The sequence below is a fragment of the Asterias amurensis genome, chromosome 13 (genome assembly GCF_032118995.1).
Source record: "Asterias amurensis chromosome 13, ASM3211899v1".
NCBI classification, from domain to species: Eukaryota; Metazoa; Echinodermata; class Asteroidea; order Forcipulatida; family Asteriidae; genus Asterias; species Asterias amurensis.
In genome coordinates, this window is record NC_092660.1 from 9,589,255 (window position 1) to 9,848,976 (window position 259,722).

General features: G+C 38.6%; 4 protein-coding genes and 2 pseudogenes across 17 annotated transcripts; 4 read left to right on the forward strand and 2 right to left on the reverse strand.

Moving 5' to 3' along the window:
* Positions 1-6,919: 6,919 nt before the first annotated feature.
* On the forward strand, positions 6,920-50,452 carry LOC139946610 (sodium- and chloride-dependent glycine transporter 1-like). 3 transcript variants are annotated; one of them, XR_011787278.1, is made up of 15 exons: positions 6,920-7,052; positions 21,801-21,875; positions 23,149-23,335; positions 34,343-34,474; positions 34,788-35,124; positions 35,667-35,799; positions 36,295-36,429; positions 37,203-37,306; positions 37,775-37,899; positions 38,045-38,157; positions 39,294-39,425; positions 40,359-40,574; positions 41,258-41,428; positions 42,136-43,528; positions 43,564-50,452. XR_011787278.1 is itself a non-coding variant. In XM_071944324.1 (14 exons), exons 1-14 carry the CDS (start codon positions 7,017-7,019, stop codon positions 42,322-42,324), a joined length of 2,085 nt encoding a protein of 694 aa, XP_071800425.1. In that variant the 5' UTR covers positions 6,920-7,016; the 3' UTR covers positions 42,325-50,452. The 3 variants fall into 3 exon arrangements, 2 of the variants coding, with proteins under 2 accessions (XP_071800425.1, XP_071800426.1); XM_071944324.1 differs by having other exon boundaries at positions 42,136-50,452; XM_071944325.1 differs by lacking the exon at positions 21,801-21,875 and having other exon boundaries at positions 42,136-50,452.
* Positions 50,453-50,849: 397 nt separating this feature from the next.
* On the forward strand, positions 50,850-57,699 carry LOC139945910 (uncharacterized; annotated as a pseudogene).
* Positions 57,700-63,235: 5,536 nt separating this feature from the next.
* On the forward strand, positions 63,236-70,385 carry LOC139945909 (uncharacterized). Of its 2 annotated transcripts, XM_071943424.1 has the most exons (4): positions 63,236-63,366; positions 64,253-64,513; positions 66,500-68,061; positions 68,642-70,385. In XM_071943424.1, exon 3 carries the CDS (start codon positions 66,597-66,599, stop codon positions 68,037-68,039), a length of 1,443 nt encoding a protein of 480 aa, XP_071799525.1. In that variant the 5' UTR covers positions 63,236-63,366; positions 64,253-64,513; positions 66,500-66,596; the 3' UTR covers positions 68,040-68,061; positions 68,642-70,385. The 2 variants fall into 2 exon arrangements, with proteins under 2 accessions (XP_071799525.1, XP_071799526.1); XM_071943425.1 differs by lacking the exon at positions 64,253-64,513 and having other exon boundaries at positions 63,257-63,366.
* Positions 70,386-71,761: 1,376 nt separating this feature from the next.
* On the forward strand, positions 71,762-84,832 carry LOC139945908 (uncharacterized; annotated as a pseudogene).
* A 135-nt stretch (positions 84,833-84,967) lies between these two features.
* On the reverse strand, positions 84,968-192,222 carry LOC139945907 (microtubule-associated serine/threonine-protein kinase 3-like). 10 transcript variants are annotated; one of them, XM_071943415.1, is made up of 23 exons: positions 192,111-192,222; positions 190,043-190,465; positions 131,769-132,074; positions 119,494-119,522; positions 117,293-117,366; positions 115,945-116,093; positions 114,887-115,056; positions 112,552-112,605; positions 106,363-106,474; positions 105,562-105,738; positions 103,834-103,932; positions 102,554-102,781; positions 101,968-102,053; positions 99,916-100,090; positions 98,823-98,914; positions 97,907-97,987; positions 97,092-97,162; positions 95,657-95,884; positions 94,537-94,761; positions 93,631-93,919; positions 92,859-93,214; positions 91,884-92,107; positions 84,968-91,266 (listed from the first exon to the last, which is right to left on the reverse strand). In XM_071943415.1, exons 2-23 carry the CDS (start codon positions 190,412-190,414, stop codon positions 89,935-89,937), a joined length of 4,929 nt encoding a protein of 1,642 aa, XP_071799516.1. In that variant the 5' UTR covers positions 190,415-190,465; positions 192,111-192,222; the 3' UTR covers positions 84,968-89,934. The 10 variants fall into 10 exon arrangements, with proteins under 10 accessions (XP_071799516.1, XP_071799514.1, XP_071799515.1 ...); XM_071943413.1 differs by having other exon boundaries at positions 92,853-93,214; XM_071943414.1 differs by lacking the exon at positions 192,111-192,222 and adding an exon at positions 190,833-191,002 and having other exon boundaries at positions 92,853-93,214.
* Positions 192,223-200,455: 8,233 nt separating this feature from the next.
* Positions 200,456-220,347, reverse strand: LOC139945755 (low-density lipoprotein receptor-related protein 8-like). Of its 2 annotated transcripts, none has more exons than XM_071943150.1 (13): positions 220,151-220,347; positions 219,519-219,629; positions 213,451-213,573; positions 210,231-210,350; positions 209,744-210,109; positions 209,502-209,627; positions 209,037-209,168; positions 208,467-208,881; positions 208,120-208,341; positions 207,515-207,915; positions 206,904-207,327; positions 206,607-206,733; positions 200,456-206,153 (listed from the first exon to the last, which is right to left on the reverse strand). In XM_071943150.1, exons 1-13 carry the CDS (start codon positions 220,221-220,223, stop codon positions 206,127-206,129), a joined length of 2,667 nt encoding a protein of 888 aa, XP_071799251.1. In that variant the 5' UTR covers positions 220,224-220,347; the 3' UTR covers positions 200,456-206,126. The 2 variants fall into 2 exon arrangements, with proteins under 2 accessions (XP_071799251.1, XP_071799252.1); XM_071943151.1 differs by having other exon boundaries at positions 209,502-209,621; positions 220,151-220,346.
* Positions 220,348-259,722: the final 39,375 nt, after the last annotated feature.

The following is a 259,722-nucleotide window of genomic DNA, read 5'->3' on the forward strand; positions in this document are numbered from 1 at the left end:
GTCCAAAAGTTGATGTCTTCATGCATTAATTGAGAAACTGTGTGAATTGTGAATCAATTAATCCCAACCTTGACCGGCCACCGGGTCGCTAACTAGCCCGAAGGTTCATAATAATGCCGGGTGACAAAAACGGTTCCAGACCCTCTTTTTACCGGACAACGGTCCACTGAACTCGGAAATTAAATAAGCCGTTTCAAAAAAAACAAAGCAAGTGGTATATACAGGGATATTAGGGTCAACTCCGCTAAACTGCTATTGATTATGGGAACATTGTACTTACTGTTTCCGCTCAGTACCACAACAATAATTGATTTAAATAATAGAGTTTGTATGCACCCCACCCCCACCCCTTGACCCTCAAACGACCATTGAACTTTACGAAACAAGTCACTTCTCATTGTTATGGTTTTGATTACTTCGTGGCTAGAATTAAACCCGGATACTTCCTTCAGTTAATATGAATTAATAAATTAATCGTTCACTGATTAAACCCAGTATCCTCACTTAGTTTAGGTCTACCCCCCCCCCCCCAAAAAAAAAAAAAAAAAATCACTTTAGGCTCAGGGTAGGCCTAATCGACTCGTTGCAAGAAAATAATAAAGGGAAAACCCATTTTTGTTGCCTGTGTTTTCAGATCCCTTGAAAGGCTGGTAAACCTGAAGCCAATATCGACATCTTTCTTTTAAAACTTTAGATGTGGCATAAATACTTCAAAGGGTGTCGTTATTCTGGCAATGTTTTTTTTTTATCAACAGCTCTCCGTTGTTCAACGAGTATGTTCGTTAATTTTTGAGTATGCCCCTATGGGATGTATTTCAAAGTATGTAAATATAGGGACAAATCCATTTTGAGTTTTTAAAAATATATCCTAAGAATAAAATTCAAATCTAAAAGATTTAATTTTAAATAAAAAAAATGGATTGGTCCCTTTAATTAAAATACTTTGGATTAACTTTAAATCCCGTCCATATACGTGTACACCTTTAACGACTGTTTGCACTGTATCACTATATAAGCCGCTAGCTATAATGGTCAAAAAAAGAAGGAAACAAGCTATATTTATTAAATTGATTTTTGAGTGGGCAACATTTTTAAATAATAACCTACGTCATTTTGATAAATATATTAAATTTAGACGTGTTCGGAATAACGCGTCAGGTGCCAGCAAATTGCCATCTGTCGATTTTGCATCAATAATTATCAACAGAAAATCCCGATTACTGATAAATAATTCAAACAACCTTTCATATTTTTGTTTTTGGAATTTAAATTATGAGAAGCTTACTCATTGAGTTATTAATCGATGGTTTCTTAAAAAATTAAGTGCTAGACACCAGAGGGATTTGGTTTCTCCTAAAATGTAATCAACCATTTATTTAAAATCTTTTTTACTCAGCGTTCATGTCCAGATCAAGCATTGAAAGAAGGCATAATGATGAAAGAAGTGGGGGTTGTGGCAAAACAAAACTTTTCGAAACGAATTTCGACTAGACTTCCTGTTTTTCACCCACTTGGTGGTTTTCCAGTTTAATTTACTGTATAACCACCATATGTTCTTAACTGTAGGGCAGTGAAGGACACCATTGGTAATTACTCAAAGTGATTATTTGCAAAAGAACCTACTTGGCAACGAGCAATGAAAAGCTGTTGGTATAAAAGAAACGGCTCTCGCTTAAATAATGTCTCACTCAAAATATTAAATAAAAAACTTTAGGCCTGCCTTTCATAACAGGCGTCTGAAGGCACACACACCGTAATTTGTTTTTGTGATTCAATGTTTTGTTTCTTCGAGTCATTGTTATCTTGTGACTTCGATGACCAATTGAGCCAAAAGTGTCACAGATTTTTTGATTTTATGCATGTGTTTTTATTACATGCTGGGATACACCAAGTGAGAATGACTGGTCTTTGACGAAATTACCAAAGGTGTCCAGTGCCTTTTAGCCAATAATTAAATTATAGTCATAACCCCACCTAGTTTTAGAATGACCCTTTAATAGCCGCTACACCCAACTCCGCCCAATCTGTCCTCTAACCCCCCCCCCCCCTCCCGCACACCATCCTGTGCATGAAACTGGAACGCAGAATGGAAAGTTCAAGGTTTTAAAATGTTATTGCAATCCATAAGCCCAACGGTGTGTGTGTAAAGATAGACTCGCCTAAAATTGAACATGACACAGAAATCTTCCGAGATCACCATAATTTTTTTTGATACTGGAAATTAAATTACCTCGTCGTACCCGAGAACTGGTTTAACAGGTGTTGTTAGTGAGTTTCGGATAGATAGACCTATACAGACAGCAAAAAATAAGCAAGCACTACAGTCTTGTTTTTGCGAAATTATTATGCCTTTTTTGTCTATAAGTATAAAGGCGTGAAGATTCAATAGATAATATCCTGAAATTGCTCTTTGATCGCAAGACAATGTTTACATAAGCGTTCTCCAAAATAAAACTCTGTGGCAAATCACGATAATTTGAATATTAAACAATGACAAACAAATCAAAGTGGACGCGCGACGAGGAGCCTCCAAATTATACTTTTGCAGCATCTGACATCGCTTACATTATTTTTCATAGCTGAAAGTCAATGTTTGTTCGTTTATCATTATAATCATCTTTAAAATAATGATTTAAACCAAATCCCATTATTTGCCCTTAGTGTAAACTCAGCCCCCCCCCCCAAAAAAAAAAAAAAAAAAAAAAAAATTCAAGTACATCGAATCCAATTAGGAGTTATGCAGTATCACTCACAGAAAGTGATGCCCCGCCGTCAACGTCATCATATAAGTGGCCTGATTTAAAGTTTGATTTTTTTAAATATTTTTTTGTTACGAACTGGTATATTTTATATTATTGTTTGTCTTATAAAAGTAGATTTTTGGGTACAGTGAACTACGGTTGAACGTGCATTGCCCAAGGTCGCCGGCAGGGTGCTTTAATATAAGGATCTCGGCCTTGTGAGCAAATTCTACGGGCCCGGTCGCACCCCGGTCCCCCACTCCAGGGTTCCCACAAGGACGTCCACTAAACACAATGAATTAGTTTCGATTCACGAACTCACCTCACGAATTCACTCAACAATTTCTACTCACAGCTTGATAAAAATTAGGCATTGTAAAAAATTAGGCTTATGTCTGGCAGAAATTGCCGCTATGGTTGTTTCTGCGGATACCTGTTTGGGGGACGACCCTCCCTCACCCTCTTAAAAATTTCAGGAATAGCCGCATCGGTGAAAACTTCTGTTTGTTTTCTTCGCAGCCAAAATCGTTTTCTGGTTTAGAAAAACCAGCATTATTGTAACATTTTGAAATTAAACTGTTTGCTATTTTGGCTGATTTTACTCCACCGTTTTTATGAACCCACATTCAGTGGTCACAATGTTTGGGTTTACTTGGTTAATGTTTACATGGTTTTGTATTCAATTGCTCATGTTGTTTGACCTCACATACCAGACTGTCACTGGTATTATCCTCTTGTTATGCGATTAATAATTTAACTGATACACAGAGAGAAAATTACATGCCTTATAGCTATACCAACATTTTGATTAACCCTTAAAAATAACCACATGTGCGGGGATTATTTAAGATGCTGGTCAGACAACAAGCGCAAGTTGTCTTTGATTATCATGTTTGCGACCCTCAAGTTCTCGGCCAATAAACTTTTACAACGGATGTCCGGAAGTGCCAAACTTACCAACAGCATTCAGCTTTGAATAAAGACTACGAGCACATTGGCGGGAAATAAAGTGATTCATTGGGCCCGTCTGTTGTCATGGGAGCGAGGACAAAAGTCTTGGGGGTGTGTCGGAGGTATGGTTGTCTGCTCGCTCTTGTATGGGTGCGATTATTGTGCAGCCGTATTCTTATTCAAATTAGTGTAGTCAAACCGAGGTGGCTGGTGGGAAATACAGTCTGGTTCTTTTTTAATTACAATAAACTGTTTCGAAAACTTTAGGGTGTTTTTGTTACACATTTGGGGCAGGAAAAACTTTTAACAGGCTGTTTTTACCAGAGTGGAAGTTAAAGTGTCAGACCTCGAGGACTTGCAATTTGTATAACTGTAACACTTTTCACTATATATATATATATATATATATACCGGGGTGGATTTCACAAAGGTAGTCCTAACTTGTGGATTTCACAAAGGTAGTCCTAACTTAGGACTTGTCCTAGGCAAGGCTAAGAGATAGGACCAGTCCTAATATAGGATGAGTAACTGGTCCTAACTTAGGACCAGTCCTATCTCTTATTATTGCCTAGGACTAGTCCTGAGTTAGGACTACCTTTGTGAAATATGCCTATTTGTGATTTGTAAAGGCCTGAGGCACTGAAGAGCAATCCTATATTAATTTAGGGCAATCATAATTGTTTTCGAGCGAGTATATATTGTGAGCTCAAACAATTTTGTTTTTAATTAACTCACGGGATGTAGTGGGAAGGATTTCACAAGGAAGTAGGGACCAGTCAATGTTCAGATTTATAATTAAATCTTTTAGCACTGGATTTATTCTAAATAATTACAATCTTTTTGATGAATTTTAAAATCCCTTCCACTTTAAAGCCATTATACACTTTCGGTAAACAGTATTGTCCAAGTCCCACACTTCGTGTATCACAACTTATATATAAAATAACAATCCTGTGGAAATTTAGGCTCAATCGGACATCGGAGTCGGGAGAAAATAACGGGAAAACCCACTCCTGTTTTCGCGCGTTTCGCCGTGTCATGACATGTGTTTATAACAAATCCGTAATTCTCGTTAACGAGAATTTATATTGTTTTACCGTTTTCTCAAAAAGTAAAGCATTTCATGGACTAATATTTCAAGAGAAGTCTTTCACCATTACCTTCTGTAAACCCTGTAAATTATTTGTAAATCTGTGAACTTTATTTTTTTTCTGTACCGAAAGGGTCCAATGGCTTTAAGTATATAGTTAAATTCTAAAGCAACCTTTTCCCAATTGACTTTTTCATGATTTCCTTCACGTGATTAGTGCACTAAACTAGGGTTTTCTTTTAGTAAGCAACCATTTGCATTAAATTAAAGAAAAAGCATCCGAAGTTTGTTTCCTTCATCATTGGGTGGTGGAAAAAGGGGGGGGGGGGGGTTGCTATTTGCACTGGCTGACATCGTGTGCACACGTGACTCAACAACAGTTGTTAATTTCGTGTGTACAGTTGAATAACCACTTGAACATATATTATTAGTTTTAAAACAATGTTTTCTGCAAATAAAACGTGGTGATGGGGGTAGGTTGTGGAGCCGCGTGTGCCCGTGTGGGGTGGTGGGGTGGGGGTGGGGGGGTCGGGTGTCTGTATCTATCTGTATCTATCTGTGTGGCGGATGCACTTTTTATAGCTCTTTCTAGGTCTGTACCACCTGAGTTCCATTATTGTTGGAAGACACCGGTGTGTTGACCAATGTGATAACTAATTATTAGGAAGTGGTTGGGAGATAAAATTGTCTGGGCTATGTTTATTTTCTATGATGTTTATCTGAAAATACAATTAAATTAAGCCCTTAGGCCTTTATACACAACTTGAGTAAACATTTACCAGATAACAAACGGTAGCAAGCCCCAATGGGCTTACTGATGTCAAACAAAACATGGCCCATCCAGTGCCTTGATATAAAAATGATGTGGAGTGAAAATGGGTTAACTTGTATGTCTCAAAAGTTATTTGATGAATATCGTTCGAGTCTGAAATCAAAGATGGCTGCCAAGCAAAGGCCCTGATGAGACATTAAGTTTTGAAACCAAATTCCGTTTATAACTTGACCAGGTTTACAACAAAGCAAGTTGAGGATAAAAAAAGAAGGTATAATTGGGGCAGCGTGGAAACCATCCAACCGGTTGCATGGCACATTCGTCGTCCATTCTCAACCAAACAAGTCACTTGCTAAAGGTATTTTTGGGGTATCCCCATATTTTTGGTTGTTTTCCTCAACCAAAATCCGGCCTGTTAAATGTTATGTACTTCAGATTGAACTTGTTAGTATTTGTCTAAGTAAAAAGTTGGCCTCATTTACATTGCTTGAGGGTCTATTTGTAAAAGAAGTTATAAGCTCGTGACTTTGAAAAGTTACTTAGTATTCGAAAACAAAATGCTGCTGACGGAGTCTTTTAATGATTTGTGGACGGTAGGCCCTTGTGGTTGGAGATGAAGAGGCACAATTTTCAAAGTTTGACTGCCCCACTAATGTTGACATTGCCGATGGGGGCGCTGTCGATGTAAACAAAGTGACGTCACAAATCCATAAGCACCACAACCTCGGTGTAGCACGCAAACCTCGAGACTGGCTTCCCTGTGGTGCATGCTAACGAGATAACTGTCCCTCAATGTATTAAATTTAAATTTAAAACAGTAATAATAACGACCATTAATAAAGTAAAAATCAAAAATTATAATTCTAAATGCTTTGTCATTGACATAAATTAAAAGGTGAACAGAGTAATTTTCGAGAACGCTATGCATGCAGCGAAGCCCGCGTACACATGCGCGCTGTGTAAGCTGGCAGCTGCCGAACGCGCACGCGCAAGTTAATGTGCCAGTTATTTTCCATCATGTGAAGGTGGGCGCATCGATACTAGTTTAGGTAATTTGGTAAAACAAAACTTACTTTTTATTACCTTTTTTAACAATGATACATTATTTCTTAGCTTTAAAATGATTTCCCAATACTACAAATACATTGTCTAGTAAAATTTGTAACAATGACGGCTATACAAATACATATTTGAAACGTCTAATGGATTATGAGTACCCACTGTACAATGGTATCGTCCACAATTTTGTTGGAAAGAGGCCAACAAATTTTCGCCGGGTCATACGTCACCGGTTTTGCTCATGAATATGCAATCGTTGTATACAACTCACGGCTCGGCCGCATGGTTTGTGTGGATATCGGATAACACAGGCAAACCATAAATTTTGATCGACCACACACAAAATCTAAACCAAGGCACATTCACAGAATTCCTTGATAACGGAGCAGGTTTTTAACTCAAAATGTCGCCATCAGAAAAAGAGAAGTCGCTGCAGACTGTAAGTATCAAATCCACTATTTTCCAGTGAAAAATCAAGACTAGATTTTGTCTGTTTATTTGACGATCGTTTTCATCAATGAGCCTTGGCTACAACTCGCGCCATTTATTTCGCGCGGGTAGTATCATCAGCAACTTAACAAATTCATGAATGAATTTTAGGGTGTGTGAAGTATGGATGTTGATTGCACTGCAGGAAAAACGATGGGGGAGGCTTGGTTTAAGGCCGAATAAAAACCCTTTAAAATCGTATATTGTGAACAATGAAATGTTTTTATCATCCTTCAAGTCATGCAAGTTGTTAATTGTGTTGTTAAGTAACCAAAATTAGATGCAAAAGATCTGTAATCTGAACAAAAAACACAGATGCTACGCACACAACGTGCATTCTTTTGTGCTTCGCCACGTGGCAACTGAAATTCTCTCACTATTTTGACCAACCATGATTTTGCAGAAACTGTTAAACCTCATTACGTCTGCTTGTATCTATTGTGGATAAGTTGTTCTTTGTTCATCAATCAATCTGGTCATTGTAGTGTCTTTTAAACCTTCCTTGGTTTTAGAAAAGAATAAAAGATGTCGCCATTTTCCAGCTGGATAGTTTAGGTTGGGCACGCCCGGCATCTTTAACGCTCAGCTACGGTCGGTTTCCGGCCACAGTTTGCTGTGAACCCTGGGCAGTCTGGCACTAAGAAACCCAAATAATTATTTTTTAAGCTACATGGTTAATAATGGAAAGATCGATTGTTTATCATGTTTATTATTATATTGGAAACAAGTAGAGAAATTTCAAGTAGGCCCTACATAAACTTTAAAGGCAGTCTAATAAATTGTTGATGGATAAGTACAGAGTCTGGCAAGAATTCTTAAACCAGTTTTGTTGTGAAAAGCGAACGTTATCCGTAAAGCCTTAACTTTGATTTGTAATAATAATCTTTTTGTGTATATAAAAACATTGCTGAGTCTGACAGTGACAGCTGGCATTCATGCTGGTGAAATTTATTATCAAAGTTTATTAAAGATGATGTTACCATTGTTTCAATTTTTATTATAAGATTAAGAATTAGATTCTAATTCCTTGGTTTAAAGGCAGTGGACACTATTAGTGTTTACTCAAAATATGTATTAGCATAAAACCTTTCTTGGTGACGAGTAATGGGGAGAGGTTGATGGTATAAAACATTGTGAGAAACGGCTCCCTCTGAAGTGCCATAGTTTTCGAGAAAGAAGTAATTTTCCACGAATTTGATTTCAAGACCTCAGATTTAGAACTTGAGGTCTCGAAATCAACCATCTAAATGCACGCAACTTCGTGTGACACAGGTTATTTTTCTTTCATTATTATCTCGGAACTTCGATGACCGATTGAGCTCAAAATTTTCACAGGTTTGTTAATTTATGCATATGTTGAGATACACCAACTGTGAAGGCTCTTTCAAAAGAAAACAATGATGTACTTTTGATTTTTCCCTTCAACGTTTGTGATGATATGGAACTAGCAAAAAACATCCATTTCCTTGTTGATACTGAGAAAAAGAAACGCTAAACAAGTCAAATATAATTGATAATCCAATGAGCAAGGAATGAATGGCAGGGTTGAAGTATGCTTAACCATAGAGGAACTTTGTGAATGGGAATGAATGAGCATAAAATATGTGCTATAGAAATCTCTCTAGTGTTCAAAAAGCATTTAGAAGGTAATGGCCCGTTGGAGGTCAACTTGTACTGCAAAAGCGATGCACTGGCCAAAAAGAGAAGGCGTTATTTTATAGGCCTATGCCAAACCTTGAGGCTTGAAGCATGGTCTACCATTGGTGGTCAACTCGGTTCAAGGCCATTTTCCATGCCAAACCTCCCCAACTCCAATTTGAGTGAAAAGACATCTGTTGGAAACGTGATTTGTTTTAAATTATTTTAAACACCAGAAATTCTTAACTAAGACCATAGAGTAAGACTAAGAGCAGGCATTTGTTTACAAGTGTCACCATTGCTTTAAAAAAACACCATCAAAGTCTGTTTTTCATGACTGGTGTGTACTGGGTTTGGAGATCCAGCTCTGCAAAACACAAGCAATCATGATTTGACTTGACCAAGGAAGAAATTGGTTTAACTACTTGGTGATAGAAATTGGGCTTTAAACTGCTACATGTATAACTATAAGAAAATTAAAAAACTAAAAGCAACAGAGACACAAAGACTTTCTGTCGATCATAGTTATGAAACTGAGTAGAAAGACAAACATTGAAGACAGTTGGAATGGAACATGACATACATAATTTCTTTTTCAAAAAAAAAAGAATGTCATTTTATTCGTTGGGATGGAAATGGAACTTCTTCAAGGCTGTTGTGTTCTTTGTGCTGAGAGTCAAAGGCACTTGTTCAAACACATCAAGTACAATAGATTAACTGTTTGCTTTTGGGTGGTGGCACTTTTACTGAAAGATGATGTACACAGCCTCAAGTCAATGCATGGAGTACAGTAACATTAACCAAACAACCAGTGAAAACTTTTTTCTCTACTTGTACTTAATTTAATTCTAATTTCATCCTATAAAATGGTCACATTTTGAATGTAGCTTTTTATAATCAGTACTCCTTTCTTCTCAGTGGTATGCCATCATTGAGGTTGAACGTACAGACTTTTTACATGGTAAAGGTTAATTTAATTTTGTTTCCCCATGTGTGACGAACTTATACAACAAAAGCATCAAAGCAGTTAGTTCTTTTCATAGTCGAGCATGACTGATTATTTTGAGAAATTTGGAAAAAAGCGTTTGCGGTTTGAAACTTTGAAAAGGAAAGATTTTAATGGTGAACTTGATTCGCATCACAAAATATGAAATGATCCATATTTTAGTTGAAATCCTGATGACCTATTTATTCATACACTTATCCTCCCCCACTTCTTTTTGTTGTAAATTTTTCTCGCTTTAACAAGATGAACAAATCTTTTCAACTGTCCCCAGGTTTTGCCAAAAGGTGCTGCAGAGCCAAGCCAAAACATACAGCGCTTAAATTTCAAAAAGGTTTCCGCTTAACTGCGTCTTGTAACAAAATAGACTTCCACTAGACCAAAACTTTTTTCCCCCATCATAAAAAAAGTGCATGTTTGCTAAATCGTCAAAGCCCAACAAAAACAAGCACGTCATATACGAAACACGTCATGTTTTGTTTTCTATTTAACCAGTCTAGTTTTGTTCCTCCCCATGCGTAAAGGGTGGCACTCTAACACCATTTGAGATGACATTTTGTCGACTTGCCACAAAATATGATCTGATCCCCTACCAAGCAACCAGCATCACAAAGACATGATTGCAGGTTTGTTTGTAGGTTACATACCTAACATGCCTTCCCGGCCTACATTAAAGTTGATCAGTCATGGTCGCACATGTAACCACATTCACTCTGCCCATCAAGAAGGTTTTTTATTTATGAGTATTCCGATTTTCCAAGTGATCAAATCGCAGGGGGTTAACCAGTGCACTAGTGACTCTACCCACTAAATCAAGATGTTGTCAGCTTGCTGTTGAAATTATTTGCCCCCCCCCCCCCCCCTGCCAAGAGGCTTATACTGTATTTTCATACAAAGACGTTTTGTCACCACAGGTGTTCAAATCAAAGCATTATAATTCCCTGTTCAAACTATTTGTTTGGATCGGATCCAACTAAAATCCTAAAGTGTGACGTCACTGAAAGTGTTTGAAATTAAAACTTACCTTCATAGGTTGATAGAGGTTCACATGATGCATGACTAAATGGTTCACACGGAAACACATTTTGGTGTTAATTTATGGAGAATAAAAGTGTAGGGTGAACATTGAAATGTGTAAATGCAAGTGGACGACATTTAAAAGAGTTCGGGTGTCACAAAAAAACATCTTCAGATTGGCTCAACCCCCATTCAGTATTTTGCTTCTTTCATTGAGGGTAATAAGGAGAAGACAAACAATTGACAAATTTGGTTGCGTTGGAATGTGGCTTGTAAGTTAACACAAGTAAAATTGATCCTGGCGCAGACAGCTGTAAGGTTTGGGCACTGAAATGCGTGCCGCCTGGCTGTGATTTTCCATGAACAGTTTCCAAGGATAAGTGAACCCAGATCAAATCTCTGAAACCATTCTTGAAATCCATGGCCAAATAGAAAGGACACAATGTTTCTTGTACCTGTTCCAATAAAGTTTAGGAATTGAGAGGATGTGACTTAAGTATGTTGGATTTAATCGCAAACATGTGTCGTTGTTGGAAATACAAACATAAGGTTACCAACCCTCACATACGAGCATCGTAAATAGTGACACACCTTCTTTTTTAAGCCAATCAGAACATCGCATCGTACTGAGTAATCAAAACTGTAATGTACACTGCACAGTCTGAGGATGTGCTGGTATGATTGTATGCAGGTATTGAACTTAGGCATGTCTGCTAGACAGTTAGTTGATAAAATACAGCAAATTAAATCAAGGGCTTGAATGATGGGGGAAGGGGCAGGGGGATTGCAAAGTTGAAATGATCCAAGTGTCATTACTTAATGTATTGTTTTGTGTATGTCAATAACAGTACAGTGATCATATTTTGGTTAAGTTTCACGATTGTTCAGGCATGATGTTCTAATTGTTATCCTACTTAAGCTTCAAGGGCGATATCAATTTATTTTATTCACGATATATCGCCCACAATATATCGCGTTATTCGATATAATCGCGATTAATGAAATTTTACATCATCAGTCTTAAAAATCCAAGTGAAAGTTGTAGAAGAGACAGTTGTAGCATAAGAGAGGTGTTCTTATGACCTTTTCTTCTTGTTTTACACCAAACCTATGCGGTGCAAGATGTCTCAGCTAGCAAATACATTGCGATATATCAATATAACGCGATTATCGCGATATATCTCGATATTTTGATTAAAACCAAATCCATCCGATATCGAAATCGTGTCCAAATTAGTATCGCTATATTCGATAATACCGTGAAATCGCCCAAGCTTAATCCTACTCTAGGTGTCCGATTTCTTTGCCCTTGGAACAGTTGTGATTATATCCTAACAGTGTAATTGAAAGCTTGCACCATGTGTACGTGCGGCCCTTCATGTTTGTCAGCCATGAAACTCCATAAAATATTCCCTTTTTATTTTTCAAGGACCAAATATCATGCCTGCTTTTAGCTGTGCTTGTTTTGTCTGAGTAAAGAGGGATTTCTGAGGTTGTTGTCCTCCATGGGACTGACTCCCTTTTCTTCTAAAAATTGAATACCTTGTCATTACTGTACTTGTGGACAAGGAATACAATCAAAATGACAGCTGCACAGAATACTTCTACCAGGACTAGCAAACTCACATTTAATCACCCATTAAAAAAGCTTTCCGGTTCTGTGTTTGGGCTGTCGGATTGTCAGCAAGTTAAAATACAATGGTATGTTTATTGTGGATGAAAAAACAACAGTCGAGAAGTAGTTGTGTTTTCTTCAAGATACAAACTATCACTTTAGAGTGAAGTTATTCAGTTCAGTTCCTAGTAGTAGTAGACGAGAAGAGATGAATAAAAAGGTCGATAGCGAATCTCAAAGGTTGAGCTGTGAAAAAAAAAAGAGTCAAGAAGTAGTTATGTTTTCTTCAAGGTAGAAAATGGACACTTTAAAGTGAAGATGAAAGTTATTCAGTTGAGTTACTAGACAAGAAGAGATGAATGATTGAATTGACCTGTTCCAGGGCTGAAGGTAACGCCACACATCCTGCCAATATCCCATGCAAAAGATAGTTTCCCGTTCTGCTACAGGTACACATTAAATCAACCTTGTTTGATGTAATTTGAGACATAACATCCTGTTTGTAAAGGCTATGGAAATTCGGCCAATAGAAGAAAAAAAACTTCTCTGTGGTTGGAGCGCTTAAATACATGCAGGCGTTTGATTTTGATTATTAAGCGGGTTCTAGGCCCTAGCGGGTTCATAAACTTTTGAATTTCTGACTGGAATTGAAGACTAGTGTTACTGGTACCATGTTATTATTTAAGCATCAGTATTTTTAAAGATTCTTTTTCGCTAAAAAGTCTTGCAAAAAGGGTGGTCTCGACTTATCTAGGGACTTCAAAAACAATTTGTCAGATGTCTCAAAAATTGCAAGTTGACAGGCAGGTCACAAATCTGAGAGAGTAGACAGTTAACTGCAAGTGTACCTGTGGGAAAAACATTCGGCAATTGAAACAAAAATTGAGTCACCATGACTAAGCCCCCAGGACTAGTTATACTAGTAATAGTAAATGTCTTATGCGGTCAATGCCAAAAGGAAAACTGTCAGTTAATCAAAAAACTAAATTCATAACAATTATTTGGTTTCATTGTTTACACTTTTGCTTTTTTATTTTAAACCTAAAAAGGAAGTTGCTTGCACTGCTGTCTCATAAGCTAATTTAATCCTGAGTCCAACGTCCTACGTGCGAGGCTAACTGTATAGAAAGAAAGAAAAAACCTGCTGGGCCGTGGCCAGGCAGGGTTTTGCATACACAGACAACAGAGGTCAGTACACCAGACTGTAACCTGCATTATATACATAACCTTTTGTGTATGTATGCCAGTGCGTGTATGCTGCGCAATGGAAAATTCCACTCCATATTGTGCATGAGCTTAGGTTCACACGCACAGCAGGTTTCCCTCTGCTCTGCCAGAAGCTATGTTAATTTTATCACAACCAGAACGTGCCAATATTTTACTCTAATTGCCATGGCCAAAAAAGGGAAGTTGTGTTTTGTCTCTGCACTTTTCTTGCTCCAGTCCTAGATATTTCTAATTGTCTCTGAGGTGTAAATTGGGTTTGTAGTTTACAGCCCTGATACTTCGGCTTTTAAGGGGCACGGCAGTTTTGCCTTGACTTTTTGTAAAAATTTAGGGCACCAAGGCAATTTTCAAAAATTTGGAAGGGCATCACGGCAATCGTAAAAAGTTGCGAAGGGCACGACGGCAGTTTGAAAAAAAAAAAACTCTGAGTTGCCTGTAAAAAATAGTTCTTCAAATTTTTCCATTTTCTAACTGTTACCCAATGAAAAAAGAAAGCATTCATCTAACTCAACAAAATAAAGAACAACTACTTACAATACACAATAAATAATTTTTGTTCATACGTAATCCTACTATTGGTCATGCACGTTGTGTAGTTTTTCGTAGAGACGCTAAAATTCCCACGTAACTGCTCCATTTTGACACGATGTTGACAGAATAAATGCATGCGGTGCGCGACGACTATGCTGTACATGATGGTTCATCACATGTACCAAGCATGGGGAAAACCACTATCCCAGCATGCACAGCACGTCGAGTCTTTGTCTCAAGGCGTTTAACGTTGGTTCGCGTAATTTTACCACTAGAGGGCGTTTAATCTCATGCTATCGTGTTCAGAAACGCCCTCTAGCGTTCGATGTTTCGAGTATTTTTTTGTCGCACGCAAAGAACAAAGACTAACGGGCCTCAAATCTGCTGTTGTGCCTTACGTGCGTGAAATTGGGGTCTATTTCGCTGCGTGAAATTTACACAGACATCGGGACTTTTTGGCTTATTTTCGAACTTTGACAACGTTGAATATAATTTTTTTTCGGGAGGAAGGGCACGGCGGCAATGATAAGAAAAGGGCACGGCAATCATTGCCTTGAAAAATTGGGTTTTTTTTTTTGAAGGGCATTGCGGCAAACGGTAGGGGCAACGACGGCAATTGCCGTCGTTGCCGTCGTGAAGTATCAGGGCTGAGTTTACTCTGTCCTCAAATTGACCCCCACTATGTAGACAGGGTGTGTTTAGGGTATCTGTAGGTGGGATGGGGTGGTGGAGAGGTCATGCTAATGAGTAAATTGGGTGGAAAAGGAATTTACAACATCTTTGGTTTTATTAAATCGAACACTCTGGTTTCGGAACCTGATGACAGATTAGGATGTGCTGATTTATTTTTCCCTTTCAACGAGCAATTCAAGGTGTCGGTATTGCTTTTTATTCTTCGTATCTTATACATATAAATAAATTATCAATATCGCCTTGGTTACGGTCAAAATCCTCTGCTTTAACCCCAGCAGATGTTCATTAAAATACAGTTTTGAGAAAAAATATTGTGGTTGATAATATTTTTATGGAACAGATGCTGTTTGTTATTTTCTAAAGAGACAAAAAATAAAGATATCATTGTTTTATTTGTTGTAATCAGCTCCAGATAAAATCTCATTTATTTCCTAACTCCCAGTGGAGGGAAAACACCTACACTATACCCAGCCACCAATAACAAATATGCTCTATGCATTTCATGAATAAATGGGGGTGAATTTGTGATTTTATTTTTCGATCAAAGGAAAGAATTTGTCCGCAAACAATTCTGTTGACACAATTGCACTGGGTTTTCTTTACTCGCCGGGTCAGCAGTGTTGGTTTTTCGTCAAGTCATTTTTATTTAGTTAGTTACTTTACATAAAAGGGTATCCAGGGTGTATTGACTTCTGAGAAACTATTTTATAAAGCGGATAGGCTCTTGTAGTCAAATGTTTGCTTCAAGTAAAACTTAATTTGCATTTTTCCTTCTCCTGGTCATAAATTTATGTACATTTTGTGTTTAGGAGAATTAGCTGAAGGATCTATGGTAGAAATCAAATAAAGTAGTTAACTGACCTGATGTTTCAACCCTAGCAGATTCTTCCTTGAAACCTTCGAGAAACACTTTGCTTGGGTTGGTGAAGAATAGAAATGATTAGAAGCAATTTTGTTTTATGGATTGATTTTTTTCTGATTACATACTGCTTTTTGGTAGAGTCAACTCAAAAACAGGAAGGTATGCAAATTGGTTGTCAATCTTAAAATTAATGGCAACAAAAACCGTTGGTAAGAAGTCTGCAGCAGCTTTGGACAGTATACAACATTTTGAGAAATATTTCACTTCACAGAGTAAAGGGGTTTAGGTAAAAGATGTAAGTTTTTATGCCCCAAAATTTGATCGAAGCGTTATTGCAGTAGGAAAGATTTAAAAACCCAAAAGGCATACTTAGCTTTTAAAACCCACAATCTGTGTTATCATGTAACCCAATTTGCACAAGTCATTAATGCTGATAACATTATTGATTGCAAATGATTTACACAAGTTCTTTCCCAGATGACGGATTTAACCACGTTTTAAAAATCCATAAAGGCTACAGATGGTTCTATGCAAAAGCAATCACGCGCTTCCTTATGAATGCACCTCATTTACAGACCATGAGTATTTTATAGTAAGAAATGACGAACCATGCAGTTCAGACCCCAATTAAACATTTTAATCATGGGGATCTAAATGTTTCTGACATGCTGTCCCTTTCAGTTACAGATTATTTTTGGTGCAAAGTTTTCTGAAAAAGTGGTGACATAAATTTCCGTATTATTTTGATTTGTATAAAGTACAGTTAGACACTAGTTCCACTTCAGTAAAAGAAACTACTTCTCCACTCAACCAAAAAGGTTTGAAGTCTTATACAAAACCTAACAGAGCTCCTTGGTGGGCCTATACTGCTGGACTCTGGACAGCTGTCCAGTGAATATTTCGGTCAGTGGAGAAACCTTCCAAGATGGCTTTCAAGTGTTTAGTAGTTGGGGAGCCACAGGTGAGATTGCCAATCACAATCTCTTTTATTATGTTGAGCAGAAGTTACTTCTCTGCCAAACAATGGATGGAATTCCAGCTATGCCATACGCATGCTTTGCTTTCATTCTTTCATTCTCATTTGGAATTCTTGCAAGGGCGTTGATGTTAATATACTTTTTTTCTCCGAGTTTTTTTTTTTTTTTGTGCTTGGTAGTGTGCCAAAAATAATCTGGATTGCTTCCTACTCTGTGACAGGGAAATCCTATCCTGGTATTTGAAGTACTCTAAACATTGTACCAAATGTTTTGTTTTAAAGGCGTACAGTTTGGGAAGTTCAGAGAAATATTCTATCCTGGTATTTGAAGTACTCTAAAACATTGTACTAAATGTTTTGTTTTAAAGGCGTACAGTTTGGGAAGTTCAGAGAAATATAGGATCAAAGATTTGTTAAATGAAATGATTTAGGCCTTGGTGCCCCTTCAAAATGTTCCCATAATTGTTGAGGTTTTCCGATAGCTTTGCCCTCTCAAAGATGATATACAAGGCCTGATGACTTGTATGGATCATTACTTTGTTTTTGCCTGAATTCCTGTAATTTTGAGGCAAATTTTGGGGTCTGGATCCCTCTTTGCTCGCTTACTCGTTTTATAAAGCCCAAAGGATGTTTCCAAGGAGTGAAATGAATATACAGTAGTACTCCAGAAATAAATCTTGAGCTGTTCTTTAAAGGCATAGACCATGCCTTCATTATGCTGATCTACAGACTTTATGCTAACAGACCTCGTGATCAATGGTCTACATGGATGTCTATTTCTACTGACCTCCTTCTTACCTCTTGATGCTGATGGAATGAAAAACATTCAACAATATTTCCTCGTTGCGTATTCCACTGACAATAAGATTGGCACAAATGTGGTGGGCTAGAGTGTGACCAGGCTGAGTCGTGCTTTTTTAGTATTTCCTCAAACAAATGTAAAAAATTAGAAGAGTTACAAAGCCAAGGACTAAGAAAACAAATGGACTGTGAAATGATTGTTGACATCGTTTGAAAAAGTAAACATGCAAAAAAAAAGTAATTACTATAAAATAAGGGAATGAGAAATTTCAAACTTCATCTGAATTCAGACTGTTTTTCGTTGTTGTATGGCTGGCTAAAAACAGATCTAGTTCTTTCTAGTGGTGAGGATACTGTTCCTGAACGTTCCTTGAATTCTGTAGCTCCCGGGTCACCGAAAGGTGAAAATACCTCTAGATCCAAGTTTCAGATCTTTGTGTAACCTGTGACGCTCATCCTTTGTAAATCATTAAGGTGACCATACAGTTCAAACAAAACTAACCCATTTTGATTATTTCTCCTGGAAAAATACCGGCCTAAAAAAACATATTTACATAAGAATTGACGCTGGGATTTTTGTTCGTATGGGTCGATGTCTATATTTGGTATTTGAGAAAATATTTAATGGAAGTTGGCTGTGATCACTAGAAGTGTCGTCTGACTGACTTGTTAATATTAACCTTTAGGAGGATGTGCATTTATCAGTCATTCTTATTGTGTTGGGGGTTTTGTACACTTGCGTCACTGAGTTTGAACTCTGCTTGACTGGTACCACTTTGTTTATTCTTTGTAAGTGTAGACGCACCAACTATTTACGTAGAACGACCAGCAGATGTCTGTGTTCGACCGTCATATGCTTAGTTATTGATTGACCAATCGCGTCAAGGATTGGACTTCGACCTCATTTGCATGTGAAAAGGGCAACCTTTTGATTGGTTCTGGTTCCCTTTCATTGATCGGGCTTATTTGCATGTGTTTGTAAATACAGCATGTTGGGTCTCGTGCTTTTTAGTATACTTAAGTTCAGTGTGGTTATAGTACGGATATTTTTGATCAATCTTCCAACACATCATCACCTAGAATTAATTTCCAGTTACTTGTGGAATATTCTCTGAAAATCGAACAGTGAGTATAACATTATTAAAACAGATCGTTGTAAGATGCACTCCATTGTTGTTACTGTTTTGGTTGATAACTGGCCAATGACCGAATGTGGTTTTGATGGCAAAAACGCACTCCCGGTCAAGGTGGGCCTTCATTACTTATCCAAATGCATTTATCCAGTTTTGATATATTTTGAAACGCTTAAAAGTACAGTGAGTAATTTACAAGCCATTTTTTCCACCATATTTTTAATATCCTACAAAAGGCATAATTGATCGTTTAGTTTGATTATGTTTTCTTTTCTGCTTTATGTCCATCTGAACTCTTCCAAGTGAAACAAAATGACCGTTTTCTAAACCAGTACGATGTTTTGGTTAAAAGTACTGTAAGTGAGTAATTTAAAAGCCATTTTTCACCATATTTTTAATATCCTACAAAAGGCATAATTGATCATGTAGTTTGATTCTGTTTTCTTTTCTGCTTAATGTCCATCTGAACTCTTCCAAGTGAAACAAAATGACCGTTTTCTAAACCAGTACGATGTTTTGGTTATGACTGAGGGATACTGAAGAATGACTCATTGAGAGATTCATCTATGCCCATATAAGGCAAACTCAGAATCAACCAATGGCTTGGATGATTTTTGCAAGCTGGTGCGATGATTGGTTGATGCTGTTGAACACCTGATGTTGACAAGGGACAGGAAAAGTTGTGATTCAATCTAGGTCACAGGCAACATTTTACGAATACTAATTCCAGATGGTTCGTCCACATCTGCGCTCGCATGCCCGCAAACCAAACCCATGGCAAAATGACTGGAAATGGTACAGAGTGATCCCGATCTTGTAAGAAAATAATTATGCAAGACATGTGTTGGTAACAGCTACTAACTCTCCATGATTCTGCAGATAGTGAATTTCCCTGAAAACAACCAATCTTTCTATTTTCTAAACAAACATATTTCCCTGATTGTGGAAACTTTTTCATATCATGCTGAATGTAATTCTAAGTTACTCCCTGACTGTTGTACACAGCCTTTCTGAATGCAAGATTCAAATTTTGGCAGCTCTGAATTCATTGAACCACACATAGTAATCACACTCCTGAGTTCCTGAGTTTGAAAAACAAACTGAGGTACAACTATTTCAATGCACAAATCAGCCATCCAAGTTGTTTTTATCACAAAGAGAAACATGCATTGTGCTCACTTTCCTGCCCGATACAATTATTCTCTGAAACGAAAGGAGAAAGCAACCCCTGTCCTTTCTTAGCCAAGTGTAAGAAATGCTTCACAACCAAATTTGTTGTGAGTGTAAGATCTTTTTAGGGTACTCATCGATGCGTTGTTGGAAACTACGGGGAGTATCTCATTGGTTGTGATTTTGGATGTTTGTGGACATAACCCTTTCCACAAATAGTATGTCTTTTGTTCCTCCTTAATCACCCAAGATCAAAGACTGAGGAACAAACATACTGTTTTCATTCATGGACGGTGCAGATCGCAGGTGCCTTGAATTTTCTGTGTAGGTTCAGGGGGTCTGGATGTTATAGTCCTGTTGGTGATTCAGTGAATTCCCAGAGCAGCGTTCGTCTTAATAGCCAGGAAGTTTGCCGTGGGTTCGCTGAATGGCTGGTCCTCACTTTGACCGATCCTTGCCCTTGACACTGTCAGACACTTTTTGATACATCCCTTTGTTTCTAGCTTAAGGTGACAGTGGTGTTCATCTGGCTTAATTTGTAACAAAACCAAGATGTCGCTGATCTGTAATTAACTTAAAATGCGGTTGCCCACTTGGGAAATGCGGTTGGGGGTTGGTTGTGGGATTAGTCTCCAGGTGAGATTCGGCTCATTTAGGGAAGCGGATGACCAGTAAGTGGGGATTATTATTTGTTTCCCCATGAGATCCTGTAGGAAATGGCTTGATCATAAGCTGTCAGGGTTATTCAGGGGACGTTGAAAACTGGTAACACAAGCTTGAAAGGGGGGGGGGGTGAGCAGAGTGGTCATCTTCTAGAAAATTATTTTAAATTGTGTGACATTTTTTGAGTATTTGAATTGATAATTGACCTCTGAAATTGAGCAAATGGAGGATTATATATTTTTTTGTTGGTTTAGCTGGCTTCCATAGTCCAACAGACCTTTCTGATCAAAATCTTTAAAAACTTCCTTGGTTTAAAAATAAACAAACTAAAAAGACCTGAAAAAAATCCTGTAAACTTGCATCTTCAAACTCTACTTACTAACTGTTTGTTTTGAAATGTTATCAAACGCCTTTGTTCATTTAGCAAATTACCAACAAAACCTCCATATGGCAGAAATGAAAGCTGAAATATTTCACCTGTTTCCAAATGGAATGATCCCGTGTAGGTCACACTGTATTGGATAGAACCTAAATATGCAAAGTCAGCAGGCGTCCACCAGTAAAACTAATCTATTTGCCAGAATTGTTGATAGTCCCACAATAATATGACAACCAATTTTAGACAACCAGTTTTTGAAAAAAGTGTATAGGATTATGAAAAATTTGAACTAAATTGGGAGAATGAAATTCTGATTTTGCATTATGAGCAAGTAGAAATAATGCATGTGATCAACTTAAAATGGAAAATTCCAATGTAATTAATTAATCTATTTGCAGTATTTTTAAAATAATTTATTCTGAAACTTTGAACGTTGGACTTCAGGAATTGAGTTCCTGAAACAAAGAACAGATTGACAAAATATATCTAGGACAGGTCACAGTCAAAAGTTTGTCTGGATGATACCACCAGGAATCTTTCTTAGTCACTTTGGGTGCCTTGCTCAATGAACTTCAGTGTGCGAGAAAGGTTATGTATGGTCCTTAGGGATGCTAGAGTTCACGACCCAGGCTGATCCATCGAGTGCTTACAGAAGCATTATAAAGTTTTTAACTCTGAAAACGAAGAAATATAGCCTGGTTTATGAAAGCAAATGTTTCTCTGCTTGAGTTAGGCTAAGAGGAAGTGAGGTAATGGTAAAAAGGCTACAAAAGTCAGTCCAAATCCCAAGGTGGACTGGCTGGATGGTGACCGGAGTTTTACCTGTGCTAGCTGCCGGACCATATGGGACACACTGGGTCTTGTCTGCTTTTTAGAAAGAGGCGAAAACCAAATCAACCCACTTCCGTAACTTTCTTTCTTCCTGTTGTTAGTGCCTGTGTGTGCGTATACTTCACCCTGTTTCGCTTGAACACTTTTTATTTCCACTAGGAAAGCAACGATATGGACAACCGTTTTGTCGACGACGGGACGACCAACAACGGCACGACCAAAGCTGCACTGGCGGTAAAGGCACCCGCATGAAATCTTGCCCGTTTATTTTGCCGGTTTACTTTGCCCTTTCTCTTTTCCCGTTTTAATTGAGGGTTCTGACTGATTGTGATCAAACTATCTGTGTTCGATTGTCAAGCTACAACAACAAGCCATCCCCTCAATTTTTCGTTGTTTTATTTTGTGGTTTATGTTCTTTTCTTTTAAAAAACGCTGCATGAAATATGTGTTGGTAGTTTATTGTTTTACTGCGTAGCCAGATGTAGCGGACGTACATGTACCAGGCGAAGCCAACCATGTTTGTCTAGTCTAGATTTGTGCATAAAATTATTTTTGGTAGTTTTAATTACCTGTGATGCATGCTGTACAGTTTTCCTCCAAAGTAGAAATGTATTATGTCTGTAGGTTAATACAAAGTTTTTGTTTGTACACAGACTGTGTAAATATATGTTCAACTTTTGCATGAATTGTGAGCTGCAGGTGTTGGGTTGTTGCTGTATTTGTAAACCCCTTCATTTGTTCACTTTTTCTCCCCGAAAAAAAAAAAAGAGCAGCATTTAAACAATTTTAATATTTTTGTTTCCTTAGTCTTCTTTGTTTGTAGTACAAATCATATTGGATTGCATGCACGCTGCAGCCAATATCTCTTATTTAAAATGAGTTGAGAGGTTTACTATCTCTCTTGCCCTTATACCAGTCCCTAAATACTGTTTGAAAGCTTAGTGTCAAAACTTGTCTTGTCCCCCTGTGCTCTCTTTCTGACCCCTCCCTAAAACCCATGTGTGGGCAGCATTCGTATCACTTGTTGCAACTGGCGCTTTGTAGAACTTGCTGTGGAAGCATGTTGGGGCGGGGGTCTGAAGGGATTGGTGAGATCCTTAAAATGCTATCAGACAGTTTTTGTTTGATTATAAATTTTTTAAATTTTTTTTTTAAAGAAGGCTGCATTTACAAAATTTTGCATCTGTTATGTACTTTGCATAATTTTGTTGTGCTGTGCAACTCATCAATGAAATTGGGTCCCAATGTACTATATGTAGGTTGCATTGCTAAGCAATGGGAGATTTTTGGACGTTCCTTTTGACTGTTCTTGTTAGTAGTGTGCGTGCTTAGACCTTTGCGCACAATATAGAGAGTGCAGGAACGCTCAGACCCACAAAAAAAGAACCATTATGTCTGCTGCTGCCAGCGTCTCAAAAATCTCATATGCAAAAATGTGTCTTCCCATTTCTTGTTTTTCTTCCGCACCTGAAGTTGACCCTTTCCCCCTCCCGATTTGCCTTCATAGAACCACGTTGCATTAGTCAACGATGACAGCCCACACAAGACTAAGGTGGATTCTTCCAACACGGACGAGAACCAGGAACGTGGCAACTGGTCCAACCATCTTGACTTCATGCTCTCCTGCGTTAGCTATGCGGTTGGTCTCGGCAACGTCTGGAGATTTCCGTACCTTTGCTTTAGCAATGGAGGAGGTGAGTCGAAAAAATTTTGTTTTTTTGTTTCCCTGTATGTTTTTGTTGTCTCAGAATTTTTTTCAATGCCCCAAATTTGCGCTTTCCCTTCAGCTGCCTGGGCTCAATTTTCATAAAGCCTGTAATCACAAAAACTTGCTACGTACAGAAAGGTAAATTGCTTAAAGGAACACGTTGCCTTGGATCGGACGAGTTGGTCAAAACAAAAGCGTTTGTAACCGTTTTTTATAAAATGCATATGGTTGGAAAGATGTTTTAAAAGTAGAATACAATGATCCACACAAGTTTGCCTCGAAATTGCGTGGTTTTCCTTCTACTGTGCGAACTAACATGGTCGGCCATTTATGGGAGTCAAAATTTTGACCCCCATAAATGGCTGACGTGTTAGTCGACGAGGTAAAAGGAAAGTCGCGCAATTTCGAGGCATGTTTGTGTGGATCATTGTATTCTACTTTAACAACATCTTTCTACCCATATGCATTTTATAAAAAACGGTTACAAACGCTTTTCAAAGACCAACTCGACCGATCCAAGGCAACGTGTTTCTTTAACAGAAGCAGGTAACCAGACAAAGTTTCACTAAGTTCACATTATTGTGACTGGTGCCCCACTCAGTTTTGCTTAGCTAAGAAAATTGCTGAGCAGTCATTTCTGCTTAAAACAGCTTTATGAAATTGAACCCAGTGGTATTTTGGCTCAGAACAAGAGCTGTCCATATCCAGTAGAAATCTTCAGCATTGCAGGTTACCAGCCTAACTGTTAAATCATCTACATGTATTGTTGTTAGTGAAAGGTTCCTGCACTCCTCAGTAAGGGGGTAAATTAAAAATCTTTTCTGTTTATGTACCTACTTCATAAAATAGATCACTTGTAAGAAAGTACAAATAAAATAGCTCCTTGTTTATTTGTGATAAACCCAAGCCTTGATCCACTTAAGTTTGTTTGGAGTCAGGATCAAGGGTTACAATTTTCTCCACTAATTTGATTAGACATCGAGTTATGCAGACTTCCTTGAAGTTAAAAGAAAAATAGCAAGCAAAGTAAATATCAAGTGGTTTCCATAGCCTTAAAATCAGGGTGAAATAATTAACAAATTAACATTTTACTTGAACTTGAAATTCAAGTTTGTAGACCAAGGTTTTCAATTTTACTTTAACTATATCTGGTTTTAGACCAAGGTTTTCTAAATATTAGAAGGGTTTTTAACCATCCACTTTAGGGTTAAAAACAGCATGCATTCTGTCCACATACACATACGATAGTTTCCTCCATTAATAATGTTTTCATAAAGTTCACCGAAACAACCTTGATTTACAAAAAAAAAAAAACACACAAGTTTCCTTTGGCTAGTGCGACCTTTACGTAGGGGTCACGGACATTCATTTAGAAAACCAGCTGTTGGTCTCCAGTCCCATGTCCTTACTGGTTGCATACGGGCGCCAGGTTGGCTACTTTACCCTCTGTAGATGTTCATGGTGGTCAACTTTGAAGGCAGCTTTCTGCCAATTTGTATCAACTGTAATTTTAAGAAAAACACAGAAATATCAGAAATATTAAAATGAATAATAAATAAGGCATTTTTGTCAGCATGCAGCCTAAATCCTCGCATCATCTTCTCCTGTGTCACTCCTTATAAAAAAAATTCAGACTCTACCAGTGGAAAGCACGACACTGTTATCTATAAGCAATTGTTATCTCGGCCTGCCTGCCCAAGCCTTTCTGAATCATTCATTTTTGGCAATTGGATATAGAAAGATTTGGGACCAGTACAAGTTTTGTGTGGAAATAATAAAATTTGAAGGGAGCTCTATGAAGTAAATTTAGTTTGGTTGGAAAAAACATAAAAAACATTGAGAGAATAAAGAGAGAAACAGATGAAAGTTGCTTAACCAAACCAAAGTTCATTTGCCTCGCTGAAGGACAAAGTAACCCTTAACACCATTTTATGTAAATTTGTTTGTTTTTATTTTTTTATTCAGTGCTCAAAACACTTTTGAAACATCATGGTCATTGTCCATCTGTCAGCGCAATGTTTTGCCATGATAGTTTGTATTGATATTTTAGGTACATCCATGAAAAAAGGGTCTTTCAACTTAATTTTCTTATCCCAAGAAATCAGGCTTCCTGAGTCTTTCATCCAGAACGGAAACCATTATCTGTATTTCCCGCTATCTGGATCTCCCATGTCTGCATTCATAAGGCGCTTCTTGTAAAGGTTAGGATTCTGGAGCTGCCTCTGCATCTTTTTCCCAGATTAGGGTTAATCTAGCGGACTGGAATTTGAGATCCCTATTATACAAGTTGAGTGATCCCTGCCATCGGGGAACCAAAAACTGCAACTGAAATGCCGACTGACTGAAACATCAGTTTGTCAATCTGTGGCCTAATTTGTTAATCATCAGGGATTCAGACAGACTCTTGACAAATGGTGTCAAAATTTGCTGTTAATTGATACTTGGCATTGGTGTATGGATGCAATGAGATATTAACATTGCGTTCAGTTTCAACATACTGCTGGAAAGACACCCAGATATGGTTGCTGATTGTTAAATGAGCCTTTGTGTAGTAACAGCTTTGCGGCTGCTTAGTTGCTCTGTCATTATTTTAACGCACACTTTCGCATGACGTTTAAAACAGCCGGATAGAACTTTGATGGTTTTGAAAAGGAGCTACAAGTAGGTCAAATTTTTGCACTGGCTTTGAATTTCGGTGTGGAAGAGGCACGGCTATTTTCCTCACAGGGGCACTTCTATGAGGAAATTGTAAATTTGTATTAGAACTTTGCAAGGGCACCTCAGCAAAAGCATCCGGGTTAATTTTCAAGGCCAAAATTCATTTCTCAGTCTTTGAGAAATATTTGAGAAAAAGTTTCAAGTCTCTCTTATGAGTACAGTTTTTGTCCAGCAATGATCTAAAGTGCAATGTTTTTTTGAAGAGAGAGAGAGAAATTTACATTGTTTCGACAACTTATTCTTAGCAAACAGTTGAAATTATTCCTTCTGGTAACCTTAGCCACTATGTGGGACAAGCACTGTCATCAATACTGGGGGCCAGTATCGAATGTTGATTTTCTGTCTCTATTCTTCAGAGAGTATCAAGCCTTGGTTTATTATGATCAACCCCTTTGATGAGGTTGTCTCAGACAGACAGACAGACAGACACAAAAAAAGAGAGTAATATTCCTAAGGAATAGAGTTGTCTTTGGAGACCCCTGGAGCAATGTGTGTCCTTTTGACCTCTTCATTGCACCTGTGCGGAAGGTCCCGATGAAATGATTGAACCGACATCCTGTCAAGTTGGTATCCAGAGGGTTCTGTATCCGAGCTACAGATTCCCTCCCCATCAAAGAGAAATATATCCTGAAACAAAAAACTCTCTGGCCTTCTTGTATTTTCAGAGATGGTTTTCGTCCAGCAATTTTGCATGATAGCAATTTTTTTAAGACGTCTTATTTTGTGCATGCTGATTCTACTGAGTATCAACTACTGACTTTTGAGTAGCAACCAGTGCATTTCCCAAGGCATTTTGCATTTTGCTTGTATACAATTGCCTTGTGTATGTGGATTTCTTTTAGGCAGTAGTTTGGGTTAGAAACAAACATAGTACAAATTCCCAAATCTCTCAGAAGTTACTAAAAAGATGTTCAGCACCCACATCTGTAGGGAATCGCCAATTGGGCACATACTGTGGGCACATACTTTGGGCAATTGGCGATTCCCTACAGATGTGGGTGCTGAACATCTTTTTAGTAACTTCTGAGAGATTTGGGAATTTGGGTTAATAAGAAAACCATAACAAACCAGCAACTTCCGATCAGAAGAAAACGTCATTACAAAACTTCTGTGGAGTGGTGTTTTCAGAAGGTAATGTGTGCTTTGGGAAAAGGTCTCTTGAACCTCAGAGGGCGAGCAAATTTTAATTGACTCGGAGACAAATATCCTGGAAAACTTTCTGGAATTCATTTCTGTTCAATGTCGGATATTGTGTGAGTTTCCTTGGCAAAACATTTGCAGGCAATTCTGAGGAACATTAAATTATTCACCTGAAGTTTTTTATTTTTGGACACGCATTGTTAATGTTGGCTAACTGATGATTGGATAATTGTTCATTCAAAACATTAATTAGTTTTAGGATAATTTGTCCGTAATTGATTTTGAGCATCTTCATTATGTGTGCACCAACAGGGTATCATTTTTTTATTAATTCAAGAACTCCAGAATGGTAGAAAAATATGCAGAATAAATGTAATATCGCGCTTGTTTTGTATTATCAGAATGTTGATATAATTGGAGCTGATGTTTCAATTTACTTTGAGTAAAAGTTGGCACCTCAATGGGCCCCTAAATGATTGCTCACTATGTCAGCCAAGTAGACGGCAAGCAAATTAAACACAAGCTACTGTCCACTCTGCACGCAGGCCGAGGCGTGTTGGATTTCATCTCTCCCCCCCCCCCCATCCCCAACTGGCACGTGGTCTTACTTTAGGGCCAGGGATACTCTTACAATGTAAGACAAGCCAGTAGTTTGTTTTGTATTTTTCTATGCCGTGGCTTCAGAGACGTAGGCGATTTGGTATTAGGTATGGTAATGTGGCAGAGTTCACTTGTCGGTGAGGCCTGATGTTTGCATCCATGTAAGGATGAACTCACCTTTATACTCGTTGCATATTTTTCTGCCGCGGTGGTATGCAAGCCACAAGACGTCTCAAGTCTCGAAACCTACTCTTCACACACAATGTGTGCCAGTTAATAGGTCATGAGTAACTATTTGAAATTCCTCAACACCGTTGAAATGTTCTGGATGTGTACAGAGAAAAAAAATCTGCTTCATGTAAAAAAGATTCTCAAAGCTTGATTGTCAAAACTCAACAAAAGATATTATCGGAAAAAAATCTTTTTAAAAAGAAATGAAGGGGGGGGGGAAATAAATAAAAGAAATGCAAACATTAAGTATTTTGTAATTTTTCATTTATGAAAAAAAAAAAAAAAAAAAAACCTTTACACGAGATGGAAATATTCCTGCATATTATGTGAGACTTTTTAATAAGATGATGGATTTTGTTGATAATCATTGTGGGAGTGAATGAAACTGTTGCCGGAAGTCACAAGTATGCAACGTGTCTCGTCAGGGAAATGTGTCATGAAATTTCTTTAAGATTTGACGAGGTCCGGCAGGGAGATTCACGTAAGGGGTTCGTAGCCTGCGGAGGTTCTTCCCAGTCTTAGCAATTTGCTGAATAACCAATCTCCACCTACGGCGATCAGGGAATTCTTGTTTGACAGAACAGGAGAATAATTTTTGTTAGCTCTGCTATTCAGAACCGGGGGAAAAAAGATGAAGGGGAAAATTCCACATTGTCCAAAGATGATTATTGGATGATGACATTGTTACACTTTAAGGTAGGGTCGTAGATTGGTTTTTGTCAACACAATACTGTTTTTTTGGCAAACCTATAAAGAAAAATACAATAAAAAGTCACCAATGTGAAAGTTTCAACTTAATACATTGTACTTGCTGAAGAAAAAAACCCTGTCCCAATTTCTTTTGCAAGCTCGTCAAATCCATCCATATTTAGCATGGTGACAGCGGGTACCGACCACATCTCTGACCGACTCGTACGCGGACGGATACCAGCCCCCAGAAATCTGAGAAATTATTCTTAAATGAATCATTTTTTTCAGATTCACACGTTTTGGGGGTGAACAATTGTTCAAACCATATTGATTACTTCCAAGGGAATCCTTTTACAAAATAGTTTATAAATACTATCAACAGCTGCAGTGCTTCTCACCATGTAAGTTTTAATGGTGATTAATTTTTGTGGAATTTAGCAATCTATAACCCTGAATTTTTGACGCATATTTTTTGATATCTTGGGTTACGATTTCTATTTTTTTTCCTATTTTTTTCTATTGCCACTTGAATGTTTTTTTAAAAAATATGTCATTCATGTGTTTTGCTCATGCAGCCATATTTCACAGTTTCAGATCGATTCAAAATCTTACTCACCCCATGACACATCATGGCAGATGATTCATGTCAAATTACGACAACTTGTAAAATTTTTGAAAATAATTGAAAATCTGGAATGAATTAAGTTACAACAGGCACAGGATGGTTCCAGAGTTTTTTTCCTAAGTCCTAAGGAAGTATTTGGCTAGGATTTGTGCCGTAGGATGTACACCATGGTACACACAGTCATTTACAGGGATATCTTTCGCCCAGAATGTTGCTAAAAAAGGAATTATTTTATGATTCCCAAAACTGCAGTCAACTTCAGTGATACGTTTGACCCCGAATGTTGCCAAAAATGGATTTGTTTTATGATTCCCCAAACTGCCAATACATAAAACATCATTACTCGTGATCGTCTCGTGACATAGCAAAATGTTCTCTGTCAATGGAGGATTCACTGGGGAGTCGCTGAAGAGCAAACATGAAGACAGACTAAATCTCTTAAGCGTCCGGCCACACAGACAAATAACTCACTCTGGGATTTGACCTGTCTGTCGCATTCTTCACAAGAATTTTGTGTGGGTGTACAATAAGAAAAGGGCTTATTGACAATAAGCGGGGCATTAGTACATGTTGCCTCCCTGGTTTTTCTAAGAACATCCTGATTTCAGGGTTCTCTACCTAGATTGAAAGGGGGAGGCAGGGAGGATTGAGGGGGCCAAAGGCTTGAGGGGGCAGGTACATTGAAGGTGACTCTGGTGTTATGAAGTTACTTTCCTTGTCTTGCCTTGATGAATCTAATGGGCAATATTGATGCAAATAACAAAAGGCAGCAGGAAATTTTGATGATAAGGTATTTTTGGTCAAGTCAATTCGTGTTCAAATTTTGTGGTTCAAGAATTTAACCTTTTTTTTTTTTAGTCCCATAATTTTTCTGTTAGTGTAAAATTTTACATGAATGAAGCAATCCTTGAGAATTTATTATTTTTATGATCTACTTTCATTTTCCATGGTCAGGAATGTGAACCTGCTCTGTGTATGGGGGAAAACAAGAACCAAATAAATAAATAAACATTGATGCTCAAGGTTTTGGCGAGAGGCCAAGCATTAAGGGTGATTATTGATTGATTGAAAAGATACATTGTGAACTGACAAAAGGAACAAAGGACATTGCATCCAGCCTCTCACAGCATGCTAAAAGACAGTATGGGTTACATTAAAGGAACACATTGCCTTGGATCGGACGAGTTGGTCTATGAAAAGCGTTTGAAACCGTTTGTTATGAAATGCATATGGTTAGAAAGATGTTTTAAAAAGTAGAATATAATGATCCACACAAGTATCACTCAAAGTTGTACGGTTTTCATTTTACGTCGCGAACTAACACGGTCAGCCATTTATTTTGACTCCCATAAATGGCCGACCGGGTTTGTCGACGAGGTAAAACGAAAACCACGCAATTTCAAGGCATATTTGTGTAGATCATTGTATTCTACTTTTGCAACATCTTTCTAACCACATCGATTTTATAACAAACGGTTACAGGACGCTTTTCAAAGACTTACTCGACCGATCCACGGCAACGTGTTCCTTTAACGGTCTGTAAAAAATACCACAGACCTTGTTACAATTTCATAGAAGCTTTGCTGAGCATAAACATCTTGCCAATAATTTGTTCAAGTTCAATAATTTTCCGCAGAACCTGAGTTTAATCCCTAAAGAAAATCCATCGTTTTGGAAGAGTGCATTTTAGATGTTTGGTGCCTCCTTCATATTATTTGTCTCCCATCAATCACACAGTTTCAGTAAACACAAATTCATCAACAGTTGAAACCGTGGAGTGAGCATTTCTGTTTGGTTCCTATTTTCCTAATTGTATCATCACCATTGTAAACCTCTGTTGTGGTTACATCGCTTCGTTTGGTACACCCGCTTGAAAGTTTGCCAACGTTGTTGCTTGTTTGGACATTGTTGCTTAAAAAAATATAAAGTTACGGCAGCAAGGTTTGGCAGTGTTATCCCTAAATTCCAGTTGGGACAGTCAAAATGCTCTCTGAGTGGTTCTGGACGGCTAGTGAAGTGTAAAGAAGCATACCTAATTCATTGAAGTATGGACAAATGAAAAGCTGGTTGTACCTCTAAAATGACAAGTTGGTAGGTTTTTGTTTTGATTAAAGACACATAGAATTCAGAAAAAGAACCAGTAAAGCCTACTTTAAACATGTGATACTTATTATGTACGTTTTTTACAATAATAATATTTAGTATTATTTGATATTTTTTGTACTGCACAAGCATCCAAAATTTCGGATTGTATGCTTTAGGCCTATAGCTCTAAGCATGGAGGTTGGATTGCTCTTAAGTTTGTGCTTAACCAGCAGAATTGACATTAGTATTTAACCTGTGATGTAATATGTTTACAAAGAACCCCCAAGCTTCGACTTCCTGCTGGCAGGATTTGTACACTTGTAGTTTTCTTCCATGCAGGAATGTCAACACCATACATTTTGTATAGCATTTCATTGTGAAGAAACTCCGCCCTCAAAACTTCTTCATTTTAAATTATTACCATTCATGATTTTATGGTAATGAGGATTCAAACAGCGCAACATTTCTCTCTGGGCCCAAATTTTAGAAAATTCTGCTTAGCAAATTCCTTTGCTGAGCAAGAAATTAAGAAATATATTATTGTGGCTGGGTGGTAGCTATTATTGCTAAGCAAGAGTTTTCAGTACTTTTCTTTCGGCTGACATTCTTTGTTAAATTGGGCCTAGTGTAGTATCTTGCCTGCCAGAAAAAGGCTATGAAAAACTCTTCTTCAGTCCTTATGCAAAGAATTAAGGATCGGGTGGCCACCCAGTACATTGGCTTCTGAGTTATTAAAGAAGCTCAATGTCCCTTTCCCAGTAGGTAGAAGTTAAGCATCCATTATGTAAAGGAGTGAATAACTGTCCCTAATGATGCCTGTTGTGAAGTATTGATTTGTACGCAGAATGAAAGGCTTTTTACTAGGAGAGCTTGTATAGAAAAGACATGGGGATGCTGCATCTAGCTGCATCTACTTTCACTCTGAACCTTTTCCACATTCTATGAATCCCTATCTAAAGTGCCTTTAGCAGTACAAGAAGGGCCCATTGGTAGGTCAGTCAATAGGATTAACTAAAGACATGGCCAGGGCTGATAAGAAGGGGAAGTGTTTGGTAACAAAAGCAGACCCCTAATGCTGTTGCCATCTGGTTGCATAACCTCTCTGGCCAGTGACCCACCAAAGCATGTAAAGAGACCAACCAAAAGATGGAATGCGCTGTTGTCAGGAGGCCTTTTTGGCAAGAGGCCCAGGTTTTTCTATCTGGTGGGTTTTGGCGGGAGTGGGTGGCCTCTGGATTAGTTCAGCATCAGTAACCCTGATCCTTCTGTTGTGTGTTTTCCTGGTTTTTTTTAATCATACAGTTATTTTGTGCTTTCACCTGTTCAAATCTGTCTGACCTTTCTACATCGTCCATTATAAAATGACTCTATTCGAGCGTGATACAATACATACACAAATTGTTGTGATTGCGATAGGCAAATTTGCGTTGGCAACTCTGCAATTTCTAGGGGCACCAAGGCATTGACTTTGGCATGGGAGCAATTACCCAGGCTACCAAGTGATGTATTGACTCTGTTTGGTGGATCTATCTCTACTTGTACAGTAATACATTACTGCATGTTAAGCCTATAACTTTGGGCAACATGGAGGGCTCTGGGTTTGCCATTATGGAAGAAAAGACATCGGAGAGACTTATTGAGAGTGTCTTATTCTTGACAATCCCTACACAATAGATCAGTCCTCCCGATGTGTGAGTGCTGGATCACTCTCCTTTGATTGGCCGGTTGTTCCAGATACTAATGAGACTGCAAATCTCCTCTTTTGTCCGCGGAGACAGGCTTAGAACCAAGTTGGCAACTTCTTTTGTCTCTATTTGTCAAGGATCGGAATCTCTGAGTACACAATACCAAAGCCATCTCAATGGAATGCATGCCAAAGTGTTTAGAAACATTTTGTCAAGAAAAGAAAGACTCATATGGGAAATATTTCCAGTAAAACAAGTGTGTGAAGCATTCTCTTCATTTGTTTTCTTTCGTAAAATGATCTGAACGCCTAAAGGGATGGGAGACAGCAGACCTTTTTCGGTGTCTGCCTGGTGAAAAAGCTGTTGTTGTCTTCAGAATTTAAAAAGAAACTGTTCTCCTTGATCCGCTGCGCTGGTGTTTCTGCTACCAATACTAGTAGCGCCTTGAAAATGTTATGTTGTTCGACCCCAAATCATCCTTTTGTACAAATACTTCCCTAAAACAATTTATATCATAGTTTCAGACCTTTCTTTTTGCAGTAAGGAATCTAACTTATGAACCCCCCCCCCCCCCCCCAATCTTAGTGATCCTTAGAATGGCAACTCTCATGAAAATCAGGCCAGCTTAGAAACCTCTGCGTTATTATGGAAACATTTCCAGACACGTGTCCAAATTGCAAATTAAGTCTTGAGTTGAGGGGGATCGTGAGCTGCCTGTACAAATATCAAAACCTGATTGTAGATGCATGGGTTGTGAACATGTAAACAAAAATATATATACAGTTGTTTTGTACAGGGGCCCATTGGCACACACAAATTGCTAGGGAAAGGTTTTGGGGTTAGGTTGGGTGGGGGATGACCCTCGCTCCCCACCCTTCCTACTTTGAAACAAAATGTGCAACGATTCATTACGATTTGATAAATTGTACCATTACTTGTACGTGAGTGCTGCAAAGTTATAAATTCAATAGGCAAGAAAGGAGCTTGGGAAAGATTTTGTTTCAAAGAAGAAGGGAGATTAAAAGATTGACTGCTCCTTTTAGTTTTCAGTTTCTCAAGAAGACCTACATGTTTTTGTTTATGTGACAAAGGACAGTTACTGCTACTACTACTTAAAGCCAGCCTCTAAAGACATGTCATGGAGATGGCTTGGACAGTTGAAGCACCCTTACAAAAGTCTTTATCTAAACTTTTCTATTTTTTTTTCTCCTCTTTTCAGGAGCGTTTCTCATTCCCTACATCATCATGCTGGTGTTCGCCGGTATGCCGCTGTTTTTCCTGGAGTTGAGTTTTGGGCAGTATGGCAGCAGTGGACCTATCAGCTGCTGGCGTTCGGTGCCGCTCTTCCGAGGTAAGTAATTTAATTGTAAATTCCCTACGTTCTTGACTCGGCCCATGTGTGGTCGTAGTTCAGTCAACTGCTGTTACCATAAAAATGTTGTTATTAATTTACATGTGGAAATGTATTGCAAGCTTAAATTAAATGGATTAGCAGGACAGTTGTTTTCACAACTAATAAGTAGTCTCCCGAATTCCGAAATATACTCGGCTACAGTAGAATAAATGGCAAGAAAAACAGTTTAACCAACAAATCTACATATCTAAAGTAGACATTTGAACATGTGTTACCCCAAACTCATTGTCAGTTTGAATTCTCCCTGAAGGTGTCGGCTACGGTATGGTCATCGTATCCGCTCTGGTGGCAGTCTACTACAACGTCATCATCTGCTACACCATCTTCTACATCATTAAGTCCATGACGACGGGACTGCTCCCGTGGGTCGGCTGTAACCACGACTGGAACTCCCCGTTCTGCAGCACGTTGGTCCAGGACTGTCTGGACAGCGACGGCATCGTGACCCAGGAAAACGAGTGCATCCCAATCGTCAACATGACCAGCGCCGAGATGATGCAGTACAACATCACGGCCGACGGCAATATTACAAACTACAAGGACCCTCTGATGCATCTTAGAGTCAGACCCAGCGAGGAATACTACAGGTAAACGGATGTGATCACTTCCTCCATTTTAAACCTTTCTGGAGTTGAAGTTTCATTGGAATGGATCAACCTTAATTGTCTTTTTGGGCAACTTCGACAACAAAGAGTCGAGGGTTGAGCCAGGATTTTATAAAAGGGTGTCAAAATTTGCTTGAAATTGCTTGATCAATTTTATTAAAAAGCAGCATGGTGTCCAAAATACACTCAGACACCCCTCTGGATGGCAAAAGTTACTTTTTCCTTGTGCAAACATAGTCAGTTTAAGTACATGTTCCCAGTAAGTTACAAGTGACAATTATTACAGTTATTTATATAAATAACAAGAATTATTACTTCAGTTATAACGTCAGATGAAATGATATATCAAATAGTTCGTATAAGTTTTGATATGTGGGAACTGATTCATTTTAGTGCAACAGACTGCAGTTCTCTCATGTAATCATACACTGGGATCTATAAATCTTGTGATTTTGTTCCCGTTTCAGAATTTGTCTAGACCCCCTAAAGTTACTAATTTTTACGCTTCCATCTTTTTTGTCCAGGCAAGGGGTCTTGCACGACTCTGGAGACATCTTCAGCTCTGGATACGTGATCTGGCAGTTGGCTCTTTGTCTTCTCCTGGCCTGGTTCCTGGTGTTCATCTGCTTGGCAAAGGGTGTCAAGTCATCTGGCAAGGTGGGTACCAGACCAGATGCAAATAAAAAAGTATCTGCGCTCTTATTTCACTCGTGCCAAAAAGAAAATATTGGCAAGTTCCTTGCATAGGCAAACTGCCAAATAGGCCTACTGCCAATTCTCTGCAAAAAGCTTCGTTCAAAATAAACCTATCGTTCCATGTTCCAGTGATAAAATTGGAAAAGTTCCCTGATTTTTGAATTTGCTTTCAGATTTTGTTGAATTAAGTTCTAAATATGAGGATAAAATATCTGAATGCAAGGTGCAAATGTTGGCAGCTATGCATAGGTATTGTGTTCAATGATTATTTTACAAAGCCGTCTTCAATAAATATCTGAATTTTTTGTACAAGCTGTTTCTGCATTGATGACACTATTGAGGAGAGCCCATGCTAACAGTGGTGTTAAGAGAACAGTAAAATAATATGTTTTTTGTTGTCTGAAGAAACAGTCTAAATATTGAATTTACTATACAATGTTTTTTCTGTGTCTATAGGTTGTATATTTTACGGCCATTTTCCCATACGTCGTCCTCTTCATTCTGTTGATTCGTGGCGTTACTCTAGACGGTTACATGGATGGTGTCGAATTCTTTATCACTCCAAAATGGGAACTACTCAAACACCCCAAGGTATGCTGTAAAAATCCACTTCCAATCCACGTTTAAAGGAACACGTTGCCTTGGATCGGTAGAGTTGGTCTTTGAAAAGCATTTGTAACCGGTTTTTTTTATAAAATGAAAGAAAGATGTTGTAAAAGTTGCCCGGTTTTCCTTTTACCTCGTCGACTAACGCAGTCGGCCATTTATGGGAGTCAAATTTTTGACTCCCATAAATGGCCGATCGTGTTAGTTCGCACAGTAAAAGGAAAACCACGCAATTTCGAGATTGTGTTCTACTTTTAAAACATCTTTCTAACCATATATGCATTTTTTTTTAAATGGTTTCAAACGCTTTTTATACTGCCAACTCGTCCGATCCAAGGCAACGTGTTCCTTTAAGGATTTTTTGTTATCACTTTGGTTGATTTTCTCCCTGTTCTCTGCCGATGAACGGGTAAGGACAATTTGGTATAAAGCGGAAGTATAACTAAGGCCTTTGATTGATCAGGAAGCTTTTTCCATGCAGCTTTCACAGTTTATTGAAAGACTCAAAATGGGCATCAACAGAAGACGGAAACGTACATCTCCTATCCTAGTTTCCAAATCTCTAATGTATATTTGTATTGAGAGACCAAATAAAAAAAAATGTCATTTTCATCTTTATAGTTTTTAAAGTACATTTCTGTTGGGAGACCATTTTTCGTTCTCATTTTTCCACTAACCTTCAATTTGTAAATTTTTATGCCGTTTCTGTTGTTGCTCCACCCTAATGGAACTGTTCAACCAAATTGTTGTTTCTTCAGGTATGGAAAGACGCAGCAGTCCAGATTTTCTACTCACTTAGTGCATCTTGGGGAGGTCTCATCACTTTATCATCTTACAACAAATTCCACAACAACTGCTTCAGGTGAGCGAGCACGTCAAACTTTTAAGCCTTGTGAGCCCTATTCAGTCTGTAGTCCATCACTACATTGTGTTTCCGTCTTTGATTTCAGTCATTGGTGGAAAATGCTTCACTCGCGAATGAGATGACAAAATGTCAGAATTTATTCGAACTTCCCCTTCCATCCTCTCCAAAAGCAAAGAAGGAGAAACTGTGAACAGGTCCACCTGGTCATCTTTAATTAATATAATTGTCGCGTCAGTGCAGAAACATCGCATCACGATTTTGCAACATGAACATGGTCTGCGCAAAAATTTATTCTGGTTTGGGTGTCGTACATCAATGGGAAATAACGTTTTGTCAGTATTGAAACATCTTGCGAAACTTAAGTGCTATTTTAGCACCAACACACTGTAATCTTACTTATCTTCTTAGTAAGAATTATCATTTATATTTTTTAAAATATCAAAACTTTGTTCATGTTATTTGCAGGGATGCAATGATTGTTCCCGTCATCAACTGCGCAACGAGTATCTTCGCCGGCTTTGTCATCTTTTCAATCATGGGCAACATGGCCTACGAGCTCAAAGTTCCCGTTAGCGAAGTCGTCGACGAAGGTACGTTAATGAACCGCCCTCCTTGGTTCCCTTCTCTCTCACTAACAGTAAACAAACCAGCGCACAGTGTGTTAAGATTAATCCGTAGACCTCATGAATCGGAGATATTAATCCACTGTCGCCCATTTCATTTTACATTTTACAGAATTCGGCCTGGCCTTCATCGCATACCCAGAGGCTGTTGCACGCCTACCAATTTCCCCGCTCTGGTCCTTGTTGTTCTTTTTTATGCTCCTCACTCTGGGGCTTGGAAGTCAGGTAAATGAACGGAGAGAAAGAGAGGTGGTCCGATCCTTTTTCCTCCCCTCGGGCCATTTGCTAACCCGGTTCTACAGTCAGGGGACCAAACTGTTCATGGCATAATCCCCAAAAAAGTCACGAAAATACACAAATTGTGAATTTTTTTTAAAGAATCTGCTCAGAACTTTTCCAAAACTTGCAACGGAAATTGTAAGTCTGACAGATAAGTGTCAGAGTGGAAAAATCCATGAACAGTTTTATCCCGAGATTGTAGACTGTTCCCCCCCAAGCAGGATGGCAGGGACATGATGAGGAGACTGTTGGACATTGGACTCGAGACAGAGCTGCAGTTTAGGGTAGGGTTGTTCCGTAAGTATACCCAGAAATAAGTTTTCTGGAGGGTAAGATCATTTAAATGTTTGCGTGCACTTCTTTTAATAACAACACTTGATGATTTTTCCTGCTTGGTTCTTCATAATTGACAGCCAAGGCTTTTGTAAACTTAAATGTGACTGTCAAGGTATTGATGTTTACTGAGCAAGATTTCAAACTTCTGTAAAGTCTGGTTCATACTTCCTGCGAATGCAAATGCGATCTGAATAATATTGCTGCGATCTGCGAATATCGCTGCGAAAGGAGGGTTGTGATGCCACATTCACGTCAAATTCGCTTCGCATTCGCAGGAAGTATGAACCGGGCTTAAGTGTTTGATAATAAGCATTGTGACTGTTCTTTTTAGAACTGAGTAGTCTCCTGTATTCCAAAATCTACTCTGTGGCAGTAGACTTAATATCAAGACAAGTTCTCAAAGAACAAATCTATACAGCAAAGTAGATAAACACATGGTGTTACAACAAAATGATTATACATTGATACCTCACAATGCAATCCCTCAAATCCCATGAATCAAATGATATTTTCACTGTTGAAAGAATTGCTTGATGACAAAGTGCATTAAATTGTGTTCAAAGACAAATCAAGATAATGTTATATTCCTTCATTTTTACAAGTTGAAACTTTCGAAGATGTATAAAACACTCCCTGCGTTTGAATCACAAGTTTGATGACAAATTTTTGCTCTTCATTTTCCCGAAGAGGTAACCATTGCCAGTTGACGATTGACTAATGCCTTATTTTCATTTTCTTATACCCAGTTGTGCATCGTTGAGACAGTCGTTACATCAATCGTCGATGAGTTCCCCCGATATTTAAGATCAAGAAAAGTTTGGGTTCTAGCAGTGTACGCAACATTGGGTTTCTTGCTAGGGTTGAACTGTGTAACACAAGTAAGTTGAACTTAATAACTTGATCCTGTCATAACTACATCAAAGTGGACTGTGAAGGGAGGTAACCCTGTTTCAGCCCCTGGAAAATAGTTGAATTGTAGCCCACACCTTGAAGTGGCCTTCAGGCCATGTGTGTTTGGTCAGTTGTGTACAAAAACAAAATTCAGTTCATAATTTTGCCTTAAAGTTCAGAACTCTTTTCTCTCCATGCCCCCCTTTTTTCATTGTAATTGATACTAGGATACAAATAACCTGTCCAGCCGTCGATTTCACCAAACTCTTCCTAACTTAGGATTAATCTTAGGACTTAGGACAGGTACATTTCCGTAACCAAATACGTTGGACGCATTGAACCCATCGAAGTTTGGACGGGTTACTTGTCCTAACTCGAGATAGGATTAATCCTAACGTTTAGTGAAATCGGCCGCTCGAGCTTGCAGGAATAACTACAAGCGTGTTTGAGTTTGCTGTGGCAACAGTGTTATAGGGAACAGTGCCATTCTAAACACACTTCCCAAACGACGTACAGCTTTTTATGTTAGTGCTTTTTTGTTTCGGTTTGTTACTGATGTTCAAATAATTTCTATTAAGTTCATTTGAAAGATATTTTTTTTTTTTTTGCGTCTTGTGAACTGTAACTGGTTTGTTTTAAGTAATTTCAAATTTGTTTCCTCTTCATTTATCTCTTGTGCACATTTACTGCTTGTTAAGTTTTAGTCCATTTTTATGACTACTGCTGATTTGCTGCTTTTTCAATTTGTCTATTTTTATGATTAGCTTTCCTTTTATTGTAATGACTTGATGCCCCTGGCTGCCGTGTATTATTTGTAACAATTAAATCAACAGTGAATGAATGAATCAAGTACAATGCAGACTTTTCCCCACTTTCTTCTCTATTAATCTTTGGATCTATTTTGTCTCCTCAAACCCTAGGCTGGTAATTATTGGGTTATCTTAATGGACAAGTATGCTGCTGACTTTGCTTTGTTGATCTTCGGTCTGTGTGAGTGCATCGGAATGGGCTGGTTTTACGGAGTCAGGAGATTCTTCAATGACATCCGCACCATGATCTCGGACAGACTCGTAGACAACGTTTTCTTCAAGTGGTGGGGGGTTCTGTGGTGTGCTCTCACCCCTGCCATCCTATCGGTAAGTGTTCAATCGTTAACTTTTATCAGGGATGTTATTTCTAAGTTTTTAACTGGAAAGCTGTTCTTTGTCCCATTTTTTTTTCAATTTTATTTATTATATTTAATATAATAACCCCGTTTTTTTCCCCCAAAAAAAGAAGAAGAAAGAAAAACAAGTTTTTGGTTTTGTTTGGGTGATATTTTATAACTTAGATCAATTCATTAGAAAATGAAGATAAAACCATATTGAACCCTCATGAGATTGCTGAGTAGGATTGTCAAAACCAAAGGTAAAGCTTTCACTCTTAGGTTTTTTTCAACAGCCTATCACTCTCCTGCTGTATAGAGAACATGGTCCAATTTCGTATTGCCGATAAGCAGAAATACTGTTTAGCAAATGTTTATGCTAAGCAAAAATGTATTTTGGCTGGAAACCAGTTTCTTCAAAGCATTATTTGTCTAGGTGCTTCTTCGAAATAAGTATCATTGTTTTTCGAAAGATGAAACTAATACATTCATGTGTCCTCGTGTCTGTTTTTCAATAATATTCATTAGATAATATACCATGTAATATTTCAGATTGAGATTCGTTGATTTAGTTTCCTTCTGGAAGTAAGATTTTCAGGGTGGGGATCGAGGACAAACCTCTACCACAATTTTGTATCTTATTTATTTGTTTATTCTTTTTGTTTTGGTCAACAGTTTGTATTGCTTTTCAACTGGATTGACTGGGAGGTGCCAATGGCCGGTGAAAATAAACCATTCCCCCCTGGTGCTCACGTCATTGGCTGGATCATGATCATGTCGAGTATATCCGCCATCCCAGCCTGTATGATCTATGAGCTTATCAAAGCAGATGGAAGCCTAAGAGATGTAAGTATTTCCAACCTTTCTTTCAGGGTTCTGAGCAGGAATTTGTTTTTTTCCCTTCCGCAGATGTCCCCCTGTCTTCAGACACTCATGAATAACCATTAAGGGATGACAGACATTGACTTTTTGAAGCATCTTCCGTTAACAGTAGTCCGCCGGCCAATGGCCACTTAGGGAGTGCTCATCGTTGGCGCATAAGAATGTTCCTGCGGGCACACTCCCTCAATCCATTTTGCTGAAGTACAGGGCCCATATTCATAAGGGCTGCTAAGCACAAAAATGTGCTAAGCATGAAATGTTTGCCTTGATAAAAACAGAATTACCAACCAATTTCCTCGTGATTTTCAGGATAAGCAAATAACAGCTGAGTACTAGTAACAAGCAATATGAAACAAATTTCATGCTACGCAAGTTTTTGTGCTTAGCAGCTCTGTGAAATTGGGGCCCAGGACAAATCCTTCTGGACCCAATATGCCCGCTAGTAGTTGAACATTCAAATGGAACAATTTGGTGTTCTAACGGCACGGTCCTTGAATACTTAATTATCCGATTCAATCAGATGGTTCCAACTTTTGGAAATGTGTCTCACAGGTTGAGTCAAAGTCCGACTAAATGTACTCTCGAATAAGTGTCCCAAGAAGTCTTTCTAGTAAGCTGATCGAGGTAATTTCAAACTAATGAAAAGAGGCTTTTCTGTTTGTTATCCACAGCGCTTCAGGCAAGCCACCACATCACATCCCTCATGGGGTCCCGCGTTGAAAAGCCACCGCCTGGAGGCGATGAACGTGCATAAATCACATGGAACGGAAATGGGTGGAGTCTTGGAACCAGACTCGGATAAATACGCTGATAACGACGTGAAATACTCCCCTGCTAATGCTGACGAGTCTATGGTCTAACCGCTTTACACAATTTTAAAAAGCTATTGTGGAGGACCTTCTCGGAGAAAACAAATATGAAGGAGTCTCCGTCGAGAACAATGGCGTCCTTGATTTCTGACTGAGAAATATGAGTGAGTCAGGGTCAGGAGCCAGAAACAAATTGAACAACCCCTGAACAATACTGCCATTTTTTGTCAAGGATACTTTTGTGGCACCATTCTGAGCGATTGTTCACTAGAGAACTCACCTCCATTTGAGTAGGCGTACGCTGGTGTCTCCTGTATTAGATCTGATGCTGAAGATTTACCTCTGGGAAGGTGCCTGAGGAATTCGGCGTTTTGAAACTACACTTTGCTGCTCAGAGAAAAACTTGGGAATAAGATCAGTTCTGCCCAATCACAGTAGTTACAGTTTGATCCGGTTTCAACAGGATTAGCTCAATGGTAACCAAAACCTAGTATATCTTCCAAAACAGGTTAACGCAATTTTTTTTTTTTTTAAAGAGATTTATCTTTGGAATACTGTTATTAAATTTGTGTGTGTTGCTGTTAAAGGCATTGTTGGGGATTATTAAAAGCAAAATATTTATGTGATGGTTGAGGATGAAGGATGTGCACACCATTGGTTTGATAAGGAGCTATCACCCAATAACGGACGTACTCTGATGTTTTAAAACTTTGGGTTTTTAGAAAATGTATATTAGTAAGCATACGTCAACTTACGTCACTACGCTTCAAACAATATACCCTGCCTGAGAGAGCTTAGGGTTTTAGTCCTGCTGCAAGTAAGATTGTTATTATCAGTTGGGTTTTTTTGTTGAAAAAAAAAAAATGAATCTGGTACTTGATTTCAACCAGAAAAACAATCGCCCCTAAATGTTTGGAGATTGCTAGGCAAGTAAAAAAGAAGAAGCTTAATTTCAATGTATTTTACAGGCAAGCAAGGTTCCTACATACCTCACAATACTATATAGCTTGCTGGAAGTTGAGACTGTTAGCACAGAGTCCTGTGGTAAGCAGAGACAGTATATTGACCCCTGGTCTGTGCGCCTGAAAATTGAAGTAAATCCATTACATAAGAATAGGTCTGGGTGTGTGTCTCCTTCATGAACTTCGCAACAATGTCTTTAACTGCAGTTACAGGCCCTTTTCGAAACCACGGCTTTGACTTTGGATTTAGCTCAGGCTAGCTTGGCCCCGCGGTTGTTTTGACAATTCACGCGGTGATTTCGTACCCGCTTAGGGCTTCAGACGAGAGGACAGAGCCTGAAGCCGAATCCAAAGACGGAGCCATTATTTTGAAAAGAGCCATAACACACAGTGTAGTTTTGTTATGATTGTTTTCCTCTTGGATTATGTGCTGAACCAACCAACTGGAAATGATCATTGAGCCAGTTAAATTAGAAAACGGGTAGAAGTTAGGACAGAGCTTCTAAAAACCAATGTGGTATATACGAAATATGTTAATATTTTTGTGCGTAGTCGAATACGATACTCATGTAAATTTTATTTTAGCTTTTAGTTTTTTTGTTTGTTTTATTTTGCTTTTATGATTTACTTTGAAGAACACTTCTTGAATCTGGATTTTTTTTGGGGGGGGGGGGGCAAGGTGAGCCCTATGAAATATTAATATCTTATGTAAATAGACGTCGGGGTTATGTTATGGTATAAATTTATCTTAAACATTTCCCTTTAAAGCTGGTGGCATTACTGTAAAATACAAAATACCTCACCTTTTTGGGAATGCCCAAAAAAATGAATAAAACAATGTTGGTCATTTTGGCCTAAACATTCAGTAAAAAAATTTAAAACCAAAATAAAAAATTTAAAAAAGATTTTTACATTCTACTCTAAACTCTCCTCGCAGTTTTGAAATAATTACTTTTGTTTCCCCAGCTCATTAAAGCCACTGGACACTATTGGTAATTGTCAAAGACCAGTCTTCTCACTTGCTGTATCTCAACATGTACGTAAAACACCTGTCAAAATTTGAGCTTGATCGGTCCTCGGAGTTGTGAGATAACTATGTAAGCAAAAAACACTCTTGTAACACGAAGTTGTGTACTTTCAAATGCTTGATTTCGAGACCTCAAGTTCTAAACTTGAGGTCTCGAAATCAAGTTTGTTGAAAATAACTTCTTTCCTCGAAAACTACTCCACTTCAGAGGGAGCCGTTTCTCAGAAGGTTTTGTACTACCAAGTAAGGTTTTATGCTAATAATTCATTTGAGTAATTACCAATAGTGTCCACTGCCTTTAACTGATGGTAAATATAAAAATAATTATATCTGGAGAAATATCAATGTTAGTGTGTTTGCCTCTATAGACATTTCATACATGTTTTAAAAAACTTCTTAAAGGCATAAAGCTAAGTTGAAAATCAATGCAACATAACTTGCTTCTTAAGTTTAAAGGTTGTATTCTACAAATAGTTGTATTCTACAAACCTGTAAAATAAACTTAGCAAGTGTAAAGGAGAAACAGGGTAATAAATTGTGTTCAAGTCTTACTGAGTTTCCTTTTCTGTAGTTCTCACGGTCTAATTATTTATCGAAAGTTTATTTTCTTAGACGGAAGTACATGTACGTAATAGTGTGTATTGGCCTAATTCTCCCGATGTCGTCAAAATTATCTCAGTTGTGCTATTTTGGGAGACAGTGTCCCTGTGCGACTATAGTGTTGTGCGTATTTAAGGTGATCGAAACGTTTAAAATTATGGGCAATAGCATCAGAAGTGTCTTTTTATTTTAGGGAAAAGGGAGTCGTATAAAGAACAAAACTTATCTGCAGAAGATAATTTTGTAAGTTAGATTTGACTGAATTTGAATGGTTAGCTGTTCTTGAACATAAATAAAACAACACCTGAGTGAGCACTGTAAAGACATCCAACTTAAAGCCATTGGACACTTTCGGTAAACAGTGTTGTCCAAGGCCCACACTTTGTGTATCACAACTTCTATATCAAATAACAAACCTGTGAAAATTTAGGCTCAATCGGTCATCGGAGTCGGGAGAAAACAACGGGAAAACCCACCCTTGTTTCGCCGTGTCATGACATGTGTTTAAAATAAATCCGTAATTCTCGTTAACGAGAAATTATATTGTTTTGCTGTTTTCTCAAAAAGTAAAGCATTTCATGGAAAAATATTTCAAGAGAAGTCTTTCACCATTGCCTTCTGTAAACCCTGTAAGTTATTTGTAAATCTGTGAACTTTTATTTTTTTTTCTGAACTGAAGGGGTCTAATGGCCACACTGGCTATTTTCATCTTTACTGTCAATGGAAAATTGCTCAAAGTAATGCAAAAAGAATGAAGGGCACCAGTCTATTCAGTACAAATGCTTCATGGAAAAAGTAGGGTTTATTCACAGAGTTATATATAAGAACTAGAGGGCGCACGAGTGATGCTTCGTGCACAAACGCCACGGGACGGCAAGATGACAAGCGCGTCACTCTGCACGCGCGTTGAATATGAAATACACGTTTGAGGGTTTTTTTTATTGAACGCTCACGCGATGCTGTTTGTTCAACTTACAAAATGGCCGCACAAACACACGCTTTGAGATGTCAGTTTTGTCAACTTAGAAAATGGCCGCCTGCGCGCATGCCGGGGCGCGTATATAGGCAAGTGCGCTCTCTAGTTCTTATATATAACTCTATGGGTTTATTGGATTTTGAGATTATTCTTGGTCTTTTAATCCATTGTCTAGGTTTGAAGCTGTGTTATCCATACTTGTTAGACTATTTTTTTTTAAAAGGTGTTATAAAGAAAGATCCCTGGTTGTGTACAGTTCATAGACATTTGTACAGGTTATGGTGATAATATTTGATGCATGCTGACGACATTACTTAATCAAGTGATTTTATTGAAATGTTCATATTGTATGATTTTTCTTTTTGGGTTAAATCCTGTGTATTCCGTTTTGGGTTCCCACTAAAAAACTTCTGGTTTAGAAAAACATCTTCTGCTTTGGAAAGCTCTAAGATGTCCCCAAAAACTACTCTGTGTTAAATAGTTGTTTTTAAGTTGCTGCCCCGCCCTTCGATATCGTGCCTTAAAAAAGCATAAGGCTTACCGCAATTTTGTTTGTAGGATTAATTTTCATTCTATAATTTGTTGTTTTCTTATTCTTTGTAGGGTTTAGAGAATACTTTTTTTCTTTTCAAGTTTGTATAAAAAGGCAATGCAAGTCACTGCTGAAATTGGACAATGCAAAATAATGAACGAGAACTTATAAATACTTGTATATATAATATGAGAAGTGTTTAGTGGTCATTTTTGTGTTTTCACTTTCAACAATTGCGTATAGGTGAATATGCAAGATGTTCCTTCATGTAGGGTCTATACTTTTGTAAATATTATAAAGAGACAAAGAAATTAACCACTCTCCTTTGGTCTTAAAGACAAAATGTTGTGTTTCCAAACTGACCCAAAAAGCTGTCAAAAATCAGAGCCTGGATTTGTATGTTTTTTCTTCAGAATTCCAAAAGGAATAAGTTGAACACAAAATCAAGTTCGCTTCATATTTTAAAATATTGCATGTGCACATGTTCTGCATGCATGCATCAAACTAATTTTATAATATTAGCCAGAGGAAAATGTAAACCTTCTCACTGGAAACACAACGTTTACTTTACTTGGACTTGGGGCTGTGTGAGAAAACACATGTTACTTTTATATAAAATCTTCGACAATCCCTTCCACTGACAAGACTACTTCACCTTTTTCTACCAAGTATATGTATGGTCCCGTGTTAATATGAAACTTAAATAGAAAAGACGAACAAATTCTAACCATAATCAGCTGAGCTATTGAATCTCTTTCAGACAGTCTATTTTAAAAAGAAAAACTACACATTTTTACAACTGCTAAAAAAGGATTGAGGCATCTACTTGCCAAAATTTACTGTCAATCAGTTTTTGAAATCAATGGTTCAACTAAATCCCCCAAAATAGCCATCATTATATAGATTTTGATTGGTCAATGTGATGTGACGAACAGAAGGACATACCATTGATTGGTCAAAAGACTGTTTACGTTGGTTTTCAAACTTTTTATTGATCTGCCATTTTATATTGATGCTATGAGATCTTTCACCTGATTGGTCAATCTGTTACTATAAGTTTTCTACTTTGATAAACTAACAGTCACAATAACTTTGATCAATTCAAACCATACCATTGTTTTTGTGCTTGAGATGCACATGCATTTTGCATTTAAAGACACTGGACACAAGACCAGTCTTCTCACTTGGTGTATCTCAACATATGCATAAAATAACAAACCTGTGGAAATTTGAGCTCGATTAATCCCCGGAGTTGCGAGATAACTATGAAAGAAAAAAACAAACACCATTACACACGAAGTTGTGTGCTTTCAGATGCTTGATTTTGAGGCCTCAAGTTCTAAATCTGAGGTCTCAAAATCAAATTCGTGGAAAATTACTTCTTTCACAAAAGCTTTGTCACTTCAGAGGGAGATGTTTCTCGCAATGTTTTATACTATCAACCTCTCCCCATTACTGGTTACTGGGTAAGGTTTTATGCTGATAATTATTTTGAGTAATTACCACGTGTCCACTGCCTTTAATAAGTACAGAAATGAGTGTACTCATCGAATCGTTCAAAAAATTCTCACCATTACTAAATGCAAAGCTCTTAAGTCAAATCTTGATTAACCTGCTGATTTATAAATGTCCGTAATACATGTATGTCTGCTTTCATTGGTGCTGCAGTGGTTATAAGAATTGTAATGTTTTGGAGGCCTAACTTTCAAGGTGTTTGGTTATAAATAGTTAGCTATAAGTTTGTCGTTTTTTTTTTTTTTTTTTTAATAACTTATTAGAATGCCTTTTCATAAATATATGGTTGTACAGTAATGCATATTATTACATTATCAATGTGGAATATACTATTACGCTGAAATGCCCTTACCATAAAAAAAACTTGAACTGGAAACACTAAACAAATTTGGACAAAATAAAGTGTTGCTTTGAGAACACTGAAAGCGTAGCGTTTTGTTAGGAAAACTGGAAGTGTTCCATACTTTGGGAACACTTTAAGGGTTTCTTAAGTGTTCCTTAAGTCACATTTGAACACTCCCCTTTGATGAACGAGACAGCATTCACTGAGATGAATGTCTTTGTTTCTCTAACAGAGAGTTGGTGCTCCTAGTTGTAAAGATGTTCCCTTTTGTTGCGGCATTTTGCGTCATTAACACCATGTAAACTGGTATTCATTCAGAACTTTAATTTATTCCCTTGGTTGAGAGTTTCTGTAAATGAGTAGGTTTGTTTATTCTCAAACCATTCATCTTTAACAAGTATGTTTTGTTTTAAACTCTTTATCTCCCCCCCCCCCCGAAATCTTGAGGCACATCCTCATTGCTCAGTTGTGCCTTTTTTGTTTTTAAAATCATTTTATTATTTTGATTTGAACTCGCATTTTCTTTGCATAAAGATACCTTGAATTTGGTTGTGAATAGTGTGAATTCTTAGTGTGAATTCCTGCGCTGATTTGGTTAACAGTGTGTTGGGTTTGTTTGTTTTTTCATGTAGCTTTAAAGAATACAAATAATAACTATTTATTTGTTAATAACCAGACGTTGGTTAAAGGAGCTCGCCTTTTGCAAAACTCTTTTAAGTTTCTAAATCAGAGACCTTCTTTGTCTTCTGAATAATAGGCAGTCATTGTACATACATATATAATAAACTTATTAGTTAATGGCAATATTTTTCAACATTGTTTTCTTTTTTTCCTTGTTTTTTTGTGTTAAAAGTGGAAAAGAAATCAGGTTATTGTAGAGTCATGTTGATACTTAAGATTTCTAAACAAAGTCTATGTTTCTATATGCTTAATTGTGACCTCAATTGTGACCTCAAGGTCATTATAATCTCATGGGGTCATCACCATGACCTCAGTTGCCAACATGACCTCATTATAGCATTAGGTTTACATGAGAGCATCTTCATGGTTAATTCTTTCTATAGAAATTGTTCACATGATCTCAAGATTCATCAATATTCAAATTTATTCGCGACTTCTTTCTGTCGAGAAGGTGCATCACTCAAAACTGAAATTTATAAATAACCAAGCTATCATTTAGCTATCAAGAATACAGAAATAGCATGATTATTTCTAGCTGACAACTTTTGCAGTCAGACATTTTGTCGATTGGTTGGGACAGTGTGTAAAAAGAAAAAGGCATCTGCTGTAAAAAATTACTTGATAATTTGTTCAAGAGCTTTTAGGCCCCTGCATAAATGCCCTATTTCATTTGCTGTTTGTTGTGGTCGTAAAATGAGAACATCTTTGAAGAAAATACACCCCAAAATTCTGCTCTCTTGTAAATATGCTTATAATTATAGGCCCTTTTCGAAACCACGGCTTCGACTCTAGATTCAACTCAGGCTAGATTGTCGTGACTGTTTGGACATTTTGAGCATGCTTTGCACAAACGTGCTCAGGGCTTCAGACGGCCTGAAGCTGAATCCAAAGCTGTGGTTTAGACTCTATCAAACTGGCGCCATCTTGGATCAGGTCCTTGTGCACCATAGCAGTCATAGGTACTGTTTCTATGCACAAAACAGGGGCCAGACCGTATAAAAGTTTCCCAAAGAGTCGACTAAGATTTTCCAGAAGTGGCCTGTGCAAAATGAAAATGTCCTGTTTCCTCCCCTCTTTTGAGCCCCAGTTTTGTCATTGATCGTAACTAAGATGGTTTTACATTGATTTATGTCTGTTAAAAATAATTTTGTTGGGGGGTGGGGGTTACTCTTATCCAGGCCTATTTTGTAAATAATAAAACATTGAATCATATCATTTAAAATATTTGGAAATGGCTTGGATTGCACTTTGTTTGTCCTTATTGTCTGATGATACAGATTGTGATGTCTTTAAACAGTGTATTTTTCTTTCAGCAATTTTCTAAAATAAAATCGTAGCGAGAATTGTTTATCGAATATAAATACTTGTTAACCGTAATGGTGGCATTTTTAAAATCTGTTTTGTTTGCTTTCTTTTTTAAAGATCGATTGTAGACAATTGGAAAGAACTTTGTAAACAAGTTATTCTTAGCCAATTAAACGGATTGATACTAGTATTCTGGACATTTTAATGAAGAATAAAAGTGTTGCCGTTGATAACAAAATTGTGTGCGTGTTAATAATTTAGTAACAGTTGTCATGTGTATAATTGTTGCTCACAGTCATTTGATGTCATAACAAATATTTAGACGTTTTTGATAGACTATAATAATATGACAGAAAAGTCAATGTTAAAGAACTTGGATTTTGTTTTGAAATTGTTGCTTTAAAGGTCCTGTACAAAAGTTTCCCAAAGAGTCGACTAAGATTTTCCAGAAGTGGCCTGTGCAAAATGAAAATGTCCTGTTTCCTCCCCCCCCCCCCCCCCCCCCCACACCCACCCAGCTATTGCCTGGCCCCCAATCCAAAAGAAGTGCAAGTTGCCCCCACCAAAAAGGGCAGTAGTAACCCCACCCATCCCCGACTTACTAAACCTAAACAACAGAGGGGCGGAGGTGGGGGTTCAGAAGGAGTTTGTATTCGATGATTCTTCACATGCTGCATGCCGCTGCACGACGACTCGGCGGTTCAAAAGCAGTCTCCTATCAAATTTACATCTACCTAGAAATAGAATTGTACTGTAGGAAAGGTATGTTGTTGTTTTGCTTTTTTTGGTGGACAAATGGACAAAATTAAGTGTGCATTTTGTCACAGTAGTCGGTTGTAGGCAAGATTTGTCAATGGCATTTCGTCTTGTAGTTGTAAGTCAAAACAAGAATGATCCTATCCTGATTCCTGGTGTCATGTGTTTTCAGGGTTACTACACACCTAGACCCAGTAACTGGGGCGCTGTACTCCTTTTCAACAATTTTTGACTTTATCTGTCGTACTAGCTAGTACGACAGATAAAGTCAAAAATTGTACTCCTTTTCAACAATTTTTGACTTTATCTGTCGTACTAGCTAGTACGACAGATAAAGTCAAAAATTGTTGAAAAGGAGTACAGCGCCCCAGTTACTGGGTCTACTACACACCTACTTACTTATCCTTATTTGGTTTCTATCCAAATTTTTAACAATTAAACTCTTTCACTTCATGGTGTGTTGAAATTTTTTAAGTTTTGGTTTTACGTTGCGAGAGACAGTCCGCCATTATCAACAGTGCTTATGCATGCACGACATTGGTTGGAGCAACGTCATATGTTTTCACACCTTTCATTGGTTGGTTATTTAATTTATTGAATATTCCAAAGCTAGTATGGCGTGCAAAATAAACCAAAAATATTATTCTTAACAAATTTAACTACTATATTAGAATCCAGAGATATCATAATCATAATTGGCATGAAAGTAAAACACCCCACCCCTTGTTTTTTTTTTTGAAGCACACACACTTCATACCAATCCGTTTTCCTCCATTTCAGACCAGTAATGTTTGGTTTCAGGAGATAAGAAACCAATCTATGATATTTTCTCTTTAATGTAGACTTAATTATACGCTTATCAGAATTAATTACAGTATGCAGTTACAATTTTTTGTTGTTGTCATTTTCACTTAAAATATTTTAATTTTTTGCCCATATTGGCACAAATCCAAAATAGAAACCACCTCATGTGATCCATCTAGTGACTAAAGCAGAATGAAACTCAATCTAACAGATAATAACTTTGTTTTTAACTTAATAGGTTGGATGATGTTTCTTTGACTCATTTGAATGTTTGCATAATAATGCACTAGTGATTTGTACCAAAAATCAATCATTTTATAAATGTTTGAGCATAACCAACGACAGGAAACTTTATTCTCAGCATGATTAAGCCTGAGTAAACTGCATAGCTTCTGTCACCGGTGCAGCTTGCACAATATCGCGGTAAACAGGAATCAAAGTTGGGGTTCGAAAACATATGAGGGTCGATAATGTATGACGCTACAATATCATGGATGGAGTACCTCCATGGATGCTTTACGCTTTTAAGTTATATTACTTACTTGTCTTACGATTGATATGAGAAATTGTTTAGGCTTATGCCTTTGTGATCCTATTATTGATTCCTTCCAATATGCATCAAGCTCTTTCTTGAATGTTGACACTGTTTTGGCATTTACTACTTTGTCTTGTGTGGGAGACTTTTCCAAAAGAAGTTCCTTCTTGCTGACCCAATGTTTTTGTTGAGAGTCGGCTTGTATCCTCCTCTTACCAGTTTTCACGGTATTATTCCTTTTTCTTTGAATTTGGAAAAAAAATAATGATGCGATATCATAGAGCTATATTGACTAGAGCGCTAACTTGCTCTGCGTTTTGAAGCCACCCTGGGCGCAGACATGTTTGATGTTTTGCGTGATTACAGAACGATCTTAATTTTAGGAGAACACACATTGTCGCGATTTTTTTTTACATTCGGCGTGGGCGCTTACATACGCGACATCCATTTGCGTACTTCCGCGCTATGAAAACTGTAAGTTCGCCTTGATTGACGTACTAAAAAAAGTATACGCGCCTTTTAAACATGACGCACATGACGCTCGCAGTTTGTACGCTCATCAACTCGGATTGTGCGTTTACATTTGCTGCATTTTTTGTTCGATGACACAAATAAAAGAACAAACGCACTGTACTATCATGCAAATAGCCGTACAATTGCCGTACAAAATTACAAGCTTTGTATTGGTTTGTACATAAACATGGATATGCCCACACGGCTTCAAAACCTTAGTGCGTGTATAACGGGGTGTTAGCGCAGTAGCGCTCTAGTCAATATTATAGCTCTATGTGCGATATATATCAATCGATGCACTAATAATTATCTTCATTTGTTTATATTAAGTATGCAGACATAAACTAAAACTTTATGGTTGAAAATTTCACACCACACACTGATAATTTTTTTAAACGATTTATAATATGTAAAAAAAAAATGTGTGGGGGTGACTCCGCCTACCCCTTTTGTGACGTCAATCGAGGCAGACTTTGCCTCGATCGAACATCAAACACACTACTGTAACATTGAACACACGTACTGCAAGTACATTCAAGTCCTAGTCGTGAGTTTGTACGTTTCGAAAAAGGTTTTTCTTGCATTTTTCTGGCAAGGTCGGCCAGGTGTATTACTGCTGGATGCAGCAAAACAACTGAAGATAGGCTCAGTTTACTAGTCTTTTCCAGCGCTGTGCAGCAAACACTTTAAGCCGTCTTACTTCTAGAATCCGGAATACACTACACATTTTGACACGATAAGAAAAGTTCTTTTCTAAAAGATGACGCCATCCCGACAATTTTTCAGGCTAGTGGGGAAGTCGAAGAAGGTACCTGAAAGACGTAACGAACCTAAAGGAGCGTTTACCTAACATGAAAAGAATCAGGTGTTGTTTCAACTTTGAGGGCATGTTTTTAGCTTGTGCCAATGTCACTATGTTGTGTTGGCATTGCATGCAATTCATTTTCTCGATTGACATCACGAACAGCGCCCTCTCTGGTCGGGCTTATTTTCAAATTTGTAAATAACATGGAAACTAATTTTTTAAAATCTTAGTTAATTGTTTATCGGACTGTTTACATTGCGCACAGAGAGGTAAAAGATTTGCCACGATTTTAGGGACACCTTGAAAACAGGACCTTCTCTGATACAATGAGAGTGCAGGCCCCTTGTGCTGGTGTTTCTAGCTGTACTAAAGAATTTCTTGCTGTCGACTTTCTCCAATCCCTTGCGCAGTTTAAAGGAGATTCTTTTTTTCTCGAAATTTTGACATTATCGGTCAGACCGCTAAATGTCAAAACTTCAAAAAGGAATCTAGCGCCCCAGTCACTGAGTCTATTATGGAGGTAGAAATTAGTATACTACAATAGGGGTACCGGTCACTTCGGCACCTTGCAAACTCGGCACCTTGCAAACTCGGCACCTTTCAACCTCGGCACCTTGCAAACTTGGCACATGTGCAAATACAAACTAGGCACCCAGTTAAAAAAGTTAGATTTTCACACTGCGTGGTGCCTCATTTTTATGTTAAATTTATTTAAGACCCCAGTCCCATAAAAGGCTTGATCCTGTTATAATAAGTTATTATTAATAATATCATAAATAGCAGGACAGTTCTTTTCAGAACTGAGAAGTCTCCTGAACCCCGTGACATCTGCTCCGCGGTAGTAGAATAAAGCAGACAGTTCTCTAAAGAACAAACTCTACCTGGCAAATAGACACACACATGGTGTTACCGCAAACCAAATATACAATCACAAATATTAGTGCAATATAATTATTAGGCGAAATTTGTCAAAGTGCTTTATTCATCTTTTTCACAGAGATCATTTTCTGAACTACCCAAAAATGTGGAATAAGTTTACTGTACAAATTAGAGAAATGCCAGCTCACTCATTTCATTTTAAAGGCCACCATTTCCAGCAGACTTACTAAACCATTGTCCCTCAGTACCTTACCAGCAAATTTGGGCACTACTATGTATCTAAACGACTTTTGATTGATTGATAGATTTCCAAAGCCTACTATTGTCATAGAAATAATGTTTTTTCATCTTTATCTGCAGATAAGTGATGTAACACTGTGACCTTTGAAGTCGTCAACTACTATTTACTTCAGACACTGATGTAAATTCGATCATTCTCCACTCACACTTTTGAAAATGAATTGCAAGAAGAAGCGATTTGAATTTGTCGGTGACAATTGTAATAAGTCTTTCTCTAATAAAGACAAACTGAGAAGGCATCAAAGAGTTCACACTGGAAAGGGACCATTTGTTTGTGACATTTGTGGGAAAGCATTATCTCAAAAAGGCAATCTAAGTACTTACTCCAGAGGTCACACTGGTAAGAAACCTTTTGTTTGTGACATTTGTAGAGATTTTTTCGGGCAGAAAATTAATTTAACTCAACATAAGCGTGTCAACACTGGAGGGAAACCATTCGTTTGTGACATTTGTGGAAAAGCTTTTGCCCATAGTAAAACGCTATCCAACCATCATAGAATCCACACTGGAGAGAAACCTTTTGTTTGTGACATATGCGGAGATTCTTTCAGACAGCAGACTGCTTTAACTCGACATAACCGTGTCCACACTGGAGAAAAACCATTCGTTTGTGACATTTGTGAAAAAGCTTTTGCCCATAGTAAAGCGCTATCCAACCATCATAGAATCCACACTGGAGAGAAACCTTTCGTTTGTGACATTTGTGGGAAAGCTTTTGCCCATAGAAACACGCTATCCAACCACCATAGAATCCACACTGGAGAGAAACCATTCGTTTGTGACCTTTGTGGAGATTCTTTTAGACAGAAAGCTGCTTTAAATCAACATCATCGTGGCCACACTGGAGAGAAACCATTTGTTTGTGACTATTGTGGAGATTCCTTCAGGGAGAAAAGTGGCTTAACTCAACATCAGCGGGTCCACACTGGAGAGAAACCATTTGTTTGTGACATTTGTGGAAAAGCTTTTGCCCTTAAAAGGACCCTATATGACCATCATAGAATCCACACTGGAGAGAAACCTTTCGTTTGTGACATTTGCGGAGATTCTTTTAGACAGAAAACTGTTTTAACTCAACATAACCGTGTCCACACTGGAGAGAAACCATTTGTTTGTGACATTTGTGGAAAATCTTTTTCTCAAAAAGGAAATCTAAGTAACCACTCGACAGTTCACACTGGAGAGAAACCATTCGTTTGTGACATTTGTGGAAATGCTTTTGCACATAAAACCACCCTATCCAACCACCATAGAATCCACACTGGAGAGAAACCATTTGTTTGTGACCTTTGTGGAAAAGCTTTTGCCACAAAAAGATACCTATCCAGACACCAGAGAATCCACACTGGATAAACAATTTGTTTGTGACTTTGTGGTAAGCATACTTTGTGAAAAAGCATTTCACAAACCATTAACTTAAATGTTAAACATGTCCACTTTTGAGAAAATCCATTAAAGTCGCCTGGAAATAGAATTTTTTTTTTCAAACATTAGAGTATATTCCTGAACAATGAAATTTTTTGAGTAATTGTTTTTAATGATTTATATGTTAAACAAATTAAATAAAGTTGTGTGGGGGTGACTTCGCCTACCCCTATTGTGACGTCAATCGAGGAAGACTTTGCCTCGATCGAACATCGAACACACGTAAGTGCAAGTTATACATTCAAGTCCTAGTCTGAGTTTGTACGTTTTGAAAAAGGTTTTTTCTTGCATTTTTCCGGCAATGTCGACCAGGTGTCAACTAAAGATGGTGTCAGTTTGCAAAGTGGTCCGGTCTGACGTTTTTCCAGCGCTGTGCAGCAAACACTTCGAGCCATCATGCTTCGAGAATCCGGTATACACTACACATTTTGACATATAGAGAAAATTTCTTTTCTAAAACATGATGCCATCCCAATAATTTTTTCCAGCTAGTGGGAAGTCGAAGAAGGTACCTGAAAGACGTAACGAACCTAAAGGAGAATTTGCCTAACGTGAAAAAAATTGGGTATTGTTTCAACTTTGAGGGCATGTTTTTATGTATGTGATTCATCGCGCCTCGATTGACGTCAAAAACAGCGCCCTCTCGGGTCAGGTTTTTTTTCAAATTTGTAAATAACATGGAAACTAATTTTTTTAAACCTTAGTTAATTGTTTATATTCATATTCCACTCATCAAACACATATTATAGTGACAAAAGCTTTATTTTGACAAAATACCACTTCCAGGTGACTTTAATTTGTGACTTTTTCACTTTAAGCCACTTTTGCCAAACACAAGACACCATTTTTTGTTTGTGACATTTCAGGGAAAGCATTCTCATAATAGCATCACCTTGATGTTGGGTTTACATTGGAGAGAAACTTGGTGTATTTAATTACCTGACTTGGGTTTTTCCCTGTTGTACTCAACTACTCATCCAGTCGAACCTCTTACACGAGCTCACCGAACGCCAGCTTCCCCCAGCATTCACACATCAATGCATCTTGGGACACTATAGCTGACTGGAACTACTATACTTTCATTGTGTGCACTACCCACAAAACTTGTCATTTATTCATAAAATGGTCATAAAATAACTATTCTCATCTCAAGACTGACTAAAACCATTCACCTGTCTCAGCATCTTGCCAGCAAACTTTTGACACTTTAGAAATTACCTTTTCAATGAGTTTTGATTTTAAAGCCTACTACATTGTCATATTGTATATTTATTATGTTTTTCTTCATTATCTGCAGCTAAGTGACGTAACACTGTGACCTTTGAAGTCCTCAAGCACTGTGAACTTAACATTTGTGGTAAAAGTCTTTACAAAATCTGTTAGCGCAACTAACCGTCAACGTGCCATACTAGAGAAAAAACAAAACTTGTGTGTGATATCTTTGGAAAAGCATTTTTGCATTAATCGTCATCGACATGCCATCAGCGTGTCCACACTGGAGAGAATTCATTGTTTGTGATTTCTGTGGAAAACCTTTCTTGTTTAACTCGTCACTGACATGCCATAAGTGTGTCCACATTGACAAGAAACCGTCAATTTGTGAAACTCTTGGAAAAGCTTTCAGCCACCAAAGCCAACTGATCCGTCATCTTCCAGCACACTGCAGAAAAAACTTCTGAAAGAAATCTTCCTCTCAACCAAATCTGCTTGTTATTTATTTGAGAGAACTTGGTCCCGTGACATTTGTGGAGCCGCCTTGACTTTGAATTGAAGCAACACTGTGAACTTGTCCACACTGCAGATGAACACACAAAGTTTTTTCACTTGAAGAAGCTCTGTGTTAAATGACCAGAGTTTGTCCACCTTTTAGAACAAAGAATTTACTTAAGTGCACTCTTGTCACTAACAATTGTTAAAAATATTTGTGAAAAGGGCTTTCACAAATAATGCATCACTCCTTGCAAATCATGAGAAAGTCAATGTTGGGAAAGAGGTTGTAATTGTGACATTTGTGGGAAAGCATTTTCTCAAAGGGTAGTCTAAATAAGACACCACCAGAGAGTTTATGAAAAGGGATTTAGACAGCGCCAAACAGTCTCCCACTTTAGGAGAAAACACCTGACTATCCATCGACATGTTCACAGTTAACACTGGACCTGCTGTAGGATTCTAACCAAAAATTAATGTGTATTGCCATTTATTTTAAAAGTGATTACCAATTAATGTTTATCTTCCTATTTTGTTTCTACTTCAGCCTCCTTTTAAAAAAGAAACATGTTTAGCGGTCCCCCCCCCCCCCCACTTCCTGTTTAGAGGTCAACTCCTCCTTTTTTAAATACATTTTAATGATCTCAGAAAAAGAAACAAAATTGAAAAAATGTGACGGCCAGCCATTAAAAAGAGGCTGTCTTCCTTCCATTTTTTGTACTATGTTTGTTTTTCTTCAGTGTCTTATTCGTTATGTATTGTGTGTTTGAACAGTACAAAAAAACAATGGATATTTGAAATTTAAACAAAAATGGCAGCCCTCTTGAAAATAAAAAGCCCATGCCTCGTTTTTGTTTTAAAACCCGGACGCTAAACTGGTTTCTTTTTTTTACTCGGCCTAAGGCTGTGAAGCTTTTATTTCTGAAATAAACCAATCAACAACAATAATGTTTAGAATAGTGTTAGTATTTTTGTGTTAGTGCTTTGTATTGTATTTTCATATTAAGAGGAAGGAAATAGAATTAAAAATGAGCCTCAAGAAAATAGGAATGTTGATTGGATTTTGTTATAAATGTAAAAAGTCTGTTTTCATAATCATCAATACCTGATGCTCTGGAAGTGTGCAATGCCTCAACACTGCAATTTCCAATCCAGCTAAAGAGCAGTTAGGGGCAGAAGAACCTGCCTCCACTGTTTTCATGTCAAGATTTTAGGCAAATGAAAAACATTTTGTTGTTTAGCCTTTTCATCCGGAAGGTGGATACAGGTTTTTCAAATTGGGCAGGTTGGGGGAGGGCAGGGTTACACTTTGCAGTGTAATTACTATTTATCTGGCCATTAATATCTGAGATCGACAAGCAGCTAGTCAATAGAAATGTAAAACGGTATTAAATCTTGATGGGTTTTGTTCGCGATTCCCGCGGTATTCTACTACTACTGTCACGACTACAGTCCAATGGGAGTAGAAGTCGGCAACCATTAGTTTGCGCAAGAGCATTGATCTCACCATAGCACTGCCACAACTGACCATCTCACCGCGTTGGACCATAAAAGATGCTATGTCAGATTTTTGACCGATTTGAGCCAAACATTTTGACTTAAAATTCAATAGGTATTTTGATGGGGGTTGAGAAAGTTACAAGCTTTCATTTGAGCCATTGCTCGAAAAAGTCCACCAATTATTAGTAGCAGTGAAATAACGTGCTCAAAATTAGTCGGGATCCCGCATCCCGACAATATATTACGTGACCAATTCTTATGTGTTTTATTTTATAAGAAACGTTTTAAATTTTTGTCATGGTTCCTGACCATTAAAAGTAAAAGTAAAACTTTTTTCGTTGGAGCGGCCGGGTGATACTCTTTGAAATACAATTCACTCAAAAAATCTATTTTTCAATGTTTGGGGCCAAAAATCTGACTTAGCATCTTTAATGACAGCTAGCCAATGGAAATGTAAAACTGAAATAAAACTTTTATGTAAAAATTACAGTTGAAAGTGCCATTATGCATCTAAAAATAAATGGCTGAAAAGTCCTCTATCAATGTGGTCTTTGCAGCCCACAGCTCTGTAGCCAAAGCCACTTTTAAAATTAGTATACGGTCAAATGTGCACTGAGGCTATTGCTTTTGTTGTGTAGCTAAAGTTTCCATAAAACTAATATTTTTCAGAAGTGCCTTTGGAGAATGTCCTTGCCTCGTAGGCAATTATAGGTCTTGGGTAGACCCAGTAACTGGGGAGCTGTTTACTCCTTTTTCGAAATAATTTGACATTGGCCTACTAGTATGACAGATATGTCAAAATTTCGAAAAAAAGAATACAGCGCCCCAGTTACTGTCTAATTCTACCTCCATGCTGGATCTAGGTCTTGGGTGGGTGTTATCTTTTGAGCCTACCCTCTGGTCCACAAAATAAAGGGGTACTATAATTAACCATGGTGCAATAACCGGACACCCACCCAAAAGGAAGTAGTACCCATCGAAAGATATTAGTAACCCCGCCCATCCCTACTTGCTTAACCTAAACAATAGAGGGGGTTGTTTCAGAAGGAGTTTGTATTCGATGTGATCATTGATCTATACTATTAAAAGCGTAACCTGCGCCATCTTGAATTGAAAATTAGAAGGTCCAGTGGTATGGCATCCTTGTGGAATTCAACACGGTTGTGTGTGTGGAATTCAATACGTTTGTGTGGTTTCAGACGTCGGGTTGCAAGTCTGCAAAACCCGGATCCAAACTCGCACTTACAAGTCATGTGATTGGAGGAAGTTTGGGCGGCGACCGTGCGTCAACCACTGGTCGATGTTGTTACCAGACTTCCTAGAAATCTTTCTGACAGGTAGCCTTGCTCAAGGCAGTCGCATTATTCGCTCCGAAAAGACGCAGCTGTAAACCCACCCGCCGTATACCCTGTGCATGGTGTGTGCGATCACACCGAATGACCAACCCGTATACACACTGTCACATCGCACGAATACTGTTCACACAAGTCATCGCACTCGTACACCACTAACCGCATGCGGAGGCCGTCAGGCCGACAGCCTTGTCGGGTCTGTATCTTCCCGTTTTAATGTGTTGTATTGAAAAAATTCCAATAGTGGACGGAATTGGGGGGGGGGGGGGGCTCGAGGATATGCTAGTATTCAGCTCATGAATATGTATATCGTTCGTCAGACCTATCAGACAACACAGAATGTGAGGCAAATGAATTATTCATTTTGACGTCCAATCACGCACTTCCCTTATCACGACCTTTGGACCCTATCATGCGTCCGTGGTGGTGGTGTGTGAGGTAAACATGTCTCGTCTTTCGCGGGCATTATGGTAATGAGCTGACCGTGGGAACTCTTCGCTTATTATAGTAATGAGGTCAGTGGCTTCAACACAGATCCTACAAGGCTGTCGGCCTAACGGCCTCCGCATGCGGATAGTGTACGGGGGCATCGTGTCGTGCGATGTTACGCACAGTGAATACGGGTGGGTTTTACGCACAGTGAATACGGGTGGGTTTTTATACAGCGGCGGTCTTTTTTCGGAGTGAATAATTCGACTGCCTTGAGCAAGGCTATCTGACAGGCGACTCATTGGACAGTGTTTCGCAGATGGTGCTCCGGATTGGTTCACTCATTGCCCCTCGCCCGCCCACTCGCCATTCGATCCGCCCTTTTTGGTCAGGTTACTTTCGTGTTGTACAAAGCAGGGTTCTCCGGATTGGTTCATTCATTGCCACGCAGGGTCGAAAGGGTCGAAGAGGCTGGGTGCCAGGACAAAATCGAAACCAATCTCACGAATTTGCATTGAATGGGTGAAGTACCGTAGATTGATGTTTCGCAGGCGACCATGTGTCAACCACTGGTCGACGTTGTTATCAGACTTCCTAGAAATCCTTCTGACAGGTGACTCACTTGTTGAAAAGATAAAATGGAGAATATTTATGGAAAAGCATTCACTTCCAAACGGCATGAGAATTATCATGATGGACAAGGATAGGATCAAACGGAAGCTTTATAATTTGGAAACATTGGGTAGGGCCGGCTATAGGTTGGAAGGTGTCTAAGGGAACTTTACAATTAATAACATTTTGGGGTTGGGGGGGGGGGGGGGCCTTACACAAAGAGCCATTCTGGTCAGTGTATTGTGAGTGGTGTGTTGTCTGGTTTGAGACAGGCCACCTGTTGCTTGGTGAAGGAGGTCGCCGTGGGACCACTTTAGGTTGACAGTGGGTGGCGACCTCGGACTTACAAAAATCTCCATACAGAAATTGCACTATTGATGCAAAACGTATCTTGCTATTTTTAAACTATGGACACTATCTTTTGCCAGTAAACTCAAATGAGTACATGAATACCGTTTTAGAATACGGTCTGTTCATAGAGGTATAATGTTGCAGTTTCAGAGTTTCACGGAAGTTTGTGAAACCATTCCTTACTCTATGGTGAAGCTTATACACGTACGTTAAAGGCTGTTTTGAAGCTGTAAAAAAGAACTTTGCTTTGCATTTGGTCAAAGTTGTTAGGCAAAACGACATTAAGTTTCCTTTTGAATAAGTCTGAAACCACACAAACGTATTGAATTCCACACAAACAACCGACAAGTATATGCGAATTATGTACAGACGATACAAGTTCGTTGAAAGGATCAGTCATCTCGGAAATAGCCGACTTCGTTATTTGTGACCAAAATAAAAATATTTATTTCTGGCGGAACAGTAAAACGGTTATGGAAGTTTTGCTGTTGGGATTGTTTTTCAATTAACATGATGAATAGAAGCTTAACAATAAAAAGTTTAAATTTGTTAATGGAGTCAACTCTCACTTATCACATTGTATTTTGTTTTCATCTTTCTTGTTCTTTTCCCTCGATTTTAGCGAGTATGTAGTTCTCACTCGAATTGTTTATTGTAGGAGCGACTCTTGTTTTGTCTTTATATGGTTTATTGCCATTTTCTCAATGAACTGAAAGAATAAAAAAAAACATGTACCTGAATCCCAATACAGTTTCTCGGCCGAGTGTTTGTTTAGAAATTTAAATATCATTATCATAATACTAATAGGGCATTATAGAAACAAATGTAAAGTTAGTTTGCTTTATTGCATTTCACTCAGAAACTTTCTCATACTTCAAACTATCGATCGTCATGTTTTCCCCACATTTCTATTCTCAATTTACAACTTCAACTGACAGACTCAAACCCGACCAAGTGCACATTAATTTACCCGTTTGAAGGAATTGCGCCGCCATTGTTGGGCCGCGTGTTTATGCACACAGCATAGCGCAATGTCCTATCCAGTCAGTATAATGGAGATCAATGGATGTGATGCACACATGTTGCACGCACGGCGGTTCAAAAGCAGAAAGTCTCAGTATCAAATTCACATCTAGAATTGTAGAAAAGTGCGTCGATGTTTTGTTTTTCGGTGGACAAATCAGGTGTGTATTTTTCACAATCCGTTGTCATATGGCATTTTGTGTTGTATGCAAGACGATTTTTATAGGTCTACGCTGTGTATCGGAACAATCCATTTACATGATATTGATGGTTATGGGGAATATGGAGGTAGAAAATTTGTTAAAGGTTAGGTAAATCTAGCCCCATATAAATCGGTCCAATCATGGAGGAATAAATTGGTCCAATCCAGGAAGCAGGAGTGGGATAACTTTCCGTATGGCGCCACCACTTTTTCACTAATTTTTACAAAAAGGGATATGTCAATCAGGTAAATTAGATACTATATTATTTTATTTCGAATGAAAAAGTGGTGGCGCCATACGGAAACTTTTCCGATATCCCTTTTGAGTGAAAAGGTGGTGGCGCCATACGGAAAGTTATCCGACTTTTCCAATCGTTCATGATTCGCTGTTAAAAGAAGTTCCTTCTCACTATGCACTCAATGTTTTTGTTGAGAGTCGGCTGGTACAATTTTTTATCATTTGGTGTATCTCAGCACATGCATAAAATACCAAACCTGTGAAAATTTGATCTCAATCGGTCGTCAAAGTTGCGAGAAAATAATGAAAGTAAAAACACCCTTGAAACATGAAGTTGTGCGCTTTCAGATGCTTGATTTCAAGACCTCAAATTCTAAATCTGAGGTCTTGAAATCAATTCGTGGAAAATTGCTTCTTTTTCGAAAACTACATTACTTCAGAGGGAGCCGTTTCTCACAATGTTTTATACTATCAACCTCTCCCCATTACTCGTTACCACGAAAGGTTTTATGCTAATAATTATTTTGAGTAATTACCAATAGTGTCCACTGCCTTTAAAGTATTTTTTTTCTTTTCCCATTTTGGCATGCCATGAAATCTCAAATAGCAACCACATCATGTGATCTATGTGTGACCAGGCACTTTAAGTGACTGCCCCCTCTTAAGTTAACTAATGGTTGACTTAGCAGCAGCCCACCTGCTGAGGGTCTTATTTCCCAGAGTGTGGTCAGCCCCAGCTCTACCCCAGGTATAGTGTAGCTATTGTGCAACTAAGTCATTCCATTGCAAGTTATCATCGTGTGAACAAGTCATTTTCCAAGAGTCTCAGAGCTATTCCAGTTTTCAGAGTTATTCCCATCCTTGTTATGTAAGTACCAAATCTTTCTTTGTTTCTTATCACTGCTAGACTACAATCCATATTTGTGTTTATAATTATTGCCATTTCTAAGGAGATTCACTGTATTTTAAGTGGTTTGGTTAAGTTTCCTTTGTCTATACAATTGTAGTTCTTTGCATTTGTTGTTACTTTTGTTTTAGTTTGGAAGCACTAATTAAGCCAGTGTTTTGCCCAAACTTGTCTTTTTTTTAATTGTCTTTACTCTGTTTATATTTGAAACAGTTGAGGATAATGTTTCCTTGGATTAATTTACTTTGCTACATGTATATGGAGGAAGGAAAAGAGTTCTTTTACAAGTTTCCTTAAGAAATAGTTTGGTTTATTATAATTAACTTTACATTTCATTGAAGATGGAGTGTAAAGTTATTTGTTGTTTTAGACTCTTCCATGTCCATACTTTTATTGTTCATGTCACAGAGAAGTTTAAACTAGTTGTATGGATTTCATTTCATTATTGGCTTTTCTTGTTATTTGATTTACCTAGTTCATTGCAAAGTTCTTGCTAGGATAACTTTGATTGAGTCACTTTTGATAATTGTTATTATTCCTTATTTTGCTCATTTTGCCATTAAGGTCTTTCAGTTATGATTAAGCTATTGTTTCTTGTGTACATTAGATTTCTGTGTTTCTACTCCATGAAACTTCAGAGATTTACAGTTTCTTGTGTAAGGTTCTAGCATAGACCCCACATGAGATTCCTAGTGCTGTATGCTATGGGTTGTTTATTGCAGAGATGTAGAGATTAAGTAATTGATTACACCAGCTGTGGAATGTCTTAGGAACTTCCAAGGTTCATGGCTGTGTGTTTGGTTTATTGACAAAGGGTATGTTCAGACAGCATACTTAGACCTGAACTGGTCTAACTTTTACGAGCAGCGGGGGGGGGGGGGGGGGGGGGGGGGTCGTAAAAATAAAAACCCATTGCGTTCAGACAGCACAGAGTTAAACCCGATCCGGTTTATTTTCGGTTTTAAGAGGTCAAAGTAGACGCGACCCCGTTGCTCTAACATCCGGTTTTATTCATCAGATTCGCTAGCCAGCATCCAGTCAAAGTTTAAAAATGCGATCTTGATTGTTGAGGGTGACTTTAACCTTGCAGACATTGACTGGACCAATCGATCTGTTAGACCTTATGCTGTGGAGTCGGCAAAATGTTCTCTGTTACTGGATGTATGCAATGATTTTTTCCTGGACCAACTAGTCAAAGAGCCCACAAGGATTTCTGAAGCTGCTCAGAACATTTTGGACCTCGTCCTCTCAACCCACCCTCATTACATTGGAAGTGTGGAAGTGTCTTGGCCGAGCGATTAAGAGCACTGAGTTCAAACTCTGGTGTTTCTGATCAGCAGAGTTTGGGTTTGAATCCCCAGCCGTGACACTGTGTCCTTGAGCAAGACACTTAACCATTGCTTCGTCCTTCGGATGGGACATAAAGCCGTTGGTCCCATGTGTTGTGTAATGCATGTAAAAGAACCCAGTGCACTTCGAAAAGAGAAGGGGTTCGCCCCGGTGTTCCTGGTTGTGGCTGCTTAATGCACCGTAGCACCTTGTAAACCCTTATAAGGTGCTAAATAATTGGGTCTCAGAATTCATCACTGCAATAACCTATCTTTCTGAAAGTTTGTATATACTCAGTGCCTTGAGTACCTTGTTTGGTAGATACGTGCGCTATATAAGACTTTGATATTATTACATTGAAAAATGTAAAGTGGTTCCAGGTATCAGCGATCATGAAGTGGTTCTCTTCACCCTTAATCTTAACCCCAAACTCAACAAAAAAGTTCCAAGAAAGGTTTACTTGTATGGGAAAGCAAACATGGAGAATTTAAGAGCTGACATGACAAACTTCCAGGAAACTTTTGACACTACTATGTATCTAAACGACTTTTGATTGATTGATAGATTTCCAAAGCCTACTATTGTCATAGAAATAATGTTTTTCTTCTTTATCTGCAGATAAGTGATGTAACACTGTGACCTTTGAAGTCGTCAACTACTATGAACTTCAGACACTGATGTAAAGTCGATCATTCTCCACTCACACTTTTTTAAAATGAATTGCAAGAAGAAGCGATTTGAATTTGTCGGTGACAATTGTAATGTGTCTTTCTCTAATAAACACAAACTGAGAAGGCATCAAAGAGTTCACTCTGGAAAGGGACCATTTGTTTGTGACATTTGTGTGAAAGCATTTTCTCAAAAAGGCAATCTAAGTACTTACTCCAGCACTGGTAAGAAACCTTTTGTTTGTGACATTTGTGGAAATTCTTTTGGGCAGAAAAATAATTTAACTCAACATCAGCGTGTCAACACTGGAGGGAAACCATTCGTTGGTGACATTTGTGGAAAAGCTTTTGCCCAAAGTAAAACGCTATCCAACCATCATAGAATCCACACTGGAGAGACACCTTTCGTTTGTGACATTTGTGGAGATTCTTTCAGACAGAAAGCTATTTTAACTCAACATAACCGTGTCCACACTGGAGAGAAACCATTCACTTGTGATGTTTGTGGAAAAGCTTTTGCCCATAATACAACTCTTTCCAACCATCATAGAGTCCACACTGGAGAGAAACCTTTCATATGTGACATTTGTGGAAAAGCTTTTGCCCAAAGTAAAACGCTATCCAACCATCATAGAATCCACACTGAAGAGAAACCTTTCGTTTGTGACATTTGCGGAGATTCTTTCAGACAGAAAGCTAATATAACTCGTCATCAGCGTGTCCACACTGGAGAGAAACCATTCATTTGTGACATTTGTGGAAAAGCTTTTGCCCATAGGAAAACGCTATCCAACCATCATAGAATCCACACTGGAGAGAAACCGTTTGTTTGTGACATTTGTGGAGATTCTTTTAGACAGAAAGCTAATTTAACTCAACATCAGCGTGTCCACACTGGAGAGAAGCCATTCAATTGTGACGTTTGTGGAAAAGCTTTTGCCCAAAGTAAAACGCTATCCAACCATAATATAATCCACACTGGAGAGAAACCATTTGTTTGTGACATTTGTGGACAGGCATTTTCTCGAAAAGAAAATCTAAGTAAACACTCTTCAGTCCACACTGGAGAGAAACCATTTGTTTGTGACATTTGTGGAAAAGCTTTTGGTCATAAAAGGAACCTATCCAACCATCATAGAATCCACACTGGAGAGAAACCATTCGTTTGTGACATTTGTGGACAGGCTTTTGCCACAAAAAAATACCTATCGCGCCACCAGAGAATCCACACTGGAGAGAAACCATTTGTTTGTGACATTTGTGGAAATGCTTTTGCCCATAAAACCACCCTATCCAACCACCATAGAATCCACACTGGAGAGAAGCAATTCTTTTGTGACCTTTGTGGAAAAGCTTTTGCCACAAAAAAATACCTATCGCGCCACCAGAGAATCCACACTGGAGAAAAACCATTTGTTTGTGACATTTGTGGAAAAGCTTTTGCCCATAAAACCACCCTATCCAGCCACCATAGAATCCACACTGGATAAACCATTTATTTGTGACTTTGTGGTAAGTATTCTTTGTGAAAAAAACATTTCACAAACCATTAACTTAAAACATGTCCACTTGTAATGAGAATCTCCATTAATTTGTGACTTTTTCACTTGAAGCCACTCTTAGTGACCTCCAGAAACCATTTGTTTGTGACATTTCAGGGAAAGCTTTCTCATAATAGCATCACCTTGATGTTGGGTTCACATTGGAGAGAAACTTGGTGCATTTAATTACCTGACTTGGGTTTTTCCCTGTTGTACTCAACTACTCATCCAGTCGAACCTCTTACACAAGCTCACCGAACGCCAGCTTCCCCCAGCATTCACATACTGTACCAATGCATCTTTTTCGGACACTATAGCTGACTGGAACTACTATACTTTCATTGTGTGGACTACCCACAAAACTTGTCATTTATTCATAAAATGATCATAACATAAATATTCTCAAGACTGACTAAAACCATGGACCTATCTCAGCATCTTGCCATCAATCTTTTGCACTTTATAAATGACGATTCCAATGAGTTTTGATTTTAAAGCCTACTACATTGTCATTTTAAATATTAATCATGTTTTTTCTTCTTTATCTGCAGCTAAGTAATGTAACACTGTGACCTTTGAAGTCATCAAGCACTGTGAACTTAACATTTGTGGTAAAAGTCTTTTCACAATCTGTTAGCATGACTATTCCGTCAGCTTGCCATACTGGAGAGAAACCAAAATTTGTTTGTAATATCTTTGGAAAAGCATTATTTGCTTAAATCGTCATCAACATGCCATCAGCATGTTCACATTGGAGAGAATTCAGTGTTTGTGATTTCTGTGGAAAAGCTTTCTTGTGTGACTAGTCACTGACACGCCATAAGTGTGTCCACACTGGAGAGATGTCATCGTTTGTGATTTCTGTGGAAAAGTTTTCTTGTGTAACTCGTCACTGACACTCCATAAGTGTGTCCACACTGGAGAGAATTCAATGTTTGTGATCTCTGTAGAAAAGCTTTCTTGTGTAACTCGTCACAGACATGCCTTAAGTCCACATTGACGAGAAACCATCATTTTGTGAAACTCTTGTAAAAGCCTTCAGCCACCAAAGCCAACTGATCCGTCATCATCCAGCACACTGCAGAAAAACATTCTGAAAGAAATCTTCCTCTCAACCAAATCAGCTTGTTTTAATTTTTGAGAAAACTCGTTCCCGTGACATTTGTGGAGCAGCCTTCATTTTGAAGCAACATTATTAACTTGTCCACGATGAACACACCATGTTTGTCACTGGGGGTGTTTTCGGAAAGCAAACTCTGAAAGGAGCTGTTTGTTAAATGACCAGAGTGTTTCCACCTCTAAGAACAAAAAATTTATTTAAAGGAACAGGTTGCCTTGGATCGGTCGAGTTGGTCTTTGAAAAGCGTTTGTAACCGTTTTTTATAAAATGCATATATTATGTTTAGAACGATATTTTAAAAGTAGATCCACACAAAGCTCTCTCAAAATTGCGTCAAATTAAAAGAAAAACATGCAATATCAAGACAAATTTGTGTGGATCATTGTACTCTACTTTTTAACCATCTTTCTAACCATATGTGTTTTATAAAACACGCTTTTCAAAGACCAACTCGACCTATCTAAGGCAACGTGCTCCTTTAAGTGCACTCTAGGCACAAACCTTTTGTGAATTTGTGAAAAGGCCTTTCATATAAATTCATCCTTCCTTGAAAATCATGAGAAAGTCATTGTAGGGAAAGAGCTTGTAATTTTGACATTTGTTGTGAAGCATTTATTTAAAAGGGTATTCTAAATAGACACCACCAGAGAGTCTACGAAAAGAGATTTTGAAAGCTCCAAACAGTCTCCCACTTTAGGAGAAAACACCTGACTATCCATCTGCATGTTCACAGTTAACACTGGACCTGCTGTAGGATTCTAACCAAAAATGTGTATTGCCATTTTAATTTTTAAAGTGATTACCAATTAGGCCTAATGTTTAGCTTCTGTTTTTTCTTCACTTTTACTTCTCAAATAAACCAATCAACAACCTTCATGTTTTGAATAGTGTTAGTATTTTTGTATTAGCGTTTTGTGATGTCTTTTCATAAAGAAGATGGAAATGGAATTAAAAATGAGCCTCAAGAAAAGAAGAATATTGATTGGATTTTGTTACGTAAGGGGTCTGTTTTCATAATCATCAATACCTGATGCTCTGGAGAAGTGTGCAACACCTCAAAGCAATTTCCAATCAAGCTAAGGGCAGTTACGGGCAGAAGAGCTGGCTCCACTGTTTTAATGTCAAGATTTTAGCCAAATGAAAAAGATGTTATTTAGTCCTATTTGTAAGGTGGATACAGGATTTGCAAATGGGGGATTGGGGAGGGGGCAGGGGTAAACAGTTTGCAGGGTAATTACTATTCATCTGGCCATATTGATACCAGCACAACATACAGCTGGTCAAAGTAAGATAAAATTGTTATTGTTGTGCAAGAAATAAACATTTGAAAGCACCTTCATGCATCGAAAAAATAAAGAAATTTGTTCGAGTTATGTTGTGTCTGAGTGGCTATGGCTGAAAAGTCCTCTTTATCAATGTTGTCTTTGCAGCCCATAGCTGGAGCCAAAGCCCTTTAATTTGTATACAGCCTCAGTCAAATGGGCACAAAGTGCTATTGCCAATGTTGCCCTGGACTTGGCTTAGGTGCCCGTTCAAAAGTTCCCATAAACAGAGTTAAATAAGATTTTCTAGACGTACTCTTTGGAGACTGTCCTTGCTGGTGTTCATGCAATTATGTCCTCTATGCAATACTATCTGGAGGACATTATTGCATATGCAATATTTTCCGCCGGACAGTTTCGCATATGCAATTGTGTCCGGCCGGACGCTGCTGCATAATGCAGTTGTGTCCGCCCGGACACATTTGCACATGCAGTTGTGTCCGCCCCCGCGCAAAACCGTCCTTGCAGTAAATTAAATGCCCTTGGTCGACGGAAAACGTTCGCCATTTTTTTTTTACAAGCTAAGTGCATGTCATGAATGACTTGGGAAATGTTTGACCGTTGGGTAATCGCTGCAATCAGAAAATACCGTGAATATTCATGCTGTATAAACGTAGGTTCAGTGTCTGCACGCGCGCATATATTGTACATGTACTGGACATAATTCAGAGATGCCAGGTCCAGAGGCCAGCTATGCGTGAGATTTTTCAAAGCTCAACTTCCCCCCCCCCCCCCCCCCGGATTCCCCCCCCCCCCCCCTCCGATTTGGCAATGCATGTCGTTAATTTTTTTCCCGGTCTGGCCCCAATGCGTGAAAAAATGGTTGCTATATGTGTGTGAGCCTGAGACAGAGCCCAAATGCGCGAGTTTCACGCCTAATGCGTGAGACTTGGTAGGTCTGCATAATTATGCACAGCCCCGGACATGATTGCATATGCAAAACTGTCAGTGACAGTATTGCATGGCGGACACAATTGCATCTGACACCCTCATAGCAATTCCAGGCCTTGGGTGGTGCGATCCTATGAGTCTACCCTCTGGTCCTCCCCCCCCCCAAAAAAAAAGGGTTACTCTGATAAATATTGCACCCAACCCTACCACAGACCCACCCAAAAGGAATTTAAGTAGCCCCATCAAAAGATATTAGTAACCACGCCCATCCCTACTTGCTTAACCTGAACAACAGAGGGGGTTGTTTCAGAAGTGGTTTGTATTCGATGATGCACACATGGCCGGCGGTTCGAAAAGCGGAAAGTCTCCTATCAAATTCACATCTAGAATTGTAGAAAGGTGCGTCGTTGTTTTTGTTTTTCGGTGGAAAAATCAGGTGTGTATTTTTCACAATCCGTTGTCATATGGCATTTTGTGTTGTATGCAAGACAATCATTTTAGAGACGCTCAGAACATTACAATCCATGATTGATACTAGACCACATGACTGAGATTGAGTAGACACACTACTCAGTCACTGGGCTGGGGCGCTTTACTTCCTTACTTTACTCGTCTTACGATTGATATGAGAAATTGTTTAGGGTTATGCATTTGTGACCCCATATCCTATAATTGATTCCTTCCAATCGGCATCGAGCTCTTTCTTGAATGTTGACACTGATTTGGCATTTACTACTTTAACTTTGTCTTGAGTGGGAGACTTTTCCAAAAGAAGTTCCTTCTCGCTGCTAACCTAGTACTTAAGTATAGTTCTAGCCCACCTTGTTGGGCTGTAATGGCTCCGCTTTTAACATCGGTCTCATCACTGTCACCATTACAGCCCACCTTCGATACATGTCTTAAACGCTAAGTTTTCAAAGACGCAAAATGCGAGGTAGTTTGATTGCAAATTTCTCCCATTTGAAAAAGTCCTATACTACGCCAACATACCTCATTTTATTCCTTACATCTTAATTGTAGCCAAATTGCTGTCAACCTGCAATAACCAAACATTAACCCACACAGCAGACCGACGTTGTTATGACGTCATTTTCAGGTCAGACCAAACGTTGGATGGACGTCAATGTTTGAGGTTAAAGTGACGTAATTTTTGCACCCACGCGCGACGTCAAATTGACATAGGTCTTTGGTCAAACCCAACGTCTAACTGACGTTGCATGACTTTGTTTGACGTCATTCCTACACTGATATAATGTTAACTCAACGTCAGTTAGACGTTGGTATTGACCAAAAATCTATGTCAACTTGACGTCGCGCTTTGGTGCAAAAATTACATCACTTTAAAGCCATTGGACCCTTTCGGTAAACAGTGTTTTCCAAGGCCCACACTTTGTGTACCACAACTTCTATATCAAATAACAAACCTGTGAAAATTTAGGCTCAATCGGTCATCGGAGTCGGGAGAAAACAACGGAAAAACCCACCCTTGTTTCCGCGCGTTTCGCCGTGTCATGACATGTGTTTAAAATAAATCCGTAATTCTCGTTAACGAGAATTTATATTGTTTTGCTGTTTTCTCAAAAAGTAAATCATTTCATGGAATAATATTTCAAGAGGAGTCTTTTACCATTGCCTTCTGTAAACCGTGAAAGGGTCCAATGGCTTTAACGGACGTTGATGGCATTCAACACCCAAATAGACACGTCCAATCGACGTCACCAGCAATGTCAAACAATGCAATAATGACATGACTGGACGTCATTCCCGCATTGATGTAACATTGGTTCAACGTTGGCTAGACGTTACCCAGAAAGCATACGGACGTTGTTTCAACGTTAATTTGCTCATTAATAAAAAATGTTAAATTACGTCAGCCATTTAACGTTGAAACAATGTTACTTGGGATGTCTCATTAACTTTTACCTGAGTAATTAGTGCAATTTATGCATTTGTCTTTATTTAAATATTAATACTACACTACTAATACACTACTAATGTTGATACTACACTACTACATGCTATCCCTCATACCTATAGCATACAACACGTTTCATATATAAATAGTCTAGGATACATAGAATCTGCAGCCATGGATTTATTTTATTTAATTGGTTAAATTTTTAACTAATAATTAGCAAATGAAAAGATTGAACGAAGTGTTGAGGCCCAAAACATTTTTTTTCTAAAAGAATTTAGAAAAGAAACTGAACAATAAATCATTTAATTTCCCAATTACACCAAAATTGTTGCATATTAACTTCGAGTTTGGACTGCTATTTGTATCCGGCTATAAATTTTCATATCGAGGTCAACCTATGGCAACGTTGACACCTGACCAAAATATGACGTCTATTAGACGTCATGCTTTGGTAAGAAACTAACTACAATATATCAGCGCCATATTGATATCAAAAGTTGACCTACAAATGACATTTTACTGATGTCAGTAAATTGACGCCAAATTTACATCACGGGATGACCTTATAAAATGGACGTTGTATTAACGACGTACCAGCATTTTACTCTATCTTAACATAACCAAAATATGACGTTTAACTATTTACTTAATTCCGACGCTAATTGGTGTCAAAAGTTGACCATTAAATGATATTTAATTGATATCAATAATTAGACGCCAAATTGACATCACAGCTTGACCAAAAATGATGTTGTATTAATGTCAGCATAATGACTCAAACATTACATCTCAACGTGACCAAAATATTAAGTCAACTGACTATTTAATTCCGACGCCAAAATGACATCGCAGTTGACCTTAATATGACGTTATTTTAATGTCCACGTTTGACTCCAAAATAACATCTAAACATGACCAAAATATGACGTCTAACTAACTACAATATTTCGACGCTAAACTGATGTCAAAAATTGACCATTAAATGACGTTATATTTATGTCAATAATTGGTCGCCAAAATGACATCGCAGGTTAACCATAATATGACGTGCAAAAACGTCAGCATAATGACTTCAAAATGACATCTAAACATGACTTAAATATGACGTCTAACTAACAACAATATTTCGACACTGAACTGATGTCAAAAATTGACCATTAAATGACGTTATATTGATGTCAATAATTGGTCGCCAAAATGACATCGCAGGTTGACCATAATATGACGTTGCAAAAACGTCAGCATTATGACTTCAAAATGACATCTACACATGACCAAATAACGACATCTAAATAACGTCAATAGTTTCACACCTCACTGACGTCTCAATTTGACAACAGTTTGACGTCTTTCTAACGTCAAAATTTAAACACCAACCTGAACGTCATAGGTTGACAAAAATATGACGTCACACAAACGTCAGGCACCGACGGCGACCTTCACCGACCTAAATTGACCCTTTTTAATGTCAGCCCGACGTCGGTATGCTGTGTGGGAACATTAAGCAGATGGATAATTGTCAGCGAGCAATTTACATAAAGCGGAGAACTATGCGATATACCGAGCATTGACGTCTGGGGCCAAGGACAAATGAGGCCACTTTTTACCATAAATGCGCGCATGCTAACCGTCCCAAGAAAAAAAATATATACGCGCACAGGAAAGCGCTCTATGTTGTCCGCACATGTACAAGAAGCACTGTGAAAATGCAAGATGGTGGCAGAGGGCTTTGCTGCACGCTGAAATTTATAAAAATTCTATTTGAGCTGGAATACTTTACAGTTTTTGTGCCTCCTGGATTTTAAAATGTATGCTGGAGGAGTTGGAGGCGAGTTAACGGCACCTTACCTGTTTTGACAGCGTAGGCTATAGCGGCAAGATAATAATAATAATAATAATAATAATAATAATAATAAGACTTGTAGTGCGCACGTATCCACCCTGCTGGGTGTTTAAGGCGCAGTAAAACCAACAAACAAAACAAAAGACGAAGAAAACAGACACAACAAAATTAATCCTTTAAAACCTGTGACATAAGATAAGTTTTGAGAAGAGATTTGAATTTTGTGGTACACAGACAATTGATCTAAGATTTAGTGGTAGAGAGTTCCAGATGCGTGGGGCAGCTGAAGGAAAAGACCTGTCACCCCATGAGTGTCAAGACTTGGGTTCAATGAGGAGAAGCATGGAACTTGATAGAAGATTCCTTGATGGAGTGTAAACTTGAAGCAGTTCAGATATAACGTGGGGAGCCTTGCCATTGAGAGCTTTATGGACAATGAGCATCAGCTTGAAGATGATTCGTTGAGAAATCCGGAGCCAGTGAAGTTGTTTCAGAATGGGGGTGATAGAACAGGATTTTCTAGACAGTGCCACAATGCGGGCAGCAGTATTTTGGAGGCGACGAAGTCGGGAAATCTGGTTGTTAGGAAGACTATAGAGAAGAGCATTGTCGTTGTCAAGACGAGAAGTAACAAATGCATGAACGACCTATTCAGTGGCACTTTTGTCCAAGTACTTGCGAATCTTACCTATATTCCTGATGTGATATGATGACAGACAAACAATGTTGTTGATGTGTGGCTGAAGTGTCATCAATGAAAAAAAAAAAACCTAAGTTCCAAGCTTTCAGCGAGGGAGCTAATCCCATATCCGAGCATCACCGATGGAAATGTATGGCACTGAAACCTTGTTAACTGTTGATGTTACCCAAATAGAAGGAACTCTGTCTTATTATCATTTAACTTCAGGAAGTTTTGTTGTGTCCAGCGACGAATCTCTTGGATGCATTTCTCAAGTCTTGCAATACATGCATTGGCGTTTTCTTGAGAAGATTTAAACGTGATGTATAGCTGAGTGTCGTCTGCATACACATGGTAATTCAAATTAAATTTCAGGATGATGTCACGAATCGGTAAAGTGTACAGTGTAAACCACTGCGGGCCGAGTACAGACCCCTGTGGCACAGAGTAGTTCAAAACAACAGGGTCGGATATTGCAGTGCCAATACAAACATGCCGAGTTCTATTGTGGAGATACGATTTGCACCATGCTAGGGCTGTGTCCTCTATGCCAAGGCGATTCTGGAGCCGAGAGAGAAGGATGTTGTGATCAATAGTGTCAAAAGCAGCATTCAAGTCTAGCAGGACTAGTGCTGTAAGGTTACCATTGTCCGTTGCAGAAAGATCGTTGCTCACACGGACTAGTGCAGGTTCAGTCAAAGTGCTTTATTCATCTTTTTCAGAGAGATCATTTTCTGAACTACCCAAAAATGTGGAATAAGTTAACTGTTCAAATTAGAGAAATGCTAGCTCACTCACTTCATTTAAAGGCCACCATTTCCAGCAGACTTACTAAACCATTGTCCCTCAATACCTTACCAGCAAACTTTTGGCACTACTATACGGGTATCTGAACGACTTTTGATTGATTTATAGAATTTCCAAAGCCTACTATTGTCATAGAAATAATTAATGTTTTTTTCTTCTTTATCTGCAGATACATTTGTAAGTGATGTAACACTGACCTTTGAAGTCATCAACTACTATGAACTTCAGACATTGATGTAAATTTGATCATTCTCCACTCACACTTTTGAAAATGAATTGCAAGAAGAAGCGATTTGAATTTGTCAGTGACAATTGTAATAAGTCTTTCTCTAATAAACACAAACTGAGAAGGCATCAAAGAGTTCACACTGGAAAGGAACCATTTGTTTGTGACATTTGTGGGAAAGCATTTTCTCAAAAAGGCAATCTAAGTACTTACTCCAGAGGTCACACTGGTAAGAAACCTTTTGTTTGTGACATTTGTGAAGATTCTTTCGGGCAGAAAAATAATTTAACTCAACATAAGCGTGTCAACACTGGAGGGAAACCATTCGTTTGTGACGTTTGTGGAAAAGCTTTTGCCCATAGTAAAACGCTATCCAACCATCATAGAATCCACACTGGAGAGAAACCTTTTGTTTGTGACATCTGCGGAGATTCTTTCAGACAGCAGACTGCTTTAACTCGACATATCCTTGTCCACACTGGAGAGAAACCATTCATTTGTGACATTTGTGGAAAAGCTTTTGCCCATAGTAAAACGCTATCCAACCATCATAGAATCCACACTGGAGAGACACCATTTGTTTGTGACATATGTGGACAGGTATTCTCTCGAAAAGGAAATCTAAGTCAACACTCTATAGTTCACACTGGAGAGAAAACACTCATTTGTGACATTTGTGGAAAAGCTTTTGCCCATAGAAAAACGCTATCCAACCATCATAGAATTCACACTGGAGAGAAACCATTTGTTTGTGACATATGTGGACAGGCATTCTCTCGAAAAGGAAATCTAAGTCAACACTCTACAGTTCACACTGGAGAGAAAACATTCATTTGTGACATTTGTGGAAAAGCTTTTGCCCTTAGAAAAACGCTATCCAACCATCATAGAATCCACACTGGAGAGAAACCATTTGTTTGTGACATTTGTGGAGATTTGTTCAGACACAAATCAAGTTTAACTCAACATCAGCGTGTCCACACTGGAGAGAAACCATTTGTTTGTGACATATGTGGACAGGCATTCTCTCGAAAAGGAAATCTAAGTCAACACTCTACAGTTCACACTGGAGAGAAAACATTCATTTGTGACATTTGTGGAAAAGCTTTTGCCCAGAGCCAAACGCTATCCAAGCATCATAGAATCCACACTGGAGAGACACCATTTGTTTGTGACATATGTGGACAGGCATTCTCTCAAAAAGGAAATCTAAGTCAACACTCTACAGTTCACTCTGGAGAGAAACAATTCTTGTGTGACATTTGTGGAAAAGCTTTTGCCCTTAGAAAAACGCTATCCAACCATCATAGAATCCACACTGGAGAGAAACCATTTGTTTGTGACATTTGCGGAGATTCTTTTAGACAGAAAACTGCTTTAACTCAACATCAGCGTGTCCACTCTAGAGAGAAACCGTTTGTTTGTGACATTAGTGGAGATTCTTTTGGGCAGACAAATAATTTAACTCAACATCAGCGTGTCCACACTGGAGAGAAACCATTCATTTGTGACATTTGCGGACAGGCATTTTCTCAAAAAGGATATCTAAGGCAACACTCTACAGTTCACACTGGAAAGAAACCTTTTGTTTGTGACATTTGTGGAAAAGCTTTTGCCCATAAAAGGACCCTATCACTCCACCATAGAATCCACACTGGAGAGAAACCATTCGTTTGTGACATTTGTGGACAGGCTTTTTCTCAAAAAGGAAATCTAAGTAATCACTCGACAGTTCACACTGGAGAGAAACCATTCGTTTGTGACATTTGTGGAAAAGCTTTTGGTACAAAAAAATACCTATCCAGCCACCAGAGAATCCACACTGGAGAGAAACCATTCGTTTGTGACATTTGTGGAAAAGCTTTTGCCCATAAAACCACCCTATCCAACCACCATAGAATCCACACTGGATAAACCATTCGTTTGTGACATTTGTGGAAAAGCTTTTGCCACCAAACAATACCTATCCAGCCACCAGAGAATTCATACTGGAGAGAAACCATGCGTTTGTGACATTTGTGGAAAAGCTTTTGTCACAAAAAATTACCTATCCAGCCACCATAGAATTCACACTGGAGAGAAACCTTGCGTTTGTGACCTTTGTGGAAAAGCTTTTGCCACAAAAAAGTACCTGTCCAGACACCAGAGAATCCACACTGGATAAACCATTTGTTTGTGACTTTGTGGTAAGCATACTTTGTTAAAAAGCATTTCACAACCATTAACTTAAATCTTAAACATACTGTCCACTTTTGAGAAAATCTGTTTATTTGTGCTTTTTCACTTGAAACCACTCTTGCTGACCACTAGAAACCATTTGTTTGTGACATTTCAGGGAAAGCATTCTCATAATAGCACCACCTTGAAGTTGGGTTCACATTGGAGAGAAACTTGATGTATTTAATTACCTTACTTGGGTTTTTCCCTGTTGTACTCAACTCATCCAGTCGAACCTCATGCACGAGCTCACCGAACGCCAGCTTCCCCTAGCATTCACACATCAATGCATCTTGGGACACTTCTAGCTGACTTGGAATTGCTTTCATTTGGTTCACTACCCCCAAAACTGTCCATTGATTCATTGAAAGATCATAAAATAAATATTCTCAAGATGGACTAAAACCATTTAACTGTCTCAGCATCTTGACAGCAAATGTTAAACACTTAAAAGAACACATTGCCTTGGATTGGTCGAGTTGGTCTTTGAAAATCGTTCTGCAACCGTTTTTTGTAAAATGTATATGGTTAGAAAGATATTGTAAAAGTAGAATACAATGATCTACACAAATATGCCTCGAAATTGCGTGGTTTTCTTTTTACCCTGATGACTAACATGGTCGGCCTTTTATGGCAGTCAAAATTTTGACTCCCATAAATGGCCGACTGTGATAGTTTGCATCGTAAAAGGAAAACCGTGCAGTTTCGAGTGATACTTGTGTGGATCAATATATTCTACTTTTAAAATGATCTACACAAATATGCCTCGAAATTGCGTTTTTGTTTTTTACCCTGTCGACTAACACGGTCGGCCATATATAGTAGTCAAAATTTTGACTCCCATAAATGGCCGACCGTGATAGTTCGTGACGTAAAAGGAAAACCGTGCAGTTTCTAGTGATACTTGTGTGGATCATTATATTCTACTTTTAAAACACCTTTCTAACCATCTATGCATTTCATAACAAACGGTTTCAAACGCTTTTAATAGACCAACTTGTCCGATCCAAGGCACTGGTTCCTTTAAATTACCTTTTTTTCAATAAGTTTTGATTTTAAAATCATAATACATGTATTGTCATATTTTATTGATCATGTTTTTTTTTTCTTAATGTGCAGTGACATAAGTGACCTTTGAAGTCATCATTCCTGTGTATTTAACATTTTGTGGTAACCGTCAGCGTGCCATACTGGAGAGAAACCAAAATTTGTTTGTGATAACTTTGGAAAAGCATTTTTGCATAAATCGTCATCGACATGCCATCAGCGTACGTGCATACTGGAGAGAATTCATCGTTTGTGATTTCTGTGGGAAAGCTTTCTTGTTTAACTTGTCACTGAAATGACATGAGGGTGTCCACATTGACAAATCACAAGGGTTTAGACTTGCATCTTTGTTGAAATTAGGCTAAAATCACAAAAAACAAAACAAACATACATGTAGCATTGTGTATAAATTTTTCCCTATAATGTGCACAGACAATGACTTTTCAAATGTTGCCCTTAGATGTGCACAGGCCATGTGTTTCTGACCAAATCTTGCTCTTAAGTGTGCCTGGTGTACTTGCAAAAATGTGTATTTAAGGCTATTTTAGCCTTGTGTACTTGAAAAATGTGTGCAAGTCTGTAGCCCTAGGTACTTGTCACAATTTGTCTGAAAATGTGTATTTATTGGGCAGCCTTGTGTACACATGTACTTCTCAAATTTTGATAATGTGTACATGGCTTTATATATATGCCCTCCTATAGCCTTGTATACAATGTGTACAATAGCCCTGTACAGTTTGCCTGTAACTGTGTACCTGAAAATGTGTGCAAGTCTGTAGCCTTTGTCAAATTTTGCCTGAAAATGTGTATTTAATGCTATAGTAGCCTTGTGTACTTAATGTATTTTGCATGAAAATGTGTAGGCCTACATGAAAACATATGCAAGTCTATAGCTTTGTGTACAAGGCCATGTTCTTGTCAAATTTTGCCTGCAAATGTGTGCAAGCTGATAGCCTTGGGTACTTGTTGAATTTTGGCTGAAAACGAGTCAGGCTAACCGCCTTGTGTCAAATTTTGCTTGAAGTTGTGTATATATATTTCTATAGCCTTAGTGTACTTGACTCATTTTGCTTGAGAATGTGTGCAAGTCTATAAATGTGTACAAGGCTAAATAAATAGCCTTGTGTACTTGTTAAATTTTGCTTGAAATGTGTACAAGTCTCTAGCCTTAGGTAGGTGTTAATTTTTGCCTGAAAATGTGTGTTTAAGAATATAATCCTTGTGTACTTCTTTTTGTCTGAAATGTGTGCAAGTCTATAGCCTTGGGTAAGTGTCAAATTTTGCCTGAAAATGTGGATAAAGCTATATATAGCCTTGTGTACTTTTCTAATTTTGCTTGAAATTGTGTGCAAGTCTATAGCCTTGGGCAAGTGTCAAATTTTGCCTGAAAATATGTGTATAGCTTTGTGTACTTGTAAAAATTTTGATTGAAAATGTGTGCAAGACTATACCCTTAGGAACTTTTCAAATGTTGCCTGCAACTGTGGATAAGGCTATTATATAGACTTGTGTACTTCAAATTTTGATTGAAAATGTGTGCAAGGCTATAACCTTAGGTACTTTTCAAATTTTGCCTGAAAATGTGGATAAGGCTATGTGTGCAAGTATATAGCCTTTGGCCTTGTGTACTTTTTGCATGAAAATCTGTGCAAGTCTATAGCCTTTGATACTTTCAAATTTTGCTTGAAAATTTGTATAAGGCTATATATAGCCTTATACAAATTTTGTGTACTCTACGAATTTTGCTTGAAAATGTGTACCCTGTCTAACGTTAGGTACTTTTCAAATTTTGCCTGAAAATGTGGATAAAGCTATATATAGCCTTGTGTACTTTACACATTTTGCTTGAAAATGTGGATAAGGCTATAGCCTTGTGTGCTTTTCGAAATTTTGCTTGAAAATGTGTGCAAGTCTATAATCTTTGGTACTTGTCAATTTATGAAATTGTGTGCAAGGCGCCTTGAGTACTGTGCAGGTATTAGCCTTGGGTACTTGTCAAATTTTGCTTGAAAATATGTATAAGAGGTAGTGTGTACTTGTTGAATTTAAGTCTGTAGCCTTGAAAATATGGATAAAGCTATATATAGCCTTTGGTACTTTACACATTTTTGCGTGAAAATGTGGATAAGGCTATAGCCTTGTGTGCTTTTCGAAATTTTGCTTAAAAATGTGTGCAAGTCTATAATCTTGGGTACTTGTCAAATTTTGCCTGAAAATTTGTATAGGGCTATAGCCTTGGTTAAGTGTCAAATTTTGCTTGAAAATATGTATAAAAGGTAGTGTGTACTTGTTGAATTTAAGTCTGTAGCCTTGTGTCAAATTTTGCCTGAAAATATGTGCAAGTCTATAGCCTTTGGTACTTGTCAAATTTTGCCTGAAAATCTGATGAGGTTTTAGCCTTGGGTACTTGTTAAATTTTGCCTGAAAATATGTGCAAGTCTATAGCCTTTGGTACTTTACAAATTTTGCGTGAAAATATGGATAAGGCTATAGCCTTGTGTGCTTTTTCGAAATTTTGCTTAAAAATGTGTGCAAGTCTGTAATCTTTGGTACTTGCCAAATTTTTCCTGAAATTTTGCCTGAAAATATGTATATAAGGCCTTGTGTAGTTGTCAAATTTCGCCTGAAATTGTGTTCAAGGCGCCTTGTGTACTGGTCGAATTTTGCTTGAAAATATGTATATAAAGCTATGGGCGAATATGAAATTTTGGTATTCGGTTACCGCTGGCCATTGTTTCAACTCTTTACGGTGGTGAGCATAGTTAAATACTTAATTTAAATTTATGCTGTTTTATGCTGTCTTAAAGGCAGTGGACACTATTGGTAATTGTCATAGACTAGCCTTCACAGTTGGTGTATCTCAAAATATGCATAAAATAACAAACCTGTGAAAATTTGAGCTCAATCGGTCATCGAAGTTGCGAGATAATAATGAAAGAAAAAAACACCCTTGTCACACAAAGTTGTATGCGTTTAGATGGTTGATTTTGAGACGCCGTTTCTCACAATGTTTTATACCATCAACCTCTCCCCATTACTCGACACCAAGAAAGGTTTTATGCTAAAAATAATTTGAGTAATTACCAATAGTGTCAACTGCCTTTAAGGAGTCGGACGCGCGACGTCCGCGGATATTCAGATATTATTTTAAAGAATATCCGGTTACTTGGTTGTAATTACAGGACTATCTGGTTTATAAATAGGTATCCGGTTAAGAAAAGAAGGCATTCACAGTTACGGATAGGAAAACCTATTCACCATTAACCGGATATTCAAATAATTCTCCCAGGCCTAGTCCACTGCTGGTCTCTACTCTTTTCAGCGTGAAACCAGCCAAGGATTGCAATACAGGTTGAATGAGAGTTAGCTGGTCTCTAGTCTTACAGCGGGAAACCAGCCCTAGACTGCAATACATGTTAAATGAGAGTTAGCTGGTCTCTACTCTTACAGCGGGAAACCATCCAAGGATTGCAATTTGAATGAGAATTAGCTGGTCTCTACTCTTACTGCGGGAAACCAGCCAAGGATTGCCATACATATTGAATGAGAGTCAACTGGTCTCTACTCTTACAGCGGGAAACCAGCCAATGATTGCAACACGGGGCGAATGAAAGACTACCAAACAATACTAAACTTCGCCATAATAACAACATATGCTTTTATTATTATTATTTCACAGTTAAGTACAAAATACTTAACCTCCAGATTTGCACGCATCTCTTACTTAGCCCCCCTCCACATTTCTCATTACTCCTTTAGTATTATTTACATTTATTCACTTCATAAAAACCTCATTAGAGTAATTAACCTGCTGCTTAGTGTCCAGTAAACTGCAAGTAAGAATAAACACAAAAGCTGCAATGATTATTATTATTACCAAGTGCACCACTCCTCTATTACTATTGTATGTATCTAACACAGGGGTGAGGGCACCTTGAACCAATGGGGTTGGGGCACCTTCCATAAGGTACCCTCAAACCACAGGGGTTTGGGCACCTTCCACAAAGTACCCTCAAACCACAGGGTTAGGGTACCTTGCAAAAGGTGCCCTTACACCAATGGGGTTGGGGCACCTTCCATAAGGTACCCTCAGACCACAGGGTTGGGGCACCTTGCAAAAGGTGCCACCCAAATCACAGGGCTTGGGACACCTTCCAAAAGGCAATCACTCTACCTGAAATAATTATTGTGCACATCTGATGCTTCCGAAAAACTTCCCAAACCTCATTACAAAATCCAGAATAAAAAAATATAAAATTAACAACTCGCAAACAATCAGAATAGTGCAGGTTATTTTTTCCCCCATTATTTTGTTGTAGGGAAAGCTAACACGCAAAGAAGAAAGACACTCTACATTTGGCATCAAAGAATAATGATATTACTAAGGCCACCATTTTACTTTTAGGGATTGTATACCTTTGGTAATTTGAGCCCACAGTTTCCTTCAATACTACACATGTAGTATATTAAGAATACACTATGTAGTATAAATATACCATAGCTATAAGCTGTAAAAATGTCATTTAAAAGGTTGGTAGTTTTTTTTTTCTTTTCGATATTGGCAAAAACTGGAGTGGTTTAAATGTCCAAGCAAGAAGAAAAACCAGCAGTTGGAATACATAATCTGAGAAACGTTACTGTCGGGACAGCTTCGCAGATTCAAATTTTGGGGGACAAAAAAATGATATCTTTTTCCATAACTGCAGTACTTTAAAGCGAAACGCTTCTAATGCTTTTTTGAAGTTGTGTTCCATCTTATCAAGGAAGTTTTGATTGTCACTGTTTTGTCAGAGTTATACCAGTTGTAAACAGACCCTTAACCAAGTACAGCAACCAGAAGTCCTATGCATTAACAGTGAATGCAGTGCGATAAACCTGGTTCACATACATAAGTACGCTTAGCAGATGTAGGATACCAACCAAAATTGCTATAATTTTAACTGTTCCTATGACTGGTTGTGTGCTTTACATCCTTGCTAAGCGAATAAAACTATAAGAGCACAATTTTCAGGGACTAAATAGGTGTTACCAGGGACCAGTAGTGCTGTGTGCGCCATTAAGTATCATGCAAACATTTTTACAAACTTACTGTTATACATTGGCAGAAGGGCAGTGAATATTATTCATAAATATGCATGTTTTATCAGCTGATTCTTGGCAACCTGTATGGAATTGCATATTCATATATACATAAATAAGATTATGAATATGCAAGTTATCTTCAAATCCTAAATCCGATTGGTTAGAGATTCATTATACAGAATAAAGTAGTTGTACCATAAGGTCTGGCTTATGACCCTGACTGATAACAATATAAATATGTTTGGTTCCATTGGTTCCAAGCAAGGTCAAAAGGTCACAGGGAAAAGTCTTAACCAAACAAACATGTACATAGATGTGTACGAATGGCAGGGCCAGATTAATAAAATGTTTACGCAAAGTTTTGTCACCACCAATAGCATGTACAAATCGCGGACATAATTATAAGACATGCATTACACAGCAGCCATTTTGTCTAGTTCCTAAAAGGCCATGGTAAATACAACTATGATTTGCACCATCACATCATAAGCACCAGCCTTCTTTCAACATAGACTTCAAAAAGGGTCAGCAGAAGTACAAAGTATTATTTCTATTATAAGTAGACACCAATTAATCAAAAATTGTTTGTCCTTTCCTTTTTGCTTAATACCCCATATTTCATATTTTTCGAAAAAAGCACATGTAAATCAAATTAGTACAAGTGACTACAAATTGTACTCTTTCTATTGTTTATACCACATCCACAAAAATTAGCCATTTCAGAAGTCTGAATATTATTTCACTGAATCAAACATCCTCTTTCGATAGGATTAAGATATTTTATTAGGAAATATAACTTTTCTTCCTTTAAATTTTCAAATTATTCCTGTGTGACAAAAAATATTCCATGAAACCCAGGAATTTTCCCTTGAACTGCCTCGTACAACTACCAGGGACCATTGCCATAAAGCCTGTAAGCACAGAAATTTGCTTAGCACAGAAAAGAATTACTTATAACTCTCTGCTTAACAGCTTTCTGAAATTTGGCTCAGACTGTTGTGAAAGAATTTGTACTATAGACTTGCGAGTTGAATCCACAATAAGTCAAAAATGCAAACCAACAGGAACAGGTCGAATGCATAGAAATAGAACATGAAGAATGCTGTGCGTCAAGTTAATGCGTATCTGCTTTGAAGAAAATTCATGCAGCATGCAGCTACATGAGCAAGTTTAAGTGCGTTTCAGGGTTATCGACTGGTGGACTGTTTTACTCAAAACCCAGACTGGTCAACAATTGACCGTAGTGTTTGTATGTAATCATAATATGTCATGTGTGTACACATGAACGGATGCGAGGTCAAAGGTCCATCAGGCAGGATCCTGCCAGGTACTCGAGGCTGGTATCAAGGCTGGTATCTGGCGTTATTCAGAAGCCTGGAAGTGTGAAATCAGAGTGTGAAATCCGCAAGGATAAATACAGGTACCTGCTACCCAGATCAAGTGATTCCATTGGATACAACGATGTCATTGGATAATTGTGCAGTGACATGAGATTTCCATAGATGCCCAAAAAGTACACTCACGTCCGCCATAGAATTCGACGGTGTACGTATTTATAAGTGAAATGAATGTAGGTCAAAGTTGAATATACACGCCGGCTGGACGGCCGATCTCTGGCTTTGGTCGGAAGCCTTGAAGTGTGACGTCAGATGTTCAGACTAATGTTCAGGCTACTTCACAGACTACTGATAGCCGAAATCCAAGGCTAACAATAGAGGGCGCATGCACAAGCAGACGCATATGACAACTAGGCACAGCTTTATCCATGTTCTATTTCCTTACTTAATGAAATTTTCTCCCAACTCAATTAAAATATCACTGCATGAAAACCTCAAACCATTCATACCTTCCAAATAGTACGTAAATATAACCACCTCAATTATTTTAGTTCAATATAAAACTATCACATCTGAATCGTGCTTTCCTCAAACCATTTTAAATAATTAATGAAAATACTTTAAAGTTGTGCTGGTGATTCTTAAACAAAAGACATCTTACTATAGTTAAGTACTTATTAAATATTTGAACTATGTACAATTTGTTTATACACAAACATCTATACCCTGGTAAATTGTCAAAAGTTTTTTTGATGGGCAAACGACCTACATTTAAGTGTCAAAGATTTATGTCCCTTCTGGTTTTTCTCTCCACTTGTTTGGTTCTTATGAATGATCATAATTATCTAGTTTTCCATAGTAGTACAATGACATGAATTTCACAATAATATCCACCAGACCTAAGCACTGTCACTGGACCAGAAATATTTCCAAAGACACGAAGCATTTCTTTCAGTTTTTCTTTTAAATTAATTTGTTCAACTACTAGGAGGAGGTGTGCAAATCAAAATTTGTATTCAGTCATCCAAAGAATGGCTTTTTGCAGATTGGGCCGCATCACCTTTTAAAAACCCTTACAAGGTGATGTTTAAATGGGTCTCATAATTCAAACAAAGCTCTCCATACATGCGATAATAATAAAGTGAGCAATTTGGCACGCTTCTTTGAGGTGAACAAGCGCTGTATTAAGAATCCTATTTACTGTTATTGAGTAATTATTTGGGGGAAAAAACACAACTAAACAGCAGGCACGTTTTTATCTCATATATCATAATTAACCTCACTTATTTTTGACTTCACTGTTTGTAAACTGAATATTTGTTGTCTTTGAACTTGTTGTTTGTATTTTTAATAAAACCAAAATGAAATGAAATGAAATAAAAAAAAAGAGACTTGTGCATTTGTTGGGTTTACAGGTCCAATGTAACAATTACTAGGGTCTGGCTGGTGGCCCAGTGGGTATTTTAAGCTCAAAGTACAAGCTACAGAAAGAGACAAATCTTTCATCTTGGAAACTTACTTTTTAAACCCAACGACGAGAGCAAGAATGGGACTGATAGTAAAACCTCATGAGCACAACGGTGAGGTAGGGCCTGATTGAGCCCAATTTCATACACCTGCTCAGGCAGGAAATATATGTATTGCCTCACGATTAACCGCTTAGCAGAAATGAGCAGTTGTTCACTCACAATGTGACATGGGGTGAATTTCACAAAGAGTTAGGGCTAGTCTTATGACGAGTTACTCATCCTAACTTAAGGCCCGGTCCCACTGCAGCGATAACGAGAACGATAACGATCACGACGCAAAGAGAACGCTTAATATTGGTTAAATTGCTCCGCGCAGAATATGCACACGCTCATTCAACCAATAGAATGCGTTCTCTTGGTGTCGTTATCGTTATCGTTACCGCTGCAGTGGGACCGGGCCTTTAGACTATACATTGTAGCTATGCATTTTTGATATTTCTTAGGACTAGTCCTAATGTTTTTGATATTTCTTAGGACTAGTCCTAAGTTAGTCCACAGTTAGGACTAGTCCTAACTCTTTGTGAAGTCGACCCATAGTATTGTAACTACATGTTTATTTCTTTGACTTTTATTATTTCATTTTGTCATAACTTTTTAATCTTATCTGAGCGGTAAAATTTCATCAACACTAATTCACAAATTCTTTGGGTTTTCCTTAAAACCCAAACTGTCTTTTCAAAAAAAGTTTATCTGAGGTCCATTTTTTGAAGCAATTTTGATTTTTTAGAGGAGAAGCGTTTACTGTTAAAATATTACACCTTGAATCTTATAGCTCCAATAACTCATTTTAAAATTTCCATTTCTGGTTGACACAGTATGTACAGGCAGTGGACATGACGCTATTTACAATAACATTTAACAATAATAATACAGATACATGTAGGAATGTATTAATAGGATTAAATACTCTGAGAATAAATTGCCACTTGGTTTTCATTTCAATAAACTTGCTTAAAAGTTTCCCCCGAAAAAGAAACAGACACACACAAATGGTTTTTGACCCCGTAAATCAAGAACTTCCCTTTGTTCTTTTGACTTCCATTGTTAGGATTCAAAAGTGCAACACGAATGTTCTCGTACTATTAAAACACCAGGGCTTGATTTCACAAAGCAATAAAACCCATCGTTAGACAAATTGTCAGTATCACCATAGTGATTTGTATTGTGACATCACACTAAACTAAGAGCACCTTTGATTGATTTGCAGTTAAGATCAATCTTAGATCGTTGAGAAATCGACCCATAGGGCTTGATTTCACTTCACAAGCACTAAGATTAATCATTAGTTGTCAGTATCGACATAGTGATTTGTATTGACATCACACTAAACTAGAGCAACTTTGATTAATTTGCAGTTTAAGATTAATCTTAGCTCTTTGTGAAATCGTCCTCTGAATCCCTTTGTCAACCCTTAAAAGACCATTCATTTGTGTAGAATCGTCACAAAATTCCCGGACATTGGTAACATTCTTCATTTCTTCAATTCAATTTTGTCAGCTGCTTGTGGCAGCTATGGTCTCCAAAGTATGAAAGTCCACAGTTTCAAACCAAAATTTATATTAGTGTAGTGTAGTGCCGATAACAACAACAGGTTTATTTCATATACACAGGGCTTAAGTCTTTGAGACTAAAAAGAAAAGGAAAGCAATTTCTTGTTAAAACCCTTTTTACAGTTTCTTTGTGATCTCCAAAATGTTGTTTTAAAGGTAAATATATTTACAAAGCAAAAGAATGGTGAAGGCTTCAAGTGAAAGTCACTTTTTAGTGTGCGTAGATTTTCAAATGCGGCTTTTTAATTAATTCATTAGCTTTGAGTAACTTTCTATTTATTTCCCCTTAGAGAATAATTTGATACAATCTTTACCTTTCTTGTCCTGTTTGGATTTTTCCGATTTGCTTTTTTCTGATTTGCTTTTTTCCTGTTTCCCTTTATCTGTCTTGGATCTCTCCCAGCTTCCGTCTTCCGTTTTGCTCCTTTCGGATTTGAACTTCTCTTGCTTTGATTTCGCCCTTTCTGAAGGAGGAACGTCGTCAGATTTAGTTTTCGATCTTTCCAGCTTTGATTTCTCCGTTTTGAATTTTTCAGGTTTTGACGTTTCCACAACTGGTGGCTCAGTGCTCTTGATTTTGTCCTGTTTCACAGTTTCCTCTGACTGGGGTTTATCTTCCACAATGTCTGGGATGGGGACACAGTCTGTTCCAGAGTCTGCTCGAGTACGAGGTTGGACAGCAAAGAAGTCAACAGTTGTTTTCTCATGTTCTGGCGACAGCGCCCGTCGCAGAAGCGGCGAAGGTGGAGTGTCAAGATTCCACGAACGCATGAACTTCTTTGTCTTGACTTTCATCGGAGCTGAGAGAGTTGGGCTGGCGAGCGCATGAGCTTGGTAGGTTTGGGTGGTATTGGAGCTGCCTGGTGAATGTCCCATGTTAGTGACGATGGTAAGAGGACTTGGACTTCGCACCGGAGACGTAGGTATAGGAGAGGAACTTGGGGTTCTTGCGAGAGGGGAAAGCGGTATGTGACCGACAGACTTCCGTCTATGCCCGCTGCTTCGGAAGGCGCGGGGGAGCTTATGAGCTAGACCTGAAAGCGAGCTTGGTCGGGATGAAGAGTATGAGGCAGACATAGAGGCTGGGGAATTGGGACAGCTTGATCCTGAGGAGCTACTCTGAGAAAGAGTTACCGGGGAACTCATCGAAGCCTCAAGGGGTGCATGGAATATAGGTGGAGATCGTGGTGACTTCAATATCGTTGGTGACCTTGGTGATGTCTCCGCAGAAGGGGGTGATCTATATGTCACCAAACTATTGCGGTTTCCTGATGTCACAAGTGGCGACACCTGATCCACAGAATTCCTCTTCAGACTCGGCCGTCGATAAACAGAGCTTCGTCTCTTCTTATCAATCGTGTCCCTTCTCTTTGTTTTCTTTCGCCGTCGGGCCATCTTGCTCGTCGCCAGGTTGTGTCGTCGGCTGCCTGCCTTAATAGTGGTATTCTCCAAGGGCACCACGCGGAGGATAACTTGATTCTCGTCACTCAGCATTAGCTCAATGATGTCACGATGAATCATTCCCTCTACAGGCATATTGTTGATGTGAGTGATAAGATCCATGGGTCTTAGCCCTGCCTCGTACGCCGGACTAAGTTTCTCAACATTCTGTGACAGCGAAAAATGAAAATGAAAATTGGAATGAATACTCTGTGCAGTTGTTTCGTTTTGGATGTCATTGACTTGGTACCTAACTCAGTCTTAGCTTGAGTCAAGACAACTGGGTGTTGACCTAAAATTGAGCATTCTTAACAAATTAGCTGTGTACAAAACAGCGTGATGTTCCCTCATCTGTGTGCAATTTACATATTTCATGGGAAGGGTCCATTTGGCCTAATGAGACTGATTACTGGCCTTTGTGTCATTGTGTGTTGGGAAGAAGGGCGCAAGGCTCTATGCCCTTCTTCCAGGTGCACTAAGTAGCTTTCTCCAGTAACAAAAGACTGTAGCAATAAAATGGGGCAATAATGTAATGACTTTTTTGCCAGAATTACCCTAAAGACAATTGTTTCGATTCCCAAGGAATTTAATCTTCTGACAATGTCTTATGAATGGCAGAAAACTGATCAAACTTTCAGTTGATTTCTTGAAATGCAACTTTGCACATTACTTAATTACTCTTTCACCGGTAACCTTTGTTACGTCCTTCCACAAACACACAGTTTATAAATCAAATTGAAGCATGTTTCAAATTTGACAAATAAAAAGCCTGCCAAATCACTCACCGAGACCAAGTGGTGTATGGTGTACACATTACTCTCTCCAAGATAAACCCTGATCGCTCGCATCTGAAAGCCGTATCTACGGCGTCTTGGGAACTTCTTAATGACGATGGGCGGCTTGAGGGGACCAGTGGCTGGAGAGAAGTCTCTAGAGGGGGAACCATCTCTGGAGCTGGTGCTGGACTCACCCGGGGAGTTGAGAGGGGATGGTACATGGAGCTCATCACCTGGATAGAAGACAAAGATAAATTTTCATAATTTGTTTTTCTTTCTAAAACGCAACTTAAAGCCATTGGACCCTTTTGGTAAACAGTATTGTTCAAGACTCACACTCTGTGTATCACAACTTATATATAAAATACCAAACCTGTGAAAATTTGGGCTCAATCGGTCATCGGAGTCGAGAGAAAATAACAAGAAAACCCACCCTTGTATCCTCGCGTTTCGCCGTGTCATGACATTTATGTTTAAAATAAATCCAAAATTCTCGCTAACGAGAATTGATATTGTTTTACCGTTTTCTCAAAAAGTAAAGCACTTCATGGAACGATATTTCAAGAAAAGTCTTTCACCATTACCTTCTGTGAACCCTGTAAGTTATTGGTAAATCTGTGAACTTTTTTTTTTTCTGAACCGAAAGGGTCCAATGGCTTTAAAGGCACTGAAACAAAATTTTGGGATAAAAACTTACTTGTAAATGAGCAAAGGAGAGCTTTTGGTACTTTTAAACATTGTGAGAAACAGCTCCCTCTGAAGTAACATGGTTTTTGAGAATGAGGTTATTTCTCACTCAAATAATAGAATACCAGTTTATTATACACCTGAAAGCTCACAAACTTGTGCAACAAGGGTTTGTTTTCTTTAAATTCGGAGACCTACTCATTTTACATAGCACCATGTAATGGTTTACAAGGTGCTTTGCAAAGAATCTTTTGAGCATAAGAGCTAAAGGATTAAGAGTGTGACACATACATGTACCTGTAGGGATAATGAGAGACAATGTCCCCGACGATGCAGACTTGATAACTGGTCGAGATTGCGCCTGGTCAACACTCGTCAAACTCCCCTGGCTCCCTGAGCTACTGTTACCATCTTTAGACAAACCCGGCGAGGTCTGCGGATCGCTGGACTGCTGCTCGTTGGAGGACGACACACCAGATGATGGACTGTCCTCTTCTAGCGAGATGGAGAACCGAGGGAGGACGTCCTTCAGGCCTGGTTTACGGGAGAGGCGCCGACGTGTACGAGGGGAGTAGTCTGGTGTCAGCTCGTTAGCTGTGTGTGCGTGTAAGGAGTCCATGATGATCGGGTCACCACACCGATGGCTGTGCCGCCTGTTAGGAAAGCAAGTTACACTCAGAAAATTAAAAATTCATTCTTCTATTGAATGATAATTTAACAATTTATAAAATGATGACTGCATTATAACATAAGGTCAGTGTGCAGCAAAGTATTGGCCAGAGAGGTGTCTGGGTGTCTTTTGGACACCCTGTTTTACTGTAATCATTTACATGTACACGTATTGTAAGTGAACAAACTAAACCCTTTCGCCAAATTTTTGCTAAAACCTCGGCATTTAGTCAGTGCCATTCATTCAACATCCACAAATCATAAAACAGCACTAATAAGTAGTTCTGATATAGCTATTTTCAAATCTCCAAGGGGTCTCAAAGCGCTCATTATTTTTCACTACAGGTACACAGAAAGGAAATGTTTTAGTAAGGTCATCTGAAGTCTTTTTTTGCCTCACCTTACAACAGTTGCATGATCAGAGGATTTCTCACTCTTGCTGCGGATCTTAACCGTTGGCTGCCCGCCGTCTTTATCCTGGAGTTGATTAGGCGTCGCCCCAAAGTTCGGAATGGGCATCGGGGCGCTTAGAGACCTCTCTCTCCGTTCAGAATCATCAGAGGATTGTGAGACGCTGCTGCAGGATCGATTGTAGCGTGGGGAGAAAGTCGTGAAGTTACCAATCTCTAGGATGTCTTCATCGTCGTCATCGTCTGAATCTACCTCGTGGTTGTAGCGATCGGAGCGAGCTGGAGATGAAAATTGGGATGATTAGACTTCATTTCCAGGAGTTATTTGTCTTTTAGATTAAACATGGCTGAATTAATGTTTGGAACCTTGATAAAAAAGACTTGAATCTAATATCAGATTTCAAAAGACACGCAAGCTCTTCAAACTTGACAGTGTGCCAGGCCAATTTCATGCTGTTTACAATAAAGTTTCTTAAGTTGGCTGCTGACTTTGCTAACGTTATTTTCAAAGCTGCTTTGAACTTGTGTATGCCTCGACTGTAGTTATTGTGTATGCCTTAACTGTAGTTATTGTTTCAATAATTTGTTTGACTGCAAGTGTTAAAATCAACCGACAGGTCACACTTTTCTTCATCTGGTGATACATTCTTGTTTGGTTAGAGAGACAAATTTGTTCATTTTTTATACAGAATTTAGAAAAATCTAAAGAGGCTGTTAATTTTGGTTCAAAACGCAAACAAATATTGATCACTGATGAGTGAGTTAATAATCTGATGACTCAGACGTCACAAACATCCAAGTCAGAGCCCCGATGGTCGAGTCATTGACCACTGTCACTCAATCTGAGTTATACAACACTCACTGCCGATAAGAGATGGGATTGATCTACAACTTACTGTCAAAGTAGCTAGTGTCATCCTCCCCATCTAGCTGTGGGATAAACTCCGCCTTCTGTCTTAACATGGAGCCCCAGTCCAAACCAGCAAAGAAGATGTGCTCTTTGACCTCCTGGCTGCCTCCAGTACCAAGGCGGAAGTATGGGTTCTGCTGAAGGAGTCTAATGATTAGGTCTTGGGCGTCGTCTGGGAGGGCATCGTCCCCGTCAGGCCACTCTATGTCAACTGTAGGAGAAAGAGAGATAAAAAAGCAATCAAATTTCAAGACTCTTAAAACATAAGCAAGAAGACTCCACACAGAAAACACTGCTTAAAACAAACTCGGTGGTCTAGTTGGTACGACATCTGCTTTGGAATTGCAAAAGTGGTGGGTTTGAATTCCGCCTGAGTAACATGTCAGTTATTTTTTAATTTTTCTTTCACAGAACACAGGAAAGAGTACTCAGTATACAATGCTCACACACATTGGTGTAAGGGTACAACCAAAAATGTACTTCATCCTCGATGCAAATTTAACATCCATTAAACATATCTCAACTCACCCAAAGTAACAACATAAATAAATAAATATAAGTTGAATTTTACCCTTACACTGATGTGAGTTAAGCACTGTACCGAGTTCTGTGAAAAAATAAAATCTACAGGCAAATTACTCGGGTGCAATTTGAACCCATGACCTTCACACTGCTAGAGCAGATGTCTTACTACCAGACTTAACGACACATTAGTAATTGTCAAAGACCAGTCCTCTCACTTGGTGTATCGCAACATATGCATAAAATATTAAAAATTTGAGCTCAATTGTTCAGTGAAGCTAAGAGATAATATTGAAAGAAAAAACGCCCTTGTCACACAGAGTTATATAATTAAAGGTGCTTGATATCAAGACCCCAAATTCTAATTTTGAGGTCTCAAAATCAAATTCGTGGAAATGTACTTCTTTCTCAAAAACTATGTTACTTCAAAGGGAGCCGTTTCTGAGAAAGTTTTATACTACAAACAGCTCCCCATTACTCGTTATCAAGTAAGATTTTAAGCTAGTAAATATTTATAGTAATTACCAATGGTGTCCGCTGCCGTAAAATAAACCACCTAAAAAAATCTTCTAAGGATGTCTTACCATTAATGGCTTGCGTGAACAACTCTTCAGGCGTGTCTCCCAAGAATGGTGAGCAGCCCACTAAGAACTCGTACAAGACCACACCCATGGACCACCAGTCCACCGGTTTCCCGTAGCCCTGGCGTAGGATGACCTCCGGCGCGATGTACTGCGGGGTACCACACACCTGCTGATCAACGAAGAGTTTGGTGTCGTGATCAACACTGCCCTCGTACAGGTTTGTGGTCACTGAAAAAAAAAAGAGAAAGTGGTAGTTTTTTTTATTAAAATGATGAGCTTGATTCTGAATGAAAGAATGGTGTTGTTCTAAGCTTTACACGTTTCGGAAAATTGCAAAAATTTGAAATAAACAAAACTTTTTCCATCTCAAAAAAAGTCAGATCGAACTACTGACGCACTTATGCAATTATATTGCAGCCTAGTCATCAGACTCACCCTGTATTATGTTCCATTTAATAGATGTAGTAAGGTAACGTACGCAAAACTAACTAAAGGACTGGAGTGCGTGAATAACACGTGCGTTACAGACCGTACCACGAAGAACAAAGACATGCTTCAATGGTTTGGAGAGGTATTTATGTGCTGGGGCATGGGCTCATTTGCATTTTTCTGAATGGAGGAACTTTCCATTTTATTTAAAGGGTGGTTCAGACTGTATTAAATGGAACATAATACAGGGTGAGTCTCTCCCCCTACGGCTTCATATCATTCCAATTATATGTCAGGTAAGTACCTTAACATAATTTGAAACTGTTTTGGTGGTGTGGGGGTTCCTGGACACAGTAAGGCTAGCTCAGAATATCTGCCATGTATCAACGGCAAAGTCTGATACGATAAACTGATGGCCAGAATGGTTTTACGTTATCAGAGGGTTGGATCTGTGTGGGCAATGTGGGTCTGAAAAATATTGTTGTGTTGGGGGGTTTCCCTCCCACATGTAAAACTGATCATATCGTCATCATCTTCTTCATAGGTGTATTCAAATCTATGGGTAACAAATCAAGACCCTTTAGAAGATGTTTTTGTTTCATAACCAGGAAGATATAGGAGTTATAACCAAAAGGGAAGGTTCACATTTGGTAATTACTCAACACAAATATTAACTTAAAAACTGACTTGGTAACGAGCATTGGAGAGATGTCCATAGTATAAAACATTGTAAGAAACGGCTCCCTCTGAAATAGCATAGATTTTGAGAAAGAGGTAATTTCTCACTAAAATAATAATAGATTTCTAGCTAGAAAGCACACAATTTGTCTAACAAGGGTGTTTTTTTCTCATCATTTTCCTCGCATTGTTGATCAATTGAGCTCAAATGTTCACAGCCTTGTCATTTTATGCATGTTGAGATACACCAAGTGAGAACACTGGTCTTTGACAATTACCAATAGTGTACCTTCCCTTAAAAAGCATAAGTTTCTTGGTTCTAACTTACAACTCATGAGTCCAATCTTGGAGAGGCCAAAGTCTGTCAGTTTTATGTGACCAGTTGAGGTGATCAGCAAACTACAAAAACAGGGTGGAAAGAGCAAGTTATAAAAAAAGGCCTTAAAACATTCAAATTGCCAAGAACCAATTGTTGTACTAAACATATGAGATCACGATCGCAGTAGACCTTATGCACACCAATGTATATTAGCACTGTATACTCTGTACTTTCCTGATTACTAGGGTGCACTGCCTAACATTTTCCAGGGAGTGACACAAGAAATATACTCTCAAAATGAGATGTTTTTGTTGTTCCAAGAATACAATCTTTAGTGTGAAGATTAGAATTGTTTATTCAGCCAACGTGCAAAAGTATAACATCGGAAATTGTTGTGTACCTCGAGCTCTCCAGATTAAACAATCACAAAATTACATTAAAAAAAAAATTACAAAGAAAATACAAAAATATTAATCTAGTGGGGTTCGAACCCAGGACCTTTGCAATTCTAGAGCAGTGTAGTACCAACTTAAACACCAAGACTGCCTGGTAGCTAGAGGCAGTTATAATCCTATGATTATAGTCTCACTGATAATAATAATAATAATAATAATAATAATAATAATAATAATAATAATAATAATAATAATAATAATAATAATAATAATAATAATAATAATAATAATAATTATAATAATAATTTATTGAACTTATATTGCACTCTCTCCAGGACCAGCCTGTTGGAGAGCTCATAACAAAAACACAATTCCAGTAAGATAATTTAAATTATGAAAACTACTGATCCATCATTCTTAGTTACTTACTTGTCTGGTTTGATATCTCTATGTACGATGCCGTAACTATGGAGATATTCCACAGCAAGAACAGCCTCACCAAAATATAACCTGATGAATATAATTTATAGAAAATATTCTTCACAAACACTGTCAGAGAGGTGGTGAAAATAATAGAAGTTATAGTTTTGTCAGACATTGGAACAGAGAGAGCATTAGCACCCCAAAGACAGAGCTTTTGAGTTTGGTTTGCCCCACTCATGCACAAATAGCACTCTGAGAATATCTTGAGTAGTTATCTACTTTAAGGTAATTTGTGTGAGCCGCCATTTTAGTTGTGTAGTGAAGTTCAGCTTCCCTAGTGGTTAATCTGCATAACTTTGCCACACAGGCATGTCTTATGGTATTGATACTATATTTCAACGGCTGACGTAGAGGGGGTGCACAACAGACACAGCTGACAAATGAGCTAAAAATGTTGTCTGGGCCGACCACCATTCTCTGCTTACAGAGCAAGCACCAACTGCTAGCTGTGTAAGAGAAGAATGCCTAGTTATGTGGACTGCGCCTGCACACAAGCAGAAATTCCCTGATTACCTGTAAAATTGTAAGCATGGAATTGCCTGCTTCCGTAAGCAATAATTCTTTGCTTATGGTGCAGAGCCATGAAATTGGGACCTGTTTTGAAAGCCATGTATTTTTTTAAGTTGGGTGTGGTTTAGCTTGGGTGGGTCTGCAGCCAGTTGGGTATGATTCAAATTCTCCTGTATGCCAACAATGGCTTCTGGTGTGTGACTGGGTTTGAGTCTACACCTGGGCATGGTCTATAGTTGGGTATGGTTGAACGCTGATGAGATCTAAAGTTAGGTATGGTATGGTATTGCACATAATCTTAAGTTAGACATCATCTTCAATTGGGTGCTGAGTGAAACACTTGTTTTCTTACCTTGCCATCTCATAGGGTAACAGTCCAATGTTTTTTAGCAGTGTGGCAACATCTCCCCCTTCAACGTACTCCATCACCATACAAAGATGTTTCTGCAAAACAAATAATGATTCACTCATTTAGTTCATTATTCACCATTTTGGCATGTTGTGGCAGAGTGGTCTGGCACAGAGCTCAAGATCTGGGTGCAAATTCATCGCACTTTGGGTTACACGTCTCGAGATGGTGGACACAACACTATGACACTATTAGGTTTGGGTAAATGTTGTTGTATAAACCCAAACCAAATGGTGTACTTGAACTTAAGCCTTGAACTTAAGCCTTGAACTTAAGCCTTGAACTTAAGCCTTGAACTTAAGCCTTGAACTTAAGCCTTGAAGGGGAACAGCAATGTCCATTTGTTGTAGGGCACTTCTACGAGAAAAGTGCACATTTATACAGGAACCTTGCAGTGTACCACAGCAAAAGCACAGGGCACCAAGGCAATAGACCCTTCCAATGAAATATGTAAATTGCTCAAAGCGCGTGCGCACTAACGTTTTGGTTGGCAAAATGAGGGAACATCACGCTGTTTTGTATACGGCTAATGGGTGCGTGACGCAGACGCGATTGCGCGTCTGCTTAGTGCACAACTCTATGGCGTTTACCAACCAACAGGGTCTGTACACATGCGTGAATATAATTAGCGTATTTCATGGGAAGGGTCCATTGCAGTGGATATTTCGAGGACTGGTTTACTCCTCAAGTGTCCACCATATCTCAAAAAGGCTAATTGAAGTACCTGAGAAAAGGACCTACATGTATGAGGCTTCCGCAAAAAGTGGAAAATATAATAAAATTAATAATAATATCAAAGTCTTATATAGCGCACGTATCTACAAAACAAGGTACTCTAAACAAGGCATCTACAAAACAAGGCACTGAGTATATACAAACTTTCAGAAAGAGATGCTATTGCAGTGATGAATTCTGAGACCCAATTATTTAGCATCTTCTAAGGGTTTACAAGGTGCTACGGCGCATACATCAGCCACAGCCAGGAACACCGGGGCAAACCCCATCTCTTAAAAGAAATCATGGCTTTGTCACAAACCTTTGTTTCAAAGCTGCAGAACATACTGACGACGAATGGATTCTCAGCAAACGACAGAATATCCCTCTCGGCAAAGACCTGATCCACCTGGTTTCGCAATGCTAGATTATGCTTCCATAGCTTCTTCATTGCAAACCGCTGGCCGTTGTGTTTGTATCTCACCAAGTAGACAGCACTAAGTAAAAAAAAAAAAGATACAAATTCAGTGAAGGTCTGATGCAATGGGACACTTTGGAATGCTAGGGGTAAGTTCAAGCAGCGATCATTTGTCAACCACTAGTCAAAGTTCAATGGTTATACATGCATGCAATACATTCTGGGTACCTAGCAAAATCCCCCAATGGTCGACAACAGTCAATTTCAGTTCCTCACTCAAACTTGCTCTAGGTGGCAGCAGACTTACCAGATAAATGTCTGGCAGTTCTGAGCATGAGCACATTACTGATGACATTGAATTTACCCCGGTGAGTCTGCTGCCACTTAATGTCCCGTAAGTTCCCCATTATGGGTGCATTCGTTTAGCGTCCCTGGGTCGAGCCCGCAGTGCTCACTCGGGTGAGCCCCTAACAAGAGCTAATCGAACGATCACACTCGCCCTCTCGTGGTGACGGCATGCACCTCAGGTCACCCCAAGTGACCCACTCCATCAGCAGGGCACTGGGGGCTAACTCAGGTGAGCCCCGTCAAAGCTATTCGAGGTGTCGACCCAGGGAAGCTAAACGAACGCACCCGTATTCACTGTAAATGTTGCATGGTTGGAGTATAATCAGGTGAGGTTTGCAGTAGCACCATGTGGTAGCACCATGTGGTAGCACCATGTGGTAGCACCGTGTGATAGCACCGTGTGGTAGCACCGTGTGGTAGCACCGTGTGGTAGCACCATGTGGTAGCACCGTGTGATAGCACCGTGTGGTAGCACCGTGTGGTAGCACCGTATCGTAGCACCGTATCGTAGCACCGTGTGGTAGCACCGTGTGGTACATGTAGCACCGTGTGGTAGCACCGTGTGGTAGCACCATGTGGTAGCACCATGTGGTAGCACCATGTGGTAGCACCATGTGAAAGCACCGTGTGGTACAACGTAGCACCGTATGGTAGCACCTTGTGGTAGCACCGTGTGGTAGCACCGTGTGGTAGCACCATGTGGTAGCACCATGTGGTAGCACCATGTGGTAGCACCATGTGAAAGCACCGTGTGGTACAACGTAGCACCGTATGGTAGCACCTTGTGGTAGCACCGTGTGGTAGCACCATGTGGTAGCACCATGTGGTAGCGCCATGTGGTAGCACCATGTGGTAGCACCATGTGGTAGCACCAAGTGGTAGTACCATATGTAAATCTCTTTTGAGTAGCGTTGGTTCTGAAAAGAACCGGTGGTTGACAACTATCCGGTTTTTCTCAGAATCGTGACCGACTTATTGGCTTTGTTTTCATCAAAAAGGTAACTCTGTCGACTTAATTTTGGAAAGATTCTCAGCACCAACACTCCCCTCAATAGAGATTTACACATAATTGTACCTGATTGTACCTGATTGTACCGGATAGTACCGGATTGTACCGGATTGTACCGGATTGTGCCGGATTGTACCGGATTGTACCTGATTGTACCGGATTGTACCGGATTGTACCGGATTGTACCGGATTGTACCTGATTGTACCGGATTGTGCCGGATTGTACCAGGCAACCTCGGTTGTCTAGTTGTTAAGACACTGCTCTAGAATTGCAAGGGTCGTGGGTTCGAAAACTTACCCGAGTAACATGCCTGTGATATTTTTTCACAGGACTCGGGGAAAGTACTGAGTATACAGTGCTAACACACATCGGCGTATGGGTAAAAACCAAAATTAATACTCCTTACTCCCGATGCAAATTTAACATCTCTTATGAGATTGTACCTGTAAGTTTACTAGTAAAAGTCAGCTTTTGTTTTGACCACAAAGGTAACTCTCTAGACTTCAAAGTGGAAAGATTGAGTCACAATAGTTTTGAACAGGTGTCGTTGGGCGATGTGGGTGAGACTGGGATTATTTATGTATTATGAATGGCTTACCCGTAGGCACCGTTGCTGATTATCTTGATATTCTCAAAGTCACTCTCATCGGGGTCCTTAAAGCTACTCCTTCTTTCTCTGTCTCCCTATTGATGTCAAAGTCAGAAATGGTTAAAACTTTTTTCATCTTACACATATTTAAACAACCTTATGATTATGATCAAATTCTGTTTAAAATAAGTTTTAGTTAGTTTTTCTTTATAAACCACAAGGGAAACTGACTGGATAATTTTTTGTAAATGATTTTGGGGTTGAACAAAGAATTGACTAGAGTGGGATTCCAACCAACGACCTCCGGATTAACGTGCTGGCGCTCTACCAACTGAGCTATTTTGTCAATATCTTTGTTAGGTTTTCTTTGTCAACGCCTGAATTATTTTATTTATTAAACTCTTTAACTGAGCAAAAATTTACGACAAAAAAAATCCACATTATTAGCCATGTCTTAGTTAAAGTATCACATTGGTTCCATTCCATCTCGTCAATGTAAGTGAAACACCACTAACCACTGCTAATTCATATTAGTTATCTAACCAGGTTTAAAAGTGAGCAGTTAACCTCTTCAACCCGGTTAAGATCTACTAACCCCTTCATCCGTTTCCGATTCCTCCAATCCCGTTATTGTTGGTTGCTGCTGGTTAGTCTGCTGGTCATCATAAACCCCCATGTCCATGTAGTCAGCCAGGGGATCCCTGGTCAAGCCAAGCTGACCGATGATGTACTTGGGGAGCTCGCTCCTGAGTGACCCACCAATGTTTTTAGCCTCACCCTCAGCCGCCTCCAGAATTTGGTAAAACTCTTCCGGATCAAACTCCTAAAGTCAACGCAGAGTAAAAGTCAAGATTAACATCTCTTACATGTTCACAGCAAGTCAATCTCCTTTTATTTCCATCATGTACAGAAATACCAAGTACTTTTTCGCAGTTTTTGTATACTTGACTAGTTAAGGTACTCATTTTTATTCTTTACTTACAAACAACTTTACTTTTGTTCCCAGATAGATTTGATATAACATGGTTTAAGACCTGTGATTCAACACAGGGAACCATGAACTGTGGCTTTGCACACATGCATTTAACACAGTGCGTGAAAAGTCAGCAGCAATTTTGTTCAGTTTAATGCTTTTTTTTTTCCTTTTCTTTTTCCCCCCCTGTATGCGGAAGGAAGGCTTCTTCACAAATCCTCCCAAAGTTTTGATCCTGTGCCAACTGCTGTCAGTCTTTTGGTCAATGCAGTCTCTCGTTTCATCTTTTTATCAACTCTCTGCATGATTTAAGTCAACCGTCCTTATTTTCTTTTGAATTAGCTTTTTGGACACTGGCCGACAAAACCAGAAGGCTCTTCAAGACCACTCTAATGTGAGGGATTGAAGAGAAGGGCATGGAATGGGAAAACAAGAGATATATAAGACATGCAACATGGGTTTAAGGGCTTGGAGAACTTGGAGGAAACCAACTGCAATGAATGGTACAGGACCACCTTGGTAGCACATAATTAACTTGTCAAACAATGTCTTACGATCCCCAAGAACGATATGTGATTATTCAAATGTGAACAGATTCTCGTCTTAGAGATTGGTTTCCTGTAAATTGCCTTGTGTGAACCTAAAGCCGGCTTCACATTTACAAGTGAATGCGAATGCGATAAGAATTTTGATGTCACAAATTTGCCACAAATAATTCGCAATAGTCGGAACTGTGTTCAACTTCAGCGAAACATTTGCTGTGAAAACAGCCATGTGATGTAAAATTTTGCTTCACATTTGCAGGAAGTTTGAACCAGGCTTTAGACTACATTGAGGAGGAGGGCTAACTACTGCGACATCAATGTTCATTATGGAAGGGATAGGGGAATTTATATATTTACCAAACACTCTAAGAGCCTGCCTGGTCTGGCAATGATCATCAGAAGCTCCCGTTCCACTCTTGCGAAAGCTTGCGCTGAAGCGTCTGATCGTTTCTCAGCCTGGAACACAAAACACAAAAACAAAATTCATTAAAGCAATATCAGAATCAACAGTTTTCTTTTTGTCTGGAGAATTAATGTTTCTTTTTTTTTGACAAAGTGAACACTGCAAGGGTTATAGATGTAACTTAAATAATTTCATCAGACGTTTAGAAAATGTGATATTCAAGTAATTACAAAAAGAAACCAAACAGAAAGACACCGACTCAAAAAGAACATGGCATTCCACGAACATGCGGAGAACAGTTGTTTCTCTTTGACAACCCCAAATAAAAACCCTCCTACACATCAGCTATTTTTTATCAATCGCATAGCAATCCAGCGGAACTTTATTCAGTAAGTTGACCAAGAAAACTGTCGTTTAGTCACTGCTAAGAGTAACAGCTTCAACCACAGGGTCGCCCCAAACACCTCCTCGAGAGAGGGGTAAAATAAGTCTGCGTAATATTTTGTTCTCAAGCAAGACCAAGGTCAGGCTATGCCTCCCCAGGGACTGTAGGACAGCGACTGACATTGGACAGATTCTAAGAACATCAAGGTCTAAAATGATACATAGAAAATATGTCAGAAGCAGGTAGCCATTTTGTCATGACTCTGGACAGCTGGAGTTATAGGGGAGGTGCCATGATTTCAAACGTAATTTCCTCTGCTTAAAGGCAGTGGACACTATTGGTAATTACTCCAAATAATTACCATCATAATACCTTTCTTGATTACGAGTAATGGGGAGAGGTTGATAGTATAAAACATTGTGAGAAATAGCTCCCTCTGAAGTGACATAGTTTTCGAGAAAGAAGTAATTTTCCACGAATTTGATTTTGAGACCTCAAGTTTAGAATTTGAGGTCTCGAAATCACACATCAGAAAGCACATAACTTCGTATGACAAGCGTGTTTTTTCTTTCATTATTATCTCGCAAATTCGACGACCGATTGAGCTAAAATTTCCACAGGTTTGTTGTTTTATGCATATGTTGAGATACACTAACTGTGAAGACTAGTCTTTGACAATTACCAATAGTGCCCTCTGTCTTTAAACCAGGCATGATATTCGGGAAAAAAAAAAAAAAAAAATAGGGACATTTTATTGAACAAATGTACTTTATCTTCATATGCAGTCACATGGTGTAGACTTAAAGACTTTTCAGCCTATTTAATCACAATTTTTCCAAAGGGCAAAACAAAATCCGAAATCTGCCTAAAGTAGGAAGATAAATGTACCTGTTAATCCCACAACACTTAGATAAACAACTGCTCATAAGTAGTACCACGATTTGACACTGCCTTTGGCTACACATGTAAGCATTTTTTCCCCAAGAATCATTGCCCAATTTCATAAATGCATTTAGCAAAAAAAGTGATGCCTAACAGTTCTTTTTCCGCTTAGCACAAACAAGCAGAGAACCGCTCACAAACAGTACATGTTACATAGTATTTTGGCTGGTACATGTAACCCTTTTTTGCTAAGCAAAATTTGTCTGTGTTTAACAGCTTTTTTAGTTGGGGCTGGGGTCCTACATCTGCTCCTTAGGGGGAGTGATTGATTACTCAAGCACAGTCCAAGCACAGACCCGGCAGCTTGTTCCTGATTTTGACTGAGCGGATTTGGAATGATGATAAATCTACTCACATCCTCAGAGAGAACCTTGAGTTTGTTGGCCATATCAGAGAGGTAGATGTGGGAGAGTAGGTCGGCCTGTGACTTCACCAGGCAGTCACGGGCCAGCTCGATGGCGTGATGGATCAGGAACATGTAGATGGCGTCGCTCGCCTCCGCCGAGTCTGAGGAATGCTTGGTGATGAAGTCCTGTGGGTGGAGAGACAAAGCGCATCCTGACATTAACTACGAGTTAACAAAACAAGTTTGTTGCTGATAAATGATACTACAATTTAAGGCATGTTGGATGGGAGAAGGTTTGGAGGGGAAACTAGTTACAACATTGGCCTGACATTAATTCTCCTCTCAGAACCTGAAAGAGTTCTTTTGCGACTTATTATAAAATCAAGATTATAAAGTGCCAAGATTCAAAATTTTGAAAAAATCAAAATGTGATGTTTTTGGCAATATGGAGATCAAATTTTTTTTGCAAAACTGAGATGCAACATTTTTGCAAAATCGACATGCAATGATTTTGCAAAATCAGAATACATTGAAATCAATTAAACATTTTTGCAAACCTCAAGATGCGACATTTTTGCAAAACTGAGATCAATGTTTTTGCAACCCGAGATACGTTCTCGCATAATCAAAATTCAGTGTTTTTGCAAACCGCGATTCAACTTTTTTTGCATAATCAACTAAGATACATTTTTCGCAAACTTGATCAAACACTTATGCGAAATCGAGATCAATGTTTTTTGCAAACCGAAATACAAAGTTTTTCAAACCGAGAAACGATGGTTTTGCAAACTCAAGATGTTTTGTACTCACCTTCAGTTTCTTTTCCATCTGTTCCTTGGCCTTTGGGAAGCGTTCTTTGTACATGCTATTCATCATTAGGAGCTCGCTGTCCGTGTTCCCCATAAGAGGACTGCTCGCTCCGCTGCATACAAACACAAATCAACACACATTAAAGAGAAAGTCCAACTTAATAAAAGAAGGGCAAGGAGAAATCTGCTTATAGACTGTTATAAGTGAATGGCGCATGACTTAAGAATGACTAAAGTGGCGTTCCATGGGCTTATTCACTTAACAGCATGCTTAAAACCAGTGTCTGCATTCTGCATGACCCAGCAAATACATGAAATGACAAACTTGTGAAAGTTTAAGCTAAAGCAGTTATTGGAGTAATGGAAAACCATTGACAAATCCCCTTTACATTATTTCAAACGTCAGGTTTTTGAATCACAACATCAAAACCAACTGCTTTACTCATTCCTCAATCGGAAGTTTTCCCACCGTAACCATCTTGATATCATGAAAGTTATGTGCAAGTTTTTACACACAACCAGCTCCATGACAATGAACTGCATGGTAATGTTAATGCAGCAGCTTAACTATACATAAAAATTGCGATACCCGTTGCTGATTACATGATTTAATCCATGGAGGAACGTCTTTTTCCTCCATGTAATTAACTAAACTCTTGTCGACAGGCACGCTTGGGGATCTACCTGCTGAGACCACTGGCTGATTTCATGCTACTGCTTATCACAGAATGCTGCATTATCCGTACATCAGGGTGCTGCAAGCACAGAGTTTCAGTAAGCAATCGCCATGACATTGTGTTCGCTCTAGAATGCACAGCTAGTGGGGCCGAATCCAACCTGAGTAATAAGGTGGATCAGAGTTCGGCAAGCACAGAGTTCCAAAGTAAGCAACACCATGACAATGGCCTCTGTTTTAGAATGGGCAGCTCATGGGTTCGAATCCCACATGAGTAGTATAGTATGCCTTTAAATACCCCCCTCCCACCACGCAAGATTATTGGTCATGATGTTTCTTATAAAACTTGAACATTACATCAAATGTTTACTTGAAAAAACATACAACTAAAAACCAATGACACCATTTTATGATATAAGATACTTAAATGGACAAATATTACATAAAAACAATAAACATAAATAGATGATATAATAAGGAAACAGTCAGATTTAATCAATGAAAAAAAAAAAAAAAACATGCTCTGGTTGGTACCCTGTACATAAGTTATTCTATCCCACGCCTGCACATCTGCTGTAACCAGCTCACGCTCCAAAGCTGCCGTATGTTCAAGTGAAATTTACCCCCCAAAATCATTCATTTCATCGATCAAAGGCTTTCACTTATGACAGGAGCTGATCATTCTGTCTAGGCCTTAAATCTTGTAAAGCCATTTTGTAAATGAGATTTGAACATTGACTTCTTAAGTCACAAGATACTGCTTAAATTTGAATTTCTCCGACTAAAAAAACAGTTGCTACGTGGTATGACACGGGGCAAAGAAGAAGACAAAATCCACTGAATTTCTTTTAATGAAAATCCTGAGCAACAGTTTCTCCAAAATAAGCTAGCTTGCGCATGGGAATTACCATATCAAGTAATATTTATCTGCAAAAATTCCAGCAAATTTTTCGTTTCAAATTTTTAGTTCAGTGTGTATATATGTAAACCATATCCTGAATAAAAGTGTATTTTCTGCTGTATTCTCACAAGACAGGCTTTGATTTTTTTTAAACATAAAATTTACCCTAACGGACAATCCATGCATAATGTAGAAGCAAAAGAAGAATCTAATAACAGAACCTTGACAAATGTTATTAAAACAGACTCAATCTGTCATCACATGATTTGTAATATCATTAGCTCAAGCAGAACCGCAACTTTAATTTCCTGGATGAATAAATGAAATTACACATCCAGCTTACGGCTAAAAATGAAAATCGAAAAAATTAACTAAGCAGCAGGACAAGAAAGAAGCCTTCATGACAAATTGGGTTTATTGCCTCAGGTTTCAATGTGTGATTTTTGTTATGTTGTTTCTTTCCTTGAAATTCTCTGTGTTATATAAATCAGGCTTGATATTTGGTCCTTGGAAAAAAAGTAGGAACAATATCTCTACATTGTACATGTAGGTCAGCCCTTGTATCTAAGAAAATATTATTTTCTTGAGCACAAGGGCCGCCATACATGTATGTACACATGGTGTAGACTTATAATAGAAATTTCAGGCTATGGTACTTTTTCAAAATGTCCATAGATTTACATTAAACTTACAGGGTTTGAAGATAATGATAGTGCAAAGCTTCCCTTCAAATATTACTTACTGAGGTGCTGTAGTTTTTGAGAAATGAGTAAAACAATGTCATGAAAATACGTTTGTAAATGCTTAAAATAATTTTCGTCTCATGAGACCAAAATTATTTTCATGACATTGTTTTACTCATTACCCCAAAACTACAGCACCTCAGCACGTAATATTTTCAGGGAAGCTTTCTACTATCATTATCTTCAGACTGTGTAAGTTTAGTGTAAATCTGTGGACATTGTGTTTTTTGTTCTACAAAAAGTACATACACCCTTAATCACAAATGTTTCTGATTTTTCAAAGGGGAAAAATTTGGAAATCAGACTTCATATCACGTCTGTAAATTGATTTATTATATTTTTTGCCTGTAACCACTATCTCTAATCACTATGTAATCCTTGGATTGATTTGGCGTTAAAGATACACACATAGTACATAAGAAATTTACTTCCAATATGGTGCAACCATGGAGGAAGAAAACCATGATACAACCATAAAGCAAGCTGTTCCTTGCTCTATGGTACAACCAACATGTCTGACGGTCAAATGAATTGGGTCAACCATAGAGCTACATTGTAGGACCTTGCTCTATGGGTCAACCTTGCATGACATGGCCTCAATTTCATTTCAAGCAGAAAATACTGCTCAGCAAATTTATTTGCTCAGCGAAAAATAAGTGGGGCACCTGTTACGACAATGTCAACTTTATGGAATTTTGGCAGGTAACCAGTTTCTGTTAAGCAAGATTTGTCTAGGCTTAGCAAGTTTTTATGCTTACAGGCTTTATGAAATTAGGCCCAGGTCACTAAATGTAATAACTCCAGACACGTAACAAACAAAGATAAGACACCACTAATCATGCTAAATGTAAGCAACAAATATAATTTATTGTTGTGGAACCCGTTGCTAATTATGGGATTTTACGTATCATTTTGTCAACAGACACGCTCGGTGCTCTATTGGTGAAGATATCTGGCCTATTGGCACTGAGATTGCGGCATTCTGCACATAGTGCACTAAGAATGATGTGTTTTATAGGGCGCTCTGAGCACCGTGCTCTGCGGTAGGCAGCGCCGAGATATTGGTGTCTACTCTAAAGATGCGGAGCCATGGGTTCCAATAGAAAATAATCACTTGGTGAAATCTTGCTTTTCCATTTCACTCGACTTCGCCTCATGAGCACAGAGTTTTGCAGTAGGCAGCGCCGAGATATCCTAGGATGCTGGGGCCATGGGTTGGGAATTCCAACCAAGTAGTAGGACTGTAAATTTTACTAAATAATAGGCCTTTGGATTTTTTTCCCAGCAGGGTTTGGACAAGCACAGAGTATACAGTGCTTGTCACACATCGTTTTAGGGTAAAAAAACAAAACAAAAATAAAATCTAATCGTACTAAAAAATTAAAATCTATGAGAAAGCTGGACGATGAAAAAATAATGAGATTGATAGAGAGCCCTCATGAAAAGAAGGTGTGCATCTTCAGACGGCGAGCATTGAGGCAATTTTCATTTCAATCTCAGAATGACATGTCGGCGCTCATCAAAAGCCGCTGAAATTCATTCTAGGAGACATAGCAACGTCTTCATTTCCTTCTCGGTTCCGGCTTCCTGGGCCCCAATTTCATAGAGCAGACAATTTTACTGAAGAAACTCCAGCTAAGCAGAAATAAGCAGGGCACCAGTCGGAATTGCTACATGTGACATGGTATTTTGGCTGGTAACCTTATAACTCTAATAAGCATGATTTTGTTGTGCTTAGTTTATTTTTGTGCTTGAGTAGCTCTGTAAGCTATTCATACCAATCATTATAGCCATTAGCCTTTTCAGTTTCTCAGTGAAATTACATTATCTGCCTACTATTTTGCAACATAAATAAAAATAAAAAATAAAATAAAAAAACTGACGAGAACCCATGATGATACATGTCAGTGTGTGCGTAAAACCAAATCATACTGATATTTCTTCTTTTAAAAGTTGAATGAAATAGGGACACCGCCAACATAGGGCTAGATAGCTCAGTTGGTAGAGCGCTGGCACGTTAATCCGGAGGTCGTTGGTGAAATCTAGTCAATTCTTTGTTCAACCCCAAAAATCATTTCAAAATTTACCCACTCAGTTTCCCTTGTGGTTTATATTGATAAAAGTTGAATGTCTGAAATATTTATATTCGAGAATGATCAGAGATAAGATGACTAAAGAAATATCTGTTTAGGCTGCACAGTGCTGCTTACTCTTTTAGCCAGATGCGTGATGCTTGGGGTTTTAGTGTTAATAGTTAACATGCAAATTGACATTTTAAACTGTTTCAGCAACTACTGTATTATTTCTAGCACACATCAAACATGCTTAAGCAACTATTCTATTTGTTCAAGCACACATCAAAAAGCAAACACAATGTCAGATGGGGTGTTAAGTTGTGTAAAAAGTGGACAGTAGATTATGTGTGATATTATGTATAATATAACGCACACATTTTTGATGTCTCCTTTCTACATTCTATTCCGGAATGTTAGCAGGAATATTGCAGATTAAAATTTGAGCAATGAAATCAGACGTGAAGGTCAATTGGGACGGGTTAAGTTGGGTTGGAAAGAGTTGGAAAGAGTTGGGATAATCTTGGAGTAAGTTAATAGGGATGGCTTGGAGTTGGTGTTGGGATGGATTGGGGTTGGTGTTGGGGGTAAGGTTGGGTTGAGCTTGGGTAAGTGAGAGGGGCCTGTTGGGTTAGAGTTGGGATGGCTTGGGGTTAGGTTGGATTGAGCTTGGGGTAAATTAGTAGGGATAGCTTTTGGTTGGAGTTAGGACAGCTTTGGGTTAGGTTGGGATGAGGTTGGGGTAAGTTAGTAAGGATGGCCTTGGTTGGAGTTGGGATGGATTGGGGTTTGGTTGGGTTGAGTTGGGTTAAGTTAGTAGGGGTGGCCTGGGTTGGAGTTGGGATGGATTGGGGTCAGGTTGGGTTAAGTTAGTAGGGGTGGCCTTGGTTGGAGTTGGGATGGATTGGGGTTAGGTTGGGTTGAGTTGGGTTAAGTTTGTAAGGATGGCCTGGGTTGGAGTTGGGATGAATTGGCGTCAGGTTGGGATGAGGTTGGATTAAGTTAGTAAGGATGGCCTGGGTTGGAGTTGGGATGGATTGGGGTCAGGTTGGATTAAGTTAGTAAGGATGGCCTGGGTTGGAGTTGGGATGGATTGGGGTCAGGTTGGGTTGAGTTGGGTTAAGTTAGTAAGGATGGCCTTGGTTGGAGTTGGGATGGATTGGGGTTTCGTTGGGTTGAGTTGGGTTAAGTTAGTAGGGGTGGCCTGGGTTGGAGTTGGGATGGATTGGGGTCAGGTTGGATTAAGTTAGTAGGGGTGGCCTGGGTTGGAGTTGGGATGGATTGGGGTCATGTTGGATTAAGTTAGTAGGGGTGGCCTTGGTTGGAGTTGGGATGGATTGGGGTCAGGTTGGATTAAGTTAGTAGGGGTGGCCTGGGTTGGAGTTGGGATGGATTGAGGTCAGGTTGGGTTGAGTTGGGTTAAGTTAGTAGGGGTGGCCTTGATTGGAGTTGGGATGGATTGGGGTCAGGTTGGGCTGAGCTTTGGGGCAAGTTAGTTGGAATGGCTTTGAGTTAGGCTTACTTGGGATTGGGGTGAGGTTGCGTTCGGTTGAACTGGGTTGGGTCAGCATGGGGTAGAGTTTACAGATCTGATTTTTTTGTGAGGTGGAATGTGTTTACTTTGGTCCAATTCAGTTAGCAAGCTTCATGAATAACAACAAATATGACTACAGCGGCACAACTACAAATGACCCAATCGTTACAGTGATTAGATCAAAGCATTCCTTCATTTTACAAAAATACACAAGTTGAAAAAACAAAATGAACAAAACTCAAGATTTTCACAGGGGTAGCTTACTGCATGGTTTTTACTGCCATCTCGCCAATGTTAGGCAGGCACAGCCAGGACAAACTGCTCACGTTTACATGCAAGTTTTAAGGAGGAAAAAAAACACACACTGAAGAAAGCTAAGTGCAAGCTGAACCTACATGTAATTTAGAATTTTTAATTCATTGGTTTTTTTTCCATACATGTTGGGGAAGTTGTTGCTAATTTTCTCTTTAATCATTGCTTTAAAGTCAAAGTATGCCTTTGGTTTTTTTTGAAACGTTTGATTGTTTTAATCCTATATATATAAATGGAGATCTTTATACAGTAAAACTAATTTGTATCGCATAGGTTAAGACAAGAATGTGGTAATGAGACAAATCAGACAGGAAAATAAGAGAGAAATCAAGTGTGGGGAAAAAAGCCCAGCTAGCAAACTTGTCCAAACTTAGTGTACTTAGTACTGAAACCACAGGCTGGATGGGGGCAATTATTTATTGACTGGATTCCCTTCTCGGATTTCAAGTTAATTACCGGTGCTCCATTCTATCGTAGTTTTCTTAACGATTCTTGGGGATGAAAATTGAACCATGATGATTCGGCCTCATGGTGTCACACTCGATTCGGCTCAAGTGAAAGGTTACCAAGGTTTCCTAACTCTCCGACCGTTTGGATCGGTGGATATGAAACATTCTAGCTGTGATCTCTCTCTTTCTCTGGCGTTTTCAGATAAGGGTATATATCCTTAACTCCCAGGAGGTTTAACTTTTGACATTTCCTTTAAAGGTAAGTTTTGAGCATTGGTACATGTATAACTTGACAAGTTTCAGTCGGATGTGCTTCCTATATGCAAAACTCAACACTAGTGGGCAGCAGATAAATTGGGTAAATAATGTGAAAGAAATTCTGAGCGTGCGTACAAAAAGGGTGTGTCCGAAATGATGGCTTCGACATTAGCTATGACCTGAGAGCCCAATTTCATAGAGCTGCTAAAGCATGAAAATGAGCTAAGCACAACTAAATTATGCTTACCAGAAAATAGTTACCAGCTAAAATACAGTTTCATACATGTAGCGTCTGTGACTAGTATCCTGCTTATTGTTGCTGAGCAGAATATTTGTAAGCAGTTTTTATTCTGTCTGAGGCAGCTCTATGAAATTTGGCCATTAGGTTGCTGAAAAGGCCAATTCCCCCAACTTAGCCATTGCAGCAAAAAGCCATTGCCAGAGCAGAAGTCATTTGATTTGGACAGAGGCTAACAACTGCATGCCAGGCACAAAGTATCACCTAGCATCTTAAAGGCAGTGGATCGGACACTATTGGTAATTACTCCAAATAATTATTTGCATAAAACCTGACTTTGCAACAAGTAATAGGGAGAGGTTGATAGTATAAAACATTGTGACAAACGGCTCCCTCTGAAGTGCCATAGTTTTCCAGAAAGAAGTAATTTTGCACAGATTTGATTTCTAGACCTCGGATTTAGAATCTGAGGTCTCGAAATCAACCATCTAAACGCACACAACTTCGTGTAACAAGGGTGTTTTTTCTTTCATTATTTTCTCGCAACTACGACGACCGAATGAGCTCGAATTTTCACAGGTTTGTTATTTGATGTATATGTTGACATACACCAAGTGAGAAGACTGGTCTTTAACAATTACCAAAAGTGTCCAGTGTCTTTAAATAATCCCAACTACTGTAAGCTGGTATTTCATCTCAGGAATCCCAACACCAACCTCCGCATAAATTCCTTCCCTTTAAAATATCCGTCCGCTGGCCCATCGCCAGTTATTAAAACAGCTGCAGACTAGTCACTAAGTACAGTAGTCTGGAAAGCTTGTCAAAATATGCCACAAAAATATCAAAATGAAAGACATCTCTCTAATTGAGCACTCTATGTTCATATGACTAACAAGCCAAGTCACATGAAAATTAGTCACTAGCAAAACATTGAAGTGCAAAATTTGGAAGCGAATTCAACGTTATTAAGTCTCGTTAAGAGGTTTGTGCAGGCCGAGGAGTGCTTGAATTTTTAATAATATGTCAGCATTTGCGTAGATTATGAATCATTCAATACACATATTCAGTTAGAGGATCAAAATATATGTAAAGACAATCAATCATTCATCTACAGAAGAAGAAAAAAGAGTGAAAAAAGTAGGGTTTCTTAATGAGGGAAAAGCAAAAGCTTGTAATTTAACACTTGTACATCAAATCTGATTGATGGGTAATTTCATTTTATTAAGTTGTAAAAGACAACTCCATTCGCGTTTTGATGTTTTGTTTTTTATGGAAGGGCTATCCATAAAACACACAACTTCTTATCAGGATCTTAAAACAGATATTTTAGCAGACATCTTACCTCAAGCTCCGGGAGCGAGGTCTGAAGTTGGGCGACCGTCTCCCGCTTTCTTCCACATCCAGGAGGACGTTTCCCTCACTACCGCTGAGATGTTGCGTGAGGAGATGCAGGTCCTCCACAGTGGGCTGGTAGGGTAACTGATGAAGACGCTCCTGACTGGAGCAAGATGACTGAAATAAAGACAAAAAAATGGTTTTTATTCTAAAGGTTTTTGATTCGAAGTGAACAAGGATTTTGACAAGAACAAAATACTTCCAGGGTAGGATTTGAAACTTTGCATGATTGGAGTATACGTAGGTGAGGTTCGTGAAAGCACCATGAACTGCAAACAACATCTAACAAATACTTGAAGGCGCACAAAGTAATACTGTTCGAAACATTGAGACTACACCGGCTCTTTTCAGAGCCATTACTCCCACAAAAGAAATTTACACATGGTTGTACCCGCAAGTTTTCTACCTAAAAGTAAGTTTACTTTTCTTACACTTCTTATTATTCACACCATGCAAAGATTCAAACATCAATGAACAAATACTTCTTAGGAAAAAGTTATCTTCAGAGCTGAATCTTTCATTCAACAGTTGTAAGGCATACTACATGTATGTCAACATTTTGGAAGTGTGGTGGCTCAGTGTTTCTGATCAGCAGAGTATGGGTTCGAAACCCAAGCCAAGACACTTGTGTCCTTAAGCAAGACACTTAACCATTGCCTGTCATTTGGATGGGACATTAAGCCGTTGTTCTCAAGTGTTGCGAAACGTATGTAACAGAACCCAGTGCACTTATCGTAAAGAAAAGGGGTTCGCCATGGTGTTCCTGGTCCGATTGGCAGAAAATTGTGCCACAGCACCTTGTAAAACATTACATGGTGCTATCAGAATTAGGCCTCATAATTCAAGTAGTCCCAAATCTGGCAGGAAATATTGTATGTTACAGCGCCAGGAGCGTCACTGGGTGACGAACATGTGTGCTATTACACAAGAAGCCACAACTATTATTATTCTTATTGCCAAATTTCAAAAAGGCTGCTTAGCAGAAATAAGTACAGTGTTTCTTACGGAGACATTTGAGCTTGGCGTATTGGTTCCATATCCAGAGGACGGCAGCGAAGCCAGTGACCACCGTCTACCATCAGCTTGTCTCACTGATGCAAAGGGAAAGTGAGCAGCGCCATGAGGAGGTACCCGGGGGCTGTCCAGAGGGCTGACTGTTGGCATGACAATAAAAATGGTGGTTTTTAAATGGTGGCCCTTACATGTAGATTCAAACTTGTTCACCTAGATACAAGCTTTAAAGGAACATGTTGCCTTGGATCGGTCGAGTTGGTCTTTCAAAAGCATTTTGTAACCGTTTGTTATAAAATTGATATGGTTAGAAAGATGTTATAAAAGTAGAATACAATGATCTACACAAGTGTGCCTCGAAATTGCATGGTTTTCGTTTTACCTCGTCGACAAACACGGTCGGCCATTTATGGGAGTAAAAAATTTGACTCCCATAAATGGCCGACCGTGTTAGTTCGCAACGTAAAATCAAAACCGTGAAATTTTGAGTGATACTTGTGTGGATCATTATATTCTACTTTGAAAACATCTTTCTAACCATATGAATTTCATACCAAACGATTTCAATTACTTTTCATAGACCACATCGTCCGATCCAAGGCAACGTGTTCCTTTAAAGACACTGGACACTACAGGTAATTGTCAAAGACCAGTCTTTTCACTTGGTGTATCTCAATATATGCATAAAATAACAAACTAGTGAAAATTTGAGCTCAATTGGTCGTCGAAGTTGCGAGATAATAATGAAAGAAAAAAACACCCATGTCACACGAAGTTGTGTGCTTTCAGATGCTTGATTTTGAGACCTCAAATTCTAAATCTGAGGTCTCGAAATAAAATACTTGAAAAATTATTTCTTTCTCAAAACCTACGTTACTTCAGAGGGAGCCGTTTCTCACAATGTTTTATACTACCAACCTCTCCCCATTACTTGTTACCAAGTAATTTTTTATGCAAAAATTTCTTTTGAGTAATTACCAATAGTGTCCACTCCCTTTAATGAGAGCTTGCAACTCCTGTACAGTGTTTAGTGTGTAGAGTGTTTGCGCTGTGGCACAAACACCTAACAATACTGAAGTTTCTTACCCCTCACGTATACTACAAATTGTTTTGAGATTATGAACACCTGTTCTTTTTAGTTGTAATTCTATAAAAACAAACACAAGAAGAATGGCCAATTTGTACAAGGATTCCTCTGTCCTTCTCAGATGACAAATGACAGTGACAAGAACTTTTGGGGTACCCCAAAAAAGGGAGCAGAAAAAAAGTAAAAGGGCTACAGATTAAAGCAGACAAATATCATGTCTGAAATTCACACCTAAAAACAAGAATCCAAAGTTACCTTGCGAAGCTGGTGAGACGGATCTCTTCTTCTGTGGGGAGCGGTCCTTCCTGCTTCGTGAACGACTGCAGTAACTGTTACAAAGACAAAGTAAATTAAAGCCATGAGCTCTCACAGGACCCGCCAGAAACTCCTGATTAGAATAGGGGCAGATGACGCTTAGCGGTAGGCAGTCAGAGAGTTGAATCGACAACAGTGGTTTCTTCATTATTGTGTTTTGGGATGCTGGTTGCCAATCTGTGGTTACTGACGGGGGAGGGCTATCCAATGGAGCTCGCATACAACCAAACCACCGTGTACATTTTGAGTTTCTGATTTAGAAGCGGTCAGATTTCTTGATTGTTCTTTTTTTACCACCACGCCTTGTACGGGCAGGTGTGGGCAAATCACCAACGTGGCACCGCTCTATTCCCCACTGCCAAGAATTTCCAGCCACAGTTTACCGATAACCAATGGGAGAACAACCCCTTCCGCCTCCGATATCAAACATGTGGGAAGTACTTAGTTCACAAATTCAGGCCCCCACAACTCGACGACCCTCAATATTTGTCCACAGCCGTCAAGATCCGAGTAATCCTAAAGAGTGTGGCCATGACCATCAGGACTTCAGAACTCCCAAGAAATGTCCGATAAACGTAGCCTTGAGAATGATTCTTATACTTTGACGAAAGGATATCTTAGTCATAAACTGTTCATGACACGGAGCGGTAGTGTCGCCTTTCAAGGGACTACCAACTGACCCCCCCCTCCACTCCCCTGAGCTATAACGTCACCTGTTTTATAAATCAATTAGGAGATTAGCTACTAGTTGAAATCCGGAAGATTTTAAATTTCCTGCGGAAATCAAACTAACATCCTAGCATAAATCATCTTTGAGATCTTGAACTGAATTCCCTACCAAGTAGCTGATTGAGGGTATTGATGAGTAATTCAAAATGACTTGCCGTCAATCTACAAAGGAAAAAAACGACCATCTTGTGACTATCATATTCAACTTACACAGTTTCAGTGTTCACTTAATCCCAACAAATCAAACGTAGTTACACCTCTTGTATCATCAGGGATCTAAATCTCTCTCTCTTGAGAAAAGTTCTTTCAAAACCCAAAAAGAAATTCCACTTATATCATTTTCTTTTAAATATTGCACAAGACTAAATAAAGATTCTCCTTAGTCACGGGAAAAAATTTCTGACACGCAAGGCCGATTCAAACAGGAAACCTCATTAAATTTTCATGACAATATTTAGAGAGAAGTGTCAGGGTTTTTCAACAAATGGTGATCTTGAATGGAAAAAGGAAATCCAAGTTTGACACTTTTGTTATTTTATCTGTGTTCTGGGACTTAATGAATTAGTGTTAATTAGGAGGTATTTAGGTGGGTGGCGTTTGTTGCAAAGAACTGCTCAGTGCATAAGGCTACAGATTTATACAAAGGTCATTTTATCTGATACTCCTTTAAAGGCAGTGGACACTATTGGTAATTACTCAAAATAATTATTAGCGTAAAACCTTTCTTGGTGACGAGTAATGGGGAGAGGTTGATGGTATAAAACATTGTGAGAAACGGCTCCCTCTGTAGTGCCATAGTTTTCGAGAAAGAAGTAATTTTCCACAAATTTGATTTCGAGACCTCAAGTTTAGAACTTGAGGTCTCGAAATCAACTATCTAAACGCACACAACTTCGTGTGACAAGGGTATTTTTTCTTTCATTATTATCTCACAAGTTCGATGACCGATTGAGCTCAAATTTTCACAGGTTTGTTATTTTAGGCATACATTGTATGTTGAGATACACCAAGTGTGAAGGCTAGTCTTTGACAATTACCAATAGTGTCCACTGCCTTTAAAGCAAAATTTGAAAAGTGACATCATCCGACATTCAAAATGAATGGGTCTGTACAGTAGGCCTACAAGGAGAAAAAATTTGTTTGTCAAAAGGTCAAAACCAATGCTGGTTTATTTGAACAACATCAACATTCAGGAGTGAATTAAACCCTCTTAAAAAAAACTTTCCAACTTAATTTTTAAAAAAGGAAAATGTCATACACCATTAATATTTTGTTCTATATGAATAACAAAATATGACTAGTCTGAATGTTAAAAATCCATTCAGAAACTTTTTTATTAACAGCCTATTTTTATCTGACATAACCCAACAAATTTTTAAAGATCACATTTATGTTGAAATTGTTTTCCTTACCTTCCCCTTCTTGAGAGACTAAGGTCTTTCTGTAAAATAAAAAGAAAGATGTTTGGTAAGTGTGTGTCAGCTTTAAAGTACATTGTAGATCTAAATAGGCAGTATTCCACAGTTTTACTCATGTTACTTCGACCACAGTAACTTACACTATACTGATCATGAGACAATAGAGATAAACAGAAAGAGCTAATCAGGGCTGGTCAGATAAAAGTGTAAATAAACACGACAAAATGTTACAAAAATAAATCTACATGTACTGTACCAACCCTAATAAATCATGGATAGTTTACAATCAATGAGGTCGTTCAGACACAGTACTAAAGTTGGTTTAACTCATGGTTCAACCTGATCGAGTTCAACTCTGTGTGTCTGAACGGTTTTAAAGTTAGTCCGAATCAAGTTAAACCCACAAAAGATAAACCGTCCAGGGAGGGGGTTTATCTTTAGACCGCTTTGGGTTTATCTTTTAACACTGTGTGTGGACAGAATAAAAAAGACCACATCCGGTTTAACTCACAACAATGAGACAACCCATTGACCCATTAATCATTATGTAAACACATGGTGACCAATGAACAGGTCAATAAACAGGATGTTAGAGTAACGGGGTCGCGTTTGCTTTGACCCTTTAAAACCAAAGATAAACCATATCAGGTTTAACTCAGTGCTGTCTGAACACAAGGGTTTTTTATTTTTACGACCACCCCCTGCTGCTTGTAGAAGTTAAACCGGTTCGGGTCTAACTTAGTACGCTGTCTGAACATACCCAATCACAAAGTATATGATCATGGAGTCACCACATACCAGGGGTCGATTTCACAAAGAGTTAGGACTCGTCTTATCTCGAGTAAAGGCTGAGTACCTTGTCCTAAGTTAGGATTAATCTTAAGGTCTGCATGCTACAGTGCAGGGTTGGGACTCGTCCTAAGTCCTAAGATTAGTCTTAAGTTAGGAATAGTCTTGTGAAATCGACGGCAGGACTTATAATTCCAACCCAACCACTGTGACTTGAAAGCCCATTCACCTAATCTTAAAACTTGGAAAAGAATCCTAAACAAATACAAAATCATTACAACATTTTAGGGGGATGGGGACAGGGGAGGGTATGTTTACTGCCAGGTAGCCCAAATTATTTTCGCTGGGATTGTGGGTTTTTGGAACAATATATGCTGCTGCACATTTGGGAGGAAAAGTGGGCGAATTTAGGGCCATCTTTAAAAGCAGGCAAAAACTAAGTAGTAAAATCACCAAACACCTTTGTGTCATTGAACATACATTGAGGAAACTTCAATGCTCAAGCCACACTGGGCAATTGACAGGCAACTACTTTCTTAATCCTGTTTTAACAACTTAAAAACAGAGGCAAGCAAATATAATTCCTGATCAAAGTGGTGTTAATTTTTTCCTTGGGAAAACCTGACGCTATTTGCACAATCTTGGTCTCCACATAGCACAGAATCAGATTGTGAATATTGGTACAGAGTTGGCAAGATACAACAACAAAGACGGCAAACAGTACAGGACAGTGCACTGTTATCTTAAAAATGACAAACACGTACATGTTGGTGTACCAAGTGATTTGGACTGAAAAGGGCATGGGGGGGGGTGGCATGTGGGAAAGTATTATTGTACGTGTTTCGCAGGTTATTGACCCCCATTACCAAGAAGGCTCAAGCGATCACTGGGTTTCTTATTTTAGCAGGCATTCATTCTGATTTATGAGTACTGTGACATTTTAGATTTCATGAAAACATGTTTGTGGCGTGTTGAGGTCATGCGGTCTAGTTCACAGGATCCAAGATCAGCCGTCGATTTCACAAAACGCTAAAACTAACCTTCCCAGTTAGGACGAGTAACTCATCCAAACTTAGGATTAATCTTAAGGTCTCCATGCTACAGTGCAGGGCTGGGACTCGTCCTACATGTATGTCTTAAGATTAATCCTAAGTTAAGAAGAGTTTTGTGAAATCGACGGCTGGTGTTGTTAGCAGATTGTGGGTTCGAATCCCAGTCATGACACTTAAGCCCTCGAGCAAGGCAGTCAACCATAATTGCTTCATAAAGAGTTGGGAAGGTAGGGCACTCTGCTCTACCAGTCACGCTGATACCCATGCCTATTGTGTAGGGGGTTACCATGTTTCAGCCTCAGGAGTAGGGGCCAACAGGCCCTTGGTAATGGCAGTTGATTTGTCTTGTTCCAAATTCCTCATCAGGGCGTCCTTTACCCAAGAAAAAATGCCTTGGTGCCCTTGCCCTTTCCAAAATGAAGCATACAGGCCTGCAACTCATTTTCCTGCCTGATTTTCAAATCATCTGTAGAAAGGCAATTGACCACAAGAGCATCAAATGTTTCTATCAATTCACGGAAATTCACGGGAGACAGGCTCCGTTTGGAACAGGCTCCCACCATCTGCTGTCCTACACATAGCTCCATCCATACAGGTTTTCAAAACATCAGCCATCCCTGCCATCAGAGCAATGCAGCCTCTGCATGGAAATATTGTCCTTTAGATTCTTTTTCTTTTCTCTTTTCTTGCACCTGTAAAAAGTGCACCTTTAATCTTTTTCTTTTGGCACCTTATCCACCTGGCTGTTGGGGTCTCTTTCCCAGTTTAGCCCAAATGGGGCTGTAAAGGGATTAACTAACCAAGTACCAAGTACCAAGACAGTAGGGAGCACCAAGACTGATTCACAAGCAACATCAACAATGGCCTCCATGCAGCCCTGATACTTCACAGAGGCATCAAAGTTAATTGCTGCCATCCCCCTCGGTCATTGCCTTGGTGCCTTTGAAATGCTCCTTGTAGAAATTTACAACTTTCTCTTGGGAAGCCCTTTACCAAGAAGAAATACCCTCAGTGCCCTTGCCTTTTCAAAAAACAAAGAATACAGGCCTGTCCGTGACATTCCAGGCCTGCTATAACAAACAAAAATCCACTAGATGATTGCAGATGAAGTGTCTCTGTAAATAATCCACCCAAATCCATCCAATCTTGTGGAGATTATTAACTCCAACTGTTTCATTCACAGAAGCTTGAAGCAAAAAAATCCCCGCCCCGATCTCCTTATAAAATCTGATCACAGAGAGTAACTACTGAGGCACGGAGACAGTGAGAGGTAATTTGTTATTTGATCCCATCTAGAAACGTACAAAAGGTTGCCTATCAACAGATCTGGGACTCCTCCAGGTTTTTAATAAACAAGCTTGATCTCATTCCTTTTGACTTTTCCTTTTTCCCCGTTTTTTCCCCCTCCTTTTCCTTTGTGTCTTTCTCTTCTCCCTAGATCTACATGTAGGCCAAGCTTTGACTTGTGAAACAAGATCCCTGTTTTCTGATTCTCCGAGATGTTTTCACCCCTCACACCTTCAGCGAGAAAAGTATCACATTCAGCAAGTTCATCAGCAAGTTCATCAGCACTTTCGTTTTCTCTCCCAAACCCCCCACCTTTTTTTTTTCCTTTGACAGCCTAGCATTCTCTTGTCTGGGAGTTCCAGGGGAGTTTGACGATTCAATTTCAGTAGCGTCCTGGGAGTTTGGAATCCAAGTCTGGGCTAGAGTGAGATTGCATCGGCGCAATTTGCCCAGGCTTTAATGAAAGTTTCCCAGATGAATTAACTTTCATCTTCCCTAAAAGGAACCATCGATCATAACATTTACCGATTAGGCGTCAGGCCGACTAACATGTTGACTCAGTGGTACTACATTACAGGTGCTTTCTAAGTAACTCCTCTTCACTAAAGAAAAAGAAAAAATAGGCAATTCGATGTGGAGTAACAATTTTGGCTTCTTCTGTTAGAAAAGGGTGTTAATATTTTCTCTATTTTTCAATAAAAATTGCCGTGTCAAGTTGCTGTGCCAAAGCTCAAATCAGTTCGAAGAAGAAAGAAATTTGTGCGTGTATGTAAAACAATTTCAAAACTTGCTTCACAAGAGAAGTTTACTTTTCTAATTACTATATATAAGGGTTGAAAATCATCAAAAGGGTTGGATCTGCAACGTTCAAAACACCGACATTGAATGTCAGCTCTATGTTTTGTGTTTGAGCAGCTTTTTGAAAATGAACCCTGGCTCCTTATGGCATCACAAGCTTCAAACAGCGCCCTCCCTGAGGTCAAGGTAAGCTTCAAACAGCGCCCTCCCTGAGGTCAAAGTAAGACCTGCCATTGGCTGAGAACAGAGACTTGTGCGTTTCAAATCCTTAACCTCATCGACGCCAGCAGCAATTTTCGTACCTTTCCCTTCAAAAGATCAGCACTGATCTACAATACCCCCTCACCCCCACCCACCTCTCTTTCCCTCTCTCGTTACAAAACGAAGATAATCAACTGACTTCAGAACGGGCCCATCCTTTAATTTAATTAATTAAGTCACATCACATTTAGATTACGACCAACGGCAAGTTGCAGAGGTCACCTTCTAGGTTCATATTGACTGCATGAGTTTTATTGATTAAACAGCTGCTCGTCACGTCAGGTAATTCCCAACAATTGAAGAGACTGGACGACGCCTTTGGTTTGTCATTATTGTGAAAATAGCTCTCAATTTCTTAAGTAAAACTCTACTGTTGCTCTGTCAAAAAGGTAGACTAGAAAAAAAGAAAAAAAAGTTTTCTTTTTTCTAGACAAAAAAATCTTTTTGGATTTACTAGTATCAAATGGAATAGTTTTTAATTTGTTTTTATATAAATAGCTCCCAATTCCTAAATTAGGACTCTAATAAACCTTTTCTGTCAAAAGACTACAGATAATAGATTTTAAACAAAACCATTACATGCAAACATTCTTTACAAATATAGACATGTAAATAACTTCCTAATAAAAATTATCCCAAGATAATCAACAAGTATTATTGGATCAACAAGTATCAAAATGGAATAGTTTTTAATTGTTTGTGAAAATAGCTCTCAATTCCTAAATTAGGACTCTATAGTCAACCATTTCTCCGTCAAAAGGTCGACTAGAAAATATGAAGAAACAAAATTACATGCATGTATCTATTAACAAGATGGGCATTGCAAATAACCTCAAAATAATCTATTACACCAAATGAAATGGTGCTTAATTTTTTGGAAAATAGCTTGCAATTCTTAAATTAGAACTATAATCTTCTGTTTCTCTGTCAAAAAGGAAGACTATGTATTAAAAATAGAAAACAAATTATTTAAGCAAGAATCTCTTACAAATAAACGTGGACATTGCAAATAACCCCAAAATAATCTGTTTGGATCTACAACTACTAGTATCAAAAGCCATGATTTTTTTTAATTTGTTTTTGTAAAAATAGCTGTCAATTCCTAAACTAAAACTGTTTCTCTGTCAAAAGGTAGACTATAAAACAGAAAACACAGCGTTAAAGACAGTGGACACTATTGGTAATTGTCAACGACCAGTCTTCTCACTTGCTGTATCTCAACATATGCATAAGATATAACAAACCATGTGAAAATTTCAGCTCAATCGGTCATCGAAGTTGCGAGATAATAATGAAAGAAAAAACACCCTTGTCACATGAAGTTATGTGCTTTCAGATGCTTGATTTCGAGACCTCAAGTTCTAAATCTGAGGTCTTGAAATCAAATTCGTGGAAAATTACTTCTTTCTTGAAAACTACATTACTTCAGAGGGAGCTGTTTCTCACAATGTTTTATACTATCAACCTCTCCCCATTACTCGTTACCAAGTAAGTTTTGATGCAAAAAAATATTTTGAGTAATTACCAATAGTCAGTAATTACAAATGCGTGACTGTGTATCATTTACAAACAAAGACATTGCAAATTAAGTTGCAAATAACCTCAAAATAATCTGTTTGGATCCTACAAGTATAAGTATCAAAAGCCATGGTTTGTCATTTATTTTTAAAGCTCTCAGATCCTAAATTAGGACTCCAATCATCTGTTTCTCTTTCAAAAGGTAGACTAAAATAGAAGAACAATTTTGACATGTATATAACATGGGCATTGCAAAAAACCTCAAAATAATCTAGTCGGATCCACAAGTACAAGTATCAAATGCCACATGAATATTCCATACACAAGGTCTTTCCACACCTGCATGACTAGCTCCCGATATAAATGTGGTGTGATTGCCACATGCATCAAACATGCTACAACGAGCACTACACTTTATCAACACGTCTGCTGCACGGTTGGCGCACCTGTATGTAAATTGATATTAAAGTGCAGTTCTATTGTTCTGGGTTTGGAAATGTAACATTCTTTCTTATTTAAATGAAGCAATGGATTTCGGTAAACTTTACAAAAAACAAATTTGAGCAAGAAAAAGCACCCTACACTTCAACATGTCTGCTGCACAGTTTGCACACAAAATTGATATTTAAAAAAAAGTTACACGTTCGGAGTTGTGAATTCTTGCTTATTTAAAGACAGTGGACACTATTGGTAATGGTCAAAGACCAGTCTTCTCACTTGCTGTATCTCATATATGCACAAAATAACAAACCTGTGAAAATTTGAGCTCAATCGGTCATCGAAGTTGCAAGATAATAACAAAAGAAAAAAAAACCTTGTCACACGAAGTTGGGTGCTTTCTGATGCTTGATTTCGAGACCTCAAATTCTAAATCCGAGGTCTCAAAATCAAATTCGAGGAAAATTACTTCTCTTGAGAAAACCAGAGGGAGCCGTTTCTCACAATGTTTTATACCACCAACCTCTCCCCATTACTTGTTACCAAGTAAGGTTTTATGCTAATAATTATTTGAGTAATTACCAATAGTGTCCACTTCCTTTAAATGGAGCACCACAATTTGGTAAACTGTACAAAACTTTTGATTTCATAACACAAAGAAAATATTTTAAGGGTGCTGATTATGTCAAAATGGCCACACAGGAAGCGGGGGATTTAAACAAAATTGATTGGTCGACAGAGACTCTGCTTGACAGGCGTTGATAACGTAGGGGGTTATGTTTGTTTTCTGAAGGAAATGAAATTCAAATAACATTTTCTTTTCTGAGAAAACAAAGAAGATTAATATGTAGATTTTCTTTCACATCATGAGTTAATGTGCATACGTACAAGAGATTGTAACTTTTACTACGGGGGGGGGGGGGGGGGGGGGGGGGAGTACCTCAATGTGGGCTACATCTATAATGTTACACAGTCGCAACACGCCATTTTGTTTTTCCTTTCAGAACCTACATTTGTTAAAGAGCGCATCTCCAGCCTTCGCTTGAAAAAAAGATGGTGGTAAGCGTGTCTGAAATGCCCAGTCAATTACAAATCAGTAAAAAATAGTAAAAAAATACTAAGACAAAACTTGCAAGTTGAGTTCAAGTTGTTATTGTCCTACATAGAACTTTGAAGTACACATGGCCTATAGAGTTATTTTAAGACTATCAATATCAGTATGGGGGAGGGGTGTTGAGTTACTAACCACCGTGTTAAAAATAATTTAAGGAAATTAAGTCGGCATCCTACAGAGAATACTGATTTAAAACTAACTTAGCTAATTTAACAGAATAAACACAAAACATTTCCTGAAAAAGGAAGGCGTGTTAGTTCTTTGATTAAATTATGTCATAATGCATCTGTAGTCTTAGCATAGCAAGAAATGTAACTTGCTCTGAAATATTCTCAAGGTTATGGGAAATCTAATTTTCAGGACGAACTTTCTAGGTGAAGGTCAACAGGGAAAGGGTCCTTACAGATACGCCTCTGACTTGGTTATTCCTAAAATTTAAGTCTTAAAATGTAATTACACTTCACGCACTTTCGGAAGTATTTAGTCAAAGTTGACATTTTGTTAACTGATTGGCACTCTTCCAAATTTGTGTACCCTACTTGTGAGCACATTGGGCAGCTAGCATGGTACTAACCACACACAGATATGTGATAAACACTGTATTGACCCAATTCACCTGACGACATCAACAAAATATCTTGGATGCGCCATACTGGTAGGCAATGTCATTTGTGCATTATTCAGCGTAGTGCAAATTTTAGGTGACGCATGGTTACACATGGTTACACATAAACCTATTGACCACCAAAATGGTGAGTGTGGCAATGTCGCCGCATGTGACACGCGTGCGAGGGGTCAATACTCCATACTTTCCCGTGATTCTATTTTTTCCACAAATAGAAGAATTCCGTTCTCTGAACTTGAATTATATTTAAAGACAGTTTTCATTTGGGAATTGACCCAGCTTAGTACCCCATCCCAGAAGCAAAAATCGAAGAAGGTGTTTTTCAAGAAAAAAAAAAAAAAAAAACAGCCCAAAAAGTATTATGTTGGATCACACTGTCTAATCAAATGAGTAATAGCGGAAAAAATACATCCGATGCCTTAATGGCAGGCGGTTTGCACAAAGCTGAGTGGAAAAGCCGCAGGGTACGACAAAATATCAAGGCTGCTTACAAACAGTACTATATGGACATCCGGAATGTATAATGGGTCCTGGTTTTACCGGCCGAAGACAAATCCTCTTGTCGCTAAGTGTAAGAGAACCGCTCACATAATCAAGCATGATATTTGGTCGTTGGAAACAAGGTAATTCCAACTGAGGGAACATTTTTTTTTCACCTAGTAGGCTGACCTACATGTACATGTACATTGTATGGGTCAGATTAAGAAGACATGGTATTTAACCACAATTTTACTGAATTTTCCCAAGGGCAAACAAAAAGGAATTAAGTAGAAAGAATATCATGATGCACAGTGATGCAGTGTGTGTGTGTAACATCATACCTACACGTGCTACATGTATGGTACAGTCTTTCCCATTGGATGATTTACTGTCCTGTAAAATGGCAACTGGCTACAATTAACCAATCATCATTCTTGTTACACCAAAGGAAAGCTAAAAGCTCGGTGTCACAAATGAAATTCAAACAAACATCCTGATGACTTAAAGCCATTGGACCCTTTCGGTACAGAAAAAAAAGAAAAAGTTCACAGATTTACAAATAATTTACAGGGTTTACAGAAGGTAATGGTGAAAGACTTCTCTTGAAATATGAGTCCATGAAATGCTTTACTTTTTGAGAAAACGGTAAAACAATATAAATTCTCATTAGCGAGAATTACGGATTTGTTATAAACACATGTCATGACACGGCGAAACGCGCGAAAACAGGAGTGGGTTTTCCCGTTATTTTCTCCCGACTCCGATGTCCGATTGAGCCTAAATTTCCACAGGATTGTTATTTTATATGTAAGTTGTGATACACGATGTGTGGGCCTATCTTGGACAATACTGTTTACCAAAAGTGTATAATGGCTTTAAGTCTGGTGCAGTGCACCACTTGGCCATGACACTGGGCTGATTGTCACGCTACCCCTGCCTCGTGACGTAATGGTTGTTTATGATTGTTCGCTATCCATGGTTTGCATGCAGATAAAGCAGTAAGGTTTCTCTGCTGTGTTTTATGGCATAAGAGCTTGTTTTAAAGAGTAAGGCCAATCATTGATTTCACATGTCAGACATGTCAAGGTCCTAAATAGCCTTTGCAGTGCTGGGTTGCGAGTGTGACGTCTTCAGCCCTGGCTTTCACATTGATTAGCGATTAACGAATATTGATATTGACGAGGCACAAAAAAATGTACCATGGTAGCCCTTCAAACAAAAAAGGGGGGGTAATAATAATTACTTTTTTTCTTTTAATTTTTTTTTTTTTGGGGGGGGGGAGGGGAGGGTGTCTTAAACGTAGTACTTCCTTTTCAAGCTCCTAGAATTGATTAGGAAGCCAAAAAGAAACCCTTCAGTCTAAATCGTGGGCGTCTTTAAAAGAATTGCAATCTTAAGTCAGATACGCTTCCGATCGCTATATTAAAACGCCACTCCTGTTCTCACATTGTGGTAATTCTTAATGGCATGTCTTTTTAAAGTGGCCAGCTGGTTTCCTTGTACGTCAATGAAATACATTTACTTGAAGAACACTCCCCCCCATCCTTCGATAGAATGTAATTTAGGTGCCCATCTCAATACTTATTATGTCTCAGTCCTGCGTTAAGTCAATTTTCCCTGTGGTTCGACTTTTCATTTCTCATGATGCTTTGCTTCCACAAATCAAGTTATCCCCCCCCCAAAAAAAAATCGAATTACATGTAAGAATCACTCCCTGCACATGAAATATCACACACTTCTAAGTTTTGAATTTCTCTCTCGTGACAAAAAATTCAAACAGGATTTTGCAGGGAGAATTCTGCAAGATGTGACAGCTTTGTATAAATCAAAGTTGTGATGAAATCAAATTATATTTGTTGAATGTGTGACACATCAGTGGTTGATTCTGTGGTTTTGCACATGTAGTTCGATTTGCTTCTGGCGTGAGGCCAAAGCAGGTTTCATGCATGAAAATGGCGATTTGGGATCGGATGCGTGTGTGTGGTGGGGAAGTTGTATAAAATACAAATGAAATACTAGTAGAAGTTATAGCCATTTGTTTGTTGATTAGTTTAGATGATCTTCCTGCCAAGGAAACTCAGCAAACTCATATAAACAACAAGCTGGTGACAGCCAATCTCTAGAAATACAAACATTGGTTTAAAGCCAGTGGACACTATTGGTAATTGTCAAAGACTAGCCTTCACAGTTGGTGTATCTCAACACGTGCATAAAATAACAAACCTGTGAAAATTTGAGCTCAATCAGTCATCGAACTTGGGAGATATGAATGAAAGAAAAAAACACCCTTGTCACTCGAAGGTGTGTACGTTTAGATGGTTGATTTCGAGACCTCAAGTTCTAAATCTGAGGTCTCGAAATCAAATTCGTGGAAAATTACTTCTTTCTCGAAAACTATGGCACTTCAGAGGGTGCCGTTTCTCACAATGTTTTATACCATCAACCTCTCCCTACTACTCGTCACCAAGAAAGGTTTTATGCTAATAATTATTTTGAGTAATTACCAATAGTGTCCACTGCCTTTAACGTCTATGATAATGAATTGCGTATTAATCAAGAGATTGTGATTCGGGCAACTAGACGACAGTATTTATTCTAGAGTCATTGTTAAATCAGTGGTTAGCTTGGCTTCGAACTCACAACCTCGTGTCCTGCCTCAATTGAAGCAGATATTTTAGACAATGAATTGACAATGGCCTTTCCTTAAGTCCAGAATGCAATTTTTGTAGTTGAAACAGAAGAGGAAATTCATGCCATTTCCCATTCGGATGCGGAGGTCATCAAAACAAAATTGATAGACTCGACAGATGATCTGAAAGAGTGTAAATTTATTATTTTTTTATTTCCTATTGTTTTGAAAGAGTGGCTCAAAGGTCAAATTCAAGTTAGTAATGCTCTCGTTTTCCATATAGGTAGAGTCCTCATGGAAGTTGTGAAAAGATAACAAGTCTTTAAATCTCTGTCAATCAAAAACAAATGGGTCGGAATTTATAGAGTTTTTGAGAAAGAGGTGGTTTCTCTCACTAAAATGTTTAAAGACTTCAGGCCTGAAGCATCTCATCAGGCATCAGAAAGCACACAAATTTGTGCAACAAGGGTGTTTTTTCTTTCATTATTCTCTTGCAACTTACATAGATGATCAAAAGTCAAAATTTTCACAGATTTGCTATTTCATGCATGTTGGGATACACCAACTGAGAATACTGGTCTTTGATAACTACAAAAGGTGTCCAGGGGTCCATTCCACAAAAGAGTTATGAATAGTCTTAGGATATATTAAAAACAATAATGCTAGTCATAAGTTCGGACGAGCAACTAGTCCTAACTCGAGATAAAGACTAGTCTTAACTTTTTGTGACCCAAGGGGTGGATTTCACACAGAGTTAAAGGAACGTTACAGAATTGGTAAGAAACCCAAATCGTGAAGATCACAGATTTACATAAAACTTACACAGTCTAATGATGACGATAAGTGAAAACATCCCTTGAAATTTTTCTGTCTGAAATGTCATTCATGATGCAAAATAAATAATCTAATTTCGCGTTTGGAGTTTATCGCTCAGTGAGCGTTTTATTCATTTTTGTTTTGGCATCGATGCAATGCAAAATTTGTAATCGGTTTTTCATTATTCTCTCGAGACCCAGATGGCTAATTGATCTCAAACCTCCACAGGTTTGTCAGTTTATGTTTATGATGGATAACATAAAGTGCTTACACTGCCAGCAACTGTTTTGTTAGCAAAACCAATTCTGTAATGTTCCTTTAAAACTTAGGACTAGCACAGAAAGTTGTTAATATCTCACAGGACTAATCCTAAGTTTATTTGTGAAATTGACCCCTGTGCCTTAAAGCATCCACCTTGGGTGTATCACCGTTAATCCACCAAAAATTAGTGAAGTTACTTACAAGATTTGCAGAGAGTGATGGGGCAGACTGACCCAGTAAATGTCTGACTCTCTGTAGATTAGATGACTCCCCTAGGGTCAAGGCGTTCGTTGTGCTCGTATGGTAACCAGTATTCCCTGCTCCCGCCGGGAACTGCGCGGTGGTGAGGAGACCCGCGCCAAGGCTTCCTCTCCGTGCGATGCGACTCTCATCTATTGAAAGAGGGCGCCCTAACCGGAAGCCCCGGGGGAAGGAGTTGGCGAATCCGGCACTGGCTGGCTTGGTGCTGCTATACTCTGCTGGACCTCTCTCTTCATCATAGTCAGACTGGAATGAAAAAAATAATCAAAATAAGATTTACAACTCACTGTTTTGCGATAGAGAATAATTTGCTCAACACAAATATCAGGGTGCCAGACTAGTCTGCCTATTGAGTTGTGCTACATTTGGATCGCAAATTACGTCCAGCGACCACGTGACCAAAGAAAACTTGTCCCTCCATGTAGCAATTCTCCCAATACACAGCTATGTAACACCCCTGGGCTCCATTTCGAAAAAGCACTAAGATTCATCTTATAAGACGAGTGTTGTACAATATCACCATGGGGATTTGAGTTGTGACATCACACTTTGCTTAGCAATTAAGATTGATACACCTTTAGATTAATCTTAGCTCTTTGTGAAATCGGCGCCTGTTGACTTGAGCAGGCGGCTCTTAAAGTGTTATTTGTTCATCCTTGACAGTAAATTTAGACATCTCCTCAGAGGATTGGTATTGGTATGAACTTTATAATCAGTGAGCTTTCAGATGAGAACTAATTCTCTGGAGGATTGGTACTGGTATGAACTTTATTTTTTTATCAGGGAGCTTTCAGATAGAGATATTTCTCTGGAGGATTGGCACTGGTATGACCTTTAGACTTTTATAAGCACAGAGCTTCATTGCTTGAAACTTAGGCTGAATCCAAATTTATAGGCGGCTACGACTAGACAGTTACTAAGCATCTCCTATACTTCAACACGTGTTGAACCAGCCATAGCCGTAGCCCCAGTTCAAACTCAGCCAAACCACACAAAATCCTGCACCAATCCTTTAAAGAACAATTTAATTTTGGGAAGAAAATTACATAAACAGTCATCCTGTAGTGTAAATAAAGATTATCAAAAATGATCTCTTGTATAAAACTAAAACAATAATTGAACTCCCCCCACCCCACCTGTCTGCCTCACAGAGCTTCACGAGAAAAACAGCGAGCACCTTCAATTACAAAATCCCATACAAGAGTATCAAAAATCTGTCCGCATCTTAAAATTCATCAACAACTCCTTAAATGTCTCTGAACTCTTTGACAGCGACGAAACCTTATCTTAAGGCAGCGGATGCTCGCTCAAAGGACGACAGACAATGCTCGTGGGAAGCGAACACCGTAGTCCTTACACATACATGAATAAAAATATCTCCATCGACTGCCGATCGCAAAACGGCTACTCTTCTAAGGGCAACCGAATTCACCTTATAAGGTACAAGAAGAGGGAACAATTCACTCGTCATGTTCTTGAAGATAAAGGGGCCTAGACCCTGTTGGTATTGGTTACAGCGAGAGACTTTGGTCTGACGGAAGTCTGCCCACGTTCCCGTTTATTGACGTAAATTGACTTCAAGAAACAGGTTATCTATTAGTTGTTAGTTTAAGGGGAGAATAAAAGATCTGTGCTAGAATGAAAGGCTTCTTTTTTGCCCCTAAGTAAGTGGCTGGACTTTTATGCCTGTGTGGAATCTGAGAAATTTTCTTGAAGCTCAACAATTTGATGACAGGAATTTGGTTATCTGATTTGAGATGAAGGGGATTGCATAAACTGTCTACTTTATGTCCAAATTATCTCTTAATTTAATTACAACCTTAACACAAGGAAATTTAAAACAAATCTGTAATGATTTGTACAAGTCACGCTAGAAATTGTATTAAAAGGTCTTGTGTAAAAACAAAGCCTAAACACGTAAACATCTAGCGCATTATTGCCAAGACACTTGTAAAATACTTGCAGGTGACTCTGATATTATTTACATTAGACTTCTTACAGACTGTATAAGAGAATTACAAACACTTTTTAAAGTTCAGATGTACATGTACGTCACCAAGCATCACCATGTGAATGATTAAACAGCCACAAAAGCGAAAATCTGAAACGATTCCTTAACATGTGCTCTTACACTTGTTTCAACATCAGTCGCCCCTGTCTATCCCCGCGTGCTTGGCATCCAGCCAAGCTTCAAATCCAGTCTTTGCCAGTGCCACTGCTGGAGAGACAAGTCACCGAGAATGTGTAGTCTTTACCACAAGACACTTTGGACCTGTCATTACCAGGCGCTAAAAGGTGACCAAGTCTACATGAAGTTAGTCTTTAACACAAGACGCTTAATCAACCTGTCATTGCTAAATGCTGAAGATTCTTGACTAAGTGTTACAAGATAGCTAGAGGATGCTGTTGAAATTTGATCTAAAAACAAATTCCTTTGGTTAGTGATGCTCATTTGTAATAGTCAAAGCAATTTTGCCAAAGTTTAAAAAAGGCATGGTACAAGTGGAAGTGCACATGCCCGTCTGTTTCCCACCCCACAAAATTACTCATGTAGCATGTAGAAGTGTAACCCAATCCAGCCAAGCTAATGCTTTCAATACATTTTTTTTTGTTAAATGTCATTATTTTGCCGCAGGGCTTCTCCGGATAACAAATATTGGTTGTCATCTCAGGCTTCATATCTTTCACTCAATCAAGCAGACCGAAATTTACCACGGGGCTTTGGTTTCCTCCATCATCATTCTTCAACGACGAAGCTGTGTACAGTATGTGTACGTTGGAAGAGGGGGGGGGGGCTGGCTTTTGTAAGGCTGCAAATGAGCAACTGAAAGTAATTTGAATACGCCACTGCCAGTTTATATTAAGAACAAATCAATGGACAGCAGACGTTTTTTATGTGTCGTCAGACTTCACTGAGTCTGCGTACTTGATGTGTTTTTAAATTATCCGGTCGTAAAATGTACTCTGGGGATTGCCAAAAACAGAGTTCACTATAGTCTGGTATACATGCATACAAGAAACAGATTGCCTTAATGTGCAATAACAAAAGCATAGGACCCACAGGGAGTATGGATTTTGTATGGACAATGTACCGTTCAAGTGGTGAGAAAAAGTCTCTTTACTAGTTAAGTGTACTATACAGGTTAAAAAAATAGTTAATGCTTATGGCATGCATATTTCACGCTACCAAGCATTCTTCATGTATGGCTAGTCCAGAAATTTGGTGCTGACGCTGTAACCGGAAATTGTGACCATAAGCGCGGAATTCCGCAAGAACCAGAGCCATGATATTATGCCCAGATGGTTTCCACTTCAAAGAACCTTGAAAATGTTCATTTAAAGCCATTGGACACTTTCGGTACAGAAAACAAATTAAAAGTTCACAGATTTACAAATAACTTACAGGGTTTACAGAAGGTAATGGTGAAAGACTTCTCTTGAAATATTATTCCATGAAATATTTTAAACACATGTCATGACACGGTGAATCGTGTGGGTGGGTTTTCCCGTTGTTTTCTCCCGACTCCGATGACTGATTGAGCCTAAATTTTCACAGGTTGGTTATTTCATATAGAAGTTGTGATACAAGAAGTGTGGGCCTTGGACATTACTGTTTACCGAAAGTGTCCAATGGCTTTAAAAAGCACAGCTTTTTGCAACTGCAAAAATGCAGCTTTAGTTTAATGACAGAGCTATAAAAAAAGTTGCATGGTTTAATAATGTATTTCAGTCACTTCCTATTGCAGTAGTTGTCTAGTTCAGAGTTTGACCAATTCCCACCTGTACCGATTCCCATTATCAACTGCCTGATTTATCATCACTTCTATTTCCAGACTTTACACTAACTCCATCCACGTGTCTAATAAAGTTCAATTTATAAACGAAGGATTTAGGGGTCGTCAAAAGTTCTTGACATTTTCAAAACACAGGTAGAGTGCATTACCCCTTCCCTTTTCCATGTACATGGGGTATGTACATGTACATGGGTATGTATAAACATCACTGAGACCATCCCCCCTCGCCCCATCACCCACCTTTCCATCTTCAAAATCTTCAAGTATTACAAGAACATTTAACTCCTAAGAAAACAGTATGTGAACTACACATGTTCTGAGTGTAGCATTAGAAATAGTACAGTAGCTTCTTCATCACTCAAATTAATGTAACCATAACGATGCTGGATGGCATTCTGGGAAAGAAATATGGGAAAATGGCACAGCGTGACCGTACACCTGGGAATGAGGTTGATGTGACTGCAACACGTAACAGGGAAAAAAGGACAAACATAATAAAACAGAGGAGTAATGGGAGACCTTTGAGACATTGGTGGCAGCAGACATAGCGGCCCTTTTTTGCAGCTCTGAGCGTGTGCGCACATGCTTAGTATTACGCACGTTGGACATGAGCACGAGGAATACTAGTGAGGACTGTAAAAAAAAGAACCGTCCAAAAGTCTCCCATTGATGAAAAGTTAGTAAGGTGGCACCTGAGAAAACGCAATGGGGGAGGGGGGTGGCGACACTATTCAACGATTTAATGACTGGGGAAAATGTCAATTCAACCTTATTTTGTCTGAGAGTGAGTAATTCAGTAGTAATGGCTCGGCTCACCTGTCAGTGATCCATTTTACTTCCGACAAACATTACACCCATTTCATGAAAATGTCAACATGTCAAGTGGAATAATAGTCTGTGGCTGTTCTACTCTCACCTTATGATCCGCTCAAGCATAAAGCATTCACACATTATAATCTGCAAGTTGGCACGTACCGCAAATAGAAACCGAGTGTGTTATAACAATAATGGGGTTAGATTAGTTCTGTTGGTAGAGCGCTGGCATATTACATGTACTCCAGAGGTCGTTGGTTCGAGTTCAAGAAATTTGTACTATCAAAAAGTAGTAAAACAAAAAATCAACAGTAAGCCTTGGTTCTTGTTATACACGTATGCACATGTATTGGGTTTAGCCATAGGCGATGATTGTAAATAAAACTAAAACTATATACTCTAGTCGTAAGGGGCTAAGCACAAAGTTTGACTAAGAATACAAAAACACTTTAACTCGCAAGAAAAAGGTGACAAATCAAAACACCATTTTCTGTTACCTGTACATGTTCTAACACAAAATCAGATTGGAAAGGTTTTCGGTAACACCATGTAATGACTATCTCTTATGAGTTGGGGTGGTTCTGAAAAAAACCGTTGGTTTCAACTCGACCTTTCGATCAGTGTGCTCTAATCGTCTTCTGGAGTTCCACCATGCAAAGTTTCAAATCCTACACAATCAGTTGTTATGATGAAATACCATTTTAAAATGACACCTAATTTTTTTTTACTAAAAAGAACAAGATTATTTGGATCAGCTTCTCTTACCACTATCTGGATGTGGCACGGTGCCTTTGCATTAGGACGGCGCTGTCCCAACGACTTCATATCGGAAGAAGATGAAAAACAAACGCAAGCGTCTTAAGAATGTCCGTCCCACCTCGGGAATGAAGAAAGGCTCATAAATCCACTCCACAACTCAAGATAGGAAAATATCTCAACCGTCACAGAACTGTTTCAGAAGCCAGAGGAAAATTCTTCATATTGGAAGGTTTGTCGCAAACGACACGACTTGCTGGAGATTTGTAAGTCCACAAGCATGCAGTTTTAACTCCTCCATGACAATGACTATACGCAAGGTGCATCATCATCAGCTTCACATCTCAAGTCTTACACTCCATCCGTGAACACGTTCAGAAAATTTCTTCAGGGGGGTGTAAGAGATCTACATTTGACATATCTCCGAGGCCCACTACACACGCTAGAATCAAGCATGTAAACCGTTTGCATGCTACTGACAGAGTGGAACAGTCCATTCTTGGAGAGAGACAGAAGGATCCTGATACTTGAAATGTCAAAGTCAGTGCCAATCATAATGCAGCTTTGCTCCCCCACATCACTCGTCAAACACCCCCTTTCTTGAAATGGTCGATCCCAATTAAATATATCTGGTATAAAGGCGAAGTTGTTCACAATGTGCATTGCTATCAATTTGATACGAATGCCATTTAGCCTTTGACTTCCATGTAAATCATCTGGGAGTGGATAAGTCGACAAAATGGGAATACAGTTGCACCGTCATGTGTTTCTGGGATTCATTATTAAGGCAATCAAGGTTTGCATAATTCATACAGGAATTCAGTCTAGTAGCTCAGTATACATTGACTTGTTCCATAGCTTGGTCCAACACAAGGACCAAATTTAAAGGGCTGGCTCACAGACATGCTTGGCAGACATTCGGTCAAAACCATATAAAAAAGAAATCCCTAACCATCTACAGCATGAAACCATATAGAAAGGACCAATATTTACAGTATTTGTTATGTTGAATGAAGGCTCTCACAGTTTTTTTTAAAGGGGCACTGTCGTCATGATCATACTCTAATTATGGATACATAAACTCTCACTGAGTCCCTATGCGTGCGCGCAAAATGCCACATCACAACACAGGGTTGAAAGGGCGCCTTCATTATCATCACGCGCGCATGTCCAGTAACTTGGTGACAATTCAGAATTTAAGAAGCAGTGGACACTATTGGTAATTACTCAAAACAATTATTAGCATAAAACCTTACTTCGTAACAAGTAATAGGGAGAGGTTGATAGTAAAAAACATTGTGAGAAACGTCTCCCTCTGAAGCGATGTAGTTTTCGAGAAAGAAGTAATTTTCCACGAATTTGATTTTGAGACCTCAGATTAAGAATTTGAGGTCTCGAAATCAAGCATCTGAAAGCACACAACTTCGTGTGACAAGGGTGTTTTTTCTTCATTTATTATGTCGCAACTTTGACGACCGATTGAGCTCAAATTTTCACAGGCTTGTTATTTCATGCATATGTTGAGATACACCAGGTGAGAAGACTGGTCTTTGACAATTACCAATAGTGTCCACTATCTTTAATGTCTGGCCACAGACTCTCTGTGATCAAGACTGCGACAGTACAGCCCCTTTAAATTCAAAACAATGTGTGATGGCTTCTTGGGTTGTGTTTCTCTGTAGACTGATGTCCGTTATGAATAATGCAAACCTTGATTGGCCGACAATGAATCTTAGAAACACATTTAATTTGATCCTTGCTCTTTGTACAGTAACTGTATGCTCATTTTGCATGTTCAGCTCACAGATGATTTACATGCGAGTCAAAACATGTCTAATGGCAGGGGTTGAAACTACTACAAGCCTGCAGCCTGGGTCCAATTTCATAAAGCTTGTAACCACCAAAAACTAGCTAAGCACATCTTGTTCATCAGTAAAAGTTTACCAGCCAAAATTACAGTAAGTGTGCATTGGGTGACTGATCCCTCACTTACTATTTTGCTTAGCAAAGACATTTTTCAAGCAGTAATTCCTGCTGAACAGCTTTATGAAATTGGAGCCAGGTAAGCAAATTTTTGTGCTAACTATAGCAGAAAATACTGCGGACAAGATAGCAAGGAGGTGAGGCGGGCAGCTTGCAGGTTCACCATGGATTTGCATTGTAACATCATTCCTTTTCATACAGTAAGCAACAAACGGTTAAAACGTGTGTTTTGGGGTGCTACGGTTAACAGCGCTATTAAATAGAAACTCACGTAATGAGCAAAACATCGGCATTTAAGCAGCTCAATGAAATTTGGCCCAGCTGGTTTACATTAAACCTACAAAATTGTACTTATTGAGTCAGGTTTTGTGGGCACAGCACACAGCACTGAATGGTGACAAAATCTTCCGCCAAGCCTCTAGGAATAATTAATTGTCACTCAAAGTCTTGAAGGTCATGGTCTTTAGAGATTGTTGACAATTGGTCCAACAAATGCGTCCCTGGATTGCTAACTTCAAACCTGAGGCATTTTGGGTCTACTAGGCCTCAAAAAAAGATTGTATTTGCTCCCAAGGGTGGGCGCATTTTACCATGTCCTGTCCTGTTCACTCATTCGGTTTTTAAAGTTTGGTTTGCCAGTAGCTCAAAAATCAAAGGAGATGGGGGTTAAATTTCCTCTTTGCCCTTTAAACATCTCTTTGAAATTTTGTTTACTTTTGATACATTCATCACATTCAATATAACAATGAAAAAAGGGGATGATATAAAAATACCACAAATGGCATTGGCATTCAGAATGCCTGCTTACCACCCGACACATAAGAAACAATCAAACACAAAAGCCCTTTGTTCAAAAACAATAGACTTTTAACATTGAATCCGTAAAAAGAAGAGGATTATAAATATCAGGTGTCATGGTGGAGTTCCAAGGCAAATTGCAGACATTTTTGACACATTGCCATCAATGAACAGTTGCTATTAAAGCAAGAGACGCTAAAACAGGGGAGGTTTTGTGTCTAAATTACTCTGTATTTCCTTGCTGGAAACACAGATAGCATAATCAATTGGTGTTAATTAAAACTAATATAATAATTCAGTTGTTATTAGCACTTAACCACCAACTTCTGAGACATTTTCAATCACAGAACTGAAACTTTAATAATCAATTATTAATTTTGGTTTAAAAACATAACTCCAGTGCCAAATTATTATTGTTATCATTATAACAACGTGTTTCAATAAATTGTTGAAAAACACTTTGGGAGTACAATCAAAACCAAAACAGAAACAAGCGATGTTACAAATTAACTTTCAATGGGCCTGTATTATTCCACAATAAAGTTGTTTCAAAAGTGTTAATTTTTCATCGGGATAAAGGATATATTAAGTTTGTTTTTCATCCTCACACTGATGTAGTACAATTTCGACAAAGTGATTAAGTATATATGCAGCAAAAATTGTACAAAAAAAACCACAAAAAAACAAGAAAAGCTGTACTTGAATCTAATCAAGGCATTTTTTTAAATATTAGAGCTCAACAGTTAAGAATGCGTAATACGCACACACTGAATGCTCCTGTGGTTGTCCTTTCCTACAATCTACGTACATGTACGTGCAATCCCACTTGGGAGTTGGTTCCAACTTGGAATCGACAGTTATCATTCATATTTGGACATGTTCCGATTATACCCTGCCGGCTTCTCGCTCCTTCAATCCCCTCGCTGCCCTCTCCAGTGCCCTTCTTAGCGTCATTCCCGTCCTTAACATCACTCCACAGCCTGCCGTCCCCGCATCAGCCTTCCTCCCTGTGTCCTGCATCGTCATTCTCCTGCTGCCTCTCCACATCATTTATCATTTTCCCATCCCTCAAGATCCTCCCACAAGTCCAACTCCCCTTCCCCGGACCTTCTTGCATCACAATCCCAAACCAATCTCTGTACAACCATTCCCCTACCCCCTTAAACATACCTTCAACCCCCCTGCCAACCCTAGCACCTTTAAAAAATAAACTACCCTGAGAACTAGAGCTGCTCAGCAGAGGGTACCCAGCGTGGGTTGATAGTGTAATCCCAAGTTTCCACCAAGTCCTTTCCCCCAAGTCTTCCAGAATAAGATGAACTACATAACAGCCAGGGACGCTATGCAGGAACGACACTTCACAAACACTGTATGTAGAATTTCTACAGCATGTGCATGTCTATCCCCTCACCAGCTGACGCCTCGTTGATTAACTTGCCAAGAACAGGTGATGGGGGGCAAGCAAGATTGCGTTTCTTCAACATGTCTCTTGAATGCTTTTCAAACGGCTGGTTAAAAAAGATGGGTAAAAAAGGAGTTGATCTTTGTGAGCTGGCTGTTTGGGACATCACCAAATAAAAAATCGATAGGTGAAATCAACAAAAAACGAATCTTCCCCCGCAATCCATCACACAGCCCAACAACAGGTTTTCCTTCCATGGATACTCAATGTACATTGCATTGCACAGTCAAATCATTGCTCTACGCAACTCGCATATTTACCAAAGGTCAACAGGACCCAATCCTAGAACTGCTTAAGTAAAAATACCGACTTAACAATTATCTGCTGAGCAAAAATGATCCGAAACCAGTCACAGACATTACACATGGAAAATTATTTTAGCTGCTAAATTTATTCGCTCAAACAAAATTGTTTGTGGTAAAGATACTTTTTGTAATTTGTTTACCTGATAAAAAGACCCTCCCCCTACCCCACCCTGAAATAAACTAAACATAATATCAAAATGACATGACTGTTGCAAACTTTCTCAGGCTCCTAATCCAACTTGAATTTTTGTACACTGGGTCGTAGACCAGAGGCCAGTATTTATTACACCAGTAGTCTTAGTGTTACTAAACTCATGGCCAGACAAGTCCAGTAGTCCTGTGTATTTTTAATTGAATACTAATGAAGAATAATACTGCATTCTGTAATGTCTTAATCATGTTCAAATATTGACTCTGATCTAATGAAATACCATTCAATAATGGTCTTGTAAATTTTCCCTCCAAATTCAAGCTCTTCTAATCAAAGGTTTAGATCAAATGACATTTTCTGGATTGACAGGGATAAATTCATACCCTATTAAAAGCTGAACACAGAGAAATAATCACAGGTTTATTTCTTAATTAACGCCAGGGTGTCGTGTCAGTAGGGAGATGTCACGGACAGGGTACTGCTTTGTACACATGTATGCATCCAGGCAGACGAGGAATTCATTTTTAATATTCCCGATGACGACGTGAGAATTCTATCGATCAATAACATTCACTTAGTTCTGATGAGTCATATGCCAACATTTGGTCGTGTTAAACAAAACAAAGCCTTCGAGGTCTCCGCCTGATAATCAAAAACAGCTAATCTGCATCATAAAAACATTCCAAACGAACAATGAAAAACCTGGAAATCTCCCCTTGAAACTAAATAAACTAGAAATGATGAAAGGAAATCGGTATACAACTAGGTCTGATACTTATTGATGTAAGGGCAAGGCAGGTTTTCCTTATTAAAGGGCACCTTTACGAGGAAAATTCAAATTTCAACTGGAACCTTTCAAGGGACACCAAGGCAAGGGCAAAGGGCCATTGGAAGCAATCCCCTGGTTAGGTTGGCCTGCTAAATTAAGCTCAAAACTCAAATGTCTTGTTTATTCCATGTTTAATTGATAAACAGGCCCGGGCTCAATTTCTCAAAGCCTGTAAGCACAAAAAAATCGCTAAATTCCAAACAAATTTACATTGTTACACTGGTGCTCCACTTATTTTGTTTTGCTAGGCCTATAAAAGGTTGAAATAAAGGTTATAGATGCAAGGACATACTTTATTTATGACAATTATCTTTGTATCTTTCTTCGTATGGGTGGGGAGGGGGAGGACCTCATTAAAGGAACACGTTGCCTTGGATCGGACGAGTTGGTCAAAACAAAAGCGTTTGTAACCGTTTTTTATAAAATGCATATGGTTGGAAAGATGTTTTAAAAGTAGAATACAATGATCCACACAAGTTTGCCTCGAAATTGCGTGGTTTTCCTTCTACTGTGCGAACTAACACGGTCGGCCATTTATGGGAGTAAAAATGTTGACCCCCATAAATGGCCGACGTGTTTGTCGACGAGGTAAAAGGAAAACCACGCAATTTCGAGGCATGTTTGTGTGGATCATTGTATTCTACTTTTACAACATCTTTCTACCCATATGCATTTTATAAAAAACGGTTACAAACGCTTTTCAAAGACCAACTCGTCCGATCCAAGGCAACGTGTTCCTTTAACGCAATCAGTTCAAGAAGAGAACAAGTTCTAGCAATTTTTTGTTATCAATAAGATCAACCTGCGTGTCGTTCAGTAATTGATATTTCCTTGCAAACTGAACTACATGTGTTGGACAGTGTTGATGCTCATTAGCTGCTTCCTGCTTCTCAGCGGTCAGCAGTGCATCAAAATCTTGCTCAGCAGAAACAGGTTACCAGCCAAAATACATTGTAATGCATGTTTGTTTGTGACTGGTTCCCGGCTTGTTTTTGCTTAGAAGAAAAAACTGCTAAGCACCATTTTCAAGCCCGATACAACAGAAGGAAACATGCCTGGATGCCCCTTGAAATGTGCCAGTAGGAAGAATTTTTTATCTTTCTCTTGGACAGGTACCCTTAATAACTGCCCCTTACAAGAATTAAATATCACAACCAAATTTTAAAAGCCTGTAAGCACAAAAGCCTGTAAGCACAAAATCTTGTTTTAAAAGCTTAGACAACTTGACAACTTTCCATGAAGTTTCCATTAGTGAACCTGGGCCCCACTGAACTTTATGCTTATCAAATAAACCTGCTATTTTCTAATATAGGGCTCAGTTTAATGATATTATTGGGTCTTGGCTTGTGCAATATTTGATTAAAGGGTTAAGTTTTCATTATGGATGGATGGACTCGTCAGAAAAATTGGCCCTGTAACCAGTTTCTGTTAAGCAAAATTTAGTTGTGCTTAGCTATTTTTTCGTGCTTATGCAGCTCTATGAAAATGGGCCCAGGCGGCCAGGCCTTCACTGTGCCTTCAGATCATGTACCAATCCACTGAGACGCCATCTTGCATCTAGCATAAAACACACTCTCTTAGTCAGCATTCTATGATAACTCGCAGGTCTACACCCTAACCGCACTGACATCCTATACATTCAGATGTTAATCACTAGAGAGCAATTCTGCATTAATGTAGGCCAGTTCATGCAAATATTGGCTAAACTATTGATCTACAGTGTATGTGTTATGACGGGGGGGGGGGGGGGGGGGGGGGGGGGGCTGGGGCCTACGACAGGTGACGTGTGATGAACTACCCAACCCTATCAAGTTGCTGACGTTAACAACATACTATTTTATTGACTTGGCCCGCTTTGCATGTACTTTGGCTGTAAAAACATGGGGGCGTGGAGGAAGACCCAAACAATGTTCTAGCAAGGGCAAGGCAGTTTTATTCTATAAATTGAAGGGCAGGTCTTGCTGGAAGTGTGAAATTCTAATGGAATCTTTCGGAAGGCTCCACGGCAATGACCCCGGGCACTAGGATGTAACTGCCTCCTGTTGCCTACGTGAAGTAACAGTCCAGATAACTAAACTCAATATGTACTATGGCCTGGGACCAACTTCATAAAGCTGTTTAGCAGAACAAATCTGTATAATAGCTAATTTCTTGGCTGAGTAAGAAATGACCAGTGCCAACATTGCTAACGGTATGGTTTGTTGGCTGGTAACCAATTTTTGATCAGCAAAAGATTTGTGCTTACAGGCTTTATGAAATTTAGCCCTGGTGTTTTCTGACATACTGCTACTGGATGCAGAATGCTTTGCAGCACCCATTCAAGTCGAAAGGTACTTTACAAAATGGGTCTCATACTGTAATTCATATTCATAAGATGAATCCAAAGTGAACTTAATCACTGAAACTGGGAGGCCCGAGGAAACCTGTCAGACAAGGTCCTATGCAATGAGTCGAAACCATGTAAGGAAACGATAATCACGTTGAATTAAAACAAGGTATAGTGAATTGTCTTAAAAGCCTATTGCATGGAAACATTGCTCTTAAGGCAGAGCCCTTGAGGCTCTAGGATCAACTCCTGAATCTCTTGCAGGAAACTATAAAACAAAAATAAGAAAATAAATTGAATCTGAGCATTAATTTTCTAAACATTTATACATGTAGCTACCGGGCAACCTCGGTAGTCTAGTTGGTAAGGCACTGCTCTAGAATTGCAAGGGTCGTGGGTTCGAATCCCACCCGAGTAACATGCCTGTGATATATTTTTTTACAGGATTCGGGGAAGTATACAGTGCTAACACACATCGGTGTCGAGTATGGGTAAAAACCAAAATTAATGTATATCCAACAAGTGGGCAAACCATTGAGGTAGACAAACTAGGGGCCTTTCTCAAACCACGGCTTGGGCTCCGGCTCAGGCTTAGGCTCCGCGTGCTGTGTACGCAGCTTGCACTGTAACCTGCATTATGGAGCAGCGCGTATTGCACGGATATCAGCACGCGGACCCTGAGCCGGAGCCCAAGCCGTGGTTTGAGAAAGGCCCTAGGGCTTCCTGGACTCTAAGATGATGATAATCCTCTTCTTTAAAGGAACATGTTGCCTTGGATCGGACGAGTTGGTCAAAACAAAAGCGTTTGTAACCGTTTTTTATAAAATGCATATGGTTGGAAAGATGTTTTAAAAGTAGAATACAATGATCCACACAAGTTTGCCTTGAAATTGCATGGTTTTCCTGTTACTGTGCGAACTAACATGGTCGGCCATTTATGGGAGTCAAAATTTTGACCCCCATAAATGGCCGACGTGTTAGTCGACGAGGTAAAAGGAAAACCACGCAATTTCGAGGCATGTTTGTGTGGATCATTGTATTCTACTTTTACAACATCTTTCTAACCATATGCATTTTATAAAAAACGGTTACAAACACTTTTCAAAGACCAACTCGACCGATCCAAGGCAACGTGTTCCTTTAACGTGTCATAATTTTACAAAGCTGTAGAGTCATCTACTCGGTTGACAAGATTCGACAAAGTCATGTTGCAAATTGAAGCCGACGCTGGAAACTGTGTGGTTTAATGGTGGCCGTGACCCTCATTGGCACTTGGGTTGCAAGGAATGCTTTCATCCAGTACTTTTGCAGGGCGAAATATTTTGACTGAACAAATTGTGCTAACACTGAATGGTAATATTGAGTAGCAAATGATGACTTTTGAGAAGCAACTGAGATATTTTGCATAGCATTTTGCTCTGCTAATACAATCCTTCACTGGGTTGGGACCAGACTCTTTGCCAAAACGTATTCTGTTCTAAGTGTGTGCCATGCCGAGTCAGGAGAGCAGAGGGGCAAAGAAAATGTGCCTCAGAATTTGGACTAGGACTTTTGAATTATTAATACAACTTTGTATTTCTTTACATTCATAATAATAATTTAAAAAATAAAGACATTTTGTAAAGTGCCTACTTCAAAGTATTGGTACCCCTATTGTGCCTTCATTGTGTGCTTGGAATCAATCTCACTAATTCTATAAACAATTTTAGGTCGGTCAGGGGTACTTCTGTACAAGAGGAAAGAAGTACTCCCGGCCAATTTCCTACGATCCGCCCAGGTAATTGTTAATAAGCTCTTTTCAGAACTAAGCAGTCTCCTGAATTTCAAAATCTACTCGACGGCAGTAGAACAAATAACAAAGCAAGTTTTCAAAGAACAATCTACATAGCAAAGTAGATGTGCTACCGCAAATGGAATGTACAGGACAATAGTAAATATTAATGGGTTCCCAGTATCCTCTGCCCACATAATGGGAATAACATAAGGTACCAGACTACACGTACATACCATAATTTGTACCTTCAGTAGCATGTCTACTTCAATCTGAACATGTTTGACATGTGTTCATGTCGTGCAGTGATGTACTTTAACTGATCTTGTCTCCCATTACGCTTGGCTCACATGCCTGACATTAATGGGAATAACATAAGGTACCAGACTACACGTACATAGCATAATTTGTACTATCAGTAACATGCCTACTTGAATTTGAACATGTTTGACATGATGTGTTTTTATGTCGTGCAGTGTTGTACTTTATATGATCTTGTCTCCCATTACGCTTGGCTCACATGCCTGACATTAATGGGAATAACTTAAGGTACCAGACTACATGTACATATACCGTTATTTGTACCATTATATGTTTGACATGATGTGTGTTTATGCCGTGCAGTGATGTACTTTAACTGATCTTATCTCCCATTACGCTTGGCTCACGTGCATGACATTATCATTGATTAAGTCGCAGTCCAACATGTATACATGTAAGATGTTAACCTACACTCATGTGCTGTCAACTCATGCATGGACTGTCGGCTTCAATTAAGAAACAGGAATAAAACCATATGCCAAACGAGAAAATTATCTACATGCACACAGAGAAAAAATGTCTGGCTCAATTTTAGCGTTGTATATTTTGCAACAGATTTTCAGGAAGCCCAGCGGGGAGAACTTATCAAAAGGTGTGACCTACATTATTAAATGAAGCAACTTTTAGGATATGTCAAAGGAATAATGCAAACTAATCTTCATTCTATTTAGCATATCATGGCTATACTTATTTTCTTTTTACAACAAATAATGGGCGACTTTTGAACGATCCTTTTAAACAGTTTTCGCCAGTAGTGCACGTGGATCGAGGGGAGTATAAAGCTAATAAAGACCTACGCGCCCAAATACTGGGTATGTGTATGCAGGCAGAGCCGCCCCCCCCCACCCCCCGCCCCCCGAAATTGAATATTGTCTGCTGCCACCAGCGTCTCAAAGGTCTCCCATCGTGTTAGCGAAAGAGTCTACTCTTAACAGCTTTATAAAGGACCCAAGCAAAGACAAAGTTTATGCAAAAATAAAACGCTCTGAGATCAAATGACTTTCCTGAGTGAAAGCCCCCCAACACTGATCCACCATGGTACGAAAATATCTTCTGGCATCAAAACTTAATTTGCATGAAAATCCCGGCAACAGAGGGTGAATAACAAAAGTGTTGAGCTAAATAATTTACAAGTAAAATTAGTTTGAAATAATCGTTTTCACAGCCACCTGAGAGGGTTCAGTGACAGCTGCTAGTATTCCAAGGTGAAGGCTTGATTGGCTGATATGAATGCAGCTTGGTAAAGGTTTAGCCAATCAGAGTGAAGTAAATGGACACAGCTGGACCAATCCGATTGAAGTAGATACAAACTTCCCACCAATCAAAATAAGGCATGATATACATGTATATATGCAAAGTTTGAAATAATCAGAACAAGACCAAACAGAATTCAGAAATATAAGTTTTGGCCGATCTAAAAGCAACAATTACCAACTTTGAGCAAACTCTTGATGCCTCTTTTGGGGGCTACCATGCTTGAGGGGTGCGTAGAGTGGATCAGCCAAAGACAAATGTGACAGATGCCAAGAGAAATTTTATATAAATGGTGTCACTGCAAGCCTTGCTAGTTTGCGAAGTAAGGTACCTTGTTACACAATGACAAGTTAATGATAATTCTCCACCCCATCTCCAGGATCACAGTTTGACAAGAAAGAGCACCCCAAAAAATGGGCCAAAAAATAAAAAGCGTACAATTTACAATCCCTTTTAAGAATCCGAATTTCAGAGGCCTTCCTAAACCTGCCACACAAAGAAAGTCAAGAGCTTTTTTTTCTTTTCTGGTTGAACAGCTGGCCCAATCCAGTTACAGGGATGAAAACTGATTGAGTCACAAGGATTTGTGGCCCCCCCCCCCCCCCCTCCTCAAACCAACGGAAGGAAATTGCAGCAGGAAATTGGATAGAAATGCGGCATTTATCCTGTGGGATTTTCACTTCAGGTGACGGCAGGGAAAGAATTAAAGCTTAGCGGGAGCGGGTTGGTTTGTGTTCAAGAAGAAAACATGTTTCTGTTTAGTGCAAGAATTTTTTGTTTTGATGAAAATTTGTTGGAAATTACTTTCTGCAGCAACTTGGAAATTACTTTCTGCAGCGACTTGAAAATTAATGGGTAGAGGGACAAAAGAGGTTTAATATTGCCTCTACATGAAGATTGAATGAAACACTTTTACTTTCGTCTGCAAACAATCACAATAAATGACCTGAATCTTTGATGGGGGTAACTGTTAATATTTCATATCCATTTTTACTTTAATTGGGACAAGATTTGTAACATGTAGTAATGTCAAAACTTGATTCATTAGGCAGCGATCACAACCAGTTTATTGGTTACATTCTCGCGCCCAAAAAAAATATGATAAATTTATCTGCATTATACACATCTTGAATGTGTTTTCTTTCTTTAAATAGATCTATATTGGGTACATTTTTTAGTAGCCCACAGGGCAAGTTGTGAAGGGGTGCTCACTAGTTCACCACTTTTTTTAGGAGACAATGTATGCTGGGGTAGTGGTTGAGGCAAGTCTTGAAACCCACAAACAAACAAACAAACAAACAAACAAACAAACAAACAAACAAACAAACAAACAATGTTCAAATAAGGAAAGGTAGAATAGGGCATGTTCAGACAGCGTACTAAGTTAGACCCTAGCGTAAAAGTTGAACTTTTACTAGCAGCGAGGGGGTGGTCGTTAAAAAAAGTTCCCCTTGCGTTCAGACAGCAATGGTCGACGGTCTAACTTTTGTGGGTTGAACCTGATTCAGTCTAACTTGTGAACCGTTCAGACACACAGAGTTGGGGTTTAAACCATGAGTTAAACCCACTGTGTCGGAACGTCCTCATAGTGTGAAAAGGAAGGGTAAGGGTTCCTTACTCTATTAACTTCAACATGCCAAGATGGCAAAACATTGGGGTGAAACAGAACTTCAGTTTAGTACGGGGAGTGAATTTTGGACTCTGACGGTGTGTCGTAAATTCTGTATTTGTTCCTGTACCTGGAAGTTACTCACTACCTGAGGGAGGGTGGCAGCGAGAGGCGCTCTCATATTTCAAGCAGAGGGGAAGAGGAAAATGGACAACTCGTGGGGGAAGGGGGCACACAAGGGAAAGAAATCACATATTGTGAGGTTGGTGTCTTCAATACGTATGGCCCGTTTTATCCTTGCTGATGGATGCAGGCCTGGAGTTTCACCTTTGAAAGGGCAAGGACATTTTCATTTTGAAAAATTTCTTGACTCTAACGAGCACCAAAATGCAAAGCAAGAAAACCACTTTATACATGTAAAAGATGGCCAGACTGATTGGAATTACAAGGTAGTGATAATAAATCGTATTACTTTTAAATCATCAAGTCAAACATGGACGAAACTCTAATTACAGACTCCAAGCTTAAGTGACAGGCGATACGATCGTGTCACAAGACAGTCACCCATCCCACTCCAGCTCAACATCTTGTTGAAGAAAACTGGCGGGAAATCAATGGGAAAATAATCAAAGAGTGGTCAGGCCTGTATGGAGAAAATTACTAGCCAGCCGGAGACGGCCATCTGCGCACGGGCGCCGAAAAAAAATACTCTCCTCATAAGATGATCAAGATGAGGAAGCTGGCTTGCAATGTAAACGAGTGTGACAGCAGGCTGGTGATTATTGGAATGTTTGAAAACCAAACCAGACAGCTATTTTATTTTACAAGTTCAAGCGACGTAGCTGATGTTCTGACCACGACGTAGCGGGATCCATAAGGTACATCTTGTCACCTTTTTTCGCCATTACCAGTATATGTGTCCGTGAAACTGTTTGCTCTTTGATGGGTAAGTCAAACATATTACATGAAATCAATCAAAGACTATAGCCTTCATGCTGATGTGATACTTTTAACATTTACAATTGTACACTTAAATTGTTAACTTGTGCCAATTTGTTCAGCCACCAGTTGTGTTAATTATCTGACAAATTTGATTGCTACCTTTCAATTTATTTGGAAACAAGTCGGCGCTCTACCAACTGAGCTACATGTATCTAGAAAGCCGCCGTCCCAGGTGATCCCCTGGCTGCCGATTCCCAGGTTGTATCGAAACTTGGGTGTGATCCCTGGCTATGATAGTTAGCGGTTGGCTATGACAGTTAGTTATTATTATATGGCTGCTAACATAGGGCTGGATAGCTCAGTTGGTGGAGCATCGGCAAATTAATCCAGAGGTCGTTGGTTCAAACCCCGCTCCGCTTTAGTAAACTTTTCTTTTTTCAAACCAAAGTCATTTAAAATGTACCCACTCACAAATGTTACACACGCATGGCTACAATCTGCCCATGGACTACCAAGTTGGTCAGCGGTCCAATTACATGATGTCAAGATACAGTGCAGATCAAACTATGTGTGCATCGCCTACCAAAGATTGAAAGTGGTTAATGACATCAGTGAACTAGGTCAAGCGTGTTTTGTAAGTGCAGCGCAATTCCACTGTTAGTCACACACGCTTCACACAAACAGTCTTCAACAATTACGTACCAGAAGCCATAAGTGTCATGGCCAAGTGTTTAGAGTGGAATTCAATTTATGATGGCTGTAGACATGGGGTGTGGGTTCGAATCCTGGTCATGACACTTGTGTCCTTCTTGAGCAAGTTGCTTTACTATAACTGCTTCTCTTCACTCAGTAGGGGTACAAATGGGTGCATGTGAGGGTAGATGTTGATTTTGTTTTTGAAAAAGCCTTTGAAGCACCAAGTCAGCTCAGGAGCTGAGAAAGGTTAAATGACGGTTATTGGCCAACAGGGCACTAATGTAAAATGCATTGATACTTTGTAAAATGCGCTATTATAAGAAGTTCCCAATTATTAAGAGGAATTGCATTGAGCTAGTTTCAGTGTGAAGATTTACGAAAGAAAAGTTTATTTATTTGACCAGGACTCAAACCCACACTCTTGAAACACCAGACCCTGAGTCCAGTAAGCTTCACCACTTGGCCATGACACGCCAAAAATAAAGACTAGTAAATAATCATCAAACATTTTGCTACTCTTTCTGAAGGAAAAATGTTTTTAAAAATTACGAAAAGTTTTGTACGTACACGTTTAAGAATCGTCCATAAATCGATCAGTGCAGGACTGTCATGAAAATACAAAGTCAGACTACATACTGTTGCACTGTCCGTAATCCCTGCAAACATGATGTCCCTTCAAGAAGACACATTCAACCCACTAAACTCAAGAGACCCACCCGCCGCAGGTCAGAAGGTAAAATATTCCACGAATTATACGTCCGTCAAACTTAATAGTAAACTTATGAGAGTCACTGATGACTAACGGAACTTAACTGAAGTTAACTTGAAGTTAAATTTATGACTTGAATCTGACTTACCAGAGATTGGTTTAATAAGCATGCCTTAGGCTTAGTACGCTTGAAGGTATAATTAAGAACAGCAGCTAAATGGGTATAAATGGGTACATGCGAGGGGAGAAGTTCACATTGTGTATGTAAAGCCTTTGGAGCACCATAGCAGCCCGGGGCTGTATACTCCCCAGGGAGCTGAGAAAGATTACAGGAATTTCATTGGCCCAATGACCAGGGAATAATGTAAAACGCATTGAGACGTTACTTTAAAATGGGCCAAGAACTCGTTATTATTCATTTTATTATTAAAGGCAGTGAACACTATTAGTAATTACTCAAAAAAATTATTAGCATAAAACCTTTCTTGGTGATGAGTAATGGGGAGAGGTTGATGGTATAAAACATTGTGAGAAACGGCTCACTCTGAAGTGCCATAGTTTTCGAGAAAGAAGTAATTTTCCACGAATTTGATTTCGAGACCTCAGATTTAGAACTTGAGGTCTCGAAATCAACCATCTAAACGCACACAACTTCGTGTGACAAGGGTGTTTTTTTCTTTCATTATAATCTCGCAACTTTGATGGCCGATTGAGCTCACAAACTGTGAAGGCTAGTCTTTGACAATTACCAATAGTGTCCACTGCCTTTAAATGCTTTACATAAAACTGCCTGCCCCAGAGTTGTTTTTTTTCTAAGCTGGAATACGCTTGGAAAGATTCTCTGTTTACCAGCCAAACTTAAAATATAACAACAGGGTCTTTGCCAGGAGTCTGTAATTTCTCATTTTGTCCTTACCGTATACTTAAGCCATGTCGGATTCAAGCAATTTCCTCTACAGCTACGGATGTTGGTTAAAAGAGATATACATGTAGTACACTGCTGCGTTCTGGCAACACACAGCCACCGCAAACAGTCTGTAACTTTCTTACATCATCCTTACTGATAATAAAAGGTAGGGTCACACATTTGTTTTTCCTCAACGTAATACCGATTGAAAGGCAAAATTATCAAGAAAGATACATAAAAGTTACATGATAAAGTTTTAGCTGAACACGGGTGCCTTCTTGATGAGAAAGCAGTGAAAACTCTTACTGGATTTTCATAAAGAACCTCAACATTTAGCAATGTAACACGGGTACAATGTGACACGGGTACCAACGGCATCTACGGCTGTAGAGTTTACAAATGGACACTATGGATATTTGAATCTTGTTTTGAGGTAAGTTGAGGAGATTCAAATCTAGTTTTACATTTTGTGCACAATGTTTCCAAAACTCTTTCAAAATTACGACCATACTCAGACAAAACATGTTTCCACAGAGCTGTTGAAGACGGAAGTCATATAAATATGTCTTGTGGTTAACACTTTGACCTCTTGGCTCCACAGCCCCCGTGCTTAGAATTAAGATAAATTTATTGCACACCTCCAATTTTGTATTTGTTTGTTAGATCTTTCCCTTCACCTCCCCCCCCCCCCCCCGCCAAAAAAAAAAAATATAAAAAAAAATAAGAAGGCAATATCTGGCATTGTTATTCTTTGTGTGCCCAACAATTTCATATGTTACAGATTTCAGTCTTATACAATTATGATAAAGTGAAGTTGTTATCCCTATTTGTTGAATCAGAACCCCCAGGGAGTACCCGCCAACCATTTATCACAAGTATGTCCCACATGTCAACTTGATCAAGAAAGTATGTGGGGAAGCAAGAAGAAGGGCAACAAAAAAGAGAGGGGGGGGGGGGGGCAGGATATTTTGTCAGGTACGCGTCATATCCTCAGCGCAGACACTAAGAACACTTTATCACTGGGAGTGACCATGATGAGGAACACCTGTGTCACCATTTTGCCAAATTGCCTGCACGCAACCTCTTGTGTCTGTGTGTGGGGGAGGGAGGGGTGTGTGGGGGAGGGAGGGGTGTGTGGGGGAGGGAGGGGTGTGTGGGGGAGGGAGGGGTGTGTGGGGGAGGGAGGGGTGTGTGGGGGAGGGAGGGGTGTGTGGGGGAGGGAGGGGTGTGTGGGGGAGGGAGGGGTGTGTGGGGGAGGGAGGGGTGTGTGGGGGAGGGAGGGGTGTGTGGGGGAGGGAGGGGTGTGTGGGGGAGGGAGGGGTGTGTGGGGGAGGGAGGGGTGTGTGGGGGAGGGAGGGGTGTGTGGGGGAGGGAGGGGTGTGTGGGGGAGGGAGGGGTGTGTGGGGGAGGGAAGGGGTGTGTGGGGGAGGGAAGGGGTGTGTGGGGGAGGGGTGTGTGGGGGAGGGAGGGGTGGGGGGAGGGAGGGGTGGGGGAGGGTGGGTTGGTTGAGAGGGGTACAGTAAGGGGACGCGGGGTGGGTTGAGTAGGGGTATAGTGGGGGAGCAGGGGACCGTGGTTCGGAGCGCCTCTAGGCTTTGAGATGCTTGCATTATCAGTGCGAAAATAAATGTACACAGGTACTTAACATTGAATTCAATTCAGTGTACATCACATCACATGTACAATGTAATTAGAAAGTCATACTGTACAATTAAAGGCTATTAACCATGGACTCAGTAGTTAATAGCTCTGTGTGGCTTTCTAATTAGATGTGTACATTTAATTATAAATTCAAGTACTTTTATTTTAATGTTGTCCTTGGTAAAGCATACCTGAGTTGTAGCAGGTAATACAGGACCAACAAAAATGGCAGCCAAGTTTTTTTAACATGAGAAAGGTACAACAGGCTAGTCCTTTACTTTCTTTGTTAATCTACGTGTATGTGTACAGAAAAAAAGTACTACAAATTCAAACATGTTTATGGGCATGATGATGAAACTGAAAATACTCTCAGTATCCCTGCATACAAGTAAAATACCCCCTCTGTTGGCCGAAAGTATCCAGTCAACAAACAAACTCTGTCCTTACGGATAGGTATGTACAAGTACATGATTTACCCATCAAAATAGCTGCAGTGTTTTGTCAGCAATAAAATCAGGTCCACCTTTAATTATTTCACTCCCTCTGCTAAAACTCACTGTCCCTGTCGGTTAGCGATGAATACATGATCCCCCTCGGAAATAAAAACGACTCTGGGGGAAGACAGTTTGCAAAAACTTGTTGAGTCATTTCGACAGGAACTTGCATAGAAATCCTCTCACTTTGACTGGATCACTTTTGAATAAAAAATTAAGTATTTCGCTTTAATGTATTTGAGTTTTCATACTGTTACATAGCACCTCCACCTACTTCTCAGGAAACTTGAGGTGAGGGACCATTTGACCTGTTTGGCCAATAAACAGGAAAGACCTCTATGGACAAAAACCTCAGTTCGTTTATATGGGCTTCCTTGAAATTGTCTTTTTTGATCTGCATAACAATTATTGCCTTTTCAGTGAAAAAATGTTTCATAACCTCCTTGATGCTCCATTAAAGCCATTGGACACTTTCGGTACAGAAAAAAATTATAAGTTCACAGATTTACAAATTATTTACAGGGTTTACAGAAAGTAATGGTGAAAGACCTCTCTTGAAATATTAATCCATGAAATGCTTTACTTTTTGAGAAAACATTCAAACAATATCAATTCTCGATATCAAGAATTACAGATTTATTTTAAACACATGTGAACCGTGCGGAAACAAGGGTGCGAGGTTTTCCCGTTATTTTCTCCCGACTCCGATGACTGATTGAGCCTAAATTTTCACAGGTTTGTTATTTTATTTAGAAGTTGTTATAAACGAAGTGTGGGCCTTGGACAATACTGTTAACCGAAAGTGTCCAATGGCTTTAAAGCCATTGGACCCTTTTGGTACAGAAAAAAAAAAAAAAGTTCACAGATTTACAAATAACTTACAGGGTTTACAGAAGGTAGTGGTGAAATACTTCTCTTGAAATATTATTCCATGAAATGCTTTACTTTTTGAGAAAACAGCTACACAATTTCAATTCTCGTTAACGAGAATTACGGATTTATTTTAAACACATGTCATGACACGGCGAAACGCGCGGATACAAGGGTGGGTTTTCCCGTTATTTTCTCCCGACTCCGATGACCGATTAAGCCCAAATTTACACAGGTTTGTTATTTGATATAGAAGTTGTGATACACGAAGTGTGGGCCTTGGACAATACTGTTAACCGAAAGTGTCCAATGGCTTTAAGGAAAAAATTATCTATATATATATTTTTCTTAAATAAATAAATAATAAATATATGAAAATATATATTCTGTGGTAGAAAAAATCTTGCTGATTGGTGTTGCGATGCGTTGATATTATTTCTTGAGTGGTAATGCCGTCTCATGATAACATGTATATTATGGGTCATCATGCAAACAACTGATGACACTTTTTGAGGACATAAAAAAGTCGATAATGGCGCTTGTGTAATGCATGAAATGGATTATATATGTGTACAGCCTTGGTACTTGAAGAGTTCAGAGCCTTTACCCTAAGTGATGGTGCTTATTTAAAATGTAAAATCCGATTCAAGTAGTAATAACTTAATATCTTTCTCAGTTCATCATCAAACATGGGAAAGACTGGTACCATTGTCCTTGCCTCTATATCTACTGCTTGTATGTTTACATGTAAGTGCAGATACTACGCATGTATACATAATCAAAAGAAATGCATACATCCCAGGTCATACACCCCTATGTACACAAACAGAATTTCATGAACCACATCAATAGAGGGGGCTAGCACAGTTTGTCTGCCGTGCTCAACGGCTGAGTGACATGGCCATGTAATTATTTTCCTGAAACTACCAACAGAGGGCAGCAAAAAGTGCCACTGTACACAGTATGGGTGCAGTACATGCTCAGCATCTCAACCACTCAACTAGCTGCGCAACGAATTCATAACGTGCGAATGAATAAATTTTCAGAAACAGAATATAGACTGTACTGTACCAAGTTATAATTGCAAGTCTGCAAACCTGCATAATTTGACTTCATTATTTGACTTGACAATTTAATGTGAATCGTCTTGCACAGACATTCATGAGCAAAACCCAACCCAAACAGATCTGCTTCTGTCAACGGGCACATGACTTAATTAAATTACTTTCAAAATAACGTTTGAATGAATATATTTTCAGAAACAGAGTTTATACTGTACTACTGTACCAAGTTTAGTTGCAGGTCTGCAAACATGCATAATTTGACGTGACAATTTTATGAGAATCCGTCTTGCACAGACATTCATGAGCAAAACCCAACCCAAACGGATTCTGACATTCCGTCAGCATTATTTAATTTGATAAAAAGGCTCAAATTACAAAGATTTTACAAAAATTTAATTTCAAAATAAATACAATTTCCAGATTTTGTATTGAGGGATTAGAAAGACAATGCATAACAATGGGGCCGTCATCAGACATGTAGACAAAGCAGAGTTGCCAACATTTGCATCTTGCAATCCGGGAGATTTTGTACAACAATCAGGGAGACATTTAGAATTCAACCAGGCATGATGTTGGGTCCTTAGAAAAATAAGAAGAAGCTCCAATACATTTTAGGCTACTTAATCACAATTTTTCAGATTTGTCCAAGGGCAAAGAAGTCGGAAAAACATACTTAAGTATAACAAATAATCATGCATGATAAATAGGGAATAGGGAAAAAAGTGTATTTGATCATGGAGATTTTTGAATTTATATTTATCAGAACATGGAAAGATTGTTGTATTTTGGGGAACTTCTTACAGAATGGGGAAGAGTTGGCAGCTCGGGACAAAATAGTACTGTTTAAAGGGTCTATGTAACTTTTGTAGGACAAAAAACTCAATGTCCACAGATTTACATTAAACTTACACAGTTTAAAGATAATGATAGTAGAAAGCTTCCCTGAAAATACTACGTGCTGAAGTGCTGTAGTTTTGGGGAGCTGAGTAAAACAATGTCATGAAAATAATTTTCGTCTCATGAGATGAAAATTATTTTAATCATTTACAAACGGATTTTCATGACATTGTTTTACTCATTTCTCAAAAACTACAGCACCTTAGTAAGTAAGATTTGAAGGGAAGCTTTCCACTATCATTATCTTCAAACCCTGTAAATCTATGGACATTTTGAAAAAGTACCCAAATCCTTTAAGCAGCTAAATATCGTTGGCATAAATATGTAGGGTCAAAGGTCAAATTCCAAATTATTCAGTGGAAGTATTTCTGTGTTTATTTTGATTTAGAGAGCGCATTTTATGACTACATGTTTCTCATTTCATGACTACATGTTTCTACAGAAAAGTAATTGGATTCTTTCTCTGGGTCCTGCTGGAAATAACTCACCAAAAGATTGTAGCAATGCACATGCCCAACTTCAGCTATCAAGAAAATTCATCAAGACGCATTTTTTTCTTGGTGTTTCAGTCAGCATCTGTTTGCTCAGCAAATTTCTTTGTTAATAAGATCTTGGGTTCAGTATTGGCAGGGCCGCTAGAGCGTAGATTTAAAATTACTCTAGCAACTCGAGCGTACTATGCCGCAAGGGCCAAGGGAAAAAGCCTTGTGTTTTATGTGAGGAGATAATATCATTCCAACTGTTAAGAAGGTCCGATGTGTTTATTTGTGCCTGGTTATTTTTTATACAGTTGTCACTATTTTTCATAGATTCATGGATGACAGTAATGAGTACGCAAATATTTTAGATGGAGAAAACAGTTATTTAACAATTTCAAACATTGTTGTATCTCCAAAGATTAAAAGACGTTAATAAGTCAACAATCTCCCTTAGTACGTTTTAAAAATTAACTAAAATAATTGTATTTTCTAAATATTTGTAAAATATGGTATGCTTTTCTTAAACTTTCTTTTCTCTGAGCGCCTCAGAATATGCTTGGTCATAGATAGAAGGTGCTTTACAAAGTTTCTATTATTATTATTACTATTTAAACAAATTCTGGTGCACCAAAGCAAGCCTCCTGAAGGGCTGAGAATAAAACGTGACGAATGAACTCTAAAAGTCGTGCAGCACCTACATGCGCTGATCACGATGCTTGCCTGCACACTAACCAGCAATTGATTTCTTGCTATTGAATTCTTTCTCATATGTTGGGATTGCGCTTCAAGTACTACACAACAGATCAACTTGGGCTAATTAAGCGTAAATATATAGAATAGCGACTTATAGTGAACTGTGTTACAGATTATGAGTTGACCTAAAATTGTTCACATGAATGGAAGCACTCAGCTTGAGTTTTTAGGGAAAAGTTCACTTGTAGAGTATTTCGATTTGCTGTCAAGAAAATGATAACAGTAATAGAAGTGTCTTTTACATTGTACTTGTATGTTTCATGGGCTCAACTCTAACTGCCTTTCACCTCTGTGGACCCTGGTTCGAATGCCGCCATAGACCAGAGCCTTGCATTGCATGAGGGTTAGAATTTTAGTCCCTACCTCATTGCATAATGTAGGTTTCCCTTATTAGGGGTTTTTAGGGCTGGAAATTTACAATGGACCGCAGGCTCAAGTGGTTTTAGAATCTGACCAGTAAACTATAGTAGTGACTAGACAAAACTGGCAGTCTGGGGTTTTTTGTGTTTGTTTTTTTTTCAATTATTAACTTCCACTCTAATAAATATCTTTCAATTCCATTGAGTTTAGAAGTATACAAATGTAGCCTACTTCCCCTTAATTCTTGTGTAAGTGAAATAAATCGCCAAATAAACCAAAACTAATCTGGAACTGGGCACCAAAGGGCTCAAGTTTTGTAAAAAACATTCTGGTCAAAAATTTGAGCCCTACATGTAGTTTTTCAACCACATCTTAAATTGTTGTTTGCATCATCCTAATGCATCTTGTTATTCAACTTGCATCGTTAGATGTTAACAAATAAATGAGTGTTTGTTTTTATACATGTACGCGCACACAATTTTCCGACAGCAAGAACATTGTCCCATATAAAACAGGGTTATCAAAAGACACGTCCAGAAAGACTCCAGACAACCCCCTGAGGCTAAAATCATGTACATGTACAGCATACATAAACAATGTGAGCGTATAAATTGATATTATGCGAAACAGCTTGAGTTTGGGTACAGCTGGAGCTTGAGTACATGTACATGCTATAATCAACATTTAATCAGTACTTTTCCCACTTTGTCATGTAGGCCTAAACCAAGACTGTCAAAAGCAATCGACCATGTGAGCTACATTAACATACAGACAGTTCATGTTTTTCATGCTAGGCAGACACTTTATCAGAAATGAGTGTACATTCAATTGTACGTGCTGTGCGAAGAGCGGTTTTGTTCCCATGGAGTAGTTTGTGGATTTGATTGGTCGATATATCATCATGTGATATGCCTAAATTACGCATGTACATGGCTCAGGGGAACCTGAGCAATGTACCCCATGGCGTCCATTACCATGAACGTTCCCGCCATTGGTAATTTCTACCTCCTTGACAGTCGAATACAGCCATACCATGTACATATTTACATGACGTATTTTGTACATTTCACTGCAGCAAATGTGACAGTTTGTTTGTTTTGTTTTAATTTCAAAACAGCTTAATGTTAAAGTTTGTTCAAAAAAATGTATGGTGTCACTAAAAAAATGTATTATGGTGGAAATTGGCCATGCACCTTCAAAGCACATCCATTATATTGATTCAAATTACTCAAAGTTTTAAGTGCACTTTATGGCATCAGTTTTGCAAACCAGCATCGATATTGTTGTAAATGTACACATATGGATCTATGTGCATGAACCGTATGTCTCTGAGGCCATGCTTTTCTGATTGGCAATTTAATGGAGGTCGTTCACCACTTCATCCGCCACCGCCACCAGTGACTATCCTAAACCTGAAAATGGGTCTCTCCAATTAATGAGCCAAACAACCTTCCAGTAAGGTGACAGGGACAACTGACAACACAAAACTCATCCGCAGAAAAAAAACTCCTTTCTTTCTTCGTTTTTTTTAAAGCCACTTCCTAATGCCGTCTGCGATTAGACAACCTTGAACAGTTGCACTCATCCACTGCAGACACAAAAAGGCTTACTAGCTGGAAGCTGTTGAAGAGCATTACACCACAAACCACTTGAGAGTGTGAGGTCGTTTGAACAGATATTCAACAACTTTTATTTAACAAAATATGGAAAACATATCAGGAAGCATGGGGAATGTTCGTAATTTCTGTTTAAATAAAAAACATCATGTTCTACTGCTGTGTACACTGAGTCCCATCTTAACTTTTATATTAAATAATAATAACACTAGGCATGATTTGTAAAATGCATATTCAATAATAATAACAATAGGCATTTATATATTCAATAATAATAATAACAATAGGCATTTGCAATTCAATAATAATAACAATAGGCATTTGGAATGTGCCAAATTTGATTGAGAGAAATGTTTAATGTGCAGAGAACTGATTATCATGCTTGGTAAACTCAAATTCCAACAACAATCCTGAGCCTTGATGCAATTATGGCATTGTACAGTAAAGGAATTCCCTGATAAACAACACAATTATCAGTTCCTTACTCAAACTCCATTGTTTGCAATTCCAAATCCATCCTTTGCTTCTCAATATTAAAATTCAGTACGCACAAAAACACGCTTTGCAAATGTATTCCAGCTGCATCTTTGTATTAAATTTCTTTACAAACAGTACGCTATAGTTGAATAAGTACATGTTGGTCCTGTGGTTGTAGTGCGCTGTGTGTTTTGTACAATAATAAGCAGTTTGAGAAACTGACAGACAAACCAATACATCAGTTGAACTTGGCAGGTCGTGGCATACTGATTATGCGTTATGCATAGACTTAAGCCTGGTTTAAACTTTCCCAGGAAAGGGAAATCGATATGAATTTCCAAAACGGTGAATTCATGATTGCAAAACACGAATAATTGTCTAGGTATGAGCAAATCCAAGTCGGCGCAAAAAGTATGTTATAATTTTGACAAGCAGTTCTTGGGAGCGACAATTGCGCGTGTTTTGCCCATGTGCTCAGGGCATGAGACGAGCTAACGGAGCCCGAAGCCAAATCCAAGGCCGAGGTTTCGAAAAGGGCCATAGTTGATAGTGTTTGCTCCTTCCTGCTTTTCATATTTCTGTTGTTGTGGGTTTTTTTTTCTGACATAGATCTCCCTTAATTTCCTTGCAATCTCCATATTGGAGACATGAGATATTGAGTGTGGGATAGTCTCTTGTACCACATCATTGCTCACCATATTAATTTTTTCTTCTTGTATCCTGAATGAGCCATGAGGGCCTTTTTGTGCGGATATTGGCACTTAACTGAAGTGTTCAGTATGAATAGGGGACCAGACTAACTAATTTCATCACAACCTCACTTTCGATGGTACTGCCCTGAGAAATGGAAAATAAATTAAACCTTTAAGTGAGAAATTGCTACAAGGAAAAGTGCACTGAATTTTCTACTGTCCTTTGATGCAAGAATGATTGCAGAATTGCTCCAAGGTCCTAAACGCGATTATACGATAATATGAAAATGTGATTATATAAATAAAAAAATCATTTTCAAGGTCTCTCTAAAGTATTGTCCACCTGAACGTCTGCCACACACCACAATAAAGTGTTATGGTATAAATATCGATAAAATATCACTATATTTTGCAGTATGAATAGTAGCATCCATTCATGCATGGAGCAATATAAACTAAAACCAATATTTTTCTAAGTAAGAAATTGATCTTGCCAGCTTCATTTAGGCTGAATGTGTGTTTCAGAGATGAAAAGCTTCATAGTCTTAATGTAGGTGTAAAATATACAAGTAGTAGATTATGATGACAGTACAAATTAAAAGGTAAAAAACAACAATAAAACAAAGAAGTGGATAGAGCATTTAAAAAAAATTAAATGAGGACTTCATTCAATAACAAAAATATCTGTCAAAGTCATAAAAACAAGATGTGAAGTGAACCCTTTAATAACTATCGTTAATGTATCAGCATTGATGCATGGCGCAATGATAACTTGTAAGTTGTAAGGTAAACTAAAACCAATTTTGTTTTCCAAATAAGAAATTGATTGTGCCTGCTTCATTTTGGCTGATTATACTTTTTAGAAATGGGTGTATAATGTTCATTCCATGCTTAACATTGTCTAATGGTATCAACTGATAATACCTTGTGTGAAATGTGCATATGTACAGTGTACCTTGGTTTTTTGCGCAATTATTTATTCAGTCTCAACATTTACATTACAGGCAGTCAGTGTGCACAATTCGTTCACACATACACACACAGTATCATATTTTATCAAGCGCAGATAAAAATCAGTCTGATTGCCTCTTCGGCCCAGAGGACGTTTATTGCCACCATCTACAAGTTTACAAATGCAAGACATCCTTGCAATGGGCAGCCATAACCGGTTGAATACAAAATCCTGCGGAGTTTTTGTGTTGAACTCTCCTCAGATTGTCCAGCTGATGTCCTTGATATGAAGTCATATGATCAGTAGTTTATGATGAATCAAATCAAAGTGGACATTGTGTAACTTGTACTTGAGCTATAGGGGTTTTAAGCCAGGCCATGCAAAAATATAACTATGTTTCATGGGCCTGATATTCCATTTAATTAAGGTTTGATTGCTGCATGTATTGAAAAACCAAATAACACCTGAGCCCACCACCCAAAACAATTAATAAATAAATGATATTTGAAGTATGTTATTGGATGAAAGCCTACATGCACTTTTAACCAAATTGATTCCCAAATTCAAGGGGAAAATGTTTTAATAATTACCCGAATAAAAAAATCTTTAACTGGTTGGTTGTCGCCACTCAAATGGATTCTCTTTTGAATGTTTATATTCTTGAAAGCTTACACTTGTATATTTGCCACCCCCATAAACAAAAAGCATCATCAAATAATATTTAAGTTTTTGGGGAAGATAAATTTTCCATTAGGTCTAGCTGCGATCCCTGTTCAATCGGCACATGTAATTGTAATAAACCATACCCCAAAAAGTGTATCAATCGTCATTTTAAAATCCGCTTAGGAAAAAAAAAGAGAAGAAAAACTTAATAATAAATCGATACAAACGAAGTGACCACGACACAAAATCCTATTTGACTTCTGAAATGTCAGAATAAGAATGTAGAAGATGAAGTTACAGAAAATGGAGAAGGAATACGACCACAAAAATCCACATAATCTTCCTCTTCAAAACAAGTCGTGTTTAAGGAGGTTGTTTCAGCGGCATTCACAGAGCCAAATCATGGCTATATGATTACTCCTGGGGATTCCAAGTTGCTTTGTCTGTTAGCATTTCATAAACCATCAATCTTAGCCGTGTTTTCAAACCAGGGACGATCTCCCTAGGCGCCTCAGCTAGAGTACATAAGGCAGACAGGTGTGTTAACAAGTGTTCTAGTTTTTCGAAAGCCAGACTCCGATGATTTATCTTGCATTGAGTTGACAGTTTTACCTACATCCCAAGAAAGGTAATTACTTAAAGATTAACCTAAGAGTTGAGACGATTTGTCTAGGTAGTTAATTGGAAATTGGTTATCAATCAGCACGTATCTTGTTCAAGGGAAATTAATTAGTACGTGAAAGTTAAACCCTTTTTTTTGGGGGGGGGGACTTTTTAAGAGTGTACAATATATTACACATGCTATACTTACTGTGTACATGTACATGTACATGAAACAAGTGTATAAAAACTCACTAGTTTATGGAAAAGTTACCTCATTGCCAACCAACTTGTGACAATTTCATAACATATGGTGTATTTTGTAGTGAAAACAGTCCATATTTTGGTGCAGGTTTTTGTTCAGTATAATACTAACTCTAATTTTGCTTGCGCCAATCCAAAAAGGGCTGGAATTACACAGAGTCGGTTGCCTTGGTGCCACCTCAAAAGTTTCCCCATGAACTTGGATATTTTTTTATAAATATCCTTTCAGGCCTCAAAACAACCCACTAAACCCACAGCAATTGCCATGGTGCCCTGTGCTTTTGCTGTGGTGCCCTGTGCTTTTGCTGTGGTGCCCTCTGCCGAAGGTCCTAATTCAAATTTACGTTTTCTTCATAGAAGTGTCACGTATCAGAGGAAATGGACCCTTTCCATGAAATATGTAAATTGCACATAGCGCGCGCACTTACATTTTGATTGGCAAAAATGAGGGAACATCGCGCTTTTTGTACACGGCTAATGGTTGCGTGACGCAGATGCGATTTGCACCTCTGCTTATAGTGCACAACTCTATGGCGTTTGCCAACCAATAGGGTCTGTACGCATATGTGAATGTAATTAGCATACTTCATGAAAAAGGTCCAATAAGCAATAGGAACATTCCTCTTCTAGAATGAAAGCTAAAGGCCCTGCCCTTTGCAAAATGAAAATGGCCTTGTCCTCTTTAAAAAATGAAACTCCAGATCTGCACCACCCTCTAGTTTCAATAAACAAACCATCCGACAAATTTGTGACAAATTGATATCAGTTGGTGGTCATGGTTTAGGAAGACAGTTTATGGTTCCTGTCAGGGATTTTGCAATGTGTACATTCTTATTTTGATTGCACAAATCAAAACAAGCTGTGGTAATCGGGGCTTGATTTGGGGGGGGGATCCAAAAGGGCAAAGGGCTTGTTGCTCAAAATGTTTACTGGCCCAGAATTGTTCAAACAATTTGACCAGAATAGTTTAAGATACATACTGTAATACATGCTGTCACTTATACCCAATAGAATTGAAAGATGTTTATGAGACTCTAACATAACATGTTTTTGTTTTCAAATATACACAGTGATGTTCTAATTTTCAATTAGAAGACACAAGACTACTGAACTTGTCCAGTCATGAGTCTACAGGCCTGACACTAAAAACTACTGACCTCGGACCAGTGGTCCAGTAAACAATCGAATGCAGTTTCCTCTTCTTGGACACTATTTCAGACGGAAACATTTCCCCGGGGATCAGTAAGAAACGACATTCATGTGACCCTTCACAGCTTACTCTATTGATGAGGTGGGTTGGCCTTGCTTACTCCAATCCAGACATTATTGATCTCGGGTCTTAGACATAATTTATCACACTGGCATTCATCTTGGATGAGTTCCCTGTATTCAGTCAATGACCCTGACTTGCTCTACAAAGAGAAGAAGCCAGACTAGTCTTCATTCCAGCCTCAGTCTCAGTCGACGGGGAAAACAAAATGGCTGCCAAGGTTTCTTGGTTTTGGTTATTCATTTAGACTAAAAAACCTGTTTTTTAGTCCCTAAGAACGATAATTTACCAATAATACAAATTGACAACTTTGTATGGTCTAACCTGGGTCTTCAACTGATCTGATATTTCTGCCAGTGTTTGACAACATATAGGGTGCATTTTTGGCGCTTGTAGTATTTCCTTCCTCAATTCTGTGGCCACTACCTCCATGCTGTACCCAATAACTGTTTCGGTCATTGTCCTGTGATTATCCAAAGGGCAATTCAACCAAAACAGTTTTGGGTTTTTCAACCACCGAAACCACCCCTGGATAGTTGTCCCATGGTTGTCCCATGCTGGCCATAAGTGACCATAAGTGACCAGCAGTAGATTGGAAAGAGCAGGGGTGTCAAAAGGTTAGCAAAGATTTATTGGTGTAAGGCCAAAATAACAAAAATGTTTAGGAGAAAAGAAGGAAGAGGGCCTTTTTATTTGTTTTATTTTTTGTATCTCTAAAAATGGCCGGTCGAAACATTCGTAAAGAAAGCTGGTTGGGTTATTTTTCAAAATTATTTGTTTTGCCTTCCCCTTCAATATTGGGCAGTCCATACACATCCAGTACATGTACATGTAGCCTAGTCGAGTAAGCTCTAACATTCATCTATTTCTCCTTGAATTTTAATTTATCCCTTTTCTTTCACTTTTTTTATTGGGAAGGGCAGGGGGGGGGGGGCAAAGATGCAACACTAAGGTCACTTGAAATCTTATACATGTACTGTCCTCTTTATGTAAAATACCTTAATATCTTCGGGCTTCTTTCACACAGAAACCTTGCCTCCAGCTGTAAATCATTACTCACAATTACCAGCGCGCCACACAGAGCCAATACGGCAATCAATCTTTGCAAAATGCTGAAATATAATATGCAAGCTCTGGTGATAATCCCTCTAACACGCCACAAGGAAATCTACACTGTCTCCGTAAATGTGCCTTGCTCTACGATTTCCTGAAGATTTTCTTCTCTTTCTACTTCTTCTGATTGAATTGTTTAAGATGTGGGTTAAAATTCTGTGAGTGCATCCAAAGCTTGCAATGCTTGCAAAACTAAACAATTCTTATGATTTGAAAATTCACGGACTACTACATGCTTCCTTAAAGTCACTGGACACTATTGGTAATTACTCAAAATATTTTTTAGCATAAAAACTTACTTGGTAATGAGCAATGGAGAGCTGTTGATAGTATAAAACATTGTTAGAAACGGCTCCCTCTGAAGTAACATAGTTTTTGAGAAAGAAGTAATTGATTTCGAGACCTCATGCGCAGGGTTTCGAAATGCAAGCATGAATAAAGCACACAACTTCGTGTGACAAGGGTGTTTTTTATGCCATTATTATCTCGCAACTCCGACGACCAATTGAGTTCAAATTTTCATAGGTTTGTTATTGTGTGAATATGTTAAGATACACAAAGTGAGAAGACTGGTCTTTGACAATTACCAAAGGTGTCCAGTGTCTTTAAGCCCTGCGAACAAATCCTCGGGCATGTTACTCAGGTGGGATTCGAACCCACATTCTTTGCCAACCTTGAGCAGACATCACATTACTAGGAAACCTACATATCACAATACCCCAAAAAGTAGTGAGTTTGACAGTATACAGTGCTAAACACAATTTTGTGTATGGGCAAAATACAAATTATATTCACTATCCTCAATGCAAATGACAAAACATTTTCTTCGGTTATCTTCAGGCCTACCGGGTAACCTTTCAACAATCTTCAGTACAACTTTGTAACACCGGCCCTCGACCCGATCAATGTTGACTCTCATTGCGCTGTCTTTGCCTCAGCTTGGGTGCTTTTTACTACTGTTTACTATAATACTAAACTCATTATTATGATTTATTTCGCCAAGATTTCAACGACTGATATGCAGCAATACAAAAAAGTAATATTTGTTACTGTACCATTACTAATGATGTAACAGAACAGTAACAGAAAGGCAAGAACTAGTGGAGACAGATAACAAGACAAAACTTATTCTAAAATGACCAGGATTAATTAAAGCCAGTGGACACTATTGGTAAATGTCAAAGACTAGTTTTTTCACTTTGTGTATCTCAACATATGCATAAAATAACAAACCTGTGAAAATTTGAGCTCAATCGGTTGTCGAAGTTGCGAGATATTAATGAAAGAAAAAAACACCCTTGTCACACGAAGTTGTGTGCTTTCTGATGCTTGATTTCGAGACCTGAGGTCTCGAAATCAAATTCGTGGAAAATTACTTCTTTCTCGAAAACTACGTCACTTCAGAGGAAGCCGTTTCTCACATTGTTTTATACTATCAACCTCTCCCCATTACTCATTATCAAGTGAGGTTTTATGATGATATTTATTATGAGTAATTACCAATAGTGTCCACTGCCTTTAAAGTGAACCACACCACTGGGAATCGAAAGCCAATAAATCCAATCTTAGAATGGCAAAAGAATCCTAAACAAATAAAATTAAGAAAACAACATTAGGCAGGGGAGCGGGAGATGGGGAAGGTAATTCAGAGCTTTCTCTAACATTGCACCTACATGTAGTCTACTTCACTTCCGCTCGACCTCAGAACACAGAACAATCCTTCAATCTTCAAACGACAGCTCATAACACACCTCTTTAAGCAGATACTTTAAATCCTGGACTTTTGACTTTGGAAACCAACACCCTTAAATTGCATTTTTTTGTCAGATACTGTGCGCTTCACAACTGCTGTTTATTATTAATGCTGATTGTCAGGTGGTTCAAGCATTTAAAGGAACACGTTGCCTTGGATCGGTCGAGTTGGTCTTTAAAAGCGTTCTATAACCGTTTGTTATAAAATCGGTATGGTTAGAAAGATGTTGTAAAAGTAGAATACAATGATCTACACAAATATGCCACGAAATTGCGTGGTTTTCGTTTTACCTCGTCGACAAACACGGTCGGCCATTTATGGCAGTCAAAAATTTGACTCCCATAAATGGCCGACCGCGTTAGTTCGCGACGTAAAATGAAAACCGTGCAATTTTGAGTGATACTTGTGTGGATCATCATATTCTACTATCGGTATTGTCTAAAGTATTGTCTAAAGGCCCACACTTAGTGTATCACAACTTATATATAAAATAACAAACCTGTGAAAACTTAGGCTCAATCGGAGTCGGGAGAAAATAACGAGGAAACCCACCCTTGTTTCTGCACGTTTCGCCGTGTCATGACATGTGTTTAAAATAAATTTGTTATTCTCGATATCGGGAATTGATAATTGTTATAATGTTTTCTCAAAAACTAAAGCATTTCATGGAATAATATTTCAAGGGAAGGCTTTCACCATTACCTTCTGTAAACCCTGTAAATTATTTGTAAACCTGTGAACTTTTAATTTTTGTTCTGTTCAGAAAGTACACCCAATGGCTTTAATGTGGAAAACTGCAAATCAACAACTGTGCGTTCAAATGTTTTGCAGCAAGTTGCAATGTCGTAATAGATCGATGGTCGTTTCAAATTAATCATTCTGCCAGGCAAATCCTTTTCAACTTTAGTTTTGCTTTTCGTTTTAGAGAAAGATACCAACCTGGTCACCGCGTAATTTCTACACTACTGAATCTTGGTAAATTCTTTCTGAAGCTCAGTTTGAGCGAGAAAGAAGAATTTAAGAAGTATGTTGTTAATGCGTGCCTGCAGTTTCATCTGTGTACTGTAAGGACAAGATCACTTTCCATACAAACACAGAACGAGCCGCTAAAATTTGCATCTGGCAAACAGGGAGATTTTGTACATCAATCAGGGAGATATTTAGAAATACGTTCAACAAAGAAGAGAAAAAGTTTCCATAATCGGGAGGCTTTCAACTTTTTTCACCAGAACTTGGAAAGATTGGTTGATGTTTAAGTACCAATACCGGTAAATAAGTTTTACGAGCTTATGTTGTTTTTGTCTCACCGAGACAAATTTTTTTTTTGTAAAATTGTTTAACTCATTTCTCAAAAACTACAGCACCTCAGCAATTAATATTTTAAGGGGAAAATTTTACCATCATTTGCTTAAACCTGTGTAAGTTAAATTGTAGAAAAAGTGTTGTACAAAAAGTACCCAAACCCTTTAGAAGTAAACCACATCAGAATTAGTCCTTACCGCTGATCTGGACCGAATCACTTGCCGATGCATTTGTCGGAGAACTATCTCCGGAGAGTTTGTGTATTCCTCTTCCTCCAAGACAAAATCTTCCCGATGCCTATTCCGGATAGATTTCAATCCCTCTCGGGACCCGACTGACCACGATCGCTGCGAGTGACACATGGCTGCCTCCAGATCTGTTTTCCCTCCCGGTCTCGATGACTAAACCGTATTTACGAGTTACTTGTGGCTAACCATTGTTGACGAGGGATTTTTTTGTTTTCTGTGTGCCCCAGACGAAAAAATTACATCACTATAATTCCTGGAAGTTGCTTCGACGAACAAAATATATTATTTCCAATGCTGCTGATGATAACATAATCTCAGCTCTCAAAAAAATAAATAATTAATCTGCGCTGAAGAGACGACAATTTCTGTTCACCCAGACGAAAACATCACCACTCTCTGCGATCTCAACTTTCAAACCTGCCTCTCCGTAGCACGGCAATAAATTTCCATCCTCAAAGAAAAAAACACCCTTGTTGACAAAATTCAGTAAAGATGTCTTCTGTTGTCACTTTAGAGAGCAAGAAGGGTGGGACATGGTCAAAAGCAACCACACAGTCCAAGACCTCATTTCAAAGTACCCTGCCGTGTTTAAAAATTTCTTTTCACCACCGCTGAACACAATATCATTATTCAATCAGCATTCACGCTGCAGCAGACTATTTCCCTGCCCCATGAAAAAACAGCTTATTGTTGGTGCCCCAGATTCCTCAAAGTTGTGTATCAATTTTTATTTTTTTCTCAAAGTGTGTGCGAACTGTTCCGTTGTGGATCATCAACAATTCCTTGGAAAAGTCCAACAATAAACTGCTCTCCTTTTGACATCCCAACAGCGACATTCACAAAGACTGTACTGACAAGCGTCTCGATCAAGATTTTCGCTTCACCGAGACTTTTCGTCTCTGGTTAATTTTTTTCTGTCCCCTCCCATCAGTTATTATTCATGCGGTTTATCTCTGAACAGAGACTGTATGATGGGTGTTGGATTTTCCAAAGTCGATGCCACGCATGGGGGTTTACAATCAAGTCCGGGACTCACCAAAGCTACCCACTTATAATAAATTAACCTCTTTTTTATCTGAATGTTGGTGTGTAAAACAAAGTGCCTTAGCAAACACTTTTAAAGTTGCACACTCTTCTAGAAGATTGAAAATCTTTCACGTGGTGAGAACACGGTTTAAAACAAAGCGCAGTTCGTAGCTTGGTTGGAATGCAAGTTGTGTACACTGGAGAGCATCTTCATTCACAGCAGACCGGTTCTCCAAGGGTTGTTTTTTCCCCCCAAGTATCTCAAACCATAACAAATGCAGCAAGCACATTTCCTAACTCACACAGAATTTCAAGTACAACGGCAAACACAGCATGCACTGTTTTTGAAAAGCCTGTTGGCAAGTCCGACCCCCTTTGTGATTAACCATTTCCATAGAGAAGTTTACCGATGTTTCATGTACATTACATGCATGCCCCGTCCGCGGCAATTGGGAGAAGAACATTGGAGTGCTGTTTGTTTCATCTTCAAGCTCTTTGATTTCTCAAGACGACTGAAGTCACTGATTAAACCGAATGTCCCCCTTGCTCGTCGTTAACTCACAAGGGTCCATGTGCATGCTTTAATCTCACTCCACCCTTGAAACTCTGAAGAAACAGCTTGACAAATACTTATCCTTTAAAAATCCAAAGACATAATATTCCACAAGTTGAGCTGATGCACAGACAAGTGGTTACTCTGAAGGTGAGTAAAGAGCTGAGGTCCGTTAGCGACCATCGGCGATATCTTCGTTTTTTTTCTGTTCAAATAACCTCCAGGATATATGTGAACCGCCGACGAATCCGAGCGGGACAGAAACTCTACACTGACCAAAAAATGGAGAGATGGCAAGAGAGAGAAAGAGAAAAGCACTTGACTCTCGGGAGGCTAGTTTCCAGGGGTCCCTCATTGGCTAAGGGACATCAAGATTCCATCGGAAAATGCTGCGACATTTGCATGTCATTACATTCAGCTCATTGATTGGTTAACACCTCAGGCATTCCGGCTGAACTGCCTCAAGGAGAAAAATTCATATTCCGAAAAGATTTCACACTGAATGTGTCTCACTCCATAACTGCGCTCAAATTAATCTGTTTAAATCACCATTGTGTTCCGAATCTTCCCTCCGGTTCCAGTTGCCGGGAAGACATAGAAAGAAAGAAGAGAGAATCGACTTTTGCGTGGAGTTTGTTAAAGTAAAGAGACAGACTGTGGCAGGCCATCGATATCATTATGGCAACGTTGAATTGGGGTTTGTGCTGGCTTGCTTTTTTACCCAGCGGGGTTGTTTATTTAAGAACACACACACACAATGCATGACTGAGTGAGCTGAATGATAATGACAATGCTAACTCAAATCACCAGATCTTTAGATAAATATTAAATGAAAACTTGGACAGTACAAGCATAACTCGCTGTCTATTATTAAAGGTACATCATTGGTGTCTGTGAGGGTAAGGCCATTTCTGAACTGGCGGCAACAGCTATGGCTACGACTGTTGCCAAGGACACTCAATCCTTATTTCTTGCTTTTTTTTATAAAAGTTTTTCCGTTAGTAAAATAATGATGTCCATTAGACCATTTTCATTTTGCAAAGGGGCACTTCCATAGGAAAAAACTTTTGAAGGGGCACCAAGGCCAAGACAAGGGGCAACAGAGGGCAGGCTTGCCTGTAATTCCAGGCCTGGTACATGTATATGAAGTGTGATAACACAGTCAAGCTGTAGTCAGGTTTATGGTCGTAGCCGCCAATTTGAACATGGTCTAATATTCAATCACTCCTCCAGTTTCAATGAACATCTTATCCAACCAAGGAGGTAAAAATAATTCTCCCTACAAGATGTAACCGACCTGAAAATCTTGCGACAAACCAGGCCAAGGATAAAAAAACACCGGTTGATCTTTCAGAGTTTTTTTTTTTTCAAAAAGAAAAGGACGTAGGTTTTTTAACTTTTCATTTTTTTTCCCTATTAAAAAGATTCTTTTCAAGGAAAGAACCTGGGAGTACAAATTTGCATCTCAATAGACCGTATTGAATAACCCATTTTAGCTATGAAAGTCGCCATCTTGCAGGGCAAACCGTATGCGCGACCAAACGCATACATCATCGAAGCACGCAGCACGCAACATTCCCAGTTTGATTTCTACGGCACATGCATGTACACAAACACGCACACACACAGACGCCATCTTGTAGGTCAGATATTTGAGCCGTGTGACGTAATTATTCAATACGGTGTATATGGGTAAATTCCATCAATCATAGACAGATGAAGCGAAAACACATTACAAATTTAGTCTTTTTGGTGGGGGGGGGGGAAGTGGATTAAAAAATGATGAGGGCTGAGAAGATCATTTTTTTCTTAAACTTGGCCTTGCTATTATAGTTGGGGTTGAATAAAGACAAATTTACAAGAGCAGGATTTGAACCAACAACCAAGTAAGCCATCTCTCCCTATTTTGTCAATATCTTTGCTCAGGGATGTACAATGTGCGATACAACCGTGAAGCGGCAGCCAGTATCAGCTTTTAAAAGTAGATGCAACTTTTTATTTCAGATATCAGATCAAAACCTTTAAAGACAGTGAACACTATTGGTAATTACTCAAAATAATTTTAAGCATAAAACCTTTCTCGGTGACGAGTAATGGGGAGAGGCTGATGGTATAAAACATTGTGAGAAACGGCTCCCTCTGAAGTGCCATAGTTTTCGAGAAAGGAGTAATTTTCCACAAGTTTGATTTCGAGACCTCAGATTTAGAACTTGAGGTCTCGAAATCAACCATCTAAACGCACACAACTTCGTGTGGCATGGGTGTTTTTTTCTTTCATTATTATCTCGCAAGTTCGAAGACCGATTGAGCTCAAATTTTCACAGGTTTGTTATTTTATGCATTATGTTGAGATACACCAACTGTGGAGGCTAGTCTTTGACAATTACCAATAGTGTCCACTGCCTTTAAAGACAATGGACACTATTGGTAATTACTCAAAATAATTATTAGCATAAAACCTGACTTGGTAATGAGTAATGTGGAAAGGTTGAGAGTAAAACATTGTGAGAAACAGCTCCCTCTGAAGTGACGCAGTAATTTTCCACGAATTTGATTTAGAGACCTCAATTTTAGAATTTGAGGTCTTGAAATCAAGCATCTGAAAGTACAAAACTTCGTGTGACCAGGGTGTTTTTTCATTCATTGTTATCTCGCAACTTCGATAACCAATTGAGCTCAAAATTTTCACAGGTTTGTTATTTTTATGCATATGTTGAGATACACCAGCTGTGAAGACTTGTCTTGAACAATTACCAGTAGTGTCCAGTGTCTTTATGTGATACTGACTTGGTAAATTATGGGGTTGAACTAAGACAAATTGACTAGAGCAGGATTTGAACAAACGACCTCCAGATAAGTGCTACTAAGCGACTGTACCTAGCCGTGTATGTATTGCTTTCTCCCTATACACAATTATTTTCTACAAAGATCAGCATCAATATCAGAATCTAGCAATTTCATTCAACTTAGTGACAGCAAAAAAGTACAGCTTCTCCATTAAGAGTTTTTTTTTCTTTCGCACAGACGTAGCAAAGAAAATGCATTGTAAATCAATACACTATGACAGCCCTACGATAAAAATATTCCATTTTGGCCGGGTCTTTTTTTTTGCACAGCTGCGTTATATTGAAGTGTTTTTCATGAATAATAGTACAAATGAGGAATTCTGCATAACAATATGAGAGCTGTCAAATAAAATTCGATCGCAGCTACTCAAGAGACTGTGGGACATTTGTGTGACATAATTTAATCCATAGGGTACAGACATGATAAAGAACAGGGGCCAATTTTAAAAGCAGAGAATATGAGCAGAATACCAGTCGTGGTAGTTTGGATGGTAACCTTGTCCAAGTATAAGCTAAATTTCGTTATAAATACATGTACTTCATCTAGTTTTTGTGCTTTTAAGCAGCTCTATGAAATTGGGCCCTAGTAATATTCGGAATAGACATGGAAACCTGTTTATTTTAAATCTTAAATATTGCTTTTCATTGGCTTGGCAATATTTCTGTATAAATTACAGGCACGTGACTTGTGTGAGAAATATATCTCTCAAAACTTGTGTATTTTGATGCAATTTACAAGCACAAAAATTGGGCCCAATTTCACAGAGCCCAATACACATCGGTGTATGGGTAAAAACCAAAATTAATATTCTTTATCCCCGATGCAAATTTATTATTTATCTATTATATCGTTGCGGTACCCGCTGCCAAAACATAGGATTCGAACTGCCTCTAGCTACCGGGCAACCTCGGTAGTCTAGTTGGTAAGACACTGCTCTAGAATTGCAAGGGTCGTGGGTTCAAATCCCACCTGAGTAACATGCCTGTGATATTTTTTCACAGGACTCTGGAAAGTACTGAGTATACAGTGCTAACACACATCGGTGTATGGGTAAAAACCAAAATTAATATTCTTTATTCCCGATGCAAATTTAACATCTATTATTTCATAGAGCTTCTTAAAGGATTTGGGTACTTTTTCAAAATGTCCATAGATTTACATTAAACTTACAGGGTTTGAAGATAATGATAGTGGAAAGCTTCCCTTCAAATATTACTTACTGAGGTGCTGTAGTTTTTGAGAAATGAGTAAAATATTGTCATGAAAATACGTTTGTAAATGATAAAAATAATTTTTGTCTCATAGAACAAAAATTATTTTCATGACATCGTTTTACTCATTTCCCAAAAAACTACAGCACCTCAGCACGTAATATTTGCAGGGAAGCTTTCTACTATCATTATCTTCAAACTGTGTAAGTTTAGTGTAAATCTGTGGACATTGTGTTTTTTTGTCCTACAAAAGTTACAAAGACCCTTTATAAAGGCACAACATTTTGCTCAAGTAAAACAAATCCTTAATTAGTAAGATCAGATTACCCCAAGACTCCACTCAATTTTTATGCTACATGTAAGTAAACAACGGCTAAATACCAGTCACAAGCAATGTATATGGCATGAAATTTTGGCCAGTAACATACATGTATAAAATAAGCGAGCTATTTTCCTGCTTTAAAGCAATTTTGTTTGCTTTAAAAGCAGCTCTATGAAACTGGCCCCTGGTTTGCTGTAAGATATTTCTTCAACAGTTGGTTGACTTTCTCGTATTTTTATTGACTGTCACATTGTCATTATTCTTCTAAAATATAATCTTACATCCTCCCTTTAAAGTTTGCCACTGGCGTATTTTTCCTTTGACAGACTGTATGCGAATGCTCCCCTGAAGGATCTGATGCAACGGTCGACGTCGTCGTCGGCAGACGGGCCAGAATGACTGCCTCCCGAAAAGAAAAAAAAATCAATAACTGAGTTGGACAACAACGGAGGAGTCTTGGGCCATGCCGCCTTGAGCAATGCAACAGAGAAATGCTTCGCAAAGTGACTGACGTAAGAATCTAGACTAGATAAAACCCCACTGGAATGGGGACAGCTTAGGATGGGGGGAATTGACATAAAGGTTGCGGTTGGAAGGCAGGAAGATTTACGATTGTAAAACACGCTGCTTTTTCATTTAAAGGCAGTGGACACTATTGGTAATTACTCAAAATAATTATTGCCATAAAACCTTTCTTGGTGACGAGTAATGGGGAGGTTGATGGTATAAAACATTGTGAGAAACGGCTCCCTCTGAAGTGCCATAGTTTTCGAGAAAGAAGTATTTTTCCACGATTTTGATTTCGGGACCTCAAGTTTAGAACTTGAGGTCACGAAATCAACCATCTTAACGCACAGAACTTCGTGTGACAAGGGTGTTTTTTCTTTCATTATTATCTTGCAAGTTCGATGACCAATTGACCTCAAATTTTCACAGATTTGTTATTTTATGCTTATGTTGAGATACACCAACTGTGAAGGCTAGTCTTTGACAATTACCAATAGTGTCCACTGCCTTTAAAGGCAGTGGACACTATTGGTAATTACTCAAAATAATTATTAGCATAAAACCTCACTTGGTAATGAGTAATGGGGAGAGGTTGATAGTATTACACATTGTGAGACACGGCTCCCTCTGAAGTGACGTAGTTTTCGAGAAAGAAGTAATTTTCCACGAATTCGATTTTGAGACCTCAAGTTTAGAATTTGAGGTCTCCAGTTTAGAATTTGAGGTCTCCAGTTTAGAATTTGAGGTCTCGAAATCAAGCATCTGAAAAGCACACAACTTTGTGTGACCAGGGTGTTTTTTCTTTCATTGTTATCTCTCAACTTACATGTAGACAACCAATTGAGCTCAAAATTTGTTATTTTATGCACGTTGAGATACACCAAGTGAGAAGACTGGTCTTTGACAATTACCAACAGCGTCCAGTGTCTTTAAAGGAAATGTCATGATTCAAAACATTAAACACAACTGTTCTTAAAATGGAGGGTACACCATTGGGAATGACTTAAAAAATGAATGACCATATAAACTTACTTGGTAAGACCCACTGCAGCTGTTGATACCGTATACGCTTTGAGAAAACAATTTCCTTCAAAGGAATGTGGTTTTATAGAGAGGGACTCAAAAACATTTTAATCTGAGAAACATTTCTGCATAAAACGTTTCTCAGACTGTATACTACAACTACGGATTATTATTTCTACATGTACATGAACATTACCGCACCAGAATATATCAAAAATGCTTCCACCTACCACAAGTTAGTTTTATTGTGTAGATTCTGAAATCTACCTTTTCCTTAAGTTGATTCTTCACAAATCGAGAGATTGAGGACTGATCCATATAGCACAAAATGTCATTGCCAAGCAATTTTGCGCACTACACTCTAAAAACTAGTGAGTTGAATCCAACACTTGCATGAGTTCGGTGAGTGACTACACTTTGAAAGTGTTGGATCCAGCGTTGTGTTTGTTAAATCTAGCATTTTAATATTTTGATCCAACGCAAAAAGGGTTAATTCAACAATTTAAGTGTTAATTCAACATTTCTCAAAAAAATTCCTTTGAATTGTTGGATCAGCTTTTTAAACGTTAAACTGGCACTTAAATTGTTGACCGGATACTTTTAAATGCTGGATTTAACATATAAAATGCTGGATTCAACACTTTCAAAGTGTAGTCACTCACCGAACTCATGCAAGTGTTGGATTTAAAGGAACACGTTGCCTTGGATCGGTCGAGTTGGTCTTTGAAAAGCGTTTGTAACCGTTTTTTATAAAATGCATATGGGTAGAAAGATGTTGTAAAAGTAGAATACAATGATCCACACAAACATGCCTTGAAATTGCGTGGTTTTCCTTTTACCTCGTCGACTAACACGTCGGCCATTTATGGGGGTCAAAATTTTGACTCCCATAAATGGCCGACCATGTTAGTTCGCACAGTAGAAGGAAAACCACGCAATTTCGAGGCAAACTTGTGTGGATCATTGTATTCTACTTTTAAAACATCTTTCCAACCATATGCATTTTATAAAAAACGGTTACAAACTCTTTTGTTTTGACCAACTCGTCCGATCCAAGGCAACGTGTTCCTTTAACTCTTTAGTTTTAAGAGTGTAGCTAGACAGAACTCAAGTTCTGGTGTTGCAAGAGTGTGGGTCCGGGCCTTAGCAAGGTGACATTTGAGTCCTTCAGCAAGACACTTGACAATAATTAATTTGACATTTGGATGGAACATAAAGCCTATGTTCCCTGTCATGTTTAATTATGCACATGGAAGACACACACACATAATCATACAAAGTTCTCCATGGGGATTGCCCCGGTGTTTCTGGCATGGTCTTGCAGCAATATGTGCTACCTCATCTTGCATGCTCACCTTCTAACGCTTTCAAGGTGTTACATTATGGTTGCTACACCTCAAGAAATCATTCTTACCAACAAGCCCCTCCTAATACAGCATGATAATTTGAAGCTACATGTATGTACGAGTGCCATTTAAGACAGACATGGCGCATTACAAAATTGTTAGATAAAAATGTGCACTTTTCAGTAATGTAAAGTGCACATTTTTATCCAACAATTTTGCAGTGCAAAACAATTCTAGCTGAACGCGCTTTTTGCACACTGAATGGTTAATTCAAAGGGAGGGTATACATACATGTACCTTTAGTAATTACTCCAAAAATTAATGGTCATACAAACTTACTTGGGAAGAAGCACTGCAGCTGTTAATATGTGTTTTTAAGAAACATTTCCTTTCAAAGGAGTGTGGTTTTAGAGAGGGATTCAAAACATTTCAATCTAAGAAACGTTTCTGCATAAAAAAAATTCTCAGAATGTGTATTGAATTTATGGATAATTCTTCCTCCATGCACATAACTGCTCCAGAATTATAAAAAAATACACTACAAATGAAATTTCACAGATTATTTTTTATTGCAGGCCTAAACTACATTTATAAAGGTTTTTAAAAACAAACCAAACAGTTTCAAAAACCAAAGGTAAAGGCCTACTATGCCTTTAAATAATAGCAAACGAGGAGCTTTGAGTTGTAACTGATATTTTCGAGAAAAAAATCGTTAATGGCCTGACGTTTCGACCCAAGCAGGCTAAATGACAACCATTTTTTTTTTTTTTTAGGGGGGGGGGGCAATTTATACATGTAACTAGGTCCTATTGGTCGTTAAAGGGAAGATACACGTTTGGTAATTACTCAAAACAAATATTAACTTAAAAACTGAATTGGTAACGAGCATTTGAGAGCTGTTGATAGTATAAAACATTGTGGGAAACAACTCCCTCTGAAGTCACGTAGTGTTTGAGAAAGAGGTAATTTCTCACTAAAATAAGAAAAGACTTCTAGCTAGAAGTCTTTTATACTTATCTGAAAGCACGCAAATTTGTCCAAGGGTGTATTTTCTTTCATCATTTTCTCGCAACTTCGATGACCAATTGAGCCAAAATTTTCACAGGCTTGCTATTTTATGGTTATGATGGGATTCACCAGGTGAGTAGACTGGTCTTTGACAATTACCAAACGTGCAGCTTCCCTTTAAACAGTCAAATGTTATTCTATTTTCTCTGATATTTTTTGCGTAAGGAAATAAGGAACATTATTCTCAGTACACTATTTATGTTCATTCCTACAGAAACCAACAGTGCTTTCACAAACCATCCATGTGCAATCCATCAGACCACCTAAAGGTCCTACGGATAGTGCATATATATACTTCGGTAACTCTGCTTCTTACTTTAACTCCAGGCAAACGACACCATCCCTGAGCAAAGGATAATATTTCACTCAGCTTAAACGGCGGTCCATATCGAAAGGAATGAGGGGGAAAGTTTTTTCTGCAGACATATCACCGGGCATGACATTTGTAGCAAGCATGATCATGAAGCGGGGTGCGTGGGCCGTGGAATGTTAACGCAGAGAAGAATTTTTTTCAATTTTCAATTTCACTTTTGGGAGGTGAAATTATTGGCAGACTTAAACTTGGTGTAGAAGAAAATTCCAAAATTTCTATTCCTTTTTTTACAATTAATTAAACATTCACAGAATGAAGCTATTTTTGTTTGTTTAACAGCTACATGATATGAAAGGTCGAAGACAATACTAGACAAATTCCAAACTTGACAAAACAAAAAAAAATCGTAATAACCAGTCCAGGTAAGGATTATCAGCAGAAAACTGTAAATTTCCTTTCTGTGTTAAAATTGGCTTCTTTTCTCAAACAGAACACATCTTTAAATCTTCTCATCTGTTGTCATGGATACGAGAAGAAAAGGAAAAAAACCTGTTACAACTGCACAGATCTGGTTCTTAATTCAGCCAAGTCGTAAACCATCTCCTTGAAAGGTCTAAGGCATGCCCATTTGGGGATGGACCAATTGGGAATGACCAGAGATAAAAACTCCCGGTATAGAAGGAATTGAATGCACGCATCCGGCCATCATATCACAAACATCATTTTCACTCCAATTTCTGTGAGCTGATTTTGAAGAAGAAATTTAAATCTCTTAGCTGTGAAATTACAAAGATTGCAAAGCACACTTGGAAAGGGTACCAGCTAAAATTGAATGTAATGCACAGTATTTTTGGCTTGTTGACAAGTACGGCTACAGTAAGGGCACAAACAAATTGGCTTAGAAGACATAGGTTACCAGCCAAAAATGGCATCAAGCGCACAGGCTGCCCCAACTATATTTAAACTTGAAAATTTCATTTGACAGTTCTTTAAAAAAAAATTCTAAAAAAAGATTTTAGACTTTATTATAAGTTTGAAATCAAACAGCACGTGTGATTTTTGCAAAACCACAATTTGCACGGTGAGCTTTATTTTAAATCAATTTACCATAAAGATTAACTTATTTTTGCCATTTCCAATCTAAACTTTCTTCAGTTGAAAAAAAAAACTCAGGAGAAAATAATCTTGAAAATTGGGGGCTTTATTTACACAAAATAAGTCTATTCTAAAAAGTCATATGGCTGCTATTTTGTTTTTCAAAACAAACAAGAACAGGTCTTCTTTTATTTGTCCCGAATCAACCAATACAATCAAAGAAAATCACATTTTCCTTACTTCACAGATGAACAAATTTCTATAAATATACAACAGACTCTAGAGATGTGAGAATTCAACATGCCAGTAAAAAAAAAAAAGGGCCTCTTGCCGTATCCATAAAACCATCCAATCACAGATGCAAGGGTCTTGGGACCAGCTAATGGACTGACCGCGGTACTACACCCGAACCAAGTCTCCACACCCTAGAGGCTAAAAACACATTAAAATCTTCTCCATTTCAGGATTCTTCTTCCTTTTTTGCCTTGCTTTATTTTGTGGCTTTGGCGACGCAGGGCTTTCCTGCGCCGAAAAAAAGGCAAATAACATTTAATTGTAAACTGCGGCACGATATTACCAGACTACATTGTACAACTACGTACAGACTGCCTCTGGCACTTCCGAGCTCTACAACTAATTTCACTGAAATGTAGAGGGGTTGTTACTTAATTAAAGAAAATACAAACCACAATGGAAAATCGACTTATAGGGTTTCCCTACAGTCTTGGTACTTTATGGGCGCAATGGAAGCAATTTATGTCTCCTTGCCTCTGGTCATTGCCTGGGTGCCCTTTGTACATCCAGTAATATTTATTTCCCTCAAAAGGGTTGCCCTTTACTCAGGAAAAACTGCCTGGGATCTAGGGACTGTTATGATTCAATTTCTGGCCGGCACTAAAAATGGCAGGTGTCACATCAACATCTTTTTCTTTTTCCCCTAACTGCGCGGTCTAGATAATTCAACAAACCTTCTAAATTTCCTTCAAATTTATCAACATAAAGTCTTCATAATCATAATTCCTAGATAGAACCAAAAAGAACGAGAAGTTTGCAGGAAAACATTTCAAAAGGAACTTGTGAACCCTTCAGCTTCCATGACACTGATTGAAAAAGAAAAACCCCAAATCGCAGATCAAAAGTACGTGAACAAACAACTTTGGAATCAATTTACAGCTTGCAGTGTGTTAATATAAATATCTCTTTTTATACAAAATCAGTTCTTGTTCTTTCTAAGAGATGACAGCTCTTCCCCAGGGCTTGTTGTGACAGACAATACATTATCCTGAAAAAAATTGATATCGGCCAGGAATCCTGGATCTCCCTTTGGTCTAGAGGATTACAATGTCCAGAGTGTTGCGTTTCAGACAGATTTGAAAAACTAGAAGGGTTTGGGAAAACTTTTAGATCCCTTGAAGGCAACTTATTTAAAGAGTTGAGGAAAGAGGAGTTAAGCCAAATAATTTCCTTAAATCATGACAAATTCCTGGCAGATATCACAAACTTGTCTACAATTAAAAAAATCCCGGATCAATTCTCGTACAATTCTAATTTAAAGGAACACGTTGCCTTGGATCGGTCGAGTTGGTCTTTGAAAAGCGTTTGTAACCGTTTGTAACAAAATGCATATGGGTAGAAAGATGTTGTAAAAGTAGAATACAATGATCCACACAATCATGCCTCGAAACTGCACGGTTTTCCTTCAGCCTCGTCGACAAACACGGTCGGCCATTCATGGGAGTCAATTTTTTGACTCCCATAAATGGCCGACCTTGTTAGTTTGCATAGTTAAAGGAAAACCACGCAATTTTGAGGCAAATTTGTGTGGATCATTGTATTCTACTTTTGAAACTTCATTCCAACGATATGCATTTTATAACAAACGGTTACAAACGCTTTTTATAGACCAACTCGTCCGATCCAAGGCAACGTGTTCCTTTAATTCCTTCTGGTTACACATCGTATGATTAACATTAATTCCCAAACCCATTACATTTAATCCAATGAAATCCACAGAGCTGCTTACATCAGCTTAGCAATAACCTCTTTATAGTCTCATGCAAGATCAACCGACTTACCTTTTCTTCGACGACAGACTTATCGGGGGCTTTCTTCCCCAGCCCAAGTGCCTTCCGAATTCTAAACAAAGACATCTTCCTTTGGGAGTGGAAGTAACGACAATGTGTACAGGTGAACCTGTCAGAAACTCTTCAAATATTTGTTGTCATGATGCGGTTGTGGTGTCAATGCTGACATTTCAGTTGAGTACCTTTGGACCTGACATGTTTCAAGTTTCGGTGGCAGCATGTCGGATAGCACAGGGATCAACTTAAACTCTCCAAGTCGAAGACGTTAAGTCTGACTTATTAGACTCCAACAACAAGAGTAATCCGTAGTTTACAAATCGATCAAAGGGACTGGACAAATTTAAGTGAACTTGTTTGTATAAAAAACCAGAATTCATTAATAAAATGTGGATTGGTAGGCCAACAAAGAATGATGGGCAACACGCTTCAATGTGGCTTTCTGTTCACAAACAGAGATTTCACTTGTATCAATGGCTGCACACTCAACCATTATGCAGGTGCCATCTTTCCCAGGTACATGAACCTGTACAAAAATAGCAGGATTGACTTCCTGGAATTTTGTCCAAAAATAAACCAAGATTTAAATCACTTTCCACGGGACGATTAAAAATCTGCAAAAGATTGTAGATTAGAAATTGTAGCCTTTTGACACTAGTTCAATATTTGAGGTTCAAATCCCACTTCAGACAAACCTTGTTTTACACATTCCCTTCAAAATTTCTTGTTAATTTAGCAAGGTCAATATCTCACGTCACTGCGGAAACTTTACCACTGAAAATTACCAGTAGGATGTCGATCCAAGTTTCTCAATGGTAAAACCTTCCGCTTTTCCTGTTCAACCTTGCTCAACAAAACCCAAGCCGAAATAAAAAAAATGTGTTAAGACCATGACACTGCAATAGGAACCAAGCAAACACAAGACACAAACTGCATTAGAGAAGTCAAAAGTAACACCTGTTCTTCAGGGGGGGTCCTTGATTCAGAATTCCTTCAGTATTTTTCCTCGACACCATGCGATAACTTGAAAGTGTTGTTCACAAGTGTGGCTGCCTCGTATAATCCACAAACAACCACATTTAAAAAATCACAAATGCCACAGTGCACAAAGTCATCGTGCAAAGAGTCGTTCTTCCGCCATGTCAGGATGTTCCTTTTGAGGGCAGCTGGCAGAACAATAGACTCTTGCCTGTTCTCCGTTAAATATATCCAGGAAACTAGGGCCGTTTGCCTCGACGAAAAGACTTCCACATGATCAAGTGATCCAAGTTCAAGTCACTAAGAAAACATATAAATATCCGAGGACCTCCGTCCCACCAATGACTCTAACAAGAGTGGTCGACCAGTACACCTTGTTGTAGGGCCTCATGTCACACTAAACACACCAGTCTCCGCTCCAGACTATTAGCGGGAAAAAAAACCCCACTGTAATGAATAAATTAAATAATACACCAAACTTCCTGCTGCAGATCCCCTGGGGTTCGTACAGTCATTTTTTTATTTTATGACTAAACCCGATAAGAAACCAAAGACAAAAAGAAAGTGACAATAACATCAACACCACCATATTGACCTCTTCTGTCAAGGTCAAATGTAAAAGAGGAGGAAACAAAACAAGGGAAGGTGAACACATTAAAGGAAGAATAATGTGGCAAATGTTCACAGCATATTTCAGGCCTCGACCTACAACCCATGGCAACCACAGCGATTGCTGTGGTGCCCTGTGCTTTTGCTGTTGTGCCCTTTGCAATGTTTCTAAACAAAAATTCACAGTTTCCCCATAGAAGTGCCCCTTAATGGAGGAAAATTGCTGTTCCCCCTGATGTTTAAAATCCAAGTGATTCACAGATTTTTGTGAGTTTATGTATCAAGAACTACATGTAGAAGTGACATTACAATAATATTCTGATGTACATGAAGGGCCTACATGTACTGTATATTAAATCTAAAATCTGAGTGTCTAAAAATGTTTCAAATTTATTTTTAAGCCAAGAGGTACTGACCATGACGAGCTTCTGTACTGCTTTCCTGAGTTGTTTGGAAACAAATCCAGATGCACACTTCATGTACTTCTTGCTTAGGATTCGAACCCACAACCTTTGTCATTCTAGAGCAGATGTCTTATAGTACCACTAGACCACCGAGATTACCCGGTAGCTACAGGCAGTATGAGAAACCTTACATTTTAGCAGTGGGAGCCGCACATGTTAAATTTGCATTTGGGATAAAGAATATTATTTGATAACGTGTTACACTGTATACTCAGTACTTTCCAGAGCCCTGTGAAAGGAAATCCACAGGCCTAGTACGCTCTAGTGATTACACATATTGGTGCATGGCTAAAAATCAATGCTCTATCCCTGATGCAAACTTAACATCTTTTAAATTGTTGTGGTACACTGGCACTGCTGCTTATAGGCTTTCAAACTGCCTAGATGCAAGCTCTGTGGTAAGACATCTGGGCCCAATTTCATAGAGCTGCTTAGCATAAAAATTTGCTCTGCATGAAAATTCTTCCTTGATAAAAACAGTATTACCAACCAAATTTACACGTAATTTTCAGGGAAGCAAACAATAGCTGAATACCAGTAACAAGCAATATGCAACAAATGGAAATTTTGTTGGTAATCCTGTTTTTATCAAGGAAGAAATTTCATGCTAAGCAAATTTTTGTGCTTAGCAGCTCATATGAAATTGGGCCCTGGTCTACATGTAGAATGGCATTGAAGGTTATAGGTTCGACTCCACCCTATTACTACATGTATACACTATGCCTGTGGATTTGTAATCACAGTACAGAGTATGCAGAGCTTTAACAGTCGGTGCATGGATAAAAACAATATATTCAACGACATTCTGCAATAATAAACTGATTCGTCGTGCGCGATGTTAAGGTGGGTTTACATCTAGCACCTGCACCTTCCGCGCTAGCGCCCTCGTTGACTATTCGCGCATTGTTATTTGATTAAATAAAAGTAATAACTTAAATAATGAAAATAGTAGCGTAATAATGGCATTCCGTTTGTAAAATATTTAAGAATAACCTGACAGAAAGAATACAGTTGATTGTCTGGCACATCCAGGATACGTATTAATAGTAATAATTTAATACAGTACAAGTAAACTTTTCGCTGTTTGAACGTACAACTGACTCTACGCTGTCAATAAAGAAAACCCAAGATAGAATGAGTCCCCACACATATCAGAATATGTAGCATGTCAACCCAATGCACAAACATTTCAAGCTGATACACTTTTCAGCACATAGGGATCTCATGGTGATATGCGCTTTATAAGAATGGTTTTATTAAATTATTATATTATTTTTTTAATATATATATTAAAATGATGAGAGTTTAAAAGAAAAAAGTTTAAATGTAAATTTTAATGACTTATAATATTAAAATCATTAAAAATTTCAAGGCTAACTCTTAAAAATGCTGGACGACAGATTGCACAGTTAGCGCATTCACTAAAAAATGGTTATTATTAACATTATTCACAAGTAATAAAGCACATGTACCGGTAAGTTTACATTTTGTATTGTAAAAACATTGACCTCATCTCAAGTCAATCTAATGCTCTACTGATGCAAAACATGAAATTGAAAACATTATTTGAGTGTTTTATGATGCAGGAAATAAACAGTGCCCCACAAAAAGAATGTTTAGGCCTACGTATTGGCATGAAACAATGCACAGTCATTGTCTAGAAGCACTACATAAAATCCAATTTCAACGTAGACTAACCTGCGTGTTAGTGAAAAAGCAAAACCACAGCCTTGTGAGTAATTTGCTCTATTGATTACCGTGTGCTTGATGATGTACAGGAATTTGCACTCCGCTGAAGGCGCTGGGAGTGTATAGTGTAGACAGGTGTTCCAGTCAATATATATACATTAATTTCAATACAGATTTCGTCGATTCGATTTAATCTGTTGTAAGAACAGTCAAAAGTTTATTTTCTTTTTTGTGTGTGTCTCTTTCGCCCTGCAGCCTTTGAAATTGTCCACTTCTTCGAGAAGTTATTGAAATTGATTTAAGGCAGGGCCTTGAATGAACCCGCGGCGCCCACAGCAATTGCTGTTAATGCCCTGTGCTTTTGCCGTGGTGCCCTTTGGAACGTCCCACTGCATAGAAGTGCCCCTCACAAGAGAAAAAACTGCTTTGCCCCTTCAAGAGAGAAGTTCAAGGCCTGTAAAGGTTTACATTAAGTGTGGCTGTCCATGTGGCCGTCAATTCTAACCTTTGACCTCCAGCCTGCTCGTTGCTAAAAAAAACATTGAAGAAAAGGCTGTCTGAACAATCCCCTGAAGGTCGTTTATACAGGCCTGCTACTCCATGGAGGCAATGGAGGTAATTGCCTCCAGGCACAGCTGCTCACTGCCTTAGTGCCTCTTGAAATGTTCAAGAACAACCCTCACACTACTGTTCCCACTACTAGGGCAAAGCTGCTTTGCACTTTAAAATTAATATACCAAAGTATCCGGCAACCTACCTGCTTAAAAGGCTTGTAAAAACTCATAAAACAAATTTCTGCCAAGCAAAATAATTTATAAGGATACAAGTTTTTTATTTTATGTAACATGGTAGTTTAGCGGTATTACGTACCCTACTCTGGCAGACAGTAACAATTTTCGCATACTTTTTGCCCTTTAAAACGGCTCTGTGAAACCGGGCCACGAAATCCCCAATGATCCCCAAAGATAAATGACACTACTCTAAAATATAATTTAGACAAATCTCAGATTGCAGAGTCTCAAAGTACAACTATTGACCCATTTGTAAAAAATATTACAGTAAACAGATAAAAACACGTATACCCCAACGAGGAAAATTTATTTTAGTCCGATGGCCATCGAAGGACTTTGATCTTTGTTGTTTTCTAACCACACGTGTTAAATTCAGTGTCATACAGACATGTACTTCCTCCAAACCGGCTGGCACAGGATGCGTGGTGCATACAAACACAATGTGTACTTAGGCCTCTCATTGCACAACACGCAAACAATTCTTTTTGAAGCTGGTGAAAAACCTTAACACTGTGAAATCTCATGGGATTTTCTTTCATAAAAATGCAACTTTTTATGAAGAAACCTTCTTTTCGTGCTTTATGACCATAAATCAAATTCCCCACACTCTCCAGGGTCCTTCACCTACACCCTCAGACCATTACGGGCCCAATAATTCAGAAAGGCAAAAGTGGCCTTATGTTGCCCCTAGTCACTGCCTCGATGCCCATTGAATACAACAGCTAATTCCTACAATGTAACAGGAGAAAACACCGTTGGCGCTTTCCCTTCCTAAAAATTAGCATCAGGCCTGATGAAGTTACCGTCCACTCCCTCCTCCCTACAATACAATGTTACCTACCCCTTTGCCAACAGCCCCATCCCCTCCCCACTGTTCTTCCATCCATTGCCCCCTTATCAATTAAATGCTGCCCCTTAACTTTTCTGCGCCTTGAACACCCAGCAGGGTGGATACGTGCGCATTACAAGTCTTATTATTGTTATTATTATTATTATATTGTTATTATTATTAAGCCCCCTCCATAATTTTTTCCCTTTACCCATTGTCAGTCGCCCTCACGACCCTGGTGTTAATTTGTGATTTCCTTGAGATGACAGTTCTGACAGGTTGCTGATCCTTAGATGAAGATTATTAGGCCCTACCTCAGGCCTGATACTTCACACGAAGGCAACGCAGGCGATTGCCTCCATGCCCCCTGATCATTGCCTTGGTGCCCTTGAAGTGACAGTAGAAATTTACAATTTCCTCATAAGGTGCGCTTGATTAATGAGATAGTCCTTAGTACCCTTGCCCTTTCCAAAAAGAAGGATACAGGGCTGTATGATTACCTTCCATTATTTTTTTTTAAATTCTCACCTCAGATTGTCGTCTTCGAACAACGACGCTGTTCACCCGCAGTCTGGTCTCAGCCTCCTCTCTTTCGTCGTACTCCTCCCTGGCCCGGGTGACCGCCCTCATGAGCTGCGCTCGCTGGTCCTCATCGTTGATGCCATAATCATCCGCCAAGTCATCTTCCGTCACCGCCCGGAAATTCCCCAGAGTGAACTCCCCAGGGAAATGCTTCAGCGCATCAGAGAGATTGTTCTCGTGGAGGAACACCCTGAATGCCAGATGACCTGACGAGGTCGTAGGGGCGTCCAAGGTCGACTTCTTCCTCCTTGACATTGCTATCTTGTCCAGGGCAGGTGGCTTTAAAATTTGGGGGTTCCCGTTGCCTCCTTCTGCCATTTCAAACTCGTTCACTTCAACTCTGAATTTTAATCAGTCCAAGACTACATCCTGCAAAGGAAAAACAATTGAAAAAACTTGATTAAACATCACACACCCAAAATACTTTTTCACAAAAACTGAATTTACTAAATATTGCAATATCTTACGAAACCTTTCTCCTTTCAACTTCATCCTTTTTTAATGAAAACAATTACTTTTAGAAGGCAGACATGAGCGACAAAACAACACTGACATTAGATCTCAGAGTAAGACTAATAAAAGTACCGAAAAGTGCAGTTGGAAGTTCGATCCTACATTAACATTTGATTAATGCTGCAGGTTGTTTCAGAAAAACTGTCACAGGCAATTCAAACTCTGCTACACTTGTGGATAGTGTGTTTACACTGTCAGTATCAAATATCTAGAACCCACTCACCCTGGGTACCTGTTAAAAGGGAGGCCTACGAGTAATGTTATGAAATGACCTATAACAACGAGCAGGTGTTGTTGTCAACCGTCTAGTCAGCCAACCCAATACACCAAGGCTTTACTCTTACTGAGGAACAATTTGTCAATATCCTCTCATTGGGAGCAAGCTGGTCCCAATTTCATTGAGCTGGTTCAAACAAGCAGAAAACATGTCAATTAATTTTCTGCTAAGCAAAAATGAGCAGGATACCAGTCACACTATGGTACATCTGACAAGGTATTTTGGCAGGTAATCTTATTATTCTGGTAGTGGTTAGCATATTTTTGTTGTAATGTAACTCAATGAAATCTAGCCCCAGAAAAAGTGCCAATATGCTGGACTCCTGGATAACTTTCAATATGGCTCACCACTTTTTCACTAATTTTTACCAAAAGGGATAGACCATTGATGTAAATTAGATACTATATTATTTCATAATCATATGGAATGAAAACAGTGGTGGCGCTGTACGGAAACTTTTCCGGACTCCCTCCAGCTCAGGGGTAGTTGGGTGTGTATTGCCTGACACAATGTTTTATTAGGGGGTAAGCATAGTTAGCCTGGTTATCCTAGTATAACTACATTATAAAATTGAGCCCAGGATTGGGTTAAAAAATCCGATTTGTGTTATTATTATGAGCTAAACTGTGAGACAAAATGTAGCCTGTAGGCCTAACGCCCTACCCTAGTTATTTTTATCATGTGTACAAACCATCACTGGGCAGCCATGCCACAACTTGCCATCATCACAAAACCATTAAATATCCCAAGTATTACTACTAGTACTAGTATTGCCAAGTGACAAGTCAAACCATTTTTTTTTTTGCCTAGGGTAGGTAAGCCACATCAGAAGGCTTGGTGGGTCAAGGTCAAACACATTTTGTAAAGAAAATAATGTCATTTTTATTCTGAAATCAATCAGAAATTCCAGATTTACCAGCATTTCATGCATGTATTAGTCCTTGAAATGGCCTGGGCTTAACCATGGCTTAACGGTACCATTTAATTTTAACAGTTAATGGATCAACATCAATACCGGCATATCTATCACTGGGATACGGCGAGAACCACCACAGTTACATCAATAACATACCACAACACGCAATTCAATACTGCAGTCTACACACACACCAATATAAAACTATAATTCGATCTTATTTTGCATCTCTCGTTTACACCATTACATCCGGCTGGAGCAGACAAAAACGAAAATGGCTACTTTAGAGTAATACTTTAACTGTTTACCTGGTCAGTTTGGAGGGTATCCAATGCGAGATTCTGGAGCAATTACATAATTTATAACTCCAGTCAGCCATTTGGAGAGAGTTATTTCTATGCTTGGACACGGACGATCATTTTCCCGCATACGATCATGTGTCCATCGATTGCTCTGTGCTGCGCGGACAGCCGTGGCAAAAACTCAGGGATCGAATTTAAGCTGTAGCAATTTGCATTTTTGGAATACGGGGTAAACACATTAAATTACTCTTGTACTGAGAATATATGTCATATTATTACTTATTGCGGTAATTGATTGGCTATTTTCCCTACATCCAATTAATTGAAGCTTTAAATGCATTATGTGTGTAATAGTTTTATCAGAAAGTCCCTGAAAATCCACACAACCCCAAGAGGGCGCTATAACTATTCTATAGCAGCAGAAAACCAAAAGGTTATTATTGAATCATTTTCATTAACCCACACTGGGTACTTCACCACAAAAATGACGTTTGTTTGTGTTGAAGCTTGATGGGGACATTTTACTAGTGACGCCATAATTGTCATTAGATAGCTAGTTACAATTAGGGAGAAAAATGGATAGTTGTAAAGTCATCCGGTGTCAAATGCAATTGTGTCCGCCATGCAATACTGTCCGCTCCGGACATTTTTGCATATGGGTCATTCCATGTCAGACCAACGCACTTTTTTACCGCATGTCTTCCGATTTTGATAAAAATTGCTGTGCTTGTAGGTCCTAATGAGCAATGAATGCACACCAATTTTTAGCCCGATCCGACTTACCATGTGGTCAGGGCAGAAACCACTAAAATCTGACGTTTTTAGGGTAAAATACCACCTTTTTGGTAAAAATATGTCATAACCATGTCAATTCTCATCACACATATGCAAATTTGGTATCAAAATGATGAGAATTGCATGCTGAAATCAATTTTTTTGTCAAAAATATATTTTCTGAAATGTAAGTCACTGTAATCTTTATTATGTTATCGTGACCTTTGACCCAGTTTTTAAAATAATGTATCATTCCAAAAATCAACGAAATAAAAATCACTTAATAGAGCATGTCTTCCTCTATCAGAATCCACTAAGAAACAGTTGGGCTCTTTAAAATTTACAACTTTATGACTATTTTTGTACAAGTCACCATGATCTTTAATATGTTGTCGTGACCTTTGACCCATTTTTTGAAACAATGCACCATTCCAAAAATCAACAAAATAAAAATCACTTGATAGAGCATGTCTTCCTTTATCAGAATCAACCAAGAAACAACTGGGTTCTTCAAAATTTACAATTTTATTACTATTTTGTACAGTTGTTAGGTTACAAATTAGTCAATTTATATACTTACATAATAAATCCACCAACAAAACTCACTCTTCTGTTTTTAAAGTTACTTAAAGTCTTCATGGTTTGCGATTTTTGTTTTGTTGATGGCTGATGTGGTTTCACCAGAATCAGAATTTAAGTTATCAGCAGTGACGCACCCAGGATTTATTATTTTTTGGGGGTGGGCCATATTTTCCCCAAATATTTCTTTCGAAGATTGTAAAACAAAAAATCAAAATAAATCAAACAAACAAATTGAATACCTTGGAGGGCTGGGATCAATCCCCTAGACCCCCCCCCCCCCCTTCGGGTGCAACACTGATTATTAGTGGTTCCAGTTAGAGATTACATCAAAGTTGAGATGGAGAAGCTGTCTGCCTTTCTTCAGTAGATCATCACAAACTTATGCAGTCTTGCTTTAACCCCCTGTGATGAATCTTGAACAACAAATTAATGCATAATAACTTTCTGAGAAATCCTCAAGAACAATTTGTTTACCATGCTGCAACTCTGACTTCAGGGCCCATTTTGGTAGAGCTGTTCAGCAGCAGATTTTGTGCTAATTGTGCGATTTCCATTTCATCGTATAGCACACGAAAAGGCATGCTAACCTTCCGATGAAGTCAGAGTTGCAGCATGGTGACATTTTTTTTACCATCTTGGAAAGAATTTTGTTTGGGAAATATGCCCCCCCCCCCTCAACCCACAACCCAAACTAAATCCTGGGTGCGTCACTGCTGGTATCTTAAAGTATGATGCTGGTTAGACCACATCAGCCCTCAACATAAAAAAAAATCCCAAACATTTACAGTTTTAGTAACTTTGGAAAGTTTTTTATTATTTTTTGTTTATAAAGTAAAGTAAAGTTTATAAATTGACTAATTTGTAACCTAACAACTGTACAAAAATAGTCTTAAAGTTGTAAATTTTGACGAGCCCAGTTGTTTCTTAGTGGATTCTGATAGAAGAAGACATGCTCCATCAAGTGATTTTCATTTCGTGGATTTTTGGAATGATGCGTTATTTCAAAAATTGGGTCAAAGGTCACGATAACATATTAAAGATCATAGTGACTTGTACAAAAATAGTCATAAAGTTGTAAATTTTGAAGAGCCCAACTGTTTCTTAGTGGATTCTGATAGAAGAAGACATGCTCTATTGATTTTCGTTGATTTTTTGAATGATACATTATTTCAAAAACTGGGTCAAAGGTCACGATAACATATCAAAGATTACAGTAACCTACATTTCTGAAAATTTATTTTTAACAAAAGAATTGATTTGAGCATGCAATTCTCATCATTTTGATACCAAATTTGCATATATGTGATAAAATTGACATGGTTATGACATATTTTTTACCAAAAAGGTGGTATTTTACCCTAAAAATGCCAGATTTTAGTGGTTTCTGCCCTGACCACATGGTAAGTCGGATCGGGCTAAAAATTGGTGTGCATTCATTGCTCATTAGGACCTACAAGCACAGCAATTTTTATCAAAATCGGAAGACATGAGGTAAAAAAGTTTGTTGGTCTGACATGGAATGACCCATATATGCAATCGTGTCCGGGGCTAATCAAAAACCGTCCGGTGGACGTAGGGCCCAATTTCATAGCGCTGCTAAGCACAAATATTTGCTTAACATGAAATTTCTCCCTCGATAAAAACAGGAATGCCAACCAAATTTCACCATGATTTTCAAGACAAGCAACCAAACAACAGCTGAAGACCAGTACGAAGCAATTATGAAACAAAATGGAATATTTGGTCGGTAATACAACGGCCGAACATTTCCCATGTCATTCGTGACATGCACCCTTAGCTTGTAAAACAAATGACGAACGTGTTCCGTCGACCAAGGGCGTTTAATTTATTGCAAGGACGGTTTTGCACGGGGGCGGACACAACTGCATATGCAATTGCATTATGCAGCAGCGTCCGGGCGGACACGATTGCATATGCAAAACCGTCCAGCAGACATTATTGCATATGTAATAATGTCCTCCAGATGCAATAATGTCCTCCAGATAGTATTGCACAGAGGACATAAAATGCATGCGACACCGGGCGAATTGAAGATTCCTTCATTCGTGTCACACCTCACTGGTCAATTATTTAAGACTTTAATAAAACTGGACAAAGGCCTTCACTATTATTATAAAATTAACAAAACATATACATGGAAGTGCATTGATGATCAATCAAGGGAGACTAACAACCGTCAATGATGTAGGTCCTTTAGTACTTTTTATGCTAATGATGTGGCACGAGAAGTCCTGCTACATATACATGGAAGTGCATTGATGATCAATCAAGGGAGACTAACAACCGTCAATGATGTAGGTCCTTTAGTACTTTTTATGCTAATGATGTGGCACGAGAAGTCCTGCTACTCCCACCCCCCCCCCCCCCCCCCCCCACCGGAGATTCAGTCGCCCCAAAATGGCAAACTGTGTACAAGTTCTTCGCTCGGACGATAACGCCCTCTTTTGAACCATCCTTCTACTGACATGATACCCCGGGGTGGGGGGGGGGGGGATATTCGGTGAACTATGGGGAAGAATTAACAGACTTCCCTGGGACAATGGAATAGGCATAGTCCAAGTCTTGCAGCTTATTAAAGCATATTATTTTTGTTTGTTATGAAACTTAGCTCGAGGTGTGTCCGTCTCCAAAAGCATCTCAAAACAGAACAGCGCAATCTTTGATGGCCCACTTGTGTTTTGAGGCATTTTGTGGTGAGGTATTACACTATACATTATTTTGTTTTCGGTAACACCATAATTACCTGTCTAAATTTTCTGTTCTTTGGGAACCATTGGGTCTTGCTTTTTTTTATTTTCATGCCGCGGAGTAGACGGAATTCCAGATGAAAACACCTGTCAATGTTATAGTTCCAAGTTTTGTATGGCGCTATTCTGAAACCAAGGATTCCTCGTCAGTGAATTTTACAAACAGAACTACTACTATTAAACAGCGCCACCTCTTGGCAACGTCACAAAGTGGAGTGGAAGAAGTGTCGAAGAACTGAGACGAGCAGCGAATGAAAGTCACCGGGTGATGGCGGCAACTCCAGGAGTGCGCCACCATTACAACCTGAGGACGAGGCGGCCACACAGACGCAAGTCTATGATGATGATGATGATGATGATGATGACCTCTTGGTACAAAATCGTCTCGATTAGACCATTAGACCTTTCTTTTGCAACGTCACAGCGTGAGGTTTTGCCAACCCAGATTGCAAAACTATGGAAAGCCATAGGTGCAAATCAAGAAAAGATCGCTAATTTTGGTAATACTGTTACCAAACTTGTTGATGTTGTTTAAAACAAAACAAAAAATTATTATAGGTAGTTTACCTAATTGAAAGTGTGCAGTGAATGTTGATTTTTGTTGAGACATTTGTTTTTACGATTTAGTGTATTACTAACATCCGGCCGACCATGCCAACCAAGGCGGTTTGTTTATCAACAAAAGAAAAGTCTATAGTGATTATCAGAGCCGTCGGCTCTAGACTTGTGGACAAGTCGTTTTAACAATCGGCCCCACGCGGAGTCGAAATCGGGGAGCCATCAGTTCGCGCGAGAGCAGTGATCTCGCGAGAGCACTATCTCAGTGCGTGGGGCCGAATATAATGATCCACACAAGTATCACTCAAAATTGCACGGTTTTTCTTTACGCCGCGAACTAACACGGTCGGCCATTAATGAGAGTCAAAATTTTGACTCCCATAAATGGCCGACCGTGTAAATCGACGAGGTATAAAGAAAACCGTGCAATTTTGAGGCATGTTTGTGTAAATCATTGTATTCCACTTTTACAACATATGTCTACCCATTATGCATTTTATAACAAACGGTTACAAACGCTTTTCAAAGACCAACTCGACCGACCCGAGGCAACGTGTTTCTTTAACGACTTGTCCACAAGTCTACGTCAGCTCTGGTGATTATAATAGTATAAAGCGCCCTCGACGACCGAAGTACGGAATGAAAACGTGTGCCAACTTCCGAAGATCGATCGTGTCTTGAAGACAACGCAAACGTTTTTGTTTGTTTGTAAAACTAAACAGGTGCACTTTACGTCACGATCGATCTCAACAAACTGGGTTCGATTGTGTAGGTTTGAAGTTACCGTAACGGCAAAAATCTTATTGCTCAAGCAAGTCTTGTTGTTTATATTTTTTATTGCACTAGAAATTAGAATGAACACAATAATTATCACAACAATGTCATGAAAAAAAAATATCATTCATTAAAAGATAAACCCTGAACATTTTGCATATGGTCAAAGAAAAATTATAGGTTAATTTGACATGATTCTAATCTATACTATATACAATCCCAGCCTATTCAAATGGAATTTTTGTAAGCAGCAGAGCACCAAGTTTAATGGATAGTTTTTTTGCTGTAAAAATGGGCCACACTCGACCGCACGAACTTGTATGCCCTATGTGTATTCTATATCTATACTGGTATTGTAGAGAAGTTTGTAGAAACTTATTGAATACAAAATGTAAGCATGTACCTTTGTCTTCTGGTTACCGCAGGTTTGGAACGACCGGGCGGTCGAGGGTTTTCCTTAGTGATAATCGATACCACCAACTGTCACTGGGAAAGATTGAGTCATGCAAATCGATATTCGGAGAGCACGGGACGCGGCCTTTTTTTTTTTTTTTTTACCGCCACCCCCCCCCCTAATCTTCCACCCCAAGATTTAACGGCCAAGGCCTGTGTATCCGGGGGGGGGGGGGGGGATCTAGTTTCAGGGATGAAATTGCGGGGTCGAGGCCTTTGAGGCCATAATTGCCTAGTTGCCCCATGGAGCAATATTGCTTCATGGCCTTGGTGCCGACAAGTTCTCAAAGACTGAGTTTTTCAAACGGAAGTGCCCTTTGCAAAAATTAAGAATGGGCCTTCTGTCAGATGAAATTCCAATCCCCTACACGCAACAGTGCCAAATAAATAAATAAATAAATAAATAAATAAATACATCAACAATGAGACGGAAGGAATGTTATTAAATTTCGTGGGTCAAAGGTCATGCAAGTTCTCTTTGGGGTAGGCCTACGTGCGGACATTCAGGCTTTCACTCCTTTATTCGGGTTTCAATCGCCGAGCTTCAGAGTGTGACACAATTATTTACAAACTATTGTTAACCTTTACCACACGGAAGCTAAAGGTTGAAAAGTTGAATGGAATTTCTTTGTGTTCATGACAAGGAAGGTTTTTTCCCCTTCTTTGGTGTGTTGGTTTCGATACAAAACACCTGTACGTGTTCTTGGAAATGCAGACCTATGCACCTATTCGGAAAAAGAGCAACTGACCACAAAGTATGCCTTAAAGGCAGTAAACACTATGGGTAATTGTCAAAGACTAGCCTTCATAGATGGTGTATCTCAACATTATGCATAAAATAACAAACCTGTGAAAATTTGAGCTCAATCGGTCATCGAAGTTGCGAGATAATAATGCAAGAAAAATAACCCTTGTCACACGAAGTTGTGGGCGTTTATAATTATTATGGTTGATTTCGAGACCTCAAGTTCTAAATCTGAGGTCTCGAAATCAAATTCGTGGAAAATTACTTCTTTCTTGAAAACTATGGCACTTCAGAGGGAGCCGTTTCTCACAATGTTTTATACCATCAACCTCTCCCCATTACTCTTCACCAAGAAAGGTTTTATGCTAATAATTATTTTGTGTAATATTACCAATAGTGTCAACTGCCTTTAAAAATCAACCCCGTTTTGGGCACCACACCTTCCTACAATTCTCATGGAAGATACTTTCGGTATTCACACCCCGGTTAGAAGTATGCTTGCAGCAGCTTTTAGTTGGAGAATCATTTCGGCTTCGAAGCAAATAATGGTTCTTCCATAAAATTTGAATATGGAAAACTTTCAGATCTTTACGCAGTCTCTGTGTGTATTCCAATTACTGTGGCAATTCTTACATGCGTGTACCGCTCTAAAAAAATTATCTAAAAGCAGGTCTACGTGACATACATGGTCGAACCATTGTCGAACAGAGGAAGCAATTTTCCTTCTTCATGGTCGAACCATGGATGATTTCCTCATCCTCCCTGATCGAACCATCTTCGAACGCGGTGCCTGCTGCATGCAGACTGAAACCGTAAAGGCAGTCACACCTCTCCATATCCTTCGATGTTCCATCAATGGTCCCACAAGCCAGGCAATTCTTTGCAATACTTGGAAGCAACCAATTGCACTGAATGCAAAATAACCACTCACACGATCACTAGGGCGGCACGTGAGACATTCTTCAAACGCACTACATTATTAATATATTATCCCCAATAAAAACATGAGAAAACTGAAGCGAATGAATTTTCTCTTGCCTGGAACTGGTTACTTGTTATCTGCCCGGTGTGACATAACCCTATTCTTCACTTTCCCTCATGCAGAAAGGAATGCTGGCATTATTATGTCAACACAAAGCGAACCCGAAAAACTTGTGTGGTCATCACAGGATCTGGGCAACTGCTCTATACACACAATAATACACCTACCGTACTCTATAGCAGCGGACCCCCCGCCCAACCAGACAATCCGGAACATTGCCAAGAAATTAAATAACACATACCCGGGGGATACACTCCCGTAAAAAAACCCCACCACTTTTCTTTTGGAAAGTACGACTACCTCAATGGATCAACATTGCTTTCGGACTGCCTTGTATTCATTAAAAACTAATGAGCAAAATAAAGTTCAGTCACACCAGTGGTTCTTGCAACTTTTACTTTGCAAGTAATTGAACAAAACAATTCCGCACAACCTCGTTGCCAATGGCGACAAAAAGAACTACGTCTAGTCTATAACTTATACATGTATTAATATTTTTCCTTCGCCCGAGCAGAACTCGTGTTTATTTTGAGAAAATGTGTTATTATTTTATTTCCCTATCCTAGCGTAACAAAGTCCCGCACCCAATTCAAGATTCATGAATAAATAACATAATTTTTAACATAAATAAATAACATAAATCGTACAAGACACAATCAGTTCTTTTTCAGTAAATTTATTTATAACATGGATGGAAGTTGGCTTTTTACAACCAAATAAACACATAAAAGCAATCTACACTGTACATACACCCAGCTTTACTCTTTTTACATTATTAAATTGCAGGCATGTCTAGTTAATTTGTATAGAGAGATTGTGCAAAATCTCAGAAGTGTAGGAAAGGTTGATCCAAGCTTAAATTTAAAACCATCGATCTTCGATGTAAAACAGCATGCAAGTCTGGATTGAATAATACAACTGTGGTCAAAACTCTTCAACACATATCTTAAGTTTGCTTGACAGAAAATCCATGTTTTTTGGGGGTGATCTGGTGGGCAAATTCATAGAGCTGCTTTTAAACGAAATAAATACTGCTTAACAATGTTTTGCTTAGAAGAAATGAGCACGACATTACGATCACAAATTGTACATGTGACATGGCAGTTTGGCTGGTAACTGTATTCTGCTAAGCATAATTTTGTTGTGCTTAGCTACTTTATGTGCTTATAGCAGCTCTATGGAATTTGGCCCTGGCATTGTAGAGTGTTGTAATATCGCCATTTTATTTTGCCTAAGCGGAGCCTAAGCTGTGCCCCAATCCTTAGGTTAAAAATGGCATATTGACACATTGTACATGTAGCGCACTTACACGTGCCCATCCTAACCGCCATATTGCGAGTCGAAAACTGTACACAGAGTAATTGACTACCAAAAAGGTGGAAATGATTGACACGCATGTTGTGTTCTGCGTATGCAACATATCAGTAACTGCGATTTGGTTTTAAAATAAATAACGCATCAAAGTGAAAACACCATTCAATGTACCAACTCAATTCCCAAAGATTTTGTAAAATTACTAATTAGTTTTAACAAGTGAGACATGCTTAGCTTTAGAAGTGCACCTGAAATTTCATTTCAAGTGCATTGACAGCAACTACGCGCTATATTCAGAATTCCCCTCAGGGGCACCGACTAATCCTTGCCACTACATTACACTAACATTGAGTGCTGTCTGGGTACTAAACATCATGCCGATTGGGAGGGGATTTTATCCCCCAACAGTGAATTGTGTAGAACATTGTAAATGTCCTTCACCCCATTTGTATCGTTTAGGGGACAAAATCCCTTTAGCCACTGGCTTCCTTTTTTACACATGAAAGCAGGCATTTTTGTTTTGCATATTTTTATTTAGTACGTGCACGTTTTAAAAACAGCAGAGAATAGACAAATAAACTTTGCCAAGTAATTTGTCAAAATGCATGTACATGTACACCTCCATAAAGCGTCACTTACAAGTAACTTATTACTTTTGAATATTCACACAACCAAAGTACGAAATGTTCCCTTTTAAATTTGTTGCATCTCGAATTATGACTTTTCGCTTGACTGTACAATATTACCACTGGTATAAAACACATTCAACAACATACATACATACGTGTTCACGTTACCACATTATTCAAATCTTACAAGTCGTTTGTGCACATAAATAAACCACGCTTTCAACTCACAGATATAACCACATTGCATCATTTTCCCCACACAAAGTTGCCAAAACTTTTACAGCCAAAAGCACATACGTATCAAAAGTTAACAGTCTCCAAATACGGTATGTACATATTCAACAACTTCTACATCAAACAGACTTTATTTAGCGAGGAGTGCGAAGATTCCAAATTTTGATACTTATGTTCCAAGCAATCCTCTGAAAATGTTTACTGTTTAAACTAGGACCGTTGATTGAGAGATGTGTGGTCCACATACTGCACAAAACACCATATAACATGTTCTTTTAAGAGCACCAGTCTGTTTCAAAGAAATTGGTTCCTGTTGCATATTGGACGATTAAAGATGGCCACAAAGATGGTTGGTGCAAACTGTATTTTTAGTATACAATTTCACCAACAGAAAAACACTTATGTTGAAAAAAACAATTTTGTTGCAAAGGATTAAAGAAAAATGTTCAACTTTAGTAAAATAAATCAACATTGAAACGCAAGGAAAACAACACACACTCCCCATACAAAGTCTCTGCTCTTCCGTACACTAATAAACAAAAGAAAATTAATTAAGAAACTGTTGATTATCTACAAACAAAGTATGGCTTGTTTTATTTACTTTCATATTTTAACAAGCTTCTGTTGACTAATTTAGTCTTCCTCTTGCTGTTTGAACTTAATTAAAAAGGGAAACAAATTACCAAATTATAATTGATTAAAACGGTCCTTTCTCATTTCTATTTTGATACAAAATAAAAGTTCTAACTGAAAATGAAAAAAAATAATTGAGTTTTCCTCTTACACTCAGCGCCAACATTAATAACTAAAACTTGAACTAATTGAAAAGAAAAATGCTGGACCGCTCCTTAAATGAAAAATTTACTTGACAATTGAGCTGCTTTTGAATTTATAATCGTCTTCCTTTGAGACAGTAGTAGGCAGGACAACACACAAATGTAAAAATTACCCTTTCGCACAATAATGTCAAATGTCCTCATACAGTATGTAAGGACTTTTAACATAATATCGGGAAAAAGCTTACAAAAAGTTATAAATGTTCACACCCAAATATTGGTCAATAGGCTGCCAAACCCACATGCTACATTGACCGACTTTTGGGGTGAGCATACTTTACAAGTGATTCCAAATTACAATGGCTTAAAAATCTTTAAATTGGATAGAAATTACCACTTTTGAGAAATAAATAGTTCAAATGAATGAACTTTCCACAGTTTCAGGAACTTTTTGGTGTGTTTTGCAAGCGAACAGGAAATCTCCTACGGTTGCTTTGAATTTTCCAGTAAGATAATTAACCATTGTAATTATTGATAACACTTGTGTAATTAATCTCAAAGCAATATTTACAAGTTCTCAATTAAACTATACAACTATTCATTAACGATCGACTAACATCTAGTATTATTTATTCATTCAGTTTTTGTTTTGTTTTTTATTTTTTTTGGTGCCACCAATAAATTTCATGGTATAAATCAATGACTTTCAGTTTCGTTTTTTTTAAATATATATTTAAATGTTTAAGTATATCATACAGTATGTACATTTTACTTTCATTCGAAAGTGTCATCATATGAGTGGGAAATGCTTAATATATTGCAAAACTCTCTGGGAGCAAGTCCGTCTTAAGAACATGCAAACTCATCTCCTGCATACAACGACCAAGAGAGAGAGAGGGGGATAGGAAAATAAGTCCGAACGAAGAAAACTTTAATTTAAGTAAAATAAATACGGTATTGACAACTCGTCCTAGGGAATACTTCTCCCTGAGTGACGGCCAATGTAACAACTATATGTCGGTTTATAGAAAATTATATCTCTTTTTATATATATATATATTTACAAAAAAAGGAACAATTGCTAATGAGTACATCAAAAAAAGAAGAAGCTATTTACAGAATTTATTGGGCCTTTTTTTTAGGGGGCCGACTTGACTTCAAGTAGCCTTGGATGAATTTCCAGTTTTTCCGTGGAAATCAATCCATGACGTTGAGAATGAGTTTGCATGCTCCATATGATGACACTGTTTGACTTTATCTGGCTATTTTATATATATATATTTACTATTAATATTTGCAACATGTTAATTAATAAATAAGTTTTTGTTGTTACCCAAATACAGGTAGTACTTGGCCTGTCCCAAGTTGGTAGTACATGTACACGATTCACAAGCTTTCACAAACACACTTTGCTTAAAGCTGTTTTTTTTTTTAAATATACAAAGTTTGGTGGGCAGGTTGAAAAATGTGCCCGTACACAAAAATGATCTGCATAGTATGGGACCAACAACATTGACCATGTAATAGTGTTCTTATGACCAGTGGGGTGCAGGTGGTTGGATAAGGTATCAATGTCACCGTGGGCACTGTAAGAAAAACAAGTTTTCTGATGTAATTTCATCATTGGTGGCCTTGCTAACTGGGCCCCATATCATAGAGCTGCTGAAGCACAAAAGGTAGCTAAGCACAATATTGCCTGCAACATAAAGGTTACCTGCCAAAAATACACTGTCACATGTACTATCTGTGACTGGTAACCTGCTTATTTTACGCTAAGCAGAATACTGTCAATTAATGTTTTCTGCTTGAGCAACTCTGAGAAATTGGGTCCTGCATTAAGCAAATTTGCTTAGTTGTCCCTCTGGTCACAGAACCTCATTATCAACCCACAGTTCAACCTGTAAAGGTTCTTCTATAAAGAACCCATGTGCACTGCATATCTGCTTGGAATTTCTGTGAAGATTTCCATGTTCCCCCCCCCATCTTTTAAAGCCAACTAAACAGTTGCAAGCCAAGCATGGTGGTTGTCACAGTAATGCAACAGGTGTTTGGAGCACAACTATTTCATGTCTCTATTCTCCAGCAATTTACCCCAAACACATTCTGCTGCAAACCTGACACCACCAAAGTGTTTTTGGTTTTAATTTGACTGATATAATCCCCCAAAGACTATTAATTTCTGCTACTTAAACTTGTGGTTTCCCTAAACACAATGAACACATTTTTTGCATTGCAGTTGCATAATAAGGAAATAATGTATTTTTCAGTTATATATATCTACAAATCAACTATACACAATACATTATTGTTGCACACTGGTCCACCCAAGTTTTATACAAACCAGTGGCAGAAACATTGGTATTGCAGTGAGTTGGTTAATTTAGTGTATTTTTTTCTTTTTCTTAAAAGGGGTCTACTTTCTTGGCTCATGGATACGAGCGGTCATAAAGGAACGCATTAATGAACCTCATCGCATCTCGCCCAAATGAGCATCTAATCTTACTATGCGCTTTTGTCAGACATTGGCCATGGCTCGTTTTTTGTTGGTACGACACTGCACCAAATTTGATTAGGAGCTCCAGCCGAAGTTTGAAAAAGACAGCACCTCACACAGTTCTCATCATTTTCACAATTTTATCAAACCTCTTCAGACACAGTAGTGTATGATTTTGCAGACAACATGCAGTTCACATCAAAAAGTTTGCCAAAAGTTCAGTGCATATCTTAAGCACGGCACAATTCAAAAAAGACTCTACCATAAATTGTGTGTTGCATGCTTGCACTAACAACATCAAAGCGATTTTCTGAAAATGTTCTGCGATTGCACACATCTGTCTGATTTCATCTTAATGAGGTTCAACTGTTTGCAAAAATGTTGTCAACTGTGCTCTGTTTCACCTCCGTAGTTTTTACTTCCATCTAGTAATAAATACAAACTAACTCCCTCCAATGTAATAGAACAGACACTTTTCGTCAACGACACACAGGCATACACCACAGTTCTGTTTCCCTTACTAATAACACCGTAGATACCTTTTTGGTTCTACAACCCTACATTCTATGCTATGTCTAAGACCACAATACATTTTTTTTCCAGTCGGTTTTCTTACAAAATGTGCAAAAGTTAAAATCAACTAGTTTGTTTTGTTTTTTTCTTCTTCTTAAAAAAATCCTTTGGACATTTTTGAAATCTCATCCTTACCCACTTTTTTACAAATGATTTTTTTTTAAATACATTTATTTTCTAAAGAAATACTGCGGGAAAACATAAAAAGGGAAAACATGCCTGTTCAGGAAGGATTTTACTTCTCATGGAATTGACGAGTCCGGGCTTTTGCAACATTTCAAGGGAGGGGGAAGGAAGGGTGGGAGGTTATGCAACTTCATCAGGGTTTTTTATCTGCAACAGAATAGAAAAATAAAAACCAAAATAAACACTCAAAAATTAAAACATAGGGACAACATCAAATACAAACACAGAAAACAGCAGCCAGTTTCATGCAAACAAAATCATAATACAAAGTACTTTGTAGATAAATTCCAGAGGTACTTTTTGTTAAAGCCAAAAAGAGCCATCAGGATTGTTGCTTCTTCTGTCCCACGAAGCAGTCGCATCCCTCCAAATTAACAATCTGATATGGAGCCACATTTTCTAATGAAGGACTAGACTGCTCTTCCTTTCAGCCTCATTGTGGTGTCATTGAGTTTAATAGCGCAGGAGAACAAGAATGAAATTAACACAAGCTTCAATTTTTTGGTGCAGAGATTTTCTAAGCGGATATGTCCAATTGTAGGAGGGACCTTGCTGACGAAATTTGGAAGGAATGAACGCTTAGATGACAACGTCACTTACAGGTTTGTATGATTTCCCCGGGTTGTGCTCGTAGTCCGGCTGTGTTAAACACACTTGGTTTTCTGTAGTCTTGCGGTAAACCGGATTATCGAAGTGCATTGTTCGCTTGTTGTTCTTGCAGAGTTTCCTACAGTTGGGAAAATAAAAATATTTTTTTTTTTTTTAAAACATTACCAACAAGAGAACCGATGACAGCACTTGAAAAAAATCAATGGTTATAGGAATGTGAAACCAGGTTAAGTGAATGTCTGTTAATAACCGTTGCAGCGTGCAACTTCTGGGTGTTTTTTTCCTTACCTGTAAACGAAGAACAAGATGACCACCAACAAGCAGAGTGTAATGAATATAGCTAAGGCAACTGGAAGGATAATCATCGTTGGATGCTGCGCTGTTGGACCCACGTAAGGAACACCATCCGATTTCTTAGTGGCTACCGAACCCGGGTCGGGACCCACTACTGCCTTGGTGGGACCCGGCTTCACCGACACTGCTGGCTGAACATTTCCTCCCAAAGCAGGAGTTTTCGGGGATACCTGTCCTGGAGATACAGTTGAGGGCGAGTTGTTTGGGTTGGACCCCTGGCAGGTGCGCATGTCTTCAAGGAGGGCAACCCCGTTAGGGCAGAGGCAGGTGTATGAGGCAGAGCTCTCTGTTATCAATGGGGCAGCAACACACAAGTCTGAGCAGCCACCATTGTTAATTCCGCAGCGGTTGGGTGTGCCTGTAAGAAAATTTGAATGATGAGAATCAACTCTATGAACCTTCCTTGGTACATCGTTAGCAAGAAATGAATAAGGGCTCCACAACAATAAACAAGGTCAGAACATTACATACAAAGCCTCTCCACAAATTATTAAAACTGCAATGCAAGTTTCTAGGGGAGAAAAAACACTGAAAATGTGACTTACGATTTGGCTGTTTTTGTGGGTGGAAGATCTGGATGTCCATAGGGGAGTTCAGATTTGTCAGGAGGGCCTCGCGTTCCAGTCCAGTGAACTTGTTGGCCTTGGTAATACATTGTCTCTCCCAGTCCGTCCAGTAGACAGAGTCCTCAAAGACAGAGATGGCGAAGGGGTGAGGCAGGAGAGAAGGGCTGTTGATGATGGTGCGGCGGCCAGCTCCGTTGAAGTCACAGGTGCTGAGTGTGTGGAGTTTCGCGTCGATCCAGAACAGCATCTCGCCGGCGTAGTCGATGGTCATGCCATTAGGCCAGGCAAGGTTGGAGTCAACGATGGCAGTGCGGAAGTTTCCGTTCATGCCTGCGCGCTGAATACTTGGTAACTGTCCCCACTCAGTCCAGAACATGAAGCTAAAATTTCAATAAAAAAAAATAAAAAAATGCTTAATCAGTATTCAAGGGAGAATTTATTTTATATGGTGATATCAAGATATCATTTCACAAGAACTTTGAATCGTAATATTTGTTGTCTGCCGACGCAGCAAGATTAATTGTTGAAGACCCTTCTTACAATTTTCACTGCCTAATTTCAAGGTAGGGGGCATCAATGCTTACCCAGTCTCTGGGTCCACAACGATGGCTCTTGGTTCATCAATCTCGGTAGTAAATAGAGTCTTTGTTTGCGCGGTATTAAAGCATGTGACGCCGATTGAGTTGTTTCCAGTGTCGGTCCAGTACACCTTACGATGGATCCAGTCCATGGCAATGCCGTCGGCCGTCTCTACTCGATCCATAAGGGTCTCTGCATTCCCTGTGCCATCAGTATCAAGAGGTCCACTGCAAAGTCAAGAAGAAAACTCATGAATAATTGCCCCATTGTTCCAACATTATTACAACAAACTTATCAAGCAAAGTGAAGGGAAGTACTTAGCGTTTTTTGTGTGAAAAAAAAAAAAACCTACCGTAAAATCTTTTCCTCAACTACATCAGTCCAGAGTAGGGTGTTGGTTGGCACATCAAAGTCGAGGGACACTGCGCTACGTAGATTGCTGTACAGAGACTTGTATTCTCCAGTGTGGGTGTCTAACCAGCGAATATCGTGACGGTTGGCGAAAAGTACGACTGGATGTGGACCGTCAACTTTGCAAAAGCGGTCCCTCTCAAGGGTGTACCCGTCTTCACAGGTGCACTTAAAGCTGCCCTCTAAATTGTCGCAGCGTTGACTACAGATACCGTGTATGGTCTTGCATTCGTTGATGTCGACACAGTTGTTGTCCTGCAGTTCATAGCCATCTCTGCAGGAGCAGTAAAAGCCGTTGGGGAGATCGGTACAGGTGTGGGCGCAACCGCCATTGTTGGTCTCGCACTCGTTGGTGACTGGAAAAGACAAGCATACATTTTTGTGAAATAAATTTACCAAGTTGTTTTGTTTCAAAACCAGTTGTCTTTGGCTATGCCCCCATCCAATTTCCGAAATGGACAAGACAAATTTGAATTTGGCGATTGAGCATAATTCCGGAGGTTTAACTTACAGCAGATTTCCCCAAGTGGTTCATCTTCCCAGCCTCCACAGTCGTTGGTACGATCACAGACTTGGGTCATTGAGATACACTCTCCACTGTTACACTGAAACTCGGTGTGGTCAGCGCACTGGCTTGCTGGGGCTGCAGTGAACAAAAACAAAGTAATGTTTATAGTACTAATTAAACATCGATAGCAGTCACATCAAACTTTTCTCAATCTCTTCGCCCTCAACAAGAAGAGCCTTTTTTAATATAGTCCGTTAGTCCATGGTATCACCATCTTGTCTAAATTCTGGCATCATCTGCATAATCTGACTCCTTTTCCTTGCCTGTTTACATTGATTAATCTGCCATTGTCTGGTTATGGTTTACTCACTATTAATATTTACAAAGTGTGGAAATAACTGTGCATCTGTGAGGAATCGAATCAAACCAAATTAGCAACGAGTTTAAAAGGATGAAACAGTTACTTACCAACACATCTGCTTTCGTCAGAACCATCTGGGCAGTCCCGGAAACCGTTACATGCCTTGAGGCCATCGATGCATAGACCATTATCACACGTAAACTGGTACAAAGCACATGTCTCCAAATCTGTTGCTTGAAAAGTAAATTCTAAGTTAGAGTTTAGAGCTTAGTCATAGTAAATGACAGTAAATGATAGCAAGCTTGTTTTTAAGACTTAGTTTTAAAAAGTGTAAGGATTAAATACTTACGACAGTCAGTTTCATCAGATCCATCTGTGCAGTCACGGTCTCCGTCGCACTTCCACGACTCATGAATGCAGTCGCCGTTGGCGCAGGCAAACTCCCGGTTAGAGCAAGGCGTTGCCGGTAGGTCATCAATGCAGGAGTTACCCTCATCTGAAAGATCCAAGCAGTCGCTGTCACCATCGCAGACCCAGCGCTCAGGGATGCAGAAGGAGTTGTTGCAGCGGAACTCGTTAGGGGCACAAGAGGGCTCGGCGCAGCCAACTTCATCTGAGTTGTCACCACAGTCGTCGTCATTATCACAGGTCCAACGGACGGTGATACACTTTTGGTTGTCGCACGTAAACTCATTGGATTGGCAAGTCATCGTACCTATAAACACATGGCATTAGTCTTTAAATGTATACAACTTTCATAACCGTTATTTTGATTTTTTGTCATACTCAAACTAAAACGTTATACCAAAACCCAAGAGAAAGAAAAAGCTACACACCACAATTAAGTTCATCGGAGCCATTGTCGCAGTCATTATCCAGATCACACTGCCAACTGCTTGGGATACAAGTACTTCCTTCACCACAGCTGAACTGATCCGCACGGCAGGTCTTTTGAGCTGCAAAGAATAAAAGCAAATAGTGGGTTAACTGAAATGTCTTCTCTTTTTAGAGATACCATTATTAGCAAAAGGAAATTAGTTGAGTTACTAATGCATTCAAAACTGCTTAATATCTCAAATGGCAGCAGTTACAGTTGTCAGTGACTTTATGCAAATCTGTACAGTCTTATTTTGACATGGATAAAACATACAATATAGTTTTGGGAGACAATTTTTTTTCAAACAATACCAGAGTAAATCCTTGTCTATTCTAATAGAAAGAGTTTCAACAAAATGCAAAAAATTAAACCAAGCAACAGCCTACTAGTGGAAATAAGGCAAACATAAATCTTGTTTCTATGCCTTTTGAAAGAACAAGGCATCAGAATTGAAAAACTTTTTCCCCCTAAACAGGTTTTCTTATAAAAAAATATGGAAACCATCAAGTCACACAAAACAAAAAAACTCGGACTGCGTTTCCGCCGCACATAAAACCGCTATACCTAGCTTGCTGGTTTATTTTTAGTTGTATGTAATTACAGAGTACAGCCTGAATTGGATGCAGTATGACCTGCAATGCGAACTGTGCTGAACTGTCTGGACTTTATGCAAATGCACGGAATCCGACAATCCGTGGGACTCCTAAACACTATGCTGCATGGCACCACGATAAGCTCCCCGCTCTGGTGAGCTTGAAAATGCCAGGCAGACAGATGTTTCTACTGTACTGCCAAACATTATTTAGGAAAAAAGACACCTGGAATCTAGCACTTGTACTATTTCATCTTGGTGTGAATACACTTATTTAATAGCTTTCACATTAAACTGATCTACTCCATTAACTCTGCATTTATGACTTTTAACTTGCAGGGAATGATTTGTGACGCATTTTTTTTGTGCCAAATTATTTGGACTGAAAATGTTTTGTACACACTGCTTTCAGCCATGATAAAAAAAAAATCTGAATTTGGATACGCTTTGGGTTGGAGAGATCGGGCAAGGTGATGTTTTTTGCCACTTCACTACTGGCCTTTAACCCATGAATAAGTAACATCTTTTCTTTATGTGATAAAATTTCCCAGCCAGGTCGATCTCTCAGCAAGTGGAAGCGTGGACACACTAGTTCATTCAACCCTCAACCATCAGGTGATGTTGTAAGGCTTATCAGTATTCAAAAAACATTGTTACATAATAGGTCAGAGACCAATCAAGCACAGCAATTCCATGAAAGTAAGGCTAGTGAGACAGTTTACACCAGCAACTATTTCATATAAATTCTGGGCTTTGATATAAAAAAAACAAAAACCTTCAAGCTCTGATGTTGTAAATACCTTTTATGACATAGGGCAGTTTTCTCAAGACAGGCACAGTTACTGCGTACTTAAGCCATGCTAGCATTAGCATCACTCAAAGACCACAATAACCAATGGCAAACACTGCCAGTAGACCCTCTACTGAGTTTAACAAAGGTGTACAGTTTTGTATTATGACCAAGCGATTCTACAGAAACGCACCATTGCTCTAGACTGGGCGTGTAACTATGCGCTCTTTCTCAAAGCCCCAAACATTGGGATTTGCATTTACGTAGACGATTGTTCCCTACCTGGCTACACACAACCTTTACCTGTACAAGTGACGATCTTTACATAACAAAAGGCCCAGGAATTTCAGAGCTCAACAAAGGAAAGGAAACTATTCAGAATGGTTCCTTGAACAGGCACTGGGTTGATGTATGTGAAAGTGCATGAGGGGATCTGTTGAACCATTGTGCCTTTAGCAACTGACCCTGAGAAGGTGTTTTAACCCTCGATGGGAAAAATGAAAGGGAAAAAACGCAACACTGGTGTACTTGTTATAGAAAGAAAGTGGCCTAGTCAACCATTTCAAACCCTCAAACTATTTGGTATCATATTTAAAAATCATGTGATTAAAATCATGTGATTTTGTTTATCAAGCGGTGTACAATCTGTATGACTAAACCATGCAGGTCGAAAAAGGCACGGTGATTTGAGCCTACAAAGTTATTTTGGAAAGACAGAGGGAGTTCAGAAATCTTCCCCCCAAAAAGCAAGAACATTCTTAACAGCTTATAAATACAATACAAAGTCTTTCAATTATTTAATGTCTTCATTGTTTGGCTTGCAAAAGAATAAAGTTAAAAAGCCAATCAGTAACGCATAGTCTACATACAAACACTTGAAATGTGCTGTATACATTGCCAACTAATCTAAACCACAATCAGCATTGAGGTTCCCAGTCGTTGTACTTTATTAGAAAACGGAAACAAGTACTCAATAGATATCAAAGGAAATGATAACAGACATTTACTCAGTAAGTGATTAAGTATTGAAGGTACACAATGATGCAACAATAGACTGTTTTCCCATTGCCCAAAACCTTATAAAAGAACAGGAAATGTAAATTTCTTTTAAGGTTGTCCCAAACCACCGGAAACCAGCAAAATATAATTTCTTTCTTTATAAACAAACAATCAAATCGCTGTCAACATTGCTGTTAAAATTCAACATAAAAAATTAAAAAATGAATTTAAGGGTTGACTTCTACCTACTCTTTGACCTTTGCCCTTCCTCTACCTTACTTGTTGCATTTTCTGTATTTTTTTTCAGAGGGCAAAAGGTCAACAATCTGGTGGAGGGCACCAGCAGAGTTCTAATTCTTTTTCCGTTTGCAAACCAAGCTGCTCGGCCCACAGTTAAGTAACCCCAGGCGGTCTGGTTGCTTTCTCAGTCGTTGACTTGCAGGATAATTTCTTAACTTCCTTGCTTCAAGTGCCTCAATAGAATGAGTAAGGTGAAAAAAAAAATACAACTGCTTGATCGTCTATCTTTAAGAAAGAGGAGGACAAGGGCCGACTTTGAAGAACTGGAACTTTGCTCTTTCAGATTGGTTACAGTGACCGAGGTGTTAAGTGTAGACTAAATTGATAAGACTGTTTAGTAAACAATTCTTATCAAAACTTATTTTCCAGTAAACATGGGTCTCATGCACTTGTCAACCAAAATTATCAATGAATATCCTAAAAGTGGATAAGCTGTAGCCTGGAAACCCAACTCAAAATCAAAACAATGTTGAGTTTCAGATAATAAATGAAACCTACCACATTGTGAGACATCTTCGTCTGAACCATCAGCACAGTCAGAATCACCATCGCACTGCCATCTTCCTGGGATACAGTGCTCACTCTTGCATTCAAACTCGGTCGAGCTACATGTTCTTTGCGCTGAAAAATATCAAGAAAAAAAAAGAAGAAACTTCTATTAATCCACATGAAGCTTAAAGTAAATAACAAAAAATAACAGTCAGTCTTCTGTTTGATACTTCCACCATTTACCCCTCTAGACTCTAGTACAGTTTCTTTAAATCATCATAGTTTCTTTAAATGTTGGTTTCTTTTTTTCCTATACCATAATGCAATTTATCTCATCTTGTTGTACATCCACCCCCCCCCCCCAACAAGTCCTAAGATGTTGAGTTTCCGGACCACGCCACTAACAATCCCCAGTATTTCCCCGACACTTGAAGCGTGGTGTGGTCCCAGCATGGCGGCCCAGTGAACGTGATAGCCCTTCCTTGGACTTTACTGAACTAATGACCTTCAGTGAGAGTGGGGGGAAACTGCCCATTATTGTTGTAGCAGGTGTGAAAATGCTACAGTAACCTTGTGGAGTATGAGAAGAGCACCACATGGTACCTAATAGACTGGTACCATCCTATCATAGAGCTAGGTCGTATTCATTATCCAAGAAGATTGTCTGATATCTTAGTAATTTTGAAAAACATCACCACGATAATGCTTAAATGTAAAGAGCCATCTCCCTTTTTCTCTTTAAAATAATCTAAAAACTGGAAAATCCCAAGACGGCAAAATACTCTCAACTGAATGTCGAGTAAAATGCAGGCAAAGCATTTTCTAAAAATGTTGGCCTTCAAAAATTGGTTTCCTAGGCAAGAACTGGTGACCCAGGTCAGCCACATGGGAATTTTACTCACTGGTCCCTAACCAGGTAAGCAAAAACAATTTTCTGCAACGACGACGATGGCAATCAGAATGTTTATGTAGGTTGCATTTTTGAACTGGTTCAACTCTAACCTTAGCTTAATTTATCTTTGTTTCCTTTCGAGTTATGGGTTTTGGGACTGAACCATAAACAGAAACAAACAAATCCCACGCATTTTTACACTTTTAGAAATTATATTGACAAATTTGGTTTGGAGGTTACATTGAAGGTTAACAAAAGGTCTATGGAAAGAGTTTTCATTAAAAAAAAACTGAAAGAAAAATCAATTTTTGGCTGCTGTTAAAACAGGAAGTACATCACCTGTTGTTTTTATTTGCTACAGTTATATTCAATCGATGATTTCTAACAATCAAGTCAAAATGAGTAGATGATGTTGATGTAAAATTAAAAATATTTTTTTTTAATTGGGAATTATAAATGGAAATAGATGAAATTTAGGGACTTCAGAATTTAACAACTGGTGGTTTACCAGGAAACTCGTGATATAACAAGCCAACACAACAACAACAAACCAACCACCCCCAAATCTTTATTTCCCCACATTTACGCTATAGGTCTATAAATTTTAATCCCAGATCCCTAACAAAAAGCTACAATGAAATATCTGGCTTTTGGAAAGGTGAATTGGAGTTCGCATTTTTACACTTTTAGAAATTATATTGACAAATTTGGTTTGGAGGTTACATTGAAGGTTAACAAAAGGTCTATGGAAAGAGTTTTCATTAAAAAAAAACTGAAAGAAAAATCAATTTTTGGCCGCTGTTAAAACAGGAAGTACATCACCTGTTGTTTTTATTTGCTACAGTTATATTCAATCGATGATTTCTAACAATCAAGTCAAAATGAGTAGATGATGTTGATGTAAAATTAAAAATATTTTTTTTTAATTGGGAATTATAAATGGAAATAGATGAAATTTAGGGACTTCAGAATTTAACAACTGGTGGTTTACCAGGAAACTCGTGATATAACAAGCCAACACAACAACAACAAACCAACCACCCCCAAATCTTTATTTCCCCACATTTACGCTATAGGTCTATAAATTTTAATCCCAGATCCCTAACAAAAAGCTACAATGAAATATCTGGCTTTTGGAAAGGTGAATTGGAGTTCAATGAAGGATTAAAAGAAAGATTTTCAAAAGAATTTATTGAACTGAAAAATATAGGCCTATGCGCTCTCTTCTACCTAATCGCCGCCCAAGAATAAACATTTTAAAGGTTGTGAAACATTCCTCTCCTTTCTGAGAAGATATGTCCAACTTGTTAGAACTAACACGATAACATAATTTGGTGAAACCGTAGAGCAAGGTGAAAGACTTATGAATAATTCATCAATATGCAAATCTTCATACCCCTATTTAATGGGTTTGATGTGGTGTGTTTCCTTCAACAAAGCCCCCCTTTGATACAGTTTAAAACGTCCATTAATTAATCACACTGTAGACAAACTTATTATTCACCACAGAGGATTATAATCAAAGACCACCTAATCAAAGACCACCACTAAATCTTTCCCCTCTTCAGAGCAGGTGAAAATTGAGTCATCCTGCATTCAGAATAAATAATGGCCTGAGACCAAAAACCACATCATTTTGTAGTTCTGATTGGACATTCCATATAGGGCGGTGTCAGCCAGCCACAATGTTGTGGCCTACTATTGGACTGTTTCCAGCCTGGGAATCTTGTAGCAGATAATCACCAACCAGGGAGAGTGAATAGTATTGTTTCTCGTATTCCTCAAGACAAGTCAGTCTTTATTTTCAATGAAGAAGAAACAGGTTAATACATAAATTTTCAATGAAATTTGCAAGTCAGTAAACAGGTTATGAATTCAATACTAATTTTCTGTTGCATAACATGTACATAATTGTCCCCGTTTCACACTGCGGTCATTTCTCTTTGAATTTGACTTTATGATCAAATAACTCCGATCATGTTGTAATTATTGCAGCACTCCGTAACTTTTTTACATTTACATTTCAGTACAATGCTCTTCAACTGATATTTTAATTCTTCCAATTTGGGAAATTGATTCAGGATGACCTCACTGTCAAACCTCAAAACAAGGCGTTTTTCTTGCGTGGCCTCCAAGTCAATACATCAGATGATGGCATGACTGCGCTACTGGCCAATCACAACAGGCCACTGACACTGTGTACATGGCATGAATCCAGCTGGAGAGAGCTCCAATTAGGGATTACATGGTCACCATGGTTAATAGGTTTGCAATGGGGCAAGGGGGTAAAGAAAATAACTGATTGGTTAGCCAAATGTTTAGGCCTAATGTATTGCTATGTGCTGAAGTTGTTGCAGGCTCCCGTCACAACAGGATGAGTAGAGTTACTGCAAGTCAACACATGCCAAGTTGCTTTTGTACAATGACATCAGCTAGATTTTTTTCTTTGGAAAAGAAACTTTAATGCAATCGGAATGTTGAGCCTTTCTGTTTTTAGACTTTGTCCAATTTCAGAAGGCAAGGATCATGCTGTCTTATTTAACAGGAAGGATTACATTTTCCCCAGCACAACCAGATCATTCAGCCTTCAAACTTGGCTTTTTACACACAGCTTACTGTGTTCTTCAGTTGGCTTTAAGCTTAACACCAAACACAGGCCTTTTCTTGCACAGCTTAGGGTGCACCACCACAATCCATTGATTAGACAGGAAATTTGCACAGGGGCAGGAGTGTGGTGTGGAGGGCTTCAAAACGGCACCATGAATAACAAAAACAGTGTTTATTTGTATGTAAATAGAGTCGGGGAATGTTGAGTGGGAGGCATGGGTACCACCATAGCACAGATTTACAACTAGGTGTGGTATTTGTGTATAAAGTTCACTGGTTCACACAATAACCCCAAGGTGGTGTGATGATTACAAAGCCACTTTTTTGAAGTCGACCATCCTTCCATTCTAAATCCTAACAATCAAAACTCATAAATAATCAAAATCTTTATCACCTCCCCATAAAAAAAATAGTTTGTCCCCTTCTTTTTCTTTCTTTGCTGCTTTCTGTGGTTGATGAATATTTTACATTTTTACAAAAAAAAACTGGAGGGTTGGCCATTGTGTATGCTTCCAGTGGTTTTGAACAAATTAGGAAGTCTACCACCAATGCATTGCTATAATGCCAAGTAATCCTGATTAAAGCTCACTAGTGCATTAACAAAATGTGCACCAAAGTCCATAATGAATCCACTGTTATCGGACCACACAAGCAACCTTAGTTTCTGAGAATCCAATTTATAGGACAATCACTGTTTCAAACAAATCAATGTTAGGCTGCATATTCAGGGCATACTGTGTGTTTTTGTAACTAAACTGTATCAAACACTAATATGAAGCTACAGTAGTACAGTTCAGTTGAAAAAATAATAACATTTTCATACATAAATGCATTGTCATAGGGCCTACTAACAAACTTCCAACCATCTTGAAATACATGCTTGAAAGTTAAACACCAATTGGTCATTTTGTGAATGTTATCATTAGCTATTGACCTACTAAATATTGACAAATGGTGTTTTACTCTAAAGAGTATAATCTTCATAAGATAAAAAGTAGGCCTACACTATGCACACACTTTAAAGATAGCCAAAAGTACCCGATTTTAACACCTCAAATATTTGCCAATCGGATTAAATGCAATTTAACAGTTTAGGGAAGCACTTTAAAATCATGCAGATCTGTTTAAAAGATATTTTTATCCTACTGTTTACATAACATACAAATTTAAGGCAAGTCATGAAATGAGTCACTCCGAATAAAATAAACTGCCTTCAAAAAGAGACATCAGAACCTAATTCTTAATGAAGCTAAATGTACTTGGAAAAGACAAAACATCCTTGCTGTTTTAACGATCTAATTGGAACGCTTTAACAAATCTTCTTGTCAATGGGGGCTCAACACATCCGGAGGTCAAAAAAGTTCATTGGATGACTTAGTTTTTCCGTCTGAATGGAGACTTCTTAAGCACTTGCTTCCTTTGCAGCCCCTTACTCATCAGAACAGGGTGACACTAGGGTCATGTTCCCATCGCCAAATAAGGGTTTAATCTTCCGACTCATTCACTAGGATTTGTGAGATGCACGGCTTTTAAAGTGCTGTCAGGGTTTTTTAACATACAAAAGCAGTTTTCAGAGAAGGCGTTTTTATTTTATTATTTTAAAACAAATAAAATAAAAACAAAGATGAAGCTAAACACAAAAACCCTGACAAGTATACCTACAATATTTAACTAGTTATATACAATCTTCTTGCCAATTAATTTACCAAAATATACAACACTTACCTAGCCTACATACATGACCCACTTAAAATAAAAAGTATTTTTTTTTATAGTTAAGTTCAGTATGGCTCAGTGAACTAAAATTTAACTTGCAAAATATTTAATTCAATTTCAAATACAAAATGTTTTATTAAAGAGAAAGATTTAAATACATACTGTAAATGTACAAATGTACATGGTATAAACAGTGCCAGAGTGTGTTTTAAAAAAATGGCATATTGATTTATTGCAACTGTTTTACTGCGATCTACAGCATGCAGCAGCACCGCCCAGCTTTTTTATTTTATTTTTTTTTACACACCACTGCATATTAATGAGCCAAGCCCATCATCCCAGCAACCCTGTTGGTTCACATAACCTCAGTCGATGTAACACTGGCCAATCAGAAGGCGCTACTCATGCATAATTCAATAGACATATCGCGCCACTGATTCACAAATGCCTGACTCTCAGCATTCATGGCACTCAGCCAATCAGAGAGTCGCAGTTGCTGGCCAAAACCACAACATTGTAAATATCAACACGCCCGGCTTTTTTTACTACAACATGCCGGCGTGCGTAAATAATATTCAAGTTCACAAAACGACCAAATTCACATCCCAAAAAGACCAATAATTGATAACAAAATACAATCAAACATATAACATTTCTAGAAGAACTCAAACATTCTCTTACTGACAAAAAAGTATTATTTTTTTAAACACAAACTGACTGATGAAAAGCAAAGACGACACAACATTAAAAATGAAAGAGGGGCGAAATAATCTGACAATTTGTTACATTTTAAATTAGTTAGTGTTTCAGTTGTTTTCAAATTAAAGACAAACGTAGAAATGTATGTAAAGTCAATACTTACGACAGTCAAGTTCATCGGAATTATCGCTACAGTCATCTTCTTGATCGCATGTCCAAATTTGGGGTATACACTTTCCGTTCTGACATTTGAACTGGTCAGGTCCACATTGACCTAGAAAAGAAAACATCAACAAAATAACGTTAAATTGTTGCCACAAATACGTATAATTTTGAAATTCATAAAATAGCCATATGAAAATTTCAAGAAAATACAGAGAGATGGCACCAGATGAAAGCTGAAACTGGCGGCGACGGTGTAGTTTTCCTTCTTGGCATTATGCCCAAGACGGAAGATTATCCACAGAAAATTGTCTGGGAAAAAAATGCCGGCCGGCCGGCAGTTCAATCTAAAATATGGTAAATAAAAACCAAAGGTAAATCGACAATATTCATGTTAAACTGAACACTAGTTCTTGACAAATTGGCGCAGTGAGTTTGAGCTGGTATGTACCGTTTGTTTAGGGGAAAGTAGCGATACAGAATCCTAGGACCGGCCGCCGGCTGGCCCGCCATTTAACCAGACATGGCGTGGTCGCGATGCTGATCGCTGGACCGAATCACCGGTTGGCTGATGCAACCAAAATGCTTCGAGAAACTCAACCGTAACACTCTTAAAATACACAGTGTACTTACTTTTTACTCCTCTGAAAAACAGCACAAATAACAGTAACGAAGCAACAGTAAATATCCGCAACGTATGCTCCATAGTAGCGGTCAACTTATAGACGAAATGTGTGTAAAATCAAAGGTTTTTCGTAGACAGGTTCTCTCGAGTCTCAGTTCGTCCGCGCTTTATGTATTTCTGAAGCACTAACATAAAAAACACACGAGTCCTCGTTGTCGTGTGTGTGTCGCGCCGCTGTGTAGTATGTTTTGCATGACGTCACACGCATACTCGTCGCGTAATTGGTTTGCCGCTTACTACGCGCGAATAGTAAACTTGGGCCTCTGCCAACACTGAAGAGGGACACCACGCCTCAGTTTTCAACGGGTATAATACATTATCTTGCAAATATTGAAAGCTTTCCAAGTATGCTCCGTCGTAAGGGTCAGAGCCTGAGAGTGGAATTTTCTACTACCTCCAGTGAGTCTGTCTACCAGACAGTCATGTGCTGTCTGTTGTTTACATGTAGGCCTACTTTTCTTTGCTGGAATATAATTCAGTGTATTTAAATAGCTAGCCAGGAATCTCAAAGTCATTGCACACTTTGCATGTCCCGATTCCGAAAAGGCCTTTATATAAAAAAGAATAATATGAAAATTTCGTGCTACGTCTGGAAACTAAAGAGAGCCTAAGAAACGGTTTTATGGTTTTACCGGCTGAATAATGCCAATACTCATTATGAAAATGTCCGCTACATTCTTGGCATAGTCTTTTATTATGCGAGAATGCTAACGGGACTTTCTGAGAATGTTTACGGTTACCATACTTTGTAAAAAATGATAAAAATATAAAATGATTTGTTTTGATGTGAACTCATCCACACGTCACTTGTTATCAACGGGCCGAATTCGAAAAATTGAGAACATTTTGCTGTTTAAATTTTGTCAGTTCTCCCGCTTATTATTTTGTTCACAGCAATATTCCCAATACACTTCGCTAAAAATTGTGACACCCGAAGCTAGAAAAGTAGTATTTTTCAAGAAATTATTCAAACACAAAATTGTGACACCCGAAACTAGAAAGTTAGTCTTTCTCAAGAAATAATTTAAAAACATTTGAGAGTAGGAAATTCACTAGGCCTTACCCCGAAAATAATTATGAAAGTGAAAGCATATAGTACCAGGAAGTGCCCAAAATTACAGTCACTTAGTATTAGTGTTTAAAAAATTGATTTATAAAAAAAGGTGTTAGGCCTATGGCGATTTTAATTGGTAAGGCCTAGTCCTATTTATTTTTTTTAACGTTAAAATTGAGTAAAAAAGCACAATAATCTTAGGCGGTGTTCGACCATTGATCCCGCGATAGTTTTAACTAACGCCTTTTGATTATCGCTTCGTGGTTTGCGACCGGCCCATGTTGTGTTTTCATTTTGCGCGTGTTTATTTACGTGATAGGTTAGTGCACTGTGTTGCTAACACGCAGTGACGTCACGCCCCTTCATTAACTTTGTACACAACACAACGGGTGACTATAAGGATTATATATTGTGATTAGTTATTGAAGTATGGTGGTCAGGTTATGGTCCTACCATGGAGGTAGAAATTCACATTAATGTTTTCAATGCGACATAACAATATTGTATGGAAAATAAATAAGTAGAGGGAAGTTTGCTAGTTTCAAAATAGACCTACTATCCGTTTAGAACTCTAACAAAACTTCAATTGATTTGGGGCTATATTTTGTTCGCTTCGCTTAGCTTATGAAATATAGAATGACAATCATGGGTTTCGAGTGAGACTTATTTGCTTATTTAGGCCTACTTCTGGTAAATGTTTCTTATTGGTTCTTATGACGGTCTCAGGATAGAAGTGAGTCCCCCGTTTTTTCATCCTTACTATTTTGTGTTCACTTTGGCTTCTCATGCCACCGCCTTACGTTCCAGGCATACCTGTGGTCAACGCCTTGTGTGGCAGGAGAGGCGCCGCATCAATGTTCCCCATTCAGGCATTGTACCTACCCATTTTTAAGTGGTGGCTTAAATTGCCGCTTTCAATGATCACACCAAAGAAAACCCACATAAGAGCCACATTTTCCCGCGGTGAAACATTAACCTTAAGTCTATTAAGGTATACGTCCTGAAGACCAAGGAGGTATTTTTCTTCCTCCATGTGAAGACAGAGCAGGAGCGCACACATTGATCGAATAAGTGTAGACATTTTTTTTTTTTTTTTTTTTTTTTTGGGGGGGGGGGGGCAATCTAAAGATCTTTTCCGTATTTCATGTAGTTGGCAAATACCTTAGTTCCCTTAAAAAATTTAAACCCCAAAATGAAACAGGTGATTTTGTTTTAAACCGGACAGGCGTCACATTGGAAGAGAACGGTTCTTGTATCCGAATTGGCTCTCCGATGACCACGGTACAAACGGGTTATGGTTTAGTTGGAGCATGAGCTAGGAGCCTAGCTAGGGTCCTAGCTCTATGGTTGGAGCTAGCACTCACAATTAGAAAGAATGTTGCAAATGTCCAAGGTTTTTTGCCAAGTCGGCATTAACGTAACAATAGCGGCTAAATGATCAAGAAACAAGTTAGAGAAAATTAATTGCTATAATAAAATGCAAGACAATTGACTTGTCGTCGTCAAAGTGACCGATCCTGTCAACTTATTTGAAAAGTAGACCTGATATTATGTAGAATATTAACAAACTAAACACACATAATGACCACGTCAACATGACGCGACGGCTGTCTGAGGGCCTGAGAGACCCTCCCTTACAAGAGTTAGATGCCTTTTCATTAGCGATCCGACTGGCCACGAAATATTATATACACTGGTGGTCATGAATATGGGAAATTCTTACATGAAATGTCGTAGTTTTCAAATTAATTCAAGGGCATATAAGATAAACAGCTGACACTGCAATATGTCTATTCTAGCACAATGTTGTTTGAAATTTTATTCTATGAGATGCAAAAATCGCCTGTCAAGTCATAGCTCTGTTGCCATGATGTCACAAAAATACATTGTCATCACTTGATAATGCCATCGTGATCGTACGCAACCTCGACCTCCATTCCAAACTACCTCGACCCCAGGATAGCTTAGGACGTGACCATAATATATGGAGCATCACCAGCAAATGACTGATCATTCGATGAGGGACTCGGATCGGAGATAAACATCAAACCTTCATCCGAATACCTCGCGATCTCCGACAACCCTCGAGCAAAGCCCATAAGCCCATGCAGTGTTTCACAATGGAGTATAAGGACAGCCTATGGTTTCACCCACAACTGACCCCCGAGTTCAATATCAGATTCATTTTGCTGAAGATGGCTGAAGGAACTGCCTTGTTACGGAGAGGGGGGCGGGGGGGGGGGGGCAATATTGAAGCCAGACTTAAAGGAACCTTGGTTGCCTTGGATCGGTCGAGTTGGTCTTCCTGAATAAAAGCGTTCTGTAACCGTTTGTTATAAAATGCATGGGTAGAAAGATGTTGTAAATAGAATACAATGATCTACACAAATATGCCTCGAAATTGCGTGGTTTTTCTTTTTACCTCGTCGACTAACACGGTCGGCCATTTATGGGAGTCAAATTATTGACTCCCATAATATATTAATGGCCGGCCGACCGTGCTCTCTTAATGTAAAAGAGTGAACACGCACTCTTTGAAGAGCCATAATGAAGGACAACTCTTTTTCGAGTGGTTTTCCACTCTTTTAGATTGAATTTTGCATCTTTTTGAGTGATTTTTCACTCTGTCCTGGAGTGAAACCCCTCTAAAAGAGTGAAATAACCACAACTCTTTTTGAAGAGCCGTATATGGAGGACATGTAGCTCGAAATGTAAAGAGTGGTGTTTTTCACTCTTTTACATTTAGAGAGTGTTAGTTCGCGATGTAAATGGAAATCCGTGCAATTTTGAGTTGATACTTGTGTGGATTATTATATTCTACTTTTAAAACATCTTTGTAACCATTTGCATTTTCATAACAAACGGTTTCAAACGCTCTTTTTAGACCAACTCGTCCGATCCAAGGCAACGTGTTCCTTTAACCACGTATTGTTTTGTGGCATCGATGAAATATGCGAGGAGGGGGGGGGGGGGGGGGGGAGTTGCGGACAGATGACTATCGAGCTTGTCTCGTTAATCGTTATATAGATGGACCAGAAAGACAAGATGGGGGCATTGTTGTTTTGTTTTCGGGGTGTTATCATGTTATGCGCCACACTATGGGGCTTCTAAGTCTTTACCCACAAACTTTAAACCACTCAAAGGAAAAAGTCGCCTTCACCTGATGAATGTTATCATATATATTGCAAGGACAGAGAACTTGCTCGAAACACAAAAGCAACGTTCCCATTGGGGATCCGGAGGAAACCTTTGAAGTGGAAACAAAAAACGTCTGGAATAATGTTCTCTTTAAACACAAGATCCTCGCCTCACCTTGAACCATCACAACATTATTGATCATTTCCCCTCTTATATATCTTAGCTCTCTCTAACTTGTACTTTTTTTGAGGCCGGCCACGGTGGGGTGATGGCGCGTGGCGCGGGACATTAACACGGTGCTGAGACAACAACAAAAGTGACCTAGAAAGTCTGGACTTGATCACGTTTTCTCACGGTTTGTTGATGACCGAGAGCCTCATTTGTAAATTTTGATGACAATTTCCTAAAGTTTGAAAGGGGGTTAGTCTTGAGGGAGATTGTTTCCGATGGACGCAAAACGTTGGGTCATGTTTGAGGTGGAACTTTTCTATATTCTTGGACTTGGCATCGAAGCGAGTGGTTGATGGAGGCTTCTTGTTGGTCGACAGGGGGTGGTTGGACCATGGTTGAACGGGAAGAACTTTCTGTGCTCTTCCCTCCCTGGATCTGACGTTCAAAATAAAGCCACAGACCCAAGGCTAACATTTAACTATACAAAAACCAGAGTCTTTGAAAGAGATTCGATTCTTTTTCTAGCGACTGCGATGAGCTGTTAGGAATAACAAGCTTAGCAGCCATGATAGTTTTTGAGTTATTACGGTATTGCTACAAAAAGGTCATGCCTTTTTTGTAAATCGCTTGGACATTGTTGCACTCTCGATGTCACAATGAACTCAGGAAAAAGGAAATAGTATATGCTAAACTATTCCAAATGATATATGTGCTGGATGATTTCCACTTAATAATTTTGTTATGTTAACCTTGGATTGGAGCAATCCGGGGAACTGTTGTGGAAATAAGATTTCAACCCCAAAAGTTACCATGCACCTTTGCGACCATGGTCGCATGACTGTTGGTCGGTGGTGCACGTTTTTCTTAAAGGCAGTGGACACTATTGGTAATTACTCAAAATAATTGTTAGCATAAAACCTTTCTTGGTGACAAGTAATGGGGAGAGGTTGATGGTATAAAACACTGTGAGAAACAGCTCCCTCTGAAGTGCCATAGTTTTGGAGAAAGAAGTAATTTTCCACGAATTTGATTTCGAGACCTCAAGTTTAGAACTTGAGGTCTCGAAATCAACCATCTAAACGCACACAACTCGTGTGACAAGGGTGTTTTCTTCTTTCATTATTATCTCGCAAGTTCAATGACCGATTGAGCTCAAATTTTCACAGGTTTGTTATTTTATGCACTTGTTGAAGGCTAGTTTTTGACAATTACCAATAGTGTCCACTGCCTTTAAAACGGATTAGTCCCTACACCAGTCATTTTAAATCATAATTGTTTAGAATGTATATATACACGGAGGTGTAAGATCGGAGACCCATTCATCTGCGGCCAACATACACCATAAAACAACATAAAGGTCGTGTTATCACTGACCGGATATTGCGGTGGGATTGAACCGGTAACTTGACTCGTTTTGATCACAATCTACAATCCTGTTGCCACGCTTCCGAGAAAGTCAAAACCAGATAAACTACAAAGCATCATGTTTTTTGAAGGGCGAACATGGGCGAGATACAATACAAAAATGTTAATACAATAAAATTGAGGTTTGTGACGATAAAACACCATAGGCCGAAAACATGAGAATAATCTGTTTGAGTTGTGGTGGTTCTGAAAGAACCAGTGGTAGCAGCCCAACGCGTCGATCAGTGGGCCTACTCTGCTCTGATCGTCTTTAGGAGAAACTCGTCGATCCAGGCTTTCAGTTTTATGAAGACACCAGGGCCCAATTTCATGAAGCTTAAGCACAAAAACTTGCTTAGCACAGAAAACCCTTGCTTATATTAAAAATAAAAATAAAAAGTTTACCAGCCAAAATACCGTAAATAACCATTGCTGTTACTGGTACCCAGTTCATTTCTTGCTTAGCAAAGAAATTTGCAAAGCAGAATTTTCTGCTTTACCTATAAACAGCTTCATGAAATTGGGCTCCGGTCACTATCTGCATATAAGAGATGCTCTCTGAAGAGAGCTAGTGGTTGAATATGTCGACGTTTTAACCTAGAGTTGTCTTCAAGGAGAGCTTATGATGATAAGTTTCACCCCGGAGCTCTCTGCTCTAACTCTAATTTAGTTTTATCATAAAAGTTAACATGGGCTTGGTTTACTCAACTTTCCACTGAATATGTATATTGTGCCCGGAAAACCACAAAGTGATCTGATGTAAACTTTACAAGCCATGACATTTTCACCCGGATCTACAGTTTATATATCCAAACCGGGATTTACTTTGTATATGCAGCGTATAGTGAATCGCCATGAGGAATTGTTTCCTTGTAAGAGTAGGCCTATATACATGATTTAGTTTGCGGATCTACCTACAATACAAATAAGGGTCCCACCTTAATAGGAGGAAATGTCCTGTGATCGGGCGGAATTTTTCCGCATTCCTATGACGGACATGAAGTATAGTGGCGTCACTTTTTGCTTAATTTAATTTATGCAAGGCAACCTCCTTTGTTGTTAAATGTAAAAAAAAAAAAAAAAAAAACAACAATGGGGGTAACACAACAATAATATAATATAAAGCTCATAAACTAGAAACAAATCTCGTTTTTTGGCAATTCTGCCCTGTTTTATTTTGATCACATTTTTTGAAAGTTGCATTTTGAAAGCAATTTTGTTTATGTCGATTGCTGTACGTCGAGATGAAGCAGAATCCGCAATTTATGCTAATAAGTTTCCACAATTTCTAATTACAAGTTCTCCCGCGGAGGTAGATTTGACAATGTTTTTGAAAATAATTTATTTCTATTTATTACTTTTTTTTTTTTGGGGGGGGGGCAAAGGATCGAAGGATCTACATTAATTTTGTGTGATATATTTAAACCAATGATACGCTGAAAGAACTCATAAAGATATTATTAAGGATTTGGTGTAGGCACACCAACTCTTGCTGAAAAAATGTAGGCCTAAATAGAAACGAATTTAACTTCGAAATCGGAACAAGGTATAAGACAAACTTTCGTGTTTTTAAAGTTTAAAGTAAACTTTAAACAAACGAAAGTATGTCTTACCTTGTTCAAATGTTATCAGTGGCAAAATGAAAAAAGAAAGTGATTCAAACTCAAACGTCAGGCATTATACTGTTATGATGTGAACCGTAGAGCAAGTCAATTCACAGAAAGGAGTCAGTCAACAGGCAAATTCCACAGGTGCAATTGAGCGTGCCGGCGTTGTCTTTTGTTCCTCTCTGATGCACTCCAGCCGGTTTTTAAGGTGATATTTTTTCAGGTCGCACGAATCACCCTCCAATTTGATGAACCGGCATCAAGGTTCTTTATAAAGTTTGTTTGTAAACATTCAAAATGTAAATATTTACTCATGTGGTTTGCCGGCATGTGAATGAATCATTGCCATATAGTGATGTGACTGTTATTGCTATACCCGTGTGAACTTACAAAAAGTATGTTTCCAACTATAGAAAAAGTTTCCCGCCCTTTATTGTATGTTTTCGCAAGAGGAGGGAGCCCTTTGAAATGGTTTTTGACTTTAATACTTTTAATACTTTTAACTGTGGTGCCGGAGTGTTTAAAATTGACACAATTGGTGTTGTCACCACACTGATGGTATGGATACCAAAAAGGATAAAAATGTCACCATCATCATTTTCATCATTCTCTGAACCCATCATGGGGGGTGTCCCCCCAAACCAATGTGTTCTGAAGGCGGATTGCCACATCTGCCATACACGAGACTCGTAGTCCGCTTCCAGGGGGTTGATCAAAATTTATAACTACAAAAATAGGGTGATGAAATAACATTACACTGATTTGTGCACCAACACCAATTACAGCGCTACACTAATTATTGGTGACGGTTATTTTAATACACTTGAGTGTTACTTTTGTTTTTCTCTGTTGGGTAACCTATCGTGGCAATACTCATGGTGTCGATTTGACATCCAAAGTTTTGCAATGTAATTGTTTAAAATGACACTGGAGAGAGCTCGGATGTATTTATTGTGTAATCAAACTTTATGCCAAACAGGAACTTATATGAAGAAACCATGCTGTTCCTCCGATATCTCGGTGTGTCCATGGTCCATCCTAACTCATTGTGGTGTTTTTCATATATTACTTTCGCTGCACAATGCATCTTACTTACAAACTTCCCCTAAAACAGTAAAGATGTAGTAAAACAGGCCCGAAAACGTCCGGGTTATCAGATGATATTCTTGAGCAATTTGAAGCTGGCTCATTTCAAAACTGCAAACCCCAGATTTGGAAATATGAAACTTTAACTGAAACTTTCATTTCACAACTAGTTTGCTTTTGTAATTCGGTTATATAATGTCGCTCGTTATTAGTTCTATCAAAATGATGTGTCAGCTATCAGTGTTATCACTATCATAACTTTCTTTCAGTTCCCATTACGGGTAGTCACGAGTGACCATTCTGGTAAATGAAGATTCATAGCTGTATCCTTTAGTGTGAAGTTGAACAAAAACTTCCGGAGGGGTGCGCGCCATAACTTTGAAACGGGTTGAAGCTTGAAAAGCGCTGTGTAAACTAAATGTGAGTATTCTTCGACAACTTAGGTGAAGGAAGAGTAATGTTGATGCCAACCGAGCCTGAATATTTTAGGGCAGCGCAACTTCTTTTGCTAAGATACCCACCCAGCATAATTCCCATTTCGAGTCAAACATTGGTTCTACAAATTGGCGGACCGTGTCAGTTCACGAAGTAAGAGGAAAATCACACAAATGGGAATAAAGGCATATTGGTGCGTCATTGGAATATCTTTCCACCCAAATTCGTTTTATATAACGAACGCTTTCAAACGCTTTTTTTATAATATTCTATAGCAACTCGCCTAATCTAAGGCATTGTGTCCCTTTCGAAACACCATGCAATTTTGACGATTCTTTGCTAATTTCTGATTCTATTCTATAGTAAATCAATTTGTGTATTGAGATTTAAAATTCGAGGAGTTAAGTCAGTGGTAGTGTCATTACACTTAATGTTAAGGTTTCTTTGAGACTTTTTTTATACAGGCAATCAGCTCAGATGAGTGAACATACAAACCAAGTTTTATGCTCGTGTTTGTCACATTGGCATGTCAGTAATGTTAGCCTCAAAAATATTAACCATGATAAAGCTTGATGAAAAAATAATAACAAAGCTTTCAAAAGTTCAACAAGATCGTTTTGTTTTGGAAATCCAATTCCCACTCTTTAAAGAAAACAAGGAAATGATGTATTCCGAATATACAGTTTCTCATTTTCTTTATCAATGGGACTTCCCCTACTTTGGCCGAAAGCCTCGTCCCATTTCACGCCTGAGGACTCTCTTTGTTTATTATTATGACATCTTGCCGCTTATCTACTGGCACAGGTCCAGTCTTTGTGAATTATTACTGCAATTTGTTGAGTTTGTGAATGATTGCATGTGGAATGCGTCCAAAAACCACACACTTTCATAGGGTATATATCACATGAGGGAAAGTCCCGTTTCTTGTCGGAGATCTTGTTCCTGTTGGGAATTTGTAGTGGCACGGATGTTCTTAAAGGCATTGATGGACACCTTTGATAATTGTCAAAGACCAGTCTTCTCACTTGGTGTATCTCAAAATATGCATGAAATAACAAACCTGTGAAAATTTGAACTCAACTGGTCGTCGAAGTTGCGAGTGAATAATGGAAGAAAAGTAACTCGTCGCACAAGTTGTGTGCGTTCAGATGCCTTGAATTCGAGACCCCAGCTAAAGGTCTCGAATTCAATTCAGAATATTTTAGTGAGAAATTACTTCTTTAGAGGGAGCCGTTTCTCACAATGTTTTAAACTATCAACAGCTCTCCATTGCTTGAAGACACTGGACATCTCAACATATCCATAAAATAACAAACCTGTGAAAGTTTGAGTTCAATTGGTCATCTCATAAGTTGCGAGGTAATAATGCAAAAAGAACACCCTTGTCACATGAAGTTATTTGCTTTTATATGGTTGATTTCGAGACCTCAAATTCTAAATATGAGGTCTCGAAATCAAATTCCATGGAATAATTCTTTCTCGAATACTATGTCACTTTAGACAATCAATGTTTTATACAATCAATCTCTCCTCATTACTCGTCACCAAGTTAGGTTTAATGCTTATTTGAGTAATTACAAATAGTGTCCACTGCCTTTAAGTTTTTATGCTAACAATTATTTTGAGTAATTATGAATAGTATCCATGCCTTTAATAAGTATCCTTATTTATTTTGGGCAAGGTCTGTACTTCAGGTTTCTCCTCTTTATGGGGGTTGGGTTTGGATGATGGGGAGCTGTGGGAAGTGGGGAGTCTGGAAGCCACGGTGGCGAAACGTCACGGGAAACAGTGTTAAGTGTAACGTATATAAAATTAACGTCACAGCAAATTGAACAAAGTTTTAATGGACAATCCTTCTGAATCTAATCAAGAAGTTGTGGGAAGCATGCAATTTCAACATTTCCTGAAGACATGAGCAGACTGTTCAAACGTGAGACCGCACAACAACGGTTCTGTTATAGAGCCAACACTACCCGAATAGAGATTTACATGATGATTTGTACTTTACTGTAACAATTCTTCAGTGTCCAAAAATGCTGTATTGATTGAAAGCATGTGTGAGCTTCAGAATTGCCGAACCTTATAATGTTTACGTGCTTACAAAAGATAAATTAAAGTGTAAAATTTAAAAAATAAAGTTTGCCCGTTATTATCTTTGTTTCACAACGTTTATCTTGATTAATAATAAAATCAAATCATTTCGGTATTCATGCTAAGTCATTTAAGAAAATGATTCGCAATGACCCAATAACATTTCTACTGGCAATTCTCCGCCGCACCGAGCAATTTATTGACGTCATTATAACAACATAATATTCAGACATTCGCATGTCACATATCGCGCACGGCGTACCTACTGTGCTGATAGGATCTTGCGCCTCGGGCGTTCGCTAAGAAATTAGTTCAGACGAAAGAGGCCCGCCTTGAAATTGCATGTCCACAGTACATTACAGTGTGTAAAGACCTGTGATAATGTGAGCAAATAAACTCAATTAAACTTGGAATTATAATAATATGGCTTCGAAATGTTTTGGATCGTCCATCGCGATACCACCGTTTGAAATGAGGGTATCTGTGGGGGCGGGGTGCTAGAATTTGATTGGGCTTTTGCCTGCTCTGATGAAACACAAAACCCAAACCAGGGTTCTTAAAGGCACTGTCCACGTTTGGTAATTGTCAAAGACCAGCGTTCGCACTTGGTGTATCCCATCATAAGCAACATAACAAGCCTGTGAACATTTGGGCTTAATTGATCATCAAAGTTGCAAGAAAACGATGACAGAAAAAACACCCTTGTCGGACGAATTTGTGTGTTTTCAGATAGGAATAAAAAGACTTCTAGCTAGAAGTCTTTTATTATTTTAATATAAACCTCTTTCTCAAAAACTACGTTACTTCAGAGAGAGTCGTTTCCCAAAAAGTTTTATACTATCAACAGCTCCCCAATGCTCGTTACCAAGTCAGTGTTTGTGTACCTTCCCTTTAAGTTCTGCTGTGTTTCGAACAAAATCCCAACTACCCTGAACGTCCGACTTAAAATGCTCATCGTGTCTTGGTGCGAAAAACGCGCGTGACGTATCCAGCAGCAGAGCGTTATGCATGACAGTGGGTCTATTTTTTGTTGTACATTTTGAGTCTTTTTATTATGGGTGATGTTTGGAGCAATAGTTTGTATAATGAAGAAAACTAGACGTAACTATTACTAATACAACTTTTGTGTAACAACCATTTCTCTTTGTGAATGACTGTTTGCTCAGAGCTTTACAAAGTTTCAGGAGAATGGCAGAGACCGCGATGAGCAGACAACACTGTTCCAAAAGTCCGGTCAAAAATGGGCTCTTTCCAAGGTCAAAACACTTTCCTTAATTATGTTAAAATTATTTACCAGCAAAAATTGCTAAAGTTGCTTTGTAGACTTGTATAACAGTGCATTGTACTGAAGTTCTTTTTAAAATGGGAAATTTGGTTGGCAAATTCAATTGATTAAACTCATGTCTTGTCGTGTCTTTACTGCACAAACCGCCGCCACTGGGCTATAAACGTGCAGACTCATTGATAATTCGTATTTGGAATTTGATGCGTTTACGAACTGTTAATTTGATTAGGCCCTACTTACATAAATAAGTGACATGTTCAGACAAGAAAAAAACAGAGCGAGGTGATAAAGAAAATATTCTGAGATATTGCCCACCCGCATGGCCCGCATCCCGCTGGACTTAACTGTTTGACGTCACGCAATGGCACGTGCCCACGAATGACGTCAGGTGGGTTCACGAGACTGCGTGACGTCATCGTGTATCGGAATCGGAATGGTTCGGTAAGTCTTCGGAGTTTCAAATCGTGAGATGCTTACCACCCGGCCGGAGATGACGTCAGCACAACCCACGAGATACCGATGGCGATGCGACTGAATTTTAGATTAAATTGCGAGCAAGAACTGGTCTCCTGTGGAAATCCACCCATTAAACAAACACTTGTGAATAAGGACAAGTTAATTTGTTTTCATCTAAACAATAACCACACACCATTACAGTGACGTCAACGGTAGCTACAGCCCATAGTGTGCCCTTTTTAGGATTCAAATCTCGCGTAATAATAATGTTGCGCATCTATTGCGGGCGCGCGTTTCCTATAATGTGCATCATCAGTGCTGTAAAATGCACACGGTGAATTTGATTCACGGAATTCGTGCACAAAAGTTTGATTATTAGGCGACACCATTGTGAATTGGGTAGATTTGAATCGAAAACGAAGGTAAAAGTGCAGCCGCGATTGATTTTACACGATGAAGAAAAACTAATAAGTTGTTGGTCAATAACTTGATGAGCATTTTAGTCATTAACCTGATTGTGCTTCTTTCGACAAGCCGAACCGACTACAGGCTATAAACACACCGCGGTGGGGCACAATATCTCTGAAAACAATGTAAATTTCGTTATTTTCGCAGACTACTTTTCTTAATAATTTGCCCACAGATTGACGACTGTGCATCCTCTTCATTATTATTGGAACTACAGTTAATAAAATGAGTGTACTCTTTCATTGACAAGGACATTATTTTCCTGTGTGTGTTTTCCTGCATCGTGTCGAAGCAATGACTCGACGCTGCAAGGCCAATAGTAGAACCACATAATCACTTTAAAAGAAACGAACGGAAAAGATGTCAAGTCATTCATCCACGCATTGGCGAAACCAGGGTCGAGTACATTTTCAAGAGTTCCAAAATAAACAATTGGTTTAATATCTTTCTAAGCGTTTGATCAACCTTGGTTTTGAGTCAAGTTTCGTTTAGCAATACATGTTACCATGGAGTGTGTAGCGGTAGTATGAGCCCTCTTATACAATTTGTTTAAAGGCAGTGGACACTATTGGTAATTACTCAAAATAATTATTAGCATAAAACCTTTCTTGGTGACGAGGAATGGGGAGAGGTTGGTAGTATAAAACATTGTGAGAAAAGGCTCCCTCTTAAGTGGCATAGTTTTCGAGAAAAAAGTAATTTTCCACGAATTTGATTTCGATACCTCAGATTTAGAACTTGAGGTCTCGAAATCAACCATCAAACGCACACAACTTCGTGTGACAAGGTTTTTTTCTTCTTTCATTATTTTTTTCACAACTTCGATGACCGATTGAGCTCAAATTTTCACAGGTTAGTTATTTTATGTATATGTTGAGATACACCAACTGTGAAGGCTAGTCTTTGACAATTACCAATAGTGTCCACTGCCTTTAAAGAAAAAATCGCTTAATACACAGAGAGTTCGTATAATTTAAATTATCCGGAATCGTCTTATTCATTTAGTATTCTTCTAAAAACATATTTACTACGGATACATAAATTAGCTCAGAGGCTGTTTCGCGTCATGGTTTATGACTAGAACCTTGCATCTGATCTGCAAAACTCAGGCATTGACAGGGGTGAGAGTTATTGCTGGAAAATGGTATGAAACCAGTATTCATTGGAGAAATGTTGACACGTTACAGTTTTAAAAGTGAAAACATGTTTTGGCATAAATTTATGTTAGTTTAACACACATGGTGTAAATAATTATTCTTTGTTGATATAGGCATGTGACAACACGCATTTCTGCAGTTTTTGCAGTGTGAGGTTTTCAATATACAGAGTATAGGAACAGAGTAATGTAAAAGAGACTAACGGTTATTTGTTTTTTTATGTGGTAAAAGTCACCGCTGATTTTCTTCACAGTGACTTGAAAGAAAGAATTCAGATACAAGTCAAGATTTTATCCCTGCTAAATATTTGATTTTTTTACCGCTTACAAAGTATGTCTAAAATTAATATCCATCAGCGAACTATAACACTGGGTTATTTTATTGTTTGTTTACTTTAAGAACAAGCCATAAGCAGTAAACATAATCCGTGAACTGCCCGTACGTTGTGCATGATATATCTTTTTTTTTATCAAAGCTGCTGGCACCAACCTATTTATAAGGTTTCCAAAAAATCCAAAGCAACCCACATTGACGAAAACCACAACCGGAAACATTTTATATTATTCCCTTGCTTTTTTAATCTTGAAATGTCACCACGGAAGTTTAACAATTTAATAAGCTGAAGTTTGCTGGTACCACAACATCGACTCCCACGACCTTTAAAGTTCGACTATTATTTAAACAACAAACTAACAAACAAACAAACAAATACACAACATCTGAAATGATGGAAATTTTTTCTAGATGTTAGTTTTGTCTCAGGAAAGTTTTATTGTTATAGACACTTATACCCAGTTCTTTCCCGGGTTTTTGTGAACAAAAATCCACAGGCATAATGCGGTGGAGGGTTCGAACCCACGACCTCTTGTACTATTGCTATTTCTAGAGCATGCAGAGGTCTTACCACTAGACCATCACGTCTGCAATAGTTTATCATCTACGCAATGGTATTTATCAGTTTAAAGTTGGTGTAAAACTAAGATACTACAATCAAACATTAAAAACCTCTAAAAGGTAGAGAATAGTGACAGATAGTGACTCATTTAAAATAAGAAACGAAGAGCAATCAGACAGAAAGGAAACAGAAACAGAGAACATTTGAAGAGAAAAAAAAACACCTATCGGCGTGTTGGACAGAACTAGCAAGATCATCCATGTCATGAATTATTCTTCTTCGGTGAGGCAGAGGTAATAATACACTACTCTACTCTCCGTTAGTTCTCCCCCATCGATTATGCAGCGAACCCATTCACGCACAAACGGAAGAGGCAGGCGAGAGAGCGGTTCGGATGCGAAGTTAACGCCGTCAAAGTGCTCATTAACATACACGCACGTCAATGGGCTTACTCGCTGTCTATTTTAAGAACCGTTTTACTACAACGGCTTTATGCATATCATTAGAATGTTCTATTGTTAGCTTGGGGCTGGTGAACCATGAACCACCTTAAAATAATTTGTGAATGATGTTGGAGCTTATTTATAGCAGAATTTATTCTGCATTTTGTGGCATTGATGAACAGTGCTTGTACTAAGGATTTTATAATAATCATAAAATAGCCAGCCTATATACGCCATACTTATAATAATTAAAATTTGTATTTTTATTTTGGGCTGGTTATTAACCATAACCCATCTTAAAATAATTTTTGTACGGTATTTTAAAGTTTATTTTTAGGACCGTCGCTCTGTATATTACTCTGTACTGTATACGCCGTGTCGATTAAAATGGAAATATTATTAAGGAAACATAGTTGATGAAAATGAGCGAGTAAGCGTGAACGAGCTGTTTCCCGCGCCGAGCCACGGCCTCGATCGCCCCGTCTGTGAACATGCCCGCCCACGCAACCTTTTCAACATGGCGTTATATTTATTATCGTACATGCCACGCTTTGAAAAATACATATCCATTAATGGAAACAACAAAACGAAAAACATGCGGCATTTAACTGAAATAAAAGCACCCTCAAATGTGATAGGATATCGATTGGAACCATCGGCCAGTCTAAATGAACTCGTGTGCTCCTTTTTCTCTCTCTGTCGGCACTTCACCGGTTACATAATGGGCAATTAACAACGTGCATTAATTAAAGTCAAGATAATCTCCGAATTAAGGTCTTATTTTAGTGACGCACATCGCATGCCCCGTGTGCCATAAAAAAGTAAGTTATTCAATGAAATAAAATAGTGGATCTGCGATATAAACAACAGACTGCACTCTATTGTAATTTTAGATATATTAATTACGCATTCATAATTAATTCATCTTTGTATTTGTTTCTTGTAACGGTATATGTAGAACTAGCAATGGCCTATCGGTTCACTGACTAGCTTATTGCGAACATCGGCGCATATTTTTTGCATAATTTTAATGTGAGAAAAGACAACACATCATGCGTTGTAACATTGTATACGATGAGGTAAATTTGTAAAGTTGATATTTTTCTCTCCAATTCCCCGCACGACAACGAAAACCATTTCGATTCATCTGAAAATGAATTCCTGATGTTGCCATAGTGACGGTATAGTGACGTCACTATTTGCTATACACAATTAAGGTTGAGACCCATCTCAACATCAATCTTGAGCTCTTTGTGATGAAAACAACATCTTTACTTGTTATCTGAAGCCACTGAACCTTCTTTAACCCGCCCAGACGTTTTTCTCGCACGCAATCTTGGAATGCGTCCAAAACAAGCAGCAAATCATTTGTGTTGTTTTGTTGGATCGCCCAAACTGCTTGACGTCATCCAGAGATGTCCCAACTGCCATCGTAACTATTTCATGTTTTCCCCCAGTTTATTTCTTGAGAACGTTTTTAAAAGTTTAGTTTATTCTGTTGAGAACTTTGTTAAAATGAACATAAATTATTATCGCAAAATTTCACATGCAGTTTGATATCATAACCATGCAAGAGTTGTCTTTTCACAACATATATTTACTATATGACATTTTACGCCTGATACTGTGTATCATTCCATTACCGGTGCGTTCCAGCCACCTCAATCACAAGGAAGACGAAATTACCACAGACAGTTAAAAAAAAAACATATAATGAATGCCAGGCATTTTAACTGAGTTTTGTTGTCAACACTATTGCCTGCGCCATCAAATGACAATGTCAATTATTTAGTGGTGTATTTGTATTTTAGATTTTTTTTTTAATGGACGTAAATTTGGCAGCCGTCCAAACGGATACGTGAAATGCTTTTAAACCCGAACATGCATTCTTTATTGGATTCTGGAGGTACAGATTGAATCAAACGCCACTCACTGGAGAAATTTACTATAGATTAGTGAGTAGACCCCATGGAAAACTGTTTACAATAATCAAGGGTTGAGTCACTTCACCGGTGAATCAGTGATATCGAATCAAGCTGACCTTGCCACTGCATTACGACGATACCACGGAGGTATCTTCACAAGATAGCAATGGTCTGACATTGCGTTCCTAACGGATTAGTTTTGTATACGCGTATAGTATCACCATAGTGTCCTATAAATTCTGATACAAGCAACACCTGCATTTTGAGGGTCAATCAATGTAGCAACTATTCAAAAATATTTACGAGAAAGTAAATACAATTCCAATCATTAGTTTCTGTTGACATACAAATAACAATAAACCGGTACAATTTAGTTGGAATCCTCTCGCAGTAAACCTTGCGAACTGTACTGAGACAGTTCCAAGGGGAAAGGCTTCCTTGCACACACAGTATTCGATTATTATTCTAGAATTAAGAGAAATTCAAACCCGCCAACGGCTTACGCCTGAACATCGAAGGTTCCCCCTTTCTGAATTTCAATAAGGGACACGTTTAGTCCCCTTTTAAATCATAGTAAGTGTACATTTTAGAGCCTTCCACTTTCAACAGTCTTGATTGCCCCCCCCCCCCCCCCCGCACCCCGCCATGTTGTTTCTGCACGTCAGTTTCCGAAACGAGATCTGCAGTCTTCGAGGTACTATTTCGTTGCAAATTTAGGCCCTAGTGAGTTTTTCTTCAATATTCCTGCCCATTTATGGTCTGCAACAGACCGAAACTGCAGCCCGTTCTGCCGTTACGGTAGCATTTTTGGTTGTGGTAGAAACATCGTCACAAATATACCATATTCCTTGGGGAAACGAGAACCAATGGTCACATTTCCCTTGCGGTTGGCGTTTTTTCATGATTTCATGGAATAAGGTTAAAATTGGAACGCTGCGGTTTACCAAGAATAATAGTCTGCTTTTCGTCGACAACGTTTTGTATGAAAAGCGGAATTATAGGAACAAACCCTTAGGCATAATATTTAGTTACAACTTGAAATCCAGACATGTGGTCCTTAGAAAGAAAGTGGGAAAATGTTAAGGAGTATAGGGCTGAATTAGATTACCCATATATAGGCCTATCGTATTATAGGAATAACAAAATGTTTTTTTTAAGGCAAACTTTCATCAGAAATTGTTACAAAGTGCAGAAATAATCCTGCCTCAAAAAATAACGTATACTGGTTCAATAATTATAAAGTGAAACATAGAGGGTCCATTGATCTAGATTTTGAAAAAAGACCCAAAGTACAAAATATTTATTTCAAAACATTTAAATAAAATATTTAAAAGATCAAAGGGTCCGTTTTCCCTTCCCCAACACAAACAAATAACATCTCCAACCGGACTATTTATAGACCTCGAATGCATGACCCCATTCGATTCTGCCCAGCGCCCCAGTTTTGGCGGGAAAGCAGGCCAGGCTACTTCTGCACGCGGTGTCAGTCCATCTTCATCTCGTCTGCTCATCTCAAGTTAAAGCTGGGTACGTGGGTGGAATAATATTCATACTCAATCCATGGCGATAATAGTAAAAACAAAATCCATTCCAGTGGGAGTGTTTTGTGCTGTTATATTCCTCTTGGCCACCCACACACACTAGGTATATCTGTATGAGTAGCCCTGTACACGTTTCGTTCTCTCCAAAAGGCATTGTGGGTTGTCAGTAAATTGTTAAGATTCTTCCATATGTTACGTGGAAGGGGAGCCTTTATCAAAGCATGTCTATTTGATGTTAGACATAGGCAGCCATCTTTGTTTTTTTCTCGTTCATTAAAAACCAAACCGAGAATAGAATAGAATAGAATAGTTTTTGTATTGTGCTATTTGAAGATTGACCAATCAGTCACGAAGGAAACGCGACAAAAGACGGTGTAAAAATGGTAACGGTCTCTGTAAATTACACCAATTACTTTATAATTTTCATGATTCACTTGACTGGAAAAATGGCATAGGGGAATAAAATAATAAAAAACCACCAGGAAAAATTATGCTAAAGCAAAACTCAATATTATCGAACGATCCTAACAAGGCCGCATTTCATAATTCCATTATATAATCCGATTCATTTTTCGTTCTTGAAAATTACAATAACATATTCCTATAACTCCTTGACGTGAGTCTAGACAAATCTAGACGGTTGATAAACTCATTAGCATCTTTTCTCGCCACATGGGTATTTTCATTTTGAGGGTGAGGGATCGTGGATGCCTTCATTAAAATGTAGTCATTATCAACATCAAAATAAATAGTTATCGAAGTATACTGTGTCTTAGGTGATTGCAGAATACATATACGTGTGTTTCGGCCTTCTAACCGCATGTATGGACCCAACAATCTGCCACGAAGCCAATTTATGAAAAAAAAATCACTTGATATTTATTTATTTATTTTAAATCTTTAGACATAATACGAGTTGGACATGGGGCTGCCAAGGTTGTACACAAGTAGAAAATCATCTTAAGATGTGTATAACCAGACCCCTGCTAACGATAGAAAATCATATATATATATACAAAATTCTGGTAACTGCATGTATAATAATGGAGTATTTTAATTACGTTTTCACAAAAATTTGCTGAAAATTGTAAGCTTAATATACATATAGGTTGGCTTTAACAAACATGCTCTATTAAAAGATTTTGCCCTTGTTCAATACATATTAAGAGATTTTTTTAAATGGTTCAAATTGTATTAACACTAAGCTCCTAATTTATATGAATTCAACTTCAACAGACATAATATTTTTTTAATAACCAGTCGCATGCAGTGTCAAAATGAAATGCCATATCGAGCGACTTGTAAAAAATGCAGACCGCGCGATATCTTGACGTCACGGTTTATTTACCCATGTGACCGAATCGCTTGACGTGGCACGACGATAAAGCGCACTTTGCCTCATGAATATTCATTTTAATCAGGCGGGTTGATGACTGAGAATCTGAATTGCCAGCGGCGATGTTAATTAATAACTCGGGGGAACCACTTATATTTTGTATGTGTTTACTTTAAGGTCGTGCGTAGGCTATGTGTGATACTCGGATCCGAAGCTTACGAAATTTCGTGCAAATAGAAATTATGGACAAAATTTATGATTCAAAATTACTCCACAGTATATAGGCCTATACACTCGGGAAAATGTTTCGTATTGAAAACAGTGAAAGTAATGTGTATTATATACAAAAGTAACCGTAAATGAAAATGATTTTGTGCACCGTTTGGTCATTTTTTTATATAGAACTTGTTAAGCTTTTACAACTGCTTAAAAGTAGCTACAGCAAGTTAATAAACCAAACGATGCACTAAACAATTTTCATTTTACGGTTACTTTTGTTTTGTTTTGGATAACACACTATACTTTCTACTGTATTTAGTACATTGATTGCATGAGAAAAAACTAAATCAAATGATGCTGTCCGGGGATGTAGAATTCATTACAGACAAGACCCACTCTCTTCAGCTATTTTGGATGATAATTCATATTTCACTTTAACATCTCTTACATATTTCACTTGTTCCCTTTTCTCCCGCTTAAAAGGTAACAAGTTGACAGCCCCTTAATATTTGAATGAGGTTGGGTGGGGTCGGGTGAGGGGAGGGGGTCGGTCGAGATGGGCCATAAAAAGTTTACATTACACACACCCCAGTTCTGTACAGTAATAGGTCTCAACAGACACAAACCTTGTGATTGTAGGTCACTATAGCGGTTGAAATATTGCGTTATGCAACGACTCAAATGTGGTTCGATTTGAACCACGCTGTCACAAGCGCACGTGGGCCCATCACCCTACCAGCAATACTTTCAATTGCTTTCAAGCTATGATTGGCCTGCGGCGTGTTGATTAATGGTCAACTTTTAATCACCAATGTCATGAGCACGAGATAAAACATGTCATCTTCACGTGGTCATATGATCATAAACAATTATGACAATAAATATGCATGACATTTGTTTAGAACCTATGCCAAATTCGGACCTGGGCCGCGTTCGGATCTGGGCCTCACTTTCAAACTTTGAACAACGTAGAAGAGATGATCATGTGAGCAAGCCGAAACTCGACCCGTCCATGGCAAAACAACCCCACTCGAAAATTATGTTTCTTATAAGATGGCGTTTTCCCATTACAACAATTCATAGGCCTTTTATAAATACTGGCCTCTTTTTACACAATATTGTATTTTAGCCAGCCCTGAAACAATAAAGTAATAAGATAAGAATATTCGATTCCTGAAAGTGCCGGGTTGGCATAAGGACCCGTTTGTGGGTCAAAATTATCCCGAATCTAAGTCAAATATAACTTACTGACTCAGGCGAGTCAGATGACCCCCAAATCGGGCCATGCTGATTCCGAATCGACTATTCCTGTTTTGTATTGTCTAGTTTGTGATGTTTAACTTTTGTAAATCACATCTTTTGAAACTGGTTGTTAAACTTTTTAACTCTTTGCCAGCTTTCTGTATCTAGATTCCTTAAGTTATTTTACTGTGTATACCTTTGCTTTGTATAAATTTCTGGTCCAGACTTTTATTGTTGTTCTTTTACAGTGCCTCAAGGAGGATTCTTTCTGCTATTGTTTTTGCACTTTATAATTTCTCTTTATTATTTCTGGACCCTTCTTTAACACCTTTTCAGTCACCCTTTAATCATGTGTTTCTGCTTGCTTTTACCTGAATAATATTTGAAAACACCAAATCGGCATGAGTTCGTTGTGTGTCATCAACAGCTGATGGGAACCCAGGCTATAACACGCTAGATGGGCTGATTGGAAATCCTGTGTCATGACTAGGCCATTCTGGCGTGATTATATGGTTCGATATCGAGTCGATGGATGTAGTCATCACGCCAGACTCTCCTTTTACTGCCCTTTATTTATACTGCGGTCCACGAGACTCCAATAAAGCTATGATAAAAAAGCTCTAAAAACAACAACGGTTTGAGAGTAAAACAAACGAACATTCTATCAAAAGCATAAAACTTTTTTTACTTCTTCTGAGCACGAATGTATACTGAGAATGATGGATAGTTGACGGAAACTATAACTGACCCAAGAGGGCATAGTATTCCCACGGTTACAGTCTCATGGCAGTAAGGAAAACGACCTACTTCTAGAAGGTTTGAGAGTAGCGTACGTGAAATTTCATAATAGTTTCAACCTTCTGTAATGTTTTCCTGAGAGTATAATGCATTTATTGGGATATCAACGAATGCAATGAAAATCATCAAAATTGCGCCTCTGTTTATTTTTGTCATACCCTTTATCGGGTCATGGGAACCTATTTGGCTTTTAGTCATGCGAGGCTTTTAGAAATGTTACTGCATTTGTGGTATCTCCATTTTCCAATCATTCTTGTCATCACACTATCCAATAAAAGTTTTATTACAATGGCCAAAGAAATTATTCTCTTTAAAAACGCTGTATAATGACAGTAGAGTGGGATGATCATGGCATTTGCGAAACCACAATGTTTGCTTTGGTTGTAAGTTAGGCTCTGCCTGTTTGAAGCCTGAAGCCAAAACCTTGGTTTCGTTAAGGCCAAAATAGGTTCAGCCATGTTGCCATGTTTTGCCTTGTGCAGTCTGCGTTAACAATCATTGTTAATAATAAGCTTAAAAATAAAGGGGCCACAGACTTTCTCCCTTTCAAGTCTCGTTTTGGTTACATTAATGGAGAACAAAATGGCTGTGTCATACTCAAGCTGTGAGTGAGAAATTCCAATACTCTGCAACTTGGAAGGGGTGGGGGGGGGGGGGTGACCGTTCCTTCCCCCTATCCCCGTATATTTCCATGGCGTGGTTCCCCACGGTTTACCCATCCAGTTCCCCTTCCCCGCCGTCCCACTCTGTAACAGTCACCACACTGTAGGTTGACCAAACTTGATGACACTATAACTCATGTTTTTGTAAGAAGTCTTACACTTTTTGTTCCAACTCACATGATGACTCAGAATTTCCATTCACAGACGGATCCCCCTCCTTGAACCCCAACTTCCTTACAAAATACATGGACGAAACCGAGGTAGCATGGAAGATAGACTGACCTCCTTTACGAACCAGTCCTAGTAGTTGGGAGGCTGGGTACAAAACCAAAGTAACACTGACAATCCATGAAGTATATCAACGACTGTACTCGGTTAGCTCAAAGTTGGTCAAATTAGCTGACGCTTAAAAGTTTGCAAGCAAAGTTTTTAAGCAAAACAAATATTACTATAATATGAAACTTCAAAAGCCAGGGTTTTGGTATTTTGTCAAAGACCAGGTGCTTCACATGGTGTAACCTCACTTGGGGTGTAACCCAACTTATGCATAAAAAACAAGCCTGTGGAAATTTTGGCTCAATATTGGTCATCGAATTTGCAAGAAAATGATGTAGAACTTTACACATAAAATGTGTGATTTCAGTAGCTTGTGAGGACTGTACACCTTTTAAGATTCAAATTTTGTTTGTAAAAAAATTATTTCTTCCTCTAAAACTGTAAACATTAGTTCAAATAGGTCGTTTCAAGAAATGTTTTATAACATCAACAGCTCGCCAGTGCAGTATAAGCTTTTATAGTTGTCATACAACTTTTTTGACTAATTACCAAAGGACCGATACCTCCCTTTAAAGTTATTAAATAATAATTACAACAACGTGCAGTAACGTTTAAATACCGGTAAAAATAAATAGGGCTTACTTTAAAGAAATTAAAATATTTTATGATTTAATCCCTGTGATGTATTGAACGAACTAGGTCACTATGACGTCATTGGGTCATCAGTCTGACCTCCTTCATCAGCATGAAGAAGACATCCAGGGGCGGGGGGGGGGTCACACTGTGATGCTCCAGGGTTGTACATTTTATTTGAAAACCAGAAGGTCTGTTTGAGGAAATGTTAAGGTCATCAACAAAAGGCAGTTTTGGGAGTCTCAAAACATTATCAGGTTTGGGGGGGGGGGGTGTTGGGGGTCGTCAGTCGTCAGTCGTCAGGGGCAGAAGGTTAGCAATAGTGCAACTATCAGTGAGTGCATTACCTTTTGCCGATTGGAAAATCGGGAAAACCATTTGAGTCACATAAGGGGCAGTCTGAGTCTCTGTTACAACATGGCCAAGTTTGTGCGAGGAAGGGGTGGGGCGGGGTAGAATTTAAATAGTGTCGCAAAAATAACCACCAATAATCAAAGAATTCATGTGTATAATTTTTGCCGTTTTGAAAATTTAGGTCCCGCATTATGATTATCGACGGCCCAATGTTAGCTATATAGAATTTGGTGGTGGTGGCGAAGGAAACGTAAGTTTAAGAAGGGGTGTTAAGTTTTTAAATTCAGAATAGTTGAAGACGATCCGTATGTAGGCCTATTTGTAAATAAACATGTATTTCCCCGATGTGCCTTGCTGATCACAACCTGCGACCTTTGGGGCAAGGACAAAAATACGCAAGCTGTGGAAATTTGCGGGATCATGTTTAACAGCATTTTTGCAGAGTTAACACTTTTGATACATTTTGTGTTTGTTATGACTGCAGAAAAAAAAGAACTGGGTTTTCAAACTTGTCTGCCGACGTGGTTTATACATTACGATAGTGGTGGAACTCAGGTGCCAGTTTAAACAGCAAAACTTAGGCGCACTGTTCAAGAAAATTACAGTCCTCAACAAAAAGGGATCCACGTTATTAATACAAATAAACAGATCGCAATTATATTTACGGTTAACTTCCGTATAATGCACCTTCTTTTACGTTATCCGTGATTAAGTTTACGTATAGGAACCGTAAATGTTACGGTTATCCGTAAATTTTGCGGTTAATTTTAATTTAGCGCCCAAAACTATAGCCGTCAGATAAATCACCGAAATTAGAATCAGATTGTTTACAGTGGCGTCTTATACTTTTGAATAATGTCACATTTGCAGGTGATTTTAAACAATTGTATTTGCGATAAGGGTTACAACATCATGATCATGTCTTTTTTTTTTAAACAGAGCAGCAAAAATGCTGTTAAAAAAAGTTTTCGCTAGTTGTTTGTCTTCTTAAAGTAGGTCTGTTTGTTGACCTCATGTTCGCACATCTTCAAGCTGCGGCCAAGGGAACGCAGCAGAAAAACAACAGCGAGCCGCATAATTTATTGAGTTTAGTGACAGATGAGCAGACAACATATACGGACAAAAACAAAAGCGCGGGATAAAACAACATGTCAATCGAGCCATGGCAATTTGCGTGGGTGTGAATAATATTCCTCAATTAATATCTAATGCCTTTGTGAAATGGAATGGTCTTAATAAAATAGAGGGGGCGTAACGAACCAGATTATGTGTGTGTGGTAGGCCCTATATTGTAGGAGGAACAGTTTGAGGGTGGGGTGGGGGTGGGAGGGAGGGGCCATGGAGGGAAATGTACAGTATATGCAGTGTCCATGAATGCATCAGTTTTATGTTTCTTTTAACTTGAGCCAAGTAAGTCAAACTTACTTGAGTTTAGAATCAATACCATAATAATTTTTTGACGGTTTTCATAATTGAGATATGAAACACAAACACACTCAACACAGATTGTAAAAGTAGTATGTATTGCATTTCATTTTGGTATATTATAAAAATCACCGAACAACAAGTCCGAAGAAAAACAAACCTCAAAATAAAGGATTTCAATAAATTAGAATGTTTTAGAGATGTCACTTTAGGCCCAAAATTCTAAGTTCTAAACCTCCAAATAGTAAAAACTTAATTTTGGCTTCTCCATATGGAAAATTTAATGCCAAGTCTACAACTAAATATATATCGTGGGTGGATTTCATAAAATGTAGGTGAGAGAAACAGCTCTATGAGCGCGAAGCCCTCTGACTGATCATCACAAATCACCTCATGTGGGAGAAAAATGTTCGCTTGCCTTGGGGGAGGATTCGCTCTGTGAACACTAAGGTCTGTCGCTCTCGGACTATTTCTAGCTTTTATCACGGACTGTTGGTGCTTGGTTTAATTACAACGTGCCAGTCGCAACCTTTTCTGTACTTTTATGAAATGATACGTGGAATGCAACATGACATGGAGGCATGCGCGAAGTCTCTCACAGTCGAATGTTGTGGGAGGTTGAACTATGCAGCTCAAAATGTTATTCTCTAATTATGCACAGGTTGATTGTTTTAAGGCCCGGTCACACAGGCCCCGATAACGAGAACGAAAACGAGAACGATGAAAATGAGAACGATGAAAATGCACGCCTTCGATTGGTTGAATTGCTCCGCGCAGAATACGCCCACGCTTTCAACCAATCGAGAGCGTGCATTTTTATCGTTCTCGTTTTCGTTCTCGTTATCGGGGCCTGTGTGACCGGGCCTTCAGAGTCGAATTAACAATTTCTAAAAGTCTACACTAAAGCTCCAGGATAAGACTCGAATCGGATTTCGGATCCCAGGGTGCCTGACCCAATTCAAGGCTAGGCTGACTCTGGAAAGTGGTTAATTACAAAACAAAGAATTTGAACAAACATTCTGTGTCATTTCGACTCTAGTTTCTGGGTCATTTTGAGACTGAGGGTCCGGACCCACAGACCCGGATCGATTCTGAATTTCTGACCCCCAAATAGTCGAAGGAAAACTATTAAAACATTTGTTGGTTCGTTAGATTTGAGGCTGGTGGTGATCGGCTTGGTCGTTTCGCGCATGATTTGTTGGAAAATGGTCCGTACATCGGGTTTATGGTTATCCGAGCATCAGAAATATTGCTTTTCCCAACGTTTCGACCGCAGCGTGCATGCTCTATAATCTTCATCGGGTCCATTTCATGGTCCACGACGAGTCTGCTTGAAGCTTGCATTAGATACTCTTGAGGATAAGTATATATGGAGGCTACCCACTGTTTAGGTCAATGCTCTCCAACACTCATTATGCCTATTCTACAACATTCAAACTCTTGAAGAGAATAGTTATGTAATGGTTATCCAGTAGGTCATTGACCCCGATGATCCGGATCTCATGGGAGCAGCAGATGCACGCCCCAAGGTCAAAGCTCAAGGATTATAATGCACGTGGATGATGATACCGTCCGTTTTGAACCGGCCTCCGATGTGTAATAAGTTTGTGGATCTTTTCCTGATGTAACACAATAAATAACTTTTTGTTATTAAAATAATTAAGAACTCACCAATGTTTGGTGAGTACTTTGTGGTCGTGTCGTTGCCGGTAAACAACAAAAAACAGCACACCAACACTAGGCCCATGGGCCCAATTTCATGAAGCTGTTAAACAGAAAATACTGTTAGCAAAATAATTTTAAGCTATGCAGAAAATGGTAACAAATTCAGCACAATTTTTCTGTACTTAGCAAGCTTTTGTGCTTACAGGCTTTATAACAAAAGTTATTGTTTAGGTTATTGCTCCATGATGTAACGAAGGACTTGTCCAAGTGACAGTTTTAGACTTTAATATTGATGTTTGTCGAGGTGATAGGCTCTCTTGCAGCCACTCCATGTTGAAAATAAACTCTCGCGAGACTGCTACTCCAGCGAGACAGTCTACTCTCGCGACTATAATGCGAGGGAAGTGTATAAATCGCGTGAGAGCCGTTACCCCGACAACAAACTCTAGCCTGACACTATCACTGTCTTTGAATTGAAATTGCTCCCTGGGATATAAGACATGATGAAGACTCTCGAGGAATCCGAAAGATGACAAGATTGAGGCTCGGGTGTCTGCCCGGGTTGAATGAGAAGTCACGGCACCGTGGTTGACATTCTTGGCATGGCCGCCGGTATCTGTGTCGATAGGTCGAAATGGGGTGGATCTTCAGAACCAAATGAGGCAACTCCTTTCTAACTTGGAAACAAATTGAGCCCCGCTGTAGAACTTTCAAACTTTCCAAATCAGTTCTTTAAAGGGACTGGACACAATTTGTAATCTCAAAATAACTGCTAGCATAAAAGCTGACTTGGTTACGAGCAATGGGGAACTGTTTTGTATAGGCGTCCGAAAGCACACAAATCAATGGTGCAACAAGCTAGGGTCTTCTTTCATAATTCTCTTGCAACTTCGATGGCCAATATTGAGTTTTTCTTTTGTATTATCCGACCTCATTAAGTTGGCAAGGACACCGAGTTGGGCGAGAGGGGGAGGGGCTCCCCTGCCCCCTCTGGTTACGCCACTGTTTTGAAAGTGATGCAACGAGTTAGGCGTTTATTTACATTCATAAGGGCCGAGGTCTTCAGGTCGAGTTGTCTCCCCAGGGGCTCCCGTACCGGCTTGACCCCGGGTGAGGCACGCGTTTGGAAATGACGAACCTTACCGGCAAGGTCAAGTCAAGAGTACACTCGCCCATCTGTGGCTGATACTTCGTCATCAAATTACATTATGACCCCAAACCAGTTTGGCCTACAAACCTTTTTAGAACTACTAACAACAATGTCTGCACAATAAGTATTAAATACACTCGTCACTATTGGGTATTGTCAAAGACCAGTCTTCTCACTTGGTATGCATAAATAACAATGTGAAAATTTGAGCGCAATTGGTCGTCGAAATTGCGAGATAATAATGAAAGAGAAAACATCTTTACACGAAGTTATGTGCTTTCAGATGCTTGATTACGAGACCTCAAAATTCTGAGGTCTCGAATTCAAAATAACTTCCTTCTCGAAAACTACGTTACTTCAGAGGGAGCCGTTTCTCACAATGTTTATACGGTTAAAACGGTCATCAACCTCTCCCCATTACTCGTAATCAAGAAAGGTTTTATGATAATAATTATTTGAAGGAATTACCAATGACAGCCTTTAAGACTGAATGTTACACTCAGTAGCTGTTAATATTATTGATTGGATACTTTTGGAACCAATGGAAAAGAATAAAAAGTGTCATTAAAAATTGCGGCAGCTGCCATGCACGGCCTTCGTTTCCGGATGTATTTTTGTAAAAATTGACGATGCCGGCAATTTCCTCTCAGAGCGCCGGCATCGTCAAGGTCTATTGTTTGGAATTGACATTACAGTTCGGATAATAAAACAAATTAATGTCAAAATCTCTGCACTATTTGTAGCTAGTCGACGATCTCAACACACATATAGGTCACGATGCTTCATGCCTTGAGAGCGTCATCAAATGTGATGAGACAGTAATCCCGTTTGAACTGTGGAAGCCACTGCTCGTTGCTAAAAAATATAATTTTTTTCCTAACAAAAAAATACAATACGGACTGTGTACCTGTTACGAAAACAAAGTGTTTGTAATTGTTATTTCATAAGTCAAGGAGCCAGACAAAACTAGTAAAGACTGGCTTTACACTTCTCTCTGCCCAAAATTCCTTGCAGACGGGGGTGGGGGGGGGGGGGTCACGCCAACATGCCTTTAGCTCAAAATGGCACAATTTATTGGAGAAATTGCGATAGGGGACGTAGTGCATAACTCAGATATCCCTAATAAACGCGGCAAACCTTACCAAAAATGCATTTTTGATGTACGACACAACTCAGGAATGTGCTGTAAATTGTATCCCTGCGGGTGGCATGACGCCCCAGAACAAAAATCACCCGATCGGCGAGTGTAACTTTGATATCGGTTCCGAGGGCGCTCTCTACCACAGTTGGCTATCGTTCTCTATTTCTACCTCATGTTCTCATGCATACATCCATATAAAAATACACTGAGCTAAAATGAGGACGTATTGGAATTATTCCGGCCCACCTTCTTTAAACTGATTTCATCATACGAATGGGTAAAACCAACTAATATTCCTTATCCTCGATTAAAATTTAACATCTTTTAAATTTTAGGTCTGACTTGACGAAATATCATTGATTAGAAAAAAGTGAAAGTAGAATAAAATTGATCGGCAATAACTTATAACGCTCTGTTATAATTTTGTGAGGCCAGTGATTTATCCGATGTATCGACATTTTTATTAGAGGGGTGGGGCTGGGCTTGGCTGATATGAGAGTAACGCGAGTGAACTAGAAACAACGTCCGAATGAAGAGGTCGTCCCCATTCCATTCGAAGGTTGCATCAGTCACCAGTTTCTAAAGGTCAGAGTTGACAAGAATCAGGCGATCGGTTCCCAGCACTGACCGACCTCCATGTTATTTTCCTGTCTACGGGATATGAGACACACACAGATGACATTGAGCCCTACTCGCAGCGTGAGCACGAGGTTGTACTTATGAAGGTTGATAATCAATAGCAATAAAAATAGAGTTATATACCCCGTCAAGGTGCTTCAATTTGGCAGCCTGCCAAAGCCACGCCCATAACTAGTTGCCCAACCACACATGCGCTTTCTTTGCGTGGGCGACACGTAATTGGGGAATTCTATTATGCAAATAAGGCTACATTTTCAGTCAGGCGTTGTGGCTGGGCAACGCCATGTACTATATACTTGTACATGTATATGTACATGTAGATGAAATTTCAGACTGCAGCGCAGAGCGAGTTGAAAAGTTCAATTTAGAGTCGGTAGACTGTGCATTCATAAGGGTTGTATTATAAAACGACGGAGGCACCTAACATAATAAGCATGCATGGACATCAATGGTCCTGTATTGTGCAAAAAACCTTGAAGCAAAATTATTCAGCTTGATGGTGAGGGGTAAAATAATTGTGCCAAAATCAATCGTTATCTATCAATATTGTCACATTTTTACTTAAACACACGTTTTGCATAGTTATCTGAGCAGGCATAATTGATCCACTGCTAGAAATACCTTCGAGAAAGTACATGGTAGATATTAGAATGAGGACCAAATACCATGTTTTGCTTGTGTTGACTTGAACAAAAGACAACATATTTTTCATTAGTATACAGGGGAAAAGGCTAAATTCTATAAATAAAAAATACATTCAATTAAAAAAAGTACTTATAGAGGTGCAGGTTAAGGCAAACAATACAACATCAGAGGACAAAGGAAAAAGGTGCAATGGCACGTTTTTTAATAGTTTTTTTTTACAAGAACAAGGTGAAAAAATAAAGAATATTTACACTTATAGTCCAGAATAAATCCCCGACCCAAAAAGCAATTTTGTAATTTATCTTTTAGAGTGTCGGGGCTATATTATGTGCTCGGTACATTTCGAACCGGCGTCAATAGGAGTGGTACAATTATAACAAGCAATATGACGAGTCATTATTTAAAATGTTACATAAAATGTGACATTGTACTTTTTCTTTGCGTTCACCAGTTTACAACTAATCTCATGCCATATTAAGGCTGCATAAATCCACGAAATTCCACATGTCTGCTAGACAGTTATACTTCAGGAAGCTAGTGTTATCCCAAAAGCATAGTATTGCCTCCTTTTTAATGTAAAACCCCGGGGGAGGCTGTGTATGATTTATCACGGGTGTACCACATGGTCTTCAAATAAAAATAATGTCAAATGTGATTGTGGTTTTATTCGCGATCGCCAGATGTTTATTTCGACGATGTTGATAAATTTCAGCACTGTTTACATGCGGGAACATTATTCTCTCTGCGGTACCCTACCCTGGTTTTTTTTCTCTCAAAAGTTTCCCATCAAGAAGATTTCCAGCCAGAGGAAGTGCAATTTGATACGAAGGATCAATTCACGGGCTGCTGGTCAGGTTTAATCAAAAATGTTAAATTTCATCATTTTTTCATCATTATATAATTTGGGACTTCTTACGGTAGGTGAAATAATTTGTCATGACTGGTGGGCGTGAAAAGCTAAATCAACTTGATAATACTTGAAGAAGAAATTTTCATTTTCCAAGTAAAGTATTTATTTGTTGATTTCGTTTAAAGGCAGTGGACACTATTGGTAATTGTCAAAGACTAGTCTTCACAGTTGGTGTATCTCAACATACGCACAAAATAATAAACCTGTGAAAATTTGAGCTCAATTGGTCGTCGAAAATGCGAGATAATAATGAAAGAAAAAACACCCTTGCCACAGGAAGTTGTGTGCATTTAGATGGTTGATTTCGAGACCTCAAGTTCTAAATCTGAGGTCTTGAAATCAAATTTGTAGAAAGTTACTTCTTTCTCAAAATTTATGGCACTTCAGAGGAAGTTTTATACCATCAACCTCTCCCCATTACTCGTTACCAAGTAAGGTTTTAATGCTAATAATTATTTTGAGTAATTACCAATAGTGTCCACTGCCTGTAATTTGTTTCCCAATTTTTGTATGCACTTTTCATTTAATAAGTTTAAAGGAGCCGGCCAACGATATAAACACGGGGGGGGGGGGGGGGTATGCTATGGTGTGACCATAGAGATGGTCTGGTCTCTCTGTCCTTACTCTATGGTCTGACCATACGTGGCTGAAGGACTTGTCCGCGCTCCCACCATAATGAGGCCACAAATAATTATACCTCCACGGTCTATATACACAAGGTCTGATGACAGCATGCATATCCTGACCGGATAGTTCTGCTTAAAATTGCAACCACTTGAGGGGTCATTCTTTAGGTTATAATAAATGATTAAGTGACCTTTAATGTAATTTAATTATGGTGGGTAAATATCCACTCCCCGAAAAGGTGAAAATAAAACGTGCATAGAAGTTTAAACCAAATCAATTTGAAAACAGAGTTGGCTTTACTGCTGCCAACCCCAAAAGTATTACCAATAAACAATGCAAAGTTTGTTTAATTAAAGACAGTGGACACTATTGGTAATTGTCAAAGACCAGTCTTCTCACTTGGTGTATCTCAACATATGCATCAAATAACAAACCTGTGAAAATTTGAGCTCGATTGTTGCGAGATAACTATGAAAGAAAAAAACACCCTTGTCACACGAAGTTGTGTGCTTTCAGATGCTTGATTTCGAGACCTCAAGTTCGAAAACTTGAGGTCTCGAAATCAAACTCGTGGAAAATTATTTCTTTCTCGAAAACTATGTTACTTCAGAGGGAGCCGTTTCTCACAATATTTTATATCATCAACCTCTCCCCATTACTCGTTACCAAATGAGGTTTTATGCTAATAATTATTTGGAGTAATTACCAATAGTGTCCACTGCCTTTAAAGTACTTCATTGTTTTTTTAAAGCACGTATTGGCGTTGTTATTGTTGTCTTTGTTAACCGATATATTTATATCATTATTTTCGTTTTTTCCCCCTTTTGGTTTATTTTCCTTTTTTCGAGAATCCTGGGAAAATGTACCGGTGCTCAATGTGTACTAAACAAGAATGGTCAACAGAGGGCGTACGCAGTATTAATAGAGGTATAAAGGTCGCCGAGTCTGGAAATGCACCGGTCGGGAATAATATTGAGAGGAACTATCAGATGAAATAATAGTACAACACAAATCTAGATTAACATCGACCCCTCCATCCGATTTACATTTAACTACAACAACCACAACAATACCTCTTGAAAATAACTCCAAAAAGTGGGGGAAATGTTAAAGACAATCAATATTTTGTTGTCGATAACCCATTTTACGAATTCAGTCAAGAAAAAAACTGGTCCATCGCAGTGTTTTGTTAAAAATAATAGCCGTTGGACCGTGAACAGTCAGTCGTTGTTTATTGTTTCATTTGATATTATTGAAAGCAACAGATGGTTGTTGTCAACATAAATTAGCCGTCGGGTGACATGTGCGACAAAGCAACACCTGGGTGTATGGCGTGTGCGCGGAGTGTTTACCACCACGTTGACGTCATCAGACGTCACAGCTTAATTAACAAGGTGGTGTGCTTTGTTTTCTTACGTGGAACCGGATATAATCTCTAACAAATTGTGGGAAATACAATTTTAGTTTAATTTATATAAAATATATAAAATATATCAGATGAAATAATAGTACAACACAAATCTAGATTAACATCGACCCCTCCCTCCGATTTACATTTAACTACAACAACCACAACAATACCTCTTGAAAATAACTCCAAAAAGTGGGGGAAATGTTAGCAACATATATAAAATATAGATATATTTATCCTCAAAGGCTACCATAGGCTCTAGGTGCTATAAATAACCATAGACATCCATACAGCAAGCAAAGCAAGACGCAATTTCGTAATGTTTGGAGAGAAGATAAAGGATCTGCTACACGGTAAAACAAAATATGCCATTCCTAACTTTTGTAAGCACTTTTAAACAAAACTTCCAAACATCACAAACAATAATGAAAGAACAGGATGCCAAATCCCCATAGCAGGATCGTATAGTATTGTGTGTGGGATAGTGTCAGCTAGAATAGAGGGTCGCCTCCTGAATATTGGCCCGATTTGAAAGAACCTAAATCACAAAACTTCAATTCAACTCACATTTATTTCTCAACAAAAGTACAACAAACAAAATTTCCAAACAGTTTTAGGCCGATTCGACATTAGCCAAAACATACTTAGAGTAACTAAAAGGCATTTGTTTTTAAATACAATACTACAAGAAGGCAGACACCGAATAGCAGTATAGCCGGGGCTATTTTGACACACATAGTGAAGGTTTTGCTTATCACATTGCAGAGGGCGCTGTTTTAGAAAATAAGTACGATACGTGTTGTCTATACTGATTGGGGTCTAATTTGACTGCATTTCTTGTCTTTTTATCCGCCCTGTTTTGTTAATAAAGAAACCGCCTTTCCTATATATTGCTTAGTTGTTTTGATGTTGGTAGATCTATATTTTTCATTCCAATTTGCCAGCAACAGGTATTCTCAATTCTCTGGTTGATTTGAGATTGCCGGGAAGCCCTAATCTAGATTTGATGTCTGATTTTAAAGCTATACCGATTGGTTTATATTTGTATTTTTAAGTATATTTTACTTTTTTTGTATATAAATAATATTCGTCTGTCTGAAATACACTCCTGGATGGGCAATGGAGGTTTTATTGAGTCTCACACATTCTATGAAGACAATTTTTTTAAGCATGGAGCCATGGTTTCAGTATGTGTTTATGTATTTTATTTTTTATTAAAATAATACTTTTGTCACAGTAATGAAAGTAATTGGGTGTAAATATCAAACTATACCAGCTATATGACAATTAAACTGCGTTCCAATTTACAAGAGAAGGATGTGCTCGTATGGACGTCTGAACAACACATCAAAACGACAACAAAGCCAAACCACCAAAACAACAACAAAAACAAACCATAAAAAAAAACTCATCCGATTGCGTTTTCAACATCTGCTGTTACTTAACGATTCCCCACAACCATATCCGTATTATTAATGAACGATATTCTATTTTCGTGCGATGTGTGTGGTAAACTTACTGACCGCATTATTTTATGTCTGGTTTTAAAGCTACCGATGGGTATATTTTTTGTATTTAAGTATAATTATTTTACTTTGTTTTTGTATAAATAATATTCGTCTGTCTAAAACACACTGCTGGTTGTGCAGGATAATGGAGGTTTTATTGGGTCTCACACATTCTATGAAGAATTTTTTTAACCATGGAGCCATGGTTTTAGTATGTATTTATGTCTTTTTATTTTTTATTAAAACAATACTTTTGTCACAGTAATGAAAGTTATTGGGTGTAAATATCAAACTATACCAGCCTATATTATGACGATTAAACTGCGTTCCAATTTACCAGAGAGGGAAATGCTCGTTTGGATGTCTGAACAACACAGCAAAACACCAACAACAACAAACCACCAAAACAACAACAAAAACAAACCACCAAAACAAAACCTCATCCGATTGCGTTTTCAACACCTGCTGTTACTTAACGGTTTCCCACAACCATATCCGTATTGTTAGTGAACGATATTCTATTTTCGTGCGATGTGTGTGATAAACTTAACTGACCGCATTATTTTATCAGTCGGAATTCGCTGGTACACATTTAGCCGCCGCACAATTTTTAATCACCGGAAGTAATGGAAACGGGTGATAAGTTTCTGAACTAACTAAATTAAAGGGGGAGGCTAAAAGGCTTAAAGTCTGATGTGTTTTAACATTTGAGGGAACAATATTACCATTCTCAATTTAAAAAAACCCTATTACTTCAGATGTTTTTTACAATGAAATACCAAGTAATTTTTATGCTAACAATTTTTTTTAAATAGTAATTACCTACTGTGTCCGTGTGAATAAAAAAGTAACGTTACACATGTAACTTGACGTGAAGTTGATAATTATTGTCTCTGGCCATTTGCCCAGAACTAGAGATAAGCTTCTTATCAAACACAAATCTTCCTGCGCTTTAATACGCACTTCCGATTGCAGATTTACTCTAAAAGCCTATTTAGTTATTAGGTCACACTCTTTAGTCTACCACATTTAAAGGTTCCGCGCTAATGGTTTGTTTATGTTTACAGTCTGTCTTAAGATAAAAACCAGTCAACAAATACAAAGTCAATATTTATGGTTTCAGAAAATTTCATGAAAACGGGGGTACCACTACTTAAAAAGTCTATGGGTATGTTCAGACAGCGTACTAACTTAGACCCGAACCGGTCTAACTTTTACGAGCAGCGGGGGGTGGTCGTAAAAATAAAACCCCCTTGCGTTCAGACAGCACAGAGTTAAACCCGATCCGGTTTATCTTCGGTTTTAAGAGGTCAAAGTAGACGCGACCCCAATGCTCTAACATCCGGTTTTATTCATCAGATTCACGCACCGAGTATGCCGAGATACTGAGTGCCCCATGCCATGGATGATCATCAGGGCATAATTATTGGATACAAATGGCTCAATCGAACGCAGCAACAGTTTTACGGTTGGGAGTACACGGGCACTTAAAACAAACATGAACACGACTCGATTTTTTTTTTTTAAACAAACAAAATATTGATACAAACCGCCGAGAAAACTCACCAAAATATTGTCCATATTCCATGAAACAGAACACTTTTCATTTTTGTGTTTTGTTTTATACCACTGTTTCCGATTTAAATACTTTTAGTTTGTACTTCAATCGATTGGAAGTTGCGATCTCTCAAAAGCTGGTCAACGTGACAACTACACACGTGCAAGTTACGTAAATACATGTACTTTGCAGTATTTTCCCAACTTCCCAACAACAACGTGGTGATATTGCTGGTGTAGGGAATTTCCCCTACACACAGCCTCGCGCCCACTGCAGTTCATTCTCCTAGATTGAAAGTACAGCACGCTAGTAACGGTGACAGCAATAGAAAGGCACATCCACGGGATCGGTGATGGATAACTATGGGATATCAGAGAGTGATCACTATGGGATGGCAGCGCTGTACATGTGAAAAGCATTAAAAAATATGCTTCTTCGCTGCGCTCGTAGTATACGCATGAAAAACAGTTTCAATTTATTATAGGACACTCAACAAAAAAATCTTAGAAAATATAATTTTGTTTCAGAATTTAATAAATCATGGGCGTGGGCCTGTGTTAAACTGCATACACCGATCGAGAGGGTTTCGCCAACTCGGTAAGCGGCAAGAAAGTAATATAAATACTCGGTGCTTTTCAGCATCAGAGGCAACAGAAACCGTATACAAGCACTCCGGGTCCCGGGCGTGTGCATTGAACCACACAATGGGTCGTCCGTTGTGAGTTAAAACCGGATGTCATTCTGTCCACACGCAGTGTTAAAAGATAAACCCGAACCGGTTTAGACTTAGACCGCCTCGCTGGACGGTTTAAGTTTTGGGGTTTAAACCCGATCCGGTCTAACTTTATTTGCGTTCACACGCACAAAAGTTGAACCCGAACCGGTCTAAGTGGACTTAGACCAACTTTAGTACGGCGTGTGAACGACCTCTGTGATTAATACACGACACACAGATGTTTAGTTATAATGTTGTTGCTGGTTATGCAACATTCGATTTTAATACACTCACTGACCGGTACAATATCTTTACTAATAATAAGACCATGGATACATGCCTTCAGTCCTATCTCCCAACACCTTCAAATGCTCCAATAGACTGTATTATTATTTTTATTTACTCTGGCTTTTATTCTTTGCTCTGAATTGTAAATTTCTTCATAACTATAGACATCCTCTTTATTATATAAAGCAAAATAATCTCCTTGTGTATGAATGCTTTTAACTTTAGTGAATACTTAAAAATAAACATATATCTCTTTGCAAAAAGGGAATGAAATAATGGAATGTAGGGAAATTGAAACATTTATGTCTACGTTAAATATAATCAGTCATCATGTACATGTACTTTGGTTAGAACTTCTGCAAAGGCATTTATTTTATAAGCGATTTGTTGTTTATGACCTATTGTTGCCAGTCTGACGCCATATTGACAGGATATAATGTTGTCCAACATCAGTGTACAAACTTCTTCTGACAACGCCCTCATTTTATTGAAACCCCTTTTAAATATGGAGGAGGGGTTGGGGGTTGGGGTGGGGGGTGGGGGAGTTGTCCACGGGACACCTGCATTTGAGAAGCAATATTCAGTTAGTCTTCTTGAGGAAGAATCTAAATTATTTACTATTCCCAAACAACCCCCTTAAGTTTTCCAGCCTAAATCTAGTAAAGGTTTTGCCTTCAAATCCTTGGTTAAAAAAAACATATTTAAAGGATAATTTTCAACCAAAAACAGTGAAAATGAAAATATCTGAAAGCACTCTAGCATGTTCCTAATTACTTCCAGAATTTGCAGTCAGCAAATCATTGGTAAAAACAAATTAATAAAATTATAAATTAAACAAACAATTCGTGTTGAACTACCCTGCCTCATAGTCTCCTGGATAGGGAAGCTTTCTCGTTTATAAATAAACACAGTACTGACTTTTAAATTAACCATTTCCCAAGTTCTCAGAGGAGAAAACACACACAGCTCTAGTGGGATTCGAACCAAAGAGTCCCTGCATCCTAAAGGAGGGCCCAACTTTAAAGCATTGCTTACTGCGGAACTCTGTGCTTACAGCCCATAGAGAAAATGCACAATAAAGGGTGCTGATTACCAGCCCCAAAACCATGTCATACAAAACATTGGTAACTGGTATCCCGCTCATTTTTGCCAAGTAGAAAGC

Bases quoted from the DNA above. Each gene is read 5' to 3' on its own strand.
- LOC139946610 (XM_071944324.1), top strand. From the start codon at position 7,017: ATGTCGCCATCAGAAAAAGAGAAGTCGCTGCAGACT. The intron at 23,336-34,342 runs GTGAGTCGAAAA...TCCTCTTTTCAG, and splicing joins TTGCTTTAGCAATGGAGGAG to GAGCGTTTCTCATTCCCTAC. The intron at 35,800-36,294 runs GTGGGTACCAGA...CTGTGTCTATAG, and splicing joins GTGTCAAGTCATCTGGCAAG to GTTGTATATTTTACGGCCAT.
- LOC139945907 (XM_071943413.1), bottom strand. From the start codon at position 190,414: ATGGCAGAAGGAGGCAACGGGAACCCCCAAATTTTAAAGCCACCTGCC. The intron at 106,475-112,551 runs GTAAGCTACCCC...GTTTGTATGCAG, and splicing joins ATGGCAGTAAAAACCATGCA to CGGAGCGAGCAGTCCTCTTA. The intron at 103,933-105,561 runs GTGAGTAGATTT...TTTGTGTTCCAG, and splicing joins TCAAGGTTCTCTCTGAGGAT to GCTGAGAAACGATCAGACGC.
- LOC139945909 (XM_071943424.1), top strand. From the start codon at position 66,597: ATGAATTGCAAGAAGAAGCGATTTGAATTTGTCGGTGACAATTGTAAT.
- LOC139945755 (XM_071943150.1), bottom strand. From the start codon at position 220,223: ATGGAGCATACGTTGCGGATATTTACTGTTGCTTCGTTACTGTTATTT. The intron at 208,342-208,466 runs GTAGGTTTTTTT...TTGACTTTGCAG, and splicing joins GTTGAGGAAAAGATTTTACG to TGGACCTCTTGATACTGATG. The intron at 206,154-206,606 runs GTAAGTGACGTT...ATTCTGTTGCAG, and splicing joins CGGGGAAATCATACAAACCT to ATAAAAAACCCTGATGAAGT.